At 40.1% G+C, this 288,358-nt stretch overlaps 1 protein-coding gene across 4 annotated transcripts; it reads right to left on the minus strand.

The window, feature by feature from the left end:
- Positions 1–45,694: 45,694 nt before the first annotated feature.
- Positions 45,695–228,527, minus strand: LOC126247510 (serine/threonine-protein phosphatase 6 regulatory subunit 3). 4 transcript variants are annotated; one of them, XM_049948487.1, is made up of 22 exons: positions 228,262–228,527; positions 228,076–228,175; positions 216,410–216,494; positions 212,870–212,949; positions 182,080–182,350; positions 164,829–164,999; positions 151,925–152,103; positions 149,478–149,591; positions 148,711–148,867; positions 143,917–144,069; positions 129,401–129,532; positions 129,231–129,295; positions 114,051–114,246; positions 109,196–109,285; positions 106,301–106,398; positions 97,899–98,045; positions 73,867–73,973; positions 70,953–71,261; positions 61,119–61,215; positions 60,938–61,024; positions 57,847–58,086; positions 45,695–48,144 (listed from the first exon to the last, which is right to left on the minus strand). In XM_049948487.1, exons 2-22 carry the CDS (start codon positions 228,096–228,098, stop codon positions 48,081–48,083), a joined length of 2,865 nt encoding a protein of 954 aa, XP_049804444.1. In that variant the 5' UTR covers positions 228,099–228,175; positions 228,262–228,527; the 3' UTR covers positions 45,695–48,080. The 4 variants fall into 4 exon arrangements, with proteins under 4 accessions (XP_049804444.1, XP_049804446.1, XP_049804447.1 ...); XM_049948488.1 differs by having other exon boundaries at positions 45,696–48,144; positions 60,944–61,024; XM_049948489.1 differs by lacking the exon at positions 228,076–228,175.
- Between the last annotated feature and the right edge of the window lie 59,831 nt (positions 228,528–288,358).

The following is a 288,358-nucleotide window of genomic DNA, read 5'->3' on the forward strand; positions in this document are numbered from 1 at the left end:
ATGTAGATGTAGATGTACCTGTAGAGCCAACACCGATTCTTATGGACGGTGACAGTACAATAGTCGTTGTGATCTCGTTTTAAATAGTATGGTCCTTAGGCCAGTATTACACGATCAAATTTCTTTGTCCAATATCTTTGTCAAATGTGGTCAAATATTTGATCAAATCTAGGGCATCGCTGTTGATTTGATCAAAGAAGTCGCTTGTCTTCTGTTCACTGCAATGTGACATGTTACCACGCAGAGCGCTAGCATCGCTGCATCGTTCTGTCATCTGTAGTGTTTTTATAAACATTGCCGGTAAATACAATTGCTGTGTACCGACAACTACAAAATTAATAGAGATGTATGAAGCTGATGAGGCGCTTTACAACGTGAGGCACTCTGAATACAAATATAGATGAAGAAGATTGGAGACCAGAACTAACCTAACCTAACCTAACCTGACCCTCTCCTGTAGCAAGGAATCGGAGTGTTACAGTGAGCCTGTCCTCTGCAGATATAGCAGTTCTTAAGTGAGTATTGGGCTTTGTGATATGAGGATACACTTCACTGAGCACATACTGAAATGTATGCTGATCCATTCTTAAGTAATTGATGTACGACTTGACGTCCTCCACTATAAGGTCACGTAACAAGTTTTGCTGAATGCTTTTATCGTGTCGTCGTAATACCCACGGCTTTACTCAGGTACATTTCCTTTTTTTGCCCCACTTCTATTCCGCATGTGCACACAGTACAATTGTGGTACATGCAACTGCTGTTGACAACAAGTTTTTGTTGTCAGCCATCTTGAACTTTGACGAAAATTATGATGACAGACCCCTTTTTAGCGCGACGTCAAAGATCTTTGTCAAATGTATTTGACAAATATTTGATCACATCTTTGATCAAATCTTTGACAAAGAAATTTGATAGTGTAATATCGGCCTTAAGCATTAATATGTTGCCGGCAGTAGAATCCTTCCATGGTCAGCTTCGTTGGTGGAGCTACAACGTGTTCCCATTTCCACCGAGTGGTCAAAAGATGGTCCTGTTGCATTAACTCGGCTCATGCATTAACTAAGGTCAACCTGTTTCTATGCGGGTTGCAGAAGGTGGAGGATATAGCGCTCACTGGCTTCTGTTCAGTTTCGACTTAAATTGGGACGATCACATGGACGAAGCTGCAGGAAGGCTGTATCAGAGACTGAGGAACAGTTACAAGATGCATAGGGACTGTTTAAAACAACGTTGGAGGTTTGCTGTAGCAAATATGTTTGAAAAAGGTGACTCGTTTCCAGATATGAGAGTGGCACAAATATTATCCACTAGTGGCTATAATCTTTAAAAGACATCTCCATAGGATCCAACACAAGTATGCGGTTGAATGGGAAGACTCGATTCCAAATCGGAGGCAGCGTTGGTACCAGGAAGTGTTACACTATCAGAAACTCTTGTGTGTGCCTGTAGAATCAAGACCGCTTTTTATGCAGGTTGACGGTAACATAGTCGTTGTGATAGTGTTTTTAATAGCGTGGTCCTTATGCATAATGTAAGTTGCCGGCGGTAGAATCCTTCCGTGGTCAGCTTCAAATGTCGGTTCTCAATAGTGTTCCTCAGGGATTCCCATTTGAACTACTTAGTGAGTGTAATCTGACTACTAGAAAAGAAGAATTACTCGCCATACACAGTGACTCCCATGATCAATTTAATGAATTAGCCTATCTATTTGATATCAGCGACATGCCGCCTGGCGGGTGTAGGCGATGGCTAGAGTAACACGGATATGATTTTTTCACTTGGTGTTCTTTTTGTTGCGGCGATATCTTTTAACGATATTTCAGTCGTCCACCTATACATGGAGAGACAACCATCGTAATAAAATCGTATGTGTTACCGAATTTATAAAGTGATACATAGTATAAAACATATTTACAGCTTCTCTGTGCTGTTATCTTAAGAATTTGGAAATTTGTGGTAAGGCCTTATGGGACCAAACCGTTGAGGTCCTTGGTCCCTTAGCTTACGCACTACTTAATCTAACTGAAACTAACTTACGCTAAGGAAAAGACACACACACACACACACACACACACATCCATGCCCGAGGGAGGACTCGAACCTCCGACGGGGGGAGCCGCCCGGACCGTGACAAGACGCCTCAAACCGCGCGGCTACCCCGCGCGGCTTTATTTTAAGGGACTACGTATGTGACAAGCTCGAAAGCGAGGAGGCGTCCTGTGACAGTGGGAGGTGTTAGCACTCCGTCGTGAGCCAAAAATGAGTTTAATATTCTAGTCCTGTGATGCATGACGTGACAGAAAAGGAAAGATATTTTTCTACCTGATGAAAGAATACTTAAAGGGAACATAGCCCATGCCACAGTCCTGTACAGGATTTTCACAACAAGTAACGATACTTTAACGACGTGAAGACGCGTGTATTGTCCAATTTCTTCTATTTTCGAAAATAACTCGTATAAACGGGAGGAATCCACATTTAGCGTGTGAAATTCGAGGTGTATGGTCAACAACATCGTTGCCTCAGATTGGACAAAACAGATTTTTTTAAACTGGTGTGTCTATGTCGGAGCGGATATACGTCCAAGCTGCAGCTGCTTGTTTCACAGTGCACCGAGGCTGCCTGCAAGGGTGGTCATGAGGACTCGCTAAGCAGAAGTAACGGATTAGCTCAGCCTCTGACGTGTACAAAGAATGCGCCTACGCCTGATCTTGCCCGCGGCAGCGAGGGCTGGCGAAGTCACCAGTGAGCCGCGTGAGCGCGACAGAAGCGGACGTGTGTCTGTTAGATGAGAGAAGATTCAAAATGATGGATGTTTGCGCTGGATATATTGATAACATCCGAATCCTTACCATTCCAATCACCCCCAGATGCCCTCCACGGCCGGGGTGGTGCACTCTGGCATACACGCTCGTCCACGACTGCGGCTGTGACTGACATCTTAATGTCGGCGCTGGCAATGTACATGGGGACGGGTGCGTTGCATGTGGACCTCGGGACAGGAGCGCGCGGTATGTGCAAATGTTTCCAGCTGACCCAGACATTTAGCCATGACAGCTGATTGCTACGGACTAGACCGTGGTTTGTGTCGTGTTTAGTGCTTCTCAATACACCGCAGTGGAATCTGTCTGTCAGTGGTATTTGCTGTTGTCTCTACCCTATCATGCAGTAGGCCTTCCTCCTTCTACTTCTTCTGAATGTAGCGGAGAGAAGCAGCTTAGGGCTTAATTACTGCTTTAAAACCCCAATCGCGACGTCAGATTCACGATTGATAGTGAGCTCTGACATTTAGCCATGAACAGGTTATTACTACCGATTGGATCGTGGTTTAAGTATGTCATGTTTAGTGCGTCTGATTACATCGCAATGGTCCCTGTCTTGCAGTGGTATTTGCTGTTGGCTCTACCATACAGTAGAACCTTCCTCTCTCCTTCCGAATGTAGTGAAGAGAACTAATTTAGGGTTTTTTTCTTTTCACCAGATACGTTTAGTGGAACATTGTGGTGGAGGAGGGTGTTTGTGCTCTCAAATGCTGGTATGTAGAAGACCTCGGATATATTTTGCGCTACGATCTATTTGTGGCGGAAATTTCATTACTTGTATTGCATAATGTTTGTGTGAGATACTCAAACGTTGGAAATATGTTTCATTATAAAGAAGAATAATCGTAAGATGTAGGTGAGTGTTTTGCGCGATCTGTTTGACTGCTGTAAATTATTAAACAGTTAACCTGAACGGGTAATGAGAAAGGGTTATTTTACTCTAATTTTGATAACGAAATTGTATCAGCTCTCTCTTTGTCTCCAGCATTAGCCAACAACAACACTGTATTCTGAGGAGAGATGCAAACCTCCGTCTGCATGTTTCGGAACGTTTGTTCACACTGACAATCAGGGAGTGGCCTCTTGAGAAAGACAGAGACAGGAAGCGAGTATGGAATTTCCTGATCAACAGAATGTCGCCACTTTATGCTTTGTTTCGAGGCCATGATATTAAAGGAGGCCAATATGTGGTCCGTGGTCGGTGGTATTTAGTAACGTGATCTGTAATTAGGACATTGGGCGGTTTTGATCTTCGTAGCAGTGCCCTGACAATAGGGAGATCCCAAACGGCGGCTACTATACCGCACTCCATTCCATTCATAACATGTAAACCACGTTTAAAGGGTTTATCTGTCAGTTCAATATGACTGTTGTATGTTTCTCGATATGTACAAAATAGTTTGCCGCTGAGATTCTAGTAATTTGTCCATCTGCAGAAAGTGATGGTGGGCTTCGAAATATGTCATGAACTTTTAGATACGTAATTGTTCTGATTTTCCCGTCTGCGCTTAGACATGATTGTGCTTCGTAAAGTGAGGAAAATAAATAATAAGAGCCTTAACATCCCTGACTCTGGCAGCAGATATAAACTAATCCATCTCAGTGTTTCCAAGCGCGATCAAAATAAAAAAGCGACGCAATTGTTTAAATATTCCATAATGCGATCGATTTCCTGATAAATTCTTTAAATAAACTATACTCCATACACCATCTTGTATCCTGTAAGGTGTTTAAATAAACAGCATTCCAGTCAATTTCCAGACAAATTCTTTAACTAAATAAATAAACTATATTCCAAACACCGCCTTCTATCGCACAAATCGTTTAAATAAACAATATTCCATACACTGCAGTCGATTTCCCGACAAATTCTTTAAGAAAATAAATGAACTATATTCTAAACACCGCTTTGTATCACGTAAATTGTTTCAGCAGTTGTATTATGTGAGTCGGAGGTCGGTTACAGGGACCAGTTTCCCGGGTTCGATTCCCGGCGGAGTCAGGGATTTTCTCTGCCTCGTGATGACTGGGTGTTATGTGATGTCCTTAGGTTAGTTAGGTTTAAGTAGTTCTAAGTTCTAGGGGACTGATGACCATAGCTGTTAAGTCCCATAGTGCTCAGAGCCATTTGAACCATTTTTTTGGGACCAGTTATTAATTTATTCTGGTTGTCAAGTATAATCTCTAGCCGTACTAACTCACATTAACTATCTACTTCAATTTCACAACAAGGTAAACTACAGCTGACAACAATAAACACTCCACCGGCAACTACACTCCCGGAAATTGAAATAAGAACACCGTGAATTCATTGTCCCAGGAAGGGGAAACTTTATTGACACATTCCTGGGGTCAGATACATCACATGATCACACTGACAGAACCACAGGCACATAGACACAGGCAACAGAGCATGCACAATGTCGGCACTAGTACAGTGTATATCCACCTTTCGCAGCAATGCAGGCTGCTATTCTCCCATGGAGACGATCGTAGAGATGCTGGATGTAGTCCTGTGGAACGGCTTGCCATGCCATTTCCACCTGGCGCCTCAGTTGGACCAGCGTTCGTGCTGGACGTGCAGACCGCGTGAGACGACGCTTCATCCAGTCCCAAACATGCTCAATGGGGGACAGATCCGGAGATCTTGCTGGCCAGGGTAGTTGACTTACACCTTCTAGAGCACGTTGGGTGGCACGGGATACATGCGGACGTGCATTGTCCTGTTGGAACAGCAAGTTCCCTTGCCGGTCTAGGAATGGTAGAACGATGGGTTCGATGACGGTTTGGATGTACCGTGCACTATTCGGTGTCCCCTCGACGATCACCAGTGGTGTACGGCCAGTGCAGGAGATCGCTCCCCACACCATGATGCCGGGTGTTGGCCCTGTGTGCCTCGGTCGTATGCAGTCTTGATTGTGGCGCTCACCTGCACGGCGCCAAACACGCATACGACCATCATTGGCACCAAGGCAGAAGCGACTCTCATCGCTGAAGACGACACGTCTCCATTCGTCCCTCCATTCACGCCTGTCGCGACACCACTGGAGGCGGGCTGCACGATGTTGGGGCGTGAGCGGAAGACGGCCTAACGGTGTGCGGGACCGTAGCCCAGCTTCATGGAGACGGTTGCGAATGGTCCTCGCCGATACCCCAGGAGCAACAGTGTCCCTAATTTGCTGGGAAGTGGCGGTGCGGTCCCCTACGGCACTGCGTAGGATCCTACGATCTTGGCGTGCATCCGTGCGTCGCTGCGGTCCGGTCCCAGGTTGACGGGCACGTGCACCTTCCGCCGACCACTGGCGACAACATCGATGTACTGTGGAGACCTCACGCCCCACGTGTTGAGCAATTCGGCGGTACGTCCACCCGGCCTCCCGCATGCCCACTATACGCCCTCGCTCAAAGTCAGTCAACTGCACATACGGTTCACGTCCACGCTGTCGCGGCATGCTACCAGTGTCAAAGACTGCGATGGATTTCCGTATGCCACGGCAAACTGGCTGACACTGACGGCGGCGGTGCACAAATGCTGCGCAGCTAGCGCCATTCGACGGCCAACACCGCGGTTCCTGGTGTGTCCGCTGTGCCGTGCGTGTGATCATTGCTTGTACAGCCCTCTCGCAGTGTCCGGAGCAAGTATGGTGGGTCTGACACACCGGTGTCAATGTGTTCTCTTTTCCATTTCCAGGAGTGTATATTCAATCTATCCTTTCTGAATAGGCTTAACGTATTTCCGGCTTTAGCCACCTTTCGTTACCTATAACGATTTGAAATTCAGTGGTTTGTATTAGCGCTTGGAGCTCTGGTTCTTTTCAACACAGATACGACAGTTGACAGCTACAATATTTTAATATGTGGGAAATATGACCAGTGATAGCGCACCTTTGCGAGGGGGGAACGAGAACCATTGCAGTTCCGGTTTTCAGGTTGCTGTACACCACTAACACGGATGAGGAATGAACTGTCCCGCAGTGAGGACACTCGGAAAAGAGCACGTGAATATCCAAAACAAAACACATTTTATTCGCAAGTTTCAGTTCTGAATGTTTGAGTCACATGTCAGTAGGTAAAAGTTTGTCATTGCACAAAAAGCAAACACGTTCAAAATGGAGTTGACAAATGCTCCTATTCAGGAAGTTTGTAACGGAACAAAGTAGTCTCTTTAAATTATTGCAGTTAATTAATTCTTGGATCACTACTCTGAATACGAATCACTGACCGGTAGCCAGTCTATTAGTGAAGACATCCAATAAAAAATTAAGTCTGTTCAACGAAATATTGTTTTCCTCGGCGTATAAGAAAAAGACTCAGGCAATAACTAAAGTCCACATTTAAAGTGTCTTTGTAAACTTAAAAGTCGCCAGACAGTCTGAGACAAGTCTGCCGATCAGTTTGGACAAAATCACTCAAAGGTGAGATGCTGTATTTCCAGCAGAACGGCGCTCTGGTAGAGCGGGCTGATAAGGAGCGGGTAGCGCGGCTGCATGGTCGTCGGGCATCAGGAAGCTGACAGCGACGAAGCTGATTGCAGAGCCACTGGCGGAGGATGCATACAGGATTCCTATTGGCAGCGCAATGTGTGTGTGTGGAAGTATAATGTAGTCCAGCATTGTCCACCCAGAAGCCAGTAGTGCGCGCGTCCTCGCTGAGTGATCTCTGTCGCTGAAGGAGCCATCTGTCACGATCCATCGGACTTTACCTAAAGCCCGCCTGCAGCCGCTGACCTGCTGCAGGGGTCAAGTGGTAGGCCACCGGGATTCTACTCGTGGCAGTGCTTCACTTCTTTGCCGAGGACTGAATAGGGGCACTGCAGGGTCAGCACCTGGAGAGCAGAGAACTTTTTACAGACAAAAAGGTGTGGCGATCAGCAGCCATCGATCGATGCTGAAACTAGCTGTTAACATAGGGAAGATGAAGAATGAGGTGAGAAGATTGGAGGCAAAGATGGGAGGCAAAGAGCCAAGGTGAACTCAGAAAAGTTTTGGAGGAGAATGACAAATTGCATAAGTCTTGCATCCACAAGATCTAAGGAGGAAAGTGGCTAAGATAAACTTGCTCAAGAAGACCCACATTTCATAATTCCCTTGTACAATGTCTCACAACACCCACCAACTACTCGTCTGAAATCTCATAAACCACCTTAAGTTGATCCAGAAATTATCTGTTCGTTTTATGTGACCTCCAAGTGGAGTCAATGCAGGAATGTACATCCACGCAGCAATGCTCACCTAGTTCAAGACCCAACAACGAAGGTTGAGGGATTCCAACTACTGCACCAAACCTGGTCGAGGCTGCACTGCACTAGGACAGGTCAAAGGAGGTGTGGTTACACCTTGAAGAAGTGAGGTTTCTATTCATCTGCTGATTGTGAAATGAAGAAGCAAACACTGGAACATATTCGACAGTCGACAGTGATCTGAAGAATCTACTTCAAGTGACTCCAAGTGCTCTGAACTGACTGTCACATTTGGACATTTTCATTTAGTCGTAGATACTTTTGTGTACTTGTGCCTTATGATAAATAAATAAAATAATTCTAACACAGTGGCATGCATGTGACACAGCATGCCTTCATATACCTAAGAAGGCTTATGAGAAATTGACTGAGACATTTTGAAACTCATGTAGTTGCTGACAGTATAGCGTGGGTGGCAGTAATGAAAATAATTAACTGCTTTTAAGTTTTAGGAAAATAATTTAAAGCCAACCGATCGATAATAACATTTCTTTGTGAATTTACATTCGAATTCCATTTAATTTGTTTTATAATTCAAGAAACAATGTATGATATATCATACAATATGAAGTTTACTGTCTGCTATGGAAATGATATAAAAAAGTCTTTAATAGGGTTCTCCAGCAGACAGAGAAGATGATGACAAGGATGATTCCGAAAGTCATGAATATGAAGAAACGGATTTCATTAAATTAGATATGGGAGCATTATTACAAGAAGTTGAATGATCAACAGAATATCCTGAATGTTTATGAAGAAAGTACAGAAAATACTAACAAGAGAAGCAATACTATACACGCCACAATACCACGCTCTTCAAATGATAGTCTAGTTAGCCATAGAAATCTGAAAGATAAAACAGTTACAGATGAGAGACAATTCCGTGACCCCTTTGAATTTAAATATAGAACCAACATCAACTGTTGTCCAAAAATTACAGGAAAATAATGCTGCACCTATCGATTTATTCAAAATGGTTTTGGACCATGACATAACAATACATTTGTAAGGAAAGTGTTAAGTATTCAGCAACGAAAGGCTATACAGATTTTTAACTTTCAGTAGACGAATTATACACAGTGCCCACCAGGTTAGCCGAGTGCGCTAATGCGCTGCTTCCTGGACTCGGTTAGGCGCGCCTGCCCCGGATCGAATCCGCCCAGCGGATTACCGAGGTCGCCCGGTGCGCCGGCCAGCCTGGATGTGGTTTTAAGCCAGTTTTCCACATCCCGCTAGGTGAATTCCGGGCTGATCCCCACGTTCTGCCTCAGTTACGTTACTCGCAGACATCTGAACACGTTTGCACTATTCCCTGGATTACACAAGACGCAGACAGGTGGAGTATACTAATTTGGGATGGCGGCAGGACGGGCATCTGGCCACCCTTTAAAATTAACCTTGCCAACTCCGATCCCAACCCTGCGAAACCGTAGGACAAGGCACCAGCAAAAGAAGACGAATTATACACAGCAAATCCTCGGTAATTCGAGGTAATTGGGACCAGGTAGAGCTCGAATTTGGGAAAACTCGAATTACACAAAGAGCGACAATTCCAGAGACCTTCTATTTAAAACTAGATTCAGAGCTTAATGTTCACAGCATTACTACAGTAAACAAAGCTATTTCATTAGCTAAGGTATTACTACGTTTGTTTTAGGAATTATGCTCTAGTAGAAACTCAGATATTTATTATAAATACAGAGTTAACAATAAATGAAGATCCTTACTAGTCTTTTCATGATCTGATGTTTTCATGGTTTTGTGATCAATGAATTTTGATGTTTTTTATATATTTTTAGAACAAAAAAATGGCTCTGAGCACTATGGGACTCAACTTCTATGGTTATCAGTCCCCTAGAACTTAGAACTACTTAAACCCAACTAACCTAAGGACATCACACACATCCATGCCCGAGGCAGGATTCGAACCTGCGACCGTAGCAGTCGCACAGTTCCGGACTGCGCGCCTAGAACCGCGAGACCACCGCGGCCGGCTTTTAGAACAAAAGCACGACGCTTTGGTAGAATATCACTATTATAGTTTGATTCTGTTTCGTCTACAGTCAGTTACTGTTAAATTCGTTCATGTCCAACTCAGTGGTTGCTGATCGAAGGAGGCAAGGGCCACCTCACTTTCGTCAGCGAGAGCGAAAGACGTTAGTTTATGTTATTTCTTCTAAGATGGTTCAAATGGCTCTGAGCACTATGGGACTCAACTGCTGAGGTCATTAGTCCCCTAGAACTTAGAACTAGTTAAACCTACCTAACCTAAGGACATCACAAACATCCATGCCCGAGGCAGGATTCGAACCTGCGACCGTAGCGGTCTTGCGGTTCCAGACTGCAGCGCCTTTAACCGCACGGCCACTTCGGCCGGCTATTTCTTCTAAGACGCCAGCACAAGAGAGCAAGCCAAAGTGCGAAAGCTTAACCCTAACCTACGGCAGCCAGAGGCGCGAATCATACGGTGAGGCCACCACACACATACCAGGGCGCCTGCAAACCTTGGCCGTGGTAACCTGACGTAAGTACTATGAACAGAAGAGGAAGCCGTGTGACATCATGAAAATCCTAATTGATGTCGCAGGTCATTTGTATAATGCTTTCAAAAGCATTTTTTAACTTTCTCTTAACAGTGAAGATGATTTGAAAGCAAGCTGGAATAAAATGACCTGTTTCCAAGGATTTTCAACAACTGTACAGAACGAACTGATTGCTGGTTCTAAGAACATTTCAAAAAAAATTGTTCTGTGCGTGCACAAGTGGTGGTTTATGGACTTCCTATATTCTCCGCAAGAATCTTCGATGGTGATTGTGCACCTGCACAGTCGCAACGGATGGCTGCTAGCCATCTCTACAAGGACTATAGTGGGTCTGCATCTTTGATGGCCCACCAATACCATTATCTCTACAAGGACTACAGTGGGTCTACACCTTTGCTGACTCACCAGTACCATTATTTCTACAAGGACTACAGTGGGTCTACACCTTTGCTGACTCACCAGTACCATTATTTCTACAAGGACTACAGTGGGTCTGCATCTTTGGTGGCCCACCAATACCGTAATCTCTACCAGGACTACAGTGGGTCTGCTCTGTGATGACCTACCCACCAATACTCTTTAAAACTTCGACTGACTCCGCTGTGGGTTTGCTCTGTTGTGGCCCATGACCTGTCTGCATGTCGAGAGTCAGCACTGTCTTTCCGTTGGAAGGACAACGATACTTCTTCAAGACTGCATGGAAATCCACTACTTCCGTGTGCATTTTCTTTTACTGCTCAGACTTTGAGAAAAACACTGCAATGTGATGAATGATCAGGACTGTCTTTATGGACTGTGAGAAAATTTTAGCTTTTGACCAACATTGTATCAATAAGTGTGTGCATTTGATTTCTTTGTTATTGTAATTACGATTATGAAAAATTTTAACAAATATGTATTGGCCAGTGCCCAAAAAAAAATTTGTAAAATTTTTTGTGGGTAGCATGGGGGCTATGTAAGTAGGCTGTTTAGGTTTTTTTATTGGTAACGCCAGCTCTGTATGAAAATCACTGGGTGTGCTGTGTGCAGTCTGTGGCTGCTTTGCATTGTTGTAATACTCGCCATTGTAGTGTTAGGCAGCTGGCTGTGAACAGCGCGTAGCTTTGCGCAGTTGGAGGTGAGCCGCCAGCAGTGGTGGATGTGGGGAGAGAGATGGCGGAGTTTTGAAATTTGTCATGAACTGCTATATTTATATATGATGATATCAAGGTAAATACATTGTTTGTTCTCTATTAATATCTTTCATTTGCTAACTATCCCTATCAGTAGTTAGTGCCTTCCATAGTTTGAATCTTTTATTTAGCTGGCAGTAGTGGCGCTTGCTGTATTGCAGTAGTGGGAGAAACGAAGATTATTGTGAGGTAAGTGATTTAGTGATTTGTGAAAGGTATAGTTTAATGTTAGTCAGGGCCATTCTTTTGTAGGGATTTTGTGAAAGTCAGATTGCGTTGCGCTAAAAAATATTGTGTGTCAGGTTAAGCACAGTCCTGTATAACTTTTCTAAAGGGGACGTTACAAAATGAGTAGATAAGTTTGATAGAACCTCATTTTATGCCTGTATTGTGGACGAAGCAACAGTCACAATGCTCGTATTGTAAGACTAATGGACTCCAACGCCGACATCCAACAACATGATCTTGGTTTTCATGATGTCAGCGAAGCTAGAGAACTGCTCCGCTTTATTCACTGTGCTAAGTGGCGTGTTTCGCAATTATGATATTAAGAATAAACTGGTGATCCAAACCTACGATTGTGCTTCCGTTCTGGTGGGAGAATTAAATGACCTGCAAACCACGGTCCATGAAATCTCCCCGCAAGCGCGTTTTACTCGCTGTTTTGCACGTCGTTTAAATTTAGTTTTGCAGCAGGACTGTTCTTGTGTAATACCAGCATCTAACTGTTTTTTTATCCACACTTCAAGGGTACTCCTGCTGTCTTCTGCCAGTCTTTCAAACGCACAGCAATTGTCGACGATATTGTTGGTAAACGCATTCCTTCGAGCAAAGAAACGAGATCGAACTGTCACGCCAGAATAATATCTGCCATTCACGAAAACCGTCCGGGGCTAACTGAGGTTTTAAATGAAGTAATTGACAATCCAGACTCTAGTGCAACGACTACAGGAGAAGTCTGCGTGTTTCAGAAATAGCCTCCAACACTTTGTTTTTCTTCTCTCTGTTTTTTCAAAATACGTTTAAAAACTGAACTGCTTTTCATCATTCTCCAGAAAAAGCCAATGATGCACAGTTTTGTTACAAAGCTTACATAGGAAACTCAAGAAATGAAGATAAATTGATCGACTTTTTAAATTCCACGAAACGCTCGACTTGTTCACAACCCAAAGCTTCCATGAACACAGCTGAAATGATAGATGAATTGATGTCAAAATACAAAAAGGTTTACTTCGACTTATTCGATATTATATATAACACAGCTGAAAGCAAGACCTTCACATCGTGATAAACTGATCTTTCGTAAGTTAGGCGATTCTGTCCAGTGTTTCCCTGTAGACGGTTTGGATTCTTAATGTCGCGTCCTTAAGTCGCTCTCTCTTACGTGTAGAACTGGGGACCGTATTTTGCTCCCAGAACAAATAAACATTTCACGCTACCAGTGTGGAGGACATAATCAAAATAATGATTGAGAATGAAACGAACCAAATTCTTCCATAAGCTTCCAAACTATTTCATCTAATAGCCACCATTCCTGCAACAAGAGTTTCAGATGAAAGGAGATTTTCTTGTCTTAAACGAGTAAAAACGTAATTGAGGAACAGCATGGCCCTCGATCGAAAGAGTCGACAAGAAGAAGGATCATTGAGCTAACTTGTTTTACAAGTAACAATGCTCCGATGCTCAATCTACTAGTTCGTTTGTACGAAGGGAACTGCAGTTTGACATAGGGGAAGATTATTGACTGAAAAGATTAAGGAACCTACTGTCATATCCACATTTCGTAAAGAGAATGGCTCAATGACGGCTGGATGGACGGGGTCAACAGAATATCTGCTAACTGCTCTACTTCCTGATGATAACACTAACGCAGATACTGAAATACATGCACAACTTAAAAGTGAACGACAGAAAAGTATAAGATAATCAGATGTTGGTGATACCTTTCGCTCAAGAAGTTGCGATCACAGTTTCCAAGTTCAGAACTGGAAAGGCACCTGATCCAGATGGCGTTCACCCTGAGGGCGTGCAGATGGTAGGTCCACTGACAGTGCCACATTTGACATCATTAGTAACCGAAGCGTTGCGAATAGGAAGGAATCTTGGGATACGGAAAACAGCTAGAGCAGTTGGGATTAAAAAGGGATTAGGATAAAGATCCGGCATCACCAAAAAGCTGTAGACCAACTTGCTTATGAAACGTCTTGGGCAAAGTTCGGGAGTGTCTGCTCTGTGACCAGCAGGCGCAAGGGGAGCCCTTGGGTCTCAACCAGTGTCAATATGGATTCAGAAAAGAGAAGTCTATAGACGATGCTGTTAACAGAGCTCTTCATATTGTAGAAATTTCGACAGCCAAGTACGAAACCGAGCTCATAATTGACATTGCAGGCGCATTCGATGATCTTTGGTGGCCTGCAATGTATGCACGCTCCGAGATCTCAGTGTCCGCAAATGTCTGTGTCGGAGCTTTGTAGATTATTGCAGCGGACGTTAACGTCCAGTGCATTGCGGGGCAGAGCACTGTAATTAAAAGTGTTACCAAGGGCTGTCCTCAAGGCTCCGTAAGTGGTCCATTGTTCTTGGATCTTATTATTGAATCCCTATTACACCTTTTGGAGGGGACAGATTCTACTGAAGGCGCTCTTGCGCAGAGTCCACGCAGCATACCGTGGCTGGTAGATGCGCAGTCAGCAGGGTATGTGTGGGGAGAGCGGTAGTGGGAGTTACAGGCAGACGCTGTAGGGGAAATGCCGAGCACTGGAAGTGAAGCGCCGTTGTAAACTGAATCCTATACTCACATTTTTTGCAAATATTAAATTGAGCCTCTCCACACCCACACTTGCATAATGCCTGTTCAGAAACTTCTACTGTCACCTGTACTTTGGCTTCTATCTAAAATGAATTCCACTGAAAATGCAGCGATGTCTTTTCGCTTGGCTTGTTAACTATTTGTAACTTTCAGAGAAGCATCACGAGTGGCGGATTTTGAGTAAAATCTACACATTTCTCTTTTTACCATGTTAAAATTTGCTTCTTTTGCCAAACACAGCGGCGTTTACACGATCTCACCTCACTAAAATGTTGCGCAGAGGCAATTCCGAGAGAATTCTGAAAAGTGTTTCGTTAAATGGGGATCTGAGGAAAAGTAAGGCCAATAGGTTATGAAAAAGCACATCATCGGTACAAAATAAACATGTAATGTCTTTACTCACGTTGTTCCAAACCCCATAGCAATTCTTGTTTCGCCGTCTGCCGATGGTCCCTAAAAACTACATTGTTTCATCGAAAATGTCTGTAGTTAGTAGAATAACAAGGTAGATAGTGAAATTTTGCATAGTAACAATATGGCAAAATACTCTTTGTGTTCTTTAATTTGCCAAAATCTCATTTTGATATCTCAAAACATTCATGAAATATGAGGAATGTTTTGGATATTTCACTTCGGCTTTATCGCTGGCGCGGCACGATTGCAAATGAGTGTGCTACATCAGATCAGTTTACTCGAGATTGTTGACAAATAGAAACCTGCACACAAGTCCAACAAAAAATTTAGTATCTTAGCTAAATTTCATACGCAACACCACATGCATCGAAAGCAAAACCATAGCGAGCTCTATTTTTCATTTCAAACTTTTTCTTATTTCACGATTGCTTACTTCCATGTAAGTATTAAAAATAACTATGACTGTTAACAAAATGATGGGCACATCATCATGATCCTGACACATAAAGCTGTAAGAAACGCGAAAAACAATTTTTTTTACCGAATAGTTCCTGTAAAATCGTCTGAGAATGATAGCAGGGCGTGCGCCTCAATTCTGTCACCGCCAACCAGCCGGAAGGTGGCAAACGGTGTCACCCTTCACTTCTGAACAAATGGATGAACTCGCTCAGAGCTTTGGACGAAAACTGGTTACAGCACATTGCCCATGTTATCTTATTCGGCCTCTACACAGATGACATCCTAGAATTTGTGTCTGCAGAATCACGGCGAGACTTGAGGATAAGATTTTCACTATGTGATCAAAAGTATCCGGACACCTGGCTGAAAATGACTTATGAGTTCGGGGTGCTCTCCATCGGTAATGCCGGAATTCAGTATGGTGTTAGCCCACCATTAGCCCTGATGATAGTTACCACTCTCGCAGGCATACGTTCAATCAGGTGCTGAAAGGTTTCTTGGGGAACGGCAGCCCATTCTTCACAGAGTGCTGCACTGAGGAGGAATATCGATGTTGGTCGGTGAGACCTGGCATGAAGTCAGCCTTCTAAAACATCCCACAGGTGTTCTACAGGATTCAGGTCAGGACTCTGTGCAGGTCAGTCCATTACAGAAATGTTATTGTCGTGTAACCATTCCACCACAGGCCGTGCATTGTGAACAGGTGCTCGATCGTGTTGAAAGATGCAATCGCCATCCGTGAATTGCTCTTCACCAGTGGGAAGCAAGAAGGTACTTAAAACATCAATGTACGCCTGTGCTGTGATAGTGCCACGCAAAACAACAAGGGGTGCAAGCCCCCTCCATCAAAACACGACCACCTCCGAGTTTTACTGTTGGCAATACATACACTGGCAGATGACGTTCACTGGGCATTCGCCATATCAACAACATGCCATCGGATTGCCACATTGTGTACCGTGATTCGTCACTCCACACTACGTTTTTGCATTGTTCAATCGTCCAATGTTTACACTCCTTACACCAAGCGAGGTGTCGTTTGGCATTTACCAGCGTGATGTGTGGCTTATGAACAGCCGCTCGACCATGAAATCCAAGTTTTCTCACCTCCTGTGTAACTGTCATAGTACTTGCAGTGGATCCTGATGCAGTTTGGAATTCCTGTGTGATGGTCTGGATAGATGTCTGCCTATTACACATTACGATTCTCTTCAACTGTCAGCTGTCTCTGTCAGTCAACAGACGAGGTCGGCCTGTACGCTTTTGTGCTGTACGTGTCCCTTCACGTTTCCACTTCACTATCACATCGGAAACAGTGGGCCTAAGGATGTTCAGGCGTGTGGAAATCTCACGTACAGACGTATGACACAAGTGACACCCAATCACCTGACCACGGCCGACCGCGGTGGTCTAGCGGTTCTAGGCGCTCAGTCCGGAACCGCGCGACTGCTACGGTCGCAGGTTCGAATCCTGCCTCGGGCATGGATGTGTGTGATGTCCTTAGGTTAGTTAGGTTTAAGTAGTTCTAAGTTCTAGGGGACTGATCACCACAGATGTTAAGTCCCATAGTGCTCAGAGCCATTTTTGAACCTGACCACGTTCGAAGTCCATGAGTTCCGCAGAGCGCCCTATTCTGCTCTCTCACGATGTCTAATGACTACTGAGGTCGCTGATATGAAGTACTTGCCAGTAGGTGGCAGCATAATGCACCTAACATGAAAAACGTATGTTTTTGGGGGTGTTCGGATACTTTTGATCACTTAGTGTATGATGTGGTCGCTGATATGAAGTACTTGTCAGTAGGTGGCAGCATAATGCACCTAATATGAAAAACGTATGTTTTAGGGGTGTTCGGATACTTTTGATCACATAGTGTATGATGTGGTGCTTGCTCAGATGCAGCATTGGTGCAGGTGTAATGAACTGACTATTGCTGTTCATAAAACAACATATATACATCTGAAGCAAAGACTTTCTCTTACCAAAAATCCCTCTCTGAGGCTTAACGGAATCCCTGTAAAATGCAGAACTGTTTGTAGATATTTAGACATTCTTCTAGACAAGAAAAGAGACTTTCTAGAATACGTACACTCTGTTACTCAGAAAACAGCTAAAATTATGCATAAGATTGCCCATGCTGGCACTGATGACTAATAAATTACAGCTGCAAGTGGTGCGGCCGTATCAGAGCTCTCTTCAACACCATTTCGGGCTTCGCTGCAACCGTCTGGGCGCAGCGCCTTCGAATAGACAGCTACAAAATATACTGCGATGAATTCATGTAAGTGTATCTCTGGGGCTCACCGGAGCCTTTCACACTAAATCTGTCAACAAATTAGTAGTAATTCTGAGGGTATGTCCAGTGGATATCATGGTATGTTACAGGGAGTGCTTTATTGGTTGGGGTGTTGACAATGCAATTGTGTGTGTGAGATCACAGGAACTCATATTATTGATAAAAGAAATTTATCAGCCTGGAAGTTATATGAATGGTTGTCTCACTGGGAAACTTGAAGCACTGCAAGGCAGATTTACAACACAGTCCCAAGAATCAGGGGCAGGCAAAAACAGCACGAGGTCCCTCCTATTCGTGGTATCATGCACCTATTAATAGGTCACGGTCCATATACCCAACATTTGCATTGAGTGGAATGTAGTAACACACACCAATCTGTGAATGTTGGCAGGAAGGTTGCGCTTCTCAGGTAGTTTTCAGTTATCCCTTTCTACAGGTAGAAAGAGACTGCAGACAGTTTGATTGCGATCTGCAAACAATCGTAAGAGACCAAAACTTGTGGACTACAATAAATATGATTGCACATAGAATATTTAAATGGCAGCTGCTAAACTTTCGGTCTATAATACCAATACAATGAATATCAAAATAACGTCAATAAATCACAAGAAGCATTTCCTCCATAATAGATAATGATAGGCACATATAAATTTAATTAAGAGAAACCTTAAAATAGCACTCTAATGTATCGAGGCAATAATAGAATCCCAAAGTGAGTACAGTAAAACCTCGGTAATTCGAGTCCCGGAAATCCAAGCCCCCGTTTAAGTCGAGGCAGATGATGGATGACTAGTACGTTAAAAAAATCAAAAGAATATCATGGATAAAATCGAAGATCGCAGGGAGGGGGTGCGGTCAGTGGCCAAGACACACGCAGGCACATACATTGTTCATAATCATGCCCGCTTTAACCGTTATTGTTGTTGATCCAGTGCCTGCTGAGGCTGATTATTAGCGAGAGAGAGAGAGAGAGAACGTAAGTAAGTTTGTGAACTGAAAAGATTGGACAGTGGGGAGACACTGACAAAGGTAACGGCAGAGTTGGACCATTGGCAGATCATGGGCCTAAACTCTGTGGGGACCAGGAAACATGTTGTAAAATCCCCTTTCCTTCCCTTTTAATGTGCCCACACCCCTAACGCTCCTAATAACCATCGCCACCAACAACACTGCTGCTAAGACGACGACTACCAACTACTACTGTTAAGAGAAACAATAATAAAAATAATACCAAAAACAATAATAACGAACTCCGCTATTACCGGTCCCAAGCCCGGCGCACCCTCCAACAAGTGATGGGGAAGGAGGAAGGGGAGGAGTAACAACCTCGTTAAAAACCCTGGATCCATCTGGCTCCGGATGGTAGTACCCTGTTAGGCCCCCTGCCTATGGTTACAAGTGAAACCCGACCAACGGGCTCGAAGGCGGAAGAGGAAGTGCCTAGTGGGGTGAACCATGAACAAAATATCGAATTTCAGACTAAGGCTGCGTTCACACAGCCGGCCGGGCCGGGCCGGGATGACGCGTACTGGCTCGGCTCGTGCCTAGCGAGCTCAAGCCGACGTATAGTGCATTCACATTGCGCGCCGCGCCGAGCCGGGACGGCGAAATGGGGGAAAAACCACTTCTCCGATTTTCATGTTTTAAAAATTCTTAGCGGTATATGAGACTTCGCCACATCGTTTTATGAACTTATTTTTTCCTTAAAAGCGATACTTACGTCGTGAAAAAAGAAAAAGTCTACTTTTCGTTTCGCGTGATTTCTTAGTTTCGTAACGCTTCCCAACCGATTTTGAAGAAAGTATGCGGCTAAAATATCTGATTTTTGTACACGTGGTAGTGTAACATCTTACCTTCGTATTGAATCATTTATCTTTCCATATTTCTTAACAGTCATTGTGAAATGATGCTATTTATCAACGTTGTGCACTTGATTTACAAATCTTGTAGTGAAAAAGTTATGTGGCGGTAGCTTACTGTTAGATACGTTTTAGACCATACATTGTTGGGAATGAAATGTAGCTAAAAGTACCAAAAAGTTTTTGAAATGACAATGATACTGATATCTGTCTCTGGTCGCAAGTAATGCGAGCTATTCAGTGGCGTCAGTGCCGCGTCCGCAAGACACGGAGTTCGCGCGGTTACAGCTTGGTATAGTGTAGTCATGTAATGCAGGACAGAAAAAAAACTAATTACTAGTCATCAGCGCAGACCTAGTGTCGGTCCCTCGTATTATTTTAATGGTCTCATTGTCTAGATAAATCCAAATGTATAAGAATTTTTCCCTCGGCTACTGGACAATCATCTGCTATGCTTTTATAATTGGCCACACATTGCATCACAAAAGACATACAATTATTTGTCATCAACATCCTACAATTAGTATAATGTACATTTCGTATTTCGAACTAAAAGATAACTGCATATTAATCCTGCTCATGATGCATTGTAATAAAAGCTTGCAACATTCTACATGATTTCTTTCTAGTTGCATGTAATAAACAGTAGATATTAAAAAATATAAATACATTTACAGATGTTTCTATGTCTAAGTTTGACTAAGGCGCAAAAAGTTCATTTTTTTGTATTATCGCTTTTGCAGTTCACTTAAGTGTAGTACCGCAAGCTGTAAATAATTACATTCTTTAGATCGACCCTATCTCCACTTAGAAAGATCTGTGGATAGCTCTTACACGTAGTCTATTTTAGGAAATGAATGCAATGAAACCAAGGCTGAGTGGAACAGCATTTCAATCAACGCTTTGCTCGATCATTTGACGACGAAATGATTAAGTTATCGTTTTCTGTAAGGTGCTGCCATTTCGATTTTTCTATTGTAACTGAAAGAAAATGCGCGGATTCAGCATAGCCTCAAGCACAGCAGGACAAGTAAATGAATTATTGTCGATTGATGTGTTGGATTCTCGTCTAGTTCAAAGCAGTGTAAAGGATGAGATGTGTGTGTCACTGTTTGCTTCTGTGTATTTTTTCCCCCTTGGTGGTCTTGTCCCCAGCGGCAAAGGGATCTTAGTTCATTAGCAGCTGAAGGTCGAAGATAACACAGGTGCAGCCAGACGTTTTTCACCACTATCCAATTAGAACCGTCTTCTGTAACAATGATTTCATTGTTATCTTAGTTATGTTTTCACATTATGGCGACTCGTCGAATTTTGAGCATATTGTAATAGGGTGGACATTGACTCTCCCTAAGAATATCGACTGGCATTTAGTAAAGGTTTTTAATTACAATAATAAAGAACGTTCCTGAAAAACTTTTATTTGTATTGCAGATTGAGTAATAAGATGTATCACTATCAAAGAACATTTCAGGTAACAATTACAAAACGGAATACAGCTTCACATTAATATAATACAAAAAGCAAAGTTGTCTGTAATGAAGAAGTAAGTTGAATTAGCGCAGTCATTGTTTTGAAGAACCTGGCACTGCACTCACTGCCTCCAATTCATTATAAACAAACTCTTGTATTTTAAGTTTCACAAACATTTGCCACTGAACTGGAAGGGAGTTTATTGCACTCCTGAGACTCCAAGGGAAATGGTATGTATCATCGTTTTTGGTCATGTCTTGATGTGCCTTCATCACAGCTAATTTGTCCTTTTCGAGCTTTAAAAATTCTTCTTCAATATTTGGCCCACTACTTCTTTTTTTTTTTTCCTTTGTGATACTGTGCTTGCCAGTGGCGACGTTTCATCAACTGCCACTAATGATGATATATCAGACTGATCTCGTTCATCTTGTGGACTAGCAGCTGGTGCCACATTCAACAGAAATTCCACATTACGTTCGAAAACTGTCAGGAACGCTTTTGTTGAATATTTCGTTAAAAATGAAACTTAAAATAATTAAAAAACCTTTCAAAAATAAATTTTGGAATTGAAAGTACTTAGCTATTTACTGTATTTTTGTGTATCTCATTTCATTGTAAATAAAACAAATAAAATTATAAAGGAAAATAATTTATATTTGTGAGTACTATCTGAAACACACTCCTTGGTTACTTCGTTCCATAATCTGGAAACTGCATCATTACTGTCATACTAGCAGAATTTCTGATACCAAATTGATGGACACAAGTTAATGTCATGTATATGTTATTCTGCATTCATTAAAGTAAGAACATCGCAAAAAGATGTCACACACGACAGCTTATAGTAACGTGCCACAGCATGACTTTACAATGCATTGTCATCTGGTAGGGACACATTTCCGTCCCTCAGTGACACTCATATCTGTCTGCGTTTACAAGTAAATGCGAACTATTCAGTGGCGGCAATGCCGCCATCGCTGGCAAGTTATTGTTGTAAATGCATGTAAATACGGTAGGTTAAATAAATGAAATGAAAGTAATTTCGCATGTATCATTATAATAAACGTAATTTTTCCTCACTGATTGTGAAATGTGAGGTAACATCTTAAAATAAAAGACGTGTGCAGTCACACTTGTGATGAAAGCAGAAGGGAGACGAGTGATGCGTGTACTGCAGAAGCTGTAACGCTGCTCCACAGGCTCGCGCCTGCGGTCGGCTGGCGCCGGTAATATTAAACACTCGGAATGTCGCAGGCTCGGCTCCGGGAGGCTCACGCCGTGTCGGCGCGGCCCGGCCGCCAGTGTGAACACCGCAATTCAAAACAATGTGTTTGATATCAAAGCGGGCGGCTGCCCGGCCAGGCTCGGCTCTGCCCGGCCGGCAGTGTGAACGCAGCCTAACAATCCGATCTCATGTTGGAATTACGTTCCTTACTTTGTGTGTAACACAGTTTCAATTGCAGTATAGAAATTCCGCAAAATGAATGCACTATCCCATATCAAGTGGCTATTTCGCAAAAGAGCACAATGGAAAACATGGATATGAAAGTAGTAAGGAATGGTGAATCTGATTCTGATCATTACCTCTATAAAATTAAAGTCAAACTACTACCTACTAAGGAACAAAGAAAGTCACGAAGGTTAATAAAATATAATACAGACAGACTTACTATAAAAAAGAATCAATTAAAAACCATCAAGACGAAATTCAAGTGGCTAAACATGGCAACTGGTAAGAAATATCCAAAGCAATTAATAATGCTGTAAAGAAAACATTTGAGTCAATAAAAAATAAAAGGAAAATATAGTGCAATGAAATATGTGAAGAAATCCAGTTGAGGGGGCTAAAAATGCCCAAAGAAAATTGAAGATTACGACCAATTTAAACAACAAAGAAAGGAAACAGCCAGGCTAATCAGAAATACCTATCGAAAGTTTGAAAAGCAGAACCTTTTGAAACTAGAAAAAACTTTGTAAAAGATGATACCTATGCTTTTTATCAGACTTTCAAGAACAAAGTAAAGGAGTACCAACCCCAAATGTCTGTTTCAAAAATGAAAAAGGCAAAATTGGGTTAAGCTATATTGCGAAATACTAGCAAGATATTTTCATCAGCTTCTGAACTGTCCTGAACCAAGTCATAAATTGGAATTCCCAGGTACTAATGAAAATCTGGAAGAAGATTTACCACCAACTACAGAAGAAACTAAAGAAGTAATTAAAACCCTCCAAAACAACAAAGCTATTGGAGAAGATTCTATTACAGCTGAACTTCTGAAGTGGTCCTTGGCAAACAAAGCAAAGCAGCTAAATTTACTCTTTGAAGAAATATTGAAATCAGAAAAAATTCCAGAGGACCTTTCCTTGATACACTCCACAAGAAAGATAATAAAATGGATGTAATCAATTTCGAGGAATTTCTTTACTGGCAGTAGTGTATAAGGTATTTTCCAAGATTTTATTAAGCAGAACAGAAACAACACTAGACAGTCATTTAGGTGAAAATCAAGGTGGTTTTATGAAAGGAGGGTCATGCTCAGAACAAATATTTAAACTGAAGTCAGTAATTCGCCGCCGATTACTTAATTCACAGGACATTGTAGTTAGGTTTGTGGATTTCAAAAAGGCTTTTGATTCGGTTGACAGAGGACCTATAGATAAAATAATTCGAGAATTTGGCGTAAAGTCTAAACTGGCAAACATAATCCTTGAAACACTTGCAGATACAGTCTGTAAAGTAAAATTTATGGGAGAAATTTCACAGTCTTTCAAAATAAAAACAGGTGAATGACAAGGAGCTGGCCTCTCTCCAATTCTTTTTAATTGTGTGTTAGAGAAAACACTGAGAATTTGGAACGATAGGCTTATGGAACTCAACAACTCATTTATAAGATTAGGGAGACAAAGCAAAAAGATTGAAATCAACTGCCTTGCATTTGCAGATGATTTTGCTATACTTTCCGAAAATGTGGCATCTGCTATAACACAAATAAATTTCCTAGAAGAAATAGCCAGCTCTGCTTAATAATTTCTACAGAAAAACAACATTTGTAACAAACGTTAAGAATGTTCCAAAATTCCTTAAAACATATAGAGAATATAAAAAAATGCAAGTATCTAAGGAAGATAATCCACGAAAATGTTTTGGAAAAATCTGCTATAAAGGAAACGTTGCATGAAATGGGGAGAGCATATGGTGCCACCAAAGACCTCTACAATAAAAGGTGCCTATCCATAAATGTAAAAATAAGGCAGTGCAGCACAGCAGTGAAGCCAAAATGCCTATATGCAAGTGAATGCCTAACATTAAACTATAATTTAGATAAATTAGAACTACTGGAAAGGCAAATTATAAGGAAAATATTAGGCCCACAAAACACAGAGGAAGGTTGGAAGTTACAAGGTAATACTGAAATATGCCAAAACATAGAAAAAATTTCAAACATAATGAGAAAAAGAAGACATGTTTTTCGGACATTTATTTCGAATGTGAGGCATTAGATTAAGTAATAAGATATTCAAATATTTGTGGGATAAGAAATCCACAACAAGCTGGATCAACGAAATAAAAAAGGATTTAGAAAGAAACAATATAAAAGCAGAAGATATATACAGTAGAGAAGCCTTTTGGGGAATAAGTATTAAAAATGAAAGGATGCCAGGGCACAGTAACTAAAAAGACTGGCTGAAAATTGTCTAATGACAGAAAGAAGAAACACAGTGAACAGATGAAAGCATACTGGAAGAAAAGAAAAGAACAAAGAATGGAGACCTGAAATTGGGATGTGGTCCTCAGATGGCTTGTTCACAATAAAATAATAATAATAATAATAATAATAATAATAATGAAACTCATTTTTATTTGCAAATAAGATCAGTTCAATTTCAACTTACTGCCACGAATTTTTAACCTGTTATCTGGAAACTCTTAACAGGTCATATATATTCAACAATAATTGATATACAATGATTTGTATTTCCTATATATTAATAAATTTTGTTAGCAGCAATTACTTGTAATACAAATGTAGAAATAAAACAGAAAATTGAAAATAAGAATCAATAAAAAACATAAAAGGAATTAAGTCAAGTTACAAGTGAGTAACTTACAGCTTATATTACTAGTTATGTTACTGGCAGCTACGGAATAACTCCAGATTTGCCGATTAATTACACGTGTATCTACTCCTAAACCTATTACTGCTACACTATTCTTCATTGCCCACACTGTTATGTGCATGCCTTGGCAATCCTCAAGTCTACTCATACTTGTGTGGGTGGCCATAGCATTCTTTTCTTTCTTTCTTTCCTTCCTTTTTTAAAAAAATGTTTCTTACATATTAAGAGACCAAACAGAATACTAATAATTGTCTTGTTCCTACTACCATGGCAATGATTAGATTTGAAGTTACACATAGATTTTTCACATCTCAATGATAATTGAGACACAGATTCATCTAATGAAGTGTATAAAGTGAGTCCACAGATTGGCATTTAAATAAGAAGTTCAAAGAATTTTCTGACTGTATGGGTTCCATTTTCTCTTTGGGTGAGGCTACAGGTGACATTTTAGGAAGCAGTTTATTAGAAGCAAACCTATCACATTTGGTTTCAGTTAGTGGATGTACAAAGCCTAACAGCTACCTAGTAAAGTTCTCGCCCTAAATAGTAAAAGGTGATACTTCTGGATGCATGATTCGAGGCACTTCAGTCACTTGAAAAGTTTCACATAACTTTTGTACCAATAGGAAGCTGCATTTTTCTTGACAAACTGCTTCAATTTTTTATTCTGTCAGATTCTGGGTTGGAGCATAACTTATTTGTTATCGGTACAGTAAGGCAGGATTACAGAAAAAATCGTCCTAAAAACATTGCCAAAACTCAACATGGTTCCCTTTGGGCAGTACAGACTTCAGATCAAAAAGATTACTCATCTGAGATAGAATGATAAGACATACATTACAATTGGTATAAAAATGCCAGAATAAGATGTTACAAGTCTAACCCACACACAGCGCCAGTGCTGGAGTAGAAAAGATAGAACCCAGATCCGAATTCTGCAGCCAACTATCATTTACCATTGTAACCATGGTATGGTTATATCATGGTATTGTAGGGCGACGGGTAAAAGTTACTCATTTGTTTGTTCGCCGTTTTTCTCGCGCAAGCCTGGCAACTAATTCTGTGGTTAGCCAGAAAGCGAAGGGAAACATAATGACCTTAGTTTCCAGTCTGCACGGCCACATTCTGGTCCAGCCCACTGAAAGAAAAGTTTCTATCCTCCTATTTCTTGGCGGGATCAGGACTGTGATTTTAAATATAAGTATAAACTTCCAATCAAAATTGAATTGCGTAAAGTTTCTCATATACAACACTTGGAAATTCACTATTTTCAATTGAAAGCAAGTCTTTCTATTCTAACAGCCCATTCAGCAGTTCAGAGGCGACCTCTACGGTACGTTCCTACCAGATTGTCTTTCGCCCTGACACAAATTACTCAATGAAAGTTTGCAATAAATGTTCAAAATTAATGCTCGCCATAAAAATGGAAATAAAGCCACCACTTGCCACGCGGAATTGTAATTCTCACGGACGGCACACTGTTACCCTAGCGAATTCTAAGCGATCCAGGACGGTGTTAAGTCCTTGCGAGTTCACTATCCGTTTTTACCGCAAAATACGCGATTTGTCACCGTTCGGCTCTGACGTCATCCGAGGCAGAGCGCGATCCCATGTTTGACAGACGTGGACATTACAGTAGGTGAATGCGAAGTGCACCTTTCTACTGTCTCTCGGGCTGTATTTATTTATATAGGTGCCGGAGCAGACGGCGAGGGAACATCTGTTATCTACGGCTATTGCATACTGCAGCAGCCTCCAAACGACCGCTTTGTCGAGCATATAACCTTTAATAACATGGTTACAAATTAATTCAGAAACTTATTAATTTTAACTTGTACACAGTTAAGCTGTTTAAAGGCACAGAAAAAGTTTCAGCTCGCTAGAATGAAAACTTCTAGAATTTTTTGTAGTGGAACTAACGGTAGATCGTTACCTCCGAACCATATCTTTACTAGAACTTATGTCAGCAGTTACTAACACTACAACTCTCAAATTTGGTATAGCCCTATCACTTGGTATGTTTTATCATCCACTTTAACCAAAATTCTCTATCATAAAATGACAGGTACTTAATCTACAACAATTGGGTACATTTTAGTTGCAAAATTAGTTTTTACTTAATTACAACTGAGAGAAAATTTGGAATACATTTCGCATAAATTTCCTCAGCATGTTATAGTCTTAGATGGAGATTTCAATTTACCAGATGTAGACTGGGACACTCAGATGTTTAGGACGGGTGGTAGGGACAGAGCATCGAGTGACATTATACTGAGTGCACTATCCGAAAATTACCTCGAGCAATTAAACAGAGAACCGACTCGTGGAGATAACATCTTGGACCTACTGATAACAAACAGACCCGAACTTTTCGACTCTGTAAGTGCAGAACAGGGAATCAGTGATCATAAGGCCGTTGTAGCATCCCTGAATATGGAAGTTAATAGGAATATAAAAAAAGGGAGGAAGGTTTATCTGTTTAGCAAGAGTAATAGAAGGCAGATTTCAGACCACCTAACAGATCAAAACGAAAATTTCTGTTCCGACACTGACAATGTTGAGTGTTTATGGAAAAAGTTCAAGGCAATCGTAAAATGCGTTTTAGACAGGTACGTGCCGAGTAAAACTGTGAGGGACGGGAAAAACCCACCGTGGTACAACAACAAAGTTAGGAAACTACTGCGAAAGCAAAGAGAGCTTCACTCCAAGTTTAAACGCAGCCAAAACCTCTCAGACAAACAGAAGCTAAGCGATGTCAAAGTTAGCGTAAGGAGGGCTATGCGAGAAGCGTTCAGTGAATTCGAAAGTAAAATTCTATGTACAGACTTGACAGAAAATCCTAGGAAGTTCTGGTCTTACGTTAAATCAGTAAGTGGCTCGAAACAGCATATCCAGACACTCCGGGATGATGATGGCATTGAAACAGAGGATGACACGCGTAAAGCTGAAATACTAAACACCTTTTTCCAAAGCTGTTTCACAGAGGAAGACCGCACTGCAGTTCCTTCTCTAAATCCTCGCACAAACGAAAAAATGGCTGACATCGAAATAAGTGTCCAAGGAATAGAAAAGCAACTGGAATCACTCAACAGAGGAAAGTCCACTGGACCTGACGGGATACCAATTCGATTCTACACAGAGTACGCGAAAGAACTTGCCCCCCTTCTAACAGCCGGGTACCGCAAGTCTCTAGAGGAACGGAGGGTTCCAAATGATTGGAAAAGAGCACAGGTAGTCCCAGTCTTCAAGAAGGGTCGTCGAGCAGATGCGCAAAACTATAGACCTATATCTCTGACGTCGATCTGTTGTAGAATTTTAGAACATGTTTTTTGCTCGAGTATCATGTCGTTTTTGGAAACCCAGAATCTACTATGTAGGAATCAACATGGATTCCGGAAACAGCGATCGTGTGACACCCAACTCGCGTTATTTGTTCATGAGACCCAGAAAATATTAGATACAGGCTCCCAGGTAGATGCTATTTTTCTTGACTTCCGGAAGGCGTTCGATACAGTTCCGCACTGTCGCCTGATAAACAAAGTAAGAGCCTACGGAATATCAGACCAGCTGTGTGGCTGGATTGAAGAGTTTTTAGCAAACAGAACACAGCATGTTGTTATCAATGGAGAGACGTCTACAGACGTTAAGGTAACCTCTGGCGTGCCACAGGGGAGTGTTATGGGACCATTGCTTTTCACAATATATGTAAATGACCTAGTAGATAGTGTCGGAAGTTCCATGCGGCTTTTCGCGGATGATGCTGTAGTATACAGAGAAGTTGCAGCATTAGAAAATTGTAGCGAAATGCAGGAAGATCTGCAGCGGATAGGCACTTGGTGCAGGGAGTGGCAACTGTCCCTTAACATAGACAAATGTAATGTATTGCGAATACATAGAAAGAAGGATCCTTTATTGTATGATTATATGATAGCGGAACAAACACTGGTAGCAGTTACATCTGTAAAATATCTGGGAGTATGCGTGAGGAACGATTTGAAGTGGAATGATCATATAAAATTAATTGTTGGTAAGGCGGGTACCAGGTTGAGATTCATTGGGAGAGTGCTTAGAAAATGTAGTCCAGCAACAAAGGAGGTGGCTTACAAAACACTCGTTCGACCTATACTTGAGTATTGCTCATCAGTGTGGGATCCGTACCAGATCGGGTTGACGGAGGAGATAGAGAAGATCCAAAGAAGAGCGGCGCGTTTCGTCACAGGGTTATTTGGTAACCGTGATAGCGTTACGGAGATGTTTAATAAACTCAAGTGGCAGACTCTGCAAGAGAGGCGCTCTGCATCGCGGTGTAGCTTGCTCGCCAGGTTTCGAGAGGGTGCGTTTCTGGATGAGGTATCGAGTATATTGCTTCCCCCTACTTATACCTCCCGAGGAGATCACGAATGTAAAATTAGAGAGATTAGAGCGCGCACGGAGGCTTTCAGACAGTCGTTCTTCCCGCGAACCATACGCGACTGGAACAGGAAAGGGAGGTAATGACAGTGGCACGTAAAGTGCCCTCCGCCACACACCGTTGGGTGGCTTGCGGAGTATGAATGTAGATGTAGATGTACTCAAAAACTATAAGAGGTAGCTTAACGTCATCTTTCAGTTATTATTTTTGGGGTGAACTGAAGCATAAAACAAATTTTCATCTTTCTAAGTCTATTATTTAGCGCCTCTGATTTTTCCTAAAAATGTGGATTCCGGCGTTAAGTTTTGTTAAATGGTTTTGGAAACCTGCACCACTTATTTATGAGCTCTGACTGCACCTTCTGACCGTATTCTGGCTTTCTAGCCTCATCAGCGCCTCTGATTTTTCTCTTAAACGGCATTTTTACGTAAACTTTTAAGTCTAGAACATAAAGACTTGGTATTTGGAACATTATAACATTAAACTATATTTTAACAAAGTTTTAAACATAAATTTTAATTTTTTATTTCATACTCAATTGTGATGCAATACGTGCGCGCTGCGCGCAGACGCATTAAGGTGACGTCGCGCTACTAGCAGTGAACTGGGGGTAAGTCCCGACACACCCGCTCGCCGCTGTTATCTCGCACACGATATAGCGCATGGCTTACTTCAGTATGGTATCTCTTTGATTAGCATCAAGGTCGCAACAGAATTCGATACTGATCAAGAGTGGTAGCCCTACTTCAGATTCTCCCTAAAATGGTGCAAAGGCGCAACATATAGTTATTGCACAGTAACTGTTCATCAGGAATTTCCTACTTACATTTCGGTCGAAGATGGCATGTCTGACAGGTCTGAAGATAGCGACACCAAATGCTGTAACCTGAGAGGACCTGATCTGGTACTTCAGTTACTCCATTATGATGGAGGGAAGCGCCCTGTTGCACAGAGTATGCTCAACACTAGCGAATTTGTTAAATTCCATTGAGTTAAGAACAAAGTAGGGTTACATCCTACCAAATGTTTTGCTACGTACCACACTTTAGATCTAATCTAAATTATAGCACAGCAATATCATAAGAAAAATTTAGTTTTTAAATCACATACATTATACCAATTTCTACATTTAAATGTTCATATTGTATGAGAAATAGTTGTAAGTAAGCTATATATTATTTCTTCCATGTTCACTACAACACTATACTTTATTGCCCACTGTACAATACATGACATACAATGATCAAGGGCCTAAATAAAATGTGATTTTCAAAATAAGAATCAATACCATCGTTATGCACTGAAACAAGTTACAGAATAAAATATTACGAAATATTAGGAAAACGTATATGTGGCTATTAGTGGGTTAACACAGCTGTCATAAATTTTTGGAATTTAGTCATAACCAGATAGAAGACCTGTTTTTCAACGTAAATAATTATCAAAATACTTGTGAACTGTGCAACATAATGGATTTACTTGACAGTGTGCACCACACTACATACCGTCTGTCCACCATTAGGATTGTCATTATGACACAATTCAAGTGTGAGAGGATGATGCAGTGTCTTCCTGAAACTACAGAGTACCATAGGCGGTCGAACTTACGTTCACTAACAGTGGGTTCTTGTATCATTTGCAGCAGGCAGCTCTGACTGGGGTCCCATTACATCATATGTAATGATCTACCACACAAGAATACAGCCATGATTGCCTCATCATTGCCCTTGAGGCAACAGAGATGCACCACCTTATATGGCCTGAAACGTCTTCCACTAACATTTATCAATGTACACCATGGCTTGTCAGTTCGAACTACCTGCTTCATCCAAGCTATAATGCCAGTATTCCTGCACCCTTTTCTACTATTTATGACATTGTGAGCATAAGTATACGTTTGGGGCAGTGACCACTCTATTGTCTGTATGTTGCCCCTGTGTTTTTGTCCAGTACTGAACTGGTTATAGATCTGTAGGATTCAAGCCCATCGTTATGGCACTACAATCTGTGATTGTCAATGTAGACCACTGTCAACAATACATTTTTGCCCACACACACACACACACACACACACACACACACACACAAACCAGTCCATAATAATTGAGTTCATTGATTTTGAAGAAAGTTGTCATACCATTAAGGACACAGTTTAGGGGCAAAACAGGCCATGCTCACGTATGCCACACCAAATAGCTCCTTAGCAACACAAAACGTCTGTTTACTGCAAGAAAGGAAAAAAGGACATAAAATAATGTCTGCCCACAACAAAATTATTAGACACACAACCCAGACTTGAACAGGACAAGGATGGTGAAGTTCTTCCCAATGGAAAAATTCCAGAATTTTCTCTAAGTGATTTATTTGGCGCAACTATCGAAAACAGTCCTGGACAGCCAGATGAAAATTTGAACCCTTCTCCTTCTGATTTTTAGTCCACTGCCTTGACAGTTTCGCTCAGTCTTTCAGTGCAGTAAGAATAGTTAGATATACAATGCAGACTACAAGGTTTTTTTACATACTGCTTGCTCTTTTGATGCCTGTAAATGAAAAGGAAAGGAAGGGACAAATAGTATTATTTCAAAAGAGAGAAAAACCCACTTTGGAATGAATAGCATGACAGAAAATTATGTACAGGACAGCATGGAATCAGCACGTATCATAAGAAGTACCAACGCATAAGCAGACATTATCCCATTTCCACCAATTACCATATCAATGGTTATTGCTGAGTATTAGCTTGGTTAAGGTGAGGCACCTCTAAGTGAACCTTTTTGACGATATTTTAATTACCTGACTGTTGACACACACACACACACACACACACACACACACACACACACACACACACAAAATAACGTAGATGAAGGTAACTCTCAGGATCGAGGGTGAGAGTGAAACAGTTTCCAGATACGAGCTCGTTTGAAAAGTCCATGCATAGTCCGAGAGATCGCACCACCGGCACTTATCAAGGCCATGTTTAGTTAGTAGCATCTTTGGAAAGAACGCACACCAAGTTTCAGCCATATTGGTCTATTTCTTTGTGTTTGGCATTCGTGCGAATCAAGGAAGTCGAGTGATTGTCAAAAAATGGACGAAAAATAATTTTGTGTGGTGATTAAACATTACTTTATGAAAGGCAAAACGCCTCAGGAGACTAAAGAGAAGCTTGATAAACATTACAGTGACTCTGTACCTTCGATTAGAACAGTTTATACGTGGTTTCAAAATTTTCAGAGGGGCCATATGGGCACAAGTGATGCTGAACGTTCTGGGCGCCCTGTGGAGGTTACGACTCCAGAAATCATTGATAAAATCCATGATATAGTGATGGATGACAGAAGAGTTTAGGTGTGTTAGATTTCTAGTGCTGTGGGCATCTTGAATGAATGGGTACATAATACTTTGCATAAGCATTTGGACATGAGAAAGCTATCCACAAGATGGGTTCCACTATTGCTCACGCTTGACCAAAAACGGAATCGTGTGAAGAGTTGCAAGGATTGTTTGCAGCTGTTCAGGAAGAATCCACGTCGTCTCGTCACTGTGGATGAAACATGGATATATTACTATACGCCTGAGACCAAACAGCAATCTAAACAATGGGTTACCAAGGGAGAATCTGCACCAAAAAAGACGAAGACCAATACTTCGGCCAGAAAGGTTATGGCGGTCTTTTGGGATTCGCAAGGGATAATCCTCATCGACTATCTAGAAAACGGTAAAACTATTACAGGTGCATATTATTCATCGTTACTGGACCATTTGAATCATCGTTATTGGACCGTGTGAAAACCGAGCTGCAAGAAAAGCGCTGGCGATTGGACCACAAAAAAGTCCTTTTCCATCACGGGAATGCACCAGCACACACCTCAGAAGTTGTGGGCGCAAAATTAATGTAAATAGGATTTCAACTCGTTTCACATCCCCCCTATTCTCCAGACTTGGCTCCCTCAGACTACTATTTGTTCCCCAATTTGAAGAAATGGCCGGCGGTACAAAGATTTTATTCAAACAAGGTGGTGATTGCAGCAACTAATAGCTGTTTTGCAGACTTAGACAATTCCTATTATTTGGAAGGGATCAACAAATTAGAACAAAAAATTGTATAAGTCTAAAAGGAGACTATGTCAAAAAATGAAAAAGGTTTACCCCAAACACGTTAGTAGTTTTTATTTTTGCATGGACTTTTCAAACACCTCTTGCAGTTCAGGAAATTGTTGTCACTTTTAGTGCACAAACAGTTTTTGGGATATTAAACACAAAACAACAGGGCTACTGACATTACTAAGGAATTATTTGTACCTGTGTACTAGTAGGCAGCTATTTCTCAACCTTTTACTGTATACTTATACTGGGACAAGTTTCTCCTAGGTGACAACAGACACAGCCTGTTACAAAACGGTTTAAAACACATCAATAAACTGTCACAGACAGACACCAAAAACAAACAGTTCCATAGTAACATCTACACCATACTCTGCAAACCAAAATGAGGTGCATGGCACAGAGTACATTCCATTGTACCAGTTACTATGGTTTCTTCCCATTCCATTCACCTTTGGAGCGTGGGCAGAATGATTGACTGAATGCCTCTGTGTGTGTAGTATAATTATTCTAATCTTATCCTCATGATCCCTAGGTGAATGAATGTTGGGGGTTGCAGTACATTCAATATCATCATCAACTTTGTTAATAGACTTTCTCAGGAAAGTTTATATCTATCTTCAAGAGTCTTCCAGTTCAGTTCCTTCAGTATCTCTGCAACTCTCTCCCACGGTTTAAACAAACCCGTGACGATTTGTTCTGCCCTTCTCTGTATACATTCAATAGATCTATTTGGTACGAGTTCCATACACTTCACCAATATTCTTGAACTAGTAGCACGAATGATTTGTAAGTAATCTCCTTTACAAACTAAATGCATTTTCTCAGTATTCTCGCAATAAATCAAAGTGTACCACCTGCTTTACTCACGACCGAGCGTATGTGATCATTCTATTTCATATCCCTACAAAGTTTTGCACTCACATTTGTATGAGTTGGCCCATTCTTATAGTCATAGGATACTATGTTGTTGTTTTCCTTTTTTTCCATTTTGCAAAGTGCGAAATTTTACATTTCTGAACATTTAAAGCAAGTTGCCCATCTTTGCGCCACTTTGATATCTTATAAAGACTGACTGAACTTTTATGCAGCATCTTCCAGACAGTACTTCATTGTACACTACTGGCCATTAAAATTGCTACACCAAGACGAAATGCAGATGATAAATGGGTAGTCATTGGACAAATATATTATACTACAACATGTGATTACATTTTCACGCAATTTGGGTGCATAGATCCTGAGAAATCAGTACCCAGAAAAACCACCTCTGGCTGTCATAACGGCCTTGATACGCCTGGGCATTCAGTCAAACAGAGCTTGGATGGCGTGTACAGGTACAGCTGCCCATGCAGCTTCAACATGATACCGCAGTTCATCACGAGTAGTGACTGGCACATTGTGACGAGCCAGTTGCTTGGCCACCATTGACCAGACGTTTTCAATTGGTGAGAGATCTGGAGAATGTGCTGGCCAGGGCAGCAGTCGAACATTTTCTCTATCCAGAAAGGCCCGCACAGGACCTGCAACATGCAGTCGTGCATTATTCTATTGAAATGTAGGGTTTCTCAGGGATCGAATGAAGGGTAGAGCCACGGGTCGTAACACATCTGAAATGTAACGTCCGCTGTTCAAAGTGCCATCAATGCGAACAAGAGGTGACCAAGACGTGCAACCAATGGCACTCCATACCATCACGTCAGGTGATACGCCAGTATGGCGAAGATGAATATACGCTTCCAAGGTGCGTTCACCGCGATGTCGCCAAACACGGATGCGACCATCATGATGCTGTAAACAGAACCTGGATTAATCCGCAAAAATGTCGTTTTGCCATTCGCGCACACAGGTTCGTCGTTGAGTACACCATCGCAGGCGCTCCTGTCTGTAATGCAGCGTCAAGGGTAACCGCAGCCATGGTCTCCGAGCTGATAGTCCATGCTGCTGCAAATGCCGTCGAACTGTTCGTGCAGATGGTGGTTGTCTTGCAAACGTCCCCATCTGTTGACTCAGGGATCGAGACGTGGCGGCACGATCCGTTACAGCCATGCGGATAAGATGCCTGTCATCTCTACTGCTAATGATATTGGCCGTTAGGATCCAGCACGGCGTTCTGTATTAACCTCCTGAACCCACCGATTCCATATTCTGCTAACATTGGATCTCGAGCAACGCGAGCAGCAATGTCGCGATACGATATACCGCAATAGTGATAGGCTACAATCTGACCTTTATCAAAGTCGGAAACATGATGGTACGCATTTCTCCTCGTTACATGAGGCATTACAACAACGTTTCACCAGGCAACGCTGGTCAACTGCTGTTTGTGTATGAGAAATCGGTTGAAAACTTTCCTCATGTCAGCACGTTGTAGGTGTCGCCACCGGCGCCAACCTTGTGTGAATGCTCTGAAAAGCTAATCATTTGCATATCACAGCATCTTCTTCCTGTCGATTAAATTTCGCGTCTGTAGCATGTCACCTTCATGGTGTAGCAATTTTAATGGCCAGTAGTGCGGATAACTGCAGCATCTGCAAAAATTCTGACATTACTATTGTCTGCAAGGTCATTAACATACAACATGAACCGCAAGGCTTCCAGCTCACTTCCCTGCTGTACATCCGTAGTTACTTCTACACCCGATGATGACTCTCAATCCAAGATAACATACTGTGTTCTCCTTGCCAAAAAGTCCTAAATCCAGTCAAAAATTTCACTTGAGATCCCATATGAAATTATTCAGATAATTAACAAAGACAAAAACTTAATATTCATTGGGGACTGCAATTCAGTTCAAAAGGGAGAGAAGGAAAAGTGGTGCATGAATATGGACTGGAGGTAATGGATGAAAGAATTTTGCACAGAGCATAATTTAATCATAGCTAACACTTGGTTTAAGAATCATAAAAGAATATTGTACACATGGAAGAGGCCTGAAGACAGCGGAAGGTTTCAGATAGATTACATAATGGTAAGACAGATTTTGGGAATGGATTTTAAATTGTAAGACATTTCCAGGAGCTGATGTGGACTCTGACCGCAACTTATTGGTTATGAACTGTACATTAAAACTGAAGAAACTGCAAAGAACCAGAGGCTGTAGAGAGTTTAAGAGAGAGAAATAGGGAACAGCTGTCAAAAACAGGGGAAAGGAATACAGTAGAAGAGGAATGGGTAGCTTTTGGAGCGGAAATAGTTAAGGCAGCAGAGGATCAAGTAGGCCAAAAGATGAGGGCTAGTAGAAATCCTTGACTAACACAAGAGATATTGAATGTAGTTGATGAAAGGAGAAAATATAAAAATGAAGTAATTGAAGCAGGCGAAAAGGAATATAAATCTCTTAAAAATGAGTTCTACATGAAGTGCAAAACGACTAAGCAGGAATGGCTAGAGGAGAAATGTAAGGGTGTAGAAGTGTGTATCACTAGGGTAAGATAGATGCCACCTACAGGAAAATTAGAGAGACCCATGTAGAAGGGAAAATACTGTATGAATATCTAGAGCCCAGATAGAAAACCAGTCCTAAACAAAGAAGTGAAAGCAGGAAGGTGGAAGAAGTATATAGAGGGTCTACACAAGGTCGATGTACTTGAGGGAAAAATTATGGAAATGGAAGAGGATATAGAAGAAGATGAAATGGGAGATATGATACTGCATGAAGAATTTGACAGAGCACTGGAAGATCTAAGTCGCAACAAGGCCCTGAGAGTAGACAATGTTCTGTCAGAACTATTGATAGCCTTCGAAGAGCCAGTCATGACAAAACTCTTCCATCTGGTGAGCAAGATGTATGAGACAGGTGAAATACCCTCAGACTTAAAGAAGAATATAATAATTCTAATTCCAAAGAAATCAGGTGTTGACAGGTGTGAAAATTACTGAACTATCAGTTTATTAAGTCATGGCTGCAAAATACTAACACGAATTCTTACAGACGAATGGAGAAACTGATAGAAGCTGAGCTTGGGGACAACCAGTTTGAATTCTGTACAAATGTAGAAACATGGAAGGCAATACTGACCCTATGATTTATCTTAGAAGATAGGTTAAGCAAAGGCAAACCTATGTTCATAGCATTTGTAGACTTAGAGAAAGCTCTTGACGATGTTGAGTGGAATACTTTCTTTCAAATTCTGAAGGTGGCAGGGGTAAAAGATAGGGAGCAAAAGGCTGTTTACAATTTGTACAGAAACCAGATTGCAGTTAAGAGTGTCAAGGGGCTTGAAAGGGAAGCAGTGGTTGAGAAGGGAGTTACGAGGGTTGTACCAAAAGTAAGGTTCCCAGTGATCTACAGCATCGAAGGAAGGTGTTTGGCTACATCCAACAACAGCGCCATGTGCACTGGTTCCCCCACTCTTGAGCCCACCCGTCCGCAATTCGCTACGTCGCTCAGTGTCGGCTTCACAGTTGTCAGAGATGGAAGTGTGGATCGCCGCTCCTGTCAAGTGCAAGGTTCAAACAGTAAACTGGTTTCTCCACGCAAGGAAGTCACCGCCCATGGAGATTCATTGGCAGCTGTCGGAGGTTTATGGTGAAGAGTACATGTTCGTTCAGCAGGTCCGCAAATGGAACAGGACTTTTGCTTAGGGTTGTATGAAGTTTACAATGAAGAATGGAGTAGAAGACCGTCGGTTTCGCATGCAATTGTCCAGAAGATCAACAGTGAGCCGCTCAAAGACTGGAGGGTCACTGTCTGTGAACTTGGTGAATGCATTCCTGAAGCTTCCCATGGCACAATTGAAAGAACTTTAACAGAAATGTTGGGTTATCGCAAGGTGTGTGCTTGCTGGGTTCCCCAGATACTGAATGACGGACACAAGGAGCAACGTCTTGACTGTGCTTGCAAATTTCTTCAACAATGTGAGGGGGTAGGCAATAAGGAGAAGTTGTTCGACTCCATCGTCACAGGAGATGAAACGTGGGTGTTTCATTACGCCCCCGAAATAAAACAACAATCCCTGTCAGTGACGTCACTTTGGTTCACCACCACCAAAGTATTCAAACACAGTCAGTAGGTTAGATTATGATTATGTTTTGTGATCGGAAGGAGGTGGTACTCATCGATATTGTGAAAGACTGACCAAACTTCAGCAAGCAATCCAGAATCGCCGGAGAAGACGACTGAAGGAGGGAGAAGTGCTTCTTCACCACAACGCTCGACCCCACATCGCTCATCAAAGACAGGAGCCTTTGAAGAAATTTGGGTGTACTGTTATGTCCCATCGCCTGTACAGCCTGGACTTAGCCCCCAGCGATTATCACCTCTTCCCCAAGCTAAAGGAACACTTAGGTGGTAAATGCTTCAAGAGCGACGATCAAGTCCGAGCAGAGATCACACACTTCAAAGGGATGACACAGACTTCTTCGACTTTGGAATACAAAACCTGGAGCACCGTCTTCAAAAGTGTGTCAAAAAAAATGGCGACTATGTTGAAAAATAGACAAAAGTGTAGGCTTTTCAATGATGTATAAATTAATAACAATAAACAATGTTTTCTATTTGTAAAAAATATGGGAACCCTCGTAGAAAGGTCTGTAGCCTGTCCCCGATGTTGTTCAATCTGGCAAACAGTAAAGGAAACAAAAAAAAAAAAAAAAAAAAAAAAAAAAAAAAAAAAAAAAAAAATTGGAGTAGCAATTAAAATACAAGGAGAAGAAATAAAAACTTTGAGGTTTGCCGATGACACTGTAATTCTGTCAGAAACATCAAAGGACTTGGAAGAGCAGTTGAACAGAATGGACATTGTCTTGAAAGGAGGATATAAGGTGAACTTCAAAGCAAAATGAATATAATGGAATGTACTCAAAGTAAATCACGTGATGCTAAGGGAATTAGATTAGGAAATGACACACTTAAAGGGGTAGATGGGTTTTGATATTTGGGCTGCAAAATAACTGATGATGGTCGAAGCAGAGAGGATACAAAATGTAGACTGGCGATGGCAAGGAAAGAGTTTCAGAAAAAGAGAAATTTGTTAGCATCGAGTACAGTTTTACATGTCAGGAAGTATTTTTCTGAAAGTATTTGTAATGAGTGTAGCCATGTATGGAAGTGAAACATAGAAATAAACAGTTTAGACAAGAAGAGAGCAGAGGCTTTTGAAATTTGGTGCTACAGAAGAAAGCTGAAAATTAGATGGGTGGTTCATGTAACTAATGAGGTGGTGCTGAACAGAACTGGGGAGAAGAGGAATTTGTGGCACAACTTGACTAGAAGAAGGGATTGGTCAGTACGACACATTCTGTGGCACCAAGGGATCACCAATTTAGCAATGGAGGGAAGCGTGGAGGGTAAAAATAGTAGAGGGAGACCAAGAGATGAATACACTAAGCAGATTCAGAAGGATGTAGGCTGCAGCATTTACTCACAGGTGAAGAGGCTAGCACAGAATAGAGTGGCATGGAGAGCTGCATGAAACCAGTCTTTGGACTGAAGACAATAGCATCCCATACGATTGAACTTATGACAATAAATGTAGATGTGGTACTGAGTCAAATGCTTTTTGGAAATCAAGAAATACAGCATCTGTCTGATTGCCTTGATCCAAAGCTTTCAGTATGTCATGACAGACAAGTGCGAGTTGGGTTTCACGTGACTGGATTTTGGAATCCATGTTGAGGTCATTCTGTTCCAGAAACTTCATTGAGCTCTGAAATTCTACAATAAACTGATGTCGAGGATATTGGTCAGTAGTTTTGTGGATCAATTCTACTACCCTGCTTAAAGACTGGTATGACCTGTGCCCAAGAACTGGAAACTGTTTCTTGTTCAAGGGATCAGCGGTAGATCATAGTTAGAAGAGGGCTAATTTAGCCACAAATTCAGTATAGAATCTAACAGAGATTCCATTGGGTCCTGGAGCTTTGTTCAATTTTAACGACTTCAGATATTTCACAAGACTACTGACACTAATACTTATTTCATTCACCATTTCAGTGCTACGAGGATTAAGTTTGGGGAATTCTCCTGGCTTTTCCTCTGTAAAAGAACATATCAAAATGGAGGTAAGCATTTGAGCTTTTGCTATACTACCCTCAATTTCAGTTCCTGTCTCATTCGCGAGGGACTGGACGCTAACTTTTGTACCCTAACAGCCTTGGCATGCAAACATAATTTCTTTGGGTTCTGTGAAAGATCATTCAACAATATTTTCCTACAGTAATTATTGAAGGCGTCACGCAATTCTGTCTTTGACAGCCAAACACATTTCATTCAGAGTCTCTCTTCTCTCTCTCTCTACAGCCCTACGCTTTGTTTTGCACCTATTATGCCGTAATCTTCATTTCTTTACAGTGACTATATATCATGGAGGTTTCCTCCTATTATGGACGGTTCTACTGGGTACACATCTATCCAGTGCGTGGTCAACTATTCTTTTAAACTTCAGCCATAGTTCCTCTACATGTTCCAGCCCTGCACTGACGTTTTCAAATTCCTTATTGAGACATGGGTCAACTTTTTTGTCTAAATAGCTGAACATATATATCTTTCTGCTTGTTTAGTTGCCCTTTACACTTTGGTAATCATTGTTGCCAAGCAGTGCTATGGTCACTGATACCAGTTTTTATGTAGACATCCTCATAGAGGTCAGATCTATTTGTTGTCATTAAATTCAATATAATTCCATCATGAGTGGTGGTGGTGGTTGTTAGTGTTTAACGTCCCGTCGACAACGAGGTCATTAGAGACGGAGCGCAAGCTCGGGTTAGGGAAGAAGTGGGAAGGAAATCGGCCGTGCCCTTTCAAAGGAACCATCCCGGCATTTGCCTGAAACGATTTAGGGAAATCACGGAAAACCTAAATCACGATGGTTGGAGACGGGATTGAACCGTCGTCCTCCCGAATGCGAGTCCAGTGTGCTAACCACTGCACTTTCCATCATGAGTGGGGTTCCTAACTATCTGTTCAGGCAGTTTCAAGAAAGGCATTTAATAATGTTTCACCGGATGTCTTGTGCTCACCAATGCTCCCAATTAACTGTTGGATGATTAAAATGTCCACCAATGAGTACTGTATGACTAAGGAGCTTATGTACAAACAATCTGAGGTAATATCTCAATTTTTAAGTTACATCAGGAGATGAGTCTGGTGAGGTGGTTATTTTATTTATAGTTATTTTTTGCCCACTCTTGATACTGAGTCTTGCCCATCAATCCCAGTCTTGAAACTTCCTGGCAGATTAAAACTGTGGAGCAGACCGAGACTTGAACTCGGGACCTTTGCCTTTCAAAGGCAAGTGCTCTACCGACTGGGCTATCCAACCATGACTCATGACCCATCCTCACAGCTTCAGTTCCAACAGTACCTCGTCTCCTACCTTCCAAATTTCACAGAAGCTCTCCTGCGAACCTTGCAGAAGTAGCACTCCTGGAAGGAGGATATTTTGGATACATGGCTTAGCCACAGGCTGGGGCATGTAGTTAAGCCATTTCTGCACAATATCCTTTCTTCCGCGAGTGCTAGTTCTGGAAGTTTCATAGGAGAGCTTCTGTGAAGTTTGGAGAGTAGGAGACGAGGTACTGGTGGAACTGAAGCTGTCAACAGGTCGTGATTGTGCTTGGGTACAGTCTTGGTCCAGCAAGCAGTTTTAATTTGCCAGGAGGTTTCGTATCAGTGCACACACTGCTGCATGTCAAAATTTAGTTCTGAATTCTCAGTCTTCCTCATTTTGCATTAAATTAGTAGTTGCAGATATGGCTCATTCACAGAAGTAATGCATCCTACGTGCACTTTGTGACATGAAATTATTGGATGGTCAATATTGTTACTTTGATGTAGCTATTAAATAAGGTATGTTTTTCCTACAAATTTAAGGACTTGCTGTACACAAGTTTAAGTGGCTGGGTCAGAAAGTTACCCACACAAACGTTACACTCCACATAGTGCTAAAGTTCTAAAATAAGTGAACCCCTTGTCTCTCTAAAAAAAAAAAAAATGAAGTTAGTACCTTTGAGTGAAAGAAGTTTGGGCAGTTCAGATGGGAATGAAGTTGGAGAAATCTGTGTGAAAATATGATAAAGCCATACTAAATGTGTTAAGTTTCCCAAATTGGTACAAGAAATGGTTCAGAAGCTTTATTCCTGGGAAGAAATAATTGATAGACGGGGAGGCAAGTAATTAGACTGGGACACAGACTAGAACACGATTGGCATTGTACGAAAAAGAAGGCCTGGCAACTTTTCAGAAGTGACTTGTTGAGAACCGCAATTCACTCGGTGGTATGTGGAAATCATTCATTAGTTTTCTAATTATCAACATATTTTTGCAATTCTGCTTTCCCTGCTGTAAATGACTGTATTCAAATCTAAGTGTGCCATTAAGAATGGAGAGATAAGCAGTACACATCTGATGAACTAACGAGTCTAAGTATAAAAGAAAAAACTTTTTTTTCCCTTGATAACCTTTTCTCCATAAAATAAATTGTACTATTTTTGAATTAGTATTTAAGCTTCTCACTTCAAAAACAGATTATATACAATGTAGATGCAATACCACTCATTTAAATGGCCAGTGTTTCCCCACATACATATTCACTAACACACCTTTCACTTTTGCTCAGAGGAACATGAAGATACTGTAACGCAGTCCTACACCATCCTTTCAGGTCGCTCCAAATTTTTCTTTCCTCAATGACTTCTCTCTCATACTATGCCTTCCACCTACACTTCCCTATCTTGATTTTGGGATAAACAAATTATGATCGAAATGTTACTGAAATCATTATTTCTTTATCATCATTCTTCATACTTCTAACACAAACAACACACAATCTTCTCCATGCATCACCCTTCAAACAGACTTTCATATCTCAACTGTCAAGCAATTATAATACTCATTATTGTCTGTATTTCTTTTTGGTATACTTTATTTCAGGTAAACTACTCTCTAGTATTATTATACTGACAAATTATTGGTGAGCTGCCCTGATGAAGCTTTGCACAAATGTTTCATAACAAAATATGTTAATGCCTACCATTTGATTACAGATTCATATTATGTAGAAAAGCGTGATAAATTATTTTTCTGGACATATTTTCCTTACCTGAAAGAATTCGTAAGTACAGCTTGTGGAATGGTCATTAAAATCATTTGTTTAGTATCTGAAAGTGTGATTTCAAAATTTCTCATCTTTTCCTACAGAACAGCATGGGCTTTGTTAGAGCTCATACCTCTTTTCACACTTAATGCACCATGTTATAATGTTTTTCAATCCATTTTTAATCAATTATGTAGCAGAAGTATGAGTATCTGTTTCACAATATATAATTTAAATGTGAAACAAATGTAGTTGAACATTTCTCCCATTACAGCATTCCAGTCACTATACTGCCAACATGCTACAGTGAAGCAATTCATCAACAAATTGTATGTTTTATCTATGTATGTTTTCTTGTTTTCATATTTCTCTGCATGTTTGGAGACTTAGTGCAGTCCTAAATAAAATATTCTGTCTTGCTATCCATAATACATCCCCTCCCCTACCAAAATCCCATCTATTTATCCTCTGCACTTGCTTACTCTGTTGTTATCAGTCAGATTTAACTGTGCCCAAACCAATTTGTTTAAAAAGACTATCTATTGAAGGTTAGTTAAATTGCCTCTTGTAAAGGAGCGCCTTCTTCAAGTCAGCTACCATCAACATATATACAGGGCGTCCATAATTAAAGTTTCAGTTTCAAAACTCTGTAGAAAGAGAACCACTGCTCAGAATGATGTCAAATTTGAACGGCACATTATTGACACAGGATGAAACATCATGGTAAAAAGCTTAGCAATAGAAAGCACTGTAAAAATCTTAACATAATGAGATCAGCTACAAATGACAGATGAATAACAATACAATGGCTATAGTTTGAGTTGCACATTACACCATCTGTACTCTTCAATGTGCATGACTGCATAAGTTCATGCTGTCAACAGCCCATCCACCACACCAAGGTCTTACGACATTGTATGGGAAAAATTGGTTTTTAATTTTCCTGAGGCCAAAAACAGCATAATAAGAAAAAAATTACATTGGTTTTTAATTGTCCTGGGAGCAGAAACAGCATAAAAAGACACTGTTTCTAATTGTCATGAGACTGGAGCAAGAGATGTTCAATATATTGGCCTCTATTTTCTGCCGCAAGTTGAAATTGACACACAGCACTTTCCACAACAGACTGGAGTGTCTCAGACGTCATGTTCAGAATGCACTGTGCAATGCGTGCATTCAATTCAGCTACATTTTTAACTTGCGCACTGAACACAACATCTTTCAGATAACCCCACAACCAGAAGCCAAACGGATTAAGATTAGTTGATATGGATGACCAGGCAGTAGGAAAATTGCGGTTGATAATTCTAGCATTTCTGAAATGCCTCTGCAGCAGCCGCTTCAATGGCTGTTGCTGCCTATTGCTTCATATCTCGAAAGACAGATAATAATACTCAACAATGTATATGATTAACCATTCTGATAAGTAACAGCAACATGGGGCAGCATGACAGTACACCCAAACTCATAATTTTTAATCCCCCTCTAGATTTCAGGGTGATTGTGAGACAGATTTTCGAATTCACTACGTATGATACAGTAATTTGTGCTACTAACTTACTACAGACTATCATTTCATGTTTATGAAACCTGGTGCTTTCCAACCCACTTCTATGGTATCAGTAACTAAATATGTGAGAAAGCATTCAAATCCAGTGTCAGAATACAGAAACTTTTCATTATGTTTTGCTCTTTCGAAGAATTGTCACTACTTCTACAGAAACCTATAATGTAGGTATCACAATGGATTTTTTAATACATTCTGCGTCAGTTCAACGTTTTCCAGCTTACATGCATAAGGATCCACAAATACTGTAAACTGTAGAGGCCACATATAATAACATTTGTAACAAATGTTAGAAACATGAATCTGATATTGGCACAATAACAGAAACAATATATAATAAATGTTTTGTATTTTCTTTTGAACATTAAGCATTTTCAATTATATAAGGTTATAAAATTTGGACCTTACATTAACAAGAACTGTTTTTCACATTTCTAGTTGCAATATTTTCCATTTCAACATATACACCACTTGTTATACTATGTAAAATAACACTTGTACTGTTTGTGTGTTTAACATTTTATATAAGGCAGTTCTGCTAAAGAATGTTTACAACATGGAATATTCCAAAATTGCACCCTGGCACTTCTGAAATATCATCAAGTTTAATATTTTGAGCTTAACTGCATCTTTTCAAAAAATTAATATATCACAGGTTATGAATTCACAGGCAGAAATGGTGGTAACCTTTGGAAACTTCAATATTAAAATAACAAAATTACTTATATGTCTGTATGTTCACAAAAGTCTCAAGTTTCTCTAAAAGTCTGTAATTCAGACATGGAATCTGTGTGGTCTCTAATTATTTATCTTCTAACAACTACATCACATAAAAATAAAATTGATCAAAACAAGGATACAGCTGCACCACAGTCATATTAAGAATCTGTTAAAAACTGAAATCAATGTAAAGGTCTCAAAATAAAGCAACATGAAGAAGACCACAGGTATCACAAAATGTTTATAAAAATCGCTTTGTATTTTAAAAGTGAAGATAATGATAGGAAATAATGGATCTAACTGATTATGAAATTATTTTTTTCACTGTGGAAGTATTAATAATGAAGTGATACAGTATTTATACTAGTATTGCTTTTCAACTGCAACAATTATCGATATGCCAATATAATAACCATTCATTCGGTAACAAATATGCACAGGAGTTCTTTCTTCCTTCTTTTTTTTACTTGAAGCTACTGTTTGCATTTATCTCTACATGTGACTCCATCATTTACAGACTGGTGAGGGCTGGGCCTGTATTCCATTGCTCTCAATATATTGTTCCATGGAGTGGTGTTTTTATATTGCAAATTCAACAAACTGTCCTTTGAAAATAAACAGCTCTATTGTCCAAAACTTATTGCACATACAATCTAAGTCACTAAAAACAATAGAAGGAAATAATTTTATGATATGTAACAGAAGCAACTAATGATCCATACTGACCACTTTAAGGAAACAAAGTAATGGGAACATATGAACACTTCCACAGACACATACAATACTGAATAGATTGCACAGCTCTTTGCCAATAAGAATGATTTAGGCAGTACTTAAGTTTGTCTATTAAAAGATACATATAAAGGTGACTTTCAAACTGCTATATGCTGTACCTTTCCTGCTAAAGTAATACTGCTACATTTTACAATTTGATAAAATGAGATGATGGAAGAACTTCAAAAATGTGCAAAAATAAATAAGATTAGAGTATCAAAAACTGCAAATGCATTCCTGAAGCAATGCCACCATCTGAAGACACAATTTTGGATTGCAGTACTCCCGTAAAGGTAACATTCATGTTAAGATGGCTCAAATGAACATATATTACAAAACTAATCACAAAACAATTAGTAATAGTTCACTCTGTCTCTCAATGGGAAGCATAGACAATATCATTTCTTACAATAATCTTTCCCTTACAAAGAGGCACCTGCATGAATCACAGAAATCGTAAGGAACAGGTTTACACTCCAATTACATGTACATCCACATATTCTAAAAAATTAAAATAAATACACGCTCTGATATTTTAATCTAACAACTCAATCTATTTACAGGAGTCTTTTCAACGATGATAAATTCCTGAGGATGAAGTACACAATCTTAACATGCAAGTGTGCCATTTCATGTCCACAAATATACAAGGGCACACTAAACACACACACCCACAATCATGTATAGACACTAACATATACACACAGATCATTATACGCACCCTTCACAGAATATTCTTTCAGCACAGATTGTTTTTTCAAGTCAGTACTGTTTTGAGATTTTAAATTACGTATCCCATTCCACGCTAAATAACAATTTTCAACAATTTTTAAACAGAATTTCATGTTTAAAAGATCACTTTCATCACTTTGAACACTTATTTTTGTAAGCATAGGCACCTTTTGCTGCTTTCTAAAAATTCCACTTCCTACACATTTTTCAGTAAATTTGCAACATAAAAAAGGAGCTTAAACTTCCCCCAGTCAAAACCTCACAGGAGTATAATACAATTAATACAAGTTATTGAGCACCTTTTAAGGAACACTATTTTACAGTTAGGTTCAGTCCTCTTGTTCCTCCTATAGAAACCATGTTTCAGCAATGGAATACAATCCCATAACCAATAGTACCTGCCCAATTCAAAATGTAAACAGTTTTTCCAGAACTCAGTTTTCAGGCAGGATGCCTATTCACCAAGAATACACAATAGGCCAATTCCACTGATATGACTGATGTTCAGAGTCAGAAACTGAGTTTCAAACAGGCCCATTGGAAGTCTTGGGATTTTCTGCAGGTGGTGATGTGTCACTCAATTTGGGCCTGAAACAATATCATGTGTTATGTACACTAAACTTCATAGAACAAACAAGGCATATCCTCTTCCCCCATCAAATTTATGATTTACTTAGTAATTACCATAATTAAAAATACAAACAAAATGGAGAGAAGTGTATGAAATAGCCAGTATGAATCCAAAGACCAAAGCAGAAATTTTATCTCCTCCTCCCCTACATTCAAAGGAAATGGAAGACATGCATGAGTACAAACCCTGTACTGCCAAACATAGCATATTCCATTTCTCAACAAAATACTTTAATTAAGTTATTTCAATAACTACCGTGTGTGTGTGTGAATTTAATTACAGCAGCTATCTTCACTGCTTGGATTCTACAGCCCTTTATACGTTTCCACAGGTATGTGGCACCAGATGCCTATGAACAAGTCACAAAGTTCCCATAAATTACAGTCCATTGGTTTAGGGGCATAAAATTAGTGCCTTATAGCGTCCCTTGTGTGTTTGGATAAAGTGAATTTGGTAGGAAAGGCATCAACAAGAATTCACTTTCACACTCCCGAAACCAACGCAACCCTATTCTCATCTTTTAATGTGGACAGATATATATTTTTGGATCTGACCAGCGGATACTCTTCCACTGATCCAGTCCCAATGAGCCACAGTCCAAGCCCAATGAACCTGTGGCCACCGCCACCTTAACTGACAATGTTACGGTGTCGATATGGGAACATACAGGGGTTGTATGCTGCAAATTTGCTCCCAAAATTTGTGGCTCCGTGAGCATTGTGCTGCTCTGCCACAAATCACTGCCTATCCTGCCTTACAGAGTGGGCAAGTCTCCAGCCTTTATACTCTGTGATGAGGCTTGAATGTCCAACACCTTGTCACCTGCTAGTGCTTTCACCATCCTTCAAGCACTTTCAACAGATCCTACTGGCAGCCACACACAAATAGCTTCTCCATTTACAAGATTTCTGTTTCCAGACTTACTTCTATTATAACCATCTAACAAGATCACATGGCAATTATTTATTTTATTTTATTTTATTTTGCTGCAACTCTCAAAAAAATTGACTTTGAAGCTTCCCAAACATGTTTTAACACGTTAATGTAATGTCACTTTTCTGACAAGTGCCCTGGCTCTGGGGCTCACCTGCCATGCAGGGGAGCCTCTGTTCGATTCCAGGCAGATTCAAATTTTCAAACAAAGATGCACGTTTTGTAAGCATTTGAGTGAAGCATAAAATACATAAAGATGGGAAAAAATTCATTTGTATTTTTTTTTTTTTTTTAATTTCAATAATCTTCATCAAAAATCTTAAAAAATCGGTAGTTTGAAATTTATATTTGCAAAGGGAGCTGGATTTTATTAGAAATAGAAACTGAATTTTTCTTAAAAAAACGTGACACACAAATATTAATTTATACTTATCTGATGAATTTTAAATATTTAAATGATATAGGTTTTGGAATTGAGCAGGGAGAGGTGAAAGGGCGGAGAAGGGGGGAGGGGGGAGATGATCGAAAGCAGACTTAATCCAGTGATTACCATCCTCTAACACTAATAACTTTTTCCATCTTTGTATACATTACTCTTCACAGAAATGCTTATAGAACATTCGTTTAAAACTCTGAATCTGTTGGGACTCAAACCCAGGACCCATACATGTCAGGTGAGCACTCTCCAACATACTTACGTTACTTCTCGAAAAATTGACCTATTTTAACGTAATGAAGATGGACAGAAAACTTCAAAGTCAGTTTTCTCAAGAATTTTTTAGAGTTGCATCAAACTGCTTTGTTACATCAATATTTTAGTTCTAAATTTCACATACTATCGATACGAAAAATTACAAAAATTCGTCTATCATGTGGTCTCGTTGTAAGTTTGAGAAAATCAGTGGCAGTGGCAGTGGATTTCCCCATTCGTAGCTCAGATTGTCACTAGAATGATTCCCCATCTGTCTCTGATCCACTTATATACCTTACTTACTTGCCACATGTCCACAACACCAACAGGTGGCATTTAATCTCATGGTGGGCTACGATCATAAGGTTTTGGCTTATCAGTGCATGGACAAGTTAAAGTTGTGAAAAGCATTACACACACACACACACACACACACACACACACACACACAGCATACCATGTGCTTATATGTGTGGTTAGTTATCAGACAGTATTCCATTGTGAGGTCTAATATGGCATTTGTGATGGTAATGGTAGCACCAGCAAGAGTAACAGTACATCTAGTGCAAACTCTGATCTTACTATCAGCCATTTGGAAGTGAACTGCACCTACAGGAGTTTGTAACAGGCACTGTAGCTTTAAATACATTAAATTCCTTAAGTAAATTAATGGACGATCTCTTTGGAGTGCGTGTATGTACCAAATATTTATCAGCCACAATAGTTAGGCTGTTTATTCAAAATGCATGTCAGAACAGCGAAAAACCTCTGAACGTAAAGAGTCACCAGTACGAGTCTTTTGAATATGTAACTTATTTCGTAGTAAATCAGCATTTGTGGTTCACAGTTATTGCCAAAGAATACATCACCCCTGAATTTCATTGAATATCAACGCAAACAAACATGCATTTTTGAGAATTTTCAGAAGCTACCATTGTCCTTCGCATAATTTATGGATAATTTGTAGTAAATCTACTTGATTTAATTTTTGTAGCTGACATTCTAATGAACATATCATGAAATTACAATGAAATGAATACACCTAGCTGCATAAAGGCATTGATGTAAGTCAACGGGGATAGTCGAAAATGTGAGCGCCGGCTGGGACTCGAACCCGGGATCTCCTGCTTACATGGCAGATGCTCTATCCATCTGAGGCATTGAGGACACAGAGGATATTGCAACTGGCACGCCTCCCGTGAGACCCACATTCGCAACTTATTGTCCCGCACTATATTCACAGTGCCCCTGCCAATTATACTCATTACTCGCAGCTTTACTGCCGATTCCTGTAAGAGTTCGGGCGCTGTTTGTGCATCCGCACAGAAGAAGATGGTCCAATGACTGGTGAGCTTGAACTCTATATATATTGTGTTACATCTAGTTGTCCCCTGAAGAGGAGCAGCCCTATGTATTATGTACATTTATTGTAAAATAACTCAGTTTTGAATTTGCTAATGACTACAAATACCCTCAAAAAGTTTTAGGAAAATAGTAATTTTTACCACAAGTCTTTGTGTTGCCTTAATAGAAATCTCATTTTGTTTATTTGCTTCAATTCTTACACAGAATTAGCAACTTTTTAGCTCAACAGACAAAAAGGTAATCAGCAAGTGCAATACATTGCACCAGCCAGAATGCAGCCCCACTTGTGAATGGTTGACATACTGAAGCAGCTGTAAATCACACTGCCTATTGTCAAACGATTAGTGGCTGCTACAAAACAGTGTGAAACAGTGTGTTGGGTGAGCTCCTGAGAGTCATTTACTCTGACACTGATCCAAAGGTATCTTAAGTACTATCTTCTCCTGGGGATCCTTGTCTTGTCTGCAGAAAGTACATGATCTGTCATCCACTTGAGAGTGAGTGGCATGGCATTGGTAGATCTAGACATTCTGTGCAAAGTGGATGGGGACCAGGAAGGAGTCCCCCTAAACAACAAGTCTGAGCTGCTGTCTTTCACTGAAATTGAGCAAGTGGGACTCAGTTCACCTGTTTAGCAACAACCAGTTTTGTCAAAAGGAGGCAAATGCAAAAAGGTAGGGGTTTACTGATTGTCCGCAGTTCAAACATATGGTGAATGATGGTACCCCTTGGGGGAATTTTGGCAGCAAATGACAGGAAAAGAAACCAGGAGAACTCAGTGTGTGCCTGGGGGCTTCATTCAACATGTTTAATAAGAGGCTATTCCAGTAGCCACTGAGAGAACAGGGTGCAGCCAACTGCAGATTGTGGCACACATTGGAACAAGTGATGCCTGTTCTCTGGGTTCCTAGGTCATACTTGGGTCATTCCAGTGACTGACAGAGAAGGTTGAGAAGACTAACTTTGTGCTTGGAATTTCAAGGAAGCTCACAATTTGCAGCATTGTCCCCAGAAATGATTGTGGCCCTTTGGTTCCAAGTTGATTGGAAGGACTGAACAGATACTCTGAAGGTTCTGTGACAAGCTAGGCTGCAACTTCCTGAACTTGCGCCATAGAGTTGAGAACTGTAGGGTCTCCCCTAAATAGGTCAAGTGTACACAACTTACCGGACACTACTACTCAGGTAGTAGACTGTGTGTGGGATGCATACAACGGTTCTTTTACATTAGGTGACTCACTATCCAATCTGGATAGCAACAGCTGTAAGTAGCCCAGAAGTATCAGCGTACAATCGAAAGAAATGCCTCTCACAGATGAGAATATTTAAATCCTAATGGTTAACTCTCAAAGCATTCGCAACTAAGTGACAGAGTTTGAAGTGCTCCTGAAAAACAGTGAAACTCAAATAATACTAGGTACAGGGAGTTGGTTGAAACCTGGAATTGATAGCAACAAGACTCACGGGAAAATCTGCATGTATTTCAAAAGGACAGGGAAATGGAGGTCGTGTATTTGTTGCAGTAGACAAGAAACTCAAATCCACCAAGACAAAAAATGAAGCTGCATGTCAGACTTATTGGCCAAGCCTCAGTATCAAGGGTGGGTATAAAATGGTAATTTACTTATATGAAAATGCAATGTCCCATACTGCCGCCAAGTATAATGGAATCAGTGCTGTTACAAACATCTTAGTTGGGCCACAAGGAATGTACTAGCAGATACCTTCCCAGTTCATCGAGCATAATGGGTGTTCAATCTGTATCGATCATCCATTTTTTGTATTGAATTTTCTTTTCATTGTGCTGTTTCTCTAATCAGTTAGGGTGTTTATTCTAACACTTAATGCAATAGCATCGAAACCACATATTAGGGAATTTTCACAAGCCAACATCTTAGTACAAATTGAAGCAGTGAAATACAACTTCTAGAATTAAAGGATGTCATGAACTGTATTATCTAATTTGTAAAGGGTCTGTCAAGAACTTGTGCTGTCTCACTATCAAACAAAGCAATCCATTAACTGTGTTGAAATCTTCCGTACCTTTACAGTGTATCATCATACTGGTGATCGGCGATCACAGACCCTGAAGATCATGCACTGACCTTACAATGTTCCTACACATGGCGACGCTGCGCACTTTGGATCCAGTTCTTATGAACATCCAGCAGCTGAAGGTCCTCCTGTAGTTCATCTTACCATCACTTTAAAATCTTCCAACTGCACAAGTTCTCCAGGTTTCCAGAATGAGATTTTCACTCTGCAGCGGAGTGTGCGCTGATATGAAACTTCCTGGCAGATTAAAACTGTGTGCCCAACCGAGACTCGAACTCGGGACCTTTGCCTTTCGCGGGCAAGTGCTCTACCATCTGAGCTACCGAAGCACGACTCACGCCCGGTACTCACAGCTTTACTTCTGCCAGTATCTCGTATACTACCTTCCAAACTTTCCAGAAGCTCTCCTCCTCCTGTACTCACAGCTTTACTTCTGCCAGTATATCGTCTCCTACCTTCCAAACTTTACAGAAGGAGGAGAGCTTCTGTAAAGTTTGGAAGGTAGGATACGAGATGCTGGCAGAAGTAAAGCTGTGAGTACCGGGCGTGAGTCGTGCTTCAGTCGCTCAGATGGTAGAGCACTTGCCCACGAAAGGCAAAGGTCCCGAGTTCGAGTCTCGGTCGGGCACACAGTTTTAATCTGCCAGGAAGTTTCTCCAGGTTTTCCTGTAAACACAGATTTGGCCTGGTATGTGTATGACCTCCTGGCAATGTCCCATGCCATGCCATGCTAATTCTCCATGCTTTCATTTCCGCATGATATTCAGCTGTTTCATCATGTTGTACAGTTCTTCTTTTTTCTTGTCTCCAAGTGTAGAATGGTCCAATCATCTTTCCCATAATTTTCCATTCAAAGACCAATAGGTTCTCTCTCTCTCTCTCTCTTGTGCTTAAGGTTCTTGACCCATATAACAACACAAGTACTACCACTGCATTATAAGCTTTTAAGTTTGATCTTAGCTGAGAAATTTTTTGATGACAGTATCTGCTTCAGACTGTGGTAAGTTTTTGCACCCATTGAGAATTTAATTTCATGTTATAGGTTATTATGCCTGTTGAACCAGGTACCAAGATATTTAAAATTTCCCACTCTGGCTATGTTCCATATTCCAATCTGTAATGGAGCTTGTTAGGGAATTCTCTGATACTTCAATCATTTCAGTCTTCTCCCTGTTAATCTTCAGTCCAATTTTACTTGCATTCTTTGCTAAGTCCTCTATGGTTTCTGCCATCTCTTCCTCTTACTTCGCTATGGCTGCAATGTCGTCTGCATATCCCAAAAACTTTGTTTTTCCATTTAGCTTCACACTTTTGCCTTCTCTTTTCAATTTCTGAATTATTTTATTTAGCACCATATTAAAAACCGCAGGTATAATGGCTTCACCTTGTCTCATTCCTGTTCTGATGCTGAATTCCTTACATAATTCCCCTTGGTATTTCACTTGGCTTTTGTCTCCGCTCTACACACTCATCAGGTTAATCTGACCTGGTCCGGCGTTAAAAGATTACAGTTTTTATTTGAAGAACTTATTTCCACACACAATATATTTTAATGGAACACACTCAGACTAAATTTTTTGCATACCAGAAATTCTTTTTGTAGCAGACATTGTACTATAAAATATTTTGCATGAGCTGTATGCCACAGCTTAAATGTATTTAAAAATATTGTCTTATTCTGTCAAAAGCAAGTTTCAATAACGTGATCATTTTCAGTCAATGATGTCTTACTTTGGCAATGAAGCTTAAGGGGAATTTCTTGGAGTAAATATAAAAGTCTTACTGTTCCACTGGTCACCTTGTCATGCCACTAGTACAAACTGGATATGTCTTAACATTACTGTTTGCATTAGATATTACTGCTAACAAGTGATTATTGACATATGCCTTGTAAGCTTCACTGCTGAAGAAAAACTTCTGTTTGAATACAATGACAGTTTTTAAATATTGTACTAAATCATTTGATATATTATTGCAAAAGATGTTTCAAACACATGTAGCCATAAATCACCTGCATTCTACACTTCCTCAGTAATTTCATTTATGATTCTTGTTTAGGGATAGCCTTCCCACGTGCTGACTACAGCTACCACAATTGTTGAAAATGAAGAAACGATGGAAGGGAAGGAAGCAGCTTTAAGAACGTAAGAGAGCAAGAGTGATCAAGGGAAGTGGGAGAGGCTTGCAAAGAAGAGGACAGCTGTACGATGCGTGTTAAGAAAGGGCGACAGGGAACACACATACAAGGTGGATGAGGAAGGCTAGCATGACACTCATGTAAAAAGTGGACAAGAAAGGGTCATGGGACGCACATGTAATGGGGAAGTTCTTGCCCAGGTCTACAGACAAATTTAGATTCTCAGGTTTTTAACTCCGGTCACCCTGCCAGTCAAGAACCCTCGGACCAGAGAATTTTTTTGTGTCAATATATCATAAACCGAACCATGGATTGTTCATAATTAGGGTGAAAATGTGGTATGAATTCCAAATAATTTTTAAATCCATGTAAGTTTGTGAAAGATTGAACTTTCTCTTTATGACTGATAATTCTCCTATTAATGACTTCACTAAAGATATCAACTGAAGAGGCCAGTTAAAATGGCTTAGATCTTTGAATGGCTAACAATACTGTCTGGTTTTCGAATGTGCATAAAATATTACCTAGGTTTTTGCACTGAATGTCTGATTTGAGATTTTACCTTTGAAAATAATGTTATGAGCTGTAGAATGAAATTTTCAATCTGCAGCACAGTGTGTACTTATATGAAACTTTCTGGCAGATTAAAACTGTGCTGAAATGAGGCTTATTCGGACGTTGATGACAGATCATGAGTCTTTCTTGGGTAGCTTAGCCAGTACAGCACTTGCCCTACAAAGGCAAAGGTCCCAAGATCGAAACTTGGTCCGGCAGATAGTTTTTATCTGCCAGGAAGTCTCATATCAGCGCCATACTCCACTGAAGAGTGAAAATTTGATCGTGGAAACATCCCCCTAGGCTGTGGGTAAGCCATGTCTCTGCAATATCCTTTCTCCCAGGAGTTTCAGAGGAGAGCTGCTCAGAAGTTAGGAAGGTAGGAGATGGGGTACTGGTGGAAATAGAGCTGTGAAGACAGGTCCCGAGTTGGGTTTAGGTAACTCAGTAGATAGAGAGAAAGACAAAGGTCCCAAGTTCGAGTCTTTGTCATGCACACAGTTTTAATCTGCCATAAAATTTAACATTATGAACTGTTTACTCTTCAGATCCTGACGTCTCATCCAGAGCTATGTTGGACATTTTCGGAGCACCTCCAGAATGTCCAGCACAGCTCTGGACAAAACTTGAGCCTAAAAGTTACTTTGACCACAGTCATACAGCACAGAACACACATCATCAGCTGTGACATTCGGTAGTGAAAGTCTTCATAGTAAGTTTACCTGTTTCTTGTATCTTTCCCCATTTTAAATACAATGTATACTAAATGTATGTTGCATTTTGGTTTCCTCATTAGCGGAGTTCTATATCTTTAAGAAATGCATTCTGTATTTTAAAGTCTTCTTCAGCCTTAGTTGTCCTCATTTTGAGTTGAGATTGTTGGAAGGTCAGGGGGGGTGGCGATGGTGGTGGTGGTGGTGGTGGTGGTGGTGGTGAGGAGGGTGCCTTTCAGCATTGTAGTTAAACAGCATACATTGCTGGAACTGTTCAGTTGTTAGTATTTTTGTTATAACTTATTTCACTGTCAGTTGGCAAACCTAACACACACATTTTTTTTTTAATTTCTACCGAGAGATTCCCATCGAGAGAGATTTTTTGGTGGAGGGAAGACGTGACATGATGGACATAGGAAATTTCTGTTTGCGACCACATAACATTCGAATTTCCTGGCAGCCGCGCCAAGCGACAAGACTGAACAGGCTCTGCTTAAATGAAAGCAGACAATACTTGCTGCTATGGAGTCTCTTGAGTCAAGACAAGACATTACGACATTGAACAGGTGTCTGAGCCCTTGATTGCAGCTGAGTGAGAGCAATGACCTTGTCTGCTGATCAAGTTGGAAGTGTTGCTGAATGTGCTGGCGTCCCGGCACCAACTATGCCATCTGCAGTGCTGAAATAGCTACCAGCTATTTGTGAGGAGCTTTTGGTGGCAGGTTTCTTATTTATAAGAGTTGCTGATGGCAACACAAACCAATGTGTGTCACTTGTAATTTGAAGAAAATTGGTTTTAAAGATTTTTTGTCAGTGACACTTTATTTTATTGTATTTTTCATTGGGTCATGGTGCCTGAGAATTCGTGTGCAATTTTTTTTCTACTAAATACCGCAAACCAGCCAATTCCTTCCACTTCCCTGCCACTCTGCAATAATTTATGCAGCTTTATTTTAGTTAATTCAACCTCTTTCTTTTAACCTGTGGTAACATAAATCTTTCCTTGCAGCACAGTATGCTTACTTTCCTCATGACAAGAGTTAAAAGTCAAGGGGGACAAAGTTGTAAGTCAGAAGCTAGTAGATAGGATTCCAAGAATGTTGCGTATCAGAAGAGAATGTGTTTCAGGTGACATGTTACTCTTATAAATTGTGTCCATCACTTACTCAATTTATGTTTGATTTTAAAACAAATTAGAAGAGATTACTCACATAGGCAATGCAGCAGCTACCTCCACTTCTGCAGGGATGTTTGGATCTATTGGTCCATTCTCTGCAACTAATAGTTCAGTATTTGGCAAGAGCACGTGTTGTTGTTCTTCAGTTTGTTTACTGCTGCTTGCACTATTATTAACAATGGTAGATGTATTCTCACTGCCAGCTGAACTGCTATTGCAGTCACTACTATCACAGGCTGAGGGGACTGTCATTAGGCCCTGGGCTGATAAGAATCTGAAATTGTAAAAGCTTATTGTTCACAAACCATTATGAACTACTCATTAATTTTAACATGTTACAAATCAATAATACAGTTGAAACAATTAAGTCACTGTCACTACACATCCACAGCGAAAGTAGCACCTGCTGATGGACTTCTTGCAACTACAGGTATTTCACAATGAGCCAAATATTATGGAAAATGGAGGAAAACTAGACAGTGGCAACAAGGCAAAACAATAACCTACAGTATTTATCTGGGTATTCGATAACCCTGAATATATAAGACAATCCCTTAATTAAAGAGAGTCTTTGACAAAATATTATTTTTAACTACTCAAAATGACAAACTGTTTCACTGATTTCAATTATGTGGCTAAAAGAGTTAACACCATTTCTGAATAAACTTAAGCCATTTACTGATTGTATGCATGTTGACAAAACAGGGAGAAATAAATTTTTTTTAAAATAAGGTGTGTGTTCATTTTTATCTCCAATTCTTTCTTTGTTTACTATTTAAGGCAGTTGTCTGTGGTATTACTTTTTACAACCATCATCATCATCATCATCATCATCATCATCATCATCATCATCATCGGTACCATTATCTGGTATGATAGCTTCAATTAACCAATGAGAGGTGAGAAGAGAGTCAATGTATTTCTATATACAAGCATCAGTGAAATTTATAATCTCAGCTTTTACAAATATTTGGCAGTTTCTTCTGAATATGTCGCAGTTTACGAGATATTTAGTGTGGAACCTCACAGCACCAATGGAACTGCTGTGAATGAAACAATCACCTATGAAATTTATGATCTTGGTTGTCACAAATATTTCGCTATTTCTTCCAAAAAATTTTGCGATTTTTGAGGTTCTGCTCCCCCTGTCCTAGAACTGGATAAATATGGTATTCTGTATTTCAGAACAATGTGCACAACAAAATGTAATGGATCCATATAAAATTCCATGTCATGAGCTAAATCATGCTAAAATTATTCAATGAAATGTGTGTTACAAGTACTGATGGGATCACCAAATTATTCCAGACAACCCACAATGAGCTGTAAAAAATCCAGCTTATATGGAGCAGTTTTTTTGAAGATAGGAAGTTATAAGCAGTAACAAAACCTGCGAAAAGGAAGAAGAGTTTACAGAACGCAGCAGTGAAAATACACAATTCTCAGACAAGTTGTCCCTGTTGTGTATAATCTAAAAAAATGAAGAAAGCCACAACATATCTGACAACAATGAAAGCAGCTAATGATAAGAAAAACTACATTTTGACATAGTCACAGGAGTGTACATTTAGGTTGTGTGTGTGTGTGTGTGTGTGTGTGTGTGTGTGTGTGTGCGTGTGCGCGCGTGCGCGCGCGCGCTAGAAAAACAGCGAGAGCGCGAAAGGTAGTGTGAATAATGTTTCCTGATGCATGGTCCTACACTCCACACCCAAATTTGCTACAGGTAAGAGGTTGCCTTTCCCTTATTTTATGTATATGAAAAACCAGATACTTTGAGATGAAAACAAATCATCAACTGGCAAGAAGGACAAAATACTTGAAGTAACTACAGAAAGGAATGAAAAAGTAACAAACTGCACTAAGAGGAGACAGAAAAGGGATGATTACAAAACTGTAAGGAAGCTACAAAAGGTGTTGAACTTCAATTGAGAAATTATGAAAAAGGAAAAAGATGTAACATGAGGTTGGGTGAGGGTGGGGAGCGTGGGATAGGGGATTTGCAAGAGTGAAGGTATGTTAATTATTGAAGGGGTTTTTAAAAAAATTCAAAGATTTCTTGAACAGTTCATACATGAGTATAATATTTCAGACATGAACAAATTAAATTTTAAACATGAATTCTCCACTTTACAGTGAATGTTATATTTAAACAGTTTTTAACAATTATTTTGAACTGTTACATTTTCACTGCTGGAAGAAATTTTATGGCTGCCTTAAGCAACATGGCATTCCAGTTTTCAAAACAATATTAAGTATGTGTAAGAATAACGACCCCCCCCCCCCCGTCTCTCTCTCTCTCTCTCTCTCTCTCTCTCTCTCTCTCTCTCTCTCTCTCTCTCTCTCGCATTGCTGAATCCACTTATCTCGTCTCCATAACAACAAATCACCACAGTGATGCATTATTAAACCATAAGACTTTAGCACTACTTTATAATAAAAGAAGAGATGCATTTCAAAACATCATCCATGCAAAGAATGAGTGTTCGACATTTTATGAACTGTTCCCATCAATGGCATAAATGACTAAGCAACTGTTCAGCTGGACAAGGAGTGTGGCAAGAAATGTCATCAAGCTGGTTGAAGGATCCCTGGTTCCTTGCAGTGAAGGAAATTTGACTCAGGATGGTGAGACAGGGATCTGAACTCAGCTGCTTCTAAATTAGAATAGTCCACTTTCAACAACTATGCCATCTCACCCAAAGAAATTGTGTGCAGATGAAATGAAAGATACTTTGTTAAAACAAATACATTTAATGTGAGAGACCAAAATTATATGCAGTGAAACTGTGATGTTCCCCCCATCTTATGTACTGACACCTCAATTGTTTGTGCTCACTCTGATATTGAAAACGTGATGGCTAAACCAGTCCTAAAAATTGTATTTGCTTATCCACCATTAATACTGACGATTGGTTTTTTGTCTCTTACTACAGTTAAAATTCAGGTTAAAAACTACATGGATTTTCTGCAGTTAATTCTTTTGGAACTAAATTTTTATTGTTCTTCTTTTCCTTTTCCAAGATTATCAGAAACAATATTTATACAATTCCCATAACATATAATAAAGTCACTAATGTTCTCAATTTTAAAAAACCTTAGAAATTTCAATGTATTCAATAACGTACATGTACCTGTAGTTGTCCATTAACAGCTGAGCATCATTTTCTAAGGATGAGCTGCAATTTGCATTATCATCTGATTTTGGAAGAGATCTGTAACAAAAGGAAAAAGTAAATAAAAAATAACAAACAGATACAATTCACATTATTTTATATTAATGAAATCAATTTTTTATCATATTATTACCCAGTAGGTTCACAGGCATTTGTTTCCAATGCGTTCAAATGTTCATTCAATTTATTAATTCCCATAGCACCAAGCTTGTCTGCTAAGTCAGTCACAGCTGAAAGATAAAGAAGAAATGTAAAACTCTTCAAAATTAATTAACCTTGAAGTACGCACACATACACACACACACACACACACACACACACACACACACACACACACACACACACACACACACACACACCAACAGCTTAAGAAAAAGGTGATTAGTAAAAATGACTAATTTGACTTAAAGTAAGAATTTTATGAGATACAAAAGATAAATGTAATTCCATTCATAAATACTGGAAAACCTATAGCATGGCAACTTTTCCAATACTAACAACAATTACAATTTACTAAAGTGTGCCTCTCTAGAGAGAATTAATAGAAGGGAGCAACTGATCACGAAGTCTACACATATGGGAGATAATTGTAAAAATACAAAATTAAGTAAAAAGAAGAATGTTTTCTCCTCTTAAGCTGGGAGCCTCAATACATATTTGTGTGAAATTAGTGTCTGCACTACATACCTGCCAGCTGCAGTCTCACTAGTGAAACAACTTCTCTGCTGTCTGTTGAAGACTAGTACTAATACATCAGTTGTTTATGGATATCTGGGTTAAGATCTTTGTTTGGAAGCGAGTGAATTGGAAGATATGATGAACTGGAGAAAAAAATGGTATGTGTATATATTTCACAGGCTGCTCTATATTACTGTCCATAACACATTTGTTCATTAAGGCAATGAAAAGGTAAAGGAAGATATACACACAAATTTCATATGTAGTCTCTTAACAGAACTACCAGAAACTCATACGAAGAGAAGGCAGGGTAAGACTTGGTTTCAGAGATTGCTCTCAAGCAGGCATTGGTGACCTGTGAGCCTGATTTGCATACTTACGTAAGCTCACAGGCCAGCCACTTCGTCACATAAGTGACACGACAGCAATGCTCCTAGTGCATGGAGTCAAAACCATAGCATCCGTGACATTATTCTCTGCTCGCACATGACCAAATAGGCTGTAACTTCGCACTCTGACTGTAAAAGTGAAAGGGGGCAGGGGGGGGAATGCGTCCCAGGTGGAGTACAGTACACTACACAACTTGTCCATTCAATGCCTAACAACCCGCTATTGAGTAAAGAAGATCAAGTCGACAGACTGTAGAAGCACTGGATATGAACTAGTGTATTCACAACAATGAGATCATTACACAATGAGTTTAAAACTTGACCATATATGTAACAAACATACAATTTGCATTGTACAAATTTCCCCTTACGACAATGACAGAAGAGAAGTATCAATCTTCAAGATACTCACATATGCAGAAATAGCATTAGAAAATACTATCATGATAATTTTTTTGAGCAAGATGGCATAGCTTTTGGTACTGGCCTATTCTCAGATCAGCATTATCCCCATTTTTTTTTTAAGATAAGAAAAGACAGAAGCTTTTGGGAGTTGTAAGGGAACAATAAATTATTGGAAACAGTTGGTACTCATAAGGTAGAAGGCAAAAAGCAATATTCAAGATTAGGAAAAGATAAAGCAACAATGAAAAAAAGTTGTGTAGGAAAATCACAGGAAGCACAACACTCAAATGTCAAACTTGAATATTCGAAGAAAACTGGCCAGATACACGATGCAAACGCCGTCTGCATTAAAGTATATCACTATAGAATACATACAATCAGATTTCTCGTGACAACAACGGTACTCAAACCACTAACTTAATCTTGGATCAACAATCAACATTTTTTACTGAACAGGTATGTTGGATATGCCAATTTACACTTGTGACAAAGAGGAAGACGTAAACCATTTCTTGTTCACATCTAGAATATGTCACTGACACTTTTGGGAAATAGGTGTTCAGAGTTTTGTACACTTACTGAATATGATACAAGAACGTCAGCTATCAGGCAGCAGCATTAGGACAACCACCTAAGTTGGCAGACTGTAAGTTTGCCCATACTGTGTTCAAATCTATTCTCTTTTTACTCCACATTCTTCACCAAACAGTTATCATTACAACGAATTATTTCTTCAGAAACAATAAGAATGAAAGTTGCAGTGGTATATTTGGGGTGATGCATAATAAAGAATTATAATGAAATTAATATATTTTTTAAAGTCATTTATGCACATATTGCGGTTAAGTCATATTGGGCTATAAGTGCCTTGTAATGCATACTTTTACTGCAAAGTCAAAAATTTTCAGAAGCTACTGGACGTGCTTCTACATTTTTGTAGGGCCAAAGGGAAGTATCTCGCTACTACATCAGTTGGCAGTAGCATTTTTCACATCTAAGTCTGTACTGAAACTGTGCAAAAGATTAGGAAAACCACTGGCCCATTAAGTGTTTTCATCTTTCGCCTTTCTGAAAATGTGAATCACCGTGTGGTAGTATGGTGACCAAAACTTTGTTTCAATTACATTCAGCCATTCTCTGAACAATTTAATGGAGCAGAAAATGGTAACAGAACAAGCACTGAAATAGGTGCAATAAGGGCAAAAGGTTTCAATAACACAGTATCAGCTAAGCTTGATGGAGAAAAATTTGCAATTCTGGAACCAAAATGTACTGGCAGAAGTATGCTTTATTAATTACAAGGTAACAAGTTAATTCACGGGATAACTGAATGAGCATTGAATACCTGTTAGTTAATTCATCGGATGATTAAATGAGCACTGAATAACCATTAGATGGTAAAACATAACTTTCCAAACTCTATGTAAAAAAATACAATGAAGAGTTTGAATGTTGTAAAGACCTACACTGATCAAAACCCTGAATATTATCAACACACTAAAGATACATGGTGCAAATATAGTTTTACAAAGGAAAGAAGCTTTCATGTTGCAGTAAAATGTAGAGTACAAAGAAATTTCCTGACAAAGCAATGCAGAAGAATAGAAGTAACTTTATAGACAATGAGAGATAGATATTGATAGATCAACGCTTTGAGATGGATGGAGTCATTACTGAATTGTGCAGTTGGTATAATTATTGTCTGAGTAAAAGGGCTGGGAGTTGAGTTACTTTTCTGAAACACTTCTCTTTAAACTTTAAGTATGCTCTTATACAGACAAAAGATTTACATACACAAATTTTTCCATCCTCCACAGTACAATATACTAGCATAAATTTTTTTTCAAATGCTATTTTGAGCCAACATAAAAATTAAAACTTGAGCAAATTTTGGTCGTAGGTATGACTGGCTAACCCTTACCACCACCACGATAAGACCCTGAATGTCACACAATGTTAACCAGACGCTCAGATATCCTCTGCCAGTAGCATAATTGCACGCAGAATGGAGCAGCATATAGTTAATTGAACCACTATTTCATTCTAGTAGTTCCACAACAGGGCTGAGAGAGAGCGAGAGAGAGAGAGAGATAGAGAGAGAGAGAGAGAGAGAGAGAGAGAGAGAGAGAGAAATATCCTAATATATTTCTATCACCAACTGCAGAACAAATTCTTAATTAATTTTAACCCTGCTGTTCTGTTCACTTTTACTTGACATATATACTGTTCGGGTCAATATGACCCGACATATCAAAATGCTTTAGAAACATAAATTTTGGTACAGTTTTAGCTATCGACATTGTTGTTCTATTCCAGTACCTTGTTAGTAATAATAATAATAATAATAATAATAATAATAATGGTAATAATAATAATAATAACAATGCATACAACTTTATTGAGGGATATTTTTCATTTAAATATGCACATAAATTTGAAACAACAGACAGTTTCCATTACAGGCATTCAACTTAGAAAGCACTACAGTTTTTCCATACTTCTATTCTTATTGTTGACAGTTTAGACGTAAGTATTGACATTTTCTAACAACAGACAGTTGTCATTACAGATATTCATCTTAGAGCACACTACAGTACAGAACACACTACAGTTTTTTTATTACATTCCAACATAGAAAGCACTACAACTTTAGAATCCTCTCTTCTTACTGATTGTAGTTTAGGCACAAGTATTCACATAAATTTGAAACAACAGAATTTTCAATACAATCATCTTATAAAATACTACAGTTCTTTTCTTACTGCTTGCACTGTGGACACAAGTAGGTTACATGTTTCTTGCAAATATGTTTACTACATTTTCCACACACCATGTTTGTTTTATTGTCATTACTTGATGGACAGAACTTACAGCGTGCACGTTTTGTAGATTTTCTTGTTGTTACCGATTCTGACACACCACCCACATCATTCGGGTTTTGGATGCTTGTGACCATTCTCAAAGAATCTTCTGTTCTTGGGAAATGCGTTCTTGATGCAATATGTTCTTTTATCAGTGACTTTCCAAGTTCCTCCAAGAATATTCTCCTTCTAGTCAATTTGCTTGCATTCCAATTAGGGTCAACCGAAATCCACAAAACGTATGCATTATAAGCAGAAACATCAAGAATATTGTAGAAAACTATCATTGGCCACCTATTACTTTTTCGTTTGCATGTATATGTACCTAATAACTGATCAAGCGTGTCTACAGCACCTTTGGTTGAATTATAGTCCAAAATCATTTTTGGCTTCTTATCAGCCCTGTCACTGATTTCCGCATCATGGTGGAGAGTGCTCATAAGTACAACATTCTTGTGTCTCTTAGGAATATAATTAACCACAGTAGTGTCATTTGTGAAGTAAAATGAAGAGCTGTGTACCTCCTTGTTGGTCATTTTGTGTGGAAGCTCCGGCTTATTTTTCCGTATAGTTCCCAACATAGTCAATTTCCTTTTCAGAAGCAGCTGCCCCAAATTGTACGACGTAAAAAAGTTGTCACACGTGATATTCTGACCACGTAACTCAGAAGTGAGATCAGATACCACCCTCATTCCCTGATTTCTTTCTGGTGCCGCTCCACTCACCTTTCCTGTATAAATTTGGGCTTTCAGTACGTATGAAGTTTTGCTGTCACACATGGTCCATATTTTGATCCCATATTTTGCCGGTTTACTTGGGATATACTGCTTGAATGGACAGCGACCTCTAAATGCTACTAACTGCTCGTCAACAGTAACATTTTCTCCTGGATTATACAGTTTAGGAAGGACCTCTACCCACTTCTCCCAAATACTACGAATTGCGGCAAGTTTGTCAGTACGTCGTCTTTCCTCTCTAGTAGATTTCTTGTCAAATCGCAGGACACGTGATATCTTACAGAATGTTTCATGAGACATGGTTGCTCGAAATATGTTTCGCCCAGTATCTTTATCCCACAAACTTTTTGTAGACTCCCCATGAGATCGATATACACCCGCTAGGAGTAAGAGTCCTAAGTATGCATGGAAAACAGAACCATCAATATCTGTCCACTGTTCACCATAAACTCGCTGCCCTTCAATATTTGTCATCTCTATTATTTCATTTTGAAGCGCTGTGTGAAATACTGCTTCAAATGAACATTTTACATCAGATATTCTGCTGACTGCATACCTGGTAACTCCTGGGGTACTCTTGATGATGTTCGAAGCTGGTAGGCGACCATGTTGTGCTGGTGGATGCAACTGCCATTCTATATTCCCATTTTTAGAAAGAAAAGTCTCTACACTATTTTGTATGGGCTGTGGACTGTCGTAACTGTCATCGGAACACTCGCTTTCAGATGCATTGCTGATGTGATCTTCAAACTCAGAAAGTGATCCTTCATCTGGTGAGGCATTTACTATTTCTTCCAACTCACGATCATTCAATGGTCTCATCGCCATGGTGTCACAAGTCAAACTGGGCAGAAACAAAGCATTCCAATTATTGAGAACTGCCAATTATTATTTCCTGGGGAAAGCAACAAACAAGCCCATTGTTGTGAACGCATGGAGCTTTAGGTGATTGTTGAGAGTAAGTTGGAATGATGCAGTCACTATTCCCACACAACACAACAAAAATAATTTTCGCCATTTCCAGATTTTAGAAATAAATACGAGTTACACTAAACATATTTGTGTCGGGTCATTATGACCCGAACATTACATATGCAACTATTACAGTTGAAGCCCAAACTTCTTAAACTTTTTTAAAACCTTTTAAAACACATGCTGCTCATCCATTTTCAGACAAAGTCACAAAGTTTCATAAATATATATTGGTATTTACATAATGTAAAATAACGTTCATATTCGTTTCGGGTCATATAGACCCGAACAGAACAGCAGGGTTAATGCAGCAACTACTGGGACAACAAAAGAAAGGATATGTTAAAATACCTATCTTGTATCTACAATAATGATCATTATTAAGTAAAATAACACATGTAATACTGCTCTACATAATGCAAAGTGCTAATCAAATAATTTTAGAAAAACTACCAATTTATTTGTGAAGACTTGTTGTACAACGCACAGCTGAAAGTATAGCACAGAAAATTCCAAAAATGTCACGCCTTCAATTCAGTAGTTCCCATTATGTACGGAACCATAGGAGGTGACTGCTAGTTTTATGACATCTCTCTTTTCTATATATATATATATATATATAAAAAAAAAAAAAAAGGAAATCATCTAGTGTGTCTGCCCCATATCACTTTAAGTGTGAGCAACTGTCTTAATTCTCAAACTGTGTTAATGTTATGTTTAGGAATCACCATCATCATTATAAACTATTTTATAGTTTCAAATTTTATTTATCTACCTTTTTGTTTTCCCTGATTATTTTTATTAAAATTTGTTTTCTTATACAGGATACTTCAAAAAGAATATATGTATTTTGAATGCATATACTTATTAAACTGTGAGAAATACAACTATGAAAGTTGGGACACACATTCACAAATATCTCAATTTTAGATTACAAATGTTCAATATGTCCTCTACCAGTGACACAAACAATGTTACATTGATACTCAAGTTCCTCCCATACTTGAGTAAGCATGTTCATCATCACTGATGTTATGGCAGTACAGATCATGTTGTTCATCTCTCCTTGGTTCTGAGGCAGTGTTGATGCACAGAGTCCTTAATGTAATCCCACAAAAAGGAGTCACAGGGTGTCATATCTGGAAACCATGGAGGCCATCTGAGAAGTGCTAATTTACCGGCGTTCGATGACCAATCCAATGGCTCAGTAGTGTTTCATTCAGATATTCGCATACATGGCAACTGCAGTGAGGGGTTGCCCTGTCTTGTTGAAAAATGAAGCTGTTCTTATTCAACCTCAGAAACAACCAGTTTTGTATTGCAGCCAGACATAGCTGATTGTTAACCACGTTTCCATCAAAGAGGAAAGGGCTATAAACAGATCAGTGGGATATCGCAAAACACATTTTTGGTGAATCTTGTATGTGTTCAGTGTGTGCATGTGGGTTCTGCAATCCACAAATTGGAACACTGTGTTTGTTTACTATCCCACTCAGGTGGAAAGTTGCTTCATCACTGAATACTATGCATTGTGCAAAATTTTTATCTTTGTCAATAACTTTCTGAAGCTCGCCAGAAAATGCTTCAAATTTGCATTTGTCTTCGCGACGTAGAGCCTGTAACAGCTGAGCCTTTAACAGCTGTAACTTGTATGGCTTCATAATCAATGGAGATATCAAAACATGCCAAATTATTGCCGTTAGCAGTTTTAACTCCCACCTGTAAAGTGAGTTGATTTTGTAGGATTAAGCTGGAAAGAATTTTGAATATGTGTGACATTTTTGTCAGAAACACAAGGGCAGTCAGGACTTTCCTCTTTACACACACATCCTGTGTCTACGAATTGTCGATACCATCTGCGAATATTTCATGCATTTGGAAAATCAGTTTGGTACCTCAAACACGAAACATCTTTGTGCTGTAATCATGGAATTAAAATTCACAAACTTGAGAAAACAAAATTATCTCTGCTGCGGAAGAGCCATTTTGCAACCTGTGACAGTAACCAAGCAAACAGAAGACAGCCGACATATAGCATCAATGAATATAAACTAGATAATGTATTTGTTCCTCTAATAACCAAGCTCTGGTGCAACAATCGATAGCTTTGACAACATAATACTTTTTAATACATATATTATTTTTGAAACACCCTGAATATATTACTCCTTGCTTTGTGGTTGCACTGTTATCAGGGAAGGGGAACACTTTCCTTACACAGTATACGATGTCTTAACACAATTCTAAAGTTTTCCCAATCCTTTGTTTATTTTAGTCTTCTCTCACAACTGATTATCACATTTCCTTAAGACAGTTCCATCTTTTATTTCATTCATTGTGGGCCTTGAGAAAAGACCACTTGTTCCCATTAATAATTCTCCTAACTGATTGAAAATTATTTTTTACTAATCTCAGCTCAGATAAAGCTCTGATTATTGTCAATCAACGAAGGGAAGAAAAAAAGACATGTAACAAAGATACATGAGGGATGTTCCCTATTGATTTACACACTATTTTTTCCCCATCATTCATGGTGCACTATCTGACATATCACTACAGTTGCCAAGTACGTAGTGCTGTAGCCTAACCATCGGTGGCAGGACCACTGCTAGAAATGTAATGTAATCCCTGCATAGCATAGCCCCTTTTCCCATCTGCTGTCATTACACAAGCAAACAACATACAGTGTGAACATCAAGGACAGCACTGGACAACATGGTTTCTGTGGAAGGAGGGTGTAAACACTGTGGATATTCACAGGCACTTGGTGGCAGTGTGTGGGCTGATAGCTAGAAAAGTAGACACACATCAATGGAAAAAGCAAATAGTTCTGGAATTAAATTGACTGAGTAACACGAGGCAACATGTCAGAAGTGAAAAAGCATATTCAAGAGAATACACACACCACATCACGAAACTGCAGGATTTGCCAGAAGTACTCTGCACTGCACAGTACCTCAAGCTCGGGAAGGTCTTCAACAGGTGGGTTCCCAAATCAGTGAATGCAGCACAAACAACAGCACAAGAATGTGCATGCAGTGATCTCCTTCAATGACATAGCCAGGATCCAGGTTTCATGTCCAAAATAGTGATAAACGACAGGACTTGGCTCCACTACCATGAGCGGGAAACCAAAGCCCAATCAATGCAATGGAAGCATATAGGAAGCAACCCCCTACCCCCTCTACCCACAGAAGCAGTTCCGTACAGTGTCTTCAGTGGGAAGACACATGGCCTTAGTTTTCTGGGATAAGGACTGAGAATTCTTCATTGACTGGCTGGAACCACCATTAAAAGCATGTTAGCAGTATTTGGAGACTCTTTGGCAACTGTACCCTGCAGCTCAAAATAAATGGCCAGGAAAGTGAGTGAAAGAAATGCTCTCCCAACATAACATCGGTTGCCCCCATATGAAACACACAACTACAGCTGCCATCGATGACATGGGATTCTAGGTACTGTCACATCCACTATATTCACTGACTTGGCCCATTCTGATTACCACCTATTCACGGCTATGAAGAAACTTCTACACGGACATCATTTCGTAGACACTTAGGAATTGAAGCAGCTGTCCCGCAGTCGATGCGACAGACTCCAAAAAAGTAATAAGAGGAAAGCCTACAGGAGTTACCACATCAGCGGTTCAAGTGTGTGCATCTCAATGGAGACTATGCTGAGAAAATGCACGTATCTGCCAAGGCACAGAGGTTGTTTGTTTGTTTGTTTGTGTGTGTGTGTGTGTGTGTGTGTGTGTGTGTGTGTGTGTGTGTGTCAATATGAAATGCTCCTTGCAGCGTGATAGCCTGTCACATGATATGCCAGCAATCCAGCCATATAAGGAAAGAAACAAAATACAGATATTTCTAATTATAAACAAGTATGTTCTATACAACCAACAGGACATAATCAATTATTTAATTACACTCAGACTTGTGTGTGTGGCCTCCATCTTCATCTGTTTTCTGCATGCCTGATTCAAACTTATGGCCTTCATTCACTTCTGATGTTCCAAAATTGGCTTCAAAATCTGCAAAGCCTGCCGAACCAAAATCTGCCCAGCCTTGATCGGCCACTGCCACACCACCAGAGTTACCACTGTTGCCCCATGGATTTTCTGCATCTTCCACTGGGGCAATATCTTTGAAGAACACTGGATCTTCTGGTACCGCTGCAATGTCTTCAATGAAAGTTGTATCATCTGATGACCCCTTGATGTGTGCCACATCCCAAGCTGAAAATACATTAAGACTAATTTTATTGACATTTTCTTTTTTACAACTGCACCAATAACAAAGGCCAAAGACTTGGGCCAGTTAATAATGATAAACATTTTGAAATTTCAGTTACTGAACTGGTTCAAATGGCTCTGAGCACTATGGGACTCAACTGCTGTGGTCATAAGTCCCCTAGAACTTAGAACTACTTAAACCTAACTAACCTAAGGACATCACACACATCCATGCCCGAGGCAGGATTCGAACCTGCGACCGTAGCGGTCGCACGGTTTCGGACTGCGCGCCTAGAACCGCGAGACCACCGCGGCCGGCAGTTACTGAACTAGCAAGCATGGTACCTACAGGAGTACTGCACATTCTCTTACAAACTGATGTGGGATTCCTCACAACAAAACAAAAGTCTGCAAAAAAACAAATGTCTGAAATCCCTTTGTTTTTCTTTATTCAGGAATTACTGTAAACAACATGCTGAATTTTGACTAACAGATAAAAAAAGCGATTCATCAAAACTACTGGGCAAACAGCTGTACTCTTAGAAATATGTCAACAGTTCGCTACAGGCAATGTCTTGTAGTTTCATACTATTCTAAAAGAAGACCTTAGGGAATTCAAACAAAAATACAGCTACAACGAACATCAAAGTAAAGTTAACATAAAGACACGATTACTCAAATACTACAATGTATTTATTAGACAAACACAAGAAAGATGGAACACTGACCAAGAAGCCCGCCAACGCACGCGCACACGCACAGACACAGACACAGACACAGACACAGACACAGACACAGACACAGAGAGAGAGAGAGAGAGAGAGAGAGAGAGAGAGAGAGAGAGAGAAGGAGCAGAGTTGGGAGATTACAGAGTGAGTGTACATGCATTATAAACTCATGAAGTGTTCAAAAAAAGTGCTGAATACTCTCAGACTTGGTAGTACTCATTGATACAAGGACAATTAGTAAACATGGGTCCAGAAATGCATAAATTTTGCAATAAACTTGGGCTTACAGGTGGTGTACATTCACGACAACGCACCCCTCTACTCTCCGGCATAAGGAATGACACACCCTCGCAATATACCCCGTTGTTGTGCCTGCTTGCACTCACTCACTGATGACGTGACCCTGTAGTGTCTGCACATTGTTGATTGGGGTAGTGGGAACCAACTTCTTCAAGTGTCCCCATAACCAGAAGTCTAGGGGATTGAGGTCTAGGGAACAAGCAGGTCGAGGTGTGGGGATCCCGACCAATCCAGCAGCCCTGAAATATCTCCATCAGATGTCCGTGCACATTGTGATGAAAGTGTGCTGGTGCACCATCATGCTTGAATCATTCATTCATTCATTTTTTTTTTTTTTTTTTTTTTTTGCTGCAATGGCACAGCCTCCAGCAAGGTACGCAATACATTAATGAGAAAGTCCAGATAGTGTGCCTTTATTAACCTTTATTGTAGCACATATGGTCCTATTAACCTATCACCAAGTACACCTGCCCATACATTGATTGAGAATCGGTGCTGATGCCCTCTTTCCCGAATTGCTTGGGGATTTACATCTATCCATACATGCTGGTAATGGAAATGCACAACAACATCTCTTGTGAACCCTGCCTCATCGGTAAATAAATTCTTGGATGTGAACAGTGGATCTGCGGCACACTTCTGCAACATCCACTGACAGAGCCACCATCTGACATGATGGTACTGTGGCCCTAGGGCCGCAACACACTGCAGATGATATGCGTACAGTAATTATTCACGAAGTACACTCCAGATAAGAGAGTGAGACATGCCTTCTGCTGCTGCTAATCATCACACACTGGTCACAGGAGTTTCTTCCACTGAATGTAGCACACGCTTCTTCTCAGGCGTGCAGACTGTGTGGCATCTTCCACTGTCAAGTCTTCAAAGGTGCAAGGGTACCTGTGTCCCTCAGACACTGGAAAAGCCAATTCGACATTTTTCATTGTAGAGGGCATGGGCTTGCAAGATATGTAGATTTGCTAAACCATAGCAGAATATCACACCGACCACTTTAGTTGTTGAGTAGTAAGCTTCCATTACTACCAAGCAGTGGAAGAGAGAAAATGTAAATGCACTACACCATTTGTATATACATACAGCACACTAACAGTAAACACGTAAGTGAATTCTCATTTGGAAGAGCACCTAGGGTTGACAGTACTGTACAATGAAGCACAAAAACACGATGAAAACTAACTTGGCCAACAATACAACTCGAACCACACAACTGACTGCAGACGACCTAACGGTAGGTAGAGTACTGTGAGTAAGACATCATAACATCCTGCCGACACATTTGACAAAGCGCTAATGCAACGACTGTACTAATATCCACAACCAAGCATCATGCAGCCCTTCCTATAAACACATTTATCTTGCAAAGTATGCCTTTCCAGACCCATGTTTATTGGACTTATTTTACTTGTTTTCATGAGCACTACCACATCTCAAAGTATTCAACACTTTTTCTTTGAACATCCAGTATAATTTATGCGTAATAATATATTTGATTTGTAACAGAAAATGGAAAAACACTCCATCTTAAGCACCAAATACAAAAACCAAAATAAAAAACTCACGATCAGTTGAGTCTATCTCCATGTGGAGTATCTCTGTACCATCAATTGTTCCCCTTTCTTCTTCATCGGAGCTGTTCCCTGTACCTTCATCTTCATTTTGCCATGTGCTGTAGGATAATTTTTTTAAAATCACAAACAGTCTAAAAAAACAGTAATCTTTCAAGTGAACACATCTACACATAAGTTAATTTACTCCTTTACTGATCAAGACAGAAATGACCTATTCATACCAAATGCAATCATGACTAAGTTTCATGTATCCAACACAATCATAGGTTTTATATTCCTGGAGTTTTTTTTATCAGTTAGACAATGTTTGCAAATGTTTATGTACTTTGAGAAAATTCACTGTTTACAAATCATGCATACCTCAAAAATAATTCTTACATTGTACAGAATGGGTATCTTACCTGCTATGCTTAGATATTATGAATATTATTAATGGATTCTGTATGTGAATGAATGTCACCTTCTACAAACTGTTTTGGTGAGCCTTTCATTGGTGACATTAACTTTGCTAAAATTAGTCTTAGTCTTAACCCAAATCATCATGTACTTCTATATAAAAGAGAGATATGTACAAAAATCCTCACACTTCTCACATGTTTCTACTATGTATTACGCCTCCTCCAAGGCCACTGTTAAGTGCTGTCATCTTATGCCTGAAGGTTATTGAAGGGTATCTACAATCAGTGTACTTTTAAAATCTTGAAACTGTACCATATTTACTTTTTTCTCGTGAATAATATTGATTACACATGTTGAATCTTCATGAAAATATACCTTGGAAATATTCTGTTAATCAGAACAATGAAAAATCAGTCCAAAGTTGCAAGTATGCTGGATGTTCGCAAATATTCTGTTAAAGAGTTTAAAGTGAAATTGATCACAAGAAGCCCAAAAGAAGCTAGGACTTAAACTGTTAGATCTCAGAATGCATGGTAATATGTGGTAGAAGCCAGGGTATTGTGTGTGTTACCTCAACCAGATGTGTCTGAAGAACCCAATTAACAAAATTAATTAAATATTTCTAGTAAGTAAAATGCATACTTAACTGATGGAAGTTTGCTGTAGTATGAGAATGGACCTACTGGAACAAATGAATCTGAGCCAACAAATACTGAGACAGTAATGAGACAACATATGTTACGATTAGAATTCTTCACATAAATGTTGTAGAGCAAATCATAGTGATGAAGGCAGATTGGGCAGGTATAATAATTTTTGACCTGTATGATCCAATATTCATTGTTTTTGATATTGTGAGAAATTCCTCAGTAAACTCTTTCCTGTACTATACTACTGTACTATATTACTTACAGAGATATCAGTATTGACTTTGCATTTGAAACTTAACCCGAAATTTCCACTGCTGGTATTGCAGCTCAATGGCTTTTAAATTTTCCAAATATGATTACTAGTTTCAGAGTAATTACAATATTTAAAACAAAGGATTTATCTGCTTTGAACTTTAAACCAATTGCTATCTTATCTGGAACTCTGTGATTTTATACTCACATATGGAAATACATCATGATAGACATCAGTATAAAGGGGACACAGACAAAATGCAGCTTTGTTCTGTCTGTGTCCTTTACATGTGTCAAGTGCTGCTTAGTTTGAAAAAGTAAACTACTTTTACAAAGCAAGAGAAACTAGATATGCAACTTATTTACAGAGAATGCAGCGGAAACGCAGAGAGAACAGTGGTGTTGTACATGTAAAGGTACTGTGTCCAACATGAATGACAATTCAGCAAGTGTGCAAAAAATTGTTATTGAACGGACACTCAAATACTATGCATAAGATAAGGAGCAAACCTGCAATAAGGAGAGCGAATGAAACAACTGTTGCTCATAATCAACGTGTTAGTTACAGAGAAATTCTTTGGCCAGCCTGCCACCTGCACTGCACAATTCAGAAGTGTGGGCCAGGAAAGTGCTGACATGACATCAGTGCCCAGTGCAGTTGAGTGCTGGATTACATCATGGTATGCTGCCTTCGCCTCTCTAAGAGCTCAGAAATGGTGCTCTGTCATAACAGAACCTGACCAAGCTAACACAAATACTAACAGTACCGGTTACCAACTATTGCCTACACTAAGAACAACTACACGCTACCTGCTGACATAATATCGGTCATCCAGTCTCGTCTCCAATTGGCTGCTGCCGCCATTACAGATTTGTCTATGGAACACATGCCGATTTGATGTTGCTGGGGCCTGGAACTAGTGCCATTTGTCTGAGGCCTTCCACAGGCTCACATCAACCAACTCCTGGGCACCGCCTGCATCTACATAAGACACTCCGCAAGCCAAAGTATGGCAACGTGGTGGAGGGGACCCTGTGCCACTACTAATCATCATTCCCTTTTCTATTCTACTCTCTTAGTTTATCTTCGTGGTCCTTACGCGCAATACATGTTGGCAGCTGTAGGATAGTCCAGCAGTCAGCTTCAAATGACAGTTCTCTAAATGTTCTCAATAACATTCCTCAAAAAGAACATCGCCTTCTCTCCAGGGATTCCCATTTCAGTTCCCAAAGCATCTCCGCAACACTTACACTTACACTTGCATCTGACTTACTGCTGGCTAGTCAGTGCTGCCTTCACACCTAAGAGCATGGCTGGCCATAATACTATCCTGCTGTCATTGTAAGCCTGACATGAGCGAGAGCATTCTGCGACCATTGTGTCCCATGCCTGTTGCTAGTCAGGCATTTTACTGTGACAGACACATTGCTGCCCAGGGTCCATGCACACCATCAAGATACCATCTACAGCAGTTGTATCAATTCCCCTGAATAAAATATGTGGTTCATATTAGTGAGTTTATGGTTCCACGACAGCCAGAGAACTGGCTCTTTGCACCTCCCATAAAAGCTATCATTCTGAGACTTCATCTTGGGATTCAATGTTGTTAACAACTAACAGATCATCTTGGCTCCATAACAGAAATAAGCATTATTGGGCTGCTGAAAACTTGCACTGGCAGTGATGAATCTGCGCTGTGACCAACTCCCCAGAGTCGGAGCCTGGGTCTGCCCCTGAAGCTCAAAAGGCATATCAAGAGAGTTCAATGACTGAACCCACATCAAAGAATAAGAAAAATTATTCAGTGTTTTTGTCGGTCGAATAATCAATTGTCTGACATGGTGTGTGGAAAGATAGCTTTGTCACTATGTAGAACAATGTAACATTTTTTTCTGATTTCATCAATGAATTGTGACAAACAAATTATTTTAACAATAATAAATTTTAAAACGGTAGTAATGTTATACTTTGATAGTACCCTCTAGTAATCATTTGTAAAACCTTAAATGGTGACACCGAAATTGTGTGTGTGTGTGTGTGTGTGTGTGTGTGTGTGTGTGTGTGTGTGTGGGCGCGCGCGCGCGCGCGCGCGTGCGTTAGGGGGGAGGGGGTTGTGGCGGCTGGCTGACATTAACAAAGCCATCAAATTGGAAATGACCATATAATGCAGTGAAAGGTGGACAATAAAAACTTTTTTGGGTTAATTTAAATGATGGTCCATAAATGCTAGAAACTTTTTAAACAATCTAACGAACATCAACCACTTTTATTTCATTCTATGCAATATTTCGGTCTTAAGTAAGTAAATTTATAGTGTTGTGCATCACTGACAAAAAAATCTTTACAGTAACACAGTCTATTAAAGCCTGTTCAATCAAACTGTCATAGAGAGTAAATTTTCTTAATGACTGCAAGCTGCAGGGACTGATACCTGAGAGGAGAAAGAGCAAAATAGGTCATACATACATATGGTCAGAAAGACATTCCAGGTGAGATATACCTGATTGAAGGTGTAAGTGTAGGTGCAGGTTTCAGTGGTTGAAAGCACACATCATCAGAACACACCAGACTAGTGGGAATTCAGCTTGTACTAGTGTTTTAATGCCACACACTGTCCATGAGAACGGAGCACTCACATCGATACTAGTGTGTTCTTATGACCTTTTTTTTGCTTTTTACCCTCTCATAGATCGTTGTCTCATTTTTTCTCCATTTCATGGAAGAACCCTCCACAGGTGAGCATGACTGGCATAAGGTGAGAAAATGTACTATTGTACTGAGAATAAACCAAGAAATTGATAGTTGCAGAAAGTCACAGAGCAGTTTCAGGAACTTTTGAGGGGTTAAATTAAATTAGATGAGGAGTAACCAGAAAAATTGACTGTTGCCACCTCTGTCATGACCAGGGCGAGTGGTTGGTGGAAGTGACTTAGTAGCGTTTAGAAGTCAGTAGTTCAGCACCCTTGACAGGTGAGCAGAGGGGCAGGGACTGTTTGTCTGGCTTCAGGCTGATGTGTAGTCAAGAAAACATCATTTATTAAACACACATCTCATTAGTGAAAACACTACACAATTAAAGCAATGCTCTGGGTTGGAAATGCCCTTCTGGGCATTTTCTAAAGACAGCAGTTGAAGAAGTGCCGAAGTAAGCAGGTGGCTGCAGCTTCCAGCAGTCTATGGTGACACCAGCTACTAAACAGGAATGCTGACACGAGGTCGTGTGTTTGGCAACTGGACTCAGCTTCTCAACTGAAGACAGTTCACACTAGAACGCATGGAATCCTGCTGTAGAGGAAAACTGCTCTCAGCAGTATTGTTTGACCTTGCAGGCAGAGGCAGACAGCAACAGCATGCCCACAGATAAAGGTGACTGTGTGGTCACCAGTCCCAATCTCTAACAGTAGTTCTACAGGGCAGGAGGTTGACAGTGACTGGCAGTATACCCCAAGGTGGCCCACTGGCTGGAAGACAGTAAGTCCACAACATTGGACTTGGAGCTAGCAGTGGGCCTGCAGTCAGTGGAAGCCAAGTGGTGGCAGCTTGTAGATTCATGTCAACCTGTAGAATGACGTGGACTTCTAGACACTTGTGGTTGCCACACTGCATGCCTCTACTTAAAAATGAGGGGTACTGATACAAGTTTGGCACCTACTTTTTTTTTACCAAGGCATCAATTCCTGTCATATAACCCGAACAGAGCCTATAGCTTGGGCATGACGTAATCAGGCCACTATGCTGTAGTGGCAGCTATCTTTCTGCTGTGTCATGATTATGACACTGGTCCATAGGCTGACCTGGCAATGTAGTAATCGCCTGAAATCATGGTGACAGTATTTATCACATTAGTGGGCAATTCCTGACCTAACTGTTTGGTTGGCTCCAGTCTGACTCACTTCCATGGTCGTGTTGTCATTTTATCAGTCACTCCAAAAAATAGAGCTGGCACTGCTCTTTGACAGATCCAGTCACGGCACCTCAGCTCATGGTAATTTTGCAAAAACTCTACATACATCCTATAAATCACTTATTGTGTACAGTACATTCATCTTTTCCCTCACAATAATAATGAGGTTACTACAAGGTTCATTTGCTGCGTACTTAACCTAAAACGCATTCCCATGTTCAACTCATTGGGTTTTCTCCTTTTCACACATGACCATTATTTCAACAAATTACTAATTAAAAACTAGCAAAGCAATATTACCAGTCTTTACTCTCGACTCTACCCCTACAAACTACTTATCAATAAACAGATTTACTCACTAAGCTTCTTACGCTGATCAGGCAGCACCTATACCCAATTTCACTTGACTATTCCTTATGGGCTGTGGGTAATCAAGTCCAATGCCTGTAGCTTTAAGTTTGCTTACTTTCCTCATTTTGCTTCCATAAACATTCTCAGTCGATCCTTCACTAGCAAATTAAAAAATAGTGCTGGGAAACTATTTCCCTCTTAACAAATTTCCTTAACATATTGCCTTTCCACAGTAAATCGGTCTATTAAGTTCATCTCTTATATTCATCATTTCCTCCTGTCCATCTGGTGGCTTCTTTACTTGTTGCTTTGATACATCTCAGAACTTTGTCTATGCAACTGTACCTATCCTTACATTTTCCCAGAAACAACTATGCTCACCACAGAAGGTACTACCACATACAATATATTGACAGACAGTTGCGCTTATTTCCCCTCCTGTAATACTGATTATCATTGGTGACAGCTTCCCCTAGCTGGAACAGTGTTACCCCAAGTTTTGCCATGCTTTCCCTCCAGTGTGTACTATTTTCTAAGTGTCATCACCTATGCCCGGATTTGTATGCAAAATCAAATGGCAAAATATGCTTGCAAATATGGACTAAAAATTCATGAAATATGCAAAAAGAACATTAAAAATTAAAATGTTGTTGTTGTTGTTGTTGTTGTTGTTGTTGTTGTTGTTGTCTTCAGTCCTGAGACTGGTTTGATGCAGCTCTCCATGCTACTCTATCCTGTGCAAGCTTCATCTCCCAGTACCTACTGCAACCTACATCCCTCTGAATCTGCTTAGTGTATTGATCTCTTGGTCTCCCTCTACGATTTTTACCCTCCACGCTGCCCTCCAATGCTACATTTGTGATCCCTTGATGCCTCAAAACATGTCCTACCAACCGATCCCTTCTTCTAGTCAAGTTGTGCCACAAACTTCTCTTCTCCCCAATCCTATTCAATACCTCCTCATTAGTTACGTGATCTACCCACCTTATCTTCAGCATTCTTCTGTAGCACCACATTTCGAAAGCTTCTATTCTCTTCTTGTCCAAACTGGTTATCGTCCATGTTTCACTTCCATACATGGCTACACTCCATAAAAATACTTTCAGAAACGACTTCCTGACACTTACATCTATACTCGATGTTAACAAATTTCTCTTCTTCAGAAACGATTTCCTTGCCATTGCCAGTCTACATTTTATATCCTCTCTACTTCGACCATCATCAGTTATTTTACTCCCTAAATAGCAAAACTCCTTTACTACTTTAAGTGTCTCATTTCCTAATCTAATCCCCTCAGCATCACCCAATTTAATTTGACTACATTCCATTATCCTCGTTTTGCTTTTCTTGATGTTCATCTTATATCCTCCTTTCAGTACACTGTCCATTCCGTTCAACTGCTCTTCCAAGTCCTTTGCTGTCTCTGACAGAATTACAATGTCATCGGCGAACCTCAAAGTTTTTACTTCTTCTCCATGAATTTTAATACCTACTCCGAATTTTTCTTTTGTTTCCTTTACTGCTTGCTCAATATACAGATTGAATAACATCGGGGACAGGCTACAACCCTGTCTCACTCCTTTCCCAACCACTGCTTCCCTTTCATGCCCCTCGACTCTTATAACTGCCATCTGGTTTCTGTACAAATTGTAAATAGCCTTTCGCTCCCTGTATTTTACCCCTGCCACCTTTAGAATTTGAAAGAGATTATTCCAGTCAACATTGTCAAAAGCTTTCTCTAAGTCTACAAATGCTAGAAACGTAGGTTTGCCTTTCCTTAATCTTTCTTCTAAGATGTCGTAAGGTCAGTATTGCCTCACATGTTCCAACATTTCTACGGAATCCAAACTGATCTTCGCCGAGGTTGGCTTCTACGAGTTTTTCCATTCATCTGTAAATAATTCGCATTAGTATTTTGCAGCTGTGACTTATTAAATTGATAGTTCGGTAATTTTCACATCTGTCAACACCTGCTTTCTTTGGGATGGAATTATTATATTCTTCTTGAAGTCTGAGGGTATTTCACCTGTCTCGTTCATCTTGTTCACCAGATGGTGGAGTTTTGTCAGGACTGGCTCTCCCAAGGCCGTCAGTACCGTATTTACTCGAATCTAAGTCGCTCTCGAATCTAAGCCGCACCTGAACAATGAGACTCGAAATCAAGGAAAAAAATTTTTCCCGAATCTAACCCGCACCTGAAATTTGAGACTCGAAATTCAAGGGGAGAGAAAAGTTTTAGGCCGCACCTCCAAATCGAAACAAAGTTGGTCCATTGTAATAGGAGACACAATTTAGGTCGAATGAAAGACGATACAGCTACAGTAGTTTGGTTCGAGTCGTAAGCTTAGCAGTTAAGCTTTATCAGGTAGCCATTGCTATGCGTCAGGCGCTCCGTCCGTATTTATACGGGTACCCTTCCTTTTTCACGTGCTTCGTCTGGTTTGAATCGACTGCTTATTTTGCTTTGATCTGATAAGTGCCGTTTTCTTTGTTATAGGTGTTTACGTCACTCTAAGCTGAAAATGCATTACTGTACTGTGTAATGCATTGTTTGTCGCATTTTGATAGTGCGTGTTTACGGCCTGTCGCCGCCTGCGGCATGACTTGCTTTTGTGCGAGCTACCGCCGCTTAAAAAAAAAAAAAAAAAAAGAGGAATCGTCTCATTAGCGAAACAAAGGCAAGAGACTGCTATTTGTTGTTACTTACACTGCTGCTTTCTTTGATAATGATCAACAAGAACCAAATAATAGACTGCGTATGATAGAACATGTTCTGAACGAGAGTTTTGCGAAAATTTTCCTCCATTTGAAAATCTTTGCGGCCGCTTCTTTAGTACATCAAATTCTGCACAGAAATTAGTCATCTTACATTTAAAATCTAGTCAGTTGCCGTGCTTCATTTCTGACTGTATCACTATTAGGCAAAAGAATAATACGAATATAAACATGACACGATACGTATATTCTTCCGCGTTCGCTGTTGTCTCACTCTAGTTTCGTAGTTTATTACGCAGACAGGATTTAAATGAGATAGCAGCAAACACAAAAGAAAACATGGCAAAATGTTTATATTCATATTATTCTTATGGTGAAGAGAATACTGCATGTGATTCACATTTCATCAGGTTCCTATTAGCAACCATCTCTTCTCACAGGTAGGAAAAAACTCGGAACGTAGAGTTGGCCATATCGACAAACATCCCTAACAGTCTTGCCAGTCGGATTTTCGTAGTACATTGAAATTCTGCTACATTCGAAGATGAACAATACGGAATTTGTATTTACTTCGTTGGATAATGTATGAAAATGCAGTGGTCGAAACTCGGGGCGGAGAAAAAAAAGCTCGTCTTCTACCTTTTTTTTAAATTTATTTACTGATGCAGAGGTTTTGGCGCCAGTATTTATCTTTGTGCCCACAAAGCATGCTTGTGTAGCGCTACATATATTCGACGGCAGAAGTTAGTTGTGGCGGCACCTATCAACATTTTTCAGAACTTCCGCTTGCTTTGCACTCAATTCTAAGCCGCAAGCGGGTTTTTGGATTACAAAAACCGGAAAAAAAGTGCGGCTTAGATTCGAGTAAATACGGTAGTTCTAATGGAATGCTGTTTACTCCCGGAGCCTTGTTTCGACTCAGATCTTTCAGTGCTCTGTCAAACTCTTCACGCAGTATTGTATCTCCCATTTCATCTTCATCTACATCCTCTTCCATTTCCATAATATTGTCCTCAAGTACATCGCCCTTGTATAGACCCTCTATATACTCCTTCCCCCTTTCTGCCTTCCCTTCTTTGCTTAGAACTGGGTTGCCATCTGAGCTCTTGATATTCATACAAGTGGTTCTCTTCTCTCCAAAGGTCTCTTTGTTTGTATTCCTTTTTGCCTGCTTCATTTACTGCATTTTTATATTTTCTCCTTTCATCAATTAAATTCAATATTTCTTCTGTTACCCAAGGATTTCTATTAGCCCTCGTCTTTTTACCTACTTGATCCTCTGCTGCCTTCACTACTTCATCCCTCAGAGCTACCCATTCTTCTTCTACTATATTTCTTTCCCCCATTCCTGTCAATTGTTCCCTTATGCTCTCCCTGAAACTCTCTACAACCTCTGGTTCTTTCAGTTTATCCAGGTCCCATCTCCTTAAATTCCCACCTTTTTGCAGTTTCTTCAGTATCAATCTGCAGTTCATAACCAATAGATTGTGGTCAGAATCCACATCTGCCCCTGGAAATGTCTTACAATTTAAAACCTGGTTCCTAAATCTCTGTCTTACCATTATATAATCTATCTGATACCTTTTAGCATCTCCAGGATTCTTCCAGGTATACAACCTTCTTTTATGATTCTTGAACCAAGTGTTAGCTATGGTTAAGTTATGCTCTGTGCAAAATTCTACTAGGCGGCTTCCTCTTTCATTTCTTCCCCCCAATCCATATTCACCTACTATGTTTCCTTCTCTCCCTTTTCCTACTGACGAATTCCAGTCACCCATGACTATTAAATTTTCGTCTCCCTTCACTACCTGAATAATTTCTTTTATCTCGTCATACATTTCATCAATTTCTTCATCATCTGCAGAGCTAGTTGGCATATAAACTTGTACTACTGTAGTAGGCATGGGGTTTGTGTCTATCTTGGCCACAATAATGCGTTCACTATGCTGTTTGTAGTAGCTAACCCGCACTCCTATTTTTTTATTCATTATTAAACCTACTCCTGCATTACCCCTATTTGATTTTGTATTTATAACCCTGTAATCACCTGACCAAAAGTCTTGTTCCTCCTGCCACCGAACTTCACTAATTCCCACTATATCTAACTTTAACCTATCCATTTCCCTTTTTAAATTTTCTAACCTACCTGCCCGATTAAGGGATCTGACATTCCACGCTCCGATCCGTACAATGCCAGTTTTCTTTCTCCTGATAACGACGTCCTCTTGAGTAGTCCCCGCCCGGAGATCCGAATGGGGGACTATTTTACCTCCGGAATATTTTACCCAAAAGTCGCCATCATCATTTAATCATACAGTAAAGCTCCATGTCCTCGGGGAAAAATTACGGCTGTAGTTTCCCCTTGCTTTCAGCCGTTCGCAGTACCAGCACAGCAAGGTCGTTTTTGGTTAATGTTACAAGGCCAGATCAGTCAATCATCCAGACTGTTGCCCCTGCAACTACTGAAAAGGCTGCTGCCCCTCTTCATGAACCACATGTTTGTCTGGCCTCTCAACAGATACCCCTCCGTTGTGGTTGCACCTACGGTACGGCCATCTGTATCGCTGAGGCACGCAAGCCTCCCCACTAACGGCAAGGTCCATGGTTCATGGGGGAAGAAAAAATAAAAATGGTTTGATTAAAAAAATATAGTCATCGGTTCATGACAAATTAATTATTTGTACTTATTTACTGTAGAAAAGTATTGCACTGCTTTAATCTAAATCTTAAAGGGTTACAGTCTTTGGTTCCCTTTTACCCAGCATTAGGCCAGTGTGGAACATTCCCCGGCCTTTCCATTATTCTTCTTCTATGACTGTTTTGTTCTAGTCCAGATTCCTCCTCCTTAAACTGGTCTTTATTGAGCCAATCCAGCTTGCTCTAGGTCTCCCTCTTGTCCTCAAACTTGGACTCCATCATTTTTGGTACTATTCCTTTCCAATTCTCCTTACATGTCCAAACCATTGCAACTTCTTGTTCTCCTCTCTTCTGTTCATTGTCCAGGTATCCTATGGATACATCAGCATGGGTGTGAAGTACGTCTTGCATGAGCATTTCCTTACACTTCATTGGCACCTCTCTTCTCCAAACCAAGCCCCTCACACACCGCTGAAATGCATTCCTGTCATACTCTTGCTAACTTCTGCCTCCATGCTTGCATTCTCCATTATCATACTTCCTAGACATTTAAAGTCATCCAATTTCAATATACTGTCCCTTGCCTTCCTGTCTCCTCTGATTATCAGCCATCTTGCTTTCCTCCACACTGTGTTTCATTCCATATGCTTTTTTTTGTTTCATTTAAGATGTCTATTTGTTCTTGTACAGCTTTACTGTTGGTTCCTCACACCACAATGCCAATGACAACTACTTTTCCCTTCCTCTATGAGCTTCTTTTGTCTCTTTCACTATTCCATCCATCAGCATTATAAAATGTAATGGTGACACCACACTTCCTTGTCTCAACCCTGTAACATCCTAAATGAATCAGTTCTTCCAACTTGGGACTGGGCACATGCTTTCGACACTGCTTGAATTTCGGTTGTTTAGTTTTCCAACTTCCTTTCTCTCCAGAGTTTCCCATATCTTTCCTCTGAAGACTGACCTTCACCAAGTCAAGAAACGTCATCACCACATCTTTTCCACACTCAGAACGTCACTCCATGAACTGTTAATCTACCACGTTGTACGCCATACCACTACTCTTCTGACCGATTGTCCACTCCCCACCCCACCACAAATCATATTTCCATCAATTATTTTTGCTACTTGTGATACCATTGTGATCCTCGAGTAGTTATAACACACTTTTCTGTCTCCTTTCTTGAACACCCAAATCATTATTCCCTTTCCCCATTCCTTCAGCATACATTTCTGAGTCCAAGTGAATCTTAGCAACCTCTACATCATAGCAGGTCCAGCTACCTTTATCATCTACACATTTGTTTCATAAATCCCAGGTGCCCTTCCCCGTTTTCATTCTTCTATGCACTAGTTCTACTTCTAACAATGTTATATTTTTCTCCTCTTTCACACCCAGACCCCCCTGCCAGACCTCTGTTCCATTCTCAGAGCTGTTTCTCACAGATGGTAGTTTGTAAAAGTACTCTTTCCATATTATTTCCTCTGGCTGCATTATTAAGCTCCCCATTGTGCCCCTTCCTTCCTCTTACTCCTTGTAATTCCTTACAGCACCTTTTGCCGCATTCCTCCCAGCTTTTCCTCTTTTCTTCTGCGTGTGTGTGTGTGTGTGTGTGTGTGTTTGGCACCCAACAGCGAGGTCATCAGTGCCCTTACACTTATGAAAACAAACGAATGTGGAGATGAACTAAAAGTGTTGTACACGCATGCACTCAAAATGACAACACAATAATTCTGTATCACTTGCAATCTCACATGCACTAAAACCAATTAGGAGGGAAGAGAGCTAATCAAGAAATTAAAACACAGAGAAAACAAAAGACTTGCTGACCACTTACAAAAAAACTAAGGAAAGCCAGCCACCCTTTGACACATTAAGAACATCTCCTTAAAATCTTGTTAAAAAACACTGGATAATTCACAAAACTTTAAAACCCTAAAAACATTCGTTTGATCATTACATAAAATAGATGGCAGATCCGCCAGCAAATCTGCTGCAGCCTGCTGGTCAATAAATAAAATGCACTCCAATAAAACGTGGCGCAACGTGATTGTGCATGCCACAAGCACCACACATCTTAGGTCCTCTTGCCGGTGTAAGAATCAATGTGTCATAGGGCTGTGGCCTATGCAAAGATGAGTAAGAAGGACCTCATACCACCAATGTGGCTGGATGGAAGCACTCCACAGTCCAGTTGTGGGCTTGATGATATGGAGCTTGTTATCAGTCACTGCCAGCCACTTTGTTTTCCCACCGACATGCGACTTTGTACCTCAACAGCAAGGTGATAGCATGCAGGGGGATAGCACACCAAAATACCAGAGGATCACAATACCGTATTTACTCGAATCTAAGCCGCACTCGAATCTAAGCTGCACCTGAAAAATGAGACTCGAAATCAAGGAAAAAAAAATTCCCGAATCTAAGCCGCACCTGAAATTTGAGACTCGAAATTCAGGGGGAGAGAAAAGTTTTAGGCCGCACCTTCAAATCGAAACAAAGTTGGTCCATTGTAATATGAGACACAATTTAGGTCGAATAAATGACGATACAGCTACAGTGGTTTGGTTGTCGTAAGCTTAGCAATTAAGCTTTACCAGGTAGGCATTGCTATGCGTCAGGCGCTCCGTCCGTATTTATACGGGTACCCTTCCTTTTTCACGTGCTTTTGTCTGGTTTGAATTTATTGCTTATTTTTCTTTCATCTGATAAGTGCCGTTCTCTTTGTTATAGGTGTTTACGTCACTCTAAGCTGAAAATGCATTACTGTACTGTGTCACGCATTGTTCATTGCATTCTGATAATGAGTGTTTACGGCCTGTCGCCGCTCGCGGCATGGGTTGCTTTTGTGCGCGCTACCGCCGCTTACGATTTAAAAAAAAGAAGAGAGAGGAATCGTCTCATTAGCGAAACAATGGCAAGAGACTGCTATTTGTTGTTACTTACACTGCTGCTTTCTTTGATAATGATCAACAAGAACCAATAATAGGCTGCGTATGATGCAAGATGTTCTGAACGAGAGTTTAGCGAAAACTTTTCACAGTTTGAAAATCTTTGCAGACGCCTCTTTGGTAATTATATTCTGCACAGAAATTAGAGTCATCTTAGATTTAAAAATCTAGTCAATTCCCGTGCTTCAATTCTGACTGTATCACTATTAGGCATAAGAAAAATACGAATATAAACATGATATGTATATTCTTCCGCGTTTGCTGTTGTCGCACTCAAGTTTCGTAGTTTATTGGGCAGAAAGGATTTAAATGACATAGCAGCAAACACGAAAGAATACATGGCAAAATGTTTATATTCGTATTATTCTTATGGTGAAGAGAATACTGCGTGTGATTCACAATTCATAGAAGTTCCTATTAGCAACCATCCCTTCTCACAGGTAGGAAAAAATTCAGAACGTAGAGTTGGCCATGTTGACAAACATCCCAAACGGTCTTGCCAGTCGGATTTTCGTAGTACATTGAAATGCTGCTACATTCGAAGATGAACAATACGGAATTTGTATTTACTTCGTTGGATAATGTATGAAAATGAAGTGGTCGAAACTCGGGGCGGAGAAAAAAGCTCGTCTTCCACCTTTTTTTCCTTCTTCTTCTTTTTCTTTTTTTTTTTAATTTTTTTTTACTGACGCAGAGGTTTTGCCGCCAGTATTTATCTGCATGCCTGTGTAGCGCTACATATATTCGACGGCAGAAGTTAGTTGTGGTGGCACCTACCAACATTTTTCAGAACTTCCGCTTACTTTGCACTCGATTCTAAGCCGCAGGCGGTTTTTTTGGCCTCGCTGACCCATACACTGTGCAACCACAGTCCAGCTGCAAACGCACAGAAGACCAATAAAACTGAAGGAGACATAGCCTGTCTGCTGCCCAAGACCTGTGGCTAAGGCACTTTATGATGTTCAGTGCCTTTAGTGTTCTGGCTTTCAGGTCTCGCAGGTGTGGTAACCATGACAATTTGGAGGAAAAAATGAGGCCCAGAAACCACACTGTCTCTCTAAAGTGTAGTGTGGTGTCCCTCATATTCAAGGGAGGCAAATTAAAAAGACAACGACAACGATTAAAATGAACACACACTTATCTGCAGAAAACTTGAAATCCATCTTTGCAGCCCACTCCTCTAACCTCCGAACTGTAAGTTGCAACCGACAGCTCACTGCTGCAACACCAGAGGAGGAACAGAAAACAGCAAAATCATCTACAAATAAGGACCACTGTACAGGACTCCTTATCATAGATGTGGTACTGTTGATGGCTATGGCAAAGAGGGTAACGCTTAAAACACTGCCCTGAGAACACCATTCTTCTGCTTAAATTGATCAGACAGTGTGTCACCAACTCGGGTCCTAAAAAACCGCTAAGTCATGAATGACCCTATGAAGATGATGAGGTGGCCACGAAAGCCCTATTGATGCAGTTGTGTGAGAATACAGTGTCTCCGAGGAGTATCGTATGCCTTACTTATATCGAAGAATATGCCAATACAGTGATGCCTACAGAGGAAAGCCTGCTGAATAGTCGCCTCTAGGATGGTCAGATTGTCGACAGTGGACCATAATCTTCAGAATCCACACTGAGAGTGGCTAAGGAGTTGCCTTGTTTCTAACAACCAAACCAGACGATGGTTAACCATTTGCTCCAGGGTCTTTCCTACACAGCTCATGAAGGTGATACTCTGATAACTACTGGGATATGTGCAGTCCTCTCCTGGTTTGAGGAGAGAGATCAGAATTGCCTCCCTCCATGAGTTGGGGGAGCTGCATCTATGGATATTGATTAAAACATTCGAGGAGGATTTCCTTTGATGCCACTGGCAATGTCGAAGCATGCAGTACTGGATTTGGTCGTGACCGGGTGCAGTGTCATGGATCTCTTTTCTTCTACTATCACTTTCTTACATTTCTTTTTACTTTCCTGCCATTTCCTTTTACTTTCTTCTTGATTATTCCTGTTCCATCCACGACATGCTTTCTCCTTTTCTTTTACAGTTTCCTTCACCTGTTCCTACTCCTTCACCCTTCCATGCATTCTGTCACATGTTCTTTGCAGAGCTTACAAATGCCTCTTTTATATGGAATAGAGTATAGTATACTGTAAACCCACCCTGCTGTCCAATGCAACTGTTGCAATAGATGAGAAATGTCATCCTGAGCTTTTCCACAGTGAAACACTGATACCGAGCACCGCGGAATTTGAATCCCCGCAGACGTCATGGACGTCGAAGACCACTAGAGGACTCTGCACCATCGCGCCGTAAGCTGTGGCTGAGCGCGCATCCTGGTCCACATTTAGTGTGAGGGCGCCACAGTGGAACACGTGGTTCCAGCGGCCAATAGCGGCGCCCCCGATAGAGTGTTTAAGTGCCTGCCTCTCGCTCAGCCAGCGAGTCTAATCATTGCGTGAGTCTCGACACATCGCCTTGACAACAGACATCGTGTTTATTGTTCTTTGTCTTCATTACTAGTGGAAGTCTTGGATTAGTTTGGTTGTCTCTGTCACTCCGTAGCTTCTTGCGTGTTGTCATCATAAGGTCTCTCTCCATCGGCCGTCGTTTCGTGTCCATCCTTTCCATTCGTTTGTTCACGGGCCGCTCTCCGTTTGGTCCCGCCGCGCTTTCTCGGCCACCCCGCGACTGGAACGGTCGCAGTCTCAACAGGTTACAACAGAAACTACTACTACTGTCACTGAAGGAGGTTTTGTAGCATGAAAAAGAGCTCTATAGATCACAAGATGTCACGGGTACATGAAACTCAAAATCTCTCCTTTAGCGAGTTTTTCTTGCATTTCGCACGTTTCCTTGGCTGGGTGTTTTGCAATTTCACGAACTGTTTTACAGCTTGCATTTTTAACAAGAACTGCATTAAACTCATCAAAAGCAAATTCTGCAACTGTGTGTGTTTCATAGATCAAAGCCAGCCATACGTTATTCACCATGGACAATGACTGCTGCAATGAATTGTTCTTAACCTATAGTTCCTTTATGATTTATGGTAGCACAATGAAAAGTGACTACATATCTACAGCAAATTATTTTCTTTATTGCCTGAGTTTTAAGACTCCTGAGCTCTGTACAGAAGCTGCGTCTTCCAGATCTAAAGTGTCCAAATTCTTTTTTTCAGTTCTCTGAAATGTTTAGCATCCTAACCTAAGGTATCTAACTACAAACCCCATTGTGCTAGAATAGGCTGTGGACGTAATGATAATTTTGGAGCCAATTCTGTGAAAACTGAAACTAGCAATTTCTCTAATGAAAATTTTCTTGACATTGGAACAGGACTGTCAATTTCCAGATATTGTGATCTCGCCGTTTCTGGAACGTGGCATAGCCCTTAGGCTAAACAGGTCAAATGTATTAGTTTCTGGGTGAAGAACTTTATAGTGCATTTGCTCCTTTTACATTGTATGGAGCAGCATCTGTAAGAAATAACAGCATATTGTCGTATTTTATACCATTTGGCCACAAGAAAGCTACGGAATCATTAAAAAAATTTGCAGTTGTAGAATGGTTTACTTTTTTAAATATTTGAATGTTTAAGAGTTCAGTTTCAATTCCAGATTTCACTTCACTGACAACTGCACTACGTACATAATGCCCTGCAGCAACTGTGGTCTCGTCTATTGAAAGCCAAATGTTTTCACATTTTAACGCATCCCGAAAATCATGGCGCACACATTTTACTGAGGACAGTTTCATCAAGCACTTGTTAGTGAAATTTTTAACTACGTTTTACCATAAATAAATTTATTTTCCACAGAGCAATGTTTGCACTTATGATTACTGAACGTAATTTCTTGGCAAATGAGTCACATGAACCTTCCAGATCGACCTGTCCCCTAAATGACATAATTGCAAATTTTTGAGGTAAAGCAGATTTTCTGGTTGCATTTTGTTTGTAGTTCACAGTGTTCAGATGTGTACTACTTGGAACTTTTTGTCAGAAACAATACTTCACTCACATAATAAACTAAATCTAAATAATATTTGTCCCTCATCACTAAAATTATAGCTCCCAAACTCTGAAACACATTTACTTAATGAAACAAAGTATTACTCCACATTTTTGCTTTTGAAGAACTGTGATGCAACTGCAAGTAAATGCATGTAACACATACAGCAGATGTGATCTTATATTATACCTCAGATGATTCACCATCACACTACAGGGCACACATACAGACAAGGAAAGGAAAAAAGCTCCAGATTTCCCAGTTAAAAAGAAGCTATAGCCCAGGCAAAAGTAGAGTTTTTCACATTAAGTGACAATATACTTCCCCTTGGAGCTGTAAATCTTTTTAATCCATTGAATGGTAAAGATTTAATATATTGACATAGAACTTCCTGGCACTTTAGGAAATGAAACCCAGCAAACGACAATGCATTTGGGAATGATGTGCGGCAACATGTACACTGCATATTTATGAAAGTATAAAAATTCCCCCAAATACAGCAAGGCAGCTTCCATAGCACTGAAATCGAGATTTAGCCTGTGCGATGCACTTTTATCAGCCAATCATAGTTTGTGTCAAGTAATTTTGACAGGAAGTGACAGAACATATTCAAAGCATAGGACGCATCATGTAGTCGGTCGGCCAACAGCAACATTAAAAAAAAAATTTAAAAAAATAAAAAATACTGAAGGTGACATTGACAGGATCCTAACAGCACAGCTTAAACTGCAGCAGCTGAATATTTCTGACAAGCACAATTACAAATTTCACTGCTGTGCAATTAACATTTCGTGGGTTACCTGGCTGAATACACCTTAACTTTTCCACAGAAAAGACAATAACGTGTGAAATCGTTCAAGAACTCACCTTCCACTCTATTTTGAAGAGTAATTACACTTTTGCTATTGTTGTTGCTTAATTTGTAATCTATGAAAGAACTAGAATAAATATGGAAACCAGAGTTGAAGCTTTGTCTTCTTTAGCATGTGTTACCCATTAAGATATAGTGATCTACCACAAACAAGCCAGTAAAATTTTAAATAATGGCATAAATAGCAGGTCTTCTGGGTCCAAAATTTTTCTAAGCAGCTGGTCCTCAGTGTGTTAAGTTTTGAATGAGAATCATACACTCAGTGATTTAAGAAATTCATCACGCATCCTCACATATAATTCATCTTGCACAGAAGGAAATTTACTTACAATATTTTCACACGACCTGTTAAAAACATAAATAGTTGTGACGTCATGCTCATCAAAACCAGTCTGTTGTTACAAAGTACTGCATAGTCCTTGTCCTAAACCCTTTGACTCATTTTGCTGTCTGCAGATGCTTATGAGTGCACTGCGATTTGTTGTTGCATTTTTGTGTTACTCCCCTGTTTATGGCTTACTGCTGCAGTATTATTCTGCAGTAGCTGACTGTAGTAACAATCTTTGTCAGACTGTAAGTTCTTACCAGACAGAAGTACAAAAATTTAACTGAAAATAAAGACAATGAAAAAGTCCCAGAATTCCCAGGGCACATACATCCTGCACTATGAATGAGGGAAATCTCAGCATCTGTTGTAACATGGCTAAACAATTATCTCATATGACGAAATCTTATAACTACAGCCACAAGCCGTCATTTCAAGATAATAAAGTGAAGTATATCTAAAAACAAAGATGATGTGACTTACCAAATGAAAGTGCTGGCAGGTCGCAGTCTGCTTGTGTCTGTATATGTGTGGATGGATATGTGTGTGTGTGTGAATGTATACTTGTCCTTTTTCCCCCCTAAGGTAAGTCTTTCCGCTCCCGGGATTGGAATGACTCCTTACCCTCTCCCTTAAAACCCACATCCTTTCGTCTTTCCCTCTCCTTCCCCTCTTTCCTGATGAGGCAACAGTTTGTTGCGAAAGCTTGAATTTTGTGTGTATGTTTGTGTTTGTTTGTGTGTCTGTCGACCTGTCAGCACTTTCATTTGGTAAGTCACATCATCTTTGTTTTTAGATATATTTTTCCTACGTGGAATGTTTCCCTCTATTATAACCAATAAAGTGAAGTATTACACATGTCAACCAAGTAGAATTTTAAATACTTTACTTTATGATTTTGTGATAAAATATTAATTGATTATGAATGAGAACTTTGATTTTGGCTAGAAAAAGGGGAATATGCCATTACTTGTAAATTCTAATAAATATGCATGCAAAATCAATTTTCCCCAAAATATGAAGTTTAAAACTGCACTTGTGATCTCATAAAGGAGACTGCTAATGTGTACTTTTAGAGCATTCAAAAAATATATGCATTTTGCATGCATATATGCACCCTGGTGAACCTCTCGATTCTCAGGCAGTCTCCAAAAAGGATTTAGCCTTGTCGACTCAAAACCAGTAGTTGCACTACAACATTTACTTTACTTGTTTCCTCATTTTTAACCAATCATTTGTCAAATTCTTTCTGCCTCTTCTCCACTTGCTCTGGACACTTCCCTGTACAAAGCCACATTTTTCTCTGCAACATTTACTTTCAGAACTATATCCGCTTAGTCTGCTTTCAGAGCCACTATTTCCTTTTGCAAAATTTTCATCAGGTTAGCCCCCTATGTTACTGCCAACGACATGATTGATCCTCTCTCATTCACACAAAACAAAATCAACGTGGACACTTAGCAGTAATACTATCATGACTTTTCTTACTGTAACTTAAAACTTTCTGCCTGAGTGGCTATTCATAATTACTACTTCCCCTTATTCGTAACCAGACACACTGCCTTATTAACTGGCACAGTCTCACAAGGATCTACTAACCTCCCATTTGGAAACAGCCTGTGTGTGCGAATATATTCAACAAATACAACAAACAACAACTACAGGAGAAACAAATCAAAATGATGATGAGGTATGAAATGCTACACATGGTCAACACCTTTAAAACTTCTATACAGTGAGCAGCAACCTTTGCTCCTGAAAAGATGCATTGCCCGTACTAACCAGGTGAAAACTAACACTAATATTTAAACATTCTCAGAAAGCAGTCCAAATTTACTTCATTGCATTCTTATAGTGCAAATTGCGACTGGAGATATGGTCCTGGATCCAGCTGCAAATGTCAATCCCATCTCTGAAGCTACTTGTAATGACCAGTATTGGACGGCAACTATAATAGGTGGTGGAACTGACTAGAGAGCATCAGGAATGATAGTTCAGCACCCTGGGTGGGGTAGCAAGTGGTACTGTGAGCAGCTGCCTGCTTGCAGGACAAAGTGTTATCATGAAAAAAGTCATTGATTAAACATGCATTTTATTAGTGAGCACACACCACAAGTAACAACTATCTATGGCAATGCCCTCCAAGGCATTTGCTCAGGATGGCAGGTGTTGAACCACGAGTAATAGGCAGCCTGCAATGATACCAGCAACTCTGGGAACAGGTGCATGTGGCTGTGTGTGCACTGACTGGATTCAGGTTGGCCGCTCAGGACAGAGCGTGTCCAAAGGCACAGAATCCCGCTGTGGACACCATAGAGGAAGACAGCTCTCTGCAGCAGTGCCTACCCTTGAAGATGGAGGCATACAGCGCTTGTGTGCCCATACAGGTGAAGGTGATTAAGCAGCTGTCCACCTCTGGCTTCGAACAGTAGTTCTCCAGGGAGGCTAGCAGCAACTGTAAATAGTCCCCGAGGTGGCCCATTAGCTGGAAGGTGCTAAATCCACAACATAGCCAGCATTATGCCTGCAGTTAGTGGTCACATTTTGTGGAGGCAACTTTTAGATCCCTGATGACCAGCAGAATGATGTGGACCTCTTCTTAAAGCTTGCATCTACCAGAGCGAATGAATCTATCTAAAAATGGGGGATATTTATGTGGGTTTGATGCATCCTTTTTTTTTGTCAAGACATTGATTCCGATCACATTGCAAGAACAGAGCTTATTGCTCGAGCGTGAAGTAATCAGGTCATTGCACCATAATATTTCTGTCTCTCAGCTGTGTTTCACCGTCATTTCAATGCAGGTCCCTTGGCTGGTCTGGCTATGTAATAATCTCTTGATGTTGTGGTGGCCGTTTCTGTCACATCAGCACATAGTCCCTGACCTACCTGTGTTTGGTCGGCTCTGGTTGGACCCACTTACACGGTCTCTTGCATTAGCCGAGGACTTGTTGACATTTTAGTCACTTGTGCCAAAAAATGATAGTTGTGCTACAGCTCTAACTGAGAGCACAGGACAGAATTCTGGCTACAGCTCGAATCAGAGGTAAGAGAGCACAGGACAGAATTCAGACAGAGGATACACAAGGAGAACAAGCATGAAATATTATTGAAAGTAAAAGCATGAAAGTCAGTTCAAATAGGCGTAACAAATCAAGCTCAAAGGACAAAGCAAGAATTTCAAACAATCCTAGAGTGGTCTATGCGTATGCGTGCGAGTTCAAAATGAAGAAGCATAAACCTTTTTTCCTAATGGACTGCACCCTACATCTTTACTACTAAAAGGTACAGTAGTTAATGAAATAAAATGTATGATTAAATGGGGAATAAGAGAGAGATCACAAACACCTTACAAGAAACATACCGTAGTAGTGACAAAGGGTAATAAGTACATCATAAATGTTTTTTGTGTGTTACCGCTAAATCAAGCTACTGAGACAGAAAAGGATGACTTTTGGTTTAAACATTTCTGCAACAGTATTCACTGGTACTTTGTAATCATATTTGGGGAAACAGTTGGGAAAGCGACTATGCATGTCAGTGATATACTATTATCTTCTCACTAGGAGATGCAGGACTCTGCAATCTAACGCTTTCAACGAGCTTTGGAAAAGTAGTAGAGGACCACTCAAATAAATTGGATCAAAGGTTATGATGCGGGATAGGTTTCCATTCCATGGATGAAGATATTACAAGGACTGAATTCGAGATTCATTTTCTAGAGACTTTAAAGTAGAAGAAATGACAGAAATAAAAAGGAAAGACACAGTGAACAGGAAAAGGAGGATAGGGCAAAGTATAAGTGGATAATGGGCCAGAGAATAATGTACTGAAAGTCAGGGGGTAGCAATCACAAGTGGAGAAAGTTCATCTTCTCTGAGATGGTCTAAGTTGGTATATTCCTATATGGTATGCTTTTTTAGTTAAGGTGTGATGGTACTCTTACAAGCAAGTAGAGAGAGCAGGTAGTATATTTATAATATTGGTCAAAATACATGTTATTATATACTTACCAACACTCTGATACATGTACAGTGCTATATGACCATCATCTGACATTTCAAAAGCCAGGCAAGCTCTTAAATGGTAATAGCATTAAATTTTTGAAGGAGAAGTTCCAAAACTTGATTTGTGGATGAAGAGGGAAAGTACATTCTGTTTTTAGAACATGGTCAGCCAGGATGCTACACTTTTTACCATTTAAAACACATGAAACAGAAACAAATTTTAGCTGATTTTGAAGAAGTTTTATATGAAATGTGTAATGCAAATACTGGTTTAGGCACACAAGTTATGATGTGGGTGTCACAGAAGGAACTCTGTCATCTAAATTCAGGTAGCATGCAAATGATTGTTTATACAGGGGCAGGCAATATGAAACTCGCGTGGAAAATATTTATAAAGTTGACATAGAATTCAGACCAGTTAATTAACAGGAAAACTGTCCACCACAGAAAATGCTGGACACTGTGATTACAACGCACCAATCAGTTGGTACACATGCCAGAATATGCACGTCTCTCACATGATCCTGCCCTCAGTACTTCACTGTGCCATTACATTTGAGTCAAGAGAGAGAGAAGCACGTATGTTTAGTGATCAGTTGAATGCGACACAAAAAAGTGCTCACGATAAAACAGCATGTGTTGATTGTTGAGTGCTATGCAAAGCACACTTCATGGAAAATATGTGCAGAACTGTTTGCACAAGAAATGGAAGTGTTTTGGTACAATCTCCAGCAAACTCTGCAATGCAGAAATCAGTGGCAACATAGCACAAAACAAAACCTGTAGTGAATAAAAACCTTAACTATCCCAAAGGATTTTCTGGACAAGTTTACTTTACTCTGTGTGTGTGTGTGTGTGTGTGTGTGTGTGTGTGTGTGTGTTTGTTTTTGTGAGTGCGCATGTGCACTGGGAGGGGGCGGGGAGGGGGGAGCGCAAAATTTAATTTACCTTGCTTTTGAATCTATGACTGACTGGAAGTTTAATTCTTGTTCTTGATCATCCCAAACTTCATCATCCGTTTTTTCCAATGTTTGTGTTTTTTGGGCACATAATTTGCCAAAAATATCTTCCTGTTGATCAATGTCATCCTTCAACCTGGAACCAAAGTAAAATAAGACATACCAGCTTTCTTCAGTACAATTAATACTACTACTATTTCCTTTCTATGTACCTAATGCATGTAGCAGAATTGAGATCACAAAGTAATGCTTTCAAATTAACTGAACTAAAACTAATTTTTAAATTAACATTTTTTGATCACCGTTAAAAATTTTGTTTCTGACTGAAGGCTCTAGGTCATGCTTAGTACTTCTTCCCTAGCATTCATAATCAAGCAAATATCTTCAAATTCTATACAACAGCTTCAATAAATTCATGTTTAGCTACACATCCCATCACACACACACACACACACACACACACACACACACACACACAACCTGCCCTCTTCACTCGTCTTGCATTTTGTAACTCCCATCACTTTGTAGTTTCAGTACCCAATTGCAACTTTTTACTTGTTATTTCAGAATTATACATTCAATTTATAAAATTACATTATAAGGTATTTTTACTGTTGATGAGATAGTGTGCTGGTGTTGTATAGGCAACACTGGACTAACAGCTGGGAAATGGGAAAGGCAGAAGCATATCAGTAACATTCAGCTTCAAAATACACACATTTGCTGAAAAATCATACATAATGTAGTCGGTATAAATCATTAAAAGTAAATAGACTGCAACGAACCCCTTCCATCAGGCTGCCCTGTGAGACTATGGGGCCCTCGTCTCATCTGCAGGCAGACACAAGTACTGTAGGCCACCTGCCGAGCAGCTGTATTGTACACATTTTGCACTTGTGGTAAGACAATTGCCACCCACGCCAGCCACTCTCTGCTAGGGCAGCGCAATCATGTAGGCTTCAGCCCAGCTACATGACTGACTATGTATCAACAGTCTGTCAATACCTGTCCACCTGTACCCACAGGCAGCCAGCTGCTTGTAGGTGAGCAGTTGAGCCCTAACAGTATACCTCAGCTGAGCTACATATCCAATCAAAGATTCTACAGTAAATAACAATCCTGCTGTAACTAGCAACCTTGTTGCGCCATACAAAGCCCTAAAGCATACTAGGTATGCTAAATGCTCTCAGAATGTTTTCCCTCCCTTTCTGTTACATCTATTCATCGTCTCTAAGAAGCAGTTCACACTAACTTGCAGGAGCTACTTCTGAAAGTTCGCAAAACTTGCAGAATCTGACTTTCTGGGGGTGCTTCCACATCAAACACGTGCTAAGTGCGCGCGAACTTGAGCAGGACTTAGAAAATTTCTGGTCGCACCGCCGCGGGTCTCTAGTTTTACATAGACCCGCAGTGCAATATAATTCACCTCCGTTGCGCAATATGACCTCGAAAGCTGCGCGATGGGACTTTTTCATTTGTTATTCTTGGCGATTCGTGTTAGAATCTGTACTTAATGTTGTTACCTTAGAGCCTCAATATGTTAAAAGCCTCAAAGTCCTTCTCAGACACACAGCCGAAGGCAACAGGTTCTGCAAGCTGTTTGTGGAAGTTTACTTGCCAGTGGACAAAGTCTTAAGTTCCTGAGGATTTGTATTGAAGAAAGTAGTCATTTGTTGATACATTTATCATTAAAGTATTTCTACCAGGCTCTGAGTGTAAGATTTAATGCACAGTACTGCTACACATGTGGAGAGCAAATTAGATCCTGATTTTCAGAGGCACTGCATCCTCTTCACAAATTCCTGTAACGGCAAGGAATTTCATTGGCGATGATGAAAGTGTTCTGAATGCTGTTTAAATCCAGCTAAATGATATCTCTATACCATAACGTTATTGGGGAGTGCAACACTGGTAGCAAACAGTAGCAGTAATGTGGCCCAATTGGAATCCAAATAATGCTTTTCAATGAGGCACAGTGTGTACCACATACACAATAATTGGAGAGCGATCTGACAATTGTCTCTTTGAATATGTTCTGTGTGTGACCCTGTGAGGATCTGACAGAAAGAATCACATTACACATGTAAGGCTGCAGTTAATGGCACAGATGTGTGCAACAGGAAACACTGACACAGCACACACAAAGACGCACAGCACACACAGTAAAGATAAAGCACTACTACTCCAACCAATCATAGTGTTCCCTAACAGACTAAGTACGCAATATTGGGGCAATTTCTGGACTGAGCTTGTATCTTACAGGATGCAGTGCAACATGCCAGAAGTCTCATTTGACACAAGATTGTTTCAAGGAATGCTGTGCTCATATCCATTACACAGTATAGTCTTTGTATTCAGATGACTTCAATCCAATAAGCTTTAAGCTAAAGTTTTGTAGCTAGACATTAGTGATGATTTCCTTTGCTCTGTATACATCATCCAAGTCACGGCTTAAGAAGAACACCACCATTAACTTGTTGACACTTCATGCTTGGCTCATAACTCTTTGTCTAGCTGTATTTTTCTCTTATTTCAGTTTCTTATTTTCTGATTCCTGAAGACATTTTCACCAGAGCTACCTGAAACCTTTTGCAGACCTAAAGAAACCTTCCTCAGTTCTAGTTTAATTCTCCAAGGCAACAGTCTCCAATGGTTCTGCCTATTTTCTCTCTTACAAAAGACAGCACACTGTCTACAAACACTGCAATGTTACCACTGTATCTGAATCATTTATGAAATTTGATTTCGAAGAAGGTGAGCAGTATGCAAAAAGAGTACATTATTCTTATAATGCAACATTTTTAAGGTGAGTTGTAAAGTAGGAGAGTGATAATAGGAAACTGAACCTGTGAGGAAAGACCATGAGTAGCATCCAGATAACTCAGCTGGTAACAGCACTGCCTGCAAATGGCATGATTCTGGGTTCAAATCCCAGCCTGACATACAGTTTCAATCTCTCAGGAAGTTACATATTTACGAAAAGTTCCTGAAACACACAGAATGACAGAGAATTTGACTGGAAGTGCAGTGTTCAATCCAATAAGACAGGAGAGGGTGAAGTATGACTGGTGGGTCATTTTTGATTATGAGCAAACATTTTAACCTACTTAATCAAGAAGGAAACCGTCTTCTTTTTTTTTTTTTTTTTTTTTTTTTTTTTTTTTTTTTTTTTTTTTTTTTTTGCAGAACTCCCTACTGGTTAAGTAAGGGAGGTGTGAAAGATATCTGGTGTGAGGCATTGGCATCATTCTCTCTGGCAAGAACACTTGACTTTAACCCCATAATGCCGAGTGGCGTGAATTCATCTCATACTAATGCAGTACTAATAACTGGAAGGCTAACTGCTTTTGAGTGCCAGCGCCGTTAGCTGCTGGTTCTGCATGAAGCTACCAACGCTTCTCACAAGCGCTGCATCCATCTGAGTGTTTCCAATACTTCCAAAGCGCCACAATCTTTTATTTTTATCTTTCATCTAGATATTTATTCGAGCATTAGGGGATTATTATTGACCAGACATATACAGTAAATAATACAGTTAAATTCAGACAACTCACGAACTTATCATTTAGTCACAAAAACAAAGATACACCCAAATAAGAACTAGTTTCAGAGGCGAAAAAATAATCGTAATTTTTTCCATAATAGTTGGTTAACATCACACATATATTACTCAGGTGCGTAAAAAAGCAAATATCAGGCCTTTTATTTGTTTTACAAGTTAAACAACTACATGTGGACTTCTTAAAGATTTTATCAGTTTTCCATCATCCTTTAGTTGCTTCAAAATTCATGGAGATGTATTCCATCTTTGCAACTAAATGAAAGGAAGTTTGTTTTTTAAACATACATGTTTTGCTTCTTTCGTTTCTGAATAATCTTCTGTGGCCAGCAATACATGTTCATTTTATTTATAGAACAAATGCATTATAAAGTTGTTACAAATGTGTCACTGTAAACTGGGACAGCTTCACCAAGCAGGGCAACTTTGCCACTTTTTGAATAAGATAATCTTTGGTGTCCTATTAAGTTCCTGGATCATGAAATTGAGGCTCCAATGCTTTCACTGCACAAGGCAACAATGAATGACAGATTTGGTGTACATTTTACATTTATTTGTTGCTTTCTGGTCTTTGTCAGTGCTTTTTCTTTCAGCTTGTGAACACACAGTTTCTGGTAGTCTACAAAAGTGTCTTGCCCTGCCCACTCATTCTAATGTAGGTGAAGACTATTTCTTTTGTTCTATGCAATATATAATTACATTTCAGGATCACTTTTAGGAATAAAATTGTGTGGTGTATTTAGTATACTAATGTAACTTGGCAATGTTGCAGCAGGAAGCTCAGTATCAATGGGACAACTTTGTCAGCCTAGAATTTTGCCTTTTCTTACCTCTTTCATATTTTATTTTAATCGAGAATTTCTGGGTCTCTGTATATGTCGTTGAAATGCCAACACTCAGTAGAACCAAACAGGGAGCACACAGGTATCATAATTATGACAACACTACGCTACGGCTAGCTGTCTCTACAGTGATTAATAAGTAAATGAGCAATGGAAAAACAGCAAGAGACTTCAGTATTTCTCAAAGCACAATTGAAAAGTAAAGCAGAAAGTCTCCATTTAAAGAAACCAGGGTGCAGACTGCTCTGAATAGCGGAAGATCCTCGAACAAGTCCTCGTGTGGAGATTGGGGAATGCCTCTTGACACCCTTTATCTATTATGATGAGACAAATTTGACTGATGACCCTCTACATCTGCAACTACACACGTCTGTATGTTCCATATGAGCCTTAATTTCTCGAATCTTATCTTCGTGGTCCCTATGCAAAATGTACGTTGGTGGCAGTACGATCAATCTGCAGTCAGCTTCAAATGCCGGTTCTCTATCTCAGTAGTGTTCTTCGAAATGGATGTCTTCTTCTCTCCTGGGATTCCCACATATGCCCCTGAAGCATATCCCTAACACTTGCAAGCTGATCGAACCTACAACAACAAATCTAGCAGCTCACCTCTAAATCTGACCTGGTGAGGATCCCAAACATTAGAGCAGTGCTCAAGAATAGGTCGCACTAGCGTCCTATATGTGGTCTCCTTTACTACAGATGAACCACACTTTCCTAACATTCTCCCATTAAACCAAAGTTGACTATTTGGCTTCCCTAACACAATCCTCACATACTTGTTCCATTTCATATCGCTTCACAACGTTATGCCCAGATATTTAAATGATGAGACTATGTCAAGCAGGACACTACGAATGCTCTATCCAAACATTATGGTTTTGCTTTTCCTACTCATCTGCATTAACTTACATTTTCCTACATTAAGAGTAAGCTACCATTCATTACACCTACTAGAAATTTTGTCTATGTGATCTTGTATCACCTACAGTCACTTATCTCTGACATCTTTCTGTACACCACAGCATCATCATCACTGAACAACCGCAGATTGCTGCCCACTCTGTCTGCCAGATCTTTTATGTCCATAGAAAATAGCAACGGTCCTATCACACTTCCTGGGACACTCCTGATACCCCTGTCTCCAATGAACATACTGAGTCTTCGAGCCAGTCACATATCTGGGAGCCTATTCCATATGCATGTACCTTTGTAAACAGTCTGCAATGGCATACCGTGTTGAATGCTTTTCAGAAATCTAGAAATACGGAATCAGTCTGTTTCCCTTCATCCATAGTTCACACTATATCATGCGAGAAAAGATCCAGCTGGGTTTCACACGAGTGATGCTTTTTGAAGCCACACTGATTCGTGGACGTGAGCTTTTTGGTCCCTAGGAAATTTATTATTCTCAAAACTCAGAAAATGCTCTAGAATTCTGCAGCAAACCAATGTTAAGGATACTGGTCTGTAATTTTGCAGGTGTGTTCTTTTACTTTCCTTACATAGAGGAGTCACCCGCACTTTTGTCCAGCCACTCGGCACTTTGTGCTGGTCGAGAGATTTGCAATAAGTGTCAAACTAAGTAAGGGACCAATTATGTAGAGCACTCAAAAAAAAAAAAAAAAACATTATTTCATAGGGGATGCAAGAATCCAGAAAGAGTTATAAATTCTTGCAAACCAAGTGTTTCTTTAATGTTTGCAGCTTTGGGATCAGGAGAGCAGCATCATCCTTTCATGATTTATTGTCAAAGTTATGGGGCACAGGGATTTTAGGAGGAACAAAAGCTACAAAATCTGGCAATACGCAAGTGGATGGTTTGTGCTCTGCATTTTGAAAAGTGGTTTTTCCATGCTGTTGTTGAGCTGAGGTGGCTCTTATCTTGGCGGTATGGTATTCCACTGGTATCACTAACTACTTAGGTTGCCAATATCAATTCAATCGTGTGTTATGAGCTAAGATCTTTGGTTGAGGTGTGGGTGTTGGTGGTTTGGTGGAGTCTGGAGAGTCAATCGGTTGGAAGGTGCATGGCTGGCAAGTTGTGGTTTTTGGGGGACTCCGGCTGTCCAATGCAGGTTTTGAGAAGCCACAAAAGGTTAACTTCGTCGGGGGCAAGACTGGACAGCTCACTTAAAGAGCTCAACAGGTTAAGGCATTTTTAGCAAGCCCGAGGTTCTTCCTCATTATACCCCCGTAGCTATTCATTTAAAACTTGCACTTTTATTACTACTTCTCAGTGGGTTAGTTTTTCTTTTATGATGAGAATGCTGAACTTAGAAGATTTTAATTTTGTGTGTACCTTTCTGTAACAGTTTCATTGTAAGTCTCTCTGCATTAAAGCGTGTAATACTAATGTGTAAATTGTTTCCAAGGTCTCGAACTACTTATTTGGTAATTTTTTTTAGTGATTTCCACTGATATTAATGCAGTTGGCAAAGTTACCCAGTTTGCCAGGTAGCTCTGCCAAAAGTGTTTTCATTTCTTTTTTAAATATATAAATAAGTAAGTAAAGATGATGTGACTTACCAAACGAAAGTGCTGGCAGGTCGACAGACACACAAACAAACACAAACACACACACACACAAAATTCAAGCTTTCGCAACCAACAGATGCTTCGTCAGGAAAGAGGGAAGGAGAGGGAAAGATGAAAGGATGTGGGTTTTAAAGGAGAGGGTAAGGAGTCATTCCAATCCCGGGAGCGGAAAGGCTTACCTTGGGGGAGTGTATACCTGTCCTTTTTTCCCCCAAGGTAAGCCTTTCCGCTCCCGGGATTGGAATGACTCCTTACCCTCTCCTTTAAAACCCACATCCTTTCATCTTTCCCTCTCCTTCCCTCTTTCCTGACGAAGCAACCGTTGGTTGCGAAAGCTTGAATTTTGTGTGTGTGTTTGTGTTTGTTTGTGTGTCTATCGACCTGCCAGCACTTTCGTTTGGTAAGTCACATCATCTTTGTTTTTAGATATATTTTTCCCACATGGAATGTTCCCTTCTATTATATAAATACATAAGCAAGTTGTCATATCCACATATTATGAAACTAGAGATCAAGATTCGTGTTTTAGAATGACTGTCCCAGTTTATGGTACTATATTAAGTTTTCTCTTTTACGCTTTTTTATTAGGTTAGAAACAACTGTTGCAGCATAAGTTTCATGTGATTAAATTATCATTTGTTGTTACTTGTGACCTTTGATGATGATAATCCATGTGTATCGTGCTGGAGAGGCGACAATTTTTGAACACTTCATTTTTCCCTTTTCATTGTGTTTCAAATGTGTGTATATGCAGTGTGTAGGGTTGCCATCTGATGTGTGTATTTTGCAGAAACTGCATGAAGTGATGCTATGCCGGGGTAACACATGCCCGCATTCAAAAAACGCTATACAGGAGTTGGGTTGGGAAGTCATTCCACTCCCACCTCAATCACAGCTCTCTGATTCTAACCTTTTCCGCTCTCTATCAAATAATCGACAAAGAACTTCCTTTCGAATGCACTTTGAACATGGCTCAATGAGTTTTTCACCTCAAAACCATGTGATTTACACAGTTGCGGAACTGAATAGTTACCCTACATCAGCAGAAGGTTGTAAATAGTGAAGGAGAAGATATATTATTGATGACTCAATTTATGTTATGTGTATCTGTTGTGTTCATTAAACTTATGGAAATATGTTACAAATTTATGCACTAAGCCAATATAATGAAACACCATCTTAACCAGTGAACAGCTGCTCATTACAATTTCTTAAAAAAAAAAAGTTCTCACACTTCAGTAGTTAAGGTCTCAGATCAGATACTATCTAGCACAAACTCATCAAGGTACAAGACCTTTCAAATGCTGTATAATTTAATCATCTCTGAGATCCTGTACACACACACACACACACACACACACACACACACACACACACACACACAGAGAGAGAGAGAGAGAGAGAGAGAGAGAGAGAGAGAGAGAGAGAGAGAGAGAGAGAGAGAGAACTTACTGGTTTGCATCCTCAATTGCAGCAAATTCATCATCCTGGAAACTGTAATTTTCAATGAATTGTGAAGCCACCTGTGGTATCTCATAATCAGGAAAAGTCTGAAAAAGAAATACTTGCTTAATTCAATGTAATTAAAAGATATACAATGAAAAGCAAAGAAAAGATTGAATTACTATATCTCAGTTACTTACAAATTCAAGTCCCACTATCTACCAAAATATCATGAAGCAGAGTTACAATGGAATGAAGTATTTTCCAATTCATTGTGAGGCTTAACAGTGGAACACAAGGTACTATAAATCATGCAACTGGTAATTTACAATCCTACTCCGTGTAAGTAGCTGAAGTACATTGTCACTCTGCACAGTGACCGGTGAATATATGGCAGTTCCAAGTGGTCAATAATTACCAAGTCCACACAATGAGTGGCTGGTTAGAAACAGAGTCCAAAACACAGCAAGAGCACCGCAAGCATATCAGATCTGTCTTATATCAAAAGAGAAGGAACCATAAAACAAGTAAATAGTCGAACACCATAATCAATGGCATGGTCTGAAGGCTTCAAATGATAACTGCCAACAGACAATGTGACACTGTGTGCACATATTTAAGCACGAATTCTACCAGATAGTAAGTCTATTTTCCTCTCTGCTTGTGCCATCTGGGGAGCTGTGAATAACTGTCTCTACTACCAGCTGCAGTATCTCAGACACTGTATCAATACTGCAGGTTGATGGAGATCCCGAATCACTGTCAGATAAAAGAGTTACTTTATTCCTTTTTACAATAACATGATCTGTTGACAGTTATTCCTATGGAGTGTGGCTTGAAGGCTGAATGAGTGTCCTATTACAGGTCAAATGTTTGAGGCACAACCCTCAGTCAGTTAGTCCTTGGAATTTCTTACACCTCTGGCAATTATTTTTGTATGTGAAACGTGACTACTGTACCATAGGTCGGAGTCCATGTTAAACTGTAAGATACCCTGTAACTAGTTGGATAGGCCAGTTCAAAGGTGAGAGGAAAGCACCAGCATAAAACGACAAACAAGTCCAAGCATAGTACAGCACTGCTATGTTGAACCTACCTTCAGGTTGAGGAGAGCTTTAAGTTGGGCAATTTGTGCGAGGGGGCCAAACAGCAAGGTCATGGGCCACATCGGATTAGGGAAGGGATTCGGCCATGTCCTTTCAAAGGAACCAATCCGGCATTTGCCTGAAGCAATTTAGGGAAATCATGGAAAACCTACATCAGGATGGCCAGATGCGGATTTGGACAATCGTCCTAGCGAATGTGAGTCCACTGTGCCACCTTGCTTGGTGAGGATACCTTTACTTCAGGCTTCACAGAATCACATTTACCAATTTACTCTGGGTATCAAGGCTGTCTGCAAAGTTTTTGGTCACCTATCACTACCACTTTACTATAACAAACTCTAAGAAGATTAGGTGGACATTGGTGGAAGTAGGCACAGACAAAATTAGTGACTGAAGGGCATAAACTCAACTTAGTTATGTTCCCTCCATAAAACAGTTTCCAAGTTTAAAAGCATCACATCCTGACAAAAGACCTGTTTGTAACATCCACCTTGCGTCATTTTAGATTATTTAGCAGCAGGAAGAAAACCACTCTAGTTAATTAGTTGGTCGGGTATTAGTACTAACTGATATGCAATTTTGTTATGAGGATTCTTTGACACCAAAAGAGAAGCTAGGAAATAATAGCAGTTTAAGTATCAGATGCTTGAACAAGTCAACAAGATCAGTACATCAGAATTTTTTATATGTTACCTCCTAATTTCAATTTAATCATATTTGCATCATGTGGCCAAATATGCTCACAAGCACATTGTTTGTCATTCTGCCACCAGGATGTGCTTTGCATTTCCAGCAACATGCCACGAGTCACTCAATCACAAGCAACTTGTGGTATGACAAATTTTGATATTCACGTCTGATGAGCACAGGTCATTTGTTAGACTCCCCCTACCAAACCATTATGGGGTAAATCCAATGTGGCTTCTTAGTCCGTATCATTGTTACATCTACAATGAAATGCTCAGCCTTCCATTGTGCTTCAATGTGCGGATCCATGTTAATACTGCTTGTTCTTAAATATCAAAGCATAATTTACTCACTTCCACAGTGACAGCCTTGTTTAGCTCTGTATACAATTTATGTTTCATGTGTTCTGCCCATAAGTTAATATGTGCACTACTTTCTATTTTGTCAAATGACAATAAACTGGAAGTGAAAAAACTGTTGCCCCAAATCTGATTTAAACATAAATTATGTACAATAATATGGGAGATACCTGCATTGAAAGTTCAGTAAAGAGTTGTATTGAAAAAATAAATCTTTATGTTGGTGAAAATATAAAATGACTGTTCTGCTTTCAGTGTATTCTTTTCAATGGGAATTATACTGGACGAAACTTTTACAGAGACAATGCAGATATGAACAGAAATGAAAGCTCATGGAAAATCTGAAGATCACACGAGCAATGTAAATGATTTTCGAACATTAGATGAAGTAAATACTGAGGCATAGTTGATTCCTCATTTGTCAGTTCTAGTCATGAGGCACTGTCATATCTATAAGAAAACTTGACATCATGTGACACAGCTGCCTTTTATTGATGTAATATAGATTTGTCACTGTGTCGACTGCATGACTATTACATCCCTTCAATTGAATTGGTGCCACCATACGCACAAACTGCTTACCAGCAATGGGAACAACATAATTTTACTATTACAGCAGCCTAAATACATATTATGCAGCCTTATGTTCCTCTTTTCATATCAGCGGTACAGTTCTAAGCAGACAAAAGCATTGCTACTAGGGCAAATGAGTATTTCATCAAAGAAGTGTGAAGTACTGAATACAGGCTTACCTGCCGAAATCCCATACCCTGGGCAAATGGAATGTCTGGATATTCTGAGTTACTGTCTTCTGAACTTGACTGACCTGGATGACTGCCACCCTTTAAAGGAATAGGAACAGGTAGTGACTAAAACTATCATAGAAATCATGAAGACTCGAGTCAACATCACACAGCAACAACACAACTACACAAATAAGTATAACAACAATAATAATTAACCAAACAATACAAAAATCCAATACCTCAAGCATTTTCAATGTCTAGATACTTACTCAGATAATGACACATCTGTTGTACTTGAAACTAACACCTCATTATTACTACTACTACTACTACTACTACTACTACTACTACTACCACCACCACCACCACCACCACCACCACATCATCTTTCCAATACAACTAACCTTTTATTACAATGTTCAGTTTAGGTCAAAATTATTTTTCTTTTAAACTTTATCTATAGCTAACTTTGCCCATCGGCCATCATATAAAATATATATTGTATGTACCAGCTGAAGGTCAAGATGTTCATCTATATCTTACCGCAAATTTTCACTTTTTCTCTCCAACAAATTGGATGATGTCCAATGAACAGTGCTAATCATTTGTTAAATCTAGAAAACAAAACTTACTTGCAATCTAGGCCGAAAATTGCAAAAATAAGGAAAAAAGTACAGCTCTCTCTAATGTATTTTAAATTGTGTTTTACTAACTGATCTTTCCATGAAGTATGAGTGATTTTCATATTTCACCTAGTATACCACTACTGCGTATCAGTGGATGAATGCTGGATTTTATCATACATCATCATATATGAATCTAGTTATGTGCCAAACTAAGTACGTTACCTACCTTACAGATGCGGCAGTGTGGGATGAATAAATAACTTGCAATGCTTATACTTTTTTACTTACTAATTGCTATGTAGAAAACGATTTGAGTCAAAGATACATCTAAATTTATATTCCAAATGTCACTGTACTCTACATAGTAGAAAACATCTAGAGCAATGCACAATAACTACCTTCTTAGTTACGTTCAGAGTTGTCCTTGTGTTCACTTACATGCTTCAATTTTCGTAACTTTATAAATGTGATCCTTATGTGATAGAATGCATGAAATTCGGAATATTCTGAATCTCATTTAAGACAAATTCTAAGAACATTTTAACAATATTTTTCCCCAAAGACAACTGAATAGTATATTTTGTTTTCATATTAAATCCTTCTTTGGCCCTTCTTAATGCCTTTTGAAATTTATTTTACTGACAAAACTGCATGTATACAGTATGCCATTTGTGTTTTCATTACAAAGTCTCTCTACTTCTTAAAGATGGCATGCGGAAGAAGTGCTCCCTTTTAATGTTCACATTATAATAGCCCTTTATGGATACTCTGGAACGCTCAGTATAGCATACACTATGTAATCAAAAGTATCCGGACACCCCCCACAAACAGAAACTCTTTAGGTGCATTGTGCTGCCACGTACTCCACATCAGCAACCTCCATAGTCATTAGACATCGTGAGAGAGCAAAATGGGGCACTCCGCGGAACTCACGGACTTCGAACGTGGTCAGGTGATTGGGTGTCACTAGTGACATACGTCTCTATGCGAGATTTCCACACTGATAAACATCCCTAGGTCTACTGTTTCCGATGTGATAGTGAAGTGGAAATGTGTAGGGACACGCACAGCACAAAAGCATACAGGCCGACCTCGTCTGCTGACTGACAAGAGACTGCCGACAGTTGAAGAGGGTTGTAATGTGTAATAGGCAGGCATCTATCCAGACCCAAGTACTATGACAGTTAGGCAGGAGGTGAGAAAACTTTGATTTCATAGTCGAGCGGCTGTTCATAAGCCACAAATGCTGAATGATGGCTCGCTTGGTATAAGGAGTGTAAACATTGGACGACTGAACAGTCAAAAAACATTGTCTGGAGTGACAAATCATGGTACACAATGTGGTGATCTGATGGCATGGTGTGGGTGTGGCGAATGCCCAGTGAATGTCATCTTCCAGTGTGTGTAGTGCCAACAGTAAAACTCAGAGGCAGTGGTGTTATGGTGTGGTTGTGTTTTCATGGAGGGGGCTTGCATCCCTTGTTGTTTTGCATGGCACTATCACAGCACAGGACTACATTGATGTTTTAAGCACCTTCTTGCTTCCCACTGGTGAAGAGCAATTCAGGGATGACAATTGCATCTTTCAACACCATCGAGTACCTCTTCACAATACATGGCCTGTAGCGGAGTTGTCCTCAAGAAACGTATGTCTGCGAGAGTGGAAGCTGTCATCAACGCTAAGGCTGGGCCAACACCATATTGAATTCCAGCATTACCGATGGAGGGTGCCACAAACTTTTAAGTCATTTTCAGGCAGGTGTCCGGATACTTGTGATCACATAGTGTATCTCTGGGAATGGAGTTGCACGATTTGTGATTAACATATTGCTTTCGAGATGTCTCCACAGGAAGCCATTGGACACACTAAATTTGGGGGACCTTGTAGGCCGTCAAATGTCACAGTTACGTGAAATGATGCGCCATCCAAATAAATGGCTAACAGCTTCCAATGATCATTAAAAAAGTATGTGGTGTTACTGCATTGTGCTGAAACCAGGTTTCCCACGTTAAACATGATGCAGTCCTGGCATACATAATGTCTTAAGTCTATCAACATACAGAGCTGATGTTACTGTTGTTGCAATGCCATCCTCACATTCAAGAAAGTTAGGATGAATCACACCATGAGACAACACAGCACATGAAACTGTAATGTTCGCACTATGTATTGGACACATCTAAAACTGTCAAGGATTTTCCTGTGACAGTAACAGAAATTCTGTCTGTTAACATATCAATTAAGGTGGAAGTGAGCTTCAGTCTCACATCCTCATGTTGTTAAGGAAATTGGTAGCCTTGACCTATTTGCAAAACCCCCTTTGGGACACAGGGTCTCGGATTTAATTGTTGCATAACATGTAACCAACACTTGTGGAACTTTGATTCCTTGTACACTTGGTCACCCAATCTCTAGTCAAGATGCATGTTGTTGAATGGAGAGGTGAAGGCTCTTCGAACACCACCTGGAGACTTCTTTTTCAAGGCCGTACCAGTTTCTTCAACATTATGCACATATGCTGTCATAGCATGAGCAGATAGAATGTGTCCATGGCATTCTAGGTGCTAATGTAATTGAAATACCCTATGTACAGTAGTCACACAATCACCCTGCTTGTAAAAGGCACTCACAGCAATAGCACATCCTGCACTACTTCAATGCTGCACGATTACTAAATGGCAACATGTTTACAACAACTATGCAACAATCCTAACCAACCGGCAGACTACAGTGCTGAAAACACTAACGTTCAAAATTTCCAGTTAACCTGCGTCACATCGTACATACACTAAATCTCATTACAATTATTATATTGCTGTAGGATGCAATCATATATATGGCTAAAAGTTTTGTGAAACAAAATACTTAAAAAAATTCTGTCTAGTGACAACAGAACATACTTTACATTACCCCACAAGAAGAATGATATAGCATCATTAATCATATGAATGTTACCACGTAGCCAGTTCTGCTCTAAAAACTTCCTGGTCTCAATTCATAATGTTCACATGCGGTGAAAGGAGTGAGGAACAGATGTAATCTTTTCAACATAGTACACAAAAAATGATTCAACATATCTACAAAATGTCAGTCATGTTTTTCAGAGAAACAAAGTAGTATACTATCCCCCAAAAAATATACCCAAAGAAGAACACAGAACTAAAAAAAAGATTTAGGAAATTACATATTTGTGTAATTGTGGGCTTCGTTAGTTTTTAATGTAATACGGCATTTATAAGATGAGGGCATGCTGAAAAGTAATCCCCTGAATTTTTGCGTAAAACTCATGAAGCTTTTTAAATAAAACAAACTTTTTTAACATTCTACATCTTTGTTCTGCATGTATGCATATTTATTTCTCAACAATCATAATTGTGATGAACATATATCTCCCAACAAGAGACCAGTTTGTTGATACTGTCGCTGTGGAATGTTTGACTTCAGGTGTCCGATTGCTACTGATATCACAGCGCTCATGTGTGATATGGGATTTCATGCTGAAGGAGATGATGCTTCATGTGTCGACGAACCCTTCTGCAGCTAGAAACTCCATTACAACATGCTGTTTCTCACCCAATGACATAGCTGCACACTGCCATGTTACATGATACAATTTGCAGCCCTCCAGTGACAAAGGGTTGCAATGCATCAGCGAAGCAGGAAAGTCAACCAGGTAATATGCATGAAATGTAATACCTCAAATAATACTGAGACCTGAATTTAAAAAAATCACAGGCATTACTTTTCATCGCGCCCTTATACATGCTGTTCATTAGGCAATAATTTGTTTAGATTTTTGGATTGTACAAATTTGTCAAAAATAATGTATTTGTTTGGTAAAATAATTTAATTGAGTTTATCAGAACGTATGATTTAGTGAGTGAGTGAGTGAGTGAGTGAAACCCCCACCCCTTTGCAGTGAACACACCATCCTGACTCCCCTGACTCACATCCCCCCCCCACCCCACCCCTCCACGCACGCACATACATACTTCGTCCAAAACAAATCATTTTCAAGATGAAGAGTATAAAATTATGAAGACTGTGTCATACTCAGTAACTATTAATCTGTGGAGGCATGCAATGTGTGACATTTTTCTCTTAGGAAGGAAATAAATGCATTTTATAATTACTGATAGAAGTAGCACCTTTTGGATAGAAAAGAATACTTATTCATATACATCTATACTTATTAATTTGAAGGTGAGAGTTATTTAACCAAAGAGTATCTCACCATGCAAGTACGATGTGTTTGGTTGATATCTGCTAAAGCACCTGCTACAAATTTTTCCCATGCTGCAATTGTGTCTGGAGAAACATATTGCTTAAGTAGTGATGCAAATGGTTCCTTCTCACCATGTTGTGCAATGTGATTTGCTATTTTAATTAGGTGTCCCATATAGCCACATCTCACACCACCTGGTTTTGATCTGCAATCAAGTAAACACCATCACATTACACTTAATCTAACTTCTTTTACAGGCACATTGAAACACACAGATAAAAACAGTCACTATGAAAAAAATCTACTATGTCACTTCCACCCTAAACAGTATTTGCTTCTTGGTTCATATACATATTATAAAACTGAGGTTGTTTCAGTTGTGTTTGCTTTCATTTGTTACTTCCTACAACTTATTTGTTTTGAGCAGAAATCTACAGATACCAGTCACCAAGTACTGGCCCCTACCTTGACTGGAGCAGAGGTAGGATTCTTCCTACATGCCAGTCATGAGGTCTGAAGATGGCGTAATGTAGCGCTGCAAATGTTTGATCAAATAAAATAACATCTGGAAATACAGATGGCTGAAGGTGTTTTGATTTGACATTTTATACTGAACAGCCGAAGTCCCATAACCATCTGCACAAAGACAGGCTTACAGAAGTTTTCTGTTATGGTGAATTAGTCTTTGTCATGGTTCACATCTCATTTGGTAACCAGACTGAACCTCGAAATCTACTAGACTCCAACACAGGACGCATTTCAACTAAGAATGGACACATTATTCTACACATATATCTCACTTACTATCATTATAAAATACACAAATAGGATTAAAGCAGTTGCAGGTAATAGAAAAATCACTGATTTTATCAACAGCACCTACCGTCCACCCCTTCATACATGTACTGAAAGACTATCATCCTGCACTGTACGTCACTGAAAATCAGGAACTATGATTTGGTATGGTCTGTATCGCAGAAACAAATACACCGGCAATAATCGGTTCAAACCAACCAATATTATGTAAGTCCCAAGTCACACCTGTCCACTTCTGTACAGTTCACTAAGCAACTACACCAGTATACAACTTCGCATTCCCCCCCCCCCCCCCCTCGTGGTCTGAGCCCTTCCTATCACAACAAACATCAGTCGTGCTCTTAGGATCTGGCAACATTAATGATACAAACTATTGTCATTTCTTCACACTGAGTAAACATTTACCCTGTAAATTACATATCATGCTTGTTTATGTAGTAATTTTACTTACCAACAACAGAAACCATGACAGCAACAAGTTTATGCAAACTTATTCACTAGTAACTCACTGCCAAGTTCAAAATTAATTTGCTCAGAGAGCAACAAAATACTCACTGACATTCAGAGTGTCAATCACATCAGACACATTGCACAAAAACTTATTTGCCTTAATTCATGACAACTACTATTGCTACTACAAATACTTGCCTCTGATCTACTTCTATGCTCTTACTGTTTCTTGTCTTCTATGAGAGGACTTAAAAAAAAAAGAGTTACAAATTATTATAGTAGGCCAGGTAACTTTAATTGAATGTTGTGCTACACATCAAAGTGAAGCAGATACACAAAATTATTTTTCAACAGTCACCGTATCACTACAAACAACAGTCGAAACGTTCTACTAATCGTTCAATTCTTCGGCAACAGAAATTCAATTCTTCGGCAACAGAAATTCACTCCTTGGTCATGTAACCATGTAAGAACTGCTGTGTTAACATCCCCCTCACTGGGAAACTTGCAACTGTTGCAAATCAGTCCCTCAACTTTGCCATCTGTAGTCAACATTGATGTCCTTTTCCCATCAGCGTCACCCATGTCTTTGAAGCATTGTCCAAATTGTTGGAAACATTTCACTAGGGCTGGAGGCCACACTCCATTTGGTCAACATATTGCCAGAAATTTACAGTGAATCAGCATGCAATTTAGACATTTTGCCCATAAGAATCGTCCCATCCCACATACTTCAACTTTGGGCACATTTCCACCAGCCCCGTCATTTCATTCTCACACTCTGATGGACCCATTAACTGTACCACAGCAGAACACTCTCTCTAGGAAACCCAAGACACGTACACTCTGACAATGAGCCACTCTTGTTGGGCAATGGTGTTACCGTAGGACAGCAAGAAGTCCTACTACAGCACTTTCTAGTGGTGAGCCAGCATAACTGTGCAGGTACCAAGGCTTATTCCACACAAGGTAGGACTAGTGAGTACGAAAATATGATATTTAGCACTGGCAGGTTTGCATATTTGTGCTTTACATAATTTTCATGAATAAACAAAACTTTCTGAAAGTCCTTGCTCTGTATTTCCATTTAAATGCTGGAATTGTGAATACATTAACGATTTTTGCTCATATGTACAGATATGTACAAAAAAAAAATTCAGAAGATTCTGGTGGGCTCATTCTATTTTGCATCACAATACAGGAAGCACCTGAGGATGAACATTTCCCTTGCAAACTTACATTCAACAATGAAGGAACCTCCCATTTATCAGGAAAGATTAATCGAGATTAATCGCCACAATATGAGAGTGTGGGGCACTGAATATCCTCTGAAATTATTGTGCATGAACAAGATTCACTGAAGGTTAAGGTTTTCTTGCCATGTCAAGGACAAAGATGTACGGGCCAGTTTTCTTCTGTGGGAAGACTGATAGGTACATCACCTTGATATGTTGCACAGTTGTGGTTGTTTCCCCAACTGACTGCTGACTCCGAGAATTTTATCTTCCAACATGACAGGTAAGCCCCTCACAGGAGAATCAATGTTCATGCTACTTACACGAATGACTTCTGCATTGCTGGATTGGGCGTAGTAGTGGTGATGATGTGGCTCTGTTTCCTTCGACACCCAGCCCCAGTCGCCTGACTCATCAGCATGTAAATTTTTCCTTTGTTGATAGATTAAGGACTGTGTATACCTATTCCCTCTGCCAGGAACACTGGGACAGCTCAGAGAATGCACCAGTGCTGCTGTGATGACCCCTGAGAGGATGGTGCTATATAAGGTATGAAACAAACTTTACCACCACTTAGACATGTGTTTTAAGACCAGAAGGGCTCTCAGAACATTTATAAAGTGCAAAATGCAAACTTGAGCGAGTTTGCAGTTCTATTCATGCATCAGCCATATCTGTACGTATAACTTGAGCGAGTTTGCAGTTCTATTCATGCATCAGCCATATCTGTACGTATAATATTTTGGAAAATAAAAAGCTTTAAAATTTATAGTGGCCCTGTATTATACCTAATAGCAATAAACAGACCTTAAGTTCACATTGAAACTGGTGTAAACAATCCAGAGGCAGCTGTACTCACAATGATTTCCAATGTACAACATACAACTACAAAAAGTAGAAAGGTATATTTGTTCAGTAAGCTCAAGAAGAACTGTGGCTGGAATCTACAGGAGTACGGTATTTACTTGAATCTAAGCCGCACTTTTTTTCCAGTTTTCGTAATCCAAAAACCCGCCTGTGGCTTAGAATTGAGTGCAAAGTAAGCGGAAGTTCTGAAAAATGTTGGTAGGTGCCGCCACAACTAACTTCTGCTGTCGAATATATGTAGCGCTACACAGGCATGCTTTGCAGGCACAAAACCTCTGCGTCATAAAAAAAAAAAGTGGAAGACAAGCTTTTTTTTCTCCGCCCCGAGTTTTTCGACCACTGCATTTTCATACATTATCCAACGAAGTAAATACAAATTTTGTATTGTTCATCTTCGAATGTAGCAGCATTTCAACGTACTACGAAAATCCGACTGGCGAGACTGTTTGGGATGTTTGTCAATATGGCCAACTCTACGTTCTGAATTCTTTCCCACCTGTGAGAAGAGATGGTTGCTAATAGGAACTTTTATGAATTGTTAATCACATGCAGTATTCTCTTCATCATAAGAATAATATGAATATAAACATTTTACCATGTATTCTTTCGTGATTGCTGCTATCTCATTTAAATCCTGTCTGCCTAATAAACTATGAAACTAGAGTGAGACAACACCAAACGCGGAAGAATATATATCATGTCATGTTTATATTCGTATTATTCTTATGCCTAATAGTGATACAGTCAGAAATGAAGCACGGCAATTGGCTAGATTTTTAAATCTACGATGAGTAATTTCGGTGCAGAATGTAATGTACTAAAAGAGGAGCCAGCAAAGATTTTCAAATGGAGAAAAATTTTCGCTAAACTCTCGTTCAGAACATCATCTAAATCAATTCAAACCAGACGAAGCACATGAAAAAGGAAGGGTACCCACATAAATACGGACGGAGCGCCTGACGCATAGCAAAGGCTACCTGGTAAAGCTTAACTGCTAAGCTTACGACTCGAACCAAACTACTGTAGCTGTATCGTCATTCATTCAACCTAAATTATGTCTCATATTATAATGTTCCAACTTTGTTTCGATTTGCAGGTGCGGCCTAAAACTTCTCTCACCTTGAATTAAGAGTCTCAAATTTCAGGTGCGGCTTAGATTCGGGAAAATATTTTTTCCTTGATTTAGAGTCTCATTTTTCAGGTGCGGCTTAGATTCGAGTAAATACGGTAGATGACTAAGCACTGGATATACACGTATTTCCAGGGACACTGTCAGTTACAAAACTTTTAAAGAAACGATGGCCACCCGTAACAGATGTAAAATAATGCACAGGATTATAGAGAAGAGACAGATGAAACACACGTGTGAAACCTTCGATGACTGTCACAACCAAATCTTACAAAAAAGATTGGAAACTGTAAAGTTTACATGGTGTTTGCCACAAGAAAAGGAAACAGATGTTGTCAACCCTTATTCATCGGTCAACAGCAAGGAGTCAAGAATAAGAATTTAAGGCTCATCTACTTTGTGATTTCTTGGTGTAAATTGTTGTACCTAATTGCTGCGGAAGGAAGGAAGGAAGGAAGGAAGGAAGGAAGGGAGAAAGATGCTGTGAGCTGTTGGCGATAAGCGTATCCAGATATGCTGAAACTCCGTGACGGCAAAGGGAATATAACAAGCCAGGAGCCAACCACTGAAAGATATGCCAACAGTCATCAGGCTTAATGCATTAATTGTTAAGAAGTACCAGTAGTGCTGCTCTTTAGTCAAATTTTAATGATTCCTTGACTTTAATATGAGTCTTATCCGAGTATGTTTTCAATCAGGGCATTGTACAGTTACCTGTACACGGGCGTACGGTTTTGATCTGGGCATAGTCGTGTTGCCACACCAAGTCGGTTAAGTCAGCTTGGCATCTTAGCTTCAGATTATTATTGAATGGTTGTCACAGGGTGATTTAGAAAAAGCTTCTAAAGCAAATTATCCTACAGCTAATGGTGTGTATTCTTTATTTACCATTAAGTATCGAATGGAATTTGAGTTATTGGTCAGTTTAAGGGTACTGTATTAGCAGTTTATTGGGTTGGTAAAATCTCAAATGATCATAACTCAGATGCAACTGTATGGAGTAATATTTGGATTGATGTAAGTTCCTATTAGTTCCAGCTTATAATACTGACTCTGCGCAGAAGCATTTGGAGTGAGAGTAGTTTCCGTTTTCACGGTGTATGAAGCACATACTGAGTTCCTTTGAGTGCATGTGTTATACTCAAGAACAGATCAGTCTTGCTCTCATCCTGTACATTAAGTCTACCCTGACTCGCAGTTCTGGGTGACTTTCCCGAAATCTACCCCATTCCCTAGACCTCTCCAGTCCTTTTCCTTCACCCTTCTTCCTTCCCCTTTAAGCTTTCTGCCTGAAGGATGAGCCACTGGCTCTGAAAGTTTGCAAAGCACAACAGTCTTGTGTGTGTATTCTGACACCACTTTGTGAGTAGATTTTTTATCGATCCAATTAAATAATTTTATCAAAAACAGATTTGTTGTAGCAGCAGACACTATCTTATCATTAATGGCAGTTCTTAAGCCTCATTTGCCCTGAGCTTAGGAAGTTTATTTTATCGAATTACCATTTTCATTATGGTATCAAGGAACCATTGAATGGGACAACATTCAGTATACTGATCACTTTATGGGAAGCTGGTTCGATTTAAAGTGTACGGTGTATGTTACATTGCATTTAGGAACTTTCGGGTAATTGAACATGTATCAATAATTACAGATTTCTGTAGTTGTATATATACGTTTGGATGTATCTGTATTGCGTTGATTTACTGGTGGATATTGTGTGGTATGACTCCTGTAGTTGATAGTGTAATTGGTATAATGTCAACTTTATCCTGATGATGTCAGGTTTGTTATGTGGTGGTGTTTTATCTGTTATAATGGTTCTGTTCCAGTATAATTTGTATTCATCCTTCTCCAGTACATTTTGTGGTGCATACTTGTATGTGGGAACGTGTTGTTTTATTAGTTCATGTTGTATGGCAAGTTGTTGATGTAATATTTTTGCTACATTATCATGTCTTCTGGTGTATTCTGTATTTGCTAGTATTGTACATCCGCTTGTGATGTGATCTACTGTTTCTATTTGTTTTTTTGCAAAGTCTGCATTTATCTGTTGTGGTATTGGGATCTTTAATAATATGCTTGCTGTAATATCTGGTGTTTATTGTTTGATCCCGTATTGCAATCATGAATCCTTCCGTCTCACTGTATATATTGCCTTTTCTTAGCCATGTGTTAGATGATACGCGTGCTTGCCATGTAGTGTTTTCTTTTTCCAATTTACTTTCTTCGTATCTGTTGATGTTATGTGATCTAAAGGGTTATAGAAGTGGTTATGAAATTGCAATGGTGTAGCCGACGTATTTATATGAGAGATTGCTTTGTGTATTTTACTAGTTTCTGTTCGTTCTATAAAGAATTTTCTTAAATTGTCTACCTGTCCATAATGTAGGTTTTTTATGTTGATAAATCCCCTTCCTCCTTCCTTTCTGCTTAATGTGAATCTTTCTGATGCTGAATGAATGTGATGTATTCTATATTTGTGGCATTGTGATCGTGTAAGTGTATCGAGTGCTTCTAGGTCTGTGATACTCCATTTCACTACTCCAAATGAAGAGGTCAATATTGGTATAACGTAGGTATTTATAGCTTTTGTCTTGTTTCTTGCTGTCAATTATGTTTTCAGTATTTTTGTTAGTCTTTGTCTATATTTTTCTTTTAGTTCTTCTTTAATATTTGTACTATCTATTCCTATTTTTTGTCTGTATCCTAGATATTTATAGGCATCTGTTTTTTCCATCGCTTCTATGTAGTCGCTGTGGTTATCCAATATGTAATCTTCTTGTTTAGTGTGTTTTCCCTTGACTATGCTATTTTTCTTACATTTGCCTGTTCCAAAAGGCATATTTATATCATTGCTGAATACTTCTGTTATCTTTAGTAATTGGTTGAGTTGCTGGTTTGTTGCTGCAGTAGTTTTAGATCATCCATGTATAACAAATGTGTGATTTTGTGTTGGTATGTTCCAGTAATATTATATCCATAATTTGTATTATTTAGCATGTTGGATAGTGGGTTCAGAGCAAGGCAGAACCAGAAAGGACTTAATGAGTCTCCTTGGTATATTCCATGCTTAATCTGTATTGGCTGTGATGTGACATTATTTGAATTTGTTTGGATATTAAGTGTGGTTTTCCAATTTTTCATTACTATGTTTAGGAACTATCAATTTAGGATCTAATTTGTATATTTCCAATATTTGTAGTAACCATGAGTGGGGTACACTATCAAAAGCTTTTTGGTAATCAATGTATGCGTAGTGTAGCAACCTTTGTTTAGTTTTAGCTCGATATGTCACCTCTGCATCTATTATCAGTTGCTCTTTACATCCCCGTGCTCCTTTGCAGCAGCCTTTTTGTTCTTTGTTAATAATTTTGTTCTGTGTTGTATGTGTCATTAATTTCTGTGTAATGACTGAAGTTAATATTTTGTATATTGTTGGTAGGCATGTTATGGGGCGATATTTTGCTGGGTTTGCTGTGTCTGCTTGATCTTTAGGTTTCAGATTATTATTATTATTATTATTACTAAAAATTGGGATACAGTGTGCATTAGCCATCAACATATGAAATAGTACAGATCTGCATGAATATTAAATTGTTAGGGGTCAAGTGGAAGTGCCACCAATTTCATTTTTGTGGAAGAGGCCCAAAAAATGTCTCATTACACTGGCTCTCAGTTTCAGCGAAGTGTACCTGACATTTTATGAGAAATCAACCCAATGTAGAAGTGTTCAAAAAAGAACAAATTATGATCTTCTTATTCAGTAGTTAGCTGATGTATTAGTAAAACCTTATGGTTTCTAAGACAAACAAATAATAAAAAATATTAACTGAATTAATAAAATATTTTTCCAAAATCAAAACTCTCATGAAGAGCATAGGAAAATGTAAAATATTTCTCATATTCAGATTGTCATTATTCCACCCAGTATTTTCATATGTTACATTCAGATTATGTTTTAATTCCACTGGAATGAATCACAGTCAGTTATTGCATAAACTTCAGTCTTTAAAGACAAAGAGATATGTGTACAGAGGAAATCAAAGAGTGTTACAAACAGAAAATAAAGAATATAGTTTTACAATATTTGAACAAAATATCCATATCTAAAATTGACTGTACTCAGGTGAACAGTATCTCTGCCCCATGATTAAACAGATATTTGCTATTCGAACATCCTGCAGCTGGATCCTAAGCTTACTTGTGTTTCGCACGCCATCTGTTACGGATGGATCTCAAGATAACTCTTATTTCCTGAAACAGTCTGTAGATGCCATCAGCTGTTAGACATTTTAACTACTTCATCTATCTAGGTGTTCACACCAGTAGTCAATAAATCAAACTTGATTGCCCTCATGTACTTTTTGCTTATTTAGCATTCCAAATGTATTTTGGTATTTCAAATAGTTATTATTTTCGTCTTTTTAATCCCTCCTGCTTATACAGATGGCCTTATTCAGAAAAGTGAAGGAAATGAATGAATCTCAAAAACTTTTGGAGGTTTTTATGATGATTATTCAGATGTTTCTGATGACTTAAGGTAATCTGAGCGACAATGACATCATTAAGACCCATAAATAAACATAAGATGGCAGTGTTTTCAAGAGATTCCGACAATAATGAAAGTTATTCTGTTCTTGTGAATGGTTACTTTTGTCATAATGTTAACTCATTCGACTCAATGCCTGAGCCTTCAGTTGAGCACTGGCTATGCCAGTGCATGGGTGACACTCTGGCACTTTCTCAAGTTTGTTAATTTGTACATAACAAAAGTGGATTGAATGATATTTTGGAAACTTTAAGAGACAAGTTAATACTTAACTGAAGTTTGGCACAGTATTTTAGCGTGGAGAAAGGGGTAAGCTGGATAAAATTGCAATTTTAGGTATTTTTATATTGACCTGAGCAGAGATACTAATTGTTTAGGTTGCATGTAGCTTTCAATGCACATTTTTTACGTGTCAACCATTATGTTCATTTTGCTTTATTCAAAATACTGAAAGAGATAATTTAGTTCAGTTTCAATTCTTAATCGTACAGTCAATCTACACTAGCGACATGTTATAGTTACCAAGTACTAAGCTCTTTTTTGATTGATTACATTATAAGTACAGAGTACTTACGTGCCATTTCATGGGTTGCATTACAAGTTTGCGCCAGAGCACATTGATGACACAGTACATGAACCTATGAGAAAACCCAAAGAAATTCTGGTCATATGTAAAGGCTGTCCTTGGTGCCACGTTAATATCTACACACAAGAACAACGGAGGAAATGAAATTAACGATAGTACACAAAAGCAGAAATTCTGAACACCTTCTCCAAACTTTCCTTTACAAAGGAGATGCCGGAGTATCTACTACAGTTTCACTCTCACATCACTGCAAAGGTGAGTGATAAAGCGGTGTTGAGAAACATCTGAAATCATCCCTCGAGCTTTCAGAGCCCGTATCATACTCTACACTGAATTTGCAGCTTAGTTAGTCTTTTTCTTAGTCTCAAGCAAAAACCTACACAAAGTAGTTGGAAGAGAGCAGAGGTCACACCTACCTACAAGAAGAACAGGAGAAGTGACCCACAAAAATTCCAACACTACAGACATCTATCAGTTTTAGATTCCTAGAACATATTCTGATCTCAAACACATAAGGTGTCATCAACAGAATGGCCTCCTCCATGCCAACCTGCATAACTTCCAGAAACGCTTACAATGCAAAACTCAATTCTAGCTGTTTTCAAATGAGACACTAAAATGCATGTAGCAAAGGTCATAAAGTAAATGCAATATTTCTCGACATCCAAAATGCCCTGAATTCAGCACCTCATTGATGCTTATTAACAAGAATACAATCATAGGTGGTATGCAGCATGTTATCTTGTACGGAGAATCACCAACTGATTTAGAAGTAACTTCAAACATGCCCTAGCAAAGCATGTTGGGACTTTTGCACTTCATGTTGTATATTAAATGACCTGCCGGACAACATCTACAGTAGTTCCATATTTTTGATGATGAGGCACCTATAAAGAAGAACACTCTTTGGGACACACACACACACACACACACACACATTCTTCAAAAAGCAGGTTTTGGTAACATTTAATTCAGATGCAAAGATTGGCAAGTTGCTCTGAATGGTCAAAATTGCAAAACTGTGTAACTAAAAAACAAACTAAGGTTCATATAACTTATGCGAATGAAATGAATTTCTTACATCGATTAGAGGAAATGCATTTGAATGACTAATATTTTAATTGAAAAGGGCAGACTTCTACTCACCATATGGTTGAGACCTTTCAGCCAAAAGACTTTATTCTAAAAGAAATACCACACACAGTCACACAAGTGTAATATATACACACACATGACCACTGTTACTGACCTCTGGATGATGAGTAGCAATCTATTCTTTTCATAATATTGTCATCATTCCAACCTATCCTATTGTTGTGGTTGACTGAGGTTAGATTTTGTGTTGAATTTGCAAACCTACTTTGACATGTGTAGACTTCCACTTACTTTTCAATCTACGGCCAGTACCATTAGTGGAGAAATGGAATTGTCATGGGAAGCCTGTTGTCACCTGTTATACAGGTATATAGACAATATTTATGTTGTTTAGCCTCATGGCAGTGAGAATTTGAACAACTTTTTAAAATACCTGAATATTTGTTTCAAGATGGAGGTGGGAAGGACAGCTGCCTTCCCTTCCTTGATATACTGGCCAGGAGGAAAGTTGACAACAGGTTAGGGAGACATGCCATTTACAGGAAGCCCACTCACACTGATTTGTGTCTACGGACTGACAGTTGTCAGCGTGAAGGGGTACTTGTACCTTGGTTCACAGAGGCCATATCATGTCAGACCCTGAGAGTTTGTCATCTGAGTTAGCCCACCTTGAGATCTCTTTGTCAGAATGGTTACAGTAAAAGACAGATTAGACATGCATTGTGCTATCGACCAACTGAGCACCAGGTAAGTGGTGATAATACCAAGGTAGCACCGAAGTATAAGGCCTTTTTGCCTTACACAGGGAACATTTCCAACACAATTGGCCACATTTTGTGGAAATATGACGTTAAACGTGTTTTTCAACCAGCATCTAAAGTTAAGAGTCCTTTTAGATTCTGTGAAGGATGATTGTTGAATAAGGGGGGCACCTACCGCATTCCTTGCAATTGTAGCACATCATATGACAGTCACACTATTGGGACTGTGGACGACCAGTGTACCGAGCTTAAGCGTCACACACACTTAGGACACCTGAGCGAATCTGCTATTGCATAACAATGACTTGACGTCAGTCAGTCTATGGAATATAACAATAACAACGAAGGTTCTGGAAAGCACTTCCAGCTATTGGCATGGTGCCATTAAGGAAGCAGTTGAATTTAAATTAGCAAGCAAAACTTATTAACAGAAATGGAAGTTCACTACCAATAAATTCTGACATTGGCCATCTGGGATTGTGTGATGGCATTAATATTTACAGTCTCTCTCTCTCTCTCTCTCTCTCTCTCTCTCTCTCTCTCTCTCTCCCCCCCCCTCCCCCGTGCGTGTGGGGGGGGGGGGGGGCAGCGGCATAGTTTCTCTGCAAACAGAGGTTTTAAATGCCCTTTCCTGGCATTTACTTGTTGCACTTTTGACTTGAAAGTGACAGGTGAAGTACCCCTGTCAAAGTATCGGCAATTGTCTACGTCACCTGGCTGCATTTGTTTAAGTTAATTGAATATAAACTATCCTCTGAAACTTATGAAGTTGCAAGAACCAATATTAAGCGATAAAACTAGGAATTATTGAATGGGGGGGAGGGGGGGGGGGAATCTACCGCATTCCTTGCAATTGTAGTACGTCATACGACACACTATTGAGACTGTGGAGGACCAGTGTACCTCGTATGTACTACTCTAACAAGGAGTGAGAGGATAAGATTAAAATCATCACAGTGCACACAAGAATGAAAGAGGAAGAAGCCCAAAGATGTAGCGCAATGGGAAGTACTCCCTACCTTGCATTCAACAGTAGTTCTGGCAGAGTTTGGATGTAGATTTAGATTTGCCTATAGTATTTTCCAGTTATTCATCTACATTTTTGTGCAAATTCAATCATGGAGAACAGGCTTTCATACTCATTCATGCTATACTCAAGAAAATGCAGTTCTGTGGGCCATCAGCATTAACTCTGAATGAAAGTGTCATCTACGACTTGTGAAGTGTTCCTCCATGATGTTTTATTTTCTGAGGAAAAGATTATACTTATAACCAAACAGGCTTCAGCTGCAAATATCAATTTCAATAAAATCCTTCTGGGTGTACTACTACATCATAATACAACAGTGTTGTGGTTTTCAGTCCAGAGACTGGTTTGATACAGCTCTCCATGCTCCTCTATCCTGTGCAAGCGTCTTCATCTCCAAGTAACTATTACAACCTACATCCTCGTGAATCTACTTGGTGTATTCATCTCATGGTCTCCCTCTACGATTTTTATCCACCATGCTTCCCTCCAATATTAAATTTGTGATCCCTTGATGCCTCGGAACGTGTCCTCCCAACCAATCCTTTCTTCTAGCCAAGCTGTGCCACAAATTCCTGTTCTCCCGAATTCTATTCAGTACCTCCTCATTAGTTACGTGATCTACCCATCTAACCTTCAGCATTCTTCTGTAGCACCACGTTTATATCCTTACGATATCAAATTAGCTAGGATTTAGTCCAGTCTGCAGAACATTTTTCAGAGCACTGAATAAACACCCTGTGGAGAACTACTGCAATAAAGTCTAATGTTAATAAGGGACCATACATCCAGAAGGATATTGAAGGTAGCCAAATGCTAAAGACATTCAATTTTTTTTTTTCGCCCCCATACACCACACATCCCAATTGATTTGCTTATTTCTCCCTGAAAATTTGTTTCTTCAATAGCGCACAAAATCATCTATGACGCTCCATTATTTATGGAGGTGGTAGCAATTTTAGGGGCACTACCGTAGAAGCAATTTATCCATGTGTCCATTTCTGGAGGATTCTCTGCCACAGTTGCCTAATCTGTGTTTAAATGATTTTAAAAACAATATTGGCATCCAACAAAGAAACAAATAATAATTTACTGTCTGACAAAAAAATGAAGCACTGAAAAGAGGAGGAGGAAATAAAATTAAACTTCACAGGCTGAGTGGCTATGTGAAGTTATTTCCGTGATTGCAATATACAAATATACAAAGAACTTGACAGTATAAGCCCACTTGTTAGTATGATGTTGCACCCCCCTCTTGCCTGGTGAATGCACTGATTCAGTTAAGAAGCATGTCATTAAGACATTGAATCCTCTCCCGAGGCAAGTTGGCCCACAACTGTTGCAACTGGTCCTTGATATTCTGGATACTGGCACTGGGGGTTTAGCATCCGAGCTGATGCCACCCATGTTCTATCGAGTTACATATTTTAAGATATTGCTGACCACAGTTTTATCTCAACATCACATGGACAGTTCAGAGAGATTATTTCATGAGTGGATGAGCATTGTCCTGTTGAAATATGACACCATGATATTGTTACGCGAGGGTAACAACTGAGCATGGAGGATGACCATAAAGTACTGTAATGGCATTGGAGTTTCTCGGTCACTACTATCTATGACCTGATGTAATTCCTGATGGCTTCCAACACCATGACTCCATGGGTAACTCTTACTGCACCCATCCAAAAAATTAGAAGAATATGACCTCTCCCCATGTCACTGTCACACTTGCATACAATGATCATCCATCAAGATTCATCAGTGAACACAATGCAACACACTTCATCAACAATCCCTGCTTCCAGGTGATGGCTTTACTCCAAACACAACCGTTCGTGTTGTGGTCTTAATAGCAGCTTACACATGGGACAGCAATTCCCTAGTTTGGCTGCTGCTAGTCTCCGACCAAAAGTGATGAGGAGTTACAATGCATTTAGTGCACAATACGGCAATCCTGTCTAGTGGCCACACGTGGTTGACTGAAAGCCTGATGTCAAGTATGCCTGCCCTCATGTTCCCATGAAGGTCTAATATCAGACTACTGTCACAACTGAATGCCCCTCAAATCTTGGTATTACACAATGTGACCAGTTGGCCAAATGGAGACCCACTATGAGGCCCCTTTCATATACTGGCAGGTGCTTATAACATTGTCACATGCGAGTGTGTGGCATGTCAGTGTACTTCAAAGTGAACACTCAGCATCTGATGCTGTCCATACCCCTTATATACCTTAACAGACTTGATAATAAAACTATACGTGAACGACAATGGTGCACTCTGATGCACGTTTTACGTGTCACACAGAATTGCAACTCTAACCAGTTACAGACCAGCTAACGGTGTGTATGCATACAAAGTTACACAGACATCCTATCACATTTTCTGTGTGCTTCCCTTTTTTGGTCAGGCAGCGTACATAATATTCAACTGCTTAATGCAATAAAACGCAGTACAATAAATTTGTATGACAAAAAAGGAGGCAATGAAAAAATAAGAGGAAGGAGAAAGAAGCAAAGAAAAAATCTTTATATTTGACAAGTACATTTCAAAACACAAGCAATAAAATGTTTCGAAGCAGGTACCAATAATAGACTGGAAGGAATGTAATCGAAACACCACCATACAGAAGTGTGCCAATCATTTCTGAGGAAATTGCTTTACTTACTGTTTCGTATCATTGTCTTCCCACGCATCAAGGATTCGCTGAAGGAGTTTGCACTGTATGAAAACCTGTAATAAATGTTGTAAATTACTTTTGATTGCAATTAAAATAAAGCTAGTATGTGATGCACTGAACAATTACTATTAATATGAAAGAGTATCAAAATGACTTACATGTGATAGAAGAACATACGTCTGGGAGTCATCACTATTTGTACACGTTAGTTCTGAATTCAGAGCAAATGCAATACACTTTTCCACTTGTGTGTGTAAGAAGTTGTTCCACGTGTACTTGAAAAATAGATCCTAAAACAATTGATGGCATTAAAATTACAACTGTAAGAGGACATTATACACAAAAAAACTGTAAAACAGCTGTCTTCACCTACCAGTAACATCATTCACACATCGCCTTAACCAAGTAATGCATGATGACATATCATATACTTCAAATATAAACACAGTTAAGTATGCAACATTTTCAAAATTCCTATGACAATAGTAATGGGTGAGAAAAGAAATGACATAACAATGGGGTGACAGCATTCAGAGGAAAAACAGCAAAGAGGAAATTGACACTTCTCTCACATATACAGGTGTCCCTCCTAAGAGTCGTCGGAGGCATTCTCTCTGATGTTTCGGCGGATATTTGCAATTTCGTTTTTGCAGTGTTAGCTGTAATCAGCCCAAACAAATACTGGTCATGCCTTTCATGCAACACCCAGTTTTAACAGAAATTAGAAGTTTATTTCCCATTAAAAAACAAAATGTTTTCTAAAGTGGAATTTTTCACTACCATTCAATACAGCGGTCCCAAATTAATGTAGTGCCATATATATTAATAGTGACATTGAAAGATTATGAATACACAGTACTCCAGCAGCGACTGAGGAGTGTTTCTGCATGGCAACAGCTGACAGTGCAGGCTAGGCCGGTGCTGCCATTGCTGGAGTACTGGTTATTTTTCATGTTTTAATACCTCTGTTACAACATATGAAAACAACAAATATTGCACAAGATAATTAGGGACCACTCTATTGAACGATCATATAAAATTTGCTTTAAAAATATTTTTTTCCATGACATGAAGCAATCCTCATTTTTGGTCTGAAAACTACACATAATTTAAATAAAACACAAAAGGTTGAAGAACAAATACCTTTTTACAGGGTTTGTATTAAATGTATCAGAAAAAGTCTTGGAAAAATAAATCTGAGATACTGCCACAATGCCTCAAAATTCTTCCAACACACTGAGGGTACTCGTACAAGCTTCTTTGACAGCACTTATTATCCCATAGTGGTGTCCTCTCCACTTTTGGAAATAGGACATAGTCTTGTGCAATGTTCACAGCTGCTGACTATTTTCTGTTTCAAGTGGTTTATGAATATGTCTGTTATTGCGCCAGACTATTAAGAAAGGTGTTGTTGACATCGTATTTTTGCTCAAAGGTGACAGCAATAAAATCATAAATTTGTTTAATAATGGACATAAGAAAATAAATTTCACGCTGAATACCAAAAAATAATAGCATAAATTTTCTAGATTTATGCGCAAACAACATGCAGAAGTTCAGTATCTACAGAAGACAGGCAACTTCCAGCAACACAATCCCTGCTACATCGTCACCCAGATATACAGCATACAAAAAAGCTGCTTACAAAATGATGGCACATGAGCAAAAAAATCTCACTGAACAAAGAGGACAGGGAGAAAGAACTGGACACTAAGCAAACTGCAGTAGTTAATGACAACCCCAGCTCAATGATAGCATTAAATGGAAAAACAAATAACAACAAAAAAATTCTTGGCTCTTTCGAGTGAACCAATAATATAATCAAATGTTTGGCCAGCATACCTTATGTAGGTAACATTTCTCAGAAAAATAGCAAACATACTTAGGTCACAAACTACAACAGAAAACCCACGATGGAATATCAACAATTGTGGAAAGGATAGACTGCTACTCACTGTAAATATGACACTCTGAGTTGCAGACAGGCACAATGAAAAGCTTTCGGCCAAGCCTTCATTAGGAACGAAAAACACACAAATTCACACAAGCAAGCACATCTCACACACATGACTGCTGTCTCTGACTGCCCGATAACAGCACACACGCAGAAAGAAACACTCGACACCCATTCCAAAATCTAGAAGATCTTAAGATACTACACCTCTTCTCAAAATCAGAGACAATGGATTTAATGAAGGAGCTAGAAATTTCTATACACAACGAAAAGCAAGTAGAAAAAATTCTCAATGACAAACTATCAAGTTCAATAATCAGTAATGGTTATTGTATATATAGTTTAATCCACGGAAAAATTAACACCTCTGACTGTGTACAAACTCCTTATTAAACAATAGTGTCATAATATCTCTGTAGCATGTTTTGATTACAGAAACAGTGTAAGTGATAATTTGCTTCTGTGTACTATTCTGTGCAATGGATTGACACAATACTTTTTTAAGTAGACAGGCAAAAATACCACCTCTAACACTTTATATATAAACATTTCAAGATTCGAAACTTTCTGGCAGATTAAAACTGTGTGCCAGACAGAGACTCGAACTCGGGACCTTTGCCTTTTGCAGGCAAGTGCTCTATCAACTGAGCTACCCAAGCATGACTCATGACCTGAGCTCACAGCTTTACTTCCACCAGTACCTTGTCTCCTGCCTTACCAACTTAACAGAAGCTCTCCTACGAAACTTGCTCAGTTGGTAGAGCACTTTTTCCCGTTTCATATCAGCACACACTCTGCTGTGGAGTAAAAATTTCATTTTGATTCCATGATTCATTTTGTTGGATTGCAGTGTAACCTCAAAAAGACAACTACAATGCAAAAGAGACAGAAAATCACACATGCAAATGTTGCAAAAAATACTGATGTAAACAAATGCACATGGAAATGAGAAGAAATTCTCAAAACTTGTTGTGCCAAGTATGGAAAGTAAGTAACTGGTGCAATTTTTCATTATTTAGATCATGAATAACACAGATTCAGGATTTCCAAAAACATCGAGTATGATGAGAAAAAATACATTATTCTGTTACTACTCAATTTTTTTAGTATTTACATTTCTCACTCCACACTACTTTTCTTTCTGCATCATTAATGTCAACTTAGTTTTTTTACATCAAATGATTTCTAAGTCTTTTAAATAAAGTTCTGTCCTCTGTGGCATGATGATGTTTATGTGAATCAATGCTGGAAAATAAGATAGTTCCTGACCCCTGCACACCATGGACCACATACACCAAGGATTTGATGGACTAGTAGGTAAAACAGTTTTAAAGGAACTCTGAAACCATTTTTGTTTGTGAATCATTATGCTACACAGATTAATTTCTGTAGATACTCAGATACTAAATTCAGATTTAGATTTAAAAAAAAAAACTAAGGAAAATCCAGGATGGAATGTAACAATATTATTAAAAGGAAAGTTGCCACTCACCCTATAGCGGAGATTCTGAGTCGCAGATAGGCACAACAAAAACACTGTCACAAATAAAGCTTTTGGCCATTAAGGACTTCGTCAACAATAGACGTGTACACACACACACGATAGTGGGCAGTATTTTGACTACCTTTCGTCATGCCCTGAAATGAGGAATGACATGCCCAATATCCTTCCCATCCCTCCCACAGTGGTATTCCGCCATCCACCAAATCTACACAATATACTCGCCCATCCTTACACAACCGCTGCTCCCAACCCCTTACCTCATGGCTCGTACCCCTGTAATAGACCTGGATGCAAGACCTGTTCCATACATCCTCCCACCACCACCTACTCCAGTCAGGTCACGAACATCATCTATCCCATCAAAGGAAGGGCTACCTGTAAATCCAGTCACGGGATCTACAAACTAAGCTGCAACCACTGTGCTCCATTCTATGTGGGCATGACAAGCAACAAGCTGGCTGTCTGCAAGAATGGCCACCGCCAAACTGTGGCCAACAAACAAGTGGACCACACTGTTGCTGAACACAATGCCCAACATGACATCGTTCATTTCAATGACTGCTTCACAGCCTGTGCCACATGGATCCTTCCCACCAACACTAGTTTTTCTGAATTGCACAGGTGGGAACTTTCCCACAACCCTCCTGGCCTCAACCTTCATTAGACACTGTCCTCACCCATCCAGCCACTTCCCTGTTCCCATTCCAGCACTACACAGCTGTCATTCCACCATCACACTCAAGTCTTTATTTCTCTTCTTTTCCGCTACTCCCCCTCCCCACTTCTCTCATGCCCTCCATCTAACCTGCAGCACTTCACTGCCCGCCACCTCCACCATACTACCCCTCCCCTTCTCCGCTTGTCAAGCTGTGTGTGTGTGTGTGGGGGGGGGGGGGGGTTAATGCAGACCTTACTGGCCGGAAGCTTTATTTGTGACAGTCTTTTTGTGGTGCCTATCTGCGACTCAGCATTTCCGCTTATATGGTGAATGGCAACTTTCCTTTACACAATAAATTTGAAAAATCAATTATTTAAATGGTCAGCTCATAGTAATGGTTTATCAGGCAAAAATATGGCTTTTGTGACAAACTGCCACACTCCACACAATATCAGGTATCTCAAATACATAGATCACGTAAATGACTCAACTTAATAACATTTTACAGCCAGGAGAAATCATCCCTATCTGAATATCAACATATGTGAAGAGAGACGAATGGAATGAGGCTGGTACAAATTAAGTTCCATCTCATCCTACCTTTCCCCAAATATATGGTGTGTACTCCACACACACATAGTTGTGTATGCAATTTTTGTTTAAAATTTTGTATACATATGAAGAAAAAATACATCTATGAAAAAAGAATTTGCCTAATGATTTAGATTCCCTGCCATCAGAGATAAAGAAACCAAAACTGCACATTTTCACAGCACAGCACTTTCTTCTTGCACTTGGTTTTAACAGAAAAACTGTAAATTGTTGTTTAATAGTATACATAGGCTATGTCCATTGAAAGGCTTATTACAGAATCATGTAAAAACTTGAAATAAATCAGTTAAGAACTTGAGATTTTTGGAAACAACATTTCCACTTCATATATTAGCAAAGATAATGAGTGAATGCTAAAAACTAAGGCAAACATGTAGAGCAGCTCAGACTGATCCACTGCTTTATCCTCTCATTTTAAACAATTTTACATCTGCTGTGTACCTTTAAACACACACAACGAACATGTTAAAGAACGGCCCATGTATTATTAAGAATTAAAATTAGTTGTCCCCATGTTAAACATTCACACATTTCTTTATATGAATTGTTTGTTAACAAAGATAACTGCAGGAAGGATTAGCAGACCCTGTTAAATGTCAGTATAAGGCCTTTCCTATTTGACTAAATGCGGAAACACTTTTTGCAGTTTATGATTACAAGGGCCTTCAGAACAAGCGAACTTCATATTATAATGATTGATTAACAAAGACTGGAAAAATTCACATTTGCGATAAATGCAAATTTAGGTGCGAATTATGCCTCAAAATGTGAAAAATGTGAAATTGTCCAAAAAATGCTATTTTGATGAGAAATGTATGGAGATAAAACTATTCTATCTGCAGCATTTGTAGATAACTTCATTTTCTGCATATACATATACACAAAGCGATCAACAATTTACAATATCGGGCAATGCAAGAATGTGCTGCCTCGTATGACGACGATGAACATGGTGTCATAAAACAAAGACGTAAACGAATGAGACTGGCGACGAGGTAGTTGATGGAAATAACTGAATCGAGAGAAGTCGATATACGTTGATTTGGTATTGCTATGCTGTCGCTACCAATTTTAGCTGGCTGAAGACATAACGTTCACTGTTCCTCACATGTTAATAGGTAGGATGATTTCAATCTCAATTACACTAAACATTTCGGCAGTCACTTACTCTGTTTTACTTATGGTTTTATAGATGTAGTTGCCCCAAACAAAATGTTATATACTACTGTTGGTAGCGACCAGATACATATAAATGCTGGTCAATGTAAACCAATAATCAATTCCGCTCGCACCAGTCAGCATGCCGAATCCAAAGGTCTTTAGCGAGAGCACATGGTGAAGTTCGGATCGCTTTGTTTTTACTGTTTCTATTTGTTTGTGAATTATGGGTCGCTTGTCTGTGAAAGCACATGACAACACAAAACAATATGCGAGCCACAGTTTATATGCCTAAATTCCCAAACAGTGTTCTGCAAATTTTGCAACTGTCACATTGGATGATGTGAGAAGAAGGATAATATCGAAAATCATTAAATCAGAGATGCACTCTGCCCACCAAAAGAAAATGCTGCTGCTGCTTCTCAAAAGAGGCAATCACTGGCCGTTGATTGCTCAAGTGGAGCCAAAAGAAGAAAGCAAGATAAAGACATTTTCGGGAAAAAAAAAAAACTGTTGAGGCACTTTTAAAAGCCAATATTCCACTGCAGAAGTTAGAAAAAGCCGCCTTACAATCTTAGATTTCTGATTTCTCCAACGAAGCTCTGCCATGTGGGAAGACACTGCGTGAGAAATATTTATCAGGCAAGCAATTTGTTTTTGTGACTCTAGGTGGTGGTGTACCATAGAAATAAAGGAAATAAGTAACCCCCCCCCCCCCCCCCCATCTGGTGCAGCAAGCCTTACATGAAAAATACATGAGTTTTATGTACAACGTGAATATATTATTATTTGCAGACCTTAAGTAGTGAATGAAATGGCATGTTCAAGTTTTCTAGTTGCTCTTGTCTTAAATTCACGGAATAATCAAAGTTACGGATATATTTCTAGAATGTAGTTTTTGAGCGTACATGGACTGTATTATGTTTCTTTGGTGACGTGTGTTACATAGTGATAGTGATATTGAGTTTTGTTTCAAAATAAGCTGCCATAAAAATGAGAAATTCATAAAAGATAAACATTAGTAGCCCTTATTTGCTATGTTAGTTTCTTCATTTACAATTTTCCATGTGAGATTTATGAATTAGTGTTGAAAGTTAAGTTTCACAGAGCACAGTAAAATCACACGTTCCGGGCACTGGCACGTTAGTTGCTACACCGTATTTACTCGAATCTAAGCCGCACTCGAATCTAAGCCGCACCTGAAAAATGAGACTCGAAATCAAGGAAAAAAAAATTCCCGAATCTAAGCCGCACCTGAAATTTGAGACTCGAAATTCAGGGGGAGAGAAAAGTTTTAGGCCGCACCTTCAAATCGAAACAAAGTTGGTCCATTGTAATATGAGACACAATTTAGGTCGAATGAAAGACGATACAGCTACAATAGTTTGGTTCGAGTCGTAAGCTTAGCAGTTAAGCTTTACCAGGTAGCCATTGCTATGCGTCAGGCGCTCCGTCCGTATTTATACGGGTACCCTTCCTTTTTCACGTGCTTCGTCTGGTTTGAATCGATTGCTTATTTTGCTTTGATCTGATAAGTGCCGTTTTCTTTGTTATAGGTGTTTACGTTACTCTAAGCTGAAAATGCATTACTGTACTGCGTCATGCATTGTTTGTCGCATTCTGATAGTGCGTGTTTACGGCCTGTCGCCGCCCGCGGCATGGCTTGCTTTTGTGCAAGCTACCGCCGCTTACAATTAAAAAAAAAAGAGAGGAATTGTCTCATTAGCGAAACAATGGAAAGTGACTGCTACTTGTTGTTACTTACACTGCTGCTTTCTTTGATAATGATCAACAAGAACCAAATAATAGACTGCGTATGATAGAACATGTTCTGAACGAGAGTTAGGCGAAAAATTTTCTCCGTTTGAAAATCTTTGCGGCCGCTTCTTTAGTACATCAAATTCTGCACAGAAATTAGTCATTTTAGATTTAAAAATCTAGTCAGTTGCCGTGCTTCATTTCTGACTGTATCACTATTAGGCATAAGAATAATACGTATATAAACATGACACGATACGTATATTCTTCCACGTTTGCTGTTGTCTCACTCTAGTTTCGTAGTTTATTAGGCAGACAGGATTTAAATGAGATAGCAGCAAACACGAAAGAATACATGGCAAAATGTTTCTATTCGTATTATTCTTATGGTGAAGAGAATACTGCATGTGATTCACATTTCATCAGGTTCCTATTAGCAACAGTCTTGCCAGTCGGATTTTCGTAGTACATTGAAATTCTGCTACTTTCGAAGATGAACAATACGGAATTTGTATTTACTTCGTTGGATAATGTATGAAAAGCCAGTGGTCGAAACTGGGGGCGGAGAAAAAAAAGCTCGTCTTACACCTTTTTTTTTTTTAATTTATTTACTGACGCAGAGGTTTTGGCGCCAGTATTTATCTCTGTGCCTACAAAGCATACCTGTGTAGCGCTACATATATTCGACGGCAGAAGTTAGTTGTGGCGGCACCTACCAACATTTTTCAGAACTTCCGCTTGCTTTGCACTCGATTCTAAGCCGCAGGCGGTTTTTTGGATTACAAAAACTGGAAAAAAAGTGCGGCTTAGATTCGAGTAAATACGGTAATCGTAAGGAGGCGGAGGTAGAGTTGTTCATGTATCAAAATGTTTACTGCGTTGCACGATTTTTATTTCGTGTCCAACATAATTTGTAGAAGTGTGTTTTATTTCTGTGGTATAGCATCTTAAGTGTGGTGCTCGAAGTGGTGTTGTTGCTGTATTAAATCGATTACTTTATTGATGTAAACATGTTATTTTATCATTACCGGTCTATCTTGTCTTATAGATACTGCCAAATGAGAAAGTAACTGTAACAGAATTTTGAATGTCATGTTTCGCAGAAAATCATATGCTAATGAACACTTACAGTTCACTTCAAGATTTCATCACTGTAATCACTTTCACTTTTGACAATAGCTGTAGTCCACGATACATCAGTAACAATAAAATTTTCACATGTTAAATGACAGTAGTCACCACCCTGATGCAGCAGTTCACAAAGGCCTACAGCATCTTACTTAAGATGCCATAATGCAGAAAGAAAACTTGCTTGACGAAATTATTTGCGAGTAACAAGCTGTGGGGGAGAAGAGAGAGAGAGAGAGAGAGAGAGAGAGAGAGAGAGAGAGAGAGAGAGAGAGAGAAACTGTTACATGTAATAAAATCATGTCAAGTTCCACCGAATCATTTTATACTCAATAAAACAAACTTGTGTGAAAAAGCAGCTCTACTAATCTAACTTAACTGCCCAAATTAACTTCTACCGTAAGTCAGATTATGGTGTTTATTTTGTGACTTGCGTTTTATGATAGTTTTTTCTATTATTTCTAGAAATTGCCTCTGACCACAAAAAATTCACCAGTGAAGCTGCAACTGGGAGAAAAATAAACATCTTGTGTGATGAAACAATAGACAGGATGGGACAGTGTGTTTTTGTTGTCCTGTTTCAAGTGCCGGACTTCAAAGACAGCAAGCTATTCCCTGCTGCAGTGAAATTCCTAGATACAGCTAATGCAACAAACTGCTCTTGAATAATATTAGAGACGGTAAGTTATCACAAAGTTCCCTATGAAGTTGTACAGGCATCAGTGAGTGACAGTGCTGCACACGTGTGTGTGTTACAAAACATTAAAGGTCATAATTGGTGGTCAATTAATGAATATACAATGTTGGGTGCATAAGCTCAGTCTGAATGGCAAGTGTTGGACAACAGCTAGGTCAGGCTTAAATCAAGTAGTGCCATAGGTAAAAATCGACTTTCTTGAACACTCTGAAGGGCAAATATAAATAAGTCCAGTTTTTAAAGTCCAACAGTGCAAATGTAAAAGAAGCCAAACTACACTCCTGGAAATGGAAAAAAGAACACATTGACACCGGTATGTCAGACCCACCATACTTGCTCCGGACACTGCGAGAGGACTGTACAAGCAATGATCACACGCACGGCACAGCGGACACACCAGGAACCGCGGTGTTGGCCGTCGAATGGCGCTAGCTGCGCAGCATTTGTGCACCGCTGCCGTCAGTGTCAGCCAGTTTGCCGTGGCATACGGAGCTCCATCGCAGTCTTTAACACTGGTAGCATGCCGCGACAGCGTGGACGTGAACCGTATGTGCAGTTGACGGACTTTGAGCGAGGGCGTATAGTGGGCATGCGGGAGGCCGGGTGGACGTACCGCCGAATTGCTCAACACGTGGGGCGTGAGGTCTCCACAGTACATCGATGTTGTCGCCAGTGGTCGGCGGAAGGTGCACGTGCCCGTCGACCTGGGACCGGACCGCAGCGACGCACGGATGCACGCCAAGACCGTAGGATCCTACGCAGTGCCGTAGGGGACCGCACCGCCACTTCCCAGCAAATTAGGGACACTGTTGCTCCTGGGGTATCGGCGAGGACCATTCGCAACCGTCTCCATGAAGCTGGGCTACGGTCCCGCACACCGTTAGGCTGTCTTCCGCTCACGCCCCAACATCGTGCAGCCCGCCTCCAGTGGTGTCGCGACAGGCGTGAATGGAGGGACGAATGGAGACGTGTCGTCTTCAGCGATGAGAGTCGCTTCTGCCTTGGTGCCAATGATGGTCGTATGCGTGTTTGGCGCCGTGCAGGTGAGCGCCACAATCAGGACTGCATACGACCGAGGCACACAGGGCCAACACCCGGCATCATGGTGTGGGGAGCGATCTCCTACACTGGCCGTACACCACTGGTGATCGTCGAGGGGACACTGAATAGTGCACGGTACATCCAAACCGTCATCGAACCCATCGTTCTACCATTCCTAGACCGGCAAGGGAACTTGCTGTTCCAACAGGACAATGCACGTCCGCATGTATCCCGTGCCACCCAACGTGCTCTAGAAGGTGTAAGTCAACTACCCTGGCCAGCAAGATCTCCGGATCTGTCCCCCATTGAGCATGTTTGGGACTGGATGAAGCGTCGTCTCACGCGGTCTGCACGTCCAGCACGAACGCTGGTCCAACTGAGGCGCCAGGTGGAAATGGCATGGCAAGCCGTTCCACAGGACTACATCCAGCATCTCTACGATCGTCTCCATGGGAGAATAGCAGCCTGCATTGCTGCGAAAGGTGGATATACACTGTACTAGTGCCGACATTGTGCATGCTCTGTTGCCTGTGTCTATGTGCCTGTGGTTCTGTCAGTGTGATCATGTGATGTATCCGACCCCAGGAATGTGTCAATAAAGTTTCCCCTTCCTGGGACAATGAATTCACGGTGTTCTTATTTCAATTTCCAGGAGTGTATTTCCAATATCAGTTGTGAGTCGCTGGAACAGCTGGTTCGACACTGTGTTTTATTTGGAACATTACTTTCATGATATTGTCAGTTTTTTTCCAGTTGCCAGATATGAAAGACACTTGCAATAGTGGTGAGAATTTTATAAAAAAATTGACAGGGAGAGGTGTGAAAAAATTTCACACACACATGGTGTTTGTCAAGGATCATGCCAAGCTGCTTGTGGATCTGCTAACATTACTCAAAGCGTAAAAATATCCCACATGTCACATGTTGTACCCTAAATTAAACAATCTGGAATTAAAGTTTGCAGATATATGTGAAGGACAATATTCAGATTCGACAAAAAGTGTGCTGCGAACTGTAACTGCTTTGGAACAAATTGCTTCTAAAGATACCTTTTTTAAGTCAGTTAATGCTGCCAAAAGCACGCTTGCAGCACTCAAGAGGCAGGGGTCCTAATCGTAAGGAATTTGAGCATTTCACATGAGCATTTTATGCAAGAAATGTCATTCTGAATAATGCTAAGGATCCTCAAATTGACACACTCCCGAGATCCCCAACAGTAGCAACACACACAGTGTCTAGTAGGTATGGTTGTTTCAAAAAAACTTGTCGAGATGGAGCTGAAGGAACACAACAGAGTTAATGTGATCTATGTTTTTAGGGGCACGCAGACAGAAAGTGAATATGAAATGTTTGGCAAACATTGTTTGGATTTATTTTGATAGCGAGAGAATTCTGTTTCACTATAACACAGTTGTAACTAAGAGGAGATGTAAACTAAAAGAAAGTAGTGCAGAAATTTGTACTCTCATTTCTTTCTAGGAACAGAATTTGGTGTAAACGTAATGGAATTACTGCTGAAATTTGTACTCTTTTAGCAATAAAAATACATTTTAAAAATTCTGTAAAATACCAATTTTCTTTCATTCCTCAAACAAATTGACTGTACAGTAGCACTAAATGAAACAGTTGCCAAGAATAGGATGTAACAGCCAGAAAACCGATTATTTTATTGGTCTAATTGATGCCAAAAAATAGATGCTAATTTGTCCAAAACAGATGCTAATATAGCTAAAAATAAATGCTAATTTCATCAAAAATATACGTTACAAATTCCGGTCCTTATTGATTTATTACAGTTTTACAGACATGAGCATGTTGGTGAAACATACGAACAATTGCAATCTATACTTGATAGCATAATGGTTTACAAGTGTTGCAAAAGGCATATCATGTCTACGTCTCATATCCTGTACCAAGAAAGAGAAAGGCAATGAGTTTCTTGAATGCTCTTACATTAAATCTAAATTTCACATTCTGAAATGGGTATTAGCCTCACCTAATTAAAGACTATGGAAATAAATTTACCAAGGATTCAATTAAAAAGCAGATGTCTGACCATCTCTGAAGGCTCCCCAATATTATTTGATCCAATAGCAGAAATTTTGGGACAAGAGTAAGAGCTGGAAAATTTACAAGCAGACATTCTAAAGATGACTGAAACAAGACTCGGTGATGTGAACACCACATCATATTGCAAAAACTGCTACATTTTAAACAATCATAAGAAAATATTATCCTCTTGAAAACAAAGAATTATAATATATTGCGAACTAAACTGCCTTATCGTAGGCACCTTCAGTGCCGTGCGGGAGAGTTTGCATGCCTCGAAGTTGAGAGCTATGCCGACGGTAGCTTAGCTACTGACAGGGTCACCCAAGCTGGACTGGTCTCAACTGAGGCACCAGACTAAGAGTGTCTTGCAACATAAGGCAGTGGGAAGCCAACCTCCCTACAGGAGGAAACCCTAAAGAAATCCAGGTCCACCAAAATGGGGGTTGGGCGTGGGGCCGATAAACCCACACTGTAAAAATGACATTAACGGAACCTCAACAAGAGCCTCAGATGATGGATGAGACACAAAAAAAAAAAACAAGACCTCGGCAAAACATTTGGAATGGTAACATGGAATGTACGAACAATGTTGAAAAAACCTGCAAAAATGAAAGAGATAGCTGATGAGATCATGAAGTTCAAGTACAACATTGTGGCGCTACAAGAAATAAGATGGCAAGGACAAGGGCAAATAGATATGCCCCATTATCTCTGCTGTATAGTGGACCAGACAGACAAACAGGACAAGCCTGAATGGGATTCATAGTAACAAACGAGGTTGATAAAAGCGTTTTTGAATTTGAACCCATAAATGAAAGACTTAGTAGACAGAGTGAAAGGGAAATACAGAAATATAACGATGATAACAGCATTCACACCAACAGCGGGCATGCAGTGAAGTACAGAAGTATGATCTGTTCATAGTTATGGGAGATTTTAACGCACAGGTTGGGTGAAGCGAATATGGAAGAGTACCTGGGAGATACACATTACATGAAGAAAGTAACGAGAATGGAGAAATGTTATGTTAGTTTGCTCTATACTCCACAAGCCACTTTACCGTGTGTGGTGTAGGGTATATTTGCATTACACAGTCTACGGAAAAACCTGATTCCAAACAGCAGCAATAATTAACTGATTTATCCTTATATTTATGAACTGCATATTACCAAAAATTCAAGAATCACAGAGTAATCAACTGTTAGTAGGTTCACATAACAAGTCGTAGTTGTATTTTTGCACACATCTCTCCGACTTTCTTAATATGATTTTAAAGCAATTTCTGGATTAACAATTTAATATTGTAGCAAGAGACACTTGCACTTTGGAAGTTAGCTCTGACTGTCCCCTCCCATTCTCTATGACACTGCAATATTCGGACAATACCCCTAAAACAAGAAAATAATTTTTAAAAATGAAATATTTACTGAGCACAATATTTTTTCAGATGAAAAAGTTAAATCAAATTGCTGAATCTCACTGAATAGCTACTCTTCAGATTACCTTTATGAAAGAGTGTGCAATGAATTAATACTTTTTATTAAAAATGAAACTCCTTCAGCTGTACTTACGATTTTATATTTATTTGGCTATTAGTTTCGCCTAAAGATGGCGCTGACTCAACTAGTGGCTAAATAAATGTAAAATCTTAAGTACAGCTAGGGGAGTTTCGTTTTTAATAAAAATTATACCAGCTGTGGCCCGCCTTCGTCCAATTTAAATGTGGATGTACGAAGAGCAATGAATTAAGGCCATTAATATGAAGCAGCAGCCTTATCTACTACATGCACAATATAACTTGGCCCTTTCTTAAGGTATCACCCTCTTAACCTATTAGCTGTTGCAGTGGAGGAGAGGTTTAGAGGAAACACACCCCACCTCTTTCTTGCACAACAAGCAGCACATTCAAATCAACACTGCATTCACAGTCTCTACTACAAAGTTTTGGCACGCCTTGTTTAGTAGGTGAGGTTAACAATGGGGAAAAACACTCTGTATTAGCCCGAAGTCATCCGAGTCCACCGATTCCTTGCTCTCAGAAAAGGGCCAAGCTAAATTGCTTGTATACTATATCACAATAATCATACCAAAAATGTTATTTTATATACTTACTAACAGAACTTCTACAGTTCCTAATTCAGTTATTTCTTTGTTAACTGCCACATTATTTGTACCAACCATTGCAGCAAGTAGCTTTGCAACTTGCAATCTTGTTATACCAACTGGTGGATCCAATACACCTGCAGTAGTTTTGATACTAGGTTTCTGTAAAGCACAAGATGAAACTATTACGACTAATTTCCAATGGCTTCCACACTACACATATATATAATCTTTAATTATAACACCACAAAACACTTTCCATGTACAAAATAAAACAAGGAAATGTCATGGAATGATAAGGTTAAGGAAAATTTCAGACAACAAGGTACCTTCCTGTAACAAGAAATTATGGCACATAACGAGACTTGCTGATATGTAGGTTAGTATCAGGATTCAGGCATCCTGTTTTGAAAGAAGTCAAAACAACAGAAGAGCCCCACAAAATGATTAACAATGTGCAGAAAAGTAAGGTTAGCTTATTTCATCAAAATATTAAAGGACTGATTAATAAGATAGAAAAGCTTCTTACCAGTCTGGAAAATTTTAGAGAGCTCTGGAAAGATAGACATCCTGTGTCTGAGCACCACATAACCACAGGGTTAGATAAGTTATATTAATAGATTACACAATACTACCTTACTCATGCGGAACTAATGTGGGAAAAGAAGGAGCTGTTACATATGAGGGTATTCCCAAAAGTAAGGTCTCCTAATTTTTTTTTATAAGTACATAGACTTGTTTATTTCTACAATGGTTTACATCAGTTTACAGCTTGAACATTTAGCTATATTTTGACATAATCACCATTTCTGTCGACGCATTTTTGTAGACGCTGTGGCAGTTTGTGAGGAATCTGGATTCTTTACTGCACTACCTGTCAGACAGCAGCAAGCAGTTAATAGTCTATGACTTCAATGTAGATTTTCTAAAGGATTCTGAAAGGAAAAAATATCTGGAAACCTTATTTGTATCCTACAATTTGATCTCAGTAACTAACTTTGCAACAATTGTGGAAGAAGACGGAAGGACCCTAACTGATAATGTTTTCTTTGCAGAAGCTCAATGCAAGAAAGTAACTGTTTACCCAGTAACAAATGCTCTCTCTGATCACAATGCCTGTTAGTTAGGATACTCCTTAGTGCGAATCAGAATAATTGACAACTCTCGGACAAATGTTTTTAAGAATAGTTTACAAGCGATGGCCTGGTATGAAATTTATAATGAACCAAATGCTAACATAAAATTTAATCTATTTCATGATAAATTCACATCATTATCTGAAAACAGCTTTCCACTTAAGTTCATAAGAAAGGACATTAAACAACCATGTCAACAATCATGGATCACTACAGGGATTAAGATATCTTATGAAAGGAAAAGGGAACTATATATATTGGCAAGAACGAGTACAGATCCTGCAGTAGTTACACACTACAAAAACTACTTAAAATTACTACGTTAAAAAAAAAGGGAACATGCACATTATACAGAAAAGTTTCCTTATCACTAGCCAGAACCCAGCCCACATACGGTTCCTGCATTGTTGCTTGGCTCATGGAATCCCCCCAAATTGCCTCACCATCAAATTACCAACCTCTGGCTGCCACCTCTTCTTCCACAATAACCTCCATCTGTCCAGATTCCGCCAATCCTCAGCCCTCACCAACACAGTCCTGCACAACCATACCAGCCAAGACCAATCCTTCTTACAATACCTCCTCATCATCCATAAAATTCTCCTGCTATACAATCCCAAATTCCTATTACCCACAACACACATTGAAACCATTGTCCTCCAAGAACTAGAGCAACATGATCAACACCACCTCAAAAAAACTCTCCAGCCTGCTCTCTTCCTACTCCCACTTTGGAGTACCATTGCCCACCACCTCTACAACAACCTCCAAACCTCCCCCCATGTCCCCTTGTAGCTGACAAACCCTGTCTCTCAAGACCTACTACATTTTCCCCATCTTCCAAAACTCCCTCCCACCACCACAAAGAATCCAGAACCTAAACAGCTCCAAACACAGTCGCGAACCTTTCCTCCAGGAGCCTTAGCCCCTCAGAAATATCTTTCCAAAGGCCTCACCTTTTGCCTCACTCCCAAATTCAATCATGCAGGACTGGTTAAAGACCTTCTCTCCTTGTCCCGATCCCTACAGTGGAAACGCATTTTCACCACCAACCAAACCAGTCAGACTAAACCAAAGACCAATGTTGAATCCTGACTGACTCATTTCGCTCTTCTATCCAACCATGATCCACCCCCATTGCCCCTAAACCACCCTGTTTAACTTTCCAGAATTTCTTAACCTTGAACCTTGCCTCACCATCATTCCCCAAATCCCTCAATATGCAAACTAACCTTACAACCGCAGAAAGAACTGCAGTCCACCATCTAAAAACTGATCCCGACCTTAGGACCCTACCTGTGGACAAAGGCTCCACCACTGTTGTTTTGAACTGCAAGGATTACCTGGCAGAAGGACTCCGCCAGCTATCGGATACATCCACCTACAAACCTTGCCACAAGTGACCCCATTCCAGAAATCTAGCAGGATCTCCAGTCTCTCCTCAAATCCGTAGGCCCATCCCAGAACCCCTCCCCAGGGTCCATCTCCCTGCTCACCCTTACCATTCCTTGAGCTCCCATCTTCTACATGCTTCCTAAAGTCCATAAACCCAACCACCAACAACACCCCATTGTGACCAGTTACTGTGCCCCCACTGAAACAATCTCTGCTATTTTAGACCAACACCTTCAGCCTATTACTCGGAACCTACCCTCCCATATAAAAGATACCAACCATTTCCTCTACTGACTCTCCACAGTTCCTGTCCTTTATCACATGGTGCCCTGCTCGTCACTATTGAAGCCACCTCCCTTTACACATCTCTAATACCCATGGTCTTACTGCTGTTGACCACTATCTTTCCCAACACCCAATGGATTCCAAACCAACAACCTCCTTCCTAGTTGACATAACCAACAGTCAACCACAGTTACTTCTCCTCTGAGGGCATTACCTACAAACAAATCTGAGATACAGCTATGGGCACCCGCATGTTACCATCCTATGCCAACCTATTCATGGGCCACCTAGAGGAATCCTTCTTAAACATCGAGAATCCTAAACCCCTCAACAGGTTCACTTTCACTGATGATATCTTTGCGATCTGGATCAAGGTTGAGGACACCCCATCCACATTCCTCCAGAACCTCAACAGCTTCTCTCCTATTTGCTTCACCTGGTCCTACTCAACCCAACAATCCACCTTCCCACATGTTGACCACCTCAAAGATGGCTACATCAGTACCTCTGTCCATATCAAACGTACTAAACACATGCAATACCTCCACTTCGACAACTGCCACCCATTCCATACTAAGAAGTCCCTTCCATACAGCCTAGCAATCCGTGGTCGTCACATCTACAGTGATGAGCAGTCCCTCTGAAAACATACCAAGGGTCTCACTGAGCCCTTCACAGACCATAATTATCCTCCCAACCTTGGAGAAAAAAAAAACCTAATCTCCCATGCCTTATCTCTGCAGTCTCCCACAACCTCCCAAAGTCCCACCATTCGGCTCCAGAGGAGCATTTCCCTCGTAACTCAGTGCCACCCAGGACTGGAGCACCTGAATTACGTTCTCCACCAGGGTTTCAACCACATCGCTTTGTGTCCTGAAATGAGAAATGACATGCCCAGTATCCTTCCCAAGCCTCCCACAGTGGTATTCCACTGTCCACCGAACCTACACAATATACTCATCTGTCCCTACACAACCCCTGCTCCCACCCCGTTACCTAATGGCTCACATCCCTGTAATAGACCTAGATGCAAGACCTGTCCCATACATCCTCCCATTTCTCTTACTGCAATGTGTAAAAGGTTGTGTGTACAAATCACTAACTCATGTCTGCAGATATTTTGTAAAAAGATCCATAAATGTTCAACATGTAGCCATATTTAAAAATTGAGTTGTGATATGTAGGTAAAAGTGACTCATTCCACATTATAACAATTTATCATACAAATGATCCATGGAACATGAAACTAATTGAACTGTATGTGTAAAGGAAGAACAGCGAGACAACAGTTATAGAAAAGATGAATTTTGAAGTATCAAACATACAGGGCATAGAGCAATTAACAAAAAATATCAGGAAAGATACACAATAAATGTCACATTACTCAGCAGAACACAAGACAAATGCGTTACGTGCATATTCTATCCAAAACTATTAAGCCCTTTAGGTTGAATTGTGGACTTGTGCCATCAATCATTAGTTTTATTCTATCAAAGCCTGTAAATAATGGTTAGAAACTGTTTCATCAGTGAAATCCAAATTTGCAAACAGTAAATCACCTCTATTATAACCAAATGTCACAAAATTCAACTACATATTATTGCGAACATAAACAAATCCACGCATTCAATCACTAAACTGACAACAGTGCATATAATTTGTTCTGGGTTTCATATATTCATTCATCCTATTCATCCACTGACCCTACAAGAATTTCATGATATATGCCTTGATCAATAGAAAATTATGACTACAGTAGCAATGTTTTGAGAACGTTTAGTACAGGCATACAGTGAAATATTTCAATATAATATTGTTGGCATACAAGCTGTAAATTTCCCGCATCACACTACAAACTGTGGCTAATGAATTAAATACAGTCACCTACATATTTGTACTAGTAGCATTATCATTTCGCTATCTACAGAAACTGCCGTATTATCTACATTAAAAGACTGTAATAAACATGTATACATCTGGTACTCACATGGGGTGGATCCAACAACAGGTTATGGAAATCTTTCAGGCGTGGTATAATTGTATTTGTTGTACTCAATATGACCTTAGAAGTCCTTTCACTATCACTGCAAAGTGCGTCATCACCTGATGTACTCATAACAGTGAACGTAGCATTGACACTTGGGCTGAAAAGTATTTTGTTACAAATGGTTAAAAATAATTATTCATTAATAGTAATCAGACAAAAAATCTACAGAGTCATCACATAAAATAGCATATAGCATCTGTTCAGCAAAGGATCAGATACAAAACACCAGTAGCATTTCTTAGTACACTAAAAAATTAAAGGCCACAATAAACACACTTTTAGGAGAGAACTTTTTAAAAATGTTCCTTCAGTAACCCATCCCAACTCTTATTTTCTATATTTCCAAAGTACGAAAACTTTAGTATCTGATCTTTATGCTAATACTGACACCCGGAGCTTTTGAAACTTTTCTTGAATTTTTAAGACTTATGGGGGACATGTTCTCATATTAACAAAAATTATCTGAAATTTCAACTGTTTTCATAAAATTAAGAGAAGTGTGGGAAAGAGATGATGGACCCAGTTTTTAATAAGCACATTCCTTGCCACTTTTTCTTAATTCAGGTTCTCTCTCTTCCACAACACAGTAACACAACATTTCTGTGCAAAGCATGTTACTGGAGCAAATACTTGGAAATATGCCACTAATTAATTGATGAGAACGATTCAGACAAATATTTGCAGTAATCACTAATACTATTGACTACCTTTCTTTTCCTTGATCCAGAAGTGCAAGTAGAACTGAGATACCTCCTACTATTGCAGTTTCACATTTCTCTGGGCCCAGCATATGATCCAGTAATTGTGTTACAGTATCTGGACTGGGAAAACAGAAAATAAATTAAATATCATCTAATTCAAATCTGAAGTAATAAAAGTACATTAAAAATATTTGGAAGAGTAATCAAGCACCCAAGTAGGAGCTGGAGCAGCTCTGAAGGACAAACAATTTGTGAGCTTATCAGCCTCACAGCAGTTAAATATACTTTCAACAGGAAGGCCTGAAATATTATCAGTAAATAGAGCATTACACTTACCCACTCTTTATTCTGAAATATCTTTTTAAAAAATTTGTTCTGATTAGTGCGTGTATGCTTCCACCACTATCAAATCAGTGACAGGCAGACAAAACTAGAAGTATATGTCTCAAGTCTACAATAAAATTACAATCAAATTAATACTATTAGCTGCTGACAGGCGTTGATATACATCGACGGGTACAGCTGAAAATGTGTGCCCTGACCGGGACTCGAACCCGGGATCTCCTGCTTACATGGCAGAGGCTCTATCCATCTGAGCCGCCGAGGGTACAGAGGATAGTGCAACTGCAGGGATTTATCGCCAGCACGTTCCCCGTGAGACCCACATTCACAAATTGTAGTCCACACATTACATTCGTAGTGCCCCTGCCATTATACCCATTACTTGCAGCAGACAATCCACTGAGTCCTGTACGAGTTCAGGCAAATCGTGTGCATCCGCACTGAAGGAGGTCATCAGCCTGTTAGCCTTAAACGATATGAAGATGGCATGTGTTCTTTGACCTGTTCTTAAGTGGTTTTTTCCCACTGGTTGAAGTAATTTAAAAAAAAAATAGTTTTCTTGAAAATTTAATTTCATGTAACATGACCTTGATTAGTCCAATTTCGTGATGGCCACTATAGTGAGAGTGAACTTTAAAGACACCAAATGTCATGATTTATCTGCTTATATCTCATGTATTTACCAGAAGCATGTAGCTGTTGATAATATGGCAATTTCACATGAAGTAAAAGTACTTCCTGTGGGAGAACTAGCAAAACAGCGGTGATTGAAACAGTACGCGCGCGTGCATGCTGCAACTGCAATACATAGAATGTAAGCCAATGTTTATACTTGATGTAGGTTCTTTCCATATCAGTGTATTATAAAGTACATCACAACAGAGGTATTCATTGTGGCTTTTTTCCCTCCATCCCTGTTTTGAAGTTCCACTTCAAATGAGTCATGGAACATCTTGTGTACTTGTGGAAGTGTTTGTTCAGAAATGGCCAGCATATAAGAATTGCCGGACATAAACTAAACCAGATGGTACTGCAATACCAGCCACAAGAGGTAGTGATAGGACTGCAAATAATAAGTATTATGTTTGGAATAACAGCCAAGCATGAATCAGGAACCAACATGAGACACACTTAGATGTTACAACATACAGTGAGAGCAATGAGGCTATACAGCACTGCCAAGAATGAGCCATGGAGATTTAGGCAACGCAGGATACAGCCTAGCCACACAAAGCGTAAGGCCCCACACTCTGCATAAACTTCGTTACCACCATGTCGGCTCATGTCGCATCATGTCTCTGCAACTTCTCTCTCAATAGTAAATGTTATGTGGAAAAATGGCAAAAATTTCCACAGCTCAAACACATCTCAAAGATCCTACATTTAACATCTTTCATTATACACAGAAGAACCGAAACCTGACATGCACTTATTCCCTGTATACCTCCAAAGTAAAAATCTGGACTTATTCACACTATGGAAAATTGAGGATGTAATAACAATATGAAATATGACAGACTGCTACTCACTATATACAGCAAGCACTGAGCAGCAGACAAACACATTTAAAGAATACAAAGACTGTTAGATACTGTAATACAGATTATCATTGTCCTTGAGATGGAGAAAAACACATATTCACAGATGCACAACACAAAAGGCAACCTGCCATCTCTGGTTGCTAAGGCCTGACCACCCCCCCCCCCCTTCGAAGAACTCTGACTGATAGTTTATAATATCTAACAATGTTCTTTCAACGTGCCTGTCTGCTGTTTAGTATCACCTCTAATTCGTGATAGTAGTAATCTCTATTTCATATTAAGTCATCACACTATCGCACAGCTTCACTACCACTGTGCACCCTTAAAAAATTTAAAAATTTTATACAAACACTTGTTCATGGCACTTGTTTACAAAAGCTATAGAGACCCTTGCTGAGTAACAGTTTTATAAAGTCACCAGTTACTGAGTTGACTCATTGTGTGTTCCTTTTTCTCAATGTTTTCAGTGTGTTTCCCTGTTCAAGGTTACAGCATTTGATCCATAGAGGCATTCTGCTTTTATTAGTATATGACTTAGTTTTGTGTGTAAAGCAGTGGGTTTCTACTTACGATTCTATGGCATCCAAAATAGGATCAAAAGATGCACGATCTGTAGTACTCATCTGGTTCTCTCGTAGCATTTTTATCACATCACACAAAAGCTGGGAAGCATTACCATGACGGTCTGAATCTACTGAAGGATCCAGAAGTGCTACCAGATTTTGCACTAAGTTCTGATCATTAAGCCACTGCAAAATAAAATAATATCTAAGTAATTTTGCCCCACAAGATTCAGGCAAAAACCATGACAATCTGAAAAGCAAGATTACATATGATCATCTGTCCTATTTTTGGTCAATTAAGAATTGTAAGACATGTCACAACATTTTATAAAATGGAAAAGCAAAGAGAATAGGAAATCTCACACGATTTAAAAATGGAATGCACTGTGGATATTTTACTGCTATATATTTGCTATATGTTGAGTGTGATACCAATACTGTTAAGTTTTGTTATTTGTGTGCAAAAAAGTGTGTAGAGGTAGCTTTTGTAACCTGTACCCATAAATATGAATGTGACGTGGCACAGAATAACTGTCACACAGTGATCGGTATGGCTGTCACATCCACAATAATGAAAGTAATTACAGTTACAAAAAGAGGTAGAAGAAAGATAGGGACTGAGAAGCTATGTAGCTGATATGTTCAGTTTCCTTTTCCTTTGACCATCTTAAATTTCAATCAGTTTTTCAATAATGAATAGGTCAGTCCACTAGAAATCATCAGGTGGTGGTTGCATCATGGTTACAGATTTTGATGAAATTTGGTACAGTTAATACTGCACTAAAGTAAGTTCATATCTCAGATATTCAAACGTGAAACCCCTGTTCCTTTTTTTTGGCGCCCCTTCACAAAATGTGTCTCCATATGTGACCACCTAGCTCCTGTACTAAATCAGACAAAGCCAAAAGGTTGGTCTCATTTGAAAGGTAACACCTCTCCCTTGTAGGAGAAAATAAGGACGTGTTGCAATGATTCATGGTTCGGAAGTAATACACAGACAAACAGCTACACAAGTTATCACAGTTTTAAAAGTTTCCAATATTTTTTTATCTCATGTGTGAATGATAGTACTGAAACAATATTTGGAGTGTGATCTACAGAAGAATGCTGAAGATTAGATGGGTAGATCACGTAACAAATGAGGAAGTATTGAATAGGATTGGGGAGAAGAGGAGTTTGTGGCACAACTTGACTAGAAGAAGGGATCGGTTGGTAGGACATGTTCTGAGGCATCAAGGGATCACCAATTAGTATTGGAGGGCAGCGTGGAGGGTAAAAATCGTAGAGGGAGACCAAGAGATGAATACACTAAGCAGATTCAGAAGGATGTAGGCTGCAGTAGGTACTGGGAGATGAAGAAGCTTGCACAAGATAGAGCAGCATGAAGAGCTGCATCAAACCAGTCTCAGGACTGAAGACCACCACAACAACAACAGTGAGTTGATAAGGCTGAATTCATAAAACAAATTTGGTCATGTTACTTGCACGTGCACTTTGACTGACTGGATTTTGAAAATTCCAAAATTGTCGAAAATCACTATTTGGGACCTATCCAAATGCAATGTGTGCAAGGTCACTGCATGCTGCAAATTGTTTCATTATGTAGCTTGTATCTAAGTCTAATATCAGGGTGTATACGTGGACAAGGAAAAAAAATTCCCGGATTTCCCGGTTAAAAATACACTTTCTCCCGGGCGAAAGTACACTTTTTCTATGGTAAGTGACAGTATACTCTTCCTCGGCACTGTAAAACTCATCAATCCTTTGAATGTTTATTGTTTTATATACCAACGTAGAATTTCCCAGCACTTTAGAAAATGAATCTCAGGGGGGGAAAAACACCTTTGATGTGCAGCAACATGTACGCTGCATATTTTCGTATTACGAAGGTATAAATTTGAATTCCACCAAACACCGCATGGCACTTTCCGAAGCACTGAAATCGAGATTGCGATACGCTTTTGTAAGCGTGATCTCGCCAGCTGATGACAGCATAGGACACGTGATGTAGTCAGCCAATAGCAATATCACTCTTAAGTATCGCTAACACACAAATAACAAAAGTTAATGGTTTAAATAAACATACATAGCACTCTCATATAATATTGGTCTCGAAGCTTAATAAGCTGGAAAAGAAGCTAAGTTTCCACATATAATGTTGATCTTTTTTGCGTGTATTACACTTTAAGATACATCACACAAATGTGCCAGTAACATTTTTAATAACGACGTAAATGTCTGATCATCTAGACTCGAAATTCTTCTAAATGGTCGTCCTGAAAGAGTTGACTTTTAAATGAGAGTGAAATGCTTTGTGATTTAAGAAATTCATCGTACATTCTCGCATATAGTTCATCTTGCGTATAAGTAAATCTGCTTTGAATGTAGCGCTTTTCACAACACCATTCGCAATATTTTCCCGCGACCTGTTAGACATAGGTTTGGTTCAGCAGATAATAGGCGTCACCGCGCTTGCGCAGCTACGATGACGCAGGAAGCCCTTATGTTCGTACATGTAAAACATTAAAAGATCTTACATTGTGTCATAAAAGAAACAAGACAAAACAGGGTACTTCAAAAGCGTCGGAATTTCATGAACCATACTAAAATGCATAACTCGGCTTCAAATGCACAATCGTATGTAAATTTTCTTGGAGTACCAGTAATATATTATCTCATGTTTGGTTCAATATGGCATAATGCCATACGTGCACTTGAAATGCAGCAAAAAGTTGAAACTAGCCAATAGTGTGAAATCAAACACTTCGTTTCAAATAAATTGACTGTCTCAGCAGAAAAGATCAATAAAAACTGGCAAAAATAACTTCATTGTTCTGTAAGGCGATTAATGCTTGACTGTCAGAAAGGTGGAAATAAAATCTGAAACTAAAAACATATTTTAGCCTTCCGTAATTATGTGAACTATGTTAATTAATTTGTTATCATTTAACATGAGAGCAATAAACAAGGAGGAAACAACAAAATCACTGAATGTGAACACAGGTCACGTGGCGATGACCCACTTCCCCACCACAACTCAGACTGCTCTGTGCATCAGCCCCAGATTTACTATATTTCCAAATCGGGGCAATATTAAGTAGTTGCGCCCAGCCACACTTCTGTAACCAGAAGCGGGAGAAGGTACTACTCATACGCGACTCAAATGCGAATGCGCAAGATCCCGCCCGCAACTGCTAAAACGAATCTAATTCAAACAGTTATCACGTCACGCTTATCGGAGGCAATTTGTTGTTATAAAGCATTGCATAGTCTTCCTAAAGCGTTTGACAGACTTTGCTGTTGGTAGGCGCTTGTATGAGCACTGTTTTGTTGTTGTATACGATGCATTTCCTTTGCAACTTTTTTATTTTCTTTTTTTTTCTCTCGTTGATGTTTTGTTGCTGCACCATTATTCTGCAGTAGCGGGATACAGTAATGTCCTTTGTTAGAATATTGGTTCTTACCATTCAAAATCACAAAAATTTAACTGAAAACTAAAACAAACAAAAATTCCCGGAATTCTAAACAATTCCCGGTTTTCTCCCGGATGAAAAAATTCCCGTGTTTTTCCCGGATCTCCCAGTTGTCCCGGGTCATATACACCCTGAATATCTATGTTATTCCCATTTATCGTAAGCCATTTAACCATGTTCTAATACTGATACACCACATGTACCAGGCATTCTATGAGTGAATGAGCCTGTGTGTGACTGTTAAAAATGTAGAAGTCATGACTGCAAACAGTTTCAATGAAATCCTAAGGCGGTAAATTTACATGTAGAGAATATAAAGATTCTGCAACTTTTTCCCCCCTTTCGTTTATCACCATCATATTAGAGAAATTACACTTGTGGGTGCTATTGGTAAACAGTAAGTTGTCAAGTTGGCAATCATTTCACACCATTATTGATAAACAGTTCATTGTTGCAATGATTGCCCATCATTACTGACAAGTAGTTCATTATTAAGCTTGTTTTCAGTAGCATAACTAGAAGATCTGGAAACTAGAAGGCATCACCAAGTTCTTTTGCATTAATTTCTTTTTTACAATGAAAGCTCTCCCATTTGTCACTAAAATCTTGCATAGCTTTTTGATAGTAAACAAAGACTTTCATTTCACTGAGTCCTGCTCAAGACCTACAGAATTCTGTAAGTTATAACGCTGCGACAGATAAACGCTGTGATGGATGGCACAATTTATACGAGGTAATGAAGTTAAAAATCTATCCCCTAAAGCACCAAACCATGCCACTGCTATCTTTAAGGGATTTTTTCTTAAGTGTCCAAAGTGCATTAAGTTACATTCAACATTAAATTTTTAATTTTTCACTGTTTTATTTGTACGGCGTTAATCCAGGACAATTAGTCAAAACTGCAGACAAAAATAATGGTGAATTACTGAAATTGCCCATTAATCTTGTCCATCAAATAATATGTGCTCTAATTCGAAGAAAAGAAATCAAGGACTAAAATTAAACATTTTATTTTGATTTCCATAACTCCAAATGTCCCATCCATCACTTGTAGAAAGCCTAATACATGTAATAATAATATATTTTTTTTATGTACAGACAGCAACCTAACACACCACCTGTAATACAGTTCTGCCATCCCAGGAATCCTGGCTGGTCCACCACAGCCATCCAATCACAGCTGTGCTGTCATTGTGCGCACTACTGAATCATCTTATGAGCAATGAGCATGACACTACAGTTCAGTACGGAAGTGAGCCGCAAAGTGCATGATCATGTGTGAATGACATGAAGAAATGTTTTCTTGGTACACAGCATTGGGGCAGAAATTTCAAACAATCAGGAGTCAAACGTGTGTGGCTATAGAGATGAGACAAAGCACCTATTCGCTGTTCGTACACGATTACAAATTGAAGATGAGGAAACTTTGCGTTACCATCATGAGAAAGTATACCTGGACAATTTTACACACTTTTTGGTCATGTATGTTGTGACTCATTCTCTTGTCACAACACTGCGGTAAAAAAAAAGGGGGGGGGGGTCAGAGTTATGAGGGTTATCCCAAAAGTAAGGTCTCCTATTTTTATAAGTACATAGACCTATTTATTTCTACAATGGTTTACATCAGTTTACAGCTTGAACTTCTAGCTATTTTTCAACATAATCACAATTCCTGTCGATGCATTTTTGGAGAACCTGTGGCAGTTTTTTTATGTCTATGTCATACCAGCTCACTGCCATGCTGTTCAGAAATCTATGAACCTCTTCTTTCACCTCGTCGTCAGAGCTGCATCGCTGGGACCACAATTAATGCTGACAGGTTCTGTGAGACAGAAAAAACTCAAACTGGCAATTCAGAACTGGAGAAGAGGAATGTTGAGCAAGGGCGTACACATTCTCCATGATAACGCTCGCCCACACATCGCTCGGCAAACCGTTGCTCTTCTGCAACAGTTTCAGTGGAACATAATCACCCACCCTATAGTCCTGACTTGGCGCCCAGTGACTATCACTCGTTAAAAGAACATTTGGCCAGAAAGTGATTCATCTTGCCTGATGTGACGCATCGTGGACGCAAGTCTTTATGTGATAAAGTACATCAGGCTGTTTGTACATTTTATGAAGATGATGAGTACAGTTGTTTGTGTCCAGGGATGAAAGACTTTGTATCTGACCGATCGGAATGTGGTGTTAAAGAACACAAACAGAAATGCCTTGTTTCAGTGAATCTGAAGAAGCTGTATGCAGCCTTCAAAGAGAATTTCCCACTTACAAAGCTGGTTTCTTGAAATTTGCACAGTTGCGTCCCAAATGGTGTGTACCCGCGGGTGCTCATGGAACCCATGCTCTGTGTGTGTGTATTCATCAACAGAACATAAAGCTGATGTTAGATGTCGCCAAGCTTAAGATGACAACTAGACTTGATTGAGAAGATTGTATGCTCTACCGAAAGCAAGAACTATATGTTATATAAATGTGATAAGTACCCTGGAGTGCAATGTATTTCAGCTCCTCTTGCAGTATCAGAAGCACTGTTTGGCTGAAGATGTCCAGTATATGCAGTGGATCACGACAGATCGGTGTACATTGATGTAAGTGGTGGAAATAGTTGATGATTTCATAAACAATTTTTGCAAGACACTTGAAGTGCTGAAAAAACATTATTTTATAACAAAACAGTAATCACTTTATCTAGCTTCACTGAAAGAAACACTCATCCCAACAGTGTATTGTGATTGGTGATTTTTCTGAGAATTACTCATCTATTGCACAAGATGCAACACAAGGATTTCACTGGCAGCAAACCCATGCCACAGTGAATCCTTTTGTAGTTTATCCACTGAAATCAGGGTCAGCATCATCAACTGTGAAGACAATTTGCATAATAAGTGACTATCTCATTCAATCAACAGCTGCAGTACATTATTATCAGAAAACCATTATTCCCCATATAAAGCATGCAATGCCACACTTAGGAAAAACCACTACTTTTCAAATGGAGCACCATCTCACTATAAAAACCAGAAAAATTTAAAAATCTGACACTGCATTCTGAGGACTTCGGATTGATACTGAGTGGCATTTCTTTGCCATTAGCCACAGGGAGAGTGCCTGTGACAGAGTTGGGGAGACAGTCAAAAGAAGACTGGGTGCCAGGAGGAGTCTTCAAGAACTTCATCACCCAATCCTCACTGCACAAGCACTTTTTGAATTTGCATCACACAAGATAAAGGGTATTCAGTTCTTCTATGTCTTCTGAGGAGACATTGAAAATAACAGTGCAATGCTACTGAATGAAAGATTTGATCAGTGCACGACAATTCCAAACACAAGACAATACCACCACTTTATACCTGCTGGAAAGGATGTTGTTAAGATGTATCGAACTTCATGCACCATGAGATACGATATGGGTTATCTCTCTCACAATGCAGAGGCACAACACTCTCCAGTACAATAGCAATCAGTATCATTGCAGGATATCAGGCCATCTTCTTACATTATTTGTGTCTACAATTCTAAGTGGCAACTTGCTTTTGTTGTGGACTGTTCTGAAAAGAACCGAGATGTTTTGGTGAAGTATATGCATCCACCTGGACCAGCTAAAGTTTACTTTTTCACCAACGAAGTCAGCTGGGTGAAACTCTGAGACATTCTAAAACCAAATATTGTGGCAAACACTGTAACAGGCAGACAGTATGCACTGGACAGAGCAACTGAAATTTAAATACTCCAGTTGTTTAACAACTTTCAGCAGTAAAAGTGAGGAAAGGCACTGATCTTCAACACATGTGCTTCCTATGTAACATTCTATTTAGATAATGATTGATGTGTTCAGAGTGTGAAACACATTATTTCTACTAATTCATGTTGAATATGTTGCAGAATAATGGTCTCTTGTGTCAAATTCTGTGGCACTTACAATATTGTCCTTAACACGTATAAGCTGTTAAAGAGTACAATAAAAAAGTTATGCACTGGAGTAATACAGATATTTTGGGGGTAATTAGAATTAGATACAAGCTACGTAATGAAACAATTTGCAGCATGCTGTGACCTTGCACACAATGGATTTGGGGAGGTCCCAAATAGTGATTTTCAATAATTTTGGAATTTTCAAAATCCAAAAAGTCAATGTGTGCATGCAAGCAACACAACCAAATTTGTTGTATGAATTCAGCCTTAACGCCTCTCTAACACACCAAATATTGTTTCAGTACTATCATTCACATGTAAGATAAAAAACACTGGAAACTTGCAAAAATGAGATAATTTGTGTAGCTGTTTGTCTATGTATTACTTCTGAACCATGAACCATTGCAACACATTATTGCTTTCTCCTACAAGGGAGAGATGCTACCTTTCAAATGAGACCAACCTTTTGGCTGTATCTGATTTAGTACGGGAAAAAAATGTAACTCTGGGAGGGCCTAGCTCAGCCCCCAGGGGTTTCACACTTCAATACCTGAGACATGAGCTTAATTTAGTGCAGGTAATAACTGTACCAAATTTCATTTAAATCTGTAACCATGATGCAACCCACTTTGGCTAAAATCTGATAATTTGCAAAGGAATGACCCAAATACAGAAAATTACATCTAAGTAATGAAATGGTTCTACTGTGAATATCAGCAAATGCAAAGACAGTGATTATAAGTGAATCAAAGGTGGACAATAATTTGTGTGTCAATTTTTTGAAATGTGCAAAAACAAAACACCATTCTATATGCACAAAATTGAATAAATACTGGAGAAAAACCCAAAGTCTTTGTGTGCAAGTCACTGATATCCCAAAATCATTGCTGGTGTTCTTTGCTACAACAGAGATTAACATGAAATGCTAACTATATCACATTTACTGATGCCTTTTTTTCTTTTTAAATGACTGAAAATGGTAATTTGATTTAAACAAAGAATTCTGAGAGTTTTACAGAGGCTCATGGGATTTATCCCCTGGTTGCAACAGCCAAGAACCTCTTCACTGACACTTATTGTGGTAGTAGGTGTGTAGATGTTGGCTGGATACAGAAACTAATTACAAGTGTGATCTTTTTGTCCATCATTAATTTTCACATTTGTGCTCTTACTTTAAATTTACAAGTTCTTTGGTGACTTTCCTCAATTCTCTCTCCAGAACTCTGTGTTCTAAGCTGGCCCATGTACTCACAAAAGTATTAATATTACTTCTATTATAAATTAACATTAATAATAAGCCCATCAGGAACACATGAAGTACTTAGCGGTGGTGGTGATTTGCCTTCCTTTGTGCCCCCATTTCTTTCATTCTCTTTCTGTGGTCGTCTTTTCTCTTTTCAGCAATATTGGCCCAGTCATCTTTGGTTTTCCCTGTAAGTCACCCTGCTCTTTGTGAATTTTGGACCTGAAGATTTCACAGTTTTGGACATAATACAGTGTAATTCCTGCCAATTCCAGATCAGCTATGATCTTGAAAATCCATTTCATCATGTCCGTTTTGGCTTTATTCCTATTATTAACAAAGTCAACTCTGTTTTGTAAGCCTGTCTAGGATCATTCATTTAATGTGTCTATAGAATGTTAACCTGCATTTTTTAATGTCACCATGGATATTTGTGTATTGTTGGACTTCCTGTTTGCCTCTTGGTTGGTATTCTACATCTACTATAAGTTTTGGACCTATATCTTTCTTGCAATTTTGGATTCCTTCTTTTCGGTGTTTTCAATGTCTGTTTTCCTATTTAAAGTTACTTTATCTGATCCAAAGTGGCATTCTCGTTAACTACTGTACTGTATGTCTTGGTTTTGTGTGCTTGGAGGTACACTTCTTGCTGCAGATCTCTCTAATAAGTCAGCATGCAGTTTCCGTCTTTTGGCATCCGGATTTGTTTGCATTTGTTTCAATGCCATTTTCCTGAATGGTTTCACTGAGCTATTTTAACTGTGGAGCTTGTTTGATTTTGTAACATTTCATCTTCAAGAACTTTGGTGCTTATTTGTTGTATAGGTCATATTTTCTCTCTTTTTTCAAAAGATATCTGGAGACCAACTTTTTCTGCAGTTTCTTTCAAGAGTTCAATCTGATTTTGGGCAGATGAAATGTAGCAAGTTAAGGCTGCTAAACTGTCTGCAAATGCTAGGCAATGTGTAGATTACTTGCCTCTGCATAGAATGACTGGTTGATCAATTTGAGGTTTGAGTTCTGTTTGCACCATTTTTGTATCACTTTTCTCAGGATGCATATGAAAAACAATAGACAGTCCATCTCCTTGTCTTACTCCAGTTTTGATTTTGGAAGAATCTGAAATTTCCCCATATATTTCGTATCTTTTATCAACACCACCACCACCACCACCATTTTACCTTTAGTTGACAGCACAATAGATCTGTGACTTGATGGTGCACTGTTCATTAAAATTAGATAACAATGCTGAATGAAGTCTTATGTTTGGAGAAGATAGCACAACATTATAAGTATTAGTGTATCATAGCTATAATAAACTCCAACTCAAACAATGCTAAGGTGCCCAAAATCAGTCACTGCCTGTACATCTGGTATACAAGATGACTGAGAAGGGTACCTCTATCAGTTTGAGGTACGGGACCCTGATCCAGAAACAAGAGATTTGAAAGTTATAAGCTCAAATTGTTCTGATACCTCTGGCAGTGGAATACATGTACCAGTACTGCTGTTAATAAGACTGTAGCGTAGGTGACTTTCAGAGGTGATAGTATAGCCCAATACAAGAGAAAAATTTCCCCTTATGACAGATGAGCAGAGGTTCAATAGAAGAGATGTGTTTCACAGTAATTGCTCATAGCTCTTAAGGTATGCACTTCATATGCATTGTTTATCAGACTTTTTCCCTTCCCTTTGTTCATACTGCCACCCCTGAAAGTTGCCTACCCTACACTCTTGGCAACAACAGTACTCGTACACGTATTAGACTGTCAGAGGTACCAGAATGATTTCCACTTATAACTTTTGACACTGTTGTTTCCAGACCAGGATCCCTTACCTCAAATTGATACAGTTACCATTCTCCATCTCTGTAAGTTTAGTTAATCCAGAATTATCTTATATAATGCTGATCATACATATTTCAGGTGTTTATTTTTCTAGAACGCTTAAGTAATATAGGTATGAATCGGTACCAACCTGTCATTGAGGAATGCAACAAGTTTAACAGTTCACAATGACCTTGTTTCTGTGGCAAAGAAATCCCAGACTTCATTCCATATTGATTCTAATTTCTGTAGTAACTTACTACATTCATTTTTATTTCATTTGGGTGACAATACTTAAATATGTTAAACACAAAAATTCACGGCAGCTGACACTGCTGGAGGCTAAACTCCAGTTACCTCTCTTCTAATAATTATTTAAATTTCAATCGAAATTGTATAGAAATTTCGTACTGTAATTTGTCATCTTCATCCTACAACTTCTCAAAATTAATGAAGACAAAACAAATGAATAGAACTGCTTTTCTTGTGATACTGTTACATTCTGATACAACTAATAACAACAATAAATAAAATAAAAAAGAACATCATACACTGAACCTAATATCCAATTTTATCATAGTTCTATGTACAGGGTGGCGCAGATGGATCGGGTGGTTTTAAAATACTTGTCAAACTGTCAATTGTAAAGGTATTGGATTGAAATAAAGTGCAAAACGTGTAGTTACAATGGAAGTTTATTAACAAAAAAATAGTAATGTTAGTTTTTAAAAATTACATCCATCAAATGCCCTCCTTCTCGAGCGACGCATTCTTGGAGTCGGTCCTTAACATTCCGCATTGCCCGCTCAAGCACATCACCAGGAATTGATGTGATTTCGGTGTGAATTGCTGCCTTCAACTCCTGAATGGTCCGGGGTTTGTTCATGTAGACCCTTGCTTTTAAATAGCCCCATAAGAAAAAGTCACATACCGTGAGGTCCGGCGAGCGAGGGGGCCAATGGACATCTCCATTACGGGAAATCAAACGGCCAGGGAACAGAGCGCGTACAGCTTGCATTGATATCCTAGCGGTATGTGCAGTTGCCCCGTCTTGTTGGAACCACATATTGCCCATGTCGTAATTGTTCTCTTCAAGTTGTGGGAGAAGAAAATCTTCAATCATGTTCACATAACGCTGCGAATTAACAGTAACCGCCTGCTCCCTTTCATTTTCAAAAAAGTAAGGACCAATTATCCCTACCTTAGAAACCCCACACCAAACCGTCACTTTGTCACTATGGAGAGGCCGTTGGTGTAGATCTCTTGGGTTAGTGTCGGCCCAGTAACGGCAATTTTGCTTGTTTACGTATCCGTTAATGTGAAAGTGAGCCTCGTCAGACATCATGATAATCAGGTTTACATCTTCCAATAACTCCAACATCTGTTGGCTAAACTGAAGCCTTTGAAGATGGTCTGTTGGGAGAATCTTCTGTACCAACAGGATTTTATAGGGGTGGAATTTCAGTTCTTCGTTAAGAATCCTTTTAAGGCTCCGACGTGACATTCCAAGAGCTTGAGCACGACGTCTCGTTGATCGACGTGGGCTCGCAGTGACATCGCGTCTCACACGCTCCACGTTCTCAGGCGTTGTTATTGTTGGCGGTCTAGGCGTCCATTTTGGAGCACATGAACCAGTAGTGCGGAAATTATGCACCCAACTCAATATCGTATCTCGCTTAGGAACACTACCGCGAGGTGGGATGTTGAAACGCCGGCGAAAGGCACGCGTCACAGCAACAATTGACTCGTTATTGCGTATGAACTCTTCCACTGCGAAAACACGATGCTCAACGGACCACGTAGCCATCGCGACTGACTGCCAGCCTGCAACTGAAACTTCCCGTCCCCCCCCACCACAGGACGAAGTCGCCGAACACCTGGCTCCCCCCCTCCAGACGTACAGTCCACTTCAAAACCACCCGATCCATCTGCGCCACCCTGTATTATCTGCTATCAGTCCAATGGCTTGGCAGTAAAGTGCCAGACCACAAATCTAAAGGTCTGGAGTTTGATACGTGATCATTCCTACGATTTTCATCTTTCACTTATCACTTCTTTCATTTCTGGTAATGTTTGTTGATGTGAAAAATGTGAAGCTGCATCGTGGTTCGAAATGCATGTTAAACTGTAGGTTCCCCTACAACTAGCTGGGTAAATCAGTTCAAATGTCACAGGAAGGCAAGCCACCTCCAACAGGATCATACAAAGTAAAGCACTATGGTGTTCAAAACAATCTTCGGAATGATGACAGCTTTTTTTTTTACTTTCTGTAACTTGTGTCTCACAAAACAACAGCAAAAAAAGTAATATCGATTAAGACACTTAAGAGCAGCACAGATAAATACAACGCCTGTTCTGAAAAGTTGCCATAGCACCACTCCAATTAGTTTTAACATTAACAATTAGTCATCTGAAACTGATATTTAACAATAAATAAATCACAAATATACTTACTGTGAGAATGTTCTGTTTCATTTGTACTCCTTCAATCTGTGTGATTAGTTTTAATACAAGATCCATGATAGCTGAAGTTCCCAAATGCTTGAGCAGTAAATCCACACAGTTTTCTTTTGACTTTAAGAACTCGAGTACCTGCAAGCAAGTGAACTGATAGGAATACCAGTTCTGGGAAGAGAAGGAGACAAAAAGAAGTATATTAAACAACAAAGCTTCAGTAACTATCATCAACATGGTGATTATTATGAACATTACAGAAAGATCTAAGTGAAAAAAAAATCCTAACATTAGGATTCAATTTAAAAATTACACAAATAACTGTTCTCTCAAGATAAATGGTGAACAGAAAACATGAATACTATAAAAACAATCTTAATGAAATGGGGTGAGTGTCATTCCAAGTCATTGTCACCAAGAAAGAAATGATGATATACTATATTAATCAGTATTTAAAATCTAGCGCGCTTCTTAACACTCAGAGACCAGCACAGAAAGATCATCAATAAATCTAATTTCAAAATATCATGTAAAAGAAGGAAGACAAATCAGTAAAAAACAAGGTAACAGAGAAAACAATCAGAAACAGAAAAAAAATGAAAGCACGTAATCAGCAAAGTGAAAATAAATCATATAAAAACAGCATTATGAGGAAAAAGAAGTTTAGGTGTAGAGCATGATCCAAATATACGCTAAGGTACAGTTCCTCCTGGATGTGGAAGCAATTTTCCTAAGACAGAGGTCTGAAATACAGTAATGAATGTAGCCAGTTCCATAATATCTGATTTCAATTAGCAATACCTTAATTAATGCTGGCAGCGTAAGTATGTCATTTGACTGTAGCCAATTTCAGTTTTCAAGTTAACTGTTAGACCACTTTACGCTTCCTTGGGTTTTTGTAAAGACTGGAACGATGGAATAGCTACACTGGAGGAGGAGCAGGTGGCAGTAAAAGGGGGTGAGTCAATGTATTGGACATGCCTTAAAATGTGTGTTTACTGTTATGATGAAATGTCATTTCCGTTTATTCACCTCCAGCTTCTCTCACCCAATAAAAAGAGTTTAAGATGACTTCATTAACATCTTTCACTTCCCTATATTGTTTCTTATTACCTACTTATGTTTACTAATCAATGAAGTAAAGTTTTGAAGACTCAAAGTTAGATTTTCAGTCTTTTTTCTGTTCAAAAGTACATTTGTTCCTAACGTACTATGAGAGCAGACTATTAAGAAAATTTGGCTTGGTAAGAATCAAATGGGACTAAAAACGAATTTCACTCTAGTTTACCTAACAATTAGGAAACTAAAAGGATCTGATGATTCTAAATCATTTTCGAATTTCAAGTGATTACATACTCATTACCCACTGTGTAAAATAGAGATTCTGATGACCTAGAATTGAAGTCCTTTTCAATCACGTACATACATCATAATATTAGTAAAAATATATACAAATGCATACAAATCATGCAGAAGGTCCGAAAATGAGTTTATGAGAATTTATTTAGGAACAAGGATGTATATCAAACTAAACAAACCAACATGTTCACCCTCTTATCAAATGACAGCTGTACAGACACACAACTAAAAATGGCAAGTATTTAACAAAGGTACTCATGTGCACAGTAAAAACTGTTACGGGCATGAATAAAGCAAAATGTAAGGAAATTTCTAATGGAAAATGTAGCTATTAAGGAGAACATGAAGTGTACTGAGCAAACAATGATTGGAACTTTATATTACCAGAGTGAGTAGCCATAGTGGCACTTGAAAAAAGTGAGAAAACTGACAAAAGTATTTGAAAAATGTGATTGAAAGGTTTTATCTATATAGACTGAAGCAGCAAGTGAAAGTCTGTACCAAGGCCAGGAATCTAAACTGGGTCTCCTGCTTACTATGCAGGTGCATTAGCCACTAAGCCACCTTGGCACTGGGCAAAACACATCCTACAGACAGTTTCTCTTTTGGTACGTTGTTCCTACAGAGAATCACAGGGGAGGGGACGGGAGGGGGATGGCGTGGTGGTTGGGAGCAGCTTTCAACTATTCGACAGACATCCAAACTGTGGTTAACTGGAAAATTTTGCTGGTTTGGATGTCCCCTACCTTGCTCTGACCTTCTTATCACATTGTTTTCTCCATGCTGTACTCAGGGCAACAAAACTTTCACTACAAAGTGGCAAACTAAAAAGAAATTGGTCCATTAACTCAAACAAAATCTTGAGCTTATAGAATTCTTATTAGTAAGAATAATCAATTTTGCAAAAGAAAATATACAAACATCAACAGAAGTTTTTGCATCACCACGATATGTGACACAGGTGTGTTGCTATAATTGTTCCTGTAATGATCAGAAGATGTTAGGATACAACTCAGTAATATTAAATGCTTCCAACACTGCGTCCCACATGAGCAACAAAATGGTGGTCGAGTGGTGGTCTGGGGTGCATTACATGGGGCCACTGTACATCTCTCGTTGCTGTTGAGGGCAATCTCACTGTTCTGTAGAACAGGAATGAAATTCTGCAATGAACAGTGGGACAATATCGCCAACATTTTGACGAAATTTCATCTCAATGGGTGATAACTCATGTGGTCATCATTATGTTCTCTTGAATACGTTCCTTCAGCATGTTAGGATCACCAGAATGGAGTGGCCGGACTGCTTTCTGGTCTTTTGTTGACAAGAAATTAAAAAATGACACTCAATGGCACAAAAAATTCCAGTCTTTCATTCAGGAAGAAAGCAATGACCTGGATACTACATCAACAATAGGAGTGATGCGGAATATCGTATTAAATTATTTAGAAGTAATGGCACAATGGAAACCCATGGATGTCCTGTGTGGAAGAAGAAGAAGGAGGAGGAGAGGAAGAAGAAGAAACACGCAAGCGCAGTTTCTAGCATGTCATATGAAGCAATTTCAATGCGTAGAATGCTCAGGCAAGATCTATCATAGGAAAGTGTTCTAGGAGTAGCATCTCTGACTAGCAATTAAAACATCCCAGCCACTGCTTAAATTTTGAATAAAAATCATCAGATTGGCAGCCAAAGACTCATGGTATAAGGAGCGCCCTCACTCTGCTGAAGCCCTTGTCAAAGAGGTCAGAAGAACAGATGTTGTTGTTGTTGTTGTTGTTGTTGTTGTTGTTGTTGTCTTCAGTCCTGAGACTGGTTTGATGCAGCTCTCCACACTACTCTATCCTGTGCAAGCTTCTTCATCTCCCAGTACCTACTGCAACCTACATCCTTCTAAATCTGCTTAGTGTATTCATCTCTTGGTCTCCCTCTACGATTTTTACCCTCCATGTTGCCCTCCAATACTAAATTGACGATCCCCTGATGCCTCAGAACATGTCCTACCAACAGATCCCTTCTTCTTGTCAAGTTGTGCCACAAACTTCTCTTCTCCCCAATTCTATTTAATACCTCCTCATTAGTTATGTGATCTACCCATCTAATCTTCAGCATTCTTCTGTAGCACCACATTTCGAAAGCTTTTATTCTCTTCTTGTCCAAACTATTTATCATCCACATTTCACTTCCAAACATGGCTACACTCCATACAAATACGTTCAGAAACGACTTCCTGACACTTAAATCTATACTCTACGTTAACAAATTTCTCTTCTTCAGAAACGCTTTTCTTGCCATTGCCAGTCCTCTCTACTTTGACCATAATCAGTTAGCATTTCATAACATCTTGCCCTTCGGGTGGGAAACAAACCCTAAAAGGTGAAAGAGAGTCAGCAGTCATCAAGGGCAACAGGATGCAAAAGGCAATGGAAACAGGATGCAAAAGGCAATGGAAACAACTGCATTCGAGACGCACAATGTTTATCGACAAGAACTAAGGCCTTCAACTGAAAAAATGTCATAATGATCTCTCCACTGCAAAAGATTTTGGATTAGCCCCCTTCGGATCTCCAGGAAGGAGCTGCCAAGTGGGAGATAACTTTGAGATGAAGACTAAATAAGCAACAAAATGGTGACATACTGTGAGTCAGAGCATGGACTGAAAGAAGTATTAACGTAGTAGGGGAGATAGAAAATCTGGAATGGGGAATGCAAAGACTCAATCTAGAGATAATGGGCGTTAGTGAAGAAAAACTGAAAGATACGGATTTCTAGTTACACAAATATAAGATAATAGCTAAACGAAATGCTTTTGGCTGTTAAAAGGAAAATGTGAGAAGCTTTCTGCAACTACTGTAGCAGAGTCTTATCTAAAGACCTCTCATAAAAAACAAAGAATTTCTGGTTGTGTGTGAAGACTGTCACTGGCACCAAAGTATTTACACACTCATGGATGACATAGTAAATGAAATTTAGGGCAGCAAAGTTAAAGCAGAAATGCTGACCTCCAGTTTCAATTTTCCATTACAAAGAAAACCCAGGGATACTGCTCCAGTTGGATGCAAAACACTGAAAAATTAGAGCCCATACAAATGTTTATTATTTGTAAAAGGAAGATCCTCTACTGTACAATATAAGGTGGCTGGCAGAACAGATCCAGATGTATAAATGGGATTCCTATAGAAACCTCTCATGCCATCTTTTGTTCATGGTAAATCACAATACTACTGACTCCACATCAGTGAGAGAGATACAAGACTGACCCATAAACTGTTCCTCCAGCCACCCTTCTGCAGACACTCTTGGATTATGTAGTGCAGTTAATGTCATATATCAGTTTTGTTGTTAATCGCTGTCAACCTTGTCATGACCTAAAATGAACTTTTCCTGTTATCTCAATTCTGTGATAAAGCCAGGAAATGCATATTCAACAGTGCTAATGCAGCAGTCTATGTTTCAGTTTGTTTCACATATCCAAGGATTCCACCCTAAGAACCAGGATCAAAATGTTGTCAACTTGACTATCAGACTACACTCTGCTCAAAATAAAAGCATAAATACGAGGGTCACTCTAAAAGAAATGCACACTATTTTTGTAAAAATACAGTTTTCATTCTGCATTGTGAAAGTTTTACAGTGTGTAGATACATCCTTCCTGCTCGTTTTCAAACTTAGTTCAACCTGTTCCCGTGAGCAGTGCCGTCACAGCACGTCTTCAAGACGGCTGCTACACTTGACATTCGTCAGAAGCAATGTGCTGTCACAGAATTCCTGTGCTGTGAAAACGAGACAGTGGGAAACATCCACAAGAGGTTGAAAAAGTTGTATGGAGATGCTGCTGTCGATCGCAGTACAGTCAGTCGGTGGGCAAGCAGGTTACATGATGAAAGCGGGCACGGCAATATTGAGGATCGTCCTCGCAGTGGCACGCCTCTTACTGCACACACTCCAGACAATGTGCAGAGAGTTAACGAATTGGTGACTGCTGACAGACGCATCACAGTGAACGAATTGTCACGCTACATTGGGATAGGGGAGGAAGTGTTTGCAGAATACTGAAAGTGTTGGCGTTAAAAAACGGTTTGTGCCAGGTGGGTTCCCAGGATGTTGACAGTGGCTCACAAAGAAACAAGAAAAACGGTATGCAGTGAACTTTTGGAACCATACGAGAATGGTGGAGATGAATTTCTTGGATGAATTGTGACAGGTGAAAAATTCAAAACCACACCTTCTACTGGAGAAGTTATGGCTACGGTGTTTTTCGATTCCGAAGGACTCTTGTTGTGGACATCATGCCAAGTGGAACCACCATAAATTCTGACGCATATGTGATGACACTGAAGAAACTTCAAGCTCGACTGAGTTGTGTTCGACCACATCGGCAAAAGCAGGATGTTTTGCTGTTGCACGACAATGCACAGCCAGACGGCCAGATGTCAGTTAAAAAACCATGGAAGCGATCACAAAACTCCAATGGACAACACTGAAACACCCGCCTTACAGTCCTGACCTGGCCCCATGTGACTATCATCTCTTTGGGAAACTGAAAGACTCTCTTCGTGGAACAACGTTTGAAGATGAAGACTCCCTTGTGCACACTGCCAAACAGTGGCTCGAACAGGTTGATCCAGAATTTTACCGTGCAGCGGGTATACAGGCGCTGGTTCCAAGATGGCGTAAGGCAGTTGAGAGGAATGGAAATTATGTGGAGAAATGAAAATATTGATCCTAAAGGATGTATCTACACACTGTAAAACTTTCAAACATGTAGAATAAAAGATGGATTTAAAAAAAAAATAGTGTGCATTTCTTTTGGAGTGACCCTCGTATAACTGACTCAATTAGCCTAATGAACTGCTCCTAATTTCAAATAAGAAGGTATTAGTTTTAATTCAATTCTAGTTACTGCAACTATGTTTTCTCTCTCCTGGGCATTACTGTATATACTCTTCAAGCACAATTAAATACTTACAATACTGAATGATCTCATCATACCAACTGCTATCAACTACTGAAACCTGAAAATTGTGACATAAAATGTATGCCAGCAAGCTGGGTAAAATTTTGGTTGGTTTGTTGATTGGAAGAGGGGACCAAACAGCGAGGTCATCGGTCCCATCGGATTAGGGAAGGATGTTGGTTGTGCCCTTTCAAAGGAACCATCCCAGCATTTGCCTGAAGTGATTCAGGGGAATCACAGAAAAACCTAAATCAGGATGGCTGGATGCGGGCTTGAACTATCATCTGCCTGAATGCGAGTCCAGTATGCTAACCACCGTGCCACCTTGCTTGGTGCAAAAAGTTGAGATCATATTTATTGGTGCAGCATGTGCTGAACTGCAGTGGACAGCCATGGTAAGGACTGCCTAAGGCCAGAGAAGCTGCCTTTGAGAACTAGCTCGGGAGCAGAAGCTGGGTTTCATCAGGGTCTAAAAGGGAGAGGTAAAGGCAGCTGGCTAGAGAACCTGCATATTGAGGAACATAAAGGCATTGAACGTGGTGGCCTTCGCAAAATGGCAGATTATGACTACTGAATGAAACTTCAAAATTAATGTTTAATTCACAGATACATTATATCACAAAACCAATCAAATCTGTGTCGTTGCAGCACTGACGTGCATAAAATAAGACCATCACATATATACAGAGTTCACCAGAAGAATAAACCTGATGTAAACATTACAGCATGTCTGCTTCGCTATAGATTCTGCTATACATCCAATGTGTATTTGTATCTCAACTATATCAAATATAGTCCCTCGGAAAACTTGAAAGCCAATTTTTTTCTGTAAATTAATGAATAACATTAAGAACAACCTGTTTCTCGGCACTTTCTAACTGTTTTCACATGTGTGTTTCATTACGGAGTAGGAAGCAGCCTAAGCCATTTTCATACTGCATATTAACAGTGCGACAATCAGAGCGCAACACCACAGAGACACTGATTGTACACTATTTTTGAAATACAAACTACATAGCTGCAGCATGATTTCAGAAAACTTTGGTGACTGTTAATACATTTGAATATCTTAAAGTTTCATTTAATGTAACTTAGTAATAAGATATCTAATACACAAGTATGACCTACTTACAAGAGCGTAGCACTATCAGTGTTTGTTTACATCAGCTTTAGTCTTATGATGACAGAAACCACAGAAGTTATGCCAGCACTATAAATGAATGATATCGCACAAACCATTATGAATTATTACATGTTGACCACTTCATATAAAACAAACAACATGTTTGATGACAGTGGAGGAAACTAGCTATTATCACTGAAGTTGTGTGTCTACTTTATTTACTTCTTTTTAACTATGTAAATGTTTAGAGCATCACAGTCTGACACTTACACAGAAAGTAAAGGCAGCATGACATTCCTTGTACCCTTCTCTATTTAACCGTGTATCATATGCACCGTTCATTATGCAATTTTTGTTTAATTATTTGAATGTTTATTCGGTCTATAACGAAGACTTGAAAGGGGTACTTTCAATGTAATATCTGACACCTCCATCGAACAGAGCAAAAAGAGTGTCTTTTACTGGGCAAGCGGTAAGTATTGTTTATCATGTATTAACATGAACTCCTTTGTCAGTAATGATGAGCCTGTGTGTGTAAATATTATGTTTTAATTACTGGAGCAAAAACAATTACTAGGATACTTTGTATGGTCTGAGAGCGACAAGAACACAAAGACGCTTGTTTTAAAATGCATGTTGTACAGGTAATACATGTAAACTGGACTGGGGGGAAGGGGAAGCTATTCTGATAACATTTTTTTCACGTTAAGTCATGAACATCTAGTATGTATTACAAACTGTGAAAAATCTAGGATGGAATGCCTACAATATTATGAAAAAGATAAAATCCTACTTACCACATAAAGGAGATGTTGAGTCATGGACAGGCACAACAAAAAGACTGCTATACATTTCAGCTTATAGCCTCAGTTAACTGAATTAAAAGAGTGGGGGGGGGGGGGGGGGGGAGAAATACTTCTGGCTGGCTGAAAGCTCAAAAGTACTGCAGTCTTTTTGTTGTGCCTGTCTGCAAATCAGTACCTCCTCCACTTTGTGAGTAGCAATCTATCCCCATCATAATATAGTCAATATATACTACAGTATTTTGTATTGTAATTACACTTCATTCCTCATATACCTAACCAACTACATCCTAACCCATAACTACTTCACCTTTAAGGGAAGGTATACAAACAAGGGAGTCACACCTAGTGATACGTGGCTGGCAACCACGTGGCCCCAAGCTGAGTCCTGGCATTGCTTCCACTTACTTATGCCAGGCTCCTCACTTCTATCTTTCCTATCTGGCCACCCTCGGCAAGCTCTTGTTCTTTTCCGACCTTGACGCTATTAGGTTTGAGGGCTAGGGGTCTTTCATTTTCCAACCTATATTTCTCATGCAGTGTCTGACCCGGAGCGGGCAGCTGCAAAAGGCGTCTGTATCCCATGTTAGGGGCGGCCCCCAGAACCGCAGATTATCTTCCCTGCATAATGCAGTCTCCATTTTATGCACAAAAATGGCTTCCTCCTCCGGGGGGGGAGAGGGGGGGGGGGGAATTGAAAGAAGGCAAAAAATCAAAATGAGAATTGGTACCTGGAATGTTAGAACTCTGCTACAAGATGGAAAACTAGAAAACCTTAAAAGAGAGATGGAAAAGAATCATATGGACCTTGTAGGAGTTGCTGAGGTAAGATGGAATGGACATGGAGAGTTGCAGTCAGATGAATATGTATTGTACTACTCGGGAGGAGAAGTAAAAGGAATGAATGGAGTAGGAATGATTATGACAAAGGAATTGGCTAAACATGTGGAATATGTAGACTATGAAAATGACCGGATTATTGGTGTAACGCTGAAAGGAGCACAAAAAGATTTACTGATTGTCCAGGTGTATATGCCAACTTCAGAACATGATGACCAAATTGTAGAGGAAACGTACAGTGTAATAGAGAGAATAATGGACGAAAATAAAAAATGCTGCAAAATAGTAATGGGAGACTGGAACACCAATGTGGGAGAAGGGAAAGAGGGAAACATAGTAGACAGTCATGGTCTTGGAAAGACAAATGACAGAGGTGAATGGTTAATTGACTTCTGAAGGGAAAGGCAGCTGATAGCAGCAAACACATGGTTCAAGAACCACAAGGGGAGGCTCTAAACTTGGAAATCACCAGGGGATAAATACAGAAACCAAATCAATTTTATACTGGTAGAAGAAAGATACAGGAATGGAATCAAGAAGGTGCACACATTGCCAGGTGCAGATATTAATTGTGACCACAACTTACTTATGGCAGGAATAGAAATAAGAATGAAAAAACTGAAGAAGGCGACCACGGTGAAGAAGTGGGATTTAGAGAAGATAAGATCCAACAAAGAACAAATTACAGAAATGCTGTATCGGGAGTTTCTAAACACATTATGAGACAAAGAACCACCTGATAATGCCAACGAGCATTGGAATATGCTGAAAGAAGGAATCATTAAAGCAGGACAGCAAAATACAGGATATGTAAAAGGGAAAAGATCAAAAAAACCATGGGTCACAGAAGAAATGATTTCCGAGATGGAGGAGAGAAGAAAATTGAAAAACAAGAACACTGAAGATGCAAGAAAGATATACCGAAGGTTAAATAATGAACTGAGAAGAGAAACAGAGCAGGCAAGGAAAAAATGGCTAAAAGAGGAATGTGATGAAATTGAAGAACTGGACAGGAAGGGAAGATACGACTTACCATACAACAGAGTAAAGACTATGGCATGGGAACAAAACAGAGCAGGAAGTGCTACTGTGGAAATTTTGAGTAAAGACAAAGAGGTAGTGTCCTCCAGAGATGGGAAGAATATCTAAAAGAGCTATATGACACAAATAGCAAACCAGAAACTCTGGAACTTGAATCACACAACAGTGTAAGTGATGACGAGAAAGGACCAACCATCATAATGGAAGTAAAGTCTGCCATAGCTGCAATGAAAAATGGCAAAGCGGTAGGTACAGATACAATACTGGGAGAAATACTAAAATGCTTGAACCAAGATGGAATAAGAGAAATATTGAGGTTATGTAATAAAATATATGACAGTGGTGAATGGCCTGAGGACTTTCTGACAACAGTAATGATTCCATTACAGAAAGAACAAGGAACCAAGAAATGCAGTGAGCACAGGACAATCATCCTCATTTCACATGCAGCCAAAGTGATGTTAAGAATAATTAATAAAAGACTTGAAAAAGTAATGGAGGAGAATCTTGGCGAGGAGCAGTTTGGCTTTAGACGGAATACAGGCACCAGAGATGCAATAGGGCTCCTACGAATCTTGGGAGAAAGGTTTATTGAAAAAGGAAGAGACCTATATATGTGCTTCATCGATCTAGAAAAGGCATTTGACAATGTGGTTTGGGACAAGCTGGCGACTATAATGAGGGAAAAAGAGAGTGGACTGGAAAACCAGAAGACTTATAAACTCATTATATCTTAATCAAAAAGTTTCAGTTAAAGTGAGAGGAGAAAGTACAAACTGGATCAGACTGGGAAAAGTAGTAAGACAAGGATGCTGTCTATCACCTACTCTTTTCAACCTCTACTTGGAAAATATGACTGACCAATGCTCAATAGATGACAAAGGAGTAGAAATTGGAGGATGAAGATTAGGGTGTTTGAGGTTTGCTGATGACATGGTCCTTTTAGCCACAGGGGAAACAGAATTACAGGATTTGGTGGACACCATTGCAACTAACGGAAAAAAATATGGAATGAAAATTAACACAAATAAAACAAAAGTATTGGCACTAGGAGGAAACAAAAATTATGCTGAATGGAGAAATACTAGAACAGGTGCAAAATTTTAAGTATCTTGGAAGCAGGATAGACACCGACTGGAAGTGCACCACAGAAATTAAAACAAGGATAACAATGGCAAAAGAGGCGTTTTATAAGAAAATGAGAATTTTCTGCAGCGGTCTAGACAGAGAACTCAGAAAGAGACTCATAAAATGTCTTGTATGGATTGTTGTTCTATATGGTGCTGAAACATGGACTTCGAGGAAAAAAAGACACAGAAAGGCTGGAGGCTTTTGAGATCTGGACATGGCAGAGGGTGGAAAGAGTAAGTTGGATGGACAGAGTAAAACATGAAGAGGTACTGAGAAGAGTGGGAGAGAAAAGACAGTTACTAGATATAATAAAGAGAAGAAAAAGAAATTGGATTGGGCATATATTAAGAAAGAATGACGGACTGATAAAAACAGTTTTAGAAGGTTATGTAGAAGGGAAAAGGAAGCGAAAAAGGAAGAGATTCCAGATACTGGATGACATGATGGACGGTACAACATACAGCAGCCTTAAGAAGGAAGCAATGGATCGCAGAAAATGGAGAGGTAAAGGACCTGCTAATATAGCAGATAACTGATGATGATGATGATACAAATAAATTCGTGGCACAGTGATGGGCACTCGCATAGCACCCTCCTATGCCAACCTCTTCATAGGCTACCAAGAGGAAACATTCCTAGCTTCCCAAACCCCAATCCCCTGGTCTGGTTCAGGTTTATTGATGACGTCTTTATAATCTGGACCCAAGGCCAGGGCACCTTATCCACATTCCTCCACAATCTCAACACCTTCTCTCCCATGCACTTCACCTGATCCTCCTCCACCCATCATGCCACCTTCCTAGATGTTGATCTCCTCCTCTCAGAGGGCTAAATCTACATATCAGTCCACATCAAACCCATCATTCAGCAACAGTACCTGCAATTTGACAGCTGCCACCCCTTCCACACCAAAAAATCCCTCCCATACAGCTTGGCCACCTTTGACACATGCACCTGCAGTGATGAGAACTCCCTTGCCCAGTATGCTGAAGGCCTCACAAAGGCAGACAGGCAATACCCCCCAGACCTAATACACAAACAGATCTGTAACATATCCCCTCTCACACCTGATCCTCACTTCCACACCAAGAAGCAACCACGAAGAAGCACCCTCCTTGTCACTCAATACCACGAGACTTGAACGACGGAACCATCTCCTTCGTCAGGGCTTTGATTATCTATAGTTATGCCCTGAAATGAGGGACATACTACCAAAGATACTTCCATCCACTCCCAAAGTGGTGTTCCACCGCTCACCCAACCTCCACAACATACTAATCCATCCGTATTCCACTCCCACACCCAATCCCCTGCCACAGGGGATCACACCCATGTGGAAGACCCAGATGCAAGACCTGCCCTATTCACCCACTTACCACAACCTACTACAGTCCTATCACAGGCTTCTCCTACCCCGTCAGAGGCCAGGCCACTGTGGAAGTAGCCATGTTATATATCAGCTCTGCTGCAACCACTGCATGTATTTTACATTGGTAAGACAACCAACCAGCTTTCAACCAGAATGAATGGCCACCATCAAACTGTTGGCGAAAACATAGTGGACCTCCCAGGGGCACAACGGGCGCAGAGCACAACAACATGCGAGATTTCAATGGAGGCTTCCAACACATGCCTCACCACCACCACCACCACCACCACCACCACCACCACCAGCTTCTCTGAAATGCACAGATGAGAGCTATTCTCACAGCACATCCTTCGCTCCTGTAACCTGCCTGGCCTAAAGCAAAGGTAAATCGCTGCCCCCCCCCCAACAGTGTGTGTGTGTGTGTGTGTGTGTGTGTGTGTGTGTGCGCGCGCGCGCGCGCGCCCCCACCATCTTTCCCATTACCACAGCCCAATACGTAACAGCTAGTTGTGTGCTATCACCTCATGCCCTAGCCTGTAAAATCGCTTGATCAGCCATCTGCCACCTGCCCCCCCCCCCCCCTACCTGCACCCCTACCTAGCCCATGGACAGCTCCCCATTCTCCCAACAGCCACTAGATGCTACCCCTAAACCACCTCTCTGCCTCCTGCCTCTTTCCATCCCTCACCTCACCCCACCATCCACCCCCACCTCACCGCAGTTCACTCACTGTGGGACAGGACAGAGCTGGCAGTCGACTGAGCACTATGTAGGGAGTCAAGTGTATATATGTGTGTGTGTGTGTGTGTGTGTGTGTGTGTGTGTGTACGCGCGCCCGCGCACATTTTTCCTACAGCTCGAGAAAGGAATTTCATTCCAAATGCTAGCAAAGCAAAGCTCTGTACCTTTTGTTTGTTTATCTGTCGACAACACAGTGCTTCTGCCTTTTTGGGAGTTGTCTCTCTATTCCTAAATAATTTGTATTTAACAGTTCATAGGCCACTCCAGGTCATTCTGCGCTGTACAATCAGCGACTTGACTTTTATGTTGGTGACCTGTTAGCGACGAGAAAGATCTCTATTATTGTTCTTCTCTATTCTTTTCTTTTTCTCTCTTTTCCCTTCAAGACTGTATTGGGCAGCTTTGAACTCTGATTTTCTTTATTTTTTGCTGCATTTTGGAATTATTATTGGTTAGCCTGTTGGAATCTACTAATGATTACCAGTATTTTGATGTTTTTTGCGAACCAGTGATGTTTAATTATTTGGGGAGTCTGCCACCAAAGAACACTGACGACCGTGCCAGAGTAAAGCTCGGGCCACACTGCTGTGTTCAAACAAGTGCACCCGAGTATAGCTCAGGCTGTAATTTTCTCTATGCGCAATCCACACATCGCTAGAAAACTGGACTCAATTAGTATGAGAACAACGTATGGACATCTCGCTACTTGCTCCTTGACAGGTGTTGTCTTCAGATGTCAATTTCTAAAATAACTTTGAAACAAACAGCAGTGAACGTAAGAGCTGTTGTCGTGATTGATTCAGCCAATGTGTGTGCATGTAGCAAGTTTTGTACTTCAACTAATTAGATTTTGCAGTGTGCTGTAATTCTGATAAAATATGTCACATTCTTTGGGTGAGCAAGGAATGTTTGGAAGCTTGAGAGGAAGAATTCAGTGATTTTGAACTGTAGGGAGAAATATCTCAATGGTGACAGGCTGAAGAAAATTCATATTCAGGTAAGCTGCAGTCTGCTTCAATTATTCATCACTACTCTTGTTGCTACATAAAGTGCTGCTGTAATTATAATTTAGTTCTGTTTCATTTGTCTTAATCTCTTCTGTTTTACAGACGAAGCTTATGATGAAACAGCATACAACATTTGTTTCCAAGATTTGTTTGGAGAAGACGAGACAATTCGCTGGCTAAACAAGTAGTAAAGAACTAGTACTGTCTGAATGCAACGTATCTCTCTGCCTACCACAATACTTCTGTCTTTTCCATACAAAAGACAATTACATGTGAAATTGCTAAAGAGCTCACCTTCCACTTTTGTTTTTTAAGGATAATTTTACTTTTCACCATCTTTACTGTATTAGCCTTTAACATACATCAAATACGAATGTGCCGTAACATTTTAAATGACGGCATAATTGGCTGGTTTCCTGGGTGACAATTTTTCTGACTGCCTGGACCTCAAAGTGTTAAACATGCAATCTTTACTGCAACTTCTTATTATTATTGTTATTATTTTATTTCATGTTTAAATGCCTATTTATAGGACAATAATTTCAATTATTTGTATGTTTTATTTTACTGACTGAATACCATATTTACTCGAATCTTAGCCGCACTCGAATCTAAGCCGCACCTGAAAAATGAGACTCGAAATCAAGGGGAAAAAAATTCCCAAATCTAAGCCGCTCCTGAAATTTGAGACTCGAAATTCAAGGGGGGAGAAAAGTTTTAGGCCGCAGCTCCAAATCAAAACGAAGTTGGTCCATTGTAATATGAGACACAATTAGGTCGAATGAATGACGATACAGTTACAGTAGTTTGGTTTGAATTGTAAGCTTAGTAGTTATCTTTACCAGGTAGCCATTGCTATGCATCATCAGGTGCTCCATCTGTATTTATACGAGTACCCTTCCTTTTTCACATGCTTCGTCTGGTTTGAATTGATTGCTTATTTTTCTTTGATCTGATAAGTGCCGTTCTCTTTATTATAGGTGTTTACGTCACGAAGCTGAAAATGCAGTACTGTACTGTGTCGTGCATTGTTTGTCGCATTCTGATAATTGTTTACAGTCTGTCGCGGCATGGCTTGCTTTTGTGCACGCTACCACCGCTTTTTATATTTAAAAAGAGAGAGAGAGAGAGAGAGAGAGAGAGAGAGAGAGAGAGAGAGAGAGAGAGAGACCATCTCATTAGCGAAACAATTGCAAGAGACTGCTATTTGTTGTTACTTACACTGCTGCTTTCTTTGATAATGATCAACAAGAACCAAATAATAGACTGCGTATGATAGAAGATGTTCTGCAGTGGTCGAAAAACTCGGGGCGGAGAAAAAAAAAGCGTGTCCTCCACTTTTTTTTTAATTTATTTACTGACGCAGAGGCTTTGGCGCCAGTATTTATCTTTGTGCCTGCAAAGCATGCCTGTGTAGCGCTACATATATTCGACGGCAGAAGTTAGTTGTGGTGGCACCTACCAACATTTTTCAGAACTTCCGCTTACTTTGCACTCAATTCTAAGCCGCAGGCGGTTTTTTGGATCACAAAAACCGGAAAAAAAGTGCGGCTTAGATTCGAGTAAATACGGTAAATCATTTCGTGTCACCTACCATAAATCATACATATAAAAAAAAGGGGCAATCTTCTTTATCATTTTGTTGATGTTACATTTCTTTCAACCTTTATCTTATTTATTTTCAAATCACTTGCCAAAACTTAGATAATTTAGACAGTGGGATCATGAGTTAAAGTAATTTGGTAGCAAGTTTAGCTGCTGGACATGAAAGCACATGGTGCTTGAGGCGACTGTATGATAATATGGGGCTAATATTCCAAACAGTCTCTCTCTCTCTCTCTCTCTCTCTCTCTCTCTCTCTCTCTCTCTCTCTCTCTCTCTCCCCCCCCCCTCCCTCCCTCCCCCACTCCGTGCGCGCGCGCGCGTGTGTGTGTGTGTGTGTGTGTGTGTAGTGTTCTTCACACTTGTATGAAGCAACTGGTTTTCCTAATCTAGATAATCATCTGGCAATGCATGATACTAGCACACAAGAGTAACATCACAGAATCACAATTACATTTAACTTCCTGATTGCATCCAAAAGTAATGCCAAACAGAACAATTGTTTCCAGATAAGAGTTAACTTTCAGTAAGTGAAAGCAACTATGACAAAAGATCAAAAAATTTACAGCAACCTGCCGAGTTAAACAAGTCAAAAAAGAAAGCGTACTTAAACCACGTTAATGATGTCACCATTCTAGTTCTAAACTTTGTGACAAGACAGAGCAAGTCAATTTAAGCTTTTTTGGTTACTTTTCAGATTACTATTTCTGATTGGTTCTGGTCTAACTGTCCTTTATGGAGATCAATGGCTCAATGTTAACTGTAATATGATCCAAATTCTTTTCATTTAATATTTAAGGAGTACAAAGACAAATCCAATTTTGATACCTGTCTGGTACATAGTTAATTAAATCAAGATAATTAAAACGAAATTCATGAAGAAAATACGTTGGAATGAAAGTAACAAAATTGTGCAAAAACTTCAAAAATAGAACAATAATTTTATAGTCAACCCCTTGGAAGCGATGACTGAGCAGAACATTCAATTTCACTTGCAATTAATGTCTACCTACAACTTCCAGAGACAGGCTAATAACACTCCAAGGCTCATACAGTGCTACTACACGAAGGGCAAAACACAGCAGCAGTGACAGTACAAAGCACGAAGGTTAATCAATAGCACTCAGTATTTTAAGGCTGACAGACCTCCACATACTTATTCAAAGCTGAGTCAGGTTCTGAAGATACACTATCTGTAAAATTAATTACATCTGACTATATTATACGCATTTGAGTAAATCAAAAAGAGAATTATACAATGTAGTGAAAGGGACTCACCTGCTCAGCTTTTCTTGTAATAAGCACACTTAGTAATTTACTGAAGAACGAGGCCAACAATGGATTCAGTGGTGCATCTCTCTCAAGGAAGCTGTACAACTTTTCAAGTAACGTTTCATTGCCAGCAATTCTTTCATTAATTGCTGGCACATCACAAGTCAACAGTTCACATGCTATATTCGGGTATTTATATCGAGATCTTTCCTCTACATTATCAGGAGGATCTAAAGTTAGTGATATCAATTCTTCCATTACACTTGGTCTTGATAAGCTGAAACAAAGAAAGAATATATCATAATATAATAATACAACATTTTCAGCTAAAATGGTGAGAAAATATGACAGAAAATGAGCTGGAGCCATTACATGTGAATATAAAACACACTGTATTAAAATGTGGTGCACTGTGAACTGTACGTTACAAACACCACACAGTGGATTGTCCTTCCACCGTAGCAACAATCTGTGAGTCAAAGGGCTGTGTCCTACGTGAAGACACATGAAAAGGACCTCATCCTGCCTGCATGGTTGAACGAGGCACATCATGACTGCTTTACTAGACGTAGCTTATGGTCTATCACTTCCAGTCACTCGTCTTCCAATCAGTGAATGAATGTACCTCAACAGCAAGGTGATGGCATGAGGGGGGATGGCACACTGAACTGTGGGGGATGGCACACTGAACTGTCTGATGATCAGGACATGCCTACTTGGCTGCTGCATCTGCCATTTCATTTCCCTTAATACCCATGTGCCCTGGTACCCAGCAGAAAGATATCTCCTTGTCTAGCCTCTGTAGCTGGAGCAGGGTGTCCTGGATATTTTGGACACGTGTATCTACTGGTTATAAGTGTTATACACATATAAGAGCACTGAGGGAGTCTGGACATACGAGGAGTTTAGCATCTCACCTGCTCCAGTACCCTCAAGATCACACATATATTTCGGAAACTTGTAGGAGGCTGCCATTATGAAGGAGCTAGTAGCAGTGACTGACTGGAATGTTAAGGTAAGATCTCTCTAGGTAACACTGCCTTGTCATAGCACTGACCACGCGGGTGGAGAGGCTCACGTGTTTGTGTGAAGATGAGAGCTAGACCAGCTATAGTGGAGCTATTGGCAGGATCTCCCACACTGAACAGGTTTCAGCGGATGAACTAGACAAAGCGTCTCACGTACTGCCCCATCTCTCCGATATGCATTCCTACAGACCTTTCCCAATCCTCCAGGGACCCCATCCAAGGTGTGATGCCATCCATCCCAAGGGGTGCATGGTACATAGAAAAATGTGTTATAAACAGAGCCTCAGGGATACTGGGAAACCTATTTGGGTAATGAGCTTTGCACAGTGTTGAGCTCCTTGGTGTCAATCTGATGTATCCTCTAATTCTCATGGGACCAAAATGGAGAACACAGAAAACAAAACAAAAATCAAGTGATTTGATGAGACCTGAAACATCCAAGCATCATGGTTGGAACCTATGCAAACTGTTTTTGCAACTGCATTGGGTGAAAGACCAACGAGGAAGTGGAAATTGTCACTGAAGTTCGACCAGGTCAACATCAAATCCTTGCCTGGGACTGAAGAGGAGGAAACATCTCAGATAACACAAAGAAAAGCAAGATGAACAACGGCTTCCTAACCATAAATGGAGGCCAGCAAAAGGTCTTGGATGAAGAACTCAAAAAATCACTGTCTCAAGAGTGAAAGAGGTATACAGACCCCTTGCAATTTCAAGACAGGGAACAAGAGAAGAAGGGAGTCCAATACTCCCACTTCTCAGAATCAAGAAAAAGCAGAGGAAAGAAACAGGGAAACAGTTCTACATCTGCATCTACATACATACGCTGCAAACCACTGCATGATATGTGGCAGAAGGTACCTTGTGTGCTGCACTACTAGTCTTTTTGTACCACTACTAGTCATCTCCTTTCCTGTTCAACTCACAAATAGCAAGCGGGAAAAATGAGATCTTATATGCCTCCGTAGATAACTTAATTTCTCTTGTCTTCCTGGTCCTTACACAACATGTATGTTGGCAGCAATAGAATTTTTCTATAGTCAAGTTTAAATGCAAGTTCTCTTAATTTTCTCAACAGTGTTCCTTGAAAATAATGTCACATTCTCCCTCCCCCCCCCCCCCCTCTTTCCCCCCAGGGGTTGGGATGCAAGTTCATGCTCCAACTTCAAGAAGAGGGTCTATCTGGATAAAGGTGCTCTAATAATGTTTGTGAAGAGATGGCAATAGTGGGATGGCTTAAGGAGGTGGTGTCCTAAGATAACTTCTTAAAAATGCTCCTCCAAAGACGCTGTTCGAGAAAGCCACAGATGCAGAACCAGGTCTCAGCAGAGGACTGGAAAGTAATCAACTTTAAGATTGTATCTGTTGGCCAAGCACCTTATGGTGAAAGTCAGTGACAAACCCCTGAGGGCAATGCAAGAACAGGATCCAGATTACTGTCAGGATAATTAAAGACATCACAAGCAACCATAGCAGCAAGTTGGCAGCTGCAAGTGTTGCAGATAAATCATCCTGGAACCCTATTAAAATAAAGGGGTATATCAGGTTTCAAATGAAGTCAAGGTATGTTGGTTTATGCTAGAAATCTAACTCCACAACATGCATTTACGTCAAGAATGAGATTACATTCATGCCGAAGGCAGACTTTTGTTCCAAGGACTTAGAGACTACCTTGATGAGAAAGTGTAAGGAAAAATTCACGAGAGAAACCCTATTGGCCTCAGTTTACCTACTTTACAAGGATAGCGCTTCTCCCTCCCAGGAAGTGAGGAGACTGGTAGATAGCTGCTCACAGTTGAGTAACAATGGTTGGTTGGTTTGGTTGGGATGCCAAGGCCCACAAACTGTTGTGGGGAAGCAGTGACACCAACAGCTAAGATGAGTATCTACTCTAACACCTGCTTGAAAGCAACTCTGAGATCTTTAACAGGGTGAAGGAACACATCTTTAGCAATAGAAGAAAAGAAGTAATTGACATAACTTCTCAGTGCATCTTAATAGGTAACTATGTCATCCTTCTCTACACGTACATTACGTTTCGAGTTTGAAATGGGTATTAGACGATGGCCTATAGCAATCCTTGGATAACAGACTGGGACTCATGGGGGAAGACCTAAGCTCAAGATTATCTGAAGGCAGAACTTAGATAAAAATACCAGTAGATCTTGTGGAAATCGCAGGAAGAGCAATGTGTGCCATTTGACCACCAACAAGTGTACAAGCATGATGTACCTTGGCTGCACAATAACCTGGAATTGCAAAGGAAAAATGGAAGCAAACTGTTCAACATTGCAAGAAGGGAAGGGAAGGCAAATGGGAAAAATGTTGGAAGACCCTCATCAAACAAAAACTTGCAATTACGCAAGCGAAGTTATCATCTGGGAAGGTATTCTGTGACGCAGTAGGTACAGTTATTTCTACTTCTAGTTCTACATCTTTTAACGCTACTGGTCATTTTCTTTCCTGTTCCACTCGCAAATAACATCAGGGAGAAATGACTGTTGATATGCCTCCATGCTAGTCCTAATTTATCATACCTTATCTTCAATGTCTTTACACAAAATTTATTTTGTTGGCAGTAGAATCATTCCACAATCGGCCTCAAACGTCAGTTCTCCAAATTTCCACAACAGTACTGTGTCAAAAGAGTCTTCCCTCCAGTGATTCCCATTTTAGATCATGAACCATCTCTCTAATACTTGCATGCTGAATAAAACTTCTATTAACAAATCTAGCAGCACACCTCTGAATTGCTTCAAACATGACCTGGTGGGGATCCTAGGCACTCAAACAATACTCAAGAATGGATCACACTAGTGTTTTATATGTTGTCTCTTTTATGGATGAGCTACACTTCCCCAAAATTCTCCCAATAAAATGAAGTCTAGCATTCGCCTTCCCTACTAACAACCTGATGTGCTCATTCCATTTTGCTTTGCTTTGCTCTGCAACATTACACCTTGATTTGACTGTCAAGCAGAACCTTACTAATGCTTTATTTGAAAGTTACAGGATTGTTTTTCCTACTCATCTGCATTCTCTCACACTTTTCTACATTAAGAGTAAGCTGCCATTCAGCACATAAAACTATATATTTTATCCAAGTTATCTTGTGTACATATACAGTCACACAATGGCGACATCTGCCATACACCACAGCACATCAACAAATAGCCTTAAATTGCTGCTGATCCTGACCCCCAAATCATTTATGTATATAGAGAACAAGGGTGGTCCTCACACTTACCTGTGACACTCCAAACAATAACTTTGTCTTTCATGGACACTTTCCGTCAAGGACAACATACTGAGCTCTTTTACATAAAAGGTCAAGAACCTAAACTGTATGCTTAGACCTCTGTCAGCAGTCTGCAATATGACACCCATGTCAAACGCTTTTCGTCATTTGTAGGATATCAAGTGAGAAAACAGTAGTTTCACATGAGTGATACTTTATAAATTCATGCCAATTTGGGGACAGAAGATTTCCTGTCTTGAGCAAATTTAATATATATGAACTCAGAAAGCGTTGAATTCTGTAGCAATTGATGTTAAGGATACTGGGCTGTAATTATGCGGGTCCATTCCTTTACCTTTCTTATACACAGGAGTTACCAGCATTTCTTTCCAGCCACTTGGGACTTTTTGCTGGGCAAAAGATTTGCAATAAATGCAAGCTAAGTGAGGGGCCAATGCCCCAGAGTACACTCTGTAAAACTGAACTGGGATTCTATCTGGAGTTGATGACATATGTTTTCAACCACATGAGAAAACACGGTGAGCATATTCCATGGGGGAGAAGCAGAGATCTGGCAGAGGATTGCACATTAGAACTGGTAATCCCACCCACAGGTGATATCAGGAGATCAACATTCATCACATGCAAAGATAATGGGCTGCATAGGATGATTAGGGAATTGACAAACAGCAACTGCATAGGAGATCACGGGTTGGTACCATTGGAACTGGAGAAGTAAGATCCCCCCCTTCAGCAAGGAGACTATCTTTGGGACTAGTTCGGAAGGCACCAGTGGCCAGACAAACTCCATGATAATGGAGTGGGTCTAACAATATCTTAGCCGAAGGCACTGCCACCAAGCCATATACTGCCCCAAGACACATGATCAAGGAAGCAGATAGTGGTAAGCTTCCGTGTGTGACTAGCCTTTAGTTGATGAATATAGGGCAGCCAAACCAGTTTTTTTTAACAAGATTGCCCAAAAAACTGAACTGTGCAATAACTTCCAAGCACTGGGCACCTAAGTATAGTCTGGCACAGACTGGACCATGGTATAATAAAAGAAATGCATAACTGCCATTTATGCAGGACACAAATGGAAACCATAGGAAAGGATCCGTGCAGAAGACTATCAGATGGTGCCTTGGAGCTGGCGTTCAACCAAGGCTACAGTGTGGTATCTGTACCAAATGCAAAAGTCTTTGACAAATAGCACAATGGTGACCGGCAGCCTGACAGACACCAATAGCCCACTGACGCTGATGAAGTGTGTGACACTCAGGACAGAGCACTGTGGGAAGCTGTTCTTTTGGACCCATGACGTGCTGAAGGAAATACTAACTCTGACCTAAACAATTGGTGGGCTAAAAAATGACAAATTGTTAAGGAGCGACAAAAGTCCCAGCCATGGAGAAAAAGTAAAATGTGACGGTGCCAAGCGGCGTCATATGCCTTATGTAGGGAAAAAAAAAGAACTGCAAGGTGATGGTGTTTAGAAAATGCATGTCAGTTTACTGTTTCCAGTGAACGAGATGGTTGCGGATAGTGCTTCCTGGAAACCATACTGATAAGGAGACAAAAGTGCCAGAGACTCAAGAACCCAGCATAATCCAAGGGCGAACAATCTTTCAAGCAGCTTTCAGACCATGTTGGTGAGGCTGATCAATGTGGAGCTGTCAAGAGACATCTACATCTACATGGATACTCTGCAAATCGCATTCAAGTGATGGCAGAGAGTTCATCGAACCACCTTCACAATAATTCTCTATTATTCCAATCCTGTACAGTGCACAGAAAAAATGAACACCTATATCTTCCCATGCGAGCTCTGATTTCTCTTATTTTATTATGATTATTGTTTCTCCCTATGTAGGTAGGTCACAACAAATTATTTTCACATTTGGAGGAGAAAGTTTGTAATTGAAATTTCGTGAGATGATTCTGTAGCAACGAGAAACACCTTTGTTTTAATGATATCCACCCCAAATTCTGTATCGCTTCAGTGGCACTCTCTTCACTATTTAGCGATAATACAAAATGTGCTGCCCTTCATTGAGCTTTCTCAATGTACTCCGTCAATCCTATCTGGTAAGGATCCCACAACGCACAGCAGTAGTCTAAGAGGGGACGGTCAAGCGTAGTGTAGGCAATCTCTTTAGTAGACCTGTTACATTTTCTAAGTGTCCTTCCAATAAAACGTAGTCTTTGGTCAGCCTTCCCTCCAACGTTTTCTGAGTGTTCATGGCACAAAGTTGTTGGTAATTTTAGTTCCTAGGTATTAAGATGAATTTATGGCTTTTAGATTTGACCGATTTATCATGTAATCAAAGTTATCGGATTCCTTTTAGCACTCGTATGGATGACCTCTCACTTTTAGTTATTTAGGGTCAATTGCCATTTTTTGCATCATACAGATATCTTTTCTACATCTTTTTGCAATTTGTTTTGATCTTCTGGTGGCTTGACTAGTCAATAAATGACAGTGTCATCTGCAAACAAAGGCTGCTCATATTGTCTCCTAAATCTGTTTCTATAGATAAGGAACAGCAAAGGGCCTATAACACTACCTTGGGGAATGCCAGAAACCACATCTGTTTTATTCGACAACTTTCTGGCAATTACTATGAACTGTGACATCTGTCACAAATCACAAATATAGTCACGTAACTGAGATGATAATCCATAAGCATGCAATTTCACTACAAGCTGCTTGTGTAGTACAGTGTCAAAAGCCTTCTGGACATCTATAAATACGGAATCAATTTGAAATCCCTTGTCAATAGCACTTAACACTTTGTGTGGGTAAAGAGCTAGTTATATTTTCACATGAATGATGTTTTCTAAATCTATGTTGGTAGTGTGTTAATAGACCATTCTCTTCAAAGTAATGTATAATGTTTGAACTCAATATATGGTAAAAATCCTGCTGCATATCGACATTAATTATATGAGCCTGTAATTTAGTGGATTACTCTTACTACATTTCTTGAATATTGGTGTGACTTGTGCAGCCTTCCAATCTTTGCGTATGGATCTCTTGTCGAGCGAATGGGGGTATATGATATGATTAAGTATGGACCTATTGTATCAGCATACTCTGAAAGAAACCTAACTGGTATACAGTCTGGACCAGAAGACCTGCTTTTGTTGAGTGATTTAAGTTGCTTCACTACTCCAAGGATATCTACTTCTACGTTACTCACATTGGCAGCTGTTCTCGATTTGAATTCTGGAATATTTACTTCGTCTTCTTTTCTGAAATATTTACTTCGTCGTCTTTGGTGAAAGAATTTTGGAAGGCAGCACTCTTGTTGATAGTATTTCCATTGCTGTTGCATAGAGAAGACACTGATTGTGTCTTGCCACTAGCGTACTTCACATACGACCGGAATCTCTCTGGATTTTCTGCCAGGTTTTGAGACAAAGTTTCGTTGTGGAAACTATTACAAGTATCTCGCATTGAAGTCTGCACACAACTTAGAGCTTTCACAGAAGATCGCCACTCTCGGAGATTTTGTGTCCGTTTAAATTTGACATTTTTTTTCATTGCTTCTGCAACAATGTTCTGACCCGTTTTGTGTACCAAGGAGAATCAGCATACATTGTTAATTTGGAAGAAGTGGATACTGTCTCTCAGGAAGGCATCAAAAGTGAATTTTTATCTGCTTTTTTAAACTGGTGTATTTTTCGTTTATTTTTGGAGGATTGGGGGTTACACAATATTCAATCTCGTATGACAACCCTGCATTCACTAATCCTTGTATCTGTTTTGATGCTTGTTATTAGCTCAGGCTTATTTATTGCTAAGAGGTCAAGTGTGTTTAAAGAACTGTTTACTATCCGCATGGGCTCATGAACTAACTGCTAGAAATTTCAGAGAATGCGTTCAGCACAATTTCGGATGATGTTTTATGCATACCTCCAGAATTATACATGTATTTTTTGCCAACACATCGAAGGTAAATTAAAGTCACCACAACTATAATAGTACGAGTCAGGTACACGATTGAAATCAAACTCAAGTTTTCTTTGAACCTTTCTGCAATTGTATCATCTGTGTTGGGAGGACAGTGAAAGAATCCAATTATTATTTTACTCTGGTTGCCAAGAATGACCACTGTCAATACTAACTCACTGGAACTAACTACTTTGATTCTGCGACATGATAAACTACTTCTACCTGCAACAAACACACCAATGCCAACTGTGTTTAGCCTATCCTGTGCATACTGTGCTCTTCATGGCATCCAGAAGGACCTGCTTCACATCTGGACTGACTCCACACGGAGTGCGCACTGGCTTTCTTCCCCTTCTTGGCAGCCATGTCCTTAAGGGGCCCCATAATGCGCCCAACATTGGCGCTCCTAACTACCAATAATCCCACCCTCTGTGGTTGTCTGGATCTTGCAGGCTGAGAGGTATCATATGAAACAGGACAGGCAACTGAAACAAGACAGGCGGCTGCATCTGGCTTAATGAGAGTGTCAGCCACAGACAGCACCTGGATCCTGTTTGTCAGAATAACCGTGGAGGCCTAACGAGCAGCCCCTTGGGAAGTCTTTTGCCGCCTGCTACACCACAAGGTGACCTCCCACTGGATCACGTGTGACGGGTCAACCTCAGTGTGAGGAGTAGCTGAGCTTGCCACCAGTGAGTATCAATTGGAGAACTCAGATGTGCTGGACATCAGTTAGATCTCCAAACTGGAGAAAAGTGATGCCCATCCACTGCAGATTCAAGCTGTGTATCCAAAGCCATCACAGCCTGGAGCTGAGAGAGGAGTATCACCAACTCTGCTAAGATGCACACGCAACACTCACACTCCTTATCCATACTAAAGACCATGGAAAACTACACTACTCAGACAAATGGACTATTGACATGTGCTGTGGAACTCTCCTGTAGACCCTGACGAAAACACAAGAACTGTGTCTAAGAAATTAGATTAATACACAGAGATTCAAAAACCCAGCCGCAGCAACGGCCACCTGGAACGATGGCCATTACCAGGTGCCATGATGTCCCAGGAAGATGGGCATCCCTCCTTGGCATCGACTGGGAACTAGTAGCTCAGGTATCAGTTGTTTGAAACCTGCGTTGTCAGTGGGCTCAATCAAAATCATACACAATGAGCCATCACATCTGATTTGCTACGGTATTGGCTCTGAAGTGTAAATAAGACCCTATGAAGATATTGTGTGCAGGTGATCTTTAACACTGCGTGCAGTAGGTCCTAATTAACATGCTCTTCCCTAGACAGTCCCTGGTACACAAAAATTTTGAAAATGGAGGTCAAATGCTGAAGGAGATCACAAATTGATTATAGTACCAGAGAGGAAGTAGGTGTTGCAATAACCTGGGGCCTCATGTTCACCACACATGTACTTAAGAGTCCCAAGCCCCCTGAGAGGAACAAACTAATGATGCCAAAGCCACGTTTCAAGAGAAGTTCTGCAATCTTGAACTCATTACACTCATGGTAGGACTAATGACTGGCCATGGAAACTTTAAGAATACTGACATATAACGAGTATAAAGGAAGATGCCCCTAAGCGTAGACTATGTGGTGAGAGGGATGAAATCTTACCATATTTAATCTTCCAATGTGAAATGTCGGAGGTCATAATTGGGTCATTAACTCTTTAAGAAATAGTGTGTAATAAGGAACTAGTAAAGCATCTCCTACTATTGTTTAACGATACAGTCTGGCTTTACTAGAATCACATGGAGAGAAACAGCACAATAAATTCAGTTTCGATGCAGGCAATAGGAGGCTAAGGCCACTGTTTTGCCCCCTGTGGAAATAAATGAATCAATCAAGAGCAAAGAGGTAGAAAAGAAACATGATCACTCTGAAATTTGCACATCATTTGAGGCTCACAACATGAAGGTAATACAAAGAACGGATTAAATTTCTTTAAAAGGTGAGATCACGAATACACTGGAAAGGCAAAAATAATGAGTTGACAAATCAAGAAAAGAATCTTGATTCAATGCAGACTAGTAGTACAACTATCATTTTCCAGGTATACAACTATCATTTTCCAGGTACCCTGTGTACCATAGTAATGTGCAACTGTTATTGTCAACATTGTGTAAAGGCATAACATTACTTTTTACCAGTGTTCCACAAGTAGACTAACATATAACGAGTTAAGGAGTGTAAAGCTCAGCAAAATTGTTGTCGGAGTCTTGTCTTGCAAACAGCTTGTATGGTACTGAAATATGATAAATGACAGGCTGTCAAACCACACATAAGCAAACGATGCAAGATATTTGAGCTACCTGCATAAATACTGTGGACCAATACAGTACTCACTACCTAATGCTAAAGTTCGTCTGGTCACAGATGAAAGATTACACAGTGAACTGTATGAAAGAAGTCTCTTTTGGATTGGAAGCAATCGTTAAGATTGAGACATTTGTGACAATTTGGAAGGCAGACTTGAAGGGAAGGAACATGGTCCAGTTTGAGAACTATGTAAGAAAAATGTTCAACAGAGCAATTTAAGATCACTAACAACAAAGATGATCTTCAACATGCTGCATTCCACCTCCAGAAAATACCAGAAAAATGTAATTAACTCGAAGAAAAAAATATTTAAAGTAAAGGACCCCGTAAGATTCAAGCTTCTAAGAATGGGTTACAGTGCAGTGCAATAAAAACACAAGAAATTAGCAGTTTCAGAGGAAGATCCAGAGTACTACCCCAGTTAAATTCTCAAACCACAACAAATGAGTGAGTGGTAACAGCATCAATGGTGTTGAGAAAAAGCTGATTAGTGATCCACCAAACAACTGCCCACTGCCATTGACATCCATTTGTTGTAGAAATCATACCATTTACTGAATTCAAAGGTAACGAGATATCTAAAAAAAAAAAAAAAAAAAAGACCACCTTCATGGCAACCTGCATGGACACAGAAAACGATGATGTGAAACCCCACTCTTTTTTCACATGGTCAAGGACCAAAGCTATCGGGTAGATGAAGCATTTCTTATTTTCCAAAAAGCATTCCCAATTTCTTTCAGTTTCACATAAGTTGTACTTCCCATTATCTAATGGCACAGTATGGTAATCAATTATTTAATTAACATGGGCAGCTTGACATACAGCTTCAATAATAGACAATATTCTTGCAAAAGAGGGGCATGGGTAAGAAAAGACAAGAGTTTCCAAAACGCTAGGATGTACGATCAGATCTATTTTTAGTAAAAACTGGCTTAACTTTTTATAAAAAGACGGAGGAAATCACACATAGTCCTCAGTTGGATGTAAGAACTTACAAGGTGCACCTACTCTAAGAATATACAGTAGAACCACACTAATCTGGCCTCACATGGTCCAACTCCCCACTTGGTCTGACCATCCCACTTCCAGTGTTTGTTTGGCTTCACTGGTCTTTGCTACCGTCAGGTCTGAACTTGTCAATGACTCACCATCTGTGATTTAAATCAGAAGGCAGTTGATCATTGCTAGATGTGATAGTTCGATCACTTTTAGTATGAATTAACTTGTTTCTAACCTGATCAGTAAGCGTTAATGAGCAAGCATTTGTTTTATAAATTAGTGAAAGGGTTGTTCTTACATACTAAAGTGTGTGAAACTAAATGACAGTACCAAACTAAACATGAACATGTAATGTTGTCTTTACAACCAAATGTTGAGCCCAATGACAAGAATGAATGGAACAGTATAGCTGACATTCACTGCACAATTGAAGCAGAATTAACTGACAACCAAATCATCAATGCTGTAGCTCTTAACAACCAAAGAAAACAAGAAAGACAATAACGACAACAGATACAATGACCCTATGGCATGAGTATCACCTACATATGCTAAAAGTGCATTTGATAAATCCATCAGTACATCAGACATCTATGTTCTAAAAATCAAGGTTGTCATTTGAAAGAACATTAGACTCTCTTCATCCTACTTAAGAATGTAAGATTTCTTAATTTGCAATTTCTCATGATTTAAACAGTTAATTGCAATTCAGTTGTGTGTGTCAGTGCAGTACTGTACCAGGTGTACAAGTATGAAATGCAGACTTCAGACAACAGATGTCGCACCAATGCAGTTTGTGCTATGAAGACTTGACACTGTGCCGTATTGTTGTGTCATCAGTAAGTGTCAGACGTGTTGCTGTGTACAGTAAGCTGAAATTTATACTGAACAACAAGCATTCACAGACAGCATTAATTTTTTGTTTTCACTTGAAGAAAATTGACGGTGAATCATATCTATTTCCTCAAGAAGCTTATGGTGAACATGCTCCATCGCAAGATGCGTGTGGACAATGATTTCAGTGTTTCAGAAATGGTGACTTCGATGTTGCAGACAAAAAAATAAATAAATAAATAAATAAATAAATAAAAATTTAAAAAATACAAATAAAAAATATGAAGATGAGGAGTTGGAAGCATTGTTGAACAAAAATGATTTGCAAACACAAAAGCAATTCACCAGACAATAGGGTGTAGGTCAACAAGCTGTTTTCAACTGACTGTGAGAGATGGCAAAGACTTAGAATATCGGTAGGTGGGTACCACTTGAGTTGAACAACAAGGAAATGGAAAAGTGCAAAAACAGGAGATTTTGCTCACTTGGTACAAAAGGAAGAAATTTTTGCATAGTACAGTTACAGAGGAAAAAAATTGGATTTATTTGATAATCCCAAGCAAAAACACTCATGGGTAGACCCACGCAAACCATCCACAGAGACCACAAGACTGAATCGCTTTGGCAGAAAGACGATGCTCTGTGTTTGATGGAACAAGAGGGGCATGGTCTACGATGAGCTGTTAAAGCTTGGGGAAACTGTCAACACCAAAAGTTAGCGGCAACAACTCACCAATCTGAACTGTTCGCTGCTTTAAAAAAGGCCACATTACTGAAAGGGACAACACAAAGTCATTTTTCTCCATGACAATGCTCCTTCACATACAGCAAAACTGGTTCACAACATGTCGGAAACACTCGGCTGGGAAGTTCTATCCCATGCGGCTTGCTCACCAGACTTGGCTCCTTCAGAGTATCACATGTCTGCACTGATGAGTCACGCACTTGCTGAGGAGCGCTTTGGTTCATACGAAAATGTGAAAAAATGGCTCAATGAATAGTTTGTAGCAAAAGGGAAAATTTTTTACTGGCGTAGTATTCACAAATTGTCCGAAAGATGGGGAAAATGTATAACAAATGATGGAGCATACTTTGAATTAAGCACAATTTATCATTCTTTTGACTAACATTTTATTTTAGGCAAAAAATATCCACATTTCATACTTGTACACCCAATAATAGGGAATGTATAGAGGTTAAACTTTTACTCACAGTATGATCAGACATATTTTACAGTACAGGCACTACTGTACATTAGACTTTCATATCAGACTTTTTAGTGTGTCAATGTTTTCTTTTGGTTTTGTTGGTGTTTTAACATGGAACATTATTTCCATTTGAAAATTGATGTTTTACTGTTTTATATTGTGACATTATGGGTCAATAAAACTGTTCTTCCGATTATCTGACTTTTTTGCATGCCAACCATGCTCCAGGTCCTGTAGAGAACGGATCTGCAAGGTTCTACTGTAGCAACAAACTATTATAGAAAAAGAGACTAAATGAGGAATGCCAAATGAAACCAGTTAGCAACAACATAATTGCAGAATGGAGCACTATTTAAGAAATTATAATGCACACAGCCACTGAAGACCTAGCAATGTGGAAAATGAAATAGTCTAAAAGGAGGTTACAAATTTGGAATGAACTTATTAGCAAGTTATTAAGGCAAAAAAACCTCCCCCCATGAACCATGGACCTTGCCGTTGGTGGGGAGGCTTGCGTGCCTGAACGATACAGATAGCCGTACCGTAGGTGCAACCACAACGGAGGGGTATCTGTTGAGAGGCCAGACAAACATGTGGTTCCTGAAGAGGGGCAGCAGCCTTTTCAGTAGTTGCAGGGGCAACAGTCTGGATGATTGACTGATCTGGCCTTGTAACATTAACCAAAACGGCCTTGCTGTTGTGGTACTGCGAACGGCTGAAAGCAAGGGGAAACTACAGCCGTAATTTTTCCCAAGGGCATGCAGCTTTACTGTATGGTTAAATGATGATGGCGTCCTCTTGGGTAAAATATTCCAGAGGTAAAATAGTCCCCCATTCGGATCTCCGGGCGGGGTCTACTCAAGAGGACGTCATTATCAGGAGAAAGAAAACTGGCATTCTACGGATCGGAGCGTGGAATGTCAGATCCCTTAATCGGGCAGGTAGGTTAGAAAATTTAAAAAGGGAAATGGATAGGTTAAAGTTAGATATAGTGGGAATTAGTGAAGTTCGGTGGCAGGAGGAAAAAGACTTCTGGTCAGGTGAATACAGGGTTATAAATACAAAATCAAATAGAGGTAATGCAGGAGTAGGTTTAATATGAATAAAAAAATAGGAGTGCAGGTAAGCTACTACAAACAGCATAGTGAACACATTATTGTGGCCAAGATAGACACAAAGCCCATGCCTACTACAGTAGTACAAGTTTATATGCCAACAAGCTCTGCAGATGACGAAGAAATTGAAAAAAATGTATGATGAGATAAAAGAAATTATTCAGGTAGTCAAGAGAGACGAAAATTTAATAGTCATGGGTGACTGGAATTCGACAGTAGGAAAAGGGATAGAAGGAAACTTAGTAGGTGAATATGGTTTGGGGCTAAGAATAGAAAGAGGAAGCCGTCTGTTAGAATTTTGCACAGAACACAACTTAATCATAGATAACACTTGGTTCACAAATCATAAAAGAAGGTTGTATAAATGGAAAAATCCTGGAGATACTAAAAGGTATCAGATAGATTATATAATGGTAAGACAGAGATTTAGGAACCAGGTTTTAAATTGTAGGACATATCCAGGGGCAGATGTGGACTCTGACCACAATCTATTGGTTATGAAATGTAGATTAAAACTGAAGAAGTTGCAAAAAGGTTGGAATTTAAGGAGATGGGACCTGGATAAACTGACTAAACCAGAGGTTGTACAGAGTTTCAGGGACAGCATAAGGGAACAATTGACAGGAATGGGGGAAAGAAATACAGTAGAAGACGAATGGGTAGCTCTGAGGGATGAAGTAGTGAAGGCAGCTGAGGATCAAGTAGGTAAAAAGACGAGGGCTAGTAGAAATCCTTGGGTAACAGAAGAAATATTGAACTTAATTGATGAAAGGAGAAAATATAAAAATGCAGTAAATGAAGCAGGCAAAAAGGAATACAAACGTCTCAAAAATGAGATCGACAGGAACTGCAAAATGGCTAAGCAGGGATGGCTGGAGGACAAATGTAAGGATGTAGAGGCTACTCTCACTAGGGGTAAGATAGATACTGCCTACAGGAAAATTAAAGAGACCTTTGGGGAAAAGAGAGCCACTTCTATTAATATCAAGAGCTCAGATGGAAACCCAGTTCTAAGCAAAGAGGGGAAAGCAGAAAGGTGGAAGGAGTATATAGCGGGTCTATACAAGGGCGATGTATTTGAGGACAATATTATGGAAATGGAAGAGGATGTAGATGAAGATGAAGTGGGAGATACAATACTGCGTGAAGAGTTTGACAGAGCACTGAAAGACCTGAGTCAAAACAAGGCCCCGGGGGTAGACAACATTCCATTAGAACTACTGACGGCCTTGGGAGAGCCAGTCCTGACAAAACTCTACCATCTGGTGAGCAAGATGTACGAGACAGGCAAAATACCCTCAGACTTCAAGAAGAATATAATAATTCCATCCCAAAGAAAGCAGGTGTTGACAGATGTGAAAATTACCGAACTATCAATTTAATAAGTCACAGCTGCAAAATACTAATGCGAATTATTTACAGACGAATGGAAAAACTGGTAGAAGCCAACCTCGGCGAAGATCAGTTTGGATTCCGTAGAAATGTTGGAACACGTGAGGCAATACTGACCTTACGACATTTTAGAAGAAAGATTAAGGAAAGGCAAACCTATGTTTCTAGCATTTGTAGACTTAGAGAAAGCTTTTGACAATGTTGACTGGAATAATCTCTTTCAAAAATCTAAAGGTGGCAGGGGTAAAATACAGGGAGCGAAAGGCTATTTACAATTTGTACAGAAACCAGATGGCAGTTATAAGAGTCGAGGGGCATGAAAGGGAAGCAGTGGTTGGGAAAGGAGTGAGACAGGGTTGTAGCCTCTCCCCGATGTTATTCAATCTGTATATTGAGCAAGCAGTAAAGGAAACAAAAGAAAAATTCGGAGTAGGTATTAAAATTCATGGAGAAGAAGTAAAAACTTTGAGGTTCGCCAATGACATTGTAATTCTGTCAGAGACAGCAAAGGACTTGGAAGAGCAGTTGAACGGAATGGACAGTGTCTTGAAAGGAGGATGTAAGATGAACATCAACAAAAGCGAAACGAGGATAATGGAATGTAGTCAAATTAAATCGGGTGATGCTGAGGGAATTAGATTAGGAAATGAGACACTTAAAGTAGTAAAGGAGTTTTGCTATTTAGGGAGTAAAATAACTGATGATGGTCAAAGTAGAGAGGATATAAAATGTAGACTGGCAATGGCAAGGAAATCGTTTCTGAAGAGAAATTTGTTAACATCGAGTATATATTTAAGTGTCAGGAAGTCGTTTCTGAAAGTATTTGTATGGAGTGTATCCATGTATGGAAGTGAAACATGGACAATAAATAGTTTGGACAAGAAGAGAATAGAAGCTTTCGAAATGTGGTGCTACAGAAGAATGTTGAAGATTAGGTGGGTAGATCACGTAACTAATGAGGAGGTATTGAATAGGGTTGGAGAGAAGAGAAGTTTGTGGCACAACTTGACTAGAAGAAGGGATCGGTTGGTGGACATGTCCTGAGGCAACAAGGGATCACAAATGTAGCATTGGAGGCCAGCGTGGAGGGTAAAAATTGTAGAGGGAGACCAAGAGATGAATACACTAAGCAGATTCAGAATGATGTAGGTTGCAGTAAGTACTGGGAGATGAAGGAGCTTGCACAGGATAGATCAGCATGGAGAGCTGCATCAAACCAGTCTCAGGACTGAAGACCACAACAACAACAACAACAACAACAACAACAAAGAGAAAAAAGGAGGCATATCTAAAAACCCTGTCATTACCCAAAAGACTGAACTGCAGAGAGAATTCTAAACGAATCTGCTTTAGTAAAGACAGAAATACAAAAAATTAAATGGGGGAGTGAAGACCAATATGTGAGTGAAACAGAACGTAATATTCATGGGAGACAAAACATAGCATACAACCTTATGAAATACTTGAATAAACAAGAACGATATACTCAACAATTAAATGTAATATTCAAAAAGGATTGATTAAAATACTTCTAATATCTATGGACTGATAATGAAGAACCAGAAACAAACACCAAAACTGGCAACACTGTAGACCTGGTAACAATGGAAGGGCAACAAAATATGATCAAAGAAACAAAGAACAAAAAGTTTCCTGTCACTGATAACATAAACAAGGAGCTGATTAAACATTCACCTGATCAACTAAACTTAAGACTCTTAAATTTTACGAATATTTGCTTATTGAGCAGACATGTTCCTGGCGAATGGAATGAAGCTTTGGTATGCCCTAGTTAGAAGAAAGGTGATAAATCACAATGTGCAAATTACTGAGGAATAAATCTAACTACACTCCTGCTACAAACTGTATGCTAAAATTATATACGAGAGATTAGTACTAATAGTACAAGCACACACACTGAGGTAATAAAAGTAATGGGACAGGAATATGCACATATATAGAAAGCAGTAGTATCATGTACACAAGGTATAAAAGGTCAGTGCATTGGAAGAATTGTTATTAGCACTCAGGTAATTCAGGTGAAAAGGTTTCCGACATGATTATAGCTGCACGATGGGAATTAACAGACTTTGAACACAGAATGGTAGTTGGAACTAGACGCAAGGGACATGCCATTTTGGAAATCATTAAGTAATTCAATATGCCAAGATCCACAGTGTCAACACTGCATTGAGAGTATCAAATTTCAGGCATTACCTCTCACCATGGACAACACAGCAGCTGACGACCTTCACTTAATGACAGAGCAGCAGTGTTTGCATAGAGTTGTCAGTGCTCACACACTCCATGAAATAATGACAGAAATCAATTTGGTGCATACGACGAATGTATCCATTAGGACAGTGCGGCAAAATTTGGTGTCTACGGGCTATGGCAGCAGATTGTGGACAAAAGTGATTTTGCTAACAGCATGACATTCCCTGTAATGCCTCTGCAGGGCTTGCGACCATACTGGTTGGACCCTACATTAATATGGTGTCCTGGTCAGAGGAGCCCAGATTTCAGTTGGTATGAGCTGATGGTAGGGTTCAAGAGTGATGCAGACCCCACAAAGCCATGGACCCAAGTTATCAACAAGGCACTGTGCAAGCTGGTGGTGGCTCCATAATGGTGTGGGCTGTGTTTACATGGAATGGACTGGGTCCTCCTGTTCAGCTGAACCAATCTTTGACTGGAAACTGTTATGTTCAGCTACTTGGAGATCATTCGCAGCCATTCATTCATGGACTTCTTATTCCTAAGCAATGATGAAATTTTTGTTGATGACAATTCACTATGTCACTGGGTCACAACGGTTTGCAATTGGTTTGAAGAACATTCTGGACAATTCAAGTGAATGATCTGGCCACCCACATCGCCCAACATGAATCCCATTAGTATTTGCTAAAGTTATTGAAAAGGCTGTGTATGTAAGGATAACTGATCATTTTACACAACACGATTTGCACAGTTCAACTTTAGAAGTCATTTAACAACTGAAAATGCTATATTCTCTTTCCTCTGTGAGGTACTGGCTGGGTTAAACAAAATGTTTCTAGCGCTATGCATATTTTTTTTGATTTAACTAAGGTGTTTGATTGTGTTGATCACAAAATATTGCTCCAGAAGTTGGACCATTACAGAATACGGGGAGTAGCTCACAATTTGTTCGCCTCTTACTTTAGCAACAGACAGCAAAATGTCATTGGTCACAATGTTGAGAATGGCTGTGATGTGGGGTCTGACTGGGGTAAAGTCAAGTGAGGAGGGAGGGGGGGGGGGGGGCAGGGATCAGTGTTGGGGCCACTCCTGTTCCTTATTTATATAAATGATATGCCCTCTAGTATTACGGGTAACTCTATAATATTTCTGTTTGCTCACTACACTAGCTTGGTTGGTAGTAAAGGATGGTGTGTGCAACATTGGCTCAGTTTCAAATGGTGCACTTCATGACTTAAGTTATGGCTTGTAGAAAATAAACTAATGCTAAATAACAGTAAGACTAGTTTTTAGTTTTTAACACACAGTTCAACAAAACCCAACATTTTAATTTCACAGAATGGGCATATGATTAGTGAAACTGAACAATTCAAATTTCTAGGTGTTCAGGTAGATAGTAAACTGTCGTGGAAGGCCCACGTTCAGGATCTTGTTCAAAGACTTAATGGTGGCATTTTTACTATTTGAATGGTATCTGAAGTGAGTGATCGTTGGACATGAAAATTAGTGTACTTTACTTATTTTCATTCGCGTATGTCCTATGGTATTATATTTTGGGGTAACTCTTCCAATTCCAAAAGGATATTTTTGGCTCAGAAATGGGCAGTTCGGCCAATAAGTTGTGCAAGTTCATGAACCTCTTGTTGACCCCTATTCAAGAGTCTGGGTATTTTGACAGTGCCCTCTTACTATCATTTCTTGCTAACAATATTAGCTTGCTCCCAAGAAAAAGCAGCTTTCACTCAGTTAATACTTGGCAGAAATCAGAACTGCATTTGGATCGGACTTCCTTAACTCTTGTGCAGAAAGGTGTGCAGTATATTGCTGCATCCATTTTCAATAAGCTACCGCTCGAATTAAAAAATCTTAGGAGTAATGCATGCCTTTTCAAATCGAAACTGAAGAGTTTCCTCATGGGTCAATCCTTTTATGCTGTTAATGAATCCCTTGAAAAATTACACTGATTCTTGTTGTATTGTTGATTGTGTTTAAACTTATGGCCTGACTTTTTTCGGGTTTATAAACATTTCATTTTTATCTGTTATTACTTTTATGTTGTAATTTCATGTACTGACATGTTCTATGACCTTTGAGATTTGCTCCTTAATTTGGTCCTATGGAACTTGACGCATAAATAAATAAATAAATAAATAAATGGGACATAATCGAGAGGTTGGTTTGTGCACAAAATCTTGCACTGGTAACACTTTCGCAATTATGGACGGCTACAGAGGTAGTGCGTCTCAGTATTTCTGCAGGGGACTTCTCAACTACTTGTTGAATCCACGCCATGTTGAGTTGTTGCACTACACCAGGCAAAAGGAGGTCCAACACGATATTAGGAGGTATCTCATAACTTTTGTCATCTCGGTGTATTTTTGGATGTACATGATTTTAGAAAAGGTAGCCCATGTTCTGATCGTCTTACGTTTGGCACAAGTAACTGAGAAAAGAAGGGAATTTAGATTGCCAACTTACGGTCTCTTTGTCGACTATGAAAAGGCATTTGAGAAGGTCCAGCAGAAAATGCTATGGGAATCACTAAGGAATTGAGAGTTCCAGTGCATCTGATTATAGCTATCGAGTCATTATACAAAAAAAATACAGTAAGTATCCGCACTGTGAGGAATGGGACAGAATCTACTGACAGCAATCGATGGTCTAGCTGTTCCCCACTCTTTTTAACGTTTACATCGGAAATATCATTTGTAAATGATTGATTTCATTAAATGATACATAATGAAATGATAACTTTTAATTTTATGACTATACTATCTGCCAATGATCATATTATAATAGGAGAATCTGAAGAAAAGGGTCAAATTTCAGTACACAAATTGTGAAACTGCTGCTATATACGGAATGAGAATATCGACAGATAAAACAAAATTGATTGCATTTCAAAGATTGAAGCCCATAAGAGCCAAATGTGCTACAGAAGGAGATATAATTAAACAAGTAAAAGTGTTTGAATATGTAAAGTGCAATTTTAAATTTCCAAAGTCAGATGATGTAGAATTGGCCAGAGTCTGACATTTCTGTGGAACAATACAATGTACATTAAAACATACAACAGAAAGAAACTGATTAAACTCTGAAATGTCATGGTGTTACCTCTGCTGCTGTGTGGTAGCGAATGTTGGACCCTAACATCTGATCAATCACGACGAATCAAATTGGCAGATATGAAGTTCCTTGCTGTGTAGCAGGATATTCATTGTCGGACCATAAAATCAATACTGACATTAGACAAGAACTAAACGTTGAACCTAATACAAATATAATTAAATACCAACTGAACTGGAAAGATCATGTCCAATGTATGTCTAATGACAGAATGACTAAAGCAGCAATACAACACAACCCAATAGTGAGATAAATGTTTCAAGTCCCTGAAAGACATGAGATGAACAACTGTGAGGCAGAACAAGCCAAAAGGCTTAATCCTCAAAGATGACGACGACGATTATTTCAGTCCAAATGTCTAGATCAAATTCCATTGTACTGATACTGGAAAAAAGATTTGAATGATTTGGAAATCAATTTCCACCCTATGTACCATGCAACCTGATCACATATTTTGAAAGTGCAGTCACCGAATTACAAAGTACAAGCCGTAAAGTGTTGTTTTCGTTATTGTCAAGTTTGTCACTTCTGTGGAGATATGGCCTGCAACGCAACGTTCTGACATTGCAAAGAAGTATGATTTGGAGCAGTCCCATTGAGCAGCATACTTAAAAAAGGCAGCATTGTTAAATGCTGAAGCTAGAGGTTCACCTGGATGCAAAAGGAAGACTATCCACATGACAGCATTCCACGATGTGGAAAATATTATTTTAAAATGATTTTGAGGAATGTTAAGTGGCAGCATTCTGGTAATTGGAAACATAGTGCTAGAGAAGGCTCGTGAAATCTCCCTGAAGATTGGTATTTAAAATATCAGTGTGTTGAATGGCTGGAGAGACAAATTTTGAAAAATGTAATAATCTTTCATTTCAGCATGTAAGTGGACAGTGTGAGGCTATGGATGCAGAAAGTGTAAACCACTGGAAGAATATGTCAATGCCACAATTAATACAGGATTATAATCCCAAAGGTATTTTCAATGCACATGAGACTGACATCTTTTACAACTTACTTCCTGCAAGAACTTATTCTGTTGAGGGAGAAAAGTTCCAAGGAAGTAAAAAAAAAGTAAAGAAAGAATGACTGGGCTGTTGTGAGTAAATAGTGATGTCAGTGAGAAGTTGCCTCCACTGATAATAGGAAAATTTAACATCGCAAATCTTTACACAATTTCACACGTGTTTAGATGCCAAGATGGGTGCTGCAGGTAGGAAAATAATATTTATTGACCGATCCCATGTGCATCCCAAGGAAACAAGATTTCTAAGAAATGTAAATGTTGTTTTCCTTCCACCAAACTGCACAAGACAACTGAAGACAACCACATTCCCTAAGATGATGTAAAAGATGGTACTCTGCAGTCCACAGACTATGAATATCTTTGTTGCTGCCTGAAACCATATAATACAATAGATTGTGTTGAACTGTTTTGCAAAGGCTGGTTGTGGTACATCAGTTGCTGCTGAAGGTGACATTGTACCACAATAAGAACAGAGCAGACACGTGTTACTGAAACTCTAACATTCTAGGACATTGTTTCTTGTCATGAGAGACTGATTAATATGAGTAAGATGCTGTGAGAAGGGTGGGACAGGAGGAGGGGGAGGGAGGAGGAGGTGACAATGAAGAAGAAGAAGAAGAAGAAGAAGAAGCCATTGCACCAAGTTTCACAGCTGCTGTACAAGGAATTGATACTCTTGGAAACTACTTTTCCTCTTTTAATACAGATAACTAGTTCCAACAAACATCAACCAACTGGAGCAACCATTTCTCTCACTACAATATGCTGGAAGGACAAAACAAACAAGTTTTCTTGATTTTTACAAAATAGAGAATGTTCATGTGTAAGTGTGTCTGTATGCACAGGCGAGTTCTCGTGCGCACTTTATTTAAATTTGTAAAAAAATATTGGCAAGTTAGTAATTAAATAGCAGTTCTGTCACCTGAAGAAAATTAAATTACAATTCTGGGTTACTGCTTCTGTGTAAATAGGCAAAACCCTCATTTAAGGAAAACCCCTATTTAAGGAAAAACTATACCATCATATCGACGTATCAAAATTTGTGTCTGGATTGAACACTGTTCGGTATGAAGGATGCAACATTTTATCTTTGATTGTGTGTCATTGTCAAGAAAGCCAGCACAAATGGTCAGAGATTTTTATGACTTGTTAGAGAGTACCACAAAAATACTGAACTGGCAGATGCTGTGAGAAAGTTGCTAACTATTTTATGAATGTCTACTTACAGAGGTCCAAGAAACAGTACTATGCTGGAAATCAAAATAATACAGTGCAGCACACTGTATTACTCCCATAGGGACCACTAAAACAAGATTGATTACACATCTCACAAAGGCATTTAAGCAGTCATTTTTCCCATGCCTCCTACATGAATGGAACAGAGAGAAACCCTAATATGTGGTACAATGAGAAGTACCCTCACTGTGCACTTCAGAATGGTTTGTGGAGTATGGATGTAAATAAGTTGCATTTGAAGTAGACATAAAACGTAAAACTGATAAATCCAACATGGAAAAAGAACCATGAAAAATAGTTTAATAACAAAATAAATATGTTAATAGCAGGTACCTTTGTAACTCAGTTTTTCATTTCACAGCATATAGTTTTAATACTCAAGATTACAACAAATTTAAAATTACCCAAAATCTCTAGCTTCACAACTTAATTTTACTGCATATTTTTCACATGTTTAAACTGAAAATAAGAATGGAAGATAAAGAGAGAGGTGATTAGTTGCAGAAAGGCGTATGACCAGGATGCAATCTTTCTAACCTACTATGCAACCTGTACATCAAAGACACAATGATGGAAATAAAACAGGTTTTATGAGTGGGATAAAATTCTGAACAACAGGATATCAATAATAATATTCACTGATGACACTGTTACCCTCAGCAAAAGTGTAGAAGAACTTCATATTGTTGAATGGAATAAACAGTCTATGGGTTGAAAATAAACAAAAGAATCCAGTTCAAATCCTGGCGGTGGATGAAATTTTCAGGACAGTATTTGGCCGGCAAGGGGAGGAAAGTTTGTGACAAGTCCCTGATCACCACTCTTTGCATCGATGTCCTGGACTAAATTCCAAACCTCTCTGCAGTGCCTTCAAAAACAGGGCATGTGACACTGTTGACAGTGATAGTAACCTTGGCCGCCCCCTTGGTGGTATTTGAGAGGAGTACCCTATGGGCCAGCACTGTTTAATCTTCTCCATTCTCTAATCATCATCATCCACAAACATTGCACATATCCACTCCGCCCACCTGTGCTCCATGCAGCGGAGGAAACCTCTTTCTGATTGGATGACAGAAGCCACCCCATGGGGTCTCCAGCCAACAATGCCATACAATTTTACTTCAGTTTAAAGTAATAATGAGTAGCAGAAAAGAGGTTATGAGTAAATTTAATATCAATATCGGACTGCTAAGAGAATGAAATGAAGAAATTCTGCTATGTGGAGGAGGAGAGGGGTGGGGGTGGGGGTGGGGGTGGGGGGGAGGGGGGAGAGGGAAGGTGAGGACGACACAAGAAGCAGACCAGCTCAGTCAATCAGGGCCGACTTCATTAAGAAATTTCTACTAGTACTAGACCCTAATCTGAAGAAAAAAATTCTGAGGATGTATATCTGATGCCAAGCAGTGTGTAAATGAATCATGCACTATGGGAGACCTGGAAAAGAAGAGAATCAATGCTTTTGTTATGTACTGTTAATGAAGGATGTTGAAAATTGGATGGACTGATATAATATGGAAAGAGGCAACTCACCACAGAAATGGTGAGGAATTTAATATGTGGATAACACCGACTACAATAGACAGGAGGACAGGACTTGTTCAGATATATGGGAATAACTGTCATGATACTAAAGGGCAACAGAGGAAGACAGAAACTGGAGCAAATAATTCAGGAGATTGGGTGTTAGTGGTACATTGAGTTAAAGAGGAAGTCAAAACAGGCTGCATCAAGTCAATCAGAAGACTGACGATAAAAAAATCTGATTCCAATGAATCATGGGAGAATCCAGGTCAGCAAATTTTTCGTTTAACATTCTTGGAAACTTTCACACACCCCACAAATCTAGATCTGTAATGCCAGATTGGGATCTGAATCCAGCTCTACCCTTATGAAATTCCAATGTCGGTATTACACCACTTCAGTCACTACCAAGGAGAGCATATATGGCAAATAATGGATTACTCGTGGTCATTAGTTTGATTGCCTGAGCAGTAACATACTGATTACATGATGTCAATGATTACATTCTTCTAAAAATTACGTGAATGATCTATGCAAGCATAAAAAATTATTTTTGTTGTTACTCTCTCACTGTGCCTTTCAAGAGCAACACACCAGTTTCAGTTATTCACTTTCTGTTCTCTTTTTTCCCCTTGTTATTTCCCTTATTCACAGTGTATACACGGACAAGACAAAAAAAAAAAATCCCGGATTTTTCCTGAATTTCCCAGTTAAAAATACATTTTCTCCCAAGTGAAAATACACTTTTTCCGTGTTAAGTGACAGTACACTTTTCCTCGGAACAGTAAAACTTGTCAAACCTTTGAATGGTTATGGTTTTATACACTGGTGTAGAATTTCCCGGCCCTTTAGAAAACCAAACTCAGTATAAAATAAAAAAAAAAAAAAAACTCATTTTGGAAAGATCTTTAATATGCAGCAACGTGAATGCTGCATATTTTCATATTACAAAAGTATAAATTTTAATTCCACCAAACACCGCATGTTACTTTCCGAAGCATTGAAATCGAGATCGCAATGCGCTTTCGTAAGCCAATCATAGCTTATGTCACATGATCTCATCATCAGCCGATGACAGTGGATATTCAGAGCATAAGACACGTGATGTAATCAGCCAATAGCAACATCATTGTTAAGTAGCGCATATACACAAATTGGAAAAGTTAATGGTTTAAATTAATATACATAGTGTTGCTAAAAGAAAAGCAAAGCTTTCATATATAATATTGGTTTCAAAGATTAATAAGCTGCTTTCACGTATAATATTGATCTTTTTTGCACATGTTACACTTTAAGATACATCACACAAATATGACAGTAAACATTTTAATACCGACATAAATGTCTGATCTTTTGGGCTCGAAATTTTTCTTAATGATCGTCCTCAAAGAGTTGATTTTTAAATGAGAGGTAAATGCTCTGTGATTTAAGAAATTCATTGTACATTCTTGTACATAGTTCAGCTTGCATAAAAGGAAATTTACTTTGAAAGTAACGCTTTTCAAACAACCATTCGCAATATTTTCCTGCGACCTGTTAGAAACAGGTTCGTTTTAGCAGCTGCCCGAGAGCGCCAGGTAACAGGCGTCACTGCACTTGCGCAGCTAGGATGGCGCAGGAAGCTCGTATGCTCGTATGTGTAAAACATTAAAAGATCTTACATTATGTCATAAAAGAAACTACACATCAGAGGATACTCCAAGAGCATCAGAGTTTCGTGAACCATACTAAAATTCACAATTCGGCTTACAGTGCACATTCGTATGTCCAGATTCGGATGTAAATTTTCTTGGAGAACCAGTACTGCATTATCTCATGTTTGGTTCTTTATTATGGCATAATGCCATACATGCTAGAAGATGAAAAGATGCACTTTTGAAATGCAGCAAACAGTTGAAACTAACCAACAGTGTGGAATTAAACATTTCGTTTCAAATAAATTGACTGTCTCAGCGGAAAAGATTAATACAAGCCAAATTTCTTTAGCAAACTGACAAAAATAACTTCATTGTTCCGCAAGGCACTTAATGCTTGACTGTCAGAAAGGTGGAAATAAAATCTGAAACTAGTAACATATTTTAGCCTTCCGTAATTATGTGAATTTATTTTTCATTCACTTGACAGCTCCCAGCCACAGAAATCCGTTAGGTTTTCATTTGACGTGAATGCAATAAACGAAGAGTGAACAGCAAAATCACTAAATGTAAACATGGGTCACGCAGAGACTATCCACCTTCCCACTGCAACTCAGACTGCTCTGTACATCAGCATAGGATCAACGATATTTCTGAACTAGATAGTGGCGGTCTCCCCCCCCCCCCTTTTTCCTTCCTCCCTAGAGCGTTTGAGGTACGGCGTCAAATTATTTCGGGCTGGGGGGAGGGGGGGGGGAGGAGATAGACCTTTCAAAAATGTGTTCATTTTGTAGCGCACATCTTTCTGAAGAGTCCGATACATAAAATGTGTTCGAGGAAATGTAAGACATGTTATTTGGTCTTAAGAGAGCCTAAGTGCAGTGCCACGCCTCTTCACACAGCATTCTTCTATCACAAGTCATTGTATTTTACTCTGTGGAATTCAAATGCAAAATATTTTGTAATGGATGCCCCATCAAACTATATTCAGGACAGTGGAAATTAAAATGTCCTGTGGTGTCTCTCCTGCTCCCAGTTGCCCAGTTTCACATCCAGCCCCTCTTGTTTTTATATTAAAAAAAAAAAAACACCCTCCCAATTAATATTAGATGGGATTATTTGTAACACGGAGAGCAAGAACATTTCAGAAAATTTGCACTCATTATTGCCTATTAGCTAATAACTTGCTTTTCTGTGTAACATAAAATTAGGTATAGAATTCATGAAACCAATAAAGAAAAGTGACAAGCAAACCAGTACACATTTCTTCAATCATGCCATTTTTTTCTCTCTAAGCTTGCTACAGTTTTACCTGCTGTCCTTTCCTTTCTGCGAAAGGATCTATTACCTCAAAATTCATGAAAAGTTTTGCCACATGAGAAAACGAAATGTCGTTTTCTAATACTGAAAAAGCTTTTAATACAAACAGTACCCCATACCGGTGTTTTTTCTCAATCTGATTACGTGTATTTTGTCATTGTCTGTTAGATAAAATGAAATAGGCCTGTCTAATAGTGCAGCAAATGTAACACACACCAAATAAAACAGACTGTTTTAGCACAAATGGTCACTTTTTTTTAACATGACAGAATATAATTCAGGAAGTACCAATATCAAATGCCTGTTAGGCCTACTACAAGCAACAAGCTTTATGTTTGGAAATAGCTTCACATTTCATTCATACGCTCCAGCTTCTCAAGCATGAGATCGAAAAGTAGTAATACGAAATTTTTATGTAAATTTGGAATCGTCATATTCTTACATAATTTGTGTGATGTCCCTGTTTCTTCTCCTTCCTCGTTCTAACGAACAATCTTGTCATCACTAATTCTGTAACTATTCCTGCCAGTGTCAAAACTACTTCTCCGGTTAATTTCACTAAACCTGCCACAATCAACTGTTTAGTTATCTCGCTTTTATTCTCGGGTTAGGTGTTATTACGTGTTCATACAACGCTTTTTCCGCGCTACTCCCAGAATAGAACTTAGGTGGCTGTTACCGGGGTCTGTACAACTGGCTGTTACTAGTGTAGCGGTATGGTCAAAAATTTTCTATCAAAATTTCATTTTCTTGGATACACTGAGAAGGTAATACGTAGTCTTTCTGACATGTTATTCCTGTTAGTAGTTTATTTCCATGCTGGTAGTCTGAATCTATGGATTTCGCTGGTAATTATAACAATGCTGATTATTCACAAACCCAGTCAATCACATAAACAGCAATTGACATTCACCCTTTCAGCTTTATTCCACTCGGCTTGTATAGCCCCCTTCTGTCTGCAGGAAAGTTTATTTCTAGATGCAACGGGGATTTCCTTAGCATAGACATGACATACACTATGCACGCATTCAAAAATCAACTTATGATCTATTCAGAAATAAACTTAGAATATGTTCACAAATGTTCAAAAATCAACAGGGATAGCTACTTTGTGGAACAAGGATTTTTCCTCAAGAATATGAATTCTTGCCGCCCAGGGCAGATAGCCTGGTTTGCCCCCATTGAATTTGGCAGCTTGCATGTGCCAGTAAAATTTTTCCGGGTAGAACCTTGCTGCTTGCTGCTACTGCTTATGCAGCTAACAGCCAAACTTCTGTAGCCAGAAATGGGTGAAGGTACTTCACACACATGACTCAACTGCACCTGCGCCCGCTCGCAACTCCTCAAACGAACCTAATGTAAACAGTTGTGACGTCTCGCTCATCGGAGGCAATTTGTTGTTATGAAGCATTGCACAGTCTTCCTAACGCCTTTGACGCATTTTGCTGTTGGCAGAGGCTTGTCTGAGTACTGTGTTTTGTTTTTGTATAGGGTGCATTTCCTTTGCAACTTAAGTTTTATTTTTGTTTTTCTCTCGCTAATGTTTTATTGCTGCAATATTATTCTGCAGTAGCAGGATACAGTAATATCCTTTGTTAGAGTATTGTTTTTTACCAGTCAAAATTACAAAAATTTAACTGAAAACTAAGACCAAAAAAAATTTGTGGAATTCTAAAAAATTCCAGGGGTTTTTCCGGTTTTCTCCCGGTTGTCCCGAGTCGTATACACCCTGTTATTGTTTCTCTTTCCTCTCAAGTCACTTCATATCTGTTTATTTCCTGCCTGGAATACTTTTATTCAAAAATGGTTCAAATGGCTCTGAGCACTATGGGATTTAACATCTCAGGTCATCCGTCCGCTAGAACTTAAAACTACTTAAACCTAACCAACCTAAGGACATCACACACATCCATGCCCAAGGCAGTATTCGAACCTGCAACAGTAGCAGTCCCGTGGTTACGGACTGCAGCCACTGATTCAAAGTATATCACATCATCTCTTTCATACGCACTCTTTTATATTTTCTATGTTCTGAAATGTTTTAACATGACAGTACTTCTCAGTTTCCAACTGCATTAGGTTTAGTGGATCCAATCTCTCCTTATAATTCTTCTTTCCCACATTTCTAGTTTATTGACAATCTGGTTAACCTTACTACATTCTAAACGCTGACAAAGTTTTTGACAATGATTTTTTGTTGTAAATATTCCTCTTGGTAGTACAGATTTTCCCCTATTTCATTTCTTTTCTTCCACAACAGATTTTTAAAGCAAATTTTTACATTATTTCTCACTTTTTTTTCAATTTGCCAATATTTATTTTTAGAAAATTTTGGAGAGCATATGTTCAGAGCAATTTGATGTTTTATACAGAGATTCGTAAAGCTGAGTTTCTGGCTACTTCTTTCAAGAAATTAACTTGCATCACATTCAGCTGTTAAGATTTTCAGGAAGTATAGCAAAATCAGCAACAAACGCTGCTGTAGCAGGAGCAGGAGTAGTAGCAGCAGCAGCAGCAGCAGCAGCAGCAGCAGCAGCGGTGGCAGCAGCAGCATTTCGGCATCTCAACAACAAGCACTATATGTGAAAATATATCATTTGCAGAATACTTACAATTCTATCAGCTTTTTGTTTTGAATTTTGCATTCTTGAATTACATCCTCTTCATCCAATAATTCATATACTGAGACATCCTGAGAAAAAAAAGAACAGTCCACAAGCTTTACAAACACACAGAGACAAAAAAACACATTAATTACTGCATCCTTAAGTTAATTTACATCCTGCATTTACTGTCATGAGATTTATGATCACTTTCTATGTTTTCCTCACAGTTTATCAAGATAGATCCAATGTTGTTCCTGTACCATATTATGCTGCCATATTGTAAAATTTGAATAATATGGTAACTATATATCCTTCCTACACATATTTTTATGCACAGTGCTGTTTAAGACTGTGTGAATCTAGTCACAATATATACAAAGTAAGAAAACTTGATACCCATATGAGAATCATTTTACTATGGTATTAAAACTATTAAACTTTGTTAATTTTTAAAGCCTGTATCTACTGAAACAGATTAGATTAGATTAGTTTTCGTTCCATAGATCCGTGCTGAGGAGATCCTCGTGGATGTGGAACATTTGTCTCTGACATACTGCCTAGTGGCTTCATCTCAATCATTGGCTGAGGTTTTAAAATAAAAAAAAGAAGAAAAAGAAAGGAGTCCCCCAAAGATCCGAGACTGCAGCCAACACACAATACATCAAACAAGTGGCCACGAAAACCTCAGAAATTTTATGTCTCTGACCCTTAAGAAGTTGCTTATCTGTAACAAAGGGGTAACATACCGTACCTTTGATTTCTGTACATGTAACTTTTGTGTCATGTGTAACTAATAAAGGACTATCATTTGTGTTGCCTTCCAAATATGAAGTCTGTATGAACACAAGAATCTCAGAGGAATACCAATAATATATTTTCCATATCCTACATGCGTAATCAAGTGTATACAATCTATCATTTTCAGAACTGCAAGAACAGTCATGCAAGTAAGCAATTTTTTGTTACACATATTCCACTAGACTTGTATAAGAGTGTTCTTAAAATTAACACCCATCAGTACTGACAACAATACTACAGGAATCGCTTTATGTTAGGAACAGCAATAATTTGGATGTATGTATGCACCAAAGATTTGTGCTATTGTCGCATCAAAACATTGCCCACACGTGTAAAAATATTTTTCAACTGAAATTAGTACTTGTTTCTACATTTGAATGTGTGTGTGAATTCCTAAGGGACCAAACTGCTGCGGTCACTGGCCCCTAGACTTACACACTACTTAAACTAACCGCACGGCCACTCTGCATGGCACATTTTGAATGTTGAAATGCCTCCGTGTTAAGAATCTTTTACTAACCATCCTACACTAAAATTCAAAAATGGCTCTGAGCACTATGCGACTTAACTTCTGAGGTCATCAGTCACCTAGAACTTAAAACTAATTAAACCTAACTAACCGAAGGACATCACACACATACATGCCCGAGGCAGGATTCGAACCTGCGACCATAGCGGTCGCTCGGTTCCAGACTGTAGCGCCTAGAACCGCACGACCACTCTGGCCAGCACTAAAATTCAGCAATAGAATAATCAAAAAATGTTAGCTACATTATGCTCTTGAACACCACTACTAGATGAATCTACATTATTTCCACCGTAAATGCCTTGCAGTAAATACAGATGACACAGTTGAATACACAGTTTTGTATTATAAATATTAAATTTGTACCTGTTGCTTTTTTTTGGTCATCAGTTTTCTGACTAGTTTGACATGGCCTGCCACAAATTCCTCTCCTGTGCCAACCTCTTCATTTCACAATAGCAATTGCACCCTATGTCCTCAATTCTTTGTTGGGCGTATTCCAATCTTGTCTTTCTCTACAGTTTTTACCCTCTACAGCTCCCACTAATACTATGGAAGTTATTCCCGATGCCGTAACAGATGTCATGTAATTTTATACTTCCTTGTCCATGTTTTCCATATGCTCCTTTCCTAATCGATTCTGCAGAGAACCTTCTCATTCCTTGCCTTATCAGTCTACCCAATTTTCAACTTTCTTCTGTAGCACCACATCTCAAAAGCTTTCCGGTTATCCTACAGTCCATGTCTCACTACAGTACAATGATGGGTTCCAAATGAACATTCTCAGAAATTTCTTCCTCGAGTCAAGACCTATGTTGATACTAGCAAACTTCTCTTGGCCAGAAATCCCTTTTTCACCAGTGCTAGTCTGCTCTTTACATTCTCCTTGCTTTGTTCATCATAGACTATTTTGCCACCTAGGTAGTGGAATTCTTCAACTTCGTCATCCCCACTGTAATGCTAAGTTAATGTTGCCAATTCCGCTACTTATCATTACTTCTGTCTTTATTTGATAAACTCTCGGTCCATATTCTGTACTCATTACACTGTTGATTCCATTCAACACACCCTGAAATCATCCTCCATTTTCACCGAAGATAGCAATGACATCAGCGAATCTTATTGATATCCTTTCACCCTAAATTTCAATCCCATTCTTGAAACTTTTATTTCCCCTCAATTCTTCTTCCATGTACAGACTGAACAGTGGGGTGAAAGACTACATCCCAGTCTTACACCCTGTTCAATCCGAGCACTTCATTCTTGATCTTCCAGTCTTATTGTTCCCTTTTGGTTCTTGTACATATAGTCCATTACCCTCCTTTCTCTATAGCTTATCCTATTTTTATCACAATTTCCAACATCTTGCACCAGTTTACATTGACAACTGATTTTCCAAAGTCAACAAATCCTATGAATGTGACTTGATTTTTCTTCACTCCTGCTACCATTATCAACCACGACATCAGAACAGCCTCTCTGCTTCCTTTCCTAAAGCCAAATTGATCGTTATCTAACAGACCCTCAATTTTCTTTTCCATTATTCTTGTCAGCAACTTGGATGCATGAGCTGTTAAGCTGACCCTGAGATAATTCTTGCACTTGTTGGCTCTTGCTATCTTTGGAGTTGTGTGGATGATGTTTTCCCAAAAGTATGAAGGCGTATCACCGGTCTCGTACATTCTACATACCAACATGAATAGCCATTTTGTTGCCACTTCCCCAATGCTGCTCCTTAGCAACTGATAATGAAGTCATCTGAAATTAAACTTTGAAACAATCGAAAAATGTTTGATCATGATCAAACTTCATGATGAAATGAAGGCTTGGAGGAAGAACATGTTAGCCTTCAATTTAATAAGCATTAATTTCATGATGTAATCTGTTGTCTTTTCAAATGTACCACAGAGGTAACAAGTAGATCCATAAGCACTGCTAGAATATGCTGTCTGCTATTTGAATTACTTTTCTTATTGTATTTGCGTTCTTGTCTTTGAATTAAACCAAACATATATAACACATAGTAATGCAAAATGCACTCTTGCAGGTTACCACTTTCTTCCACAGACCACTTCAAATATCAAAGTGACTATACAATCCTATGACGAATGACATTTTTCCTATTCAGTAACGTATTTAATGTATGCAGTATAGAACAGGTAACAGCACCAGTATATATACATATTTAAAAAAAGAAGAAGAAGTTGTCACTATATGCTTACCTTATTATTCAATAAAACATCAATATGAGGAGATGTCGACTGATTGAACTTCCAGTACATTCTTGAATTTGTGTTTCGTAAGTATCTGAAAATGAGAACTTCCATCATTTTCAATTGTGTAAATGTATTATGAAAATAAAGTATTTCTGTAAATCATTTCTGCCTTGCATCTTCAAAGAAGAAATGATCTACACTAATAAAATCCTGTAAAGAAAAAATATGGCCTCTCATTTACACTTTCTAATGGGCTAAGAGTATACAAAAAATAAACAAGCAAAATGTAATACATGACAACTAAACAAATCCCATACACCTCGCACAGCAAAAAAAATTACCTGTCACCTACTTAACGTAAATTTAGTGTGATTTAAAAGAAACCTGTGTGATGCACATGCAAAAAAATTTGTGTTCTCCAAAAATTTGAAACTTCTGAAAAACTTATGACCTCATTCTAACAACCAGCAGTTTAAAAGCTAAAACATATTTATCTCATGCCATGAGAATTAATTGCTCTCATATTCAAAAACAGTCATAGGAGAAAGAAATTGCAATGAACCTATGAAAGTTGCAATGCCACATTCTGAATATTACAAGAAGATATCTTTAGAGAAATGGATTTGTTTTCAACATCGAAGATAATGTTCTGATAACTTTTCTTTTGAAGTATGTAGCTTTGGAACTAATGCCATAGTTAAAAATCAGTTTTTCATTCCAATATTCTGTTAGCGAGATTCCTTCTCTTAAATAATAAGAGATGTGTGTGTGTGTGTGTGTGTGTGTGTGTGTGTGTGTGTGTGTGTTGGGGTTTATGGGAATAATAAGAGATAACCAAGATTTTACTTGTTTCATATAATGTTTGTGCAAAAAACATAAGACACAATTTCCCCTGGATTATCATTTCATTATCAAGTTTTTAAGACTGCTTTAGAGTAAAACTTCACTGGAATACAATACATGCTGTGACAATAAAAATTAGATTTGCACATCACTTTACAGTCTTACAAATGAATTTACTGACTGCTTTTCTGGGTACTACCAGGTTTATACAGTAGCCAACATACCATCTACCAGGCCAATAAAAACGAAGATTTCAAACTTAACTGCAAACGAAATATAACCAATAATTAACTCTGTGGGTCCATTCTAATTTAATAGACACAGACACACTAAATATAATGCTGATTGGTTGCTAAAGCTGACAGGTCCAGAAAGTTATCATTTTCCGTCAATCTACTTCTTTCAAATCTTCAACTCCTATCAATTACCTCGCCAGTGCCTTCCTTCAGTGCATGTACAGTACAGATTCTCATTTACATACAGCTGCCACATGCTACACGCAGGAACATGAAAATTCTAGCAATGTAATAGGCTACACACTGAGTTCAATCTGGATTTTGCGAATATGAAAACCAGTCTCTCAATTTCAGAGCAATACAAAGGTATACACTAGGAACTTCACCTAACTGCAGTAGAGTCCAGCTACCCAAAGCAAGAATGTTTGCAGATCAAGCCTAACACTAAACACATTCAGTTAAAAGTGTCAATGTTTCATTCAAAGTCCAGTTGCTGAATTCATAAACAGCCATTAGTTATGGCTGAGAGCAACAAATAAAGAAACACATAAATTTAATGACATGCCAATGAAATAGTCAGAAAGAATTAACAGTGACTTTGTTCATCAAAAATAATAAAAAGTACATCAGAGAAGAGGTATAATGGAAGGGAAACAGCCGCACTTGAACCAATCAACAGAACCAGAGTACACAGTCTGACCTTGAGACACCCACTACAGCTACATTATGAAATATTGCTCGTCAGTTTTCATCCTTCTTGGATAAAGATGACTATGGACTGTCTTTAACACTATGACAGTGAATGAAGTCAGTCCCCTGCATTAAGCAGCAGAAGATATATATATATATATAATAAGAGGAAACATTGACGAGGCAACCGTTGGTTGCGAAAGCTATCGACGTGCCAGTGCTTTCGTGTGGTAAGTCACATCATTCCACGTGGGAAAAATATATCTAAAAACACAGATGATGTGACTTACCGAACGAAAGTGCTGGCAGGTCGATAGACACACAAACAAACACAAACATACACTTGAAATTCAAGCTTTCGCAACAAACTGTTGCCTCATCAGGAAAGAGGGAAGGAGAGGGAAAGACGAAAGGATGTGGGTTTTAAGGGAGAGGGTAAGAAGCCATTCCAATCCCGGGAGCGGAAAGACTTACCTTAGGGGGAAAGAAGGGGTATACACTCGCACACACACACATATCCATCCGCACATACACAGACACAAGCAGACATTTGTAAAGGCAAAGAGTTTGGGCCAAGGGATACGACTTCCTCAAATCCTGCCCTGAAATGAGATCCATCCTTCATGAAATCCTCCCCACTACACCAAGAGTGTCTTTCCGCCATCCACCTAACCTTCGTAACCTGTTAGTTCATCCCTATGAAATCCCCAAACCACCTTCCCTACCCTCTGGCTCCTATCCTTGTAACGGCCCCCGGTGTAGAACCTGTCCCATGCACCTTCCCACCACCACCTACTCCAGTCCTGTAACCCGGAAGGTGTACACGATCAAAGGCAGAGCCACGTGTGAAGGCACCCACGTGATTTACCAACTGACTTGCCTACACTGTGATGCATTCTATGTGGGAATGACCAGCAACAAACTGTCCATTCGCATGAATGGACACAGGCAGACAGTGTTTGTTGGTAATGAGGATCACCCTGTGGCTAAACATGCCTTGGTGCACAGCCAGCACATCTTGGCACAGTGTTACACCGTCCGGGTTATCTGGATACTTCCCACCAACACCAACCTATCCGAACTCCGGAGATGGGAACTTGCTCTTCAATATATCCTCTCTTCCCGTTACCCACCAGGCCTCAATCTCCGCTAATTTCAAGTTGCCGCCACTCATACCTCACCTGTCATTCAACAACATCTTTGCCTCTGCACTTCCGCCTCGACTGACATCTCTGCCCAAACTCTTTGTCTTTAAATATATCTGCTTGTGTCTGTATATGTGTGAATGGATGTGTGTGTGTGCGCGCGCGCGCGAGTGTATACCCGTCCTTTTTCCCCCTAAGGTAAGTCTTTCTGCTCCCGGGATTGGAATGACTCCTTACCCTCTCCCTTAAAACCCACATCCTTTCGTCTTTCCCTCTCCTTCCCTCTTTCCTGACGAAGCAACCGTTGGTTGCGAAAGCTAGAATTTTGTGTGTATGTTTGTGTGTATGTTTGTGTGTCTATCGACCTGCCAGCGATTTCGTTTGGTAAGTCACATCATCTTTGTTTTTAGATATATTTTTCCCACGTGGAATGTCAAACTAATTTTCTAGTTCACTAATACACTTACAACAAACAAATGATTCTAATACCTTATGACTATCAACAAAAATTGTCTCTCACCTAATTAAATTCATTTAGCACATTGCCCGAATACAGGTAGATCCTTTTACACACTGCCCGATTATCTCTATGTTTGCATATATACAATTTTAGTTTTAGGTCCAGTGCTGCCATCTGTTAACAGTACAGAAGCACTAATACATCTCAATGAGCATCTTCTGTTGTGTTTTTTGAGACATGAACCGTCAGTTCAATTCCGTTCAGCAGTGAAGTTGCACATATCAGGTAAGAGTATGCTGTCACAGGAAAGCAGCACACATAATGACTGTAAGCATTACGAAGTTACAAGTTTTGGATTGTTACGAGAAAGATGAGCTTACTGTTGATATTCAGCATGCTTTGGGACTTAGAGAGTCCACTGTTAAGAACTATTCATGACAGTGCAAAATCAATTCGAAAAACTGCTCAATCTTCAACTAACTTATAGTGCGTTTAAAGTTAGTTGTGACTTTTGACGTTTGGCTGACCAGAGGGGTATGAGATGCCGTTGCCCAGGTAACACCAATAGCAAGCTGGTTTTCCCTACCAAGCGGCCAGCGTTTCACCTGGTAAAGCGCCTCTGTTGCCACATCATCAATAAACAGTACCATGTGGTGACATGCATTAGATGCATCAACGTTTGTCAGCTATTATTGTGAAATCATATTTTCTTGCATTGAAAAGTTCTGTAGTTGTCAGGTATTGTAAACAAGTGTTTTGTGTTGGCATTGCATTAATATCAACAGTGCAGTACATATGACCAAGAGATTTGCAATGAAAATGTCGTCCAAGAACACGTTCACCGGCTGAGAAGAAACATTCTGCCGCAAAACATTCCTCGGAATTTGACGAAAGTAATGGACAAAACACCATACCACGCAGTTGTGATGCGTGAAGCTCCAACAGTGCACTGAAGGAAAGCTGGTGTTTGGTTCTGGGTACAAGGAATGTTCCACAAGATAAAAGTTTAACGTAGTGTATATATGGCGAAGTTAATGGAATATGTAGTGTTGTAAAAGTCAAAACTCCACACTACCAGGCCGACGAACTGGCTAATGGTAAAGAGCATAGTTCAATCAGGCTTCCTCTGTACCATGCTCATATAAATCCAACATAGTATATGGGTCTAGGCGAAATTTAATGTGGCAAAAAACAGCAGCAAGAAGTTTACCCTCACTAAGATCAAAATGCTGACAAAAGAAGTCACTGTAAATGTTCAACAACAGGACTACATCTACATCTACATCTATACTCCGCGAGCCACCTTACGGTGTGTGGCGGAGGGTACTTATTGTACCACTATCTGATCCCCCCTTCCCTGTTCCATTCACGAATTGTGCGTGGGAAGAACGACTGCTTGTAAGTCTCCGTATTTGCTCTAATTTCTCGGATCTTTTCGTTGTGATCATTACGCGAGATATATGTGGGCGGTAGTAATATGTTGCCCATCTCTTCCCGGAATGTGCTCTCTCGTAATTTCGATAATAAACCTCTCCGTATTGCGTAACGCCTTTCTTGAAGTGTCCGCCACTGGAGCTTGTTCAGCATCTCCGTAACGCTCTCGCGCTGAGTAAATGTCCCCATGACGAATCGCGCTGCTTTTCGCTGGATCATGTCTATCTCTTCTATTAATTCAACCTGGTAAGGGTCCCATACTGATGAGCAATACTCAAGAATCGGACGAACAAGCGTTTTGTAAGCTACTTCTTTCGTCGATGAGTCACATTTTCTTAGAATTCTTCCTATGAATCTCAACCTGGCGCCTGCTTTTCCCACTATTTGTTTTATGTGATCATTCCACTTCAGATCGCTCCGGATAGTAACTCCTAAGTATTTTACGGTCGTTACCGCTTCCAATGATTTACCACCTATGGCATAATTGTACTGGAATGGATTTCTGCCCCTATGTATGCGCATTATATTACATTTATCTATGTTTAGGGAAAGCTGCCAGCTGTCGCACCATTCATTAATCCTCTGCAGGTCTTCCTGGAGTACGTACGAGTCTTCTGATGTTGCTACTTTCTTGTAGACAACCGTGTCATCTGCAAATAGCCTCACGGAGCTACCGATGTTGTCAACTAAGTCATTTATGTATATTGTAAACAATAAAGGTCCTATCACGCTTCCTTGCGGCACTCCCGAAATTACCTCTACATCTGCAGATTTTGAACCGTTAAGAATGACATGTTGTGTTCTCTTGAGTTGTCAACCATATCAGGAAGGTAGTGACAAGCCATTCATGAAGGACTGTGACGAGTTCTGAGAAATACGTAACTTCTCTTGTTGCTACATTAAAATCTTCTTCTTTCTCATTTCACCAGCTACTGGTTAGTTGGTTTAAGAGAGGGGGAATGGGATCAAACTAAGAGGGGGGAATTGCTACGCCACAGGACTGAGTAACACAATCAGTAGGACATCCATCTCTCTGGAGCTGCTATTTGAATAACAAGTGCTTGTATGCATATTTAACGAAAGAAGAGGATGACCCAGCATCTTTCTAGGCCAGCTCAGGTTGGTTTGATCATTTCAAGCATCATTTTGGCGTTCACAACATAAAATAATAGGAGAGGCAGATGAAATTGACGCCAAGGAATTTATAGAAAGGTTTAAAGAAAGTGTGACAGCAAGAGGCTTCACTGGAAATCATCCTTGATGAAACAGGCTTATTTTGGAAACTAATGTCTAGCTGCACTTTCATTTCTAATGAAGCAAAAACAATAACCGGATTTAAGGATAGCAATGACTATTGCGCCATTTCTCTTTGGAGGAAATGCCGTAGGGGATTGCGAATTAAAACCCCTTATCATCTACTGTTCTCAAAATCCCAGGGTCCCAAAGTGCTGTGATACTTTCTGCTATTTTCTATGACCATTTTCTTAAAGAACTGCATGGAGATTTGAAGGCTTACTGTGAGAAAGAAAGAAAAAAGAAAAAAATGGCCCTTTCAAAATTCATCTTCTCAATAATGTTCCCCCAGCCACCCACTTTCCATCACTGATTCAAATATAAACACCGAAGCCCTGTTTCTGCCACAGAACACTTTATACCCATCCTGCAATGCACAGATCAGGAACTTTTTTCCTATATTCAGGATGGCTAGGAGATTATTTCTGCTAGACAGAGCAGATAAGCAGTTGTTAGCACTTCACTTAGACAGATAATTAACATCATTTGGTTCCCAGTACAATGGACACAGAGGAATTATGGGCAAAATTTAAACAAACTGTAAATCATGCTCTGGTGAAGTATGTGCTGAGTAAATAGATTAAGGATGGAAAAGGCCCACTGCAGTTTAGCAACAAAATGCTGAGGAACCAAAGGCTGTTGCACTCTTGATTCAAAAGAGAATGCACAACTGACAACATGCAAAAGTTAGTACAGATTTGCAAGTACAGGAAAGATCAGTGCGTGAAGCATACAACTACCACAGTCATACCTTTGCATAAGATGTTGTCAAGAATTCAAGAAAATTCTGGTCTTACATAAAATCATTTAAGTGGGTCCAAGGCTTCTACCCAGTCCCACTTTGATCAGTCTGGTGTAGCAGTAGCGATTTCACGAAGAGTACTCTACTGCACTGGCTACTCACTTAGCTTGCATTTATCAGGAATCTCTCACTCAGCACAAAGTCCCAGGGAACAGGAAAAAACCCCACAGGTGACTCCTGTTTATAAGAAGGGTAGACCAACAGACCCGCAAAATTACAGACTAATATCCTTAACCTCAGTTTGCTGCATAATTCTTGAACTTATTTCAAGTTCGAATATACTAGATTTTCTTCAGACTGAAGAGCCTCTCTCCATTAATAAGCACAGTTTTAAAAAAGCATTGCTTATCAGAACCTCAGCTTGCCCTTTACTCACATGATATCCTGCAAACTATGGATGAAGAGCAACAGGCAGATTCCATATATCTAGATTTCCAAAAAAACATTTGACGCCGTGTACCACTGCAGACTTAAAGGTATGAGCATATGGAACAGGTTATCAAATAAAAGTGAGTGGCTTGGAGATCTCTTGAGTAACAAACTGGTACATTGCCCTCAATGACAACTCTTCATCAGAGGTGAGGGCATCATGAGCGCTGCACGAAAGTTTGATAGGTCCAACACTATTTTCTATACACACTAATGATCTGGTGGACAGGGTGAGCAGCAATCTGCAATTGCTTGTGACAGCTGGCTCTAAATGTAGAAAACATACAAGTTTAAGCAGACAACTAGGAAAAACAAACCCATAATGTTCAAATAAGCAATAGTAGTGTGAAATTTGACACCATCCTGTCGATTAAATATCTAGGCTGCAAAGCAGTATGTATGAAACAGAATTAGCATTTAAGGATTGAAGTACGAAGGTGAATGGTCAACTTTGGCTTATTGAGAGAATTTCAGCAAAATTTGGTTCATCTGTAAAGATGACTGCATACAGGACACTACTGCAATCCATTCTTGAGTACTGCTCGAGTGTTTGAGATTCACACCAAATCAGACCAGCCTAAAGGAAGTCACCCAAGCAATTCCAAGACAGGCTGCTTAATTTGTTACCGGCAGGTTTGAGCGGCTCGCAAGTATTACAGAGGTGCGCTAGGAACTCAAATGCGAATTTCTGGAAGGAAGGAAACTTTTTTTCGAGGAAAATTATGGATCAAATAAGCCAGCATTTGCAGCTGATGGAGAATAATTCTACTGCCACCCACATACATTTTGCATAAGGACCACAAAGGTAAAGCAAGAGAAATTAAGGCTAATATAGGGTCAAGTAGATGCATTTTTCAGCCGCTATATGCATGACATGACATTGCAGACTGGATTCACTGATGTTTAAGAAGAGATTGTGTGTAACTTCCAAAACTCTCATTCCCGGGACCTGAACAAAGACTTGACAGTTTTCAGTGTGAACAGTAGTAAAGAAGAAACGAAAGTTTAGGAAGTTTGACATGTTAGAGAGCTGACACCAAAGAAAATGGTCAAGGCTTTGAAAATGACATCTGCAATTACAATTTTTGATGAACATGATCTTGAAGAAGTAAGAAGTGCAATAGTGAAGAGAGGAGTTGAACTTTTCCCTACATGTTACAAAGAATTGTATAAACGAGTGGTAAAGAAGACTACAGAGCTAAAAATAAACATTTCTTTGCCAAGCAGTGTGGCACTTTAAATGAATGTCAAATGCCCAGCTACAAACGCCTTGCATGTAAGGTAACCAATCATGAAAACAAAACTGAGTATAGGACCATCAGAGTCTTCCACTGTAAATAATCCAGAAGCAATTTAGGGTGTAGATGAAAATAATGTTGGTGTATAAATGTGTGTTTCAGTGTCAAATTTTTAAGTGTATAAATTTTACATTAAAATGCGTTTCCTAAAGGGGACAATGGTTATATTTGCTAAAAACACTAAGAAACCTAATACGTGAGTAAATGAGAACCTAACCTGTATTTTACGTATAAAATTATTCTCGATTGATATAAATTCGCTCTGTGTGGCAATTCCATGGAAATTCCCAGTAATTGTAGCCACTGACAGCACAAAACATATATGTTGAATGTCACCTAGTCTCTTCTCACATTGCTAATATTTTCATGACAGTGCCTGGAAGAAATTGTTTAAATGTTTCTGTAAATATCAAATATCTAAATTTATCACAGTGATCCTTGAAAAAATGCATATGACAAGCACAGATAACCAGTAAAACCCATACCATTTCACAGTCTGAAATAAAACTTGTCGTGATTCACATCTGTTAATATATTTCTTTTTCCCTTACTGTTTCCTTAAGTGGTTTACTGTTACTGGATTAGTCACGGTAGCTGCTTGTAAAGCGAATGGCAACTGTCACTTGCCTTACCAGCACCCATACAGTCACTTCATCATATACTACACATAGTGCTACCAGTGATGGTGGTGTTGATGACACCAATAATATGTTGGTAATGTAAAATTCAAATAACTTTAACTGCGGAAAGTTTGTTTGTACACTAACCCATACCTACTTCTAAATCTATTAGGTATATCTAATCATGCATTCATTTATAGAACAACTGTTGTGAAGAACAAATTATTTCAATTTGCTTTTCAATTAAAAAACACGATTTCTACTTACAGCTTCAATATGTAATGTGACTGCAAATCAGGAATATTTCACATCTTTACACAAAATCTCAAATGCAAATATGCACACAGGCATAAATACAGCCATTATTCCAAACACACATGACCACTGAGCAGGTCATGTAATACACAAATAAAAATCCATGATAGTAACAGGTCTTCTAGTGTCTGCAGGGTACCGTTTGACAGATAAATATGGAGATGAGTTTTCTACCTCTATCAGGAGCTTTAATTCACATGGGAAGGGGTCAAATATATTAAGTTTATGTCATGGAGACAAGATATGTTCTTAATGTTATAATTTATAAATATTAGTATTTTCAAATAGTGGTCAGTTTGTGAGACAAAATTTCATGTAGATACAGTAAACATATTGTGGTTATTAGTGCATCATTTGCCAATAGCTTGTCCATGATAAGTTCACCATTTTACTGGCACTGCCAGAAGTGTAGAAAATCAGCACTGGTTAAACTTTCATTTGCCTCCAAGCACTGACAACATTAGGCTGCTCTTAGACATGCAATGTCAGTGTACACATTGTGAAGAGCAATGGTGCGATCACTGCGGAAAGCAGCTAATGCTACATTCTTCTCATCACTCCTCTCCTTTTGGAAGTCCTAATAAATGGGCAAGGTGAGCATCCTGCAGTTCCCAACAGCCACTGCATGAATCAACTTACTATAGACAAGCTGTACATTATCCTTGCAGCACATTTCTGTGTAATGAACAGCTTAATTGCACGTCTCTCAGGTCAGCTTACAATTTACATCAAAGTTATGAACACCAAGTCCACCTACAGGATATGTATACCTGATTTGTTTCCTTACGTGGTTACTTGCTGGACATTTTATTTCTCAATAGCAAACTGGCATAAATTTGACAAAAATGAACATATTAGTTTGACTCTACACTTACTACAAATGATTGCTTTTTAAAAAAGGTAAATATATCATCTATATTAGACAGACAAAGAACCTTGCAGCTATGTTATTAAAATTCTCTTGATTATATTAGGTACAACGTTGTTACCCCCCCCCCCCCCACACACACACACACACTATTGTTTTGTCGGCAGCATCAGCAAATCACACGCAAAAAGGGCTCAGTAACTAATGTTTTATTCTTATTGTGAAACCATTCAACATCCAGAACTTAGGCCCCTATTATACAGGAGTGCATGCAAGTACCTAAACAAAAGCCCAAGGAAACAAAAACCAATCCACTTTAGATTTAACACTGTGACAGACATGAAAAAAAAAGAGTAACGCCCACACAGACAGAGCTCAGAAATCAGCAGAATATTTCAGAAAATAACCCTATAATTTCAAAATGAATATTTCTTTGGAAACGGTGGTATACTGAGTTAAGCCTTAGTCATAAGAATGTGAGAAATGTTCTTGCCAACAGCTTTAAACATCAAAATTGAGAAAAGCAACATATAAAGCCTAAGCTAAAAAAACAAAAACGTTTCAATGCTTGTACCAGTCCTGTTCTAGCGGATACTCTCCTTCTGACAGGTCATTTACTTTTTTAATTATTACTGCTTACTTTATCTGGGGACGATGAAACAGGTGTATCAATGAATTTTTGTGTTTTAACATAGGTTTTTTTTCAGTACAAAACAGAGATATATCATTACCTCAACACCTCCGACGCAAATAACGTCCTTCTCAGTAAGTTTTGTATGGAATACAAACAAAATGAAAAATATTTCTCAAAAATTGCTGCTCCCATGGTTTATTTGTCTCCGCTCCGTCTGTTTTCTGAAAATTGTCTACTTTTGTGTGTGGGTGGGTCTGAATCAGTTACTTATACTAATCTGTCATGTGCAACACACAAACTACTAACACCTACACACATTTTTTCTGACTACACACTATTAAGTTCAGTTACTTCACGTTCCCAGCACATGTGTACAACTCACTCATATTTTGTATTAGCAACGAATCCCAGAAACCAGTAAAATGTAAGCAAGAAAAAAGGCAAACGAATCTGTAAATCCTCCAATTAGCACCAATGCAATCCCAACAACTTACACAAAATTCCCGACATAATGGAAAACAGGTATGAAATAGGACAATAACAACAGGTATTAATATCTCTATTGAAAGAAATTAACCGAAATAGTAACTGCAAACAGCAAATACCTAAGAAAGAACTCCTCACTCATATTCCATTCCCGTCGGTAACTAAATTCAAACTTCCTTTTATTTTCCAACGGATTTGTTAGTGTCTGTTCTCCGATTTCTGCAACTTAACTCATTTTTAACATATTAAAAATTACATAGCGTAGCACTGAGGTCTAAAACAAGGCAAAATTATTTGTTACGTACCTTTGGTGTTCAAAACGCCAGAAGCTTTCTTCCGTATCGTTCTAATAAGCGTTCCTCTTATTTGACGAAGATCTTTGCTCCAATCAACAGGAATACATCTGTCAGAATATCACAGCAAATGGTGCTCACGTATAAAACACAAGATAGGAATACTCTATTAAAGTACTTTATATCACGCGTTGTTACAACGTACAAATTTAAAAAAGCAAAACAAACAAACAGATTATCTGATTCTATTATACATTATGATGGCGTTACATTCTCGTTTCCCACAATGCACTTTCCCAAAGATAATATGAAGAAAATATCAAATATACAGCAGTTCGCAGGTCATTCGCATGCGTAATTTTTTATAACGAGATGCAGGCCAAATTTTTCCAGAACGCATACAATCTATGCAAAACTTTGTTTTCGAGGGTTCAGGAACTGGCTGAGAAATGTTTAATTAGAAGACATTGTTATTAAGAACCTTCCTCCACTAGCATATATAAGATGGGCTTCCACATGCAATAAAAGTGACGCCACTTGACCGTCGCACGATCGACGCAACCAAAGTTTCGCGTGGGAACACCAAATTTCCTGTAGCGCCGCTCGAGGGACGTCACTTTTAAGGCCCGTCCACACGTTACGATCTGTCTGCGCAAATGTCTGCACACATCACATCTGCGCAGACAGATCGTTGCGTGTGGACAGAAGATTTGCACCAACCTGAGGTGTGTGCAAACCTGGAAGTTGGAGTTGGAGGTTTGAGCGAAACCTCTCAAATCTGTGGGTTCAAACCACATCTGCGCAGACAAGTTGGAGCGTGTGGACAGGAGATCGCCGCAAATCTGTCGCGAAACAGCTGTTTGCTCAGTCTAGTGTTTGTATTTGTGCGCACAGGGCATTAAATTGGCTGATACTCGTCAGTGTTCTCGAGAGTTTGTAAGTGAATTCATTGAATTTGTAGAAACCACCCATGTTTGCGGAAGATTAAAAGTAAAGAATATAGTGTCCGAGACAAAAAGATTGCAGCATACAATGCTCTAATTGAGTTATCCAAAGTTCAGAAATCTAGATATGGTGTAGGAGTAGATCAAGTATACCAGCCAACGTTATGGTATTTTGATCTGCTTGGCTTTCTTAGTGATCAAGAAACACCAAGACCAAGCAGAAGTACAATTGAAGATGAAATTGGAGTGTCAATGTTACCGCCAGCCGTTCATGAGGAGAAATTGCCCTTCTCATACAAGTATGTTTCCTCATAATATGAAGGGTTACAAGCTTTAAGAGATAATTGTAAGTTTCGACATCCATCCGCAAATAATTTCGCCAGTCGTTAGGTTCGTCCTGCAACTCTCTCAGTAAATTTACGTGAGAAAACTGCTTTCGCTTTAGCAGCCACTGTCTACACCATTTTGCCCGCTTTCTCTGTTTCCTGTGGTTGGTCTGAATGTTTTTTGCAACACAAGTTGCGAACACAGACCACAACAGAACTTCCTCCATTTCTATATTTCAAAATAACTGAATTTAATGTTTGACGTTTACGGGGAGCGTAGTCGCTTGCCACTGATATTTCGTTTCTACACCGACAGATGGCGGGCGAGTAGTAGATTGGGGTTTGTGTCGTGTGAACACACCACATTTGCAGCGATCTTTTGCATGTACAGACATCTGCACCGATGTCTGCGCAGACAGATCGTTGCGTGTGGACCGGGCTTAGCCGTGTCTGATAAGTTAAAGTCGCTTTAAATTTTTGATGCCATTTTCCTTCCTCTACGACCGATTACCGTCTTTCAATTGCCATCTAACGGCTGAATTTCTAAGCGCCATCGCAGTGTTTTGATTTTCACGTTAATAATTTTACCAAGTGTGTGTATCGAAGCGCCTGAAAATTTCTATAAAGTGATTGTTAGTAACAATTTTACTGTTTATTGAGCAGTACGAGGTGTGACCTTGTTTATGAAACACAAAAACTATACTACAAAGGCAAATATCAAAAATTATTTGAAATTGTGGATAGGCGTAGGAAAACAACCCATGGTTGTGATTTGTGTGTTTCAAAAACAAAAAACCGAGAAACATTCACAACTCCTACATCAACAAACGCATAAAATTCTTAAAACCCTAAAGAGCGAACAATAAGCAGATTCTCGCCCAAAAAGATTAATTTCTGAAAATTATGTAGCGACTGTGAAGTTGTCAATAAAATAAAATATAGCCTACTTTAAAAAAAAACTTATTACTTTCTTTTGTGTGTATTAAGAAAAATTTTCTTGCATTTTCTTTAAAATACAAGTGAGATAGTTGTGAAACTCTGATACATATATTGCTTTTTCTGTACTTAAGAATACATAAAAATTGATCATTTTATGCTGTGTGGTAAATGCACAGCTGTAACGACAGCAAAATTTTGTGGAGTGTGATTTTACCGTTTACAGGGGATACCATGCAACTTGTGTTAATATGATGTGTCTGTTATTCTAAACTGAATGTGCCCTAAACCATGACAACGTGGAATTTTAAGAAAAACATAATATTAACTTTCCTCATACAGCGTTGCCAGTAGTTAAAATATTTGACATTGCACTTACAAGCACATAATAGTTAACTTGTGTAGCGAGAGTGTACGATGTTTGGCATTGCAGTTATGAGTATGTGAGAATTCCAGTGGCGGTGAATGCAAATGATATTCACGTACTGGAGCCACGAATAACGTATTAGACACCTTAATACTTTATTAACTTTTGTACTCACAATGTAATCAGTGTACGCTTTACACTATAAGATAAGACATGAGAACAATATTAGACAGGACTACAAAGACAATTATTTCCAAAGAGGCACACTTGTTCATCCTTTTTTGTGTTGATACTGAGGGTCGCCATTGATACTGGCAGTCGGCACTGCCATATGGTCCCTCTCCTCCAGGGCAGAACATCGTGGAGTGAGTAGGGGGTAGATCCTATTCTGGCACACAGTCTTGTAGAAATGATGGTGGGTGGAGAGATCTGCTGAAGTGAGAGCAGGGGTGGTCATAGGTGGGGATGCCTGTGGCTGGCAGGCAGACCTCAAACCACACTGGTGAAGCGGTGGTATCAAAGTGAACCGCCACAGCTGTGGAGTTGGAATCAGATTCAGGTTCCATAGAGCAGAACATCAGATAATTATTGTCCCTGATGTTAAGCACTTAAGCAAGTTACTTTCGATGGTTTGCCTTTCACTAGGATTGGAAACATCTGTTTCCCACATTGGAGGACTTTATAGAACCTGCAATATGGACGCTGTGACATTACACAAATTGTGTCATCATGCAGCATCACATGGGTACAATCATGTAACTCTGTGTACAACAACAGGCCTTACACCAAGTGGAAGCAGGAAGGGGGAGGGGGGTTGTGCGTAGTTGGTAACAATGAGCCATTTAACTTTGCACACCAAGGACAGTAAGTCTGATGTGAGCACTGGTAGTGATCGTAAGAGGAAGTCTGCTAGACATTTGAAGCATTCACTGTATAATAACTTTGTAAGGAGGACTTGGTGTCATCTATGTAAGCAGTGTGGATACTCAGCAATAGCTATGGCAACACATCAGTCCATTGTGCATCATGGCACATCAAAGTGGCATTCAAGGTCTTTCCAATAACCAACTGCTTTGCAGGTCGCAGGTTGTATAAAAGCACTGCATACACCACAAAATCTGCCCAGCTCTCCAAAGAGGAATGACTTGAATTGTCGTCCTTGGTCAGTCATAATAGACAATCGACACCCATAGCGAAATATCCATAATTCTATGAACACCTGCACAATAGATTCTGTCATTATATTCTGTAGTGGAGCAGTCATTACCCAACGAGTTATAGGTTCAATAGCTGATACAATGTATTTATAGCCATTTGACTCTGGCAAAGATCCAACTAAATCCAAGTGAATATACTGGAAACACACTTCTGGTACTTTAAAGATGCCATATGGCAGGAATGTGTGGTGTGTGACTTTGTTGCACTGGCATGGAATACAGTCATACAACCACTTCCTGCTGTTTGCCTTAACTCACAGTCAGACAAAGCATTCCTGTAATAAGTCTCATGTTAGGGTGAGCCACTGGATGGGACCGATTATGTAAGCTGTCAAAGATCATTTTCCTGAACGACATCAGCAGTCTGCCCTCTGATGGGTCATACCATAGTGTAAAATATATATATATATATATATATATATATATATATATATATATATATGTGTGTGTGTGTGTGTGTGTGTGTGTGTGTGTGTGTGTGTGTGTGTGTGTGTGTGTGTGCGCGCGCGCACGCGCGCTGGAACCACAAGCACATGTTGGAGTGCTGTAAAAGGCCTCGTAGCTGTTTGTATTGTTCTTTTGCTGCAGCTAAACTACCGAAATCAATGAGCACATTGAGGACATTAGTGCAAGACATAGTGGCAGGGAAACGTTCTTACTGTGGACGCAGATGGCCTGGACCAAAGTGAAAAGTGTGAGTTTTCAGCCCTTGGTGTCTTCCCTGAAGTGCTTCACCAATGCTAATAACTTGTGGTCATATGCAACCATAACTGTTGGAATCCTCTTAACTTGCCAGAGAAAACACATAGCGATTGCTGGATACCATTCAATGTTTGTCGTAAAACTGCACTGATGGTCGTGTCACTAATGTTGGCAGTGATAGACGGGTGAGTACCACGGAAAGTACCACGCCTTGTGGGAAATGTTGCCTCTGTTGTTTCGATTCAGTGGACAATGCTACCCTAATGTCATGATGGTTTAGGGGCTGGGACACACTAAACGTACACATCAGGGTGTCATTGTTACTGGTTGCACTGAGGCGTGAACCACTGCCACTGCTTTCATTAATGATCATTTCATAGTGCCAAATGCTCATAACAAATCCTCCAGCCATGGAATAGTTTGGTTTCCCTCAATGTCCATAGCAGAAATGGTGTTGGTGAGAGGTGCATGGATAACTGCTGCCTGTGGAATATAATGCCAATGGAAATTGATCATACCCAAAAATCTACAAAGTTTCTTGTAAATTGAGGGGTTAGGCATTAGCCGAACTAAGACACTCCTTTTATGTGTTGGTCTGATCGGGGTCTGATGAAACAGAATGACCTAGAAATGTTACTTCCTGTTGTCATAAATGGCATTTTTCGGTGATAACTGTTATGCCTAATCACCCCAGGGTGTTAAAAACCTATTTAAGGTGTTCTTTGTGCTCATGTGGTGAAGAAGAAAAAAAGTGTACATTGTCCAAGTATGGCAAGCAAAATGGAGGTTGCACAGTGCGGTTTTGATTAATCTCTGCCACGTTTGTGGCATATTTTTCAGTCTGAACAGCGTGTATAAACATTCAAATAACCCAAAGGAAGTAATAATAGGAGTTTTAGGAATGTGTGCTGTTGCCATTGGTATTTGCAAGTACACCTTCTTTACAGTCTGTGACACTGAAAATGGAAACAAGTATAATGAATGGAAAAGCCTTGGATGTTGGGTACCAGATATCGATCAGGGATGCTTCTGGTATTGGGGGCCTAATAGCCACCGCAAATATAAAATGTGCCAATATTTTTGGGACCAAATGGATCAGTGAGGGTCACGTAAGGCCGTTACATAGAAATTCATCTATGGCTGCTTTAGCGATAAATAACTTATCTCACGGAAAGTACCACGCCTTGTGGGAAATGTTGCCTGTGTTGTTTCGATTCAGTGGACAATGCTACCCTAATGTCATGATGGTTTAGGGGCTGGGACACACTAAACGCACACATCAGGGTGTCATTGTTACTGGTTGCACTGTGGCATAACCCGACGTGGATCACAACATATTCAATTAGAGGCTCTTGCTCCATCGGAGGTGATACAGGATTTAAATCATACATTTCTTGGTACACTAGTGGCTGCTTATAGGAGTGAAACGGCTATGTGGTCAAGCTTAGATCTTTCACATCTCTGTGGCTGGGGACTGTACAGATATACTTGGATATTAGGCTAAGGAGGTAGGCACAGTAATGATAAAGAAATGCTTTTTATTGTCTCTTCATGTGTTTGCAATGAACATGCAGCAGAGCACAGACACTGATTTATAATTTCAGCAAGGTGAAACACAGCTGAGGCTTACTAGATTTTCCAGTCAACTACCAGAACAAATGGACACCCCATCCTATAACTTTGTTAAGATTCGGATACATACGATAATGTCTGGTATTGCTGACCAAGAACCATTGAAATTCCAGATTCTATCGCTCTAATCGAACCCTTAGGTTCAAGTATTTATCACAATGAAAGTGAAATACAGACATAGGTACAGGTAGACAAACGTGCGATGGAAACCATTAACACTAGACCAGAGATAAGTACAGACAAGCTTTGGCAAGTCCTTATTAATGAAAAAATTTAATTGTAGATAATGCTCACTCACATAGGATCCACTGTAGGTGGTCGGTCATCCGAGGCTGGAACTCCTCTGATCGCTGGACTCTTGAATTCTCGAACTCTACCGTGCTTGACATTTGAGGCATCTATATACGGCATTTGGACTGTTTGTTTGCAGATGGAACGCACTGTGTCGCTTTTTACCTTCAGTTCGCAATCAGTGAGCTTAAAATCAGCGGTTTCTCAATGCATATGACCTGTTAATGGACAGACGAAAGCGAATTGCACTGTATGTCCCTACCTAAGTTACACGGCTTACAGCTAATGTTCATATTTTCTCTTTTTTATGGCAGCCCTTCATGATTTGGTCATTGCACCTTTCTTCTTGAAGAAGATTTGCCCTCGAATCTTAGGCATTAATTTTACCTTCTTTCTTACACGAGTCATATTGGAGTGTACACACACACACACACACACACACACACATATATATATATATATATATATATATATATATGTGTGTGTGTGTGTGTGTGTGTGTGTTTATATATATATCTATGTGTTTATACCTTAAAAGAAAAAAGAAACCCATATATATATATATATATATATATATATATATATATATATATATATATGTGTGTGTGTGTGTGTGTGTGTGTGTGTGTGTGTGTGTGTGTGTGTGTGCGCGCGCGCGCGCTGGAACCACAAGCACATGTTGGAGTGCTGTAAAAGGCCTCGTAGCTGTTTGTATTGTTCTTTTGCTGCAGCTAAACTACCGAAATCAATGAGCACATTGAGGACATTAGTGCAAGACATAGTGGCAGGGAAACGTTCTTACTGTGGACGCAGATGGCCTGGACCAAAGTGAAAAGTGTGAGTTTTCAGCCCTTGGTGTCTTCCCTGAAGTGCTTCACCAATGCTAATAACTTGTGGTCATATGCAACCATAACTGTTGGAATCCTCTTAACTTGCCAGAGAAAACACATAGCGATTGCTGGATACCATTCAATGTTTGTCGTAAAACTGCACTGATGGTCGTGTCACTAATGTTGGCAGTGATAGACGGGTGAGTACCACGGAAAGTACCACGCCTTGTGGGAAATGTTGCCTCTGTTGTTTCGATTCAGTGGACAATGCTACCCTAATGTCATGATGGTTTAGGGGCTGGGACACACTAAACGTACACATCAGGGTGTCATTGTTACTGGTTGCACTGAGGCGTGAACCACTGCCACTGCTTTCATTAATGATCATTTCATAGTGCCAAATGCTCATAACAAATCCTCCAGCCATGGAATAGTTTGGTTTCCCTCAATGTCCATAGCAGAAATGGTGTTGGTGAGAGGTGCATGGATAACTGCTGCCTGTGGAATATAATGCCAATGGAAATTGATCATACCCAAAAATCTACAAAGTTTCTTGTAAATTGAGGGGTTAGGCATTAGCCGAACTAAGACACTCCTTTTATGTGTTGGTCTGATCGGGGTCTGATGAAACAGAATGACCTAGAAATGTTACTTCCTGTTGTCATAAATGGCATTTTTCGGTGATAACTGTTATGCCTAATCACCCCAGGGTGTTAAAAACCTATTTAAGGTGTTCTTTGTGCTCATGTGGTGAAGAAGAAAAAAAGTGTACATTGTCCAAGTATGGCAAGCAAAATGGAGGTTGCACAGTGCGGTTTTGATTAATCTCTGCCACGTTTGTGGCATATTTTTCAGTCTGAACAGCGTGTATAAACATTCAAATAACCCAAAGGAAGTAATAATAGGAGTTTTAGGAATGTGTGCTGTTGCCATTGGTATTTGCAAGTACACCTTCTTTACAGTCTGTGACACTGAAAATGGAAACAAGTATAATGAATGGAAAAGCCTTGGATGTTGGGTACCAGATATCGATCAGGGATGCTTCTGGTATTGGGGGCCTAATAGCCACCGCAAATATAAAATGTGCCAATATTTTTGGGACCAAATGGATCAGTGAGGGTCACGTAAGGCCGTTACATAGAAATTCATCTATGGCTGCTTTAGCGATAAATAACTTATCTCACGGAAAGTACCACGCCTTGTGGGAAATGTTGCCTGTGTTGTTTCGATTCAGTGGACAATGCTACCCTAATGTCATGATGGTTTAGGGGCTGGGACACACTAAACGCACACATCAGGGTGTCATTGTTACTGGTTGCACTGTGGCATAACCCGACGTGGATCACAACATATTCAATTAGAGGCTCTTGCTCCATCGGAGTTGATACAGGATTTAAATCATACATTTCTTGGTACACTAGTGGCTGCTTATAGGAGTGAAACGGCTATGTGGTCAAGCTTAGATCTTTCACATCTCTGTGGCTGGGGACTGTACAGATATACTTGGATATTAGGCTAAGGAGGTAGGCACAGTAATGATAAAGAAATGCTTTTTATTGTCTCTTCATGTGTTTGCAATGAACATGCAGCAGAGCACAGACACTGATTTATAATTTCAGCAAGGTGAAACACAGCTGAGGCTTACTAGATTTTCCAGTCAACTACCAGAACAAATGGACACCCCATCCTATAACTTTGTTAAGATTCGGATACATACGATAATGTCTGGTATTGCTGACCAAGAACCATTGAAATTCCAGATTCTATCGCTCTAATCGAACCCTTAGGTTCAAGTATTTATCACAATGAAAGTGAAATACAGACATAGGTACAGGTAGACAAACGTGCGATGGAAACCATTAACACTAGACCAGAGATAAGTACAGACAAGCTTTGGCAAGTCCTTATTAATGAAAAAATTTAATTGTAGATAATGCTCACTCACATAGGATCCACTGTAGGTGGTCGGTCATCCGAGGCTGGAACTCCTCTGATCGCTGGACTCTTGAATTCTCGAACTCTACCGTGCTTGACATTTGAGGCATCTATATACGGCATTTGGACTGTTTGTTTGCAGATGGAACGCACTGTGTCGCTTTTTACCTTCAGTTCGCAATCAGTGAGCTTAAAATCAGCGGTTTCTCAATGCATATGACCTGTTAATGGACAGACGAAAGCGAATTGCACTGTATGTCCCTACCTAAGTTACACGGCTTACAGCTAATGTTCATATTTTCTCTTTTTTATGGCAGCCCTTCATGATTTGGTCATTGCACCTTTCTTCTTGAAGAAGATTTGCCCTCGAATCTTAGGCATTAATTTTACCTTCTTTCTTACACGAGTCATATTGGAGTGTACACACACACACACACACACACACACACACACACACACACACACACATATATATATATATATATATATATATATATATATATGTGTGTGTGTGTGTGTGTGTGTGTGTGTGTGTGTGTGTGTTTATATATATATCTATGTGTTTATACCTTAAAAGAAAAAAGAAACCCATATATATATATATATATATATATATATATATGGGTTTCTTTTTTTTTAAGGTATAAACACATAGATTTTCCATTGACACACTTGTCATATTCCTGTAACACAAATATGTACAGTGACTACTCACATCTTCTCCATCTTTGAGGAATAATTTAACTTAGGTGGCGCACTTCTTGCGAGATTTTTCCATGAGCTGGATCACAATTCACACGCACACGGTCGTAACACTTCTCTTCTTTCCACTTCTTGCACTGAGTGGTATAGTTGAGATATCTATGCAACACTCCTATGGTTGTGATGGTGGTGGCAATCACTAACACGTAGACGGAAATGCAGGTTTTCCAACTGTATCTCCTAGTCTCTGCCACTCTTTTGTATAACTTAACTTATTTTCCAACTCATGCATACGTTGTTCTATCCCTCCTGCTTGTTGCTGCTGCCAGGGTTAGGCTAACAGAGGCAAAGTGACTAGGGATCGGCCTGCCTCCAAAGACCAATGGCAATGTCCATCTCACCTAAACCTTTAGAATTCCTACATGTAAATAGAATTAGGCTATTCTTTCTCCTTCATATTTCAGAACAAGTGAAAACGATTTTACCACAATCTCATACGCTTAAAATTAAATTAACTCCTTTAATCTGTTCATGGATATTGTTATGAACTTCTTATTCTTTAATTGGAGGACTTAATTTGGTCCATGAGCCCTTACAACATGAAAAGCACCTCTCCATAGCCTTGTTAATGTCTCTGACCATCCTCTACTCACAATTTCATTATGTAAAAATACCTTCCTTATCTCCTGCCTTGAATTCCTAGGAGTTTTGAGTGCGATCCTTATTCCTTACTCTTCTCTGTTCGTTATTAAAACTTCTTGCCATCTCATGCATTTGGCGCACCCCTTCATTTAGGTCTGTTACATGCTCATCGTAGCTGCATTGTACTTTGGGCTGATCCTGCTGTAGAATCCCAGGAATGTTGCAAATTCTTCAGAAAAATAGCTCAAATGGAGGGAATCCAGTTGATGAGTGTGGTGTGGTGCTATATACAAAAGTGGCAAAATGCATCCAACCATCCCAGTTTTCCTACTTCGTTCATACATATTGGAGTAGATATTCTGTTAGCGTTCAGTGCATTCTTTCAAGTGTTCCTTTCGTTTGCAGATGGTATGCACAAGATTGAATCTTCTCAATCTTCAGTAAATGAAAAAACTTCTTTCGGATGTCACTTAGGTGACCCATTCCTTGGTCGCTCGGTAATAGTGGACCAATGCAGCAACGGTGGCACAACTAACACCATCAAGGCAGACAGCCATGGAGAAGCTGATAGGTAAAGTCAGTCGACTTTCACTACAACAACATGGGGCAGAACGAGAAACTGCGAAACGTGTTAAGTGGTTTTGAACAAGCAATTCGTAAGTTTCCCAGTGAAACTACAGATGAAATTTGTAGAAAAACGCGAAGCATTCTTTTAAAATCCAAGCTGCCAGCACCAAATATGACTAGAGCTGCAACGATCCTCTCGCTGTCTTCCTGCCAGTTGATAAGGGCAATGCTGCCGTCCTAATGGAACGAACCGAGTATGAGTCGAAAATCCGGCGGATGATAGAGGAAGATATGTACCAAAAACTGCCTCAGGACCCAACACCTAGAAACTTCTCAAATGGTCATCGCTGGAAGAGAGTGTTATTGAAAACCTCCTCCCTCAGACACCCATACCACCCACGTTCTATTAGCTGCCAAAGGTGTACAAGAAGGATACAACTTTAAAGCCTAAAGTGAGCATCATCCGATCGTCGACCTACAGACTTGCAAAGCATTTGGCCAGCGTCCACTCGACGCACGTCGAACATTGTGCGCATTATATAAAGAATACGGTGGTCTTCATCGATCGAATTAAATGTCTACGCCTTGTTGAAGTGGATATTATTATTATGCGGATTCCTTATTAACGTGTGTGCCCTCAAAAACTCTTCAGACCTGCCGTCTCAGCTCTTTGACGACATCAGCGTGGATCTATTTAAACATACCCCGACGTCATCATATTTTTTACATAAAAGAGGAAGCCGTCTGGTAGAATTTTGCACAGAGCATAACTTAATCATAGCTAACACTTGGTTCAAGAATCAGAAAAGAAGGTTGTATACATGGAAAAATCCTGGAGACACTAGAAGGTATCAGATAGATTATATAATGGTAAGACAGAGATTTAGAAACCAGGTTTTAAATTATAAGACATTTCCAGGGGCAGATGTGGACTCTGACCACAATCTATTGGTTATGAACTGTAGATTAAAACTGAAGAAACTGCAAAAAGGTGGGAATTTAAGGAGATGGGACCTGGATAAACTGACTAAACCAGAGGTTGTACAGAGTTTCAGGGACAGCATAAGGGAACAATTGACAGGAATGGGGGGAAGAAATACAGTAGAAGAAGAATGGGAGCTCTGAGGAATGAAGTAGTGAAGGCAGCAGAGGATCAAGTAGGTAAAAAGACGAGGGCTAGTAGAAATCCTTGAGTAACAGAAGAAATATTGAATTTAATTGATGAAAGGAGAAAATATAAAAACGCATTAAATGAAGCAGGCAAAAGGGAATACAAACGTCTCAAAAATGAGATCGACATGAAGTGCAAAATGGCTAAGCAGGGATGGCTAGAGGACAAATGTAAGGATGTAGAGGGTTATCTTACTAGGGGTAAGATAGATACTGCCTACAGGAAAATTAAAGTGACCTTTGGAGAAAAGAGAGCCACTTGTATGAATATCAAGAGCTCAGATGGAAACCCAGTTCTAAGCAAAGAAGGGAAAGCAGAAAGGTGGAAGAAGTATATAGAGGGTCTACACAAGGGCGATGTACTTGAGGACAATATTATTGAAATGGAAGAGGATGTAGATGAAGATGAAATGGGAGATATGATACTGCGTGAAGAGTTTGACGGAGCACTGAAAGACCTGAGTCGAAACAAGGCCCCGGGAGTAGACAACATTCCATTAGAACTACTGACGGCCTTGGGAGAGCCAGTCCTGACAAAACTCTACCATCTGGTGAGCAAGATGTATGAGACAGGCGAAATACCCTCAGACTTCAAGAAGAATATAATAATTCCAATCCCAAAGAAAGCAGGTGTTGACAGATGTTAAAATTACCGAACTATCAGTTTAATAAGTCACAGCTGCAAAATACTAATGCGAATTATTTACAGACGAATGTAAAAACTGGTAGAAGCCGAAGATCAGTTTGGATTCCGCAGAAATGTTGGAACACGTGAGGCAATACTAACCTTACGACTTATCTTAGGAAATAGATTAAGAAAAGGCAAACCCACATTTCTAGCATTTGTGGACTTAGAGAAAGCTTTTGACAACGTTGACTGGAATACTCTCTTTCAAATTCTATAGGTGGCAGGGGTAAAATACAGGGAGCGAAAGGCCATTTACAATTTGTACAGAAACCAGATGACAGTTATAAGAGTCGAGGGGCATGAAAGGGAAGCAGCGGTTGGGAAGGGAGTGAGACAGGGTTGTAGCCTCTCCCCGATGTTATTCAATCTGTATATTGAGCAAGCAGTAAAGGAAACAAAAGAAAAATTTGGAGTAGGTATTAAAGTCCATGGAGAAGAAATAAAAACTTTGAGGTTCGCCAATGATATTGTAATTCTGTCAGAGACAGCAAAGGACTTGGAAGGGCAGTTGAACGGAATGGACAGTGTCTTGAAAGGAGGATATAAGATGAACATCAACGAAGGCAAAACGAGGATAATGGAATGTAGTCGAATTAAGTAGGGTGATGCTGAGGGAATTAGATTAGGAAATGAGACACTTAAAGTAGTAAAGGAGATTTGCTATTTGGGGAACAAAATAACTGATGATGGTCGAAGTAAAGAGGATATAAAATGTAGACTGGCAATGGCAAGGAAAGCGTTATTGAAGAAGAGAAATTTGTTAACATCGAGTATATATTTAAGTGTCAGGAAGTCGTTTCTGAAAGTATTTGTATGGAGTGTATCCATGTATGGAAGTGAAACATGGACAATAAATAGTTTGGACAAGAAGAGAATAGAAGCTTTCGAAATGTGGTGCTACAGAAGAATGCTGAAGATTAGATGGGTAGATCACATAACTAATGAGGAGGTATTGAATAGAATTGGGGAGAAGAGGAGTTTGTGGCACAACTTGACAAGAAGAAGGGACCGGTTGGTAGGACATGTTCTGAGGCATCAAGGGATCACAAATTTAGCATTGGAGGGCAGCATGGAGGGTAAATCGTAGAGGGAGACCAAGAGATGAATACACTAAGCAGATTCAGAAGGATGTAGGTTGCAGTAAGTACTGGGAGATGAAGAAGCTTGCACAGGGTAGAATAGCATGGAGAGCTGCAACAAACCAGTCTCAGGACTGAAGACAACAACAACAACGGGTATATTTCAACCAGTTGGACGGCGTCGCGATGGGGAGCCCTTTAGCTCCAGTTGCAGGCAACCTCTTCATGGAGCATTTTGTGGACATCACCGTGGATACAGTTCCTGCAAAGCCTACTTGTTTTTATCGCTACGTCGACGACTCCTTCATCAGGTGGCCTCATGGACACGAAAAGCTGGAAGAGTTCCCAAACACTTCAAATGGCTCTGAGTACTATGGGACTTAATATCTGAGGTCATTAGTCCCCTAGAACTTAGAACTACTTAAACCTAACCAACCTAAGGACATCACACACATCCATGCCCGAGGCAGGATTCGAACCTGCAACCGTAGCGGTCGCACGGTTCCAGAGTGAAGCGCCTAGAATCGCTCGGCCACTGCGGCCGGCCCTGAAACACTTCAACAGCATACATGATCACATAAAGTTCACGATGGAAGTAGAGGATAACGGTTCTTTGTCATTCCTGGACGTGCTTGTCTGCAGTAAACCAAATGGGTGTCTCGGTCACAGCGTTTACCGCAAGCTCAGCACACGGATTGGTATCTGCACGTCACCAGCTATCACCGCCCAGCACAGAAATAGTCTGTCCTGAGGACCTTTGTGCATCGAGCTGAAACTGTCTCAGTCGCCGAAAACCCGCAGAGGGCACTGGGCCATTTACATAAAGTTGTCACAGAAAACTGTTAAAACGACAGTCAAATTTCGTAAGCAGTTTCATCCAAGCCATAAAAGCAGAAGGCCTCTGAAGAAGACACAAAGAAGATTGTACTTTTTCCATTTTGTGGCTCAATAACAGGGAAAATTAGCAGGCGCCTGAAGAAACATAAAATCGACAAAGTCTTCAGGCCCCCAGCGAAGATCTGGCAACTAACGAAGCCTGTGAAAGACGATGAAACACATGGAATATACAAAATACCATGTGGGTGCGGGCAATTTTGTACCAGTCAAACTGTCCGCACTACTGAACAGCGCCGCATAGAACATGAAAGATGTTCTGCCTACACTGTCATGAAAAATCAGCTGTAGCAAAGCATGCACTGGAAACGGGCACCGAATTGCATTCGACGATACTTCTATTAATAAACGGGCGAACAGTTTCTGAGATAGCGAAGTAAATGAAGCAACAAAGACCAAGTATCAGACAACACCTCCAGTAAAGACGGTGAATTGCAGCTAAGTATGGCCTTGGGTACTATGACTGGGGTGTTGAAACGGGCGTGGCTGTCACGCCACCGAAACATTGCAATGTATGGTGCGGGATTGGGCACCAGTGATGTCACTGGCGGCGGCGCGGCTATATAAACACTGCAGCGGCATTCACGTGACATTCAACCACTTGACAAAGGCAGGCGAGATCTCTGCCAAAATCTCTTGGGCACTTAACTAAGTGACACGGCTTGAAACCCGATAATATTTTATTAATAGATATCACCAAGAGAGCATGCACTCATACAATCCATTACCTCCAATTTTTTTTTTGCCTATAATGCTTCTGAAATTAATGATCCAAACAAACAGAAAGAAAGGTTCATCTCTAGCAAGAAGCCATATGCTTGAATATTTCTGGTATCTCAACTGCAGATTTTTCAGCGCTCATTTACCTTTAGGACTCTGTATCTCAAAATGAACAAAAATGGATATGAAACTTGTTTTCCACATACACAGAGCGTCATCTATCTTCAGCGTCATCATCACCACTCTGTGTATCTCTATTACTTCTCTAGTGATCCCTTTAAGTTTTATTCTAACCATCGTATTCTTCCATGCTGATTCTTTTATTATGCTAACTTGAGAAGCACTATATAATATACGAATCTTGTGGTTTCTGTGTTTCCGTGTGCACATCTTATATTTACGAAATCATTCCTGCCCTTGCAGTTTACTGAGTACAACTTGGCGGCAAGGGATATTGCGGCATGGAATGACTGCATACTAATGCTGTTCTTTCGTTTCCCAGTTTCTGAGTCTTCCTGTCTGCTAGCCTAGCGTTTGCGTGACACTGTCGGGCTAAGTGTCCTGGTTGTTTCCAGATGGAACCTTATCATAGTTCTCGCCTTTCCACACGACCTTGGATGCCCTGAAAGATCGCATCGATGACACAATGTTGATCACATGCTTCCAATTTCCCTGTGATGACCACTGCATAATGTTTCCTCTATCCCTCTCGATGGCGGTGGAGAATGGGATGTCCGTTTCTCTGCTATCCACAACAAGTGGACTGTATGGCAGCTATTTTCCTGACGTGTTTCTCCAAGGTGCAATTCCTTGCGTGATGGCCTCCTGTCTTACATCTAAAAAAGTAGTCTCTCAGGTGACAGGATTCAGCGAACTTCTCTTTACAAATGGTGATGGACGCTTCTTCTCTTAAAGCAGGATCCACTGCTTTGATTACCGTTAAGCCCTCCCACCTTGCTCTCACGACGGTTTTAATCCTCTCATCTTCGACTCCCTGTATGAACATTGGTCGCACCAGCTTCCCTCTTAGAGCATGATTCCCAGAACGTTTGATTCTCCCATCACTCCCTGGACGGCTTCTCGAAACTGGTGCTGCAATGTATCAATGCAACTCGCCCATTCGACAGTACTTGAGGCCTGTTTTGCCTACTGGGAATAATAAAAGCGTATGTTTCTCCAATAAAATTCCCTTCACCTCTGCCCAAGTTGCTGTCAAATTGTGTACAATTAGTTTATTTCGAGCTGCTCTCAAAATCCAAGTTTTAACGTATTGTAATTGCACTTTATGACTACGGCTTGCCGGCCGCGGTGGTCTAGCGGTTCTGGCGCTGCAGTCCGGAACCGCGGGACTGCTACGGTCGCAGGTTCGAATCCTGCCTCGGGCATGGGTGTGTGTGATGTCCTTAGGTTAGTTAGGTTTAAGTAGTTCTAAGTTCTAGGGGACTTATGACCTAAGATGTTGAGTCCCATAGTGCTCAGAGCCATTTGAACCATTTGACTACGGCTTGGCGTTAGTCCGAATGCTACGCGACAATTCTCAACAAAATTTCAAAGCTCATCTTTTTTAAATCAAAGGCTCTCGGAATTAAATGCATCAGAGAAGATTATATGCTGAGCAGGGACCTGTTTTTTCGTACTTGCTCAAACCCCTAGACCTTCTTTCCATGCTACATCGTGATTCACTCACCGCCAAGGGTGCCGCAGGTTTTCCTTTCAGCAGGCGCATACACATTCCCTCACATACGTGAGTTAGAATTTTTAAGGTTATTGGTTGTTGTTATCTGCTCACCCTTATCACCAGAACTCCAGCTACAAACCTTCCGAGGTTGTTCAGAGATACATTCTGAGCATTTTGCTACAATGGGCCCACGGTCCCAGGCGACTCGTTACGATTTATTCAGTTAGTTACCCTCTTTACCTTTGTTTCTAAGAAAAGACCTATACATCAGTGAAAAAGCCTAAAGTATGTAATCGTCCAAATGTATGACACAGTACCGAGGTGCATATCGGCCAACTCTTCATCGGCAAACCCATCCTTAGTACTGTTGTGTGTCACTATTAACGCCGGCCGGTGTGGCCGAGCGGTTCTAGGCGCTTCAGTCTGGTACCGCGTGACCGCTACGGTTGCAGGTTCGAATCCTGCCTCGGGCATGGATGTGTGTGTTGTCCTTAGGTTAGTTAGCTTTAACTAGTTCTAAGTTCTAGGGGACTGATGACCACAGATGTTAAGTCCAATAGTGCTCAGAGCCATTTGAACCATTTTTTTTTGTCACTGTTAACGCACAACTAACACTTCCGGAAAACAAAACGCTAGGCAGAACCAAACAGTTGTGAATGCAAAACTGAGGGCAACGACTGAAAGAATGTTGTCAACAGCATGTATCATGAGCGAGTGAAAACAAGACACGCAGTGTACACAGATGACACATTTTCTGTTGTGCACTGTTTTCATTCCAGTAGAGTTAGAAAGCTAATAAGAGCAACAAGCCAAACGAAATGAGATAAGTCTGTAACGAGCCGCTGGAGACCATGTTGCTTACATCAAAATAGTCAAGAGGTGTGTCTTAGCAACCTCTAAAGTTTGTCGGTAGAATTCTGGTTGATCCAGTATACATAGCCTGTTTTTATATTCCCAGATTTTATGTTTTTCTGCCACTTAACGTTATTTTCTGTTAATCCCATCGTAAGCCCTATTCTCTGCACAAATTGTTTTCTTGGCATTAAAAATTGTTTGAGTATATGAAAACAAATTTTACTGTTTGTTCTGCGTATTATTCACTGCTCATGCAGTGAATGCAACTGGATTTAAAGAAACCGTTTTTTTTTTTAAAAAAAAAAGGAAGAAACATTTCGTTGCATTCAACTCTGTAAAGTTGGTCAAATTTGTCAGGTTGGTGCATAAGTTCGTAGCGTTAGTCCATAAATTTAATAAACACAACAGATACTTACAACAGAGACTTATGTCATCAATAACATACTCTCCTTCACTATTTTCAACATTGTGCCAACGCTGTGGTAAGTTTCCGATTCTGTGATTGTAGAAATTACGTGGTGTTTGGCGAAGAACTCGTCGAGCCATGTTCGGAGAGCATTTTCGCCCGGAAAGGAAGTTCCTTCAAGGTTGTTCGATAGAGAGCGGAAAGGTGAAAATCTGAGGGTCCAACATCAGGTGAATAACCGTGGGTGCGGGAGGACCTCCCAACCACCTCCGCATGGTGTCTGTTGTCAGTCTAGAAGAATGCGGGTGGATTTACCGTGGAGCAGCATCACTTCAAGCAGTCTTCCCGGTCGTTGTTCGTGGACTGCGACTGCAAGACGTCTCAGTTGTTGACAATAAATGTCAGTAGTTTGCCTACATCTCGGGGCAGCAATTCGAAGTTCTCCACACTGTAGCTGTTCCACCAGATGCATAACACTATCTTTTGTAGTTACGCGCAGATCTTTGCTTTCTTTGGGCTCAGCCATTCCTTTCTTTGCCTTTGATAGCATAAAGACACCATTTCTCGTCATCAGTTATGATACAGAACAGGAATAGTCGGTATTGTTCAAGAGACAATGAATGACGAGTAAGCAGCGATGTACATGTAGCCACCTGCTGTTTTTTAGCATTTAGGATTAGAGCAACGGTACCCACACACCCGATTTTTAAACCTTCCGCTTTCTATGCAAATGTCGCACGACGGTGGAACGATAACAGCACATCACATCTGTCAGTCCTCGGGTATACTGACGTGGATCATTGCGGATTAATGCATGTAAATGATCTTCATCAAACGTCAAAGGACTTCCTGAACGTGGCGTTATCCACATATACGTCGTAAATGTTTCTGGCTGCCTCTCCTATTGTCACCTCTCTACTGAACTATAACAGAAGAATACATCGGAAATGTTCCGATTTCTTCATTTCGCACTCCATTTTCTAGCTTCCACAGCTCCACTCACTAACTCCAAATGACAAAAAGACAATATGTAAACGCAAACAGCAACAGTGACCTACAAATAAAAAAATTACAATTGATAAATAAACCTGTAGCAACAGGAATACCAACATGCAAACAAAAACGCTATGAACTTATACACCAACCTAATACTTTAGCCGGCCGAAGTGGCCGTGCGGTTAAAGGCGCTGCAGTCTGGAACCGCAAGACCGCTACGGTCGCAGGTTCGAATCCTGCCTCGGGCATGGATGTTTGTGATGTCCTTAGGTTAGTTAGGTTTAACTAGTTCTAAGTTCTAGGGGACTAATGACCTCAGCAGTTGAGTCCCATAGTGCTCAGAGCCATTTTGAACCTAATACTTTCATTACAATGAAAGCTGTGATGAACACACGTAACAGTGGTGTTCTACAGTCACGTTGTGTAGTAACTGCGGATGATTGTTTCAAGTGATACGGCTCCATTTTGGAGAATGCGTGTCACGAATAAGCCTACGCTGTTCCAGTAAAGATACACAAGCTGCAGGTGCTACAGGACATATCCCTACAGTGAGCGTTACACGCCTCGTACTTCATTAGGGTTGCTGAGCTGTATGCGTAGTGGACATCCCACACTTCCTCAAGCACGACAAGGTGCAGGCAATCAAATTTATTATATGCAGCATTATTTTAGAACATACACACATCAAAAAAGTTTTGCATCACCCTGGTTCCCATAACTCTTGAAGATAGACGTTGTGTAGTAACTGCGGATGATTGTTTCAAGTGATACGGCTCCATTTTGGAGAATGCGTGTCACGAATAAGCCTACGCTGTTCCAGAAAAGATACACAAGCTGCAGGTGCTACAGGACATATCCCTACAGTGAGCGTTACACGCCTCGTACTTCATTAGGGTTGCTGAGCCGTATGCGTGGTGGACATCCCACACTTCCTCAAGCACGACAAGGTGCAGGCAATCAAATTTATTATATGCAGCATTATTTTAGAACATACACACATCAAAAAAGTTTTGCATCACCCTGGTTCCCATAACTCTTGAAGATAGACGTTGACTGTGGATATTGTATCACAGACACATTCCCTTTGACTGTTCAGAGATATCACTAAGCCTGCCCAAGATGCAAACAACCATGCATGAGCAGCGCCTATTAGACGGAGGGGATCCGACAGCCAATGGGTTCCAGTCACGGCTTGTGTTGTCTGTAGTTCAACCATGCCTAGACGGTCAATACCGCCGTTCGATCGCGTCCGCATTGCTTCATTGTGCCAGGAAGGGCTCTCAACAAAGGAAGTGTCCAGGCCTCTCGGGTTGAATCAAAGCGATGTTGTTTGGACATGGAGGAGGTACAGAGAGACAGGAACTGTCGATGACATGCCTCGCTCAGGCCACCCAAGAGCTACTACTGCAATGGATGACAGCTACCTTCGGATTATGGCTCGGAGGAACCCTGACGGCAATGTCACCATGATGAACAAAGCAGTCAGTCTTCATCTGACTGGGAGGACTCGAACCTCCGGCGGGACCAACCGCACAGTCCATGACTGCAGCGTCTGGGATTACAACTTGATAATAAATTCAGTTGGGAAGGGCATACCACAGAGTTGCTTAAGCACCTACACAAGTCTATTTGCCGTGAGAATGATGTCAGATGTAGGAGATATAAATATAAAAAAACTTGCATACTTTGCTTACTTTCATTCAATTATGTCATATGGGATCATATTCTGGGGCAACTCATCAAACCGAGCAAAAGTTTTTAGGGTGCAAAAGCATGTGATAAGAATTATTTGTGGTGTAAATTCAAGAACATCTTGTAGAAACCTGTTCAAGGAACTTCGTGTTATAACCACCGCTTCTCAGTATTTTTATTTCTTAATGAAATTTGTTGCAAGTAATACATCTCTGCTTCCAATAGCTCAATACATAGTATCAATACTAGGAATAAGAATAATGTACATAAAGACTGAAATTCACTTACCTAGGTCCAGAAAGGGGTCCAATATTCAGGAATAAATATTTTTAATAAATTACCAGCAACCATTAAAAACTTGGTTCAGATAAAGCACGGTTTAAACAGAGTTTGAAAGACTTTTTGATAGGCAGCTCCTTCTACTTCATAGATGAATATCTTAACAGAGACTGTTAAGTCAGCATAAGTAAAAATATCTGTTAGGTTTCAGTTTTTACAACACTTGGTCACAACAGTCAAGATTAGGTATTTTGCGAATGATAAATTTATTAATAGTGCATAACAGTGTGTTAATTTTGTAAATATTAACTGTCCCAGTTTACTGCATTGTGTTAACTCATTTTCGACTATCTCCTGACAAATGTTCGGGGTAGTAAGCATTATATTCAAATGTTTTATATTTTTATGTCATGCTTTCTGACATGTTCCACATCCACGAGAATCTCATTTTTTGGGTCTGTGGAACGAAAACTGAGTCTAATCTAATTTAATCTTTCGTGCATCCACAGGACGTCGTGTTACGACTCAAACTGTGCGCAATAGGCTACATGATGCGCAACTTCACTCACGACGTTCGTTAGACCCAGAAGAAGGCCGCTGCAACCGTGGCCAAAATGTTGGTTTTTCTCCAGCAGCAGTAGTTTTATACATTGTTACGCGGTACCATACCCAGGAAACATTTATGTCGATCTAAAAAATGTTTTTCAAAGAAGGGTGAATCATTTTTTGCATTTTCGCAAAATGGTTGAGAGTCCCAGCGATGACGACCTTTCCCTATGTAGAATTCCACACTATTCAGCGAACGATTTGCTTGATTGCTCTGATTTATTTTAGCAGGTAAAAATATAAGCTTCGGGTCATATTTGTAAATGGATATAGCAGCAACCTCCCAGTAGATGGAACTCCAATATGCCGATGAACTCAACGCACTCACCCATAACACTTACGAACTCTGTCTTGCTTGACGTCTGAGGGCCTTCACGTACAGCATTTGAGACTGTTTGGTTACGGATGGGACGTGACAGCATAGCTTTTTACCTACCTCCAATTCTCAATCAGTGGGAATGAAATCAGCATTTTCTTAGTGCGCGTGACCTTTCAATGGACTGACGAAAGCACCTTGCACCGTACGTCTCTACCGAAGCTACAAGGCTTATAGCTATCAAAAGTATCCAAACAGCTCTTAGTAGGTGTTAATATGGGTTACAAAACATATTTTCCAACTCACATCATCCTGATTTTGAAATTTATGTCATGAAAGGTGTAGTTTTTAATGAATCATTTGTTAATGGTGGGAGTGGAGTAACAGCTCCCCCAGAGCAATAAACAAATGAGCTTTGCTGCTACATCAATGTTGCAATCGAACAGTAGTGGATTCCTCTGTCTTTATAGGCACTAAGTTACAAGACGTTCAGAGTCAACTACCTGTCACTGCACTTTTGTTTTACAGCTGTTAATGCATCTGGTGATGATGTAGAGTATATGTGAATTTATAGCCACACAGAACTCATGAAGGAATGTGGTCCCTTATTTATCGAGAAAACGACAGGATTTCTGCTGCTGACTGTGTCTCGGTAAAAACCTTCGTATCAGCTGCTAATTTTCTCACTGCAGTCACTGTGTCAGACATATGTGGGAGCGAGTAATACGTTTGCTCACAACAGTTACAAGAAGAGGTATAAAGATCACCTCTAAGCCCCCCTTTTGTCACAGTATTGCTTAACACCACCACCACCACCACATTCTCACCACTGACGAATCTTCCAGTCTTTGATATACAGCATTTGAATCCATCTGATTTCGACCAGTAAGAGATGTTCTTCGACAAGTCACAGACTACTGCTAATTCTCTCGTAGTCCCATCTCGTTGCGACAGCACGGTTCAATTAACTGAAAGACTGTCTAGTCCTTCACTCATCACTGACTAGGCAGAGAGCCATCACAGAGAGAAAAATAGCGCACTAACGCACAGGAAGAAATTCACTATAGTTGGATTGCTTATCTCCAGCTATTTTACGGTTGGTGCTGCTTCTAGTGAGTTGTGATCAATGGCGTAATGGAACTGTAGCAGGTCTGTTTGACCATTTAGATTCAATAGCTACATTTATTTACATTCACCCCCAACTCCCACCAGTCGTGAATTCTGTGCAAATCGTTGTAATCTACCAGTGTCACAGTCCTCCAATAGGTAAGAGCCCACATCTAGACAGATAATCTGCAGTAGTATCATTGATTTTTCCGTTCCTATCCCACCCTAACTTATTTATCGAGAGAAAATAAAAAGAACTTATGCTGCTGAATGTCTGCTGGTGGACCCCTTCGCATTAGACCCTAATTTCCTGATTACAGTCACTTTGCATGACGTATGTGGGAGGAAGTAATACATTTCCTCATAACACATAGAAGAAGCTGTAGAGAGATCGTCTCGCAGCCTCCCTTTTGTCGGAATATAGCTTACCCCCCCCACCCCCCACCCCCCCACCCCCACCCTATCATGTTCTCACCACTCACAGATCTTCCCATCTTCGATATATGGCAGCTGCATCTACCTGATTTTGACCAGTAAGGCTTGTTCTAGACGTCCTCAGCCAGGTCACAGAGCCCTGCTAATTCCCTTGAAATCCCATCACGTTTCCACAGCACTGTTCCATTACTTAGAAGGTTGTCTAGCCCCTACCTGTCAATGGCTATGTAGAAAGCTATCACGAGGAAAAATAGCACACTAACATACAGGATGAAATTCACTACCATGCAGATGCTTACATCAGAAATATCAGGATTGGCACTGTTTCCAGGGATTTGTGGTCGATGATGTAATATAACAGTAGCAGGTCTCTTCGGCTATTTTAGATTCAATAGTTATATTTATCTACTTTCAGCTCCAGCGTCCAAAAACCTCAATAGTCTGCAAATCGCTATATACTACCAGTGTCACAGCCATCCAGTAGATAAGAGCCTACATCTAAATACATATTCCGCAAACCAGTGCAGCATGTGGATTATGTGGACTATGTTGTAGCAGTATTATCAATTTCTTCGTTCCTTTACCATTCACATGCGCAATGGTTGAGTAAAAATGATTGTCTGCATACCTCTGTATATGCCTGTACAAGTCCTAATCACCTTTGTAGTATTGGAAATTTGTGGTAAGTTCCTATGGGATCAAACTGCTGAGGTCACCGGTCCCTAGGCTTACACACTACTTAATCTAACTTAAACTCTAGATAGAACCCTGAGCTACAAAGAGCACATCACCAAGCTCTCTCATAAAGTTGCTGCAAGGAACAACACACTACATAAGCTCAGTGGTACCATCTGGGGAACCCCTGCTGAGTGACTGCGTTTAACTGGCATCAGTCTTGTGTACTCTGGCTCTTAGCACTATGGGACTCAACTGCTGAGGTCATTAGTCCCCTAGAACTTAGAACTAGTTAAACCTAACTAACCTAAGGACATCACAAACATCCATGCCCGAGGCAGGATTCGAACCTGCGACCGTAGCGCTCTTGCGGTTCCAGACTGCAGCGCCTTTAACCGCACAGCCACTTCGGCCGGCCTTGTGTACTCTGCTGCCGAGTACTGTGCACCTGTCTGGTTGGAAAGTGTACATGTGAAGAAGGCAGACACAAAACTTAACGACACAATGCGCTGCGTTACTGGTTCCATCAAATCAACCCCATGCCACTGGTTACCTGTAATGAGTCACATCCCTCCACCTCACTTAAGGCGGAAACAAGCTCTGGTGAGGGAGGCCAAGAAAATCTCTGCATCACCCACTCTACCACTGCACCAGGAATTCTGTCATCCGCCACAACAACGATTGCGATCAAGAAGACCAGCAAGGTTACTGCAGGACAACTCATCACGGATGGTTTTGATCTAAATGAAAGCTGGAAGCATGAATGGTCAACCAAAACATTGGGAACAAGAGTCCATCAGCTTGATCCCACAAAGAAGCCAAAAGGTTTTGACCCACTGAGGAACCTTTGGTGCCGCCTCAACAGGTTAAGGATTGGACATGGTTGTTGTAGGTACTTCAGGTACAAATGGGGCTGGATCAGTTCACCAATGTGTGAATGTAATCAAGAAGAGCAGACGATTGAACATTTAGTCCAACGCTGTCCACTTCATTCATACTCATGACTTGTTCACTCTCACACCCAGCTTAATTAACTGGTTGAAAAACACGGACTTTAAGGTTTAATCTTGTCTAATATCATATGTAAATTGTATAAAATCATCTGCCTTATATCAACTGTATATCGTATAAAATCACCATACGATTAAATAAATAAATAAAATCTAACTTAAACTAACTTATACTAAGGACAACACGCACACAGATGCCCCAGGGAGGACTCGAATCTCCGACGGGGGGAGCCGCACGCACCGTGGCAAGAGCCGCCTCAAACCGCGCAGCTAACCCGCGCGGCCCTTGTAGTATTCGCGTGATCACTATGCAAGATATACGATGACATAATGGTGTCGGAGTCTTCGCTGAACGCATAGTGTTTTGTGAGAAACACATCGCTATTTTTTTCAAGTGGGATATACCAACATAATGCGAATCTAACAGTGTCACAACGTTTCGAACATACACACACGCACACACTCCATTGAACCATTTACGCTGGTGCAGCTGCTTCGCACAAACATGCACAATTCAGAGCTTCTACAAGATTAGGGATAGATCTATGGTTAAATCACAGCAGTGTTCATTATTTGTCCCCCCCCCCCCCCCCATGTGATATTCGAGAGTCAACTGACCATGATATCATATTCCATCTAGAGTAGTGGGTAGTGCACATATGTGTAGTTGGACTCATTTTATTTATTTTTTATTTATTAGAAACAAACCCACCAGTATTCTCATGTTGGTCTAAGTTGTAATGTTATTTAGGCGTCAAGCGTACAGGATTTACAGATGTTCCCCTGCCACACATAACTTGACCTCTCAGCGCTTAGTGTGTGGGCTACTTCCCTTAAGATTCCAGCAAACAAATATGAACCTGAGATATCCATACTGCTACAGCTCGCTCCAGCCACTCACTGCTCGGCATTTACTGAAGTTAATTCTTCAAATGACGCTGTACGGGATTTTTAGGCCTATTTATGTCCAGTGGATTTAGATACATTCAGGTCAGCTACCAGTCCGACCATATGTCTTCGTGCCTGCTTGTAGACAACTCTATCACCTGCGAACATCCTACATTTAAAACAAATACAACGCAAACCGCTGACAGTGCATGGTGGAGGAAGTATCGTACCAGTATTATCCTTCCATCCTACCGTCATGCACTGACTAAGTAAAAAATGATTGTCTGTATATCTCCATACATACCCTAATCCACCCTCATGCTTCTGGAAAGTGGGGGAGGGAATACATCTGCTTTCACAGAGATATTTTTCCATTACATGGTCGAATGGAGGACGCCAACCCAGATGATCCCAGCAGTATTCACATGCTGCAAGAACAGATGTAGAATCACATGACGGGTAGACAACGACTATGCAGTATTGAGCTGTCAAATCGATGTTACCGTTCACCAGTACGTACGATTTAACCACAAACAGGTCTGTGCATGTTAATATCGGAATATCAACTGTCAGATGTCAGAGTTATAGTGGAAACTGAGAATGTATGGTGAGATAATGAAGGTGGGAGACTCGCTCAAATAGAGGGAGGGAAGCTGTGTGGCAAACTGACATACAGCAGCAGTGTTAGTGCATCAATACTCATTGTGTTTGCTGTTGATACGTTAAAATTAACAGCTCGAGAGGTACCACAGAGCGTATTTCTAGAGCATCAAAGTATTGTGCACATACAAGGTCTGCAGGAAGTGGTATGTGTGCTGCAGTGGAGTGAGAGTAGATTTATGGTATTTGTCTTGCTTAAGGTAGTGGGAGCACTGAGATGGAGACGTGCTCTGTTCGTGATTTCGGTCACTCCGTCTTTCTAAGATCAACGAAAGTTCTGTGCAAGATGATACACTTATTCCAAAAGGTACTGGGTGCAATAAATGTCGAATTCAAGGCATACAAAAAAAAAACAATGATTTGTGAAATACTGCTGTATAGTTTCCAAATATCTGTCGGTTCTATTTAAGTACAGTAATGACGCGCATGTGTGTGTGTGTGTGTGTGTATGAGGGGGGGGGGGAGGGAAATCCCTCACACCATTAACCAATGTTACATTAAAACTTCAGTCTTCCAAACCATGTACATCTCATACTGATTTCTGAAATTTCATTTGCTTATCACAAATGGACAGTTATCCATTCATTCCCACAGTTTTCTATTGCATATAGCATCCCATCTGATTTCCAAACGTAATTTGCTTATGAAGACAATACCCATTCTCCCAGTGGAAAAAGGGAATCAGATGTGTTTGTAACATAGTTTCCGAATGTCTATCAGGACTATTTAAGTACAGTGACGCTGTGTGAGGTACTTCCTCCCATCATTAGCAAATGTTCCATTAAAACTATAGTCTTCCATGCCAGGTATATGCATATAGATTGCCCGCATCTCGTGGTCGTGCGGTAGCGTTCTCGCTTCCCACGCCCGGGTTCCCGGGTTCGATTCCCGGCGGGGTCAGGGATTTTCTCTGCCTCGTGATGGCTGGGTGTTGTGTGCTGTCCTTAGGTTAGTTAGGTTTAAGTAGTTCTAAGTTCTAGGGGACTTATGACCACAGCAGTTGAGTCCCATAGTGCTCAGAGCCATTTTGCATATAGATTTCCTCCTGATTTCGAAATGTTAATCAGTCTACGAAGAAAATACCCAGTCATCCAGTGGAACAAAGCATCTAAATGTCTGTCAGGAGAGAAAGTACAGTGACGCCGTGTGGGGTACTCCCTGTCACAAATATTCCTCTACAACTATAGTGTTCCACACCACATACGCCTCATATCGATTTTTGAATGGTATGACGATATGGCGAGCATCTAGACAGGATCAAACTCAAACAGTCCATTTCCATAATTACAACCAGAGCTAAAAATCCAGGTATTTTTTTAGCGGAGGAAGATGTAAACGTTTCTGCAGTAGGTAGTCACACATTTCCATTCTGTTTCAAAAGTAACGCGTTTTATCCAGATCCATAAGCTAGTAGTCATCTATAGAAGGCCATTGCAATAGCACCGTGTGATGGTCCGTTTCAACGTCAAACAGTTCTGGTTTAGATAGATTTCTTATTTTGGCGCTGCATCCATACCAATTTCTGCTGATATGCCTCCTGCTCCTGCCTGCGGGAAATGGTACAATGTCTCTAAAATGCGTATACTCCTCTCTATTAAAGTACTGATAAAAGACATCGTCTTCTGTCCAACACAGAGTATGTACATTAAAAAACTAAGCACCTTCCATCACCAGTTCCGATTACATCTGTTCTGTAATACGTTTTGCGAGAGTAATCAAGGTCATCCGGGGGAAGTGGGCAATTAGTCACGAAACCAGTACTGATGTTTATCTTCCTAAAAAGTGAGGGGTAATAGCAGCGAAACCCGTATTTACGTTTATCTTCTTAAAAAAAAAGGGGGGAACTCAGTAAAATAGCAATGAAAAGTGTTTCTTCTTAAAAATTAGCAATGAAACCATAAATAGTGTTATATGTTGCAGAAAACAGTGTTGGTGCTGAATATTTGTGAAAACTGGGCCAACACCGCTTAGTGCTATGTTATGTTGGAAATTTGCAGTATCACCTGAATTTACCAATGCTGCTGTTGCTGTCACTCCAGTGATACCCACATTGAGAATGATAGTCCCAAGATGCTGGGAGGAGTGGAGGCGGTGGTGAAGGCGTGGCCAGTATCACTCTAAGCTAATAGCATTGAACACCAAAGTAAACATTAACCCATTGGGCCGACTTCTTGCCCTTAAATTATGATAATCATCACGATAATTATTGCCTATTAATTATGCCCTAAATAAACAAAACGTGCACCCAAGTGAACAGTTTGTTTTCATAAGGCTCATTGAATTAGGATACTGCAACAGAGCAGTTTTTTTACGTAAGAGAACAATACCTCCCATTGAGGTACAACATAAAAATCCCTGTTATTGTTCTGTACTCAAATGCGAACGTTCCCCACTTTAGGTTGAATATCCATGAGGTTGAAGCCCTGTGAAGCTAGGCTCTCCACGTTGGTGGCAGGTGGAGGTAACAACGGTAGGAGCTGACATTTGGCGTCTACTAGTTGAGTGCATGGTTTGGGTGGTGACGCCCGTAATGATGAATTGTCTTCTTGTAACGTGAGATGTTCTTCTCTGGTGGCACAGAACTATTTATTGGTTGTTTCTAGTTGCTCTTTGAGTGACAAATGTAACTGCTAAAGCATTTGCACTTGTATGAAATTTTCACTCTGCATCAGTGTGTGCGCTGATATGAAACATCCTGGCACATAAAAATTGTGTGCCATCCCAAAACTCGAAAATGGGGCCTTTGCCTTTCACGGGCAAGTACTCTACTGACGGAGCTACCCAAGCGCGACTCACGACTCGTCTTCATAGCTTTACTTCCGCGATTACCTCATCTCCTACCTTCCGAAATTCACAAAAGCTCTCCTGTGAAACTTGCAAGACTAGAACTCCTGGAAGAAAGGATATGGCGGAGACATGACTTACCCACAGCCTGGGAGATGTTTCCAGAATGAAATTTGCACTCTGCAGCGAAGTGGAAACATCTCCCAGGTTGTGGACAAGCCATGTCTCCACAGTATCCTTTCTTCCAAGAAGTGCTAGTCTATGGAAGTTTCACAGGAGAGCAACTGTGAAGTTTGAAAGGTAGGAGACGAGGTATCGGCGGAAGTAAAGCTGTGAGGATGAGTCGTAAGTCGTGCTTGGGTAGATCATTAGGTAGGCGCAAAAGGCGAGGGTCCAGAGTTCAAATCTCGATCCGGTACACAGTTTTAATCTGCCAGGAAGTTTCACATGCACTGTGTTTGTAGGGCGTCAGTGAGCTGTTGGACAGGCTTAGTCAGAGGTCTCACGAAAGTACCCTGGAAGCAAACATTAGACCTTTGACAAAAGAGTGCTGTGTTTCGCATATCTGGACACAAATGAAAGTGACAAAGAAAATCCGCTGCCAACAGCCTTTAGTTTACGTCCGACGGTATGAAGGCGCACTTGAGAGCCTGTCCATTTCCAAAACCAATGTTACTTAAGGTGGTATTGTATGACGTAACAGTCAATCCGTTCACCACCTTGAGGTGAAGTGAAATATCTGTCTTTGGTTGAATAGCAGAAGGGACCAGAACACTGCTGAGTTGGTAGCCAGAACTTACCATTAAATGCTGGTTGGTATTCTGGTCATGAAAATAGAGTTGGCCACTGCTGATGGCAGACAGAGGGGCCAAACTCGTTTGGTTCAACCGGATGTTCTCACTGTGCTTTAGTAGCGTCGTATTTCTTACACGTAGTAATGATTGCAAGCGGCTCTTGTGTGTTCCAAAGGAGAAACCCACTCGTGCACAGCATGCTGAAGAGTGCGTGAAACCAAAACCTGCGTGCGATCTGTTGGCCACTGACCGTACTTCGAGAGTTGGGAGGTGTCTGGCAGTTTGTTGTCAGTTGGGTGCATTGTATCCCAGCTGCCAGAGGACAATGACCTATATTGGTAGTGTCAGGCGTTTTTGGAGGTGCCTGGTACTGTTCAGGTAGTGCCTGCTGCAGGGAAGGAAAAGATGGCTGCTACTGCTCTGTGAATGGCTTGTTATCAAGCATCAGAAGTAATCGTGTGTGCTAGGTAATCATCAGCCGCACCAACATACAAGATGGCTGCTAAGTGTAAGTGCTGTTGGTGGACGGTGGGTATTCAGTGTGGCCATCTTCCAACACGAAAATACAATCTAGTAAACATAACTTAGTTTCTTGTGACAGTCCTTCGTTGCATATCAAAAATGTTTGAACTTCATGAGGCAATTTGTTTGCACATATTGCACACAGTGTAAGGTTAGGCATTAATGTAGAGTCCACCAACGCTTGTAAGTGGCGCTAAAACTGTGACGGCATCCTAGCATTCAACTGTTCAGAGTAGATAGTCTGTTAGATTTGCTGTTCGGGTGACCTATGAAGCCGTTGAAACAATGCAGCCCTGGCTGCTTCAGTCCTGTCGAAAGGTGGTGGTGAGAGAATGAAATCACTGATGGTAGCTGTATGTTCATCTTTGTGGTACAGTAAAGAGGTTTACTTGGCAGCATCATTGAAAAATTTGTTAATAGTGAACTGATGTGACGATCACAATCCAAACATGTGGTTGATATGATGAGAACTATGGAAGCCTTAGAGGTGTGCGTTGTATAGTATAACTACTGGGGAAGTGTCTGTAAGACACCAACGTTGTTGACCCGGGGATATCAGCGAGCAGAGCCCCGTCAATCGGTCGTGACGTCGTACCAATCCCAGAAACCTTCCGGTGTGGCTCAGCTGGGCGAGCTCCACTGATGGTTAAAGATGGATCCGTCACCTGAATGTCCAGCACGATAGCACAAGTCACGAAGTAAGCTCTCATACACTAGTATCTTGCGCAGATTCTGCAGCACAACTAGGTAAAACATCTGACGTTCTTCCATAGAAGAACAATCAATCAGGTCAGTGGAATGTTGCGCTGGATCTTGCCACGTGGTATCAGCCCATACAAGCATACACATGGGAAGCAGAAGATAAGTCACTTACATCCAAATTTTCGGACTTAAGTGGTTCTATACAGTTCGGTGTACCATGCAGTCCTTGGGACATGCAGCCGAAGCGAAAGGCTGCTAATGCCTTGTATCCACTGTGTTGGCGATAAGGTGTATGGCGTGTGCATTGAGTTCGCACAAAACAAACTGTTGTGATGGGGCACCAATGTAGAAATTCGGATGGTGGTGAGCACAAATGACATTGAAGTACTGAAACCACGGATTATACACTTTAACATTTAATTAACTCTTGTACAGGCGCTGTAATCAGAGTACACTTTACACCATAGTATGAGTCATGAGAACAACAGGCAACAGGACATGAAGGACTAAATTTTCCAAAGAGAAACACTTGATCATTGTCTTTTTGTGTCGATACTGGCGGTCGCTGGCGATATCGGCAACAGATGCCACCACAAGCACATAACGATTAATTTCTGTAGTATGTATGACAACTGCAAACCTCTTAAGTAAATGCCCAGTGGATTTGAGAAAGAAAGTAACAAGGTTTCTGGTGGCAGTATAATTTCCCCACCAGTGTAGCTTTTAATAAAGGGAATCTCCAACTACATTACCCTGTCTTTTAGTGCACTTGCACGTAGCACAATTTCGAAAATCGTTGTAGAATAACTTCAGTATTTCGTCTTATTTAACTTACATGAGGTGAAGGAGTGAAAATATTAGCCCTTAGATGAGTCTTTGGTGCATCGTAGATAGCATCCAACAAAACAGACAAGTACTCTGAAGTTGTACTTTTGAGAAAGTGTAGAAACATTGGAAAGATGACAAATAATCGCCAATGACGAATACAGAAGCGTCGTTTTCAGCTTCACTCAGCGCAGGACCGTATGTCCAGTGTAACTACACCCAGATGACGCCAAATTGAATACTTGTGGCAGTAAATTTTGACATTAGCACCTACAGAGTGAAATTTGTTCCTTTGATGACTGATTAGACACAGTGACATTGGCTAAAAGAAAATCATTCGAAGTGAATGTGATGCCACACACAGATTTCTTGGTCGACTGAAACCCTCGAAAATTGTGTAACAAAGCGAAAAAGCACTGTTGATGTAAAAGATGTACACTGGTTCGAAATTAAGTGCTTGCGATATAAGAGAGGTGCGCCATTTACCTTTAAACTGAAAGACACATAGCTCTGACATTGAATTCTACTCATGAATTTCGAGAAAGGTCAGGGTCGTCAGCTGAGTTCCCGTGCCCTTATTGATCAGCAGAAACCGTGTATCAACAAAAGGCAAGTATTATTTCAGAAAAAGATTGATACATTGTCTTTGTTCGCTTTCATTTATCCAAGTCAACATGTCTGCTTTAAAATCTTGTCTGTGATCGTATTTACGATCAGGGAAAAACAAGCATGTAGCTGAGAGTGCATAGAAAGAAACGGATTAGTATTGTGACGAACCAATTTATGATAGGTAACGTGTTATGCTAGCTGTAATTTAGTTGCTTTATATCAGCGTGCTGTCAAAAATGGCTCAGATAGCTCTAAGCACTATGGAACTTAACATCTGAGGTCATCAGCCCCCTAGACTTAGAACTACTTAAACCTAAGTAACCTAAGGACATCACACACATCCATGCCCGAGGCAGGATTCGAACCTGCGACCGTAGCAGCAGCGCGGTTCCGGACTGAAGCGTCTAGAGTCGCTCGGCCACAGTGGCCGGCCAGCTTGCTGTCCAAAGCTTTCATCTTCAGAGGAGGAACATTCTAAAACAAGTTTGTTTAATATGTTTCAGTTTACAAAATAATGTGTGCATACTAGCACAATAATTTCGCTACCAACAGGTGTGTTGGTTCATTTTGTATCTGACAATTTCAGTAAAATATCTCTTCACCTTACATATAGATTTGATTTCACAGAAGTCTCGTTTTTACAATATCATGTTTTTCGACTAACACCACTTCAGCTCTACACCCCTCATATGATGCCTTGCAACTGTGTGACTGACTTCCAAAGGTTTCGCACCATCACTGTTCAATGGTAGATTACAAGAATGCAACAACAGATTTAGACATTTGCATCCATATACCATACATGAAACCTTATATGATGTTGAAAACAGCTTTTTGAGTGGATGGGAACATACGCGCTGTCAAAACACAGATGGAAGTTATATTAATGCTTCAAACAGAGAGGCAGCGCGTATTATGATGGAAAGATACATCGCAGTGATCAGTGCAACTTCCTCTGGAGGCCTCTGTGTTGATTACGGTGCTAAATGAAATACAGTGGAACTCAAAACGCTTATGACTAAGATGAAGACACGTTTACTATTCTGCGAGGCTCGTGATCGACTTTGCTGCTCATATAGAAATTACAGTCAGTTACACCAACTACTGCTTGGGGTGACAGAAAACAGAAGTGCTAGCAGAATACGGGTATGCTCCAGGATGTTGGAGGTAAATAAGAGCCTTATAGAATAACAAAATACACCTAACAAACCAACATAGAGGAAAACATTACACAAATTATGTGCACATCCCTGCATGACTGTACTGCTCATTTGGGACGTATTACAGAAAATTAATCGTCAATCGTTAAGCATTAACTTTAACCATGGAAGTTTCAGACTGCACGTCTACTGTCAAGAACGAATTGACACACACTTACGTAATTGCTGTGTGGAGGAGAACACCGCCACATAATTTTCGACAGTCCTCATGTGTCAAATAATTTGCAGCGTGCCAAGTAGAAGACGATACTTGCAGCAAATAATGTGTCCGTGTACAAACACACATTCATCTTTATAATGAGTTCGAAGAAATTGCGATCTAATTAACGTAAAACGTTTATATTAAAGTTTAAGAATTCGACCATCCATTAATATTTGCCAATAACTCATAAGCTTCATTTCTTAAAACATCTATTAAATCCGTTGATACATTATAGAAATCACCAGCAATAACTCTGCCAGACTCTGCAGGTACACTATATAAATTGCCACTACTACATTGCTCCACATTAGAATCCACACTATACTCGAATTCTACCAGCCTTGGATCTACCGCTGTCTCCATTACATTTTCTCTACTCTTAGATTTCTCCGACATTTTACATTCTGATCTACCACCTAATACATTACTTTCACCACCATCCTTCCACATTTTCTCATAATTCATGCTTTCATTAAGACTCATCGGTTCACTTCCAGCAATAGAAAAAAATGCACTAATTCCTTCCTCTGAGGTACCTAAACCATAGCTTCAGTCATCGCAACTCCAGCACCTAAACACCCCTTTTACCTCCCTTTAACAATAAATCACCTACTTCAGCCGTTACATTACAAAATTCCTCACCAGCTGACATTACCACTATGCCGCTTCCACAAATATCTTCACATACTTCCACCGATTCACTACAAGATTCACCTACAGCTGAATATACTACAGCTATGTCGGCTTCACACATGGCTGATACAAAACCTTCTATAGCACTTTCACCTAAATTTCTATAATTTTTGCAACTGATAAGTACCTCATTAGAATTCATCATGCATGCTACCTCCACCGAATTCAGATCCACCTCAGCCTCTCTTCTAACCACAGAATTTTACATGAAACATGCATTCATTCCATCATTCATTACCTCTTCACAAAATAAGTTTTTCGGACTCATATCATCTTTATCAAATTTTTCTACACGGTCTACGATATTTCTTGCGCGCTTTTTATGATTGTACCTCTTAAAATTATTCCCCATTTTATTCTTACTTCTTACTACCTCCATAGCCAACAGTTGTGGGTTCTTTTCCTAAATTTCGACACCCACAAAATTTTTTAAAATAATGTGCCCTTTTCAATGCCAGTTTATTTCGCCACCTCCTACCTGAGATGTGGAGATCTCTGATTCCAGACCTCACATTCCGGCACTGGATTTCGCGAATTCTCCATTCCCAGTTTTGATTTCCATTATGAAAGTTCTAGTTTCCATTTCCCCTTTGAAATATTATTATGGTGATAAATATTTCCATTATGATCATTATAATTATTTTGGATATTATTATTGCTCCCATTCCAGTACCCATCTTCCTGTCTACTGCTTGCATTATATGGTTTGAATTTCATCCTCTCTTCAAGTTTCTCAATAAATCCTAAAATTCGTCAATGGAATTTATCGGACTGTGGACAAGATCCAGTTGTAAAAAATCTTGTAGTAGTCTCTTACGCGCCATTATTTCAGTCAAAACTCCCAGCGGACAATTTATGTGCATCAACTTAGACAGTTAAAGCACACAAAAATCCTAAATCGACCTACTTCCGTGCTTCAAACATGGTCTGTTTAGGAAATCATTCTGAAGTCGCGTTTGCTTCGCTTGACTCCAGAATTTGTTCAGGAAAAAATTCTCAAATAGTTCATAGGTAGTGAATAAATCACTCATTAACTTTGCCCTTGAATGTGCATTCCCCTCAAGATGTCTCTTCTGAAATTCTTCGCACAAAACTATCTCTATACGCAGCAGTAAAATCAGCTGGATAATATTTTCCGTCATTAACAAAAAAAACTTCGTCATACCCGAAATAACCTGTGGAGCACCTATCACATCAATAGCCTGATTCGCTGCTAAAGAATTTAATTCTGTCGTACATTTTTAATCTGCTGCTCAAGCTGCACACCTTCATTGTTAATCCCCACTTCCAAAAAAATGGTTCAAATGGCTCTGAGCACTATGGGACTCAACTGCTGAGGTCATTAGTCCCCTAGAACTTAGAACTAGTTAAACCTAACTAACCTAAGGACATCACAAACATCCATGCCCGAGGCAGGATTCGAACCTGCGACCGTAGCGGTCTTGCGGTTCCAGACTGCAGCGCCTTTAACCGCACGGCCACTTCGGCCGGCTCCCCACTTCCAGTTGCTGTCTATTTTTCACCATTTCTTTTTCACACTCTACCACTCTACACAACAAATTGTTAACAGATTTAGTGGTCAGTTCCTCAAACGCATTTTGCCTCAGCACACAATTCTTAACATTGCTACGCAGCTCGTCCTATATCTTTTCCTACTTGTCCCTGAAATCTTTTCCTACTGCTTCAACTTTGTTGTTAACCAGGCCAATCTCCTCAGAAATTCTGCTCATATCTGCTCTTATAACTTCTAATTTTGTACCAATCACGCCTACAGTGTCTGATTTAATTTTTTCCATCTCAGACTTTACACTTTCAATATTTGCACTGAGACCACAATTTCCCTTTTCAATTTTTGTACTCAATGCCTCTTTAATAGATTGCACTGCCCCCATATTAGAGATCAAATCTGACACAACTTCCTTTAACCATGCTACTGAATTAACCCCAATTACATCTCCTTGCTCTGATTTCGTACTATTTGCCCCACTAATATTGTCCCTATGAACAATATGACGTTCTGATTTAGGACTAACCGACTCACTAGCATTCTCTGACCCACACAAACTAGGTGACGGCTTAATCATTGGAAGGTCCATCACCGATTATGACCCTGTGGATGCACACATTTTAACATTATTGATACATGTACTTAAGTTATTGGCTTATGCTGGCTGCTATAACTGTGCATCTGCTGCCGAAAGTGTAGATTCTGCCGACGCTGATGCTGTTGCCGATGCTGATGAACTCGAAGTCAGTGCTGATGGCCCTCATTGCTGTGACCACCGCTGATGCTCGTGCTGCCCTCCAATTCTCTACTGCTGCTGCTCCAATCTGGAACTCTGCACTCCTCTTCGTAATTCTTCTTTCTTGAACTTCTGCACCTGACATCCCCACACCTAATTATTGCTAGCGATTCCCAAGGACGCAACTGCTGCAAGATGTTATGCTCTGAGCACCCACACAAACCGCCTATCATGCAATAGATTTGGGATGTGGATCACAGAATATTGTAAGATGTTAGAGTTACAATTCCAATTCTGAAGGGACTAGATTCATATCCTCGACAAGAAAAGACCAATTGCATCTTTACTTATTCGTATTCTGCTGCTAAGTAGTTGCTCTCTAACCAGCATACCATACAAACAAGTTAACGGAGACTTTACCTATGGTTACAAGTAGTTTAGGTAATTGGGCTATGTACGGTTCTGCTTAAAAGGAATACCTCGATAATGTCAGAGGGTCAAGTTGCTCACGTCTCATTTCATACCCAGCAGCTAACTCGCTGCAAATAATAACCTGTAGCTGTAATCCCGCAGTCAAACAGTCTATATATTGGCTGGAATTGCGAATTAATAAAATAAACAGACATATAAAATAATAGATGATTAAGTAATTAATAAAAAGGGTTTTATTATAAAGTCAGTATTGATGTAGATGACAGAGAATTATGTTGAATAATGTTTATTCAAGAAAGTAAAACTAAAATAAACGGAAAGTGATCGTACAATAACTATGGATTATACAAACAGAAATAATCCTATTAAATGCAGTAAAGTTGAACGAAGTGTGTTACAAGAATGGTAGCAGAATCCCCAAGCTAAACAGTCATACAAGAAGCGCAATAAGTCCACTTCATAATCACAATACATGAAATATTTGCCAGCTCAAATTGTTCAGAGTTTAGCATTACAATTTACAAAACACATGAAATACAAACACACACTTGCAGATAGATGACGCGCTAAACGAAAGGGGCTGCTCATTAAATTCCAAAATCCGATATTCGCTGAGGATGTAGAGCATACGAGGGGGCACCCAAAAATAACTGGAATTTCTTTCTAGAAAGCATATACTTTATTGTTTTCAAATACAACCTTACTCTCCTTAGAAGTACGCTCCATTAGCATTAATACACTTGTCCAAACGTTCATTCCAGTGTTCGAAGCACCTTTTAAATTCGTCCTCTTTGATACCTGCTAGCACTTTCATGACATTGCGTTTTACGTCTTCCACATCTGCAAAATGCTTCCCTCTCAAGTTTCTTTTCATCCTCGGGAATAGAAAGAAGTCCAAGGGTGCTAAATCCGGCGAATAGGGCGTGTGGGTCAAGGTAGTCTTCCTCGTTGAGGCCAAAAACTGGCGAATGCTGATGTTTTCGCAACAAACTTCTGCAAAGCCGTTTCATAACCTCCAAATGGAATTGTTGGTTTACTGTCTGGTTTTCAGGGACAAATTCAGAGTGTACGATCCCTTTGATGTCAAAAAAACAGGTCAACATCGTTTTCACATTTGATTTCACTTGTGGAGCTTTTTTTGGTCGAGGTGAGCCAGGTGACTTCCATTGTGATGACTGTTGTTTACTTTCTGGATCATACCCGTAGCACCATGACTTATCACCTGTAATGATTTTTTTGAAAAAATGTGGATCATCTTTGAACGCGTCCTTTATTTCGAGACAGGCTTGAACACGACGATCCCTTTGATCTTCGGTAAGAAGCTTCGGCACAAATTTTGCTGCCATTCTTCGCATCCCCAAATCTATGGTCAAGATGCGCTGAATTGAGCTCCAGGACAATCCAGACAAGTTCTCGAATCGGTCGATTGTCCTGCGTCGATCTTCACTGATAAGATCACGTATTTTGTCGATGTTATCTTCGCTTCGAGCAGTTGAAGGTCGACCGGAATGGGGCTGATCTTCAACCACCATTTCTGCCTTTTTAAACCGAGAAAACCATTCATACACTTGCGTTTTACTAAGAGCATGGTCTTTGTAGGCTGTCTGAATCATAGCAACAGTTTCTGCTACGTTCTTGCCGAGCAAGAAACAAAACTTCACTGCTGCACGTTGTTCGTAAGAACTAGCCATTTCCTCGTGTCACGTCTGCACTGTACGCACACTCAAAGAACTGCCAAAGAAACCACACTTCTCACTGTTGGGTGACGCTGCGTGGCAGAATGACTCAGCAGAGCTCCTACTACAACCCTCTGGCGGCGCAACCTGCTACTATAAGTTCACGATGTGCAGCATTACGGTTCCGGCTGCTTTTGGGTCCCCCCTCGTATATTATTACCACCAACTTTCATATCGCGCAATGATCGTCATTCAAAGGTAAGGGAAATTAGAGCTCGTACTGAGGCATTCAGACAGTCGTTTTTCCCTCGCGCGAACCGCGGGTGAAACAGAACGGGATAAATATGACTTCGGCGCGAATAATACCCTCCGCCACACACCACTTGGTGGCTAGCGGAGTATATATATATAGATGTAGATGTAGAAGAGTAGTAACTCATATTCTGTCTATTTTCAGTTCTGTAATTCTGTAACGCAAGCTGAAAAGTTAGAGTTTTACAGTGGAGCACATTCAAATCTCTCGAGATGTATAGTCCCTTCAAAAGTTAGAATACTGTAGCGGCCGTTCACCATCCAGAATCAATCACGCACATGAGCGAATAAGACGTGTTACCAAGGCAGATCTACCATATTCCAGAATTCGAGATCAAGTAGCCTCAAATGTTAAAGTCTCGTACTGGCCACTTACCATGCAGAATCTATCGTCCACATGACAAAGTAATGCGCTAGATCACAGGCAGTGTGCCTTCTTCAAGAACGAACGGGAAAGTGTCTAGAATCGCTCCGTTGAGTGCACCGCTCAAAAATTGCCTGTCTCCACTGTTTCTCCATTGGCTGAAGGCCCGTTGCCACTGAAAATACGAGTACATTGTTCTTATGTTCTACAGAAATGATTTTGACTCAACTTTCCCCTTCCTCACTAAACTAATATATTGCAACAATATTGAAATAAAAGAAATGTCATGAACATTCGCTCACGCCCAGGCCATTCACAATAAATATAAATAAAGGTTTGTTCATAAGTTAGATAACATTCTTGAGCCAGTGTACTCACATTAAAAGACAGCAAAATGTCGTTCAGTACTGTTTAAACAATTATTTGCGTCTGCCTGATAGAAACGCCTTTTGGCACTCTTTTACGAAGATGGTGTCAGTTAACACATGCGCTTGACCACTTTTTAAATTACCATGATTTCGTATTAGCACTTGTAGTCAACAGTTAAATAAATATTCGGCAAAAACAGCAACATATTCATTAAGCAGATACACAAGTATGACAATAAATGAGAATTCATGCTGCATTCATTTACTGTGTGCATTAATAAGGAACCTTGGAGATCATAAATGCCCAACTCTTTGAAGACTGAGGAGAAAGTATGGAGACATATGTGGTTATATTTGTGCGTCAGAAAGTGTACAGATACTTTTAAGTTGGCTAGTCAATAAATGATAAAGTCTTTAAGAAATCATTTATTCACATTCTCCTCCTGCTACTTCTATACGAGTCAAGGAAGCATCTGGAACTGCCAATAGTCAATAGCCGCCTGCATCCAACGACCCACACGAGTCTCTCTGTACAAGGTAATAAGTTGTCAATCATCTAATACATGAACTGAAGTGCATACCCCTTCTGGAAACAGTACATTCGTCTTCCTAGACATCACTGCTGTCTCGCGTGTGGTCGCAGCCATTGCTCCGGACGGGCAGCAGCAGCGAGCAGCGGACAGAATTGCGATGGTCGCCTATGGTGTTATCGCTGTGTTGGAGATATCTCTACTGGGTCCAGAGCAAGACCTCGACAGGCTCTTAATCGCAACTGCGTGGGTAGAGGTATGCAGATAGCAGCTCAACTGCTGGCCGTTGCTTGCTGTTGGTTGCTAACACTATTTCTACCGTTAGGCCTGCGAACTTTGGAGCTATTATATTCACTGCCGAATGCGTGGCGGCCCACATCAGCTGAAGTATAATAACACCGGCGCTGTGCCACAAAATGGCGGTGAGAAATACAATTCTTTTGATCGTAGTGTGGCTGGAGAATAAACTATTCTTATTCTCAGAGGCTGCTATTGAGTGATAGCGGACAGGTCCTGACTCGCTTGCGCCTATGGACACAGGAGTCTCCTCGACTGTCCAGTGATAAGCGTCCCTGGAATAGGCGGCTCTCGCCTGTATAAAGAGACATTTAAGCGCAGCCAGTCATTTGAGTCTGGTCCCTGACAGGGGTCATACCCTTGAGCCAGTATGTAGATTGGTCAAAGCTATTATGTGGTGCTTCTCACTAGCTATTCCATCATTCCTCTCATTACCTGTTGAGTAGCCTGGGTAGCGCTTCTTAATAGAAACTGTCCTTTCATTCATTCCCACTACCGTTACCCCTGCTCCTTTTCTACCCTAGACCCTTGTCAGCGCTATGAAGCAACATATTGGCGCTGCTGACCACGATGGTGTCGCTAATAAGCGGTCCAGATTGACCTCTGACAATACAGATACACATAAATGATTTCTCTTGTTTCTCTCTCTCTCTCTCTCTCTCTCTGTGTGTGTGTGTGTGTGTGTGCGCGCGCTTGCGCACGCGCTTGCGCATATTTCCCTTTTTATTACTTTCTATCAGATGACTAATTTCTTGCCGGGTGGTGTTGCCGTGCGGTTCTAGGCGACCGCTACGGTCGCAGGTTCGAATCCTGCCTCGGTAATGTTAAGTCCCATAGTGCTCAGAACCATTTGACTAATTTCTTCTTCCCCTTCTTCTTTGTCTGTTGCAGATATAAGCATCGTGTCATCTCTGTTGAGCGCCAACGCACTTCAGGATCTTGTGAGGCAGTTTGGCGCTCCTAAGGATAGCTTCTGCGTAAATCCTGATTCGTGTTAAAGTAAGTACCAGTTTTTCGCGCTCTCTCTGCCTCCCCATATGTGTTGTTCAATTATCTAACGTTGCGTTTCTTGTTTCTTTCTGTTGGAGAGCTCTTCAGTGAGCTTGAGACAATGGGAATGGATCTGCTACCACAGGCGAGTCCCGCAACAATTGACTCAACGCCAGCGCAGTCTACCATCGTCATTAGTGATGATAATGAAGACGATTTGCACGAGATTCCCATTGGGTTTGCCCCATTCTCTACCGCGAGCTTACTGGAGGGTGACAGCATTCGTCGAGGAGTGGATATGTGAGGAATAGTTCTTTGTGTTATTCTAACAGCCAAGACAAACTCAATCGTATGGTTGCATTACTAACGTTATGTGAATGAATATTATGAATCACAGGTGAATGTATTGACCCCTTTCTCCAGAATTAGTTTGAGGGGTAGGATGCCAGTTATTGAGAATATGTATGTAGCATCTAACAATGCTAACATTCACAATTGCATGCATGGCTTAATAATATGATTTATTCTAGTTTGTTTCTAGAAGTACTCGATGCACAGGTTGAGCCCAGCTGACTATTGCTGGAAATAGTGGCCTGTAAAATTCCATTGACTCATTCAGGGGCCGCTAACTTTGAACGTTAGTAGAAACGTTATCAATGCCTACATATATATTTATTGTTAAAGTTAAGCATGATACTTAATATTTCTGCTTGCTCTGTCTGTGCAGGTGATATGGAGGAGACGCTGGATTGTGGAACTGCACCTGTAGCAGCAGGCCTGTCGGCAATGGTGCAGCCGCAGCCGGCCGTGCAGCAGCCTTGGGAGCCATCTCTGTTCCAGCAGTGCTCTCAGCCAACCATGATGATGATCATGTAGGCTAGCCTGTTGACTGATTCAGACGCTGCTAATTTTGAACTTAAGTAGAAACACTATACACACCTACAAATATCTTTAGTTTTTAAATTATGCATGATACTTAATATTGATAAAATGCTCTCAGGCGTCCATCCACGACAAGTGGTTTAAAATCCACGAGCTCTCAGCTGGGTTCTCTTTGGCCATTGTCAAGCAGCGACTGTGTTCTTTTTGCTGCTTCCGTCTTTATAAAGCCGCACTACCTTCCGTGACGTCACTGATACTCGCTCCAGCGGCATATACCTTAATGTTTTCGTTGTGCGCCCACCGCACTCACTTCAACCTTCTGATGGCTGAGTCCCAAGCCCTGCAGGCCACAGTCTTTCTTGAGCGTGCTGTCACAAATTTTTATCTCGAACGCTCCTTTTATTACACTGTCTTAGAACCTATTAGTCACGAAGGCAAAACGTGGAATCCTCTTGTCTTCACAGCAGCGAAGAAGTTATCAACATGGCATTCAGAAATATCGCCGTAACTGCTATGTTGACTCTTAAGGGACGTAGTTTTGCACCATCTCCTCGGAGTATCTCTTCCACTTACATAATAATTCGTGTGGAACAAGCAGTTTGAAAGAGGCCCAGTGAAACTGCAGAAGAAATTCGTCAAGAAACGAGCCGCATTCTTTCAAAATCCAAGCTACCAATCTCGAACATGACAAGAGCTGAACGTAATGGTCTTGACGAATTTCTCAACGATCCTCTCCTCGTAGCCCTGTCACCTGACAAGGGCACTACAGCCATCATTATGAGACGAGCCGATAACGACACAAAGTTTCGGTTGATACTGGAGGAGCAGACATATCAAAAATTATCAAGGGACCCAACATCCAGAATAATGAGGAAGATGTCGGGGCTTCTCAAGAGGACTTCACTGGAATAGAATGTCATTAAAAATCTCCCACACTCAGGCACCTTGACCACCTACATTGTATGGCATTCGAAAAGTTCATAAGAAGAACACACCTCTATGTCCCATCATCAGCACCATTGGATCGCCAACTTACAGACTGGTGAAACATCTGGCCAGCCTCCTTATTTCGCACGTTGGTCACTGTGTGCACCACATCAAGAATACGACTGACTTCATCAGTCGAATTAAAACCTGAGTCTTGGAGAATGAGATACAGTGGTGAGCTTGATGTGGTGTCGTTATTCATGCGAGTTCCCATCGAAGATTCGGGTGATGATCAAACCTACCAGTAACAAATCTAGCAGCCCGCCTCTGAATTGCTTCTACGTCCTCCCTCAATCCGACCTGTTAGGGATCCCAAACACTCGAGCAGTACTCAAGAATAGGTCGTATTAGCGTTTTATAAGCGGTCTCCTTTACAGATGAACCACATCTTCCCAAAATTCTGCCAATGAACCGAAGACGACTATCCGCCTTCCCCACAACTGCCATTACATGCTTGTCCCACTTCATATCGCTCTGCAATGTTACGCCCAAATATTTAATCGACGTGTCTGTGTCAAGCGCTACACTACTAATGGAGTATTCAAACATTACGGGATTCTTTTTCCTATTCATCTGCATTAATTTACATTTATCTATATTTAGAGTTATCTGCCATTATTTACACCAATCACAAATCCTGTCCAAGTCATCTTGTATCCTCCTACAGTCACTCAACGACGACACCTTCCCGTACACCACAGCATGATCAGCAAACAGCCGCACATTGCTATCCACCCTATCCAAAAGATCATTTATGTAGATAGAAAACAACAGCGGACCTATCACACTTCCCTGGGGCACTCCAGATGATACCCTCACCTCCGATGAACACTCACCATCGAGGACAACGTACTGGGTTCTATTACTTAAGAAGTCTTCGAGCCACTCACATATTTGGGAACCAATCCCATATGCTCATACCTTAGCAGCAGAGCACAAAGGAAGCATGAGCATAAATACCATGCCTTTCTTAATCAAAGATCTCAGTTGCAGCTGTCCTGTAGAGGGGTCAGCTTTGTCAGTCAACACTTCGCACCCTTATTCGTCTACAATTATCTATGAATCTGCAAGTCTCGTTGGCGAGACTCTGCCACTGCATCCTGCAGCACCAACTTCCAGGTAACCCACTGATGTGGTGCAAGGACTGCCATCAGCCTGTTGGCCTACTGAAGGCTTGATCATCGTGGCAAAGAACCTGTTTGCCATCTGGAATCGTGGGGGGAAGTCTCTGTTGCTGTTCACCCAATTCCTGCAGCCAACACTGATGCTGCTTACCTCTGTCTTCAGAGTGGAGGCCTCAGGCCGGAATCTGCATGGCAAGTAGGGCTTCTAGCTGGACTGGAGAGTGGGTTTCCTGAGCACACATCTTCGAAGTCAATGTGCGGGCTCCAGAGGTCAGCTAGCAGAGCTGCTGTCCATCATCATCCAGTGTGGGCTGTGCAAGGTATAAAACCAGGGGGCACCGACTGGCTGTGATGTAACGTCTGTTCCACAAGCAACCTACTATGCAACAGTACTGCAGGCAGATGTGTAGCTGCTACTGCTGACAGGGTCCGCACATCACTGGCCCAACTGAGTTTCCGGCGCCTTGCGAAGACAATTTTGTATTTCTAACAGTAAATATGTCACTGTGAATAATATTTTCTTGGCGTTCTCGATACATAAATTGACTTTCATCACCACCCACTGCTTGGCACAATCCTGACAACTGTAGAGGTCTTGAGACAGTTTCCTAGCATGTGTTTACCAGTGGTAAAGACATCTATGCCTGGTCCCTATCCACATATCTACAGGGTCAACAGCTGACATCATCAGCGAAGCTCTGCTGTAAGGTCATCAGCTATGGACTGCAGTTATTTATTATGTGGTGTACTGAATGACTAATATTTGTTAGCCTTCTTCTTGTGCCTTTTGTAGTGGCCATTTTGAGCCATGGGGGCTCCACAGCACTTTAAAAGTGTCATCTGTTGCCTGCGAGAGCCTGCTGATTGTGTTATGTGGGAATACTAGGGAGGTCTGCCTGCAGCCAGTGAGATGATTGTATTGTAATTTGTCTGTGCATTACTTGCCATTTAGTATGTGTAGGAGGTTTGGTCATGAGGCACAGCAGTGCACAGTGTCCCAGTGGGCCATGATACAGCGCGAGGATGAAGTTCAGTTTTGTTCTTATTTGTGTATTGGGTGTGTGCCAGACACAAGGGCAGCGCCTTTGAACGAAACAGTGGAAGCCCTCAAGGGGCAAAAGCCACATTGTTGGAGACTACAGACCAACATTAGCAGGACAAGGTATCTTTGCATAGAAGGGTAGACAAATGGGAAGCCGCTGGTTGGCAAGTAAGTTCTGATGCAGAGGAGACTGTAACTGTGTACACCAGGGGGCACCGACTGGCCAAGACGTAAGGGCTGTCATACAAGGCACCCACTATGCAGTAGCACTGACAGGCAGATGCATTCCTACTAATACTGATGGGCTCCACATGTCATCGGCCCTAATGAGGTGCCGGCGCTGTGGGAAGACAATTCTCTATTTCTGAACAATAAATATGTCACTGTGAATAATATTTTCTTGGTGCTCTCAAGCAAAAACATTAACAGATCCTCATCACTGCACCCTGCTCGGCACATCCTGACGACTGTAGCGGTCTTGGAACGGACCCCTATAGTGTCTTGCAAAACCCTATGAATGCAAGAATGTACAAGTCAATAGACTTCGTACTTGTGGCAACAGGCGCCAATGACTAAAAAACATATCGAAACAACGAAGGGGGCGTTGATCCCTTTTGATCATGGAGGTACATGTATGTGCTTCTTTTCTTTGAATCTTTGCGTTTATATTCTTTTGGTATCAATGTAATAGGCTGCAATTCTATGCAACGTCATACGCATTTCTTCACAAATGTGTTGTACACTGAAGAGCCAAACAAAGTGGCACACCTGCCTAATATCGTGTAGGGCCCCCCATGAGCACGCAGAAGTCCCGCAACACGACGTGGCATGGACTCGACTAAAATCTCAAGTAGTGCTGGAGGGAAAAGACGCCATGAACCCTGCAAGGTTGTCCATAAATCCGTAAGATTACGTGGGGGTGGAGATCCCTACTCAACAGCACATTGCAAGGCATCTCATATATGCTCACTAATGTTCGTGTCTGGAGAGTTTGGTGGTCGGCGGAAGTGTTTAAACTCAGAAAAGTATTCCTGGAGCTACTCTGCAGAAATTCTAGATGTGTGGGGTGTCGCATTGTCCTGCTGAAATTGCCCAAGTCCGTCGGAATGCACAGTGAGCATGAGTGGATACAGGTGATCAGACAGTATGGTTACGTAAGTGTCACCTGTCAGAGTCGTATCTAGACGTATCAGAGGTCCCATATCACTCCAGCTGCACACACCCCACACCATTACAGAGCCTACACCAGATTAAACAATCCAGTGCTGACATGCAGGGTCCATGGATTCAAGAGGATGCCTCCATACCCGTAGACGTCCATCAATTCGATACAATTTGAAACGAGACTCGTCTGACCAGGCAACATGTTTCCAGTCATCAACAGTCTAATGTCGGTATTGCCAGGCCCAGGCGAGGCACAAAGCTTTGTGTTATGCAGTCATCAAGGGTACGCGAGCGGGCCTTCGGCTTCGAAAGCCTATATCTATGATGTTTCGTTGAATGGTTCGCACGCTGACACTTGTTGATGGCCCAGCATTGAAATCTGCAGCAATTTCCGGAAGGGTTGCACTTCTGTCACGTTGAACGATTCTCTTCAGTTGTCTTTGGTCCCGTTCATGCAGGATCTTTTCCGGGCGCAGCGATGTCAGAGATTTGAAGTCTTACCGGAGTCCTGATATTCACGGTACACTCGTGAAATGGTCGTACGGGAAAATCCCCACTTCATTGCTACCTCGAAGATGCTGTGTGCCATCGCTCGTGCGGCGACTGTAATATCACACTCAAACTCAAATCTTGAGAACCTGCCATTGAAGCAGCAGTAACCGATCTAACAACTGCGCCAGACACTTGTCTTATTTAGGCGTTGCCGACCGCAGCGCTGTATTCTGCCTGTTTACATATCTCTGTATTTGAATACGCATGTGTATACCAGTTTCTTTGGCGCTTCAATGTTGGCTGTCACTGTATTCATGAGTTTCAGCCCTAGCCGCCATTATTTTTGAATCATCCGTGTTCTGATATTACACAAATTCTTGGAGGCAAAAAAGTAAAATAAATATTTTGTAAATCACTCAGAAAAGGGATTAAAAACAAACAGTTTTCTTACGACGTAAAAGTGATTGATTTCTCACCACTTGGAGGCTAGAGTCGCTTCAGGTGTGAACCGGTAACATCTTTCGCAGCAGTGTGTGCCATGACTTTGACAATAGTGTACTGCAAGAAAGTAATTCGAGGGCGACAGTGTGTTGGGGTGGGGGGGGGGGGGAGATGTGAGTGATTGCCCAGCCACTAATTCACCACTCTAATATATCTACACTGCCAACAACAGTGTATTCAAATGTTTGGGTATTTCTGCTGCATGTGTATTTTTGTGCTATGACGGCGAAGCAGAAGCGTGTTGTGACTACTTTATTTGATAAATTAGCTGCTATCAGAGAAGTTGAAAAGGGAAATTTATTGAAATTGAATAGCCTGTTACGGAGTTTGTCTTTCTACTGTTTCAGAATGAGTTAAGCCTAAATTTTAATTTATAGAGCAAGCTGTGGAAAAACCTCATAAAAATGTTGAACACATCTGACTGTCTCTGGTTCACACACGACTGGTCCACTACTGCAAGACAAAAATAAAATTTGTAGTGAGGAAAGAATAGTTTTCTTTTTTCAATTTGCAGGTGGTTAGACAGATTTAAAAACAGATACAGCATTCGGTAATTGAATGTATATGGAGCGATGTTATCTGGAGACGCAGACATTGTTGATGTTTTCAAAACAGAATTTGAAGATGACGCCCAAGCCTGCATTGAGGGCCAAAGTTACAATGCAATGAAATGGGTGTCTAATAGGAAAGCAGGTGTGGCACGAGCCAAGAATGGGTTATAATACGTTTGATGACGTCACTTCCGGTATAAGATTATGCAATTGGGCGAGCTATTTTCAAGTTAACCTCCTCCTACTCCGAAACCCTGCCCCACGCCTGCCCACGCATTTGTGGTCCTGTCAGTATGAGCACATAAATGGTTATATCTGGTTATACCTGGTTCAGTTCTCTGATATGGACTGCTGGTGTCACGTTACAGCCAAAGGAAGTGACCGAGGTACATTCAATTTCACCTCCCCCCCCCCCCCCCAATGACTATTCAGGCACCTGAGGCACTGCCGCTTCTAGATGGCCTTGACCTTGAGTATCAGGCTTCACATTGAAACACTAGGATGATGTCGGTTGTTATTAATCAAAATAGCAATCTAGATTCAGTTTTGATGTGATTATAGTCTAATAGATAAATGCTAATCGGATTTGCCTGCTTTGGGAGTAGTTTCTAATCAGGGTGTGGCTGCTCAACAATGTTCGCACAATGATAAAGGGTTTGTAATAGCCAATGCCATAATTTTTACACTGTTTGACTCACATATTCTGTTTGTACACAGTATGAGGCAAACTCTACTTTTGTCTCACGCTTTTAATTACGATCAATCTCATCACAGGTCTTACGTCACACGCTGTAACAGTGGTTACCGTACTCAATCCTCACTGCAATCCAAGATGTGACCGGCGCGGGTGAAGCGAACGCGAATGTACGGCGCACTGAAAACCTTTGTAGAACACTTGTCAGGAATATCATATGTCTCGAATCGGTAATGTTTTGCTGAGGATCAACCCATGGCGGTGGGGACTCAGCTAGTAGGACACGACGCGTAGCACACCCCTCCGCCCAGACTCGACGGACTCCAAACTCGAACTCTTCCCAGACTCGACTGACACTTTATTCACATAGCACTAGTGGCGCTTGACAATCGATTTTACCTACCATCGATCTGTGAGAAGCAAAAATGTCTATCGTTGGGTAAAGGATCATAGACCCCTTACGACATCCTGCCCACGAACCCTTCCCTAGCCCCTTCATCCCTGCACCAATAAGATTAAAGCTCCCCTCCTCCCTCAGCCCTTTCATTACTAGAGCAGTTGCGTGTGAGGCGATCCTTTCGAGTTCTGTGTTCCATAGGGAGAGGTCAATCAGGTTTCTTTGGGATCAGGGTTTAGGTATTTGTTATAAATTAATTTTATTATTATTATGTAAGTTTCGTCATTCGCGACCTTGGGAGAGGGCAAGTGCGTGAGTATTTGTTAATAACAAATTAATATGAATATTAATATAAGTACGGGAAATTCGTCATTTCATGGGTTGGTAGAGACCAACCATCAGCCACAGGCAGACATGTAAGTGCTCTCATTTCCCAATTTTTTCCACATTTTACGTATTTTCCCATATTTTCCACATATTTTCCCATATTTTCCACAATTTTACCATTTTAAACGTGATCTTCCATATTTTCCATGGTCTATGTGTAAATGTACAAGAATTTATGTTCTAATTGCAACGAATTATTTAACAACAAATACGCCATTTCAAAGACTTTGTTGAACAAATACCACAGAGAGATTTACAAACAAAACGTAAATATTTAACGACAAAGATATTAAATGTTAAGCAAATAACACATCATATAAATTAAATTTATGACATTATAGTACAAATTCTGAGGTTTACTGGTTTCCAAGAGGCGTGTATATACCGCACAGTATAACATATACTACGTTGCACAGAATACGCACCTACATTACGAAGAGCTTGCCGGATAAATATGTGTAGAACGTGAACAGTGAACTGCCCTGTAGGATATCTACTGGGTGATCAAAATAGGCAGTATAAATTTGAAAACTGAATAAATCACGGAATAATGTAGATAGAGAGGCACAGATTGACACACATGGTTGGAATGACATGGGGTTTTGATAGAACCATAAAAATACAAAAGTTCAAAAAATGTCCGACAGATGGCGCTTCATCTGATCAGAATAGTAATAATTGGCATAACAAAGTAAGACAAAGCAAAGATGATGTTCTTTACAGGTAATGCTCAATATGTCCACCATCATTCCTCAACAATAACTGTAGTCGAGGAACAATGTTGTGAACAGCACTGTAAAGTATGTCCGGAGTTATGGTGAGGCATTGGCGTCGGATGTTGTCTTTTCATCATCCCTAGAGATGTCGGTCGATCACGATACACTAGCGACTTCAGGTAACCCCAAAGCCAATAATCGCACGGACTGAGGTCTGGGGACCTGGGAGGCCAAGCGTGACGAAAGTGGCGGCTGAGCACACGATCATCACCAAACGACGCGCGCAAGAGAGCTTTCACGCGTCTAGCAATGTGGGGTGGAGCGCCATCCTGCATAAACATCGTACGTTCCAGCAGGTGTTTATCAGCCAGGCTGGGGATGATGCAATTCTGTAACATATCGGCGTACCTCTCACCCGTCACGGTAGCAGTTACAAAACCAGAATCACGCATTTCCTCAAAGAAAAAAGGCCCGATAACGGTAGATGTGGTAAATCCAACCCATACCGTGACTTTCTCGTCGTGCAATGGAGTTTCCACGACAGTTCTAGGATTTTCGGTAGCCCAAATTCTGCAGTTGTGGGCCTTGACAGACCCTCGGAGCGTGAAATGAGCTTCGTCGTTCCACAATACGTTAGTCAACCAAACGTCAACTTCCGCCATCATTTGAAACGCCCACACCGCAAATGCCGTCAGCTTCACTAAATCGCCAGGTAACAGTTTATGATGCCGATGGATTTTGTACGGATAGCATCGGAGGGTACGCCTCAGTGCACACAAAACAGCCGGTGTGACTTGCGACTGCACGAGCGCTGACTTCCCCGTGCATAGACGAACCCGCTACATTCTCCATTTCTTCCTGAACTGTCTCAGCACCATTACGCCATGTGCTCGGTCGGCCACTACGGGGTCTATCGTCTAAGCAACCCGTGGCTTCGAACTTCGAAATCATTCTCGCCACAGCTGCATTTGTCAACGGACCTTTACCCGTTCGAATCCCCTTCCTATGGCGATAGGATCGTAACGCTGAACTAGCACATTCCCCATTCTGATAATACAGCTTAACTAAAAGCGCCTTTTCAGGTAACATCAACATGCTGCGACTGCTGGCGCATCTGATTCTCTCTCTCATTACAGCTCCTTTTATACACGATTGTCACGCACAGTCACTGACGTTTTGCTGTCCAGCGCCATCCGTCGGACATTTTGTCAACTTTGTATTTTTTGGTTCTAATAAAACCCCATGTCATTCCAAGCATGTGTGTCAATTTTTACCTCTCTATCTACATTATTCCGTGGTTTATTAAGTTTTCAAATTTATACTGACTTTTTGATCACCCGGTATTACACGCGCAAACCAAGTTGACACTCGGCGCAGTGGCCAGTGGGAGAGACCGTACATGGGAAATGTCTTTATGGTCGCTCCCAGCGCCCTCTATGCCGAGTGTCAACTTAGTTTTGGCGTATAGTGACAGTTCAAGCGCATGACAGTTCAAGCGCAGACTCGTAGAGCCTGGCTGTGACCACTCTACACAAGCTCATCTTCCCCAGAAATTTGCAATATTTTGACAACGTTTATGTGATCGTCCCCAGCGCGACCGACCGGGCAGAATAGTCACTGCTAAGAAAGCATGCACTCCCCAGGTTACGAGTGAAAATGTTCTGCACAATCTCCACATTCTCAGGACGCCGAGACATGGATGTCTGACCTGTTCTGCTGCATCCTTTACCGAACTTGTGGTCATTAGCTTCGTGTGACAATTCTTCATTGTCTCCAGATGAAGTGTGGCATTTCTACGCTTCACTGTATGCCACCATCTCTGCATAAGAATGATCAAATTCCATACCTCATAGAGTGAAGCAATCTGTGCTCATTATCCAGCTGTAAGAGATCGGCCATCGTTTATATTTTTGAGCGTATCGCTTCTCGCGACCACCGTCACTACTACACAGCGCGAAAAATCACTATCCTATTTAGGGTTCTGTACGTTTGCGCTATTTCCAATATTATTCCATCAACATTAAAAACTTAACAGCCATTTAACAATACCTAGTTACTTCTCGCCCACCTTGTATTTCTATGTGACCAGTCATTGACTCTCCGAGGTCACAGCACCTCTGCTGGTCTGTGATAAATATGACTGTAGAGCCGCGCACAATTCGCGTGCCGTCTGTTGATAAGCCGTCACGGCTCGCAGTCCACACAAAGTCTCACGTGCAGCACGCTCTACGTCATCTATCAAGAGAAGACGAATGTCTCTTTTACAGTGTGTATACGAACCATTTAGCTGGCGAAGTACCTCCCACCATATGGACAACAAACGCATATTGATTGCCGGAAAAAAATTCTACCCATGCTCGATAAAAGTAGAATCACCGCCATCTCTCCTCGATAGAAAGAAGGATCCTTTATTGTATGTAAAATATCTGGGAGTATGCGTGCGGGACGATTTGAAGTGGAATGATCATATCAAATTAATTGTTGGTAAGGCGGGTACCAGTTTGAGATTCATTGGGAGAGTCCTTAGAAAATGTAGTCCATCAACCAAGGAGGTGGCTTACAAAACACTCGTTCAGCCTATACTTGAGTATTTCTCATCAGTGTGGGATCCGTACCAGATCGGGTTGACGGAGGAGATAGAGAAGATCCAAATAAGAGCGGCGCGTTTCGTCACAGGGTTATTTGGTAACCGTGATAGCGTTACGGAGATGTTTAGCAAACTCAAGTGGCAGACTCTGCAAGAGAGGCGCTCTGCATCGCGGTGTAGCTTGCTCGCCAGGTTTCGAGAGGGTGCGTTTCTGGATGAGGTATCGAATATATTCCTTCCCCCTACTTATACCTCCCGAGGAGATCACGAATGTAAAATTAGGGAGATTCGAGCGCGCACGGAGGCTTTCAGACAGTCGTTCTTCCCGTGAACCATACGCGACTGGAACAGAAAAGGGAGGTAATGACAGTGGCACGTAAAGTGCCATCCGCCACACACCGTTGGGTGGCTTGCGGAGTATAAATGTAGATGTAGATGTAGATGTAGATTCCCGCTGTCCCTACGAGAAAAATATTCCTGCGGCTGCGACAGTGCGTTCTCGACCACAGTCATTCCTATCTGAGAAGACCAAAGCCTCTACGTCTCACGTATATGTTTACCGTGTAACCGGGGCAAGTACTGACGCGCCTCTTTGTGCAACCGACAGTATTCAAAGCGCAGATACAGCGCGCTCATTGGCTGTCAGTAACTCCCAGAAGTCTCCCCCTTCATTTCCGTCCGCTGTTGTGGGACGTCAAAAGGTTGGAGATGCCAGTAACGCCCATGTTTACTTATTATCACCTGCAGGCAGAAGGTGAGGATAGGATAAGGGGACACCAACAACAGCTTGTTGCGGCAGCACTGTATTAAGCACACACTTATATTCTTATGACGTATCTGCCAGACTCTCGTAGAAACACGCAAAGGAGGCTGGAAACGCTGTGTCCTCGTTGTTCATTTCGTGTTGCAGGGCAGGGTGTGCTGAGAAATAAATGTTCAGAAAAAAAATAATTTTGCCGGCCGCTGTGACCACGCGGTCCTAGGCGCTTCAGTCCCGAACCGCGCTGCTGCTACGGTCGCAGGTTCGAATCCTGCCTCGGGCATGGATGTGTATGATGTCCTTAGGTTAGTCGGGTTTAAGTAGATCTAAGTCTAGGGGACTGATGAGCTCAGTTGTTAAGTCCCATAGTGCTTAGAGCCATTTGAACCATTTGAAAAAAAACTCTATACGTTTCACCGTTTCCGAGTTAGCAAAGAGCATTGAAGTTAGCCAATCACGCCGTTGCTCGCACAAATTCAAGCGGTCTCCCAAAGATAGTGTTGTCAAATGTGTTCTTCGTTCATTTTCCTAAAACCGAACAATATAGCGATATAAAAATTGGACATGAGACGGTAATAAGTATCAAAGCCGAGGCTTTTGTATATGGAAAGGCCGCTTGTATTTGTGTGCGGACTGATTGGCTAACTTCAATGCTAATTAACACGGAAATGGTGCAACGTATCGAATTTTTTTCTTAACAATGTCAGCACAACATACAGTGCAACAGCCTTACAAACTTTTCGCACTGTTTCTGTCCGCCCTGTATACACCTGTACATTTATGAATAGAAAATGGAAACATGTAGGTATGGATAAAATTGGAAAGAAATGGAAAAATATGGAAAAAACTGAAAAATATGGAAAAAACGATAAAAAGTATAAAATACGGTAAAATTCGGATAGAAAATGGTCATACGGGATATCAGTATTTAAACAGAGCAAGTGGTTAGAATTTAAGACTTCGGCACTATATCAAAGTGTCTGGAGATCTTGGAGATCTCTTGGATGCTTCTCTAGAAAGCTATAAATTTGTACCAAGGAAGACAACTATTATAATCACAGCACCATCCCCACCCAAAATGACTGAGAGACCTGAGCCAAAATTGAGAGAACTCACAGACCACTTGAAAAAATATACTCTTATTTATACAGAGCGAGTACTTGAAATTTGTTACATAAGCACTAGATATCTGTACAGGAGAGACGTGCATAGAAATAAGAAACTTTATGCAGACGGAGTGATCGGAATATTCGGTAGAGAGGGGCTGTAGGACCTTAATGTAACGACTAGATACAAGAGAGGGAATGCTGTAATGGTAGGAAGAAATTACATTCGCGCGCGAGAGAGAGAGGGAGAGAGAGACAAGATGGAAAGTCGAAAATGTCGTATTCCCACTATTTCCATGTGCTTGAGGAAACAGTAATGTTATTCCCAATCCTACATACAGCTGTAAAAACACTGTGCACTGAGGTGACAAAAATTGTGGGATACACCCTAATATCGCGTTGGACCGCCTTTTGCCCGGCGTAGTGGAACAACTCGACGTGGCATGGACTCAACAAGTCGTTGGAAGGCCCCTGAAGAAATATTGAGCCATACTGTGTCTACAGCCGTCCATAATTGTGAAACTGTAACTGGTGCAAGATCTTGTGCGCGAACTGGGCTCTCGATTATGTCCCTTAAATGTTCGAAGGGATTCATGTTGGGCGACGTCGGTGGCCTGATCATTCACTTTAATAATCCAGAATGTTCTTCAAACCAATCGCAAACAACCTTGGCCCAGCGACGCGGTGCACTGTCGTCTACAAAAATTTCATAATGTATTGGGAATATGAAGTCCATGAATGGCTGCGAATTGTCTCCAAGTAGCCGAACATAACCATTTCCAGTCAAAGATTGGTTCAGTTGGACTGGAGGACCCAGTCCATTCCATGTAAATACAGCCCACACCATTATGGAGCCACCACCAGTTTGCACAGTGCCTTGTTGACAACTTGGGTCTGTGGCTTCGTGGGGTCTCCATCACTCACGAACCCTACCATCAGCATTTACCAACTGAAATCTGGACCCCTCTGACCAGGCCACCATTTTCGTCTAGGGCCAACCGGTATGGTCACGAGGCCTGTGGAGGCATTGCTGGCAATGTCGTGCTGTTAGCAAAAGCACTCGTGTCTGTCGTCTGATGCTATAGCCCGTAAACATCAAATTTTGCCGCACTCTACGTCTGTAGTATGTCCAACATTGATTTTTGCTGTTATTTCAGGCAGTGTTGCTTCGCTGTTAGCACTGACAACGCTAAGCAAACGCCGCTGCTCTCGGTCGTTAAGTGAAGGCCGTCGAACCACTGCATTGTCCGTGGTGAAAGGTAATGCCTGAAATTTGGTATTTTCAGCGCACTCATGAGACAGTGGATCTTAAAATATTGAATTCCCTAACGATTTCCGAAACAGAAAGTCCCGTGCGTCTAACGCCAACTACCATTCCGCGTTCAGAGTCTGTTAATTCCCGTCGTACGCACATAATCACGTCATAAACCCTTTCACATGGATCACCTGAGGGCAAATGACAACTCCACCAATGCTCTACCCTTTTATGCCTTGCGTTAGCGATACTACCGCCATCTGTATGTGTGCATACCGCTAGCTCATGGCCTTTGTCACATTAGTGTATTTTTCAAATTACCTAGCACTATTTTTACAATATGCTCCCAGCTGAAAGATACTATTTTGGCGTAGACTGTTAGGTATCCATTCGGTTGCTAAACTGCTTGTTCTATATTTAGGAATATAGGGTGAAAAAAGTTGCTGACCTGCGCTGAGCTCTCTTACCTCGCGTCGTTTATAGGGTTCTGTACCTCAACCGGTAAAAAAGAAGTCCTTATGGGGATCACTTTGTTTTCCGTCTGTGTGTCCCACTGTTTAAAACTCTTTCTCTCAAAAACAGGTAGATATAGCAAGTTGAAATGTATGTCACACATTAAGATTTACGGTCCCTTGGCGATATGATAACCGTTGGGTGCTAAGTCAGTGCAATCAAAAGATACGGCCATTAATATCACATGTTTTGATACCCACAAACTTACTCATCAAAACCTATACGCTACTTCCCTTTGGTCTGGAATCATGAAATTTGACAAGAAGCAAGCTTTCACTGTACATGTAAAGGAAAAAAAAAACCGAAAATTATGAATTTGTAATTATATCACTCGAAAACAATTTTTTTTGTTATTTGTTATCAGACAGTCTCTCCGCCCGTTTGTCTGTTCAACCGCCTTTTTCTTAGGAACGGATACATGTATCACGTAGAAATTTATGTCACATGCTGATACCTATAATCCTTTGATTATGCAAAAACGTTAAGCCTCTGAGTCAATGCAATCAAAAGATGCGGTTATTTATGTCAAATATTTAGATACTCGCAAACTCACTCGTTTAAACCTGTATAGTACTTCCCTTGACGCAGAATCATTCGATTTGGAAAGAAGAAAGATTTCACAGTTGAAACGTAACAGCTTATTCTTCATATGATTCCAAGATCTAACTTAGCTTATCGTTCACATTGCACTAAGGTTAATTCAGGTTGCTTAATTATCTGTTAAATCGTTAAGTAGGACCCACTAGGGTAATTTCATCTTCTGAACATCGAAATGTAATTTTCAGTAACATCATGTCAAAGCACTCGTCAATATTACATGCATCCATTGCTAGGAACATGTATAATCAATCTGTTTAATTACAATGAGAATCGTTCACTTACGTGAATCAATAACGAAAGAGGTACCAAAAATGTTTTTGTTATGTTTGAAACCTCTAACAATTTTGATTAACATAACGTCAACTTACAACGCAACTGCTAATAATAACAACACCTAATTACTTAGTGACTACTGAAATCCATAAATGAAATCTTATTGATGATGTAAACAAAGCGATTATTTGGATTACTGTAATATTTATTGAAATTCTATTCTCACTAAACAATAATGTACGTACAATATATTTGAAATCAGAAATATATGAGGAAGATTTGGGATGGAGTAGTTTCTGAGTAATTAAAGAAAGCCGACCGTGGTGGCCAAGCGGTTCTAGGCGCTTCAGTCTGGAACCGCGCGACCGCTGCGGTCGCAGGTTCGAATCCTGCCTCGGGCATGGATGTGTGTGATGTCCTTAGGTTAGGTTTAAGTAGTTCTAAGTTCTAGGGGACTGATGACCTCAGCAGTTAACTCCCATAGTGCTCAGAGCCATTTGAACCATTTTGAACCAATTAAAGAAAGTGTAATCACCATTGTTTATTCAAAGCATTTCGACGATATTTCTTTGAAAGCAGAAGAATTGTTGTTGTTTTTGTATCACACTCTATGTATCTCATTTATAACTACTGGACGATTTTATTTTTTGTAATTTCCGATAACTTTTGTAATTGTAATTGACGAGTCTGCTACATGTAAATATGTATTGAGTGTTATAAAAGGATTATAAAGAGTATACGCCGGGGAATAGCGAGGATCAGTACAATGTAAGAATTCGGCGACTCTGTGACTTAAGAAACAGTACGCCTGAAACAATAACTGTCTATACACGATTATTGAGAACCCTTCAGTTCATTGGCCCGTTTTCATTTAACAGACTTCCAGGGAACAGCATCTCCAGAGAAGCCTCAAGAGCAAGAGAAGCTGACGACATTTATTATCATTCTGAGCATACTGAGTAACATCCACCAAATTACAAGAAATTCGCCGGCCGAAGTGGCCGTGCGGTTAAAGGCGCTGCAGTCTGGAACCGCAAGACCGCTACGGTCGCAGGTTCGAATCCTGCCTCGGGCATGGATGTTTGTGATGTCCTTAGGTTAGTTAGGTTTAACTAGTTCTAAGTTCTAGGGGACTAATGACCTCAGCAGTTGAGTCCCATAGTGCTCAGAGCCATTTGAACCATTTGAACAAGAAATTCGTTTACAGCTACTATTAACGTTAAGAAAATACAATTAACTTTCAGTTTATTTTTCTCTTTGGGGCAACATT

Source organism: Schistocerca nitens, chromosome 1 (assembly GCF_023898315.1).
Source record: "Schistocerca nitens isolate TAMUIC-IGC-003100 chromosome 1, iqSchNite1.1, whole genome shotgun sequence".
NCBI lineage: Eukaryota > Metazoa > Arthropoda > Insecta > Orthoptera > Acrididae > Schistocerca > Schistocerca nitens.

What these genes read in the sequence shown, in the direction of transcription:
- LOC126247510 (XM_049948487.1), bottom strand. Translation starts at nt 228,098, where the DNA reads ATGAGTGAGGAGTTCTTTCTTAG. An exon ending in GAACTGTAGAAGTTCTGTTA is followed by an intron (nt 129,533 to 143,916) that starts GTAAGTATATAA and finishes CAATTGTTTTAG; the next exon opens with GATCTATTTTTCAAGTACAC. An exon ending in CCACACACACAAGTCTGAGT is followed by an intron (nt 61,216 to 70,952) that starts GTAATTAAATAA and finishes TTTATCTTTCAG; the next exon opens with CTGTGACTGACTTAGCAGAC.